Raw genomic sequence first — 288,358 nt, 5'->3', positions numbered from 1 at the left:
TTTATTTTAATTTCAAAGCTTTAGAACGAATGTAATACTCGTGATATTGGATATTTGCGACTCCAGTTAGATGATTTACACGGGTGTATTTACTCACTGAAGTCCTACAAAGTAAAAGTCAAAGATTTCTTTATCCAAATAGCACTTTTGATGAGTTCATTAAATACAAAATATTTAGGTAGGTAGTGCGATGATCGCGAAAACTACATTTGTTAAAACTATATCTACCAGGGTTCCAAACGCGCCGGTCCAAGAAGAAGCCCATAACCAACTTTGACGGCCGAGAGGCGCAGTGGGCAGCGACCCTGCTTTCTGAGTCCAAGGCCGTGGGTTCGAGTCCCAACTGGAAAAAGTTTGTGCGATAAACATGAATGTTTTTCAGTGTCTGGGTGTTTATCTGTATATTATAAGTATTTATGTTTATTATTCATAAAAATATTCAACAGTTATCTAAGTACCCACAAGCTTCGCTTATTGGGGCTAGATGGCGTTGTGTGCATTGTCGTAGAATATTTATTTATTTATTTCTTTGAACTTAGCTGGGTGCTCCTATCACCATCTCACATTGTCATTTGAAAACATTTAAGACGTAAAAAATATACTGTAATAGGATTTTTCTATCATCGTCGGCCGCCTTAGGTCTTCTACACATTATTCTAAAGGTATTTTTTTTGGAAATTGCTTTGTGGGAGGCTTCGGCCGTCCCAGCTACCACTCTACATAGATGTGCCGCTAAGCGATTTATCGTTCCTTCAGGGCTAGTACGAGCAGGAGACAGAAATTATATCTCCCGATTATATCCCCTGACAAGGGCTATAATTAACGTGTCCACCTGCTAACGGGAACGTGGAGTAGGAGAAGTTTCCCTCCGTTTATTGCAACACATGTTATTTGGATACCATTTGGGAGTTCCAAAATCAACCTGGCTGCTTGATTCCAGCGGCTTCGAGCGACTCGCTTGATGTCGTCTGTTCACCTTAATGAGGGCCGACCTACGCTGCGTTCACCAATGTGGGGTCGCAATTGTAGCACCTTAGGACCCATCGGTTCTCCGAGCAATGCCTCTCCCATTGCAACTTCCGCTTCGCAACTCACTGAGTTATCTCGGTAACTCTAGTTCCTCTACGGATCTCCTTATTTCTGAATTGATCACGTGGAGATACTCTCTTCATCTCATGACTCTGAGCATTCTTATGAGGCACAAAGTAAGCGACCATGTTTCAGATTCGTGAGTCATTACTGGCAACACGCATAGTTCGAAGAAAAGATGTCATAAAGTTTCCTGAACGCTGCCAATGCCCATAGATTCGGCAGTTCTTCTCTTTCTCGAAATTGGGCCTACCTAAATGAAACATTTTTTTTCTTGTGGGGAAAAGCTTTCGCTCACTACCGCAAACCTAGCGGCGTCTACCAAGGCAGACCCTTCTCTGAGACCACATAAACCATGTTCCTGGTGTGCCTTCACACCAGAAACGACGGCCGATTGGCGCAAGTCTGTGGGGTTCGATTCTCACAACTGGAGAATGTTTGTGTGATGAATATTAATGTTTATCAGTGTCTGGTTGTGTATCTGTATATTAGTATTTATGTACATTTTTCATAAAAAGTATTCATCAGTCATCTTGGTTTCCATAACACAAGCTACGCTTACTTTTGGGGCTAGATGGCGATGTGTGTATTGTCGTAGTATATTTATTTATTTATAAACATGGGGTGTGCTAATCCACTAGAGGACTTATTTTCATAGGGTGACAGAATCCCCGTTTCCATCGCCCTGAAGTCCTTCTCAAAGGGGCAAACGTCGGTTGTGCGTCAGCTGTCTACGGCCATACCTAGCTGAAGCTACCCTACTTTAAAATACACATTACTCCGAAAAGTTAGAGGTGCGTGCTGGGGATCAAACCAGGTCACCCCAAAAGGGGGGCCTAAGCTCTTACAAATAGGCCAGTGGCGTGCACTTCATACATGCACAAAAGCACTGCCTACCCTAAAATTTATATATAACTCGTATAAGAGGAGATTTTTTGCCGTTTTATGCAATTTTCCTGCTATATGCATACCCTGGTAAGAAACCCAGCGCACGCCCCTGCAATAGGTTATCACCACTTTAGTTTGTATGCCCTAATATGTAATATGCACGTATGTAGTACTTTTGGAGCCTTGATGCTTATGACATGAGTGCCTACCATCAGGTTTGTTTGAGTAAAGGCTAAAATACAAGTTTAAATTTTACTAAGCTGTAAACTACCTTCAAGAGTTGTACGAGACTTGGCAAATTGAGCTTGACGGAAAACTTTAAGCTCAGGTGCCTTGAAAACTTTTGAATCGAGCTAAGAGCTTATGAAACACGTTTCACGCAGAATGGTTTTCACTTTATTAACTTTTGTTTTTTTGTCTTGTTAGCGAAAAACCAGACAAGCTTACCAAAGCTTGCGTAAGTCCTACTTTTTATTATTGTTATATGTACAACGTGTATATTAAAACCGAAGAGGTATGTATATTACTTTCTGTCCCTGAGACTTATCCGTGAAACAGAAACGTTAATAGTATTTGATTAAACCACTGCCATAGTTTTTCTTAAAGAAATTAGGTACAGCCCTCGCATCAAATACAAAACTAAAATAAATAAATAAATAAATATTCTACAACAATACACACATCGCCATCTAGCCCCAAAGTAAGCGTAGCTTGTGTTATGGGTACCAAGATAGCTGATGAATATTTTTATGAATATGATACACATAAATACTTATAATATAGATAAACACCCAGACAATGAAAAACAATCATGTTCATCACACAAACATTTTCCAGTTGTGGGAATCGAACCCACGGCCTAGGGCTCACAAAGCAGGGTCGCTGCCCACTGCGCCAGTAGGCCGTCAAACACCTGAAGTGACACCTGCTACTTTTATTTTTACACGTCGTGTAAAGTAGGTACTATGCGCGTTTCGGTCTTTTATCTTCAATAGGGTTGTCACAAGTAAACGCTTAGAAAAATAAATATGCTCCTTTTGATTTAATATTTTTACAAATGATTCCTTATGAAATATTTATCGTGCACCCTTCAACAGCATTTTGTTAATCGGTCACACGTTGTATATTGTAGTTAGACTACATATTAATATACCCGTGGTGGTTAGGATGTCGGGCTCACTTTTGGGAGGCCGAATTCGATATCCGGCACGTACCTCTAACTTTTTAACAACGAAAGAAAACAGCACGAGAAAACTTGCACACCCGAGAGTTCTCACTAATGTTTTCAAAAGGGTGAGAACTATACCATTTTAAGCCAAGATGGCCGCAACTACGAAATGGCGAAATACATTTATTTCCTCGTTATGGGTATCATATCAAAGGGCTTGACTTGTGCCCTTTCATTGAATGATGTACACCATATTGACAGTCACGCCTTAAAACACGAAATAGATTTATCCTTCTGGACATTGGATATTTTTTAACCCGGGAAAACAGCTACTGGGTCAAATAAATCACTGCCATTAACCCGCCAAACCTCTGAGTATGAACACCTACGCTTTCCAAAATCGATTTTATTTTGGGTCAACCATTAGGGTATTGTGATAATTGGGTACTGCGTAAGGATAGATGGGTCGACGAGGGACACTTTTCCGTTAGAACTTTGAAATTGGAGCAGAAGTTTGCGAGTAAAGTACCTACATTGCAGATAACATAACGGACGGTTCTAGAAGATTAAGATGCAACAAAAGTAGTAAATAAATAAATAAATATAAATAAATATACTACGACAATACACACATCGCCATCTAGCCCCAAGGGCCCAAAGTAAGGGTAGCTTGTGTTTTGGGTACTGAGAGAGGTGATGAATATTTTTTATGAATATAATACACATAAATACTTATACAGATAAACTCCCCGACACTGAAAAACATTCATGTTCATCACACAAACATTTTCCAGTTGTGGGAACCGAACCCACGACCTAAAATAAAAAATTATACTAATAAGTCGTATTAAGTAGTGGTTTGGATTATACGTGATGGATTATTTATTATTTTTGTAACAATTTCAATTTCTTTTTCCATTTTTGTGTGGGTCACACACATATTTTTATAAGTTTAGAAATTCGTGGACAATGATGTGCTAATGCTATTTTATTTTAAGCTGTCTTTTTTGTTATTTTTGTGCATGACTGTCTGTCCGTAACAAATAAAATAAAATAAAAACATAAAGCCAAGTTCCATATGAAGAATATAGGTGGTTGTTGACAAAAGAATTGAGATCAAAACGGGTGAAGAGTTCTGTAGATAATCCTGAAATTTACTTAAGTATAAGAACAAAGCACATTCTAAAAATTTAAATTCAAAACACAATATTTAGTTTTTTCTGCTACAACAATGTTTGCTATTTAAAAATATAACTTCTTACATTTGAACAGAATAATTATTTACAAAAAGCAGGTTATCTAAGCTAAACTTAAATTGTCTTAGCTCGTTTTCGATTGCAAGTTTTTTTTAGTAGGCTAGTCTACTAATCATCTTTATTATACTTTACTATTTAATTTTATTATACTTTACTATATACATAAAGTATATTTTACTCTTTTTAAAATTAAGTTTGTTGTTAAAAACCAAGCCAAGTTAAATATTGAGCTTCAATTTATAGCAAACATTTTAGTAGGTTATAAATGAAAATATTGTGTTTAGAATATTTTTTTTTAGAATGCGTTATGTTTTTATAAAAAATAAATCAGGAAAAGTGGCTGTTCGTGTTGTAATTGTACATACAGTAGCTGCGCTAGTTTCTTATTCTTAGCTGGAACTTGGCTGACGCGTGTCTTGATTACATACATAAATATTATTTTTGGCCGAGAGAAAAATAATAGATAATATTTTATATCAACAAATGCACCTTTGACAAAATCTATAGATACTATGAAGGCGACAACTAAAGATCAACCTTGAGTGGCAAACCTTTTGTTTTTTTTTTTGTGATCGGTTTCTATGTGGCATCGTACGCTCAATAACTTGCCGGCACCTCTTTGTCGGCAACAACAACGTGGTAACAAGCCACAGTCGAAGCCTCGCCCCAGACCAGACCAGAGGAAAATCGGAAATTATAAATTCCAATTGCCGGGTATTAAACCTGATTCCTCCCACAAAAGATTACAGCGCAAATCAGCGAAAATCTGTGGCGCAGCGGTAAGCCCCGGATTTCGTTATATCAAACACATGATTTTGGACAGTCGGCAAAATGCACCCAGCATGGTCAGAATTTTTTATGTGTGGCTCGAAAGACCTAACTATTTATTGACGCCATTTACATCTATAACGCAGTCACAACACAAATTCAAATTCATTTATTGCGAGGTAGGTACATACATATAAAGACTAAATTGTAATCTTAACATTATTCCATTTTCTATCTAGCCACAATACAAATAGATATATTATTAAAGTTCATAAATAAGTCATAATAAAAGAATGCTACAATAATTAGTATCTACTAAAGTTATATTATTTGATTGTTACCATACATAAAAAAAAAAATATAGCATACATTTTAAGCCACCTATTTACCCTATGTACCCATAACACAAGCTACGCTTTCTTTGGGGCTAGATGATGATGTGTGTGTATACGCTTTGCAGTATTATAAGCCAAGTAAGTTGCCAAGAAGTAAACCTAGTAAGTTATTATATAACCTATGTGCCAATAGGCACATTTTTGGCTCGTTGTAACTAGCCAAGTTACTACACTTTTTTTTCGATTTTTCATAGACAGACTTTCAACTTACAGAGTTTTCTGGGGTAAAAATATCCTATGTCCCCCAGTGTTGGAGCCAAATATAAAAACAAATCTATATAGCTAATCTATAAAACTTTCATCTTATTAACATAATCAGCACATCGTTAAAAAATATACAGACTGTTAAAACCATTCAAAAAACTTTTCCGTATACGGCTCGTGTGAAAATAGCAGCCGAGCGTTTATTAAAAAATAAATAAAAGCTTCCAACTAACTTTAAAATAAACCATCGATGTGACAGCGGCGTGAACAAAGGCGTCAAACACATCCGATTAGTTCGCCTCAGTGCTCTCAGTCCACAGAGTGTGGAAAAACGAATAAAAGCGTGATGCTATAAGGGTGAGTTTTCACTGAAGTGCGGTGATGACAGCGAGGTATATGACTGAAAGCTACTACACTAATTGACTGAGGAAGCATTATAGTAGAGGACCTGTTGGTTATAATTGTGCCTACCATTTTATGATAGAAAATGGCGTCTTACGGTAGTGCGTTGCCATTGCATTGACGTAAGCGTTACTTCAGTTAGAACAAAATCTGAGTTACTCCCTAGTCGTGCCTAAAGAAGTTTTACTAAAAAATTAAAAAATAAAAATAACAAACATCTTGATGTCAATCCTAAGAACTTTCGTTTTTTAAGAAATTTGCAAGATGGGATAGGATAGGATAGGACTACAAAGCTAGGTTTGCTTCTTAATTTACAAATACACGGTAGGTTATTGTTATGTTGGTAATAGGCTCTGAATTAAATGGGCCTCGCCGTAGTTAGGTAAACTGCGCCGACACGGGAATAGTCGTTGATACGCTACTGTATAAAAACAAGATATAAATGATAAAGGTTTTATTTGTACTGGGTCAGTATTAGTTGGATATTTCGGTCTTCTCCAATATCCAGTCCTTGAATGTGAACACTCTGGAGTAGACGTCAGGGAAGCCTTTCGCACAGGGTACGCCCCACGACACCACGCCAACAATTTTTCCATCTTCTATCAGTGGCCCTCCGGAATCACCCTGCAAGAAAAATGTAAGTGAAGAACAGATAAGTAACGTGGTAATAAATAGCATTTTGATTCAAGTCCGGAAATAAGTCTGTTCAATTTCATAGTGTCGGCACACCGGCAGGAGAATTTGGCATTTGACATTTATGCTTTCATTTTATTTTTGTAAATTTTGCTTTTTGCTTTTTTGGGAGTAGGTACATGTTTGTTGAATAAATTATTTTTCTATTTTATTGTTATAGTATTGAAAAAAATACGAGTATAACTAATAAAGACAAGTTAAAGAAAAATTTAATAGAAAAATAAGGGTAGATAAACGTAAGTAAAGTAAACACTATTTTTCATGACGCGAAGTGTTGGGTTCATTGTGACCTGTACCTATCTATAATAAAGGATCCAACGTCATTAACCGCTCATTCTTTATACTCTTTCCGTTAAAATTATAAATTTTTTTTGCGATTACAACATTGTTACTACGTCCACTTCGAAAGTAAAGCGACGGTCGATTGGAGCAGTGGGCAGCGACCCTGCTGTCTGAGTCTAAGGCCGTGGGTTCGATTCCCACAACTAGGAAAATGTTAATGTGATGAACATGTATGTTTTTCAGTGCTGGGTGTTTATCTGTATATTTGAAGTATTTATGTTATGTATATTATTCATAAAAATATTCATCAGTCATCTTAGTATCCATAACACAAGGTTAGCTTACTTTAGGGCTAGATGGCGATGTGTGTTTAATCGTAGTATATTTATTATTTATTATTATTATTAAAGATCAACATCGAGATAATCACAATAACATACGAAATCTCTTTAACCAATTGCACATATGTCGTTCCGTTACAATCGTTCCGTTCCATCAAAGGTAAAAAGAAACCTTTTAGTAAGTTAATATATTTATTGTGTGCGTTTATACGGTATTATCAGAACTCTTAAATCCCAAGAGAGCAGGCAGAAAGTAGGTAGAGCCACTCAAAACTACTTAGTTAGGTACTTTTATCTCCAAAAGAATACAGATTATTCTCTTTGGGATTCATGAAGTGTTTCTCTAGTCTCATTGTGAATATTGCAGGAATGTTAATTAACTTTTTCAGTGAATTAATTAATTTAAATTGTACTTCAGAATAAATTACCAAAGATATTGGAATGTTCTTAAGGCGCAATGTTAACTCATTTAATTAAAGAATTCATTAATTAAATTCGGCTCCAATACTTTTTTTACGATATGGATTGTCAAATTACGACCGACAATTCAGTGGTTTTGTGGGCGGAGACGTTGTCCCTAACCATGGACGTCTCCCAGACCACCCAAACCCGAACTAGACCCATTACCCATGCCGGTAATGGAACTCCCACATATTATAAAAACCCCCTTTTTTATAGGCATAGCACACTGGCTGAGTGCGCCGCTTGGGATGCCGAAAGGTGTATATTGGTGGAATATATCGCGAGAGACATTTCACCGCCAGCGCTGATAACTGCCATCGGATGCTAGCGGATGCGTCAGCCGCGGATAAAGAAAAACCTATGAAAAAACCAAACTACTCGACAACACCCTGAGTCGAGTTTGAGCGCAAGTTGACATTATCCTGACGTCGCGTTGAGCTCTAGCACTGAATTCATAACAAATTTAGCTTTCGCTACTGCGTTCTGAGAAGCTGGCAGGTACACTTACTTGCTCGCCATGGAAACTTCGCGTGGCGCGAATTATTGCACGGCGCGACCGGCAAAGCATCTTATGAGTGTTTCAAATGTATGGAAATATACCAAGCATAACAAGGGTAGCGGCTTCCCATAAATTCATTCGCATCGCGGAAAATATCGCGCGCCGAGTTTTGTCCCGTGGCACACAATTTTTGTTATAAGCGAAACAACACATGGTGAGAGCGTCACGTCAGAGCTCTGTCACGTGACGTGCTGTGTTAACCCACTAGGTAGAATATGCTCAATGAAATTGCACTGCAGCTGTCAGTTGGTTTTATTGGATTACTGTAGCCCAATTAATTTAACTAAAAATTCGACACCCTCGATTAACTATCTATATACTATCGCACGTCGCTGAAGTCAGGCGCATCGCATTTCGTCAGCGAGCCGTTTTTTTTTTGAAGAAGCCGTGATAGCCCAGTGGTCAGGAATTGGATTTAACGAAGCAGTGAAAAAGATAAGTCACATGACATAAGCCTATAGAAAAGTCCTATTATAGTATTAAGGACTACGTCAACGATAAAAATGCTTGGGTGTAAATTATTGCTTCTTTAATAGTTTTAAGTGACAATGTGAGATGGTGATAACAAAAGAACAACCGGCTACGTTTGTTGTGGGCTTCTTCTTAGACCAGGGCGAGTTTGGAATCCTCGTAGCTTTAGTTTTAAGTTGAAGAATTTAGTTATCGCCATCAACTTACCGCTATGTTATATTTAATATGTAATGTACGAATCAAAAATGCCATATATGTGCCTATTTGAATAAAGAAATATTTGACTTTGAAGAATGGGGGCAACAGCAGAGTTAATATATTTCATGATAAACCACAAAAATCCGCATGAATATTTTAGTTCAAATAAAGTCAAAGTTTATATAAAAGATATGCTTACAGATAATATTAAGGACTTGTTAAACGATAAAAAAGCTTGGGTATGAATTGCTCCAACTTAATAGCTTAATATTAATTGACTGTGAGATGGTGATGACAAAAAAAGAATACCCGTCTAAGAACAGGGCGCGTTTAGAACTCTCGTAGCTTAAGGTTTAGGTTGGTGAACGTAGTTATTAATATAATATTGTTTTTTAATTTTTTTGTATTATTTGCAACTTTAATTTGATTTAAGTTAGTATTGATTAAAGATCGTAGTCGGTACATATTTGCTTATCTTCACAGTAATTTACTTCACATAAATTTGGCCGGAATTAAAAGCTTTTATTATTATTATTATACCTATATGTATGAACTTCATAAGTGCCTTTGATTGGTCTACATGAATAAAGAGTTTTTGGAAACCTACCATAAGTAATTTGTTACAACTCTTTTTTTTTTACTTATATTAATAGCGGGCAAACGAGCAAGTAGGTCACCTGATGGTAAGGGATCACCTTCTCCCATAAACATCTGTAACACCAGAGGAGCCACCGATGCGTTGCCGGCTTTTAAGGAATTTGTTTATCCGCCCCTTGAATAACCCTAGATTGTATTTTTGAGGAAACACATCAGATGGGAGATTGTTCCATAATTTGCAAGTGCGCGGCAGAAATAATCTGGTATTTCGAACAGTAGAAGAATACCAGGCATCCAGATGATGAGGGTAACTAGGGGAACTCTAAAAAAATATCAGAGAAAAACTTACCGAAGTACAAAATAGAATGTCTCCAACAAATATGATGTATCAAAAATAAAACGATAATCGTTATACCATGTTCATCTCTCGTCTCGGCAGGAAATAATTAATCGATTCACTGATCCGAACATCACGTTTTGCGCAATTTAATGCATCACTAGAATGAGTTGATGTCGCTGTTGCTCTGTTTGATTTAGTCATAATATAAAGAGATATTTACAAAAATATTTTGTTAATTTCCTTTTCTCTGCTTTATAACCAATGACTAAGGATATTACTATAGGTTAATAGGATAAGTACTTTAATGCGTTATAGATAAACGGATGAGTACTTTTATCATGTACTGCATATTTATGTATCATCGTTAGTTTTTTCAGCGCCAATTAATGACTTTTCTAAAGAAATGTTACATTCTTGACCGTAACGAGAACCTTATTCAATCGAGATAAAGCTCATAATTCTAAGTAATATTATAAATGCGAAAGCGTGTTTGTTTGGCCGTCCTTTGCGCACTATCTTAGCATACAAACAACTTGATTTTTGGCATAGAGTTAGTTGACAGGACGGAAAGTGACATAAGCATCCCAGCAGGGCTAGTATTGGCAGGAGATGAAAATTATATCCGCCCCATTTTATCGGGATATAATTAACGTGTTCACCTCCTAAAGCCCGGGAACATGAAATAGGAGAAGTTTAACTCAGTTTATTTATTTATTTATTTATTTGGTATCTATGACCCATCAGTACGCACTACACTATAACATAACTAGAATAATTAAAAACTAAACTAAATAAAAAAATAAAAAAACATAACATAACATATACCTACGTGTAATATTATTTAGATATTATTTCGACATGTGCTCCAGTGCTCTGAGATTTGATAAAGCTGTGGGAGAAGATAATTTTTTATCTTTTCCCGGGGATATAATTGTCTCCAGCCTATGCTAGCTGCGCAGGACACACAAGGTTCCTACGGGATATGTTCAAAACCGTAATTAATGCGATGAAGCACGCGGGCAACAGCTAGTCCTAGAAATTAGACAAGCGTGTTTTATTTCAAAACGACCGTACTTGTGCTTTATTTATAAGTATGTAATATGGCCTACTTTTAATTTAGCCGGGTAGTAAAGATTTTTTTTTGAAGTTATACTTCTTTTGGCGCGTTAGGGAAAAATTATGAGAGTTTTTACGATGCGCGCGCACACCGTCACAAAATCCGACACCCTTAAGTTATCTATAACGTTTGACAGTGTATAATTTCAATTGTTAAAGTCTGCGAGCGCATTCAGGTGATTCAATTGATTTAATTGTACATAAATCCCAAATTTTAATGTTGGTTTTCCGATAATGAGTCTAATAGTATTCCAAATTGAATTATGTTTATTATGTCCATTTCTTTAGTTATATAGATATTTTTGTGATATTTTCATAAACTTTATTTAACTAACTGATATTGCGTTATAATAAAACTTTCAATGTATTAAATTTTTTTTCCACAAACGTAGAATCAGGCAAAAGATGAAATTTTTGTAAAGATTTAAAAGTTTTATCTCGTCAAGCCAAAGGAGTATAACTTCTAACGCGTGTACATAAGTACATACACGTTTTTTAACTAACAAAGAGTTTTATGCGGCTAAAAATAGGCATAGACATTTCCATTTATGAAAATTTGATACCTTAAAAAAATATTTTCAATAAATGCTATAAAGCACCCTCATAACTAAACTTTCTATTGTTAAAATTGGTCAAGTAGTTTTGGAGCCTATTCGGCAAACATAGTTTGTTGTAGTTTTGATAAACAAAAAATATTTCCTCTTTATAATAGTATAGTGACTATGAAATCCAAATGTTGAATCAGAAAAGTCAAAAGAACACAATTTGTCGCGAGCCACGAACTGTCCACGATTGGTCAAGTTATAATTATATAAACTTTCCGCCTATTGTTTGCACCCTGCTGCCCCAATTCGAGTTTCCAAGTAACTTTTGTCCCAAAAATTTGTACCTTGCAAAACTTGTAAGTACTTGGGAAAGTTTCCTTACGGTGTTTTCCCTTACCAACGGGCGTGCGATGAATAGTAAATGTTGTCTAAGCACGTAAGTTTTAATTAAATCAGAATTAGGTTCCACTGTCTGCTGATCCGCATACCTTCTACTAAACAAAAAAAAAGTGTGTGTACTTATGAACACGCGTTAGAAGTTATACTTCTTTGGCCTAACAAGATTAAAACCTTTTAAAAAATGTTGTCTTCGCCTTAGTCTACGTTTGTAGAAAAAACTAAACTAACCATAAAAAAAAGGTATTTAATACATTTGAGACAGATTTTGGTACAATTTAACCACCGAAATGAGCCTGCAGACTTTGAAAAAACACTGTCAGTGTTCACTGTAAAGCCTTTTTTTTAAAAACTAAACAAAATTTTGACTATAGCTAACTTCAGAGTGTCCGTTTTTTTGTGCCAGTGTGTGCGCATCGTATAAATTTACCCTCATAATTTTTCCCAAACGCGCCTAAAGAAGTATAACTTAAAAAAAAACGTACCTGCGTAAAGCAAGGTAATAGTGGCTATTCTTTTTAGTAGTTGTAGTTTAGTGTACACGTACGATGTCGTGTAAAAACTGATAAGGGTTTGATTTAACACTTACAAGTTCGCCCGTTACCATCTTAGACTGCATCAGTTATTAGCTAGTGAGATTACAGTCAAGAGCTAACTTTAAAAAAAAGCAAAAATCCAGATCATTCCACTTTATGTCGTTAACCTCCACATACAATAAAATACAGCGATGAAAACCAACGGGAGCTGTCACGTCTCCGACATACTGTGAATACTGAACGCGGCATTTGCGTTCGACGTGACTCAAAAACGCAACTAAACTCGTTGTCAGATAAAGGTGCGTTGATAATTGCTTTATTTCCACTATTAAAACTACCATCCATAATGCTCGTGACAAATTTTACAAATTATATAGGTATATAGTTATTATAGTTTTTGTTATCCATTATTACTAGTCAAGAACTTTCGTTTGATACCTATTTGAGGAAGTACCCGCACCTGTAAACACAAACTCGAACGAGGTGGAAAGACGGCCCAGGATCTTGAACAGATTTTAATCAACCACACAAAAACAACATTAAAATCGGTTCATCGGTAAGACGTACGGCCGCTAAAATGCCACAAACACACGCACTTCAAACTTATAAGACCCCGTTGTTTTTAAAAAGTTGGAAGTAGGAGAGTCTGTATAGTGTAATTTATAATTTCTTCAATCTTTATACTTCACACCAAACAGATCTACGAATATGTTCCCTCTACGTAAGTTTCGTTCCAAAACCGGAGCATCCTCAGGGGATATTGACTTTACAATGAATAATTGTTAAGACAACATTGGGGAGATTGTTAAGACAACTTCGAACAGTGCATGCTGCCAATGACTTACGGCTCGGAAACGTGGTCGCAGACTACGGGCCTAATAAGAAGACTCGGAGGCACTCAGCGGACGTTGGAAAGAGCTATGCTAGGAGTATCTCTACGTGATCAAATCAGAAATGGGGAGATCCGTAGAAGAACAGGACTTAACATAGCTCAACGAGTCGCGAAGCTTAAATGTCAAAGCTCGGCGGACCAATGGACGTTTGGGTCCCAAGGTGGTACAACCGCGGACCGGAAAACGCTGCGTTGGAGTCGCTGGGAGCCGCTGGATAGAAGCGGCTCAGGACCGTAGTTTTGGAACTTTTTACAAAAGACCTATGTCCAGAAGAGGGCGCCCATCGGTTGCTTCATGACGATGGTGATAAAACACATTGAAGTCAGTTTATCCTATTATTTTGTACGTGTGGTTACCTAACAACACCACATCCCGGTTTATGTTCATGAAAGCTCGGTATAACCTAACGTATAACAGTAATTTCAAATACACAGATGGATTTGTCAGCTGTAGGGTTATTTGGATTTGTCTACAACGATGAGCTCGTCTTCGAGAGCATCGTCGCACACTTATATTTTTATTTTTACACTTTATTTGACGCCTATTTTTTCTATACAATTTAGCATTTGACTGCTATCTCACCTGGTGTGATGATGCAGTCTTAAATGGGTTTCTATTTACTTTCACGCTAATACTAAAAAAAATTGCAATTAATGCACCATCGACTTCTCTGACAAGACTACAAGGCAGCTGTTATATTACTTTTATTAAGGAAAACTAGTTTTGTAAGTCAGGGAAGAGAAAGCCACTTTTTAACCCCCAATGCAAAAACGTGTGTGTGTGTGCGTGTGTGTGTGTATGCGCGCGCGTGTGTGTAGTGATAAACCGACTTCAATATTGTTTTTTTTATAGTGTGAAAGGTAAATTAGCTATGTTTTATGATAACAGTAACACCCTCAATATACTATACTAGTAGAATACTATACTACACTATGACAAATTCCAAATCCATGACAAAATGTGGAATAACCATTTGGCTTTTCGAGCTTTACTATAAGAAAAATGTACCTACACAGTATTAAAAGTCGGCGATTTTCAATAATTTATATATTTTGGATACGTTCGTCATTTCAACAACGTTGAATGTGTGTTTTAGAATAACAGAATAGCGCTATAAGCGAACGCATCGAATTGTGTGGGCAGCCGATGTTATTTTAGTGGGTTTGAATGTGACGAATTCGGCGTATTGTTTCGACAATTAGGTAGGCATACAATCAAATCAACACCAGAATAGCCTTTCAAATATCCATTGCATAGAGCTGGTGAATTTGATATGGCATGTCATATAATAAGCTAATTCAATCGAATGGACATGTTCAAATAAAGCGCACTACAAACTAAACTTCAGACAAGCCAAAAATTGCCTTCTTAAAATTTAGAGCGGCTTTGGTAAACTTTTGACGAGCTAGCAGGGGTGAGCTCTGTTGGAGGTCCCAGGTTCAATCCAGGAGACAATTTGAGAATTGATAATTTCTGCATATTCTCAGGCCTGGTCTGGAAGCCTCCGACTTCACCCGTGGTTTGTTATCGTGGCGTTTCCCAATGGATACCACGAGGGGCGAAGAGGTTATGTCGGACTATAACCCCACGGTTTTCAAACATGCCACCTGGTGACTGGGTTACGAAACTCTTACGCACACATTAACCACAACGATATATACATATATATTTGCGATAGCGTAGCCTAAGTACAAGATTTGCTCGCTAAAATCGAGGAGCCATTTTCGTGTATCGATATAATTGAACATCGGAGTAAAACTACAAGTACATCTTATTCACAACGAATTAAAGCTCAAATTTGCCTACAACTCTTTAGCACGCTTGCATAGCTTAGCAGAGCGTTTTTAAAATAAAAACAAATTTACAACTCTAAGCCGACTAAAATTAGGTCCATTTTACTTTGAGGATACAGAGTTTTATGTGCGAAAACAATTTCTCAGTTGCGAGAGCAATAATATTGTACTAAGGCTACAGATAGATTTGCAGTATAGGTTTAACATTTAACTGCCCTTATGCCTCACAAGTTAGCCCGCAAGCTTGGACTGCATCATCGCTCACCACCAGGTGAGATTTCAGATAAGGGCTAGCAGTAGTAAAATTAAAAAAAAAAAAATCAGCATCATGGATCATGGATGAATGGATTACGAAATAGTATAATGATACTAAAGCTTTAAGCAATAGATTTACATCTTACCTTATCAACTTCAGCTAAAATATTATAATTCTCTCTCTCTTAGCTGTTTTCAAAGGTTAAAAAAAATAGTTCCCATCTGCTTCAAACCTCGCATATATTATACGTGCAGAAGTGTGTTTGTATGTTTTTTTAAACTTCCTTAACTCCCTAACCGAGCAATCAATCAACTTGATTTGGGATATAATTAGTTAAAAGGTCGGAGGGTAACATAGGCTATTTTTTATCCCTGGAAAACCTATTCCTTATAAAAAAAACCGTAATAATGGTGGAACAAACAATTTTGGCTTCATCATATCAAACCCATTACAGGCCAACTACAGGGCACGGGTCGCTTCACACGGTGATGAGGGGTTAAGGCCGAAATCAACCACGCTGGCCCAGTGCGGATTGGTGGACTCAACACACCTTTGAGTAAAATATGGAGGACTCTCAGGCATGTTTCCTCACAATGTTTTCCTACTAGGCAAGTTATATTTTAAAAGCTTAAAACGAGACTTAGACAAGTTAAAAGTGCGTGCTGGGATTCGAAATCGGCTCCCCGAAAGTCGAAGTCCTAACCACTGGGCTATCACGTTTGCTTCAGCTAACTTAAAATAAGTACTTACATGGCAAGCGCCTTCGCCAGCTTTAGTCAATGAGCAAATCTGGCTGTCATAGACGTCATTGACATTGGTGTATATTTTTTGACAGTCATCAACGCTCAGTGCTGACAGCTGGATCATCTGCAGTTTGTCAGGCAGACTGCCTGGATACTGAAATTAGAGAAGTTTTTTTAAGCGAAAGCGGTTTTTGGTAGGGTAGAAACTTAGCTATAGAAACTGATCCCATTTAAAGGCCATTCATTTAGATAAAGTCGCCTTTGTGCCGTACCGTCTTAGCCCGTGCCGCATATTGTCAAAGGCACCGCTGCGTTACCAAAGGACGCCACGTGCGGCGTACATCCGCAGGAGAACTTGGCATATCATATCGAAGTGCCATGCAGTAGTGAAAGGTTTGTTCGATATTTAGTATGGATTCAGAACTTAATGACGTTTGATTCTTAACTAATTACAATAGGAACAATTTATATAACATACAAGTACTCACATAAAAAGCAAAATTTACAAAAAAAAAATTAAAAAAGCATAAATGTAAATTGCCTTTCTCCTGACGGTGTACCGAGACTATACCCAAAGTTTGATATCTGCATATCGCCTAAAAAAATAACAGAAATCTTTTGTGTTTTTTTTCCATTTCTCCTCTAAGTTAAAAGTTTTTAAGGAGTGGTTATGACAATATATATGGGTTCTATGGGTAGATTTCGATTTTCGTCTGTGGTCAACCCCCTTAACTTTTATATGAATATTGTCTAAATAATAAAAAAGAAAGTATAAGCAAGGTTCAAGTTTTAATTTAGAATTTTCATACGTTTTTAATATACCTAACTATTTCGTATTCACTTTGAACACTTAGTCTCGGTTATAAACTCAGAACTATGAATGCTATAGAAGGATGACAAGCTGTTGCGTACCGGCTAACCGTTTTATGCCCAGTGGGCTTACACTTATACCGCTATTCGTTTCAACTGACTTCATTCATCATCTTCATTCTTCATTCTTCATTCTTGATGCGAAAATGTGTTTTTAGACACCGCTTTTCACGGATAGTTAACTTTCATCCCGGGAAAAATACGCGCACGGATTCGTGGGAAATAGCTTGTTCATCATGATATTAAAATAGTAGCTATATATATAGTAATTTCGTATTTTACACCTTAATTTTTTTTACCATTTAATCCTTGACTGCAATTTAAAATTTAGGTAAGTGACGATGCTAAATGGTAGTGGGTTTCTACGCGACATCATAGGCACTGTACTTCGCTTTGGGGGGAGGCCGAGTATGAATCCCGGCACGCACTTCTAACTTATCTGTTATGTCCGTTTTTTAAGCTATTAAAATATCACCTGCTTCAACGGTGAAGGAAAACATCGTGAGGAAGCCCGCATGCTTGATAGTTCTCCATAGTGTTCTCAAAGGCGTGTGGAGTCCACTAGTCAGCACTGGGCCAACTACAGCCTTAATCCCTTCTCATTGTGGACGAGACCCGTGCCCTGTAGTTGACTGCTAATGAGTTGATATGGTAAATTGTCGGATCAAGCAGATATCCCCATAATCCAACAAGGCAACATGTTGCAAAATATGCGAGGGAAACGACCTGTTAAGTGTCGCTCTGTGTCCACCAATCTGAGGCGTAGGTGTTGAATCTTATTTTTTTCGTGATTACACCGGCAACCGTGCCCTTCAGATCAGAACACAGAAATGCTTGCTTTGTGGTAGATATAAGAATGTCAGTAGTACTTCCACTGAACAGCTATGTCATAATCTCTACTAATACTTTGCACCGTCAACCGACGATGAAATTATACAATTTCATTGTTAAGTGTAGGGGTCGCCAAAGAGAGTTTGAATATATCGGATATGTTAGTTAAATAAGGTACCAGCTACTTCTGATCCCACCTATCATACATACTGAACATTGGCTTCTTAACTCATCATCATCATCATCACAAGCCCGTTATGATGTCCCAATGCTGGGCAAAGAGCTACAGCGAAAAATTTCCCCCTACTCACTTTACTTAATAGTCGGTCTGTACTCTTTCTATGTTCTATGGAAACATTTTTAAAGACCGCTTATAAAATATACATCGCCCGTGGCCCTGCTTCAAGCATCATAGCACCTTTTCATATACGCTAATGAGTTCTTTCAAAGTAGCGGGCGGGAAAACGTTTTTCAGGTAAAATGAAATATTTTCATTTTGATAAATAGCACAGTGAGTAGTAACGTATCCATCACATACATGAAATAATTGATGTGATTGAATCGTTGTAGTTTAGACAAGTAATGTATGTAACTGCTTATTTGTTGATATTGGCACAGTGGTGGGTGCTGCGATCCGTCCCTGGTTCATTACCCGGTAGGTACAGATTGGGAATATTCTTGGGTTGGATCAAGTGGGCTTTGGCCACGTCTAATTTGGTAACTTGTCTTGGTAGGATGGTCCCAAACGACAAAAAATGCTGCGAATCTACGCAAAACCCGCTACTCTTTAAGATTGCTTCCTTACACAACAAGTTAACAGTATTTTTTCTGTGGTATTTTGCCCATCTAAAGAAAATAAGTTTCAATTTAAGCACCTCCAAAATGTCTCTAACTTTAATAACCTGAGTTTCACACAACTCTATAGCACAGTATATAAATAAGTTTAATATATATTTGTTGTTGTAATATATATTTAGCTTATATAATACTTGGCTACGACGGCCGATTGGCGCAGTAGGCGACTCAGCTTTTTGAGAACAAGGCCGTGGGTTCGATTCCCGCAACTGGAAAATGTATGCTTATTTGTATTTTATAGTTATTTATGTATATTTTTCATAAAATTATTCATCAGTCATCTTAGTTCCCATAACACAACCTCCGCTTACTTTAGAGCTAGATGGCGATGTGTGTATCGTCGTAGTATATTTATATTTATTTACTGTGTCTATAACTCCTATCTCACTTCACTATCTTTGAGTGTTTTTAGTGTCTTATTTCGTTTTTAGCGAATGTAATTTCATATAGTTCAGTACAGTATTGTTCAATATCATTTTCTTTTTATTGTGAAAACTTCTTTTGGCGCACCGCTCACAGATTTTAAATAGGTAGTAAGTAAGTTAGGTTGAACCGTCACGCTCTCTTACTAAAGAAAATCCCTACTATCTATTCAAAGATAAAAAGTCTTACGGGTGTGTGTATTGTCGTAGTATATTTATATTTATTTACTGTGTCTATAACTCCTATCTCACTCTCTTTGGGTGTTTTTAGTGTCTTATTTAGTTTTTAACGAATGTAATTTCATATAGTTCAGTACAGTATTGTTCAATATCATTTTCTTTTTATTGTGAAAACTTCTTTTGGCGCACCGCTCACAGATTTTAAATAGGTAGTAAGTAAGTTAGGTTGAACCGTCACGCTCTCTTACTAAAGAAAATCCCTACTATCTATTCAAAGATAAAAAGTCTTACGGGTGTGTGTATTGTCGTAGTATATTTATATTTATTTACTGTGTCTATAACTCCTATCTCACTCTCTTTGGGTGTTTTTAGTGTCTTATTTAGTTTTTAACGAATGTAATTTCATGTAGTTAAGTACAGTATTGTACAATATTATTTTCTTTTTGAAGTGAAAACTTCTTATGGCGCACCGCTCTCAGATTTTACATAGGTAGTAAGTTAGGTTGAACCGTCACGCTCTCTTACTAAAGAAAATCCCTACTATCTAATCAAAGAAACAAGTCTTACCGAAAGTCTTCCCCAGCCAGTGAGTATAAGATCAGCTCCACCCTCAGTATTCCGGTCAGGCAACGCTATGGGCTGCACAAGGTCACTGAACTCGATCTCGGTATCCACTCTGATTACGCTGACGTCATTGTTGATTAGCATGCTGTTGTATTTCTCGTGGACTATTATTTTGTCCACGGAGTACTTCTCCCCACCGTGGGTGAGGCTGTTCGTTCCCACTACTACTTTCATTGTGTGCTTTGATTGGCTGAAATTGAATCTACATGTTTTACTTTTATAGTTTACTATAACTCTTGGATAGAGGAGTCCTTCTGCAGAAGATTTTAACGTAAAGAAGATTTTTTTTTCTTTTTTTATAATTTTTATTAGTGTTTTCACCTACACTTGGAGGAATTATCAATTTTATAAATTTAAAATGCATATAAAAAAATGTCGGAACCGACAGGATTTGAACCCGCGACTCTCTGGCAAATGCGGCCTGAGCGTTGTCTCCAATTAAGCTACGGCTCTCCTGCCGTCGATGCCGAAATTAGTATATGCCTTTTACATCAGTCTTATAGCGACTGTAGTAGGAAACGTTGCAATTTCGATCTACTTTTTCAAAGGTCCATATTACAATGAGACACGTTTGAAACGAGAGATGACATATCATTGCTTTTTATAATTTTATTATATGCATTTTAAATTTATAAAATTAACAAAAAAAGTAAAGAAGATTTTCTTGTGTTTTTATCCATTTTGCCTCACAAGTGAAACGAAACGTTGGTTACGCTTTCACGCGAAAACTACTGAACCTATCTTCATGAAACTTTTTATAAATATTCTTGGAGGTATTAGAAATAATATAGTATACTTTTCATTGAGAAAAAATTACGTAAGATAAAAAAATGTTTGTGAAAAAATCCAAAAATCTCAAGTATGACTATAGGTGTAGACTATGTAGCAGTACGCTGCCTCCCAAAATTACGCGAGCGAAGCCGCAGGGCACATCTAGTAAAATTATAATTATTATATGCTATTTGTGTAAGTCTGTATTTTATGTTGAATGAATGAATATACTTTTATTGCACACCACAAAAAGTATTACATAACACCGTATACAATTTGGTCGTATACACCAAACTTCAAAGCGATTTCTTCCAGTAAAAGATGTTTTATGTAAGTGTGTATTTTATTTTAGGTAATTGTATAAAGTTTTATGTAATTTATATATATATTATATGAAATAAACCACAGAATTAAGAACATACATAATCCTCATTTGGCGATTATTGTATGCAGTGCATTGTGTCCAAAAACAGTGAAAACATTCCGCGCACGTCACACTTTACACCCCCGAAATGTTGCTAGCAGAGGAACTTTCACCCATTTTCCCGTTTTATGGTAAGAGTTTAGACCATTAGAGCTAAAATATTGCTGTCAACTGCTAAATGACTATACAACTGGTATGAAGTGACTAACCGTTTGTTCGAGATACACTACCAAAGTGGATTGGTTTTTGGTGCTTCAATATAAGTCGTGTACACGGGTTCTGTATGTTTTTAATTCTGTGGTATAAATTTATTATTATTTGGAAATGGAATCCTAATAACCTTACCTGACAGTACAATGAGCAGCTGTTAAAACCCACTTGCTGCTGATGATGGAACCACCGCAGAAGTGAGAGTTGAATAAGGATCTCAAGGACGCCTGATACGGGGCCCCTCCGTCAGGAGCATCTTCGCCCCCCACTATGCGAGGTATTGGCTGGTAGAACGTATTCGGGAGAAGGAACCCTAGTTATAAGAAAACTATTTAAAAAAATAAAACTTAAATTAATTATTTGCATTGAAAAAAAAAAAAGGTTTTTGTTCTTGACCACAACCGTGCCTTGAATGAATGAATGAATACACTTTTATTGTACACCAAAGAAAAAAAAAGTAGTTACAAAGATATAAATACATATCAAGAGAGTACAATTTGGTGGCCTTATCGCTACATAGCGATTTCTTCCAGGCAACCAATGGCGTAAAAGGAAAAAACATAGAAAAGAGGTGCCTTTATTATTTTCGACAAATAATTTTTTTTCCAAAAGAAGTTTTATTTATTTATTCATTTATTTTTATTAATTAGAACGACCAGAAGCCAATTACACTTATTAAAAAAAAAGGAGCAAAAAACATAGCAAGTAACCATTATATTAAAAAAAAAAAAACACGAATCAAAAGAATTATTGATCTACATTCACAACGACATTGATTTACCAGCAAACACATAGCGATCATATATTTACAAATAAACCTTATTATTTAAAATATTTGATTTGTTGGATACGCTAATTCGGCATAAAGGCTCGGCTGTACACGGTTAAGTAAATTGTTCTAGACTGAAATAATGAGTTACTAAGCTAAGCTTTAACTCAGTGAGGTATTCCGGTTTTTTATTTATAACTATATTAATTGCTGTACAAGTCATGCCGCGTGGAATGATGCAAAGAATACTGGCTGAATTTTATTTAGGCATCTAAATGAACATCGTAAAAAATGGTTGAAACGGAAGAGTGCAACGAGTGGCCACGTAACATGGGTGGCGTTTTATTTTGCAACGTTCTGAAATCGAAATTCAGCAATACTTACCGTTCGAAAGACATATAAAGCAAAACACAAAGATTGAAACTTTTTGAAACATTATTTAAAAATAAAAAATCTAAAACGTTTAAAACAATGTTACTAGAAATAGAAAACTGAAGTAACTTCATAATCTTAAATTAATCCTTCTTATAGTTTCCTGAAGTACATATTATCAAGTACACTTATTGAGAAATAATGTATCTACTTTAAGCTAGAGCAGACATGTTTAATAAAATCTATGCGTAGGTAGATGGTCACCTGAATGGCAAATAATACATTATAAAATTATGAATGCGAAGTTATTTGTATTTTTTTTGTTACTTGTGTTTGGCTTGACCACACCGATCTAGACCAAATTTTCCACACAGAAGTTTTTATCCTGGAGATCCTGAATAATACTAAAAGCATCCGGGTTTTGACGACCTCCATTGCGCAACGGTGAGCGCTTCGAATTTAAGTAGGAGGTCTCGCAGTAGGAGGCAGGGGCAAATTGGGAATGCATAATTTCTGAATTTTCTATGGGCTGCTCTGGTGGGTAGCTTGGGCCGTGGCTAGTTACCACCCTATCGACAAAGACGTTCCACCAAGCAATTTAGTTTTCCGGTACAATGTCGCGTGGAAACCGATTAGGGGTGAGACAATCATACTCCCTAACAGGATAGCCCGCTACCATCTTAGACTGCATTCCATCACATGGAGTTTACAACTTTATTACCTATGTACAATTTAAAAGCTAAGCCGTTCTTACAAATTTTTGTATACATATTTTTTATTTTCAGGAGACAGATATAATATTGTATGTCCATATTTCTTGCAAGCTAACATTAAATCAAGATTGGTGCGTTTGTAAAGTTAAGCGATAAACAAATCATGTCGCATTTCTAATGATGATGTGTGAAATATCAAGCGTCCGAGACTCGCTGTAGCCACTTGCAGCCCATTGGACAGCAATGTGTAACGCAACCACTTCATTGGTGATATCGTTTCTAGAATATTGAGTACTTCATTGCTGAAAGTATCTACTGAGTAGTTGGTGGTCCACTTAGCAGTTTTAATTACTTAACTAGTTATCAAATGAAGTCACTTATCAAATATTACGTTTAAGAGCAATGTAAATATGCGAAAAACTGGGACTGTCACTGTTAATACAATCCCATATCGCAAGTATTTTGTGTACTTACATTTTTGCTGTCTGCAGCGGTCTATTACGGCGCGATGCCGTTGTTTACGATCTGTAGCCTACCACCGTGTTTTTTAGAGTCATAGTTTGACCGCCGATTGGCGCAGTCGGCAGCGACCCTGCTTTCTAAGTCCAAGGCCGTGGGTTCGAGTCCCACAACTGGATAATATTTGTGTGAAGAACATGAATATTTTTCAGTTTCTCGGTGTTTATCTATATATTATAAGTATTAATGTATATTATTTATAAAAAATATTCATCAGTTATCTTAGTACCCATAACACAAGCTACGCTTACTTTGGGACTATATGGCGATGTGTGTATTGTCGCTAAAAGAAAAAAAAAAAAATATCGATTTCTTTTCGTTACAAATATGAAATTTTCTTTCTTACTGTTTATCTCCGAACATGTCCTTTTTAGCAGGACTTCCCTTAACTCAGAACAGACAGAAGACCAGCGTTGTGGGTATTAGTATCCGCAACATTCGGCTGAGTCAGAACCTCTTTAAACCTTTTTATTGGCACGAGACATCATAGACTGAAAACAATTAAGTATTACATTTTAAGTTACTCCGTATGTTAATTTGTTTGTGTTGGTAGATAAATAAACATATTTATTATAAACTGAGTAAGTAAACATTTTATGAGGAGTTTCGAATTGCGTCCACCAACACCCTGCAACTCGTTCGATGACGCCTGTCGACCTACTTTTTTTCTTATTATTCAACTCTCAATTAACCTATGACTGTTTCTAATCGATTATATCGATTATAGAGTGCATTCAAAAAAAATTCTTCAATGTAGAGAATTCTAACCGTTACCGTTTTGCTATAAGTATCTATAATAAAACTGTAATTAATGGATGGAATATTACTAACATCTCTAATCATGTTTGCGTACAACATTCTAACGTTCCTTTTAGTTAAACCTCGAGAATAATAACCCTGCCGATGGGTATCCAGTATAATTCTCTTACTGATAAAATTTGATTAGACTCGTTAAGATATTTTTTTATTCCTTTACAAGTTAGCCCTTGACTACAATCTCACCTGGTGACGTTGTAGTCTAAGATCGTGACGAGCTTACCCGTATGTGAATATGGTAGTTTTATTAAACCAACACCTCTAATCAGTGTCTACGCGAATCGCACCGGAAAGATAAATTTATTGACAGCAAGTCTTTGTGGGCAAGATACAATACAGAAATTATAATTTCCATTTTTTAACTACATTTTAAACACAGCGCAAAACCGCGCCAGAGAATTCGTAAAAAGAATTAAGTGGTCTACACACGTTAAGTTTACCTTTGGAACTATATGCCCTATACAGCTTCGTGACTTGCTGAGCCATTGTAACGAGAGAAAACCCTTTGTGAAACTTTAAAATATTTCAACAAATACTTTACAGCACGAGTAAGTTAGCGAGGGGTTGCACCGCAACTATATTCTATTTGAACCGCAATTTGTTAATCAATTACGGGTGAGGGAAGTAAATTACCTTACATCTTGTAAAATGTGCACAGTGTAAATAAATACTCAGTAGATCAACTGCAAACTACAATTTGAAAGTATAACTTTTTTAATTTCTTGGGTATATATAGCTCGCTAGCATCTTAAGACTTTAAGTTAAGGGGTATCGCAGTTTTTTTAAACTCTCACCCCTAATCGGTTTCTACTCGAATCTCACCTAACTGGATACCCAAAGTACTCACCACTGCGCAAACGAGGTCGTGAAAAGCAAGTGACTATGTAGTGCAAGCAATGGCCAGCATTATCTCTTACCCTTTAATCAAATGTAGTGATACTGTTCTTTCTATGCTGTGTATATAAATAGCTACATTTAATGTTCGATCGATTGAGTTATGTTTCAAGAGACCAGAAGGGCTGTTTTACAAGATAACTTAGTTATTAAGGTGTAATTGGATCTCATAACCACAAGGCCGTAGACTATTACCGCTTTTTAGCAGCTTGGCCCACTGTCGGAGGAACTAGGTACCGAGTTCTAGTCCTAGTAGACTTTTCTAAATTATGTGTGTTTTGAGAAAATCACGTACAAAATCACTTTGAAGGATAACCTTGTGAGGGAACCTGTGGGAGTTCAACATTATGTTGTCAAAGGAGTCCACCAATCTGCACTGGACCAGCGTGGTGGAATAAGGCCTAGATCCTTCTCACTGTGGGAGACCCGAGCTCTGTACTGGGCCAGTAATGGGTGGCTCATTCATTTTTTTTCTACTTCTCATAAAGTTAAAAGTAATTCAAAATTAAAATAAAAAAAAAATATTAATGAAAGTTAAAAATTTATTTCATAAAAAGTATCAGAAATATTGCTTTGGTTATAACGCAGGTAATGATAAATTAATTTTAGTTCGAAATATTTACACGTCCCGTTGCGTACTACGCGAGTGAAGGTCGCTGAACCGCTTTACGGGCATGGAAAAGACCTTGCCGTGGTGCTCGTTGCGGGGTCAAGTGGAAAACGATTTAGAAAATTATCTAACAAGAATGTTAGATAATTGATATGAGTAATAGGTATCGATTTTAATTATTGTTTTCAAGTACTTACGTAACTTTACGAATAAGTGCAGTTCTTAGCGATTGAACCTTGTTTGCTCGTCCGGGGAAGTACTACCATGTTTTTTTTTGTTCACCAACAAGTTAGCTCTTGACTGTAATCTCGTCTGATGGTAAGTTATGATGCAGCTTCGATGGTAGCGGGCTAACCGATTAGGAGAATGGCAGTTAGAAGCGAGTTGCTTATTGTTTATTGTTTGTTAATTGCCTCATGTACATACATAAGAGACATGACGCCCCGCCGGGGCATTGCAATAAAATTTGTCGAAATTATTTTGCACGCCTCATAAGCGGAGCGTGAGGTGATGCTCTACTCTCGACATGTCAAAAAACCCAGTCTTTCAAAACTTAAATGATGTTTTTTTTATTAGTATAACACTTACAGGATAATATGAGTGCACTAACATCAAGTTAAATAATCTGTCTAGCACATATGATATATATATATATAAAAGAGAAAGTGTGTGGGTATGTTCCGTATAGGCTCCGAAACGGCTGGACTGATTTCAATGAAACTTTCAGGGAATCTCCGGATTGACCTGGCGAGTAATCCTGTAAAGTTTGGTGACGATCGGAGCACTCCTATTTTTGAACTCTCAAACTGTCAAATACAGCTTTTATCTACTATGATGATATTCTATTGTTGGGTGTACATGGGTGTAGATTCTCACCCGCTCGAGAAGAGGATAGAAGAGAATGAATACGTAGAGAAATAAATGATTTAATATATTTTGAAACTTAAATTAAAGCCCGGCGAAGCGGGCTGGGCACCTACGCTAGTATTGTATAAATGACGGATTATAATATTATTTGCGGACGGACACAGTTGCGAATTGCCTGAATGAGAGTTTAGCGTTCCTAACCTATTGCTAGAGCTTAAAGTCGAACTTTGTGTGGAAATAGAGTCTTACAACTAAGCCATAAGCCGGGCTGAGCTTTCATAAGGAACGTAAGTTTATTGTACAAGCAAGGCTTTAAACAGTCTAACCAGCTTAGGTTGGCACATTAAACTAACGTATATTTATATATAACCGTCCACACATAGTGTTCCACAGGAAACTACTATAAAAATATTAATAAATAACAAACGGTCATTAGTAACTGAATACGTAAATGATCCTTTGAATGCCGCAGCGCGATGAAGTGGGATGCCGAATTGGTTACGACAACTTCAATGCCCCGTCTCACCTTCGCAGGCCCAATTATACTTATTGACGAGATTTAATTATTTATTTATTTATTTTATTTATTTATTTATTTTATTACACAAACTACTAGAATTATTATTCTTCGCATCCTGAAACTCACATGAGTTTATTTGGACGCTGCACATTCCTCTAAAATCTCATAAGTTTATAAGTTTATCATATATTAACCATTAAATAGCAATACAGTATACAGCAGGTAGTACACTAATAAATCCAGTTTGTATGTAGGTAATTCTGTACTGCGAGCCATTGCGTCGCTCAGTAGAATTAGATTGATCATGCCAAAAAGCAACCCGGCAGCTTCCTCCTAGACCTCATTTTTAACAACTCATTTTTTATAGGACTAGTATTATATAATATACATAGAATTGAAAGGCGACGATCAACGATCAAGTGTCAGGGGTTTTATAAATTTTCAATTTATAATAAATTTAATATTCACCCTTAGTGTCTTTATCTTCAATAATTCAAATATTTAAAAACACAAATGAGAAAAAATATTTTCAGTTTTTATAATATAATAAAAAGTTCTTAGCTTTCATTTCTATAACATTGTTCATTTTTATAACATACTTTACACTAAGAAGTGAGGAAAAATTAACTGTTTACATTGTAAAAAATACAGTAGAGATTTAACCTTTTTGAAGGCGTAATAAATAAGTCCGTCTGAAAAGTAATATAAATACAGTTTCCGAGTATGTAATGGACTCATTGCCTTACATTTTTATCTTTTGACAGCTACCTACATTTAAATTATTTCGTTAGGTCGTGTATCTTTAACGAAACGCGAAGCTTAAATGGAAAATAATAGGGGTATTTATTTATTTCATAAAAAAAAAATGTGTGCGTGTACCCTTTACGCGCGATTGAAGTAAAACTTTTATTTTTATTTATTGATGAAAGAGTACAATGTTCCTGGGACTCCGCCATTTTATTTAATATTCACTATTTATTTTTATATTCTATTTAAAATTCATTAATATCACTTTTACATTTTATAAATATTTTTTACTTTGTTAAATAGAAAAATTGAGAGAAGAAAATTGAAGGTTAGATCAGCACATGTCAATATAATCTTGTCATTGAATATTATAGAATATCGCAAGCGTCAGGAAATGTATTAATAATTTATTTAACACAATTGATTCGTTTGAAAATAATGGAAATAAATAATCCTAATTGATTACTTATGATATTTGCCACTAGATGGCGTACAAGTCAAGAAGCGTGGAGAATATGACATATACTTACGACCAATCCAAATTATTATTTTTAAATAGCGGAAACTACACAGACGTCTGAGGTAAGCGTTACTTCCGTCAGAAAAAAATCTGAGTTATTCCGTAGTCACGCGTAAAGAAGTTTTACTTAAACTAATCATGTTATTTCTGTAGTGACATTAAACTGAAACCTAGAGCTAGTAACAGACCCAAAAATGAAATAGGCTATTTTCTATTCCGGTCAAGAGCTTATGTAGTATCTACACGGCAAGTATAGGCAGGTGGTAAAAATTATCACCAGGTATCACCAGATTTTATCCACTGACAAGGGATAAAATTCATTAGGACACTTGTCAAAGCACGACGACAACGACGAATAGGATAAGGACAGATAGGCATAAGTTTATCCTCGTTTGATATTACACGTAGGTTATTTGGATATTATTTCCACCCCTGATCGGGGACTAGATAACACAGTGGGAGAAAATAAATATTTTGTCCTTTTCCCGTGGACAAAAGTCTCTTGCCTATTCTGGTATCTATATCATATGATTTACAGTTATATTATTTCTATCAACTTTGCTAGGTCTGAGGGCCTATTACCGAAAATTAAGTTAGCATAATAATATTCATTAAATCTGCTTGTTTTCTATGTTTACAGAGCCGAGAAATATGAGTTATTTTATCTTATTATCTTTGAATAATTCATGATCGTTTGCCATTCAGTGCTCTGTCAATAAACAAGGAAATCTTATTTATTAGCTGAGCTTTATTGGAAGGCAAACGCTTTGATTGTGTACTATAGATATTTTCTATATCTTTGGAAGCAATCTGAAGTTTTAATTTAAAAGGTAATGGCAGCGGACGGTAAAGAAAATATGGTGTCAAGGTCAGTGCCAGATTAAGCAAGCGCGGGGCCTGTAGCAAATTCTTTCAAAGAGCCCTTCTTCAGTATAAAGTGGTAAAAATATAATTCAATACTCAATACGCCTATTTGCTATCTATAGGTTACAATTTTGTGCGTGTGCGTGAGCGTGTGCGTGTGCGTGTGCGTGTGTCTGTCAGTCTGTCCGTCTTAACCTTGAAAAACCACGTCGAATGCCGTTTTGGAAATCTAAATCTGCGGAGACCTTGACTCAAGGTCTCCATACTCTGATTGCAATACGTTCATGCACATTAAACAAATACAATTTTGGAGATTGCGTGTACACTCGCATAACTGAGAAGTTTTACCAAGATCGGTGAGGCGAGCTGAATTTGAGGCGGACATAGATACCAGACAAACAATTAAACAAACAGACACACTTTTTTGCATTTAAAACATTAGTATGGATTTGAAACCTAGAAATAGAACACAATATTAATGTACAAACACACATTGAATAACGATAACTTTATATGATGATAAAATTGTCTGAAATAGAAATCTCAGTACCATTCCGGATTAAGGAAATGACCACCCCATGCTAGCATATAATAGAAATTGCAGGTCTTTTTTCAAAAACCTTTAAGATAGGAAGTCTGTGTCCAGTAGTGGGTCGTAATTAGACTGTTGATGTTGCAATAAAAAAAACCCAAAACCGTTTTATATAGCTAAAAAACTCTTTTGTTATAAATTACTTATGAAAATGATATTTTTGTTTTATTTTACAGCTCGGCATCATCGTAAATCAAAACGAGGTTTGTATCGAATGCATGAATGAATACACTTTTATTGTCCACCAAAGAAAAAAGTAGCTACAGAGAGATAAACATAGAGCATAAGAGTTTGTATTACTGTACCTGCTACCTGTACACGAGACGTACTATACTTGCATAAACTATACTTGTGAACTGTATACGAAACGTACTATACTTGCATAAACGACACTGGTTACCTGTATAGGAGACATACTAAACTTGCATTAACGACACTTGTGACCTGTATACGAGACGTACTATACTTGCATCAACGACACCGGTGACCTGTATAGGAGACTTACTAAACTTGCATAAACGACACTTGTGACATGTATACGAGACGTACTAAACTTGCATTAACGACACTTGTGACCTGTATAGGAGACGTACTAAACTTGCATAAACGACACTTGTAACATGTATACGAGACGTACTAAACTTTCATAAACGACCCTTGTGATGTGTATACAAAACGTACTATACTTGCATAAACGACACTTGCTTCCAGTATACGAGACGTACTAAAGTTGCACAATTGACAATTGCTACCTGTGTACGAGACGTACTATACTTGCATAAAGGTCACTTGCTACCTGTATATGAGACGTACTAAACTCGCATAAACGACACTAGTGACGTGTATACGAGACGTACTATACTTGCATAAACGACGCGTGCTACCTGTATAGGAGACGTACTAAACTTGCATAAACAACACTAGCAAACTGTATACGACGTACTATAATTGCATTAACGACACTGGTGACCTGTATAGGAGACGTACTATACTTGCATAAACGACACTAGTGACGTGTATACGAGACGTACTATACTTGCATAAACGACACTGGTGACCTGTATAGGAGACGTACTATACTTGCATAAACGACACTTGCTTCCAATATACGAGACGTACTAAAGTTGCACAAATGACAATTGCTACCTGGGTACGAGACGTACTATACTTGCATAAAAGATACTTGTGAACTGTATACGAAACGTACTATACTTGCATGAACGACACTTGTGACCTGTATACGAGACGTACTATACTTGCATAAACGACACTGGTTACCTGTATAGGAGACATACTAAACTTGCATTAACGACACTTGTGACCTGTATACGAGACGTACTAAACTTGCATAAACGACACTTGTAACATGTATACGAGACGTACTAAACTTTCATAAACAGCCCTTGTGATGTGTATACAAAACGTACTATACTTGCATAAACGACACTTGCTTCCAGTATACGAGACGTACTCAAGTTGCACAATTGACAATTGCTACCTGTGTACGAGACGTACTATACTTGCATAAAGGTCACTTGCTACCTGTATATGAGACGTACTAAACTCGCATAAACGACACTAGTGACGTGTTTACGAGACGTACTATACTTGCATAAACGACGCGTTCTACCTGTATAGGAGACGTACTATACTTGCATAAACGACACTTGCTTCCAATATACGAGACGTACTAAAGTTGCACAAATGACAATTGCTACCTGGGTACGAGACGTACTATACTTGCATAAAAGATACTTGTGAACTGTATACGAAACGTACTATACTTGCATGAACGACACTGGTTACCTGTATAGGAGACATACTAAACTTGCATTAACGACACTGGTTACCTGTATATGAGACATACTAAACTTGCATTAACGACACTTGTGACCTGTATACGAGACGTACTATACTTGCATAAACGACACTGGTTACCTGTATAGGAGACATACTAAACTTGCATTAACGACACTTGTGACCTGTATACGAGACGTACTAAACTTGCATAAACGACACTTGTACCATGTATACGAGACGTACTAAACTTTCATAAACAGCCCTTGTGATGTGTATACAAAACGTACTATACTTGCATAAACGACACTTGCTTCCAGTATACGAGACGTACTAAAGTTGCACAAATGACAATTGCTACCTGGGTACGAGACGTACTATACTTGCATAAACGATACTTGTGAACTGTATACGAAACGTACTATACTTGCATGAACGACACTGGTTACCTGTATAGGAGACATACTAAACTTGCATTAACGACACTGGTTACCTGTATAGGAGACATACTAAACTTGCATTAACGACACTTGTGACCTGTATACGAGACGTACTATACTTGCATAAACGACACTGGTTACCTGTATAGGAGACATACTAAACTTGCATTAACGACACTTGTGACCTGTATACGAGACGTACTATACTTGCATAAACGACACTGGTTACCTGTATAGGAGACATACTAAACTTGCATTAACGACACTTGTGACCTGTATACGAGACGTACTATACTTGCACCAACGACACTGGTGACCTGTATAGGAGACGTACTAAACTTGCATAAAGGTCACTTGCTACTAAACTCGCATAAACGACACTAGTGACGTGTATACGAGACGTACTATACTTGCATAAACGACGCTTGCTACCTGTATAGGAGACGTACTAAACTCTCATAAACAACACTTGAGACCTGTATACGAGACGTACTAAATTGCATAAACGACACTTGTGGCCTGTATACGAGACGTACTATACTTGCATAAACGACACTGGTTACCTGTATACGAGACGTACTATACTTGCATAAACGACACTGGTGACCTGTATAGGAGACGTACTATACTTGCATAAACGACACTGGTTATCTGTATTGGAGACATACTAAACTTGCATAAACGATACTTGTGTCCTGTATACGAGACGTACTAAATTGCATAAACGACACTTGTGGCCTGTATACGAGACGTACTATACTTGCATAAACGACACTGGTTACCTGTATAGGAGACATACTAAACTTGCAAAAACGACACTTGTGACCTGTATACGAGACGCACTAAATTGCATAAACGTAGTATACTTATAATCGTAACATGTAGTGAAATAAAAAAAAAATCGCGCGCCTAGTAAACCGTTCCTAATTAGGGGTTTACCAAAGCAAAGAAGCATTGCGGGGATGCAATTTAAAAAAAAAAATCTGACCTTCATATCGTTGTATAGTGTCGTCATTCCATTTTTCCAACAATAACACCGAGTGCGGAATCGTGTAAGCAGACCTAGATCCGCCGCGGGAGGTAATCACTGGCTACTTCCAAATATCCTTGATCCACATAGTGTTTATATAACTCACCTCGAACTGTGGACTAGGAGAATAAACAAAAGATTTGTTTGTATCTATGACACTTGAAAAATTACTTCTATATACAGGCAATCAGTGAGTTGTTTACACATAGTTTAATTTAGTTTTATTAAATTGTATCCTTAATATATTTTAATTATGTACACTATGTTGAGAGTCCAAGATTTTCATAATTTAAAAGATTTTAGTCACGGCAATACATTTATTTTTTAACGTATAGACTAGCGCTTGCGGCCGAAATATGATGCGGCCTAAGATGGAGCGCACTTGCATATTCACTCTTGATTGGAAGAAACCCATTTTAAAGGTTTTGGGGAAGACGGAAGCCGGAAGGGCATTCCAGATCTCTGCGGTGCGAAGTACGACGAAACAAAACGCTTTGTACATTTAAGTTAGCCATATTTACTTCTTACTTTAATATACATTACATAAATTTAAAAGCTCATTTAAACTACCTTAAATTAATTTTCCACTTTAAAATACTTGCCGACTTATAATTTGTGTATCCTCGGCTGTTCATTTCTGACTTCCTTTGTATAAGTTATGAGCTTGTAAAAGCAATTTTTGGAAGTAATTAAGGTACTCCAGCTAGTTCGGAAACATTATAACTTCGGAACAGCAATACTCAGACATAATTACTTCACAAACAATATCACCTTTCTAATTTACAGTCGAGATATCGCTTTGAGTGAGTGGGAGTTGGTTAGATGAGTACTGCTCGGGGTTACGAAAACGGGCGATAATATTTTCTGTCTGTACTCTGTTTATCTATTGTTATTAAAAAAATCTCTATAAAAAATCTCAGAAAGATCTAAATCTAAAAAAGTTCAAAGTTTTTACTAAGCGAAAGCTTTTAGAAATGTCCTATTAAAGTATAAAGGATAACGTAAACGATAAAAAGCTTGGGTGTAAACTATTGCTTTTAACAGGTTGCTTCTTAAATATTTTCAAATGACAATGTGAGATGGTGATAACAAATAGAATACCCCGCTTAGTTTGTTGTGGGCTTCTTCTTAGCCCAGGGCGCGTTTGGAACCCTCGTAGCTTTAGTTTTAAGTTTACTTCACAGACCCAGACCTTCCAGACCTTTCAGACCGGAACAAAGGATTACATAGCGTTACGCAGCATCAGGTGTAGGTGTAGCATTGCAATAAGGCTAACTCTATAATGTTTTCCATCTGTATTATTAAATATTTCTGAAATAACGCATTTCTTTATCTATCTATACTTATGATAAAACTGTAACTGGAAGATTTCTGTACATTAAATATATTTTGAAAATTTTGACCGGGGGATGCTTTATAATCGGTACTGAGTCCAAAATAGATTTTTATTGAATTTTTGTCAGTCTGCCTTGTCTGTCGTGGTTTGGTTGAACGCTCTTATCTCAGAAAATGCTGTTACGATTTCGATTTTTTTTTGGATTGGCCTTAATTGATAAGGCTATATAACATCATGCTACGACCAATGGCTACCATCATTAATGAGAAATGTTGCAAAAACTGCAAAAAAATATCCTTTTGAAGAGATTCCGATGCGTGCGTTGCGTGACCGTTCACGCAACGCACGCATCGGAATCGTGACGCCATACGACGGAAATGTGTAGTAAGTATATCGGAATTATTTATTTAAAGTTCTATATAACATTCCGCGAGAACATACGAATTTGACTCATCCGCGGACGAAGTCGCGCGGGTCCGCTCGCGCTAGTCTTCTTATGAATACATATAAATATCTATCTTGAATACGGGTTAATATTAAAATAAATGAAAATAAAAATGAAATGACAATACACTTTATTGTAAACCTAACAGTATCGGTAGTGACTGCACACGCCTAATTTGAAAGGGGAGAGAGTTCCCTATGGAGCCGAACAGCATCATCTGAAAGGAACTTAGAAAAGAAAGAAGTACTATGGGAAGGAATTTTTAGGAGAAGATTATCTTCAGAACGGAGAGAGCGACAGTGCACTCTAAAAAAAGAAAGCCAACTCTAAGAGAGATTTTCTCTTAGTTGACGTTATATAAATTATAACAATTATGATAATAAACATAACAACAAAAGCTGATTAGTTATAGCAGCAAGTTCATTATAGATTGAGCTAACAATGTAGTTATGTTCATTGATTCTAACAAATAAATACGTTGTTTCTATTATTATTTACTTCTTTGTATGATTAGATCATTTTTAATTATTTAGCTTAAACAAGTACGTAAATTGAATCAGTTAAGAATATGCCTTAGTTAAGTAACAATAATAGGAGCAATACAGTTGCCCAGTCCATTGAATTATGATAAACAATCATTATCATCTTATTTGATGTATCTATGTTCTTGTTAGGCTCGTATGGAATCAAGATGCTTGATCACAACAATCACTATCTTGTTAGGAATAACCATTTTTTTAGAGTGTGAGAATCACTGAGAAACTCAAACACCAATACATTATAATATTATTGTTAAATTTTCCAGCTAAGATGTATTAAGCCATGTTCTCATGATCAGATATCTGCCTTTTGAACCAAGCTGGGTTAAAGTATGTATCGTATAACTATTAACTAGTTGTACCAAGGCTATAACGTAACTTCGGAACCACACTATTATGATACAACGCGGTAATAACTTCGCATCTTCATCCAACGAAGATTGTTTGGGAATAGTTAACAAACCTAGAACTATCCACTAACAATTATCACAATCAATACACTTTCCCTGGTAGTTTTATGACTACTTTTTTTTAAATCGATTCTCCAGTGAGTCCTTCACATGTAAACAACGTAATGTTGTTGTAAGTTTGCTTGTAATAGTAGATAGAGGTTCTTGTGACAGAACTCGCCTGGGTAAGTACCGACATGGTAATTTCGGCCGCATAGCTTCAATGCTGCTTTCCAGTCTGAAAGACGTGGTTGCCGGTTACAGGCGTATGAGGCTTGACACCTACGCCTCAGCTGTTGGAACTCGTTGCCTCTTCACCATTTTCCCATCGCACCATAAGACACTGGGCGGGTTGGCATCCCTATGTTGACAATATCCCAAAACCCTTGTTTGTCGACCTTCCTGGCGCAACGGCGCTGCGAATTTATGTATAGGAGGTACCGGGTTGGATTCCTGGCAGGGGAAAATCGGGAATTCATAATGTCCATTGGCGATTGAGTCCTAATGCACACACTTTACTTCTACCACTTTAATTATAATTGCATCAAAGATCGCAGATGTTAATTATTTTAAACAATTTGACATTAAATTTTCGTTTATTTTATCATTAAAAAAATATGTAAACAGAAATGATTTTATGCTCCTTTTTACAAATTGCAAATGTAACAGATTTTTTTCCCGACGCACCGCAAAAAATGCCTTTAGCAAAGAAAATCTGATGGGGAATAATTTAAAAATAATTTCGATTATGTTGCAATGCTTAATAGAGCTTCATATTCATATGCCTAAGTACATTTTTTAGTTTGACGATAAAAAAGTGAAGTATTTATAGAATTGTATGTAAGCAATAAATAAATAAATACCACACCTCAGAAATGCGCCAGGAAGGTAGGTCGTTACTCGTCATTAGTACATTACTTTTTATCATTAGATAGACACCGTTCTTGAATAGACCATTTCAAAGATGTGATTGTAAACTCCATCCCTTTATTTATTTTAATTTGAAGTATTTTTAAAAACTGCCCCATGATGTTCGGAAGTATCTACTATACCAAAAAAATATCTTATTGTAGAAATTCAAGGTTTTGCTGATATAAATTGCCAATTTTATTTCAAAAAATTATATCACGCGAAACGCTCGCCGGGTGTCATGGCCGTACATGACGTTATAGGCAAATTAGAGCGTCTTTGTTTCAAAGCTAAAGATTATTGATTTTGGTATTGTTAGCATAAAACTTAGCAACTAATAGTTATAAATTAAAAAAAACGTCGGGTTCACCTGACGGATCGCATGATTTTGCAGTTTTATTTATTGAAAATAATACCAATCTCTCATCCCTATCCCTATCCCTATCCCTATAATATTATAAATGTCAGTATAAGTTTGTTTGTTACGCTTTCACGCAAAAACTACTGAACCGATCCTCTTACAACTTTGTAAACATATTCTTGGAAGTGTTAGAAGTAATATAGGATACTTTTTATCCCGACATTAAGCTCGGTTCTTTTGGGAGAGGGGATGAAAGTGTTTGACGATTTTACACCATAACTCCGACAAATTATAACCGATTTAAATAATTATATTTGTACCATAGAGGTATAATATGTGTTTAATTTTGCCCAAACTTTGTAGATCTGATGAATGTGGTTGGAGATAGAGGACAGAACTCCTCATCGGACAGCAGCAAACCCCTCATTTAAGGCTTAGCGATACTGAATACTTTAAATTTTTTTTAGAACTACAACTAAATTGTAATGCCACATCAAAAAACTAAATCAAACGCAGACGAAGTCGCGGGCAACAGCTAGTCGTAATATATTATTTATATTACGTATTTCATAATACGTAACGATAAGTACAATAATTTTAAGCGATTCTTTGTTACGTCATCATGCCGTTTTTTTTCTGTCTAAAACAGGCATAGGATTAAAGCGTATTAAGGCCGTTACTCAGCCCTTTATTAGTTTACAAAATGCCGGCTAAGCGCAAGTCATACAAGGCAATTAATATTCCGAGATATCGATATAAAATTTAAACAACTTTGCAGATTTTTTGGAACAAAAAAAGAACCTTTTTTTCACCACTTGCTTGACGACAAGTTCCTGTTCTGAAAGTGTCAAAAGTTTTATGCTTATCATCATAGCCGATAAGTACTTGCTGTTAGAGATATGGGTTTCTTATTTCTAGGGATTTCTTTACTCTACTCTCGCTTGTATCCAGTTAGAAGATTTTCCGCAATTCTCTGTCTTTTTATCAGTATAGAAAACAAAGAATTGTGTGGTTTTATGAAACCCCGGTTAAAGCTTAGCAGTAACTTTTTTTTACCGACATTTAATTAACAATTTTCGGAATAATATTTCATTGAGGGTTTCAAAATAGCTTCATCAATATTAATTTTATACTTGGGAAATTTTAATGATAACGGAAATGGATAAAAGTAGACTATGTCTCCGACTAATATTTTTATTGAGCTCCGTGTCATAGTATACGATATACATAATACTTAACAATTATTTAGATGATATACACATATTAAAAAACTGAAAAAAATATTTTATAATCGCTGCGTCTAAATATTATATGACGGCCGAGTGGCGCAGTGGGCAGCGACCCTGCTTTCTGAGTCCAAGGCCGTGGGTTCGATTCCCAAAACTGGAAAATGTTGGTGTGATGAACATGAATGTTTTTCAGTGTCTGGGTGTTTATCTGTATATTATAAGTATTTATGTGTATTATATTCATAAAAAAATATTCATCAGCTATCTCAGTACACATAACACAAGCTACGCTTACTTTGGGGCTAGATGGCGATGTGTGTATTGCCGTAAAAAAAAAAATATATGGAGCACTGGCAAAAATGAGTGATAGCCTATACACTACACGGTCAGTAGATGCGGACTATAGGCGCCGCCATATTGGCCTCGGCTGCTCTGACGAGCGCCTGTCACTTTATCACTACTCCACGGCCGGCCGTCACGCGACATGCAACACACAGACGAAAAAGTTCGAGACGATGTAATCAAAGTTTCGCTTTAATAAATTAGAATGTGAACGGCTTAAGACTTATTCCAGCATGCCGGCCAAGAGCAAATTGGTAGACTACACACGCTCTTGAGACGATGTTGATTAAATTAAAAACGCAAGTAACTCCGAATAGTTTGAGATGCGTGTCGGAGATCGAACTCGGTCTCCCGCAAGGGGAAGCTAACACAACACTGTGCAATACTTGGAATCAAAAGCCTATCGTCTATTTGTAACATAGCATATAAAGCCAGATTCATATTGGCCTTACGTGCCGTCTTGTGCCACGTGTATGATTACATCAGAAGCCTATCCGATTCATACATTATGCATACTGGCATGTAGAGTGCACACCAGACTTATGCGACGTCACGACACTACGCGTGATACTGGACTGGAAAGCAGAAAAAATTCGAGTAATGTCTGCATTCCATTTGGAATCCGGCTCGTAGCATCAATATGATTTATAAGATCGTTTTGAAATAAATTGAGCATTTCTCTGTCAAAAGTTATAAGTTTTTAAATACGGTGACAATTGTAAAGATGGCGTTAAATCACACTTCATCAACGCCCGATGTTACTATATGTTGTATAATAAGAGGTATTAAAACACGACCGTGGGTTTACACGAGGCGAAACCGAGTGTGATAAATAAATAAATAATAAATAAATATATTACGACAATACACACATCGCCGTCTAGCCCCAAAGTAAGCGTAGCTTGTGTTATGGGTACTAAGATGACTGATGAATATTTTTATGAATAATATACAGAGACACTGGAAAACACTTAAGTTCATCACACAAACATTTTCCAGTTGTGGGAATCGAACTTACGGCCTTGGACTCAGAAAGCAGGGTCGCTGCCCACTGCGCCAGTCGGCCGTCATAATAGTATGTTTTAATACCTATTTATCAACAGTTGCATACAAGAATTTATCTACTACTTTATCATAACATGAATCGTCTTTAAAAGACTCCGAAACAGTAACAGCTTACATTAAAGCCGCCAGTCCTAGTATCATCCATTACAGAGTATATACAAATAAAGTAAAGTATTAATGAAATAATTATTTATTGTAGTATTAATTAACATATGTACTCGTATAATACAATGATTAAAAAGTACTTTTCCAGAAAATTATTTACTACCCTATAATATTTTCCAATTGACAAAATCCCGATACGCTGCATAATGCTTTCTTGATTTTTCCGAAAATGTCTGTTACAGCGTTGGCGGTGTGCTGTCAAAACTTAATACGCTAATAAACTTGATATGCCCATTACTATATATAAATTATACTACATATAAATACACTTTACTATATATAAATGATTATGCAACCCATTACTATATAATAAATTATTATTTGGAGAAAGCCTGTGCCCAACATTGGTTTAGAGTAAATAATACCAGGAGAATATAAGATACGTAGAAGTTATAAATTTTCTTTTTTGCTATGGAAGCTGGGCTCATCGGTTATTTTTGGCTTATCGGTTATTTTTGCGTCAGCTTAGAATGGTAAATGATAAAATCAATATCGGGGCACCTTTTGCAAAGAGCACTCTATCGGAGCCCGCAAGTAGAACTAAATATCCGTTTCAACTCCGTTGGTTTCAGATATTAGTAACTTAATCGAACGAGAATATCGTTGTTGGAATAATTTGGTTTGTGTATGTGATATTGCTTGCACAATACAATGACAGCTGATAGGCGCAGTGGGCAGCGACCGTGCTTACTGAGTCCAGGCCGTGGGTTCGATTCCCGCAACTGCAAAATGTTTGTGTGTTGAACATTAATGTTTTTCAGTTTTTGGGTGTTTATATGTATATTTTACGTATTTATGTATATTATTAAATAAAATATTCATCAGTCATCTTAGTACCCATACAATGATCTACGCTTCCTTTGAGGCTAGATGGCGATGTGTGTATTGTCGTAGTATATTTATTTTAAAGAAACCAATTGAAATCATGCGTGATTGAAGTGATATTGATTTTCATTTAAAAAAACATTATATGTTGCTAGCGGCAAGCAATCATTCCAATTTAATAAAATATTCAGAACTCAAAAAAAAAAAAATGTAAATACTTTTTTGCTCAAATATAATACAGCCTATGTTACTTCATGAAAATATAGGTTCCATACGTGAAAGAAATTCCTAACTAGGCTATCGCAAGGCTATATACACATCAGGTGGTAATATTCACATCACAGTCCTTCAAGTTCAGTATGGCGTTAGCAACGACGTCCGGTCTCGCACGGATATTGCGTTTTCATAGCTGTTATTTGATCTCACAACAAAGCGGTTATTGGGGCTACGTTTCAGCAAATGTATTGTTGTTACACACCATTCATATAAGCAAGGCTTGTTGGGTTTATGCCAGGTATTATGCAGTATTTACGTAAGCTTATAGAAAAGGCCTATTTTATTATTAAGGGTTACATAAGCGAATTAAAGCTTGGATATGAATTGCTCTAGCTTTGAGGCTAATTATTAATAGACTGAGATGGTGCTAACAAAAAGGACTCCGGCCTAGTTTGTTATGGGCTCTTCTTAGACGCACCCTGCGTTTGGAACCCTCCTAGCTTTAGTTTTAAATTATCTAAAAACTTAGTTGTAAATTAAATAATACATTACATGAGATTGAGATTTTTCATATTTAAATAAATACAAAGATAAAGTTTTATTAATTTATTTTACAATTTTTTATTTTATTTTACAGAAATGTATCTTAAGATAATACATTTTATGATATATAACATTTCTTGCCAATGTACTGTATCCTAAACCAATATTATGTAACACCTTATTGACGTGTATATTGCAATAAATGATATGAGGCTGGTTTTAAATACATTTACGGGCCTTAGCCAAGTAAATTCGGCGTGTGGTGTGTTTCCATATTGTTTTTTTTTATGTTAAAACAGTGCTTTTTACCTACAAGAACTTTCTTACTAATTTACCTATTTAATTAATTTGTTTACGTCTCGTTTCCAGATTCGCATAATATTTTTTTTGAGTTTAGTGTATTTGCAATTTTTTTCGCTTACTGCAATATCTATGAGGTAAGTTGTTTTTCTTATTTTATCCTGTATTGTTTTTATTATTATTATTCGTTCTCAACTATATCCTGAGATCGATACTTCTAAGATAAATAGCTCTACAAAGTTGTCATAAAAACATACGCTTTGGCAACCACAAGGAGCTGTGTTTACATTTAAGGTCAAGTGGGGTTATGGATGACTTACTATGTGCCCGTAGACCCACGTTAGGATAACGTGAAAAATCGGGGATAGCAAAATATAATATATTTTTAAAAATCTGTTAACATTGTTAATTATATTAACACTGTTAGCAGATTTATGTATCCTTCATATCAAGCCATAATCGGCCCACTACAGGGCACGTGTCTCCTCCCACAATGAGAAGGGGTTAAGGCCATAGCCCACCACGCTGGCCCAGTGCGGATTAGTAGTCTCTACATCCTTTGAGAAAATTACTCGCAGGCATGAAGGTTTCCTCATGACGTTTTATTTTACCGTCGAAGCAAGTGCTATTTTTAATAACTTAAAACATTCTTAGAAAATTTTGAGGTGCGTGCTGGAATTCGAATTTGGCCCCCCGGAAGTGAAGTCGAGCTCCAACCCACTGCGCTAGCACCGCTTCTATTATTCGATTTATGTATTAGTATGTAGTTATTTGTATGTATGTTTTCATAGCGCACACCATTTTTTGTTTTCTCTTTAGTTTTCCTAATCCTAAGGTTGCCTGGATCAGAGATCGCTATTTAGCGATACGGCCTTTTGTATCCTACTACTTGGAGTCTAATTTTTTTTTAGCATGTTTGGGAGTACAAGTATAGAATATGTATCAATAAATAAATAATAAAAAATAAAGAAAGATTATTAAAGAAGACCTCAGGATACGCAGAGAAGCGTTTGAGATGGGCATTTAGATGTTTCTTGGTCGTTAGTTGGACTCGCAAAGTATCCAATGAGAAAGTTCTGTGACGCGTCAACCAACGGCGCAAACTTTTGCGCACCATCAAGATCTGAAAAGTTGCGTATCTGGGGTAAGGATCTTCTAAGGCACGAGAGATATGAGCTCCTTCAACTTATTATGATGGGAAAAGTTGCAGGAAGAAGAGGCGCTGGTCGCAGAAAAAAGACCTGGCTTCGTAACATCAGAGAGAGGACTGGAATCGCGAGGGCAGCAGAATTATTTTGTCTCGCGAAAAATAGACAACAATTTACGAAGCTGGTTCGCTAGTCGGAGAGGCACCGCAAGAAGAAGAAGAATAAACAGACAGAAACTTTACTATTTTTGAAGTAAAACTTTTTTAAGTGCGACTAGGGAGTAACTCAGATTTTTTTCTGACGGAAGTAACGCATACGTCAGACGTCTGTGTAGTTTCCGCTATTTAAAAATAATAATTTGGATTGGTCGTAAGTATATGTCATATAGGTACTACGCTTCTTGACTTATACGCCAGTTAGTGCCAAATATCATAATCAATTAGGATTATTTATTTCCAATATTTTAAAACGGATCAATTTTGAATAGCAAAGTGAATAAAAATTCAACAGTTTTAAAAAACTTTACTTTTGTAATAAATAATTTTTCTGACGATTGCGACATTCTATAATATTCAATGACAAGGTTATATTGACATGTGCTGGATCTAACCTTCAATTTTCTACTCTCAATTATTCTGTAATAAATGTAAATATATTATTAAAATGTGTAAGTGATATTAATGAATTTAAAATAAAATGGTGGAGTCCCAGGAACATTTTACTCTTTCATCAATAAATAATAATAAAAGATTTACCTACTTCAATCGCGCATAAAGGTTACACGCACACACTTTTTTTTCTAATTTACTCCCGTGCGAAGCCGTTGTGGGTCACTAGTATTTCAATACCTACTGATAAGCGGCCTTCATTCACATGACAACCAACAGACATCTGCGTCACGGTTAAACCAGGATTTAGATTGTTATCTAAAAGGGACAGATAAAACCCCTCAATTAACCTTTTACTTAGCATCCTTCCGCATCCGATTATATTTATATCCGATCACATACATTTCACTATATTATACACACCGTGTAAATGAAAACCGAAATGGTACTTCACATGCTTTAGAGGTACATTATCTACTGTCTCTAAGACTTAACTGTGAAACCGAAACGGTAATAGTTTTTGAGTAAAAACTTAAGAGTTTGGAACATCGTCGCAAGGTGCCTTCCTTTCGGAATTCTATAGGATATATTTCGGAGAGTGTGCTCAAAAACTATTTTATCTAGTTCCCCCCTCGCCTTTTTAACATCGAGCCGCGAGGCATCGTAAGGATCTGCATCCCTACGTGGTCGAAATACTGCGGACGCGTACGAAGCGCTTCGCATCTTCGTTTCATGCTCTTCCAGCTTCCATTTTCCCCAGTTCCTGCAATATGAGTACCTTCAAATCAAGAGTGAATAGGCATCTTCTAGGCAAGCGCGCTCTACCTTAGGCTGCATCATCGCTTGCCATCAGGGGTGATTGCAGTCAAGTGCTCCTCTATAAACATATAAAAAAAAGGAAAAAAATAGAAAACAACAGCTTTTTACTGAAAGATATCAGCAGACACAGCAACTAGCAGACTATCACATGGAAGATTAAAATCAAGTGACTCCCATTGGGAACGCGTCGCGTAGTGTAGGTACTATGTGCGTGTCGGTCTCTTATCTTCAATAGGGTTGCCAAGACTTAAAATGTTTTGAATTAGCTTGTATTGAAAAATAAGAATGCTTTTTTTGATTTAATGTTTTTACAGGGTGATTCTTTATGAAATATCCTTACGCACCCTTTAACAGTATTTCATAATTCGGTTACTCGTTGTATAAACGACAGAGGAAAATATATTTAATGTCACATCAGCTATTAGGGGTAATGGAAGTTATATTCAACCCTATACCCCTAATCGGTTTTTTACGCAACATCGTATCCGAACGCTAATCACTTTTTACTTTTAGTTTTCGTGGTTACTGGCCACGGCCAAAGCCTCCCACCAGACAAGATCAGAGAAAATTCGGAAATTGAAATTTCCAGAATTGTCCCTGCCAACCTCCCACTTTAAACCACAGCGCTCACCGTTGCGCCAGCGAGGTCGTCTTAAATATAAATGTACATCTTCTTCTTCTTCTTCTGTTCCTGGGCCTTTTCCGCACTTGGTTGGTCTGGGACCGTCCGTTGTACGTATGGCCACTGATGCGGCTCCCCGCTGGATCACTCCAGCCAGCCGAGCTCGCTCCAAAAGCTTAGCAGGCCGCCCAGGTCGCCGAGTGATAAATGTACATTTAAGGTCTTACAAATAAAAGTGGTATAACTTCGGAATAGTTAAGCAGTGTTTGTCCCACTTCAACTGAGAACACCTTTGCAAATGCCAGAGCGTGACAAAACACTGAATAACTATTTCGACTTTATGTATCCACGTTTATTTGTAAGGCCTTTATACTATTTTATTAGATAACCAGATGAACTCCGTACTACCAATTCGTGCAATATAGTGAATAGTAGCGTGCACGGAGATTTTGATCAGGGTAGATATATGGCTATGGCAGGAAGATGGGTCCGTATAATTTTCTTTAGGGTAGGCAATGCTTTTGTGTTTGTAAGTCTTTCTGTTACAGAGCTCGTGCGGGCTATACCGCCATGCTTATTTATCCCGGTCTATCAGAAAAGCATCTTTAAACGGACAATTATAGGTTCACACAACAACGGGCGTTGTTTTGATAATCACAATCTCAGTATACTGAGATAAACATACAACTTAATTAGTGTTTACCATATAATATATACCGACATCCGCCGTGTGGTGAAAGCAGATCAGAATAAAGTTGTCGCCACTCCTCCTCTTCCCGCGGGTGTCGTACGAGCAGTGGCGTGCATTTCATATATGCACAAATGCACTGCCTACCCTGGTCAATAATCTTGTGCACGCCACTGCGTACGAGGCGACTAAGGGCTGCGTCCTCCGTGCTACTTCTACCGTCGACTGTGAATATCAAACAAATTCATAATTCAAAGTTTATTTATTTCAAGTATACACTAGTATAAGTACTTTTGAAACGCAGTCTGTCTGTAATGACTCTACCATCGTTTCGGAAGGCACACCGATCGAACAGGGTTCTCCAAGCCTTCTCAGCGTGGTGATTATGGGCGAAACCTCCCGTTTGGATAGGTCTTTAGTGTAACAGTATTTGTAATTCTAACAATTAATTTAGTTTTTTTATGAATGTAGTTACAATTAATTGCTGGTGTGTCTTATAAAAAAAAATAAAAAAAAATCAGTTGACTGTTATTGGCTATTGATGATATATTAACCATCTCTGACAAATTATCTAAGCGGTGAAGAAAAACTGGATCAAAATGTATTGGGCTTAGGTAGCTGACAAAAATTAGTAGTTTAGTAGTTAGTTTTAGTTACCGGATAAATAGACAGACGCAGAAATCGTCTTTGTCTATGCAAAGTATGATATAATCTAGTTTAAGAACGGAATTGAATGAATGGTTCAAATCTAACAATTGACAAATAAAACCCCTCAATTACGCCCGATTATCATTCCACTTTACGTTCGTCCGTTCAATCGATCCCATCGGGCTATTGAAGTAAAATATCTTGTGCTGAACGTCGCTTTTCATCGAGGTTCAAACGGTTGTGGATTCAAAAAGACGTATTAAGATAATTGTAAGAGGCACCGTGCGCTCCAGCGGTCTCTAAATCTTTTCTTACCATAGACTATATAAGTAAAGTTTTTTTCCTGTTAAGATGTAATTATAGATGCGCCAAACAGTGGTTTCACCGAAAACCAAATATTATTCGGTTTAACCATTAGGTACTGAAGCGAATATTGATGATTCGGTTTACCATTGCATTGTTTTGCCTCGTAAACAGTTTCTAACATGTACACTACGTATCGCTGCTGGCTAGGTGTCCAGCGAGCCTTATCTCGCCACCCGCTCACACAACGCTGTCGCTTTTATTTTAAACATAGCAAGATTAAGTTACAAATAAAAATAAAAAAGGTGCTCATGATTACGAAAGTATTGAAATATTTATAATATTGAAATAATATTAACAGAAAGTCCTGTACCGAATATATTCGGTAACAAAACCGAATAATTTGGGCGACACATAATGGAAAAGATGCCGAATACCGATACCAAACGAATATAATTATTTTATCTGGCTATCGATGTTGCACTGCTAGGTACAGATCTGGAAGGCAGAGGTAGCATGGATTGCGATGGTCTCCTTCTGCGAGATCGTAATGGCTAAAAAGGAGGCTCTTATAAAGCACACCAGGCACTGAAAAGCATTTATGTTCATCACACAACCATTTTCCGCTTATGGGAATCGAACCCACGGCCTTGGCCACGGAAAGCAGGGTCGCCGAATTGCTGCACCAATCGACCGTCAAATTATCAAATTATTATTTAATACTTGATTCACATTACATTATTAAATCGCTGCGATCACCACATATGAATGATAATCGCAGCGAAATAATGTCAAGATTCGTAAAAAGGCTCTTGTTTGTCTAGTTAAATAATCGCCTCACCCCCTATAGAAGTCAAGAGCTAGAGAACTTGTAGTAGATACAAAAAAAAAATAACAAATGTTGAAACTACAACATGTACCTTGACTTGACTATACTTGATTGAAGACCTCCCCGGCGCAACGGTGAGCGCTGGGAATTAAGGTCGGAAGTCCCAGGTTCGATTCCCGGCAGGGGCTTAATTTAAGAATTTATAATTTCTGAATTTTCTCTGGTCTGGTCTGGTGGGAGGCTTTGGCAAAGACGTGCCGCTAGTGTGCGATGACGCTTTGAGACCGATTAGGGGTGATTACTAACAGGTTAGCCCGCTACCATCTTAGAGTGCATCATCACTTACTAGGTGAGATTGCACTCAAGGGCTAACTTGTAGTAAAATAAAAACACACCTAGGTTTGAAAACTTCCTATTTATCAAGGTGTATAATTAAGTATCGTTGAAAACAAAGAAAACAACTGACCCGAAATGGAATCGTCGGCAAAGCTCCGTGAAATAGGTTAATACAGTTTAATGTACCGAAAAGAAACTCCTGAATTATTTTCTATTTTTAATTCTTAACAATGCTTAAAAATAAAATAAAAAAACACTATTAAATATTAATAAAAAAAAACATCCTCTCCCTTCCGCTTGCGGGACTTTTGAATGCCCAAGCAACCGGCGGTCAGGGCTCCAGAGTGAGGAACCTCCTCACAATACGAGCAGTTTCAAGGACTACTGCCTTCTGTATCCGACCCTTGATCCAACAACCAAGCGAAAGCTTCTTAAGATGTTGGTCGAAGCTTTTCGCGAGAAGACCATTGAAGAAGAAGACCATTGAAGAAAAAGAACAATAACGTTCGACTGAACATTCCACATGGCGGTAATCTCGTGAGCAAGGTCCAAGTATTTAGATACTTTTTCCTTTTCAGCTTTCACCAGATTTCATTCATGTGGAATAGTAATGTCAACAATTATTGCATGACGCACTGATCGATCGACTAGCACTATACCAACCTGAATAACAAGCCTCAAACGTCAACAACAAGATCCCGCACTGCAACTAATGGAATTTTTACTCGGTTACTAAATTTTGTGGAATGTAAACAATATATTTCATATTTCAGTTACCATAAGCCATTAATAGCTTCATCATCACATCAACAAACTGACGTCCACTGCTGGACATAGGTCTTTTGTAGGGAGTTCCACAATACACGGTCCTGGGCCGCTTGCCTCCAGCGGCTCCCGGCGACTCGCCTGATGTCATCCGTCCACCGCGTTAGGGGCCGACCTACGCTGCGTTTACCGGTGCGGGGTCGCCACTCCAGCACCATAGGACCCCAACGTCCATCGGTTCTCCGAGCTATGTGCCACTTCAGCTTCGCGACTCGCTGAGTTATGTCGGTAACTCTAGTTCTTCTACAGATCTCCTCATTTCTGATTTGATCACGTAGATACTCCTAACATTGCCCTCTCCGCTCGATGAGCGACTCTGAAGCCCAGCAACCTAAATTATTATTATTACAATAGATTAAAATATAAAAATATGTCAACTTAAAGCTAAACAAAAATAGTAAAATATGTCAAATTAAAACATAAATATAATTTCGATTTACAACATGAAGAACGTTTTTACATATTATTTTTATTTTGCCTTTAATAACTTTACTAAAATAAATTATGTTAAGCTGAAGAAAATCGTAAACGTAATCCTAAACTAAACCACCGCAGCGAGGCACAGTTGCTAAGATGCTGGCAGCTGGCATTGCCCCTTTGGATGGCCAAAGTAATTCTTTGGCCAAAAAGCTGCCCGCTCTAGGATCACCAAGACTCGGTAACCCTTTTTGATAAATTAATTCTATAACTGATTAATTTACAATTACATTAGTCAGTTATAGAATTAAGTTAGAATGTCACTTAAATTTTTATGAATAATTGATAATTAAGATGTATTAGGATGGTCCTAGCATCATATTAAAATAGATCGTCTACGTCATAAAAACAATTTTGAATAAGCCAGCGCGTAATTACACCGGCCACCACGCCCTTCAGACCGGAACGCAGCAACGCTTCTTTTCGGCAAAAATAAAGCATGCAGTAGTACTTCTTGGACGATGCGTCACTAAAAGCTCTACAACTTCCAAAACTCATTTTATAATACAACGAAAATGTTGATATGTGCTTGACAACCCGACTTCATGAAACTCCAACTCAAGTTTACACTTGAAAGGACCCATTCTAAATGAAAACCAAGTAGAAACTTTCCGTTCACGTATCGCTGACTTTGTACGGGTATTCTCAGACTTAAATAAACTGTTTAAAACTCAGTATTTCTTGGTGTTTTAGTTCAACTTAGGATTGTGATCCCGGGTTTACCAGCCCCAAGTTTGTTATCACAATTGTCTCTTAATGATTGACAGGGAGTAATAATTAATGAAAGAAGAAAAAGTGTGTGTACTTATGTACACGCGTTAGAAGTTATACTTCTTTGGGATAATAAGATAAAAATCTTTTCAAAAATTGTATCTTATTCTACTCGTACGTTTGTAGAAAAAAACGACACTAACAATAGAAAATGGTATTTAATACATTGAAAGATTTATTATAACGCATTATCTTACGCCGAATAGCTTAGCGGCACCTCTTATCGGTAGGGTGGTATCTAGCCGCGACCGAAGACACCAGAAAATGATGGATGAGATGGATATAAAATGTAAGGAGTATAAAGATTTTTTACCAAGCTTAAAAATTATGCAATATTTTAATGTAAATTTTATATTACATATTTAGTATACTACATATTTTCGTTTCCATGGTAATAAAAAAATGTGTAACGTACTCTATCTCAGTCTCTCGCTCTCACTCTCGTCAATCATTATCAATCATTACAATTTGCCGAATAAACTTTAACATATGTAAGTTTGTTTCTTTACGCATTTCCGTTGCAAAACACAACGATTCTACAGAAGTTATACTTCAAATGTTGAAGTCATTTCAAATATCACCATCAGCATCATGATATGCAAATGGCATAAAATGAAACGTCAACAACGGAATCTCGATTTCCGAACATCCCCCTTCATATTTCCTGTGCCGGGTCACCGGAATACTAAACGATCGTTACATGCATGTAATGGCCGCGGGCGGAAATTGTAACGCCTGTTACAGAAAAGATCGTTGCCCATGGTAATAAAGGATAAAACAGCGAAGGGCGCGTATGATTCGCGTTCTGAATCCGTTACTTGAGAAACTTTCAACATAAATAAATTGCAAGATAACTTAATATTAAATATAGAAGGTAAAAAAAATATATTTATAATTATTATTATCACAGAATAAATAACTTATAGAACCCTCATTCAGCCATTATTGCATGCAGTGCATTTCGTCCAAAAACAGTGAAAACGGCCCGCGCACGTCTCTCAAGCTTTTTCCCATTTTCCAATTTTAAGGTAAACGTTGAGTACATTAAAGGTATGGAGGGTAGAGGTAAGGAGAGTCATCTTATATGGGAGAAAAGTTGAAAAAGTGTCCAGTTGTATGCGCTAAATAACAGTTCAAAAATCCTCCACAATGGCGCTGGTGGATGCACAGTTAATTATTGAGAATTTCAACAACTTACGTTGTACAAAATATTGTGGTAAATATAACTAATTCCTTGTTTATTTTTCAAGCCTACTCTAACAATATTTGGTTTGGCGCTTCTTTTATGAGTTACCTTGATGCAAATGTGGCGCCATCCTAATTTAATACATTTTGACGAAACTTTTTCATATACACAGATGATCCTCCTTACCTCTACCCTCCATAATTATAGGTAAAATAATTACTGTCAACCGCTAAATGGTATGACGTGACTAACTGCCTGTTTGACGAAACACTATTTAAGTGGAGTGGTTATTGATGCTTCAAAATACTCGTAAGTCGTGTACGCTGTTTCTATATGTTCTTACTTCTGTAATTAATAATACTGTTTTAAACGGTAACTCTTGGAGGGAGTATCAAATTAATACATTTTTAAACTGCTAAAAAAATTTAAATTAAACAAAATGGAGTTTTTATTCCAGGCATCTGGTTAATTAGATGCTGTAGATTGGAGAGTCGTATATATCTAAATATTAACGCTTTCCTGACGCCTTCAATGTTGTTGCTGCTTATCCACTCTCTTCTAATTAAATATGTTATTTTATACCTTTTGATGGCAAGAAAGTCGTCACTAAGTATAATTATTAGATAAAAATAAACTTTTTTTTATTTTGCTCTCTGTCTTGTTTCAGTAAGGCTTTAGCCGTGGCTAATTAAATCTTTATCGACAAGACTATAATATTTATATAATAGCAGGTTAGAATGCAGGCAAAGGTCAACTTTTAGCGGAAAAAAAGTATTGCTGATTTTTTAAAACTCTGCTACGGTAAACTTTTGGAAACTACTTTTCAGATTTCCGCTTTACAAACTCTGAGAAGAGTCAGGACGAAAATGGTTTTTGTGATAAATTCAATTTGCTCAACTGTACTTTCTTTTCTTTTTATTTTACATATAATTACGATTTACTTGTTTAAGTGTGTTGTGACATTCCTATTGTTTGAAAAGCATAATTTTATAAAGTTTTATTTATACCACTGCATTTTTTTTGTAACATTTACATTTTCATTTACACTCTGTTTCAGATTTATGGTTTAACAAATTGCGTAAAACGGAAAACGATGCTGCCTTACAAGGAAATAAAAACCTATTCTTGAATCTACATATCGAGCTCTTTCATTGGGTACCCCACTTAACCTAGATCGTACGCATACTTTAAATGTTGACCCCTTTTTCTGACCATAATTGGCCACGCGAATGGTAAGCATATATTTTTAGATAACTCATTTCGAGGTTTTCGGTCACCACTAGTGTGTAACCTGCAGGTTTAATGGTAACCTTATGAGATCTTTGAGGTACATTTCAATTGATTTACGGTCACAATCAGGAAGTCTTGCAGGTTTTGATAATCTGAGAGTAGGAATTCTATTACGGACATGCGCTTACAAAATGACTCTTCAGTTTTCACCCGACGTAACGGGTTAACAGTCTTTTTATAAATAAATAAACTACGATAATACACACATCGCCATCACATGAATATTTTTTTAAGCATATAATACACATAAATATTTATTATTTACAGATAAACACCCAGATACTGAAAAACATGTTCATCGTGCAAACATTATTTTCCAGTTGTGGGAATCGAACGCAGGGCCTTAGACGCAGAAAGCAGGGTCGCTGCCGATTGCGCCAACCGGCTGTCAAGTATGTATAGTCGTACAACTTTTGTACATCCTTTACTGGACCACTTTTTTGTGGTTAATGTGGGTGTTATTGAGTAATGACGCTTTCTCTCTTTCTCCCTTGTGCAGTGGTGGCAGGGAAAATTACGCAATTATTATTTTATTGAGAAGCGGTGATAGCGAATTGGGTACTAGCTCGACTTCACTTTCGGGGGGCTAGTTCGCGCCAGCACGGATCTCTAACTTTTATGAAGTATGCGCGTTTAAAAAAAAAAAATATCACTTGCTATAACGGTGAAGGAAAACATCGTGAGGAAATCTGCATGCCTGAGAGTTCTACATGTTCTCAAAGGTGTGTGGAGACCACCAATCCGCACTGGGCCAGCGTGATGGACTACGGCCTTACCCCTTCTCATTGAGGAAGGAGACCCGGTTTCTGTAGTGGGCCCGGTAACGGGTTAATGTGAAAATGATGATAATGATTTATTTTAATTACTTGAAACTGTGTGTGCTTGTGGACGTGTATTGTTTTATAATAATATATTATGTAGAACCTTCACCTTTCTTCTCTTTTGCTATGTACGTAAAATGTAAAAAAAAGTGTGTGTCAGCTCCGTCGCACGACTGGAGTTTACTCCTTAAGTACGATTGTCGAAACATACACAAAAAGTTAATTTAGCTGAATAAAGATTAATACCATATGAAAGAGTAAATTGAAAATCCTGTGGAAACAAAACACACGGCGGAAGTGTAACTTCTTAAAAGTAGCCTACGGGAGATTGAGGTGGATGTAGAGTATCAGAACTATTAGGATAAATGTAATGTTTATTATTTAGTTTCCATGGTAACAAGAATAAAAAATGTATAATATTTTCTATCTCACTGACGTTGCATGTTTGCGCATCACAGTTGCCGGGCATGCAACGTCGCAAAGCAAAAACGTAACGAGGTCAATCATCAGTAGATTTTACTCCTCACATTTATCTCATACCGGGCGCCTTATATATGTAAATCGATTCTTAAGGAGTAAACTCCAAAAAAACATATCCAGGCTTAGTAGGTATCCTCTTTCGAACGAGCGTTGTATTCCATTTCAGGCGTGGGTGTTACTAATCGTATAGGCAAAATGTCAAAGAAGACGACAATTATACTCGTCTGCGTAACATAATATGGAACGTAAAATCAGCTGTCATAATGTCATATAGTGTGATAGTTAAAAACAGTTTACACATTCCAAAAGTTTTATTTACATCATATTTACATACCATTTTAAATGTGCTTACATGTCTTAATAAGTATTTACAACACGTTTGATAAATAGTATGTATGTGCTATACAAAACAGTTACACAGACATCTAATTAATTAATCCATAAATCATGCATTGCCTTGACGCCCCTAGACAATACAGACACATTACTGTATGCACCAAGCTATTTTACAAAACTGTCATGAAGTATTAAATCACTATTATAAAATAAGAACTTTTAAACATTTCAAAAATGATGTTACTTTTATGTAGATTTTGTATCAGTAGATGTAGTTTTTAAAGGACAGCAAGTGTATACACTTGCTGTCCTTAAACCATTACTAATGATACACGACACTTTACACCATTTCTAATGATAGACGAACAAGAAACCTCTTGTTCGTTCCTCGTAAGGATGGAAAGCAACCGCTTTCCATTCTTACGAGGAATTATTCTTATGATTTTAAATACTACCTAGGTACGTCCTTTTAAAAAAATCAACAAAAGAAAACTTTTACTAAAACGGATCTAATGTAAACAAACTAATAAATTAAATTACTAGCTGGTACAGTGCTAAAGAAATAATAATATCTTAACTGTAGCTCGAAATACTTCAAACGTAAAATATTCAGCGGATTTCTAAGTAATAATCATGTTTTATTTGCATTCATTTATTCCAACTGTTTATACTTCCAACGGTTACCTATTCACCGTTTTTATTGAATATCTGAATAGTAATTTCGCGAAATACACGTCTCTTTTGAGGACATTAATTGATTAGACTGTCTGGGAATTTACATGACATATTGACTATCGTCATTATGAAAAGTAGCTGGTTTGTGAAATTACCTTCATGACATAATTCATGCCGTGTGGTGATTACAGTTCCCTTCACCCCCCCTCTTCCCACAACTGTCGTAGGTAAATAAGGGAGTATAAAGGAGAACGGGGAGTAGCCGTCTCAGTGTTACGACTAACATCTAAGTTGCGATCACCAACTCGTTTGCCCAGCGTGGTGAAATATGGGCAAACCCTTCCGTTGGCAGTGGCCTTTAGTTCAGCATTGCACTGTTACAAGCTATTGGTATATATTGTTGACATAACATATAAGTTTGAAACTGGACCTCGTTGGTCTAGTGGTTAGTTAAGTCCTGGGTTCGAATCCCCGGTCAGGCCAAAAATTGTTTGGTATTGTCTTTTTTCTGTTAAAAAATGTTCGATACCAGTCAACAGTCAGGAAATTGGCGGTGTGCACATTAAGCCGTCAGTCCCGGTTATTATAACTAACTTGTGTCAATATACGTTAAAGCCCACCACACCAACATTGGAGCAGCGTGGTGGGTCTATGCTTTACAAGCATCTGTGCCCAGCAGTGGTATGTTTGTAGACTGCGGATGTCGATTATTAGTTTACATCATGGCAAGTAGATACGCTGGTTAAACGTTGTCGTATACGATACAACTGTTCTTAATTGGAACATTAATTGATTAAACTGTCTGCGAATGCGTTACATGATATTCTGTAAATTCATTCTGAGTTTACATGATGAAGACCTATTGGTTTACGTACGCAATTAATGGGATGAAACTTTAAGTTTAATTTATCTCTTTCATTCTCCCTTTCTAGCACATCTGTCCAGTGGGCTGGTCCACGGCCACCTAGAAAATGTCAGTTGGAGCAGACAACTTCGTCTCTCTATATCATCTTGCTAATTTCTTCATTAGGAATTTTGCTCCCCAGAAGGCAGATGTAAATCTTATCATCAATTAAAAATTCACGATAGCAACTGAATATAATGTTTGAATAAAAATATCACGTGCGTTCGGCAATTCCGCTAGCTTTGTCTATAACCTAATAAAAATATTTAATTTCAAATAGTGCTTTGATTCATTATATTCTTATCATAAAATAATTTTATGTGAACACCGTACAACAATATATTAGTAAGCGTAAGAACCATTCAGGCATTTTTACAGATGATTTCGGCAATCACTTGAACTGGTAACTAGAATAAATTTAATCCTAAATTATTAAAACTAATGACTAGGTTAGAGGAATTCGTCAGCGTTATAATATTATTATACTCAGTTTAATTCATTTTTAAATTGTTTCATAAGGAAAAATACATCTTGTACATTAATATATTTTTAACAAAAGTACAGCTTTCTAATAGTAAACTGTGAAAATTTTACGGCATTGAACTCAGCCTTTGTCATTATATTCATTAATTCAAAGGTTTTAACTTTATAATCTTACAATTTTACATCCATAGTTATTAAATTGATTGACACTTTAATAGACAATTTCACTTTCCTACAGAATTGAACATTGAATAATGTAAAGTCAATTTAAAACGTACAATTACGTTATGATATAATATTGGTTTGCATATACTTTATTTACACCAATTGAAACTAAAATCTTACAATATTTAAGAATAGCGTCTTCTATCTATACAACAAACTACCCTTCTTAAGTTTTCTGCAAAACCACTTTTCGGATGTTGTATTTCCGTTTTACTAGTTTTTACATCTAGTGTATTACCACCATTCGACTGTTCAGTATTGTGTTCAGTCTTTTCCACTTCCTGAATTGTGTCTTCGATGTGCTCATCGGATCACGTATCAGTGCCTGGGTATTTCACGATCATATCCAATTCTTCTTCATTGGGCTTTGCGTTCCTTATTTCTGTTTGTCCTTCGAACTTCTTTGGTCTGTCACTCAGTTTGTTCTCTATATTAACGAGAACATCAGCTACACATCTGTGTTCTTCTGGTGATTTTACTTCAGCATTCTCACTGAGTGCTGTACCTTCGTCTTTCTTTGTTCCGTTGTTGTTTTGTTTATCATTTTCTGTCTCAGCTTTACTGTCCTCTTCGTCACTGTTTTCTTTGCCTTCTAAAATCATTTTATGCGTGGCTTCTTCGGTGACACTATCTGTAGGGGCTTCGTTGATACAAGAATGTGTTAATATGAACGGAAGTTTAAGTGAGACGTCTCCGCCCATTGCGCTTAGCGTAAGTTTGATTTTGACGTAATACGAAACGTATATAGCAAAAACGTTGCGTTCATCAGGGGAATCGGTACTGCACACAACTGTTGATGCAAGACTAGCACCAGATTTTGAGTAAGAATCTTCTAGTGCTATCCAATTTTTGGTGACACCTGTAAAAAATATTTAATTTTAACAAAAGAAAAAGATTTAATTGTTTAAATCTTTTTTGCTGTTTAAGTTATCACCGCAGCCCATGAACATCTGCAGTATATCTGCATTAATGCCAGTTGAGTGAACTCACTTACTTCACGCTGAGCTAGCTAGGCGAACGCGTATTTAATGATATTAGTCTTTGGATGTACCATAACAAACTTTAACTGGACTGTTCCCTAATATACCCTTTTTGTATGTAAACCATAATTACTTTTTGATAGCTAAACTCAAACAAGCTTAGATAAACTATCATGTAGGGCATAATTGCTCATTAGAACCAAAGCCAAATTATCGAAGGGTTACAAATAACATATTGTTTGCTTTCTCTGTTACTACCTAGGAACAATGTATATTTTTTTTAAATAAAGAAAAAAATTACGAGCAATTATGTTTTAAAAGTAATAAGAGCGATGTATGCTCTATTGGTATTCCTTTTAAATGAAGTATGCTAAAACTTATTTTATTAGCAAATCAAAAATAAGCTTGAAAGATAAAAAAGAAAATCAAATTGTTTAAATCATAATTTCATAAAAATAATATAATTTGTGTTTCTATTAATATTATTAATATGATTTTGTGTTTATTGTTTTGAACAGTGTATGTAATTTAAATGTGTTTGGGATCATAGATGATCGAGATAAGAAAAAAACTAACAGTGAAGAGAGCGGGTATTTATATTATTGCATACAATTCTACAATTCTACAATAAACTACCAATTGACATCTTGGAGATGTCTCTTAAAAAGTTCAAAGTTTGTATTAAACGTAAGCTTATAGAAAAGTCCTATTATAGTATAAAGGACTACGTAAACGATAAAAAAGCTTGGGTGTAAATTATTGCTCTAACCAGGTTGCTCTTCTAATAATTTAAAATGACATTGTGAGATGGTGATAACAAAAAAAAAAAAACACCCGGCTAAGTTTGTTGTGGGCTTCTTCTTAGACCAGGACGCGTTTGGAACTCTCGTAGCTTTAGTTTTAAGTTTACGAATGTGGTTATCGCCATCAATCTCACTACCGTGTAATTACTTGAATAAATATATTTTGACTTTGACTTTATTGTAAATAATATATAACATTCATGGCAGTTAATTTAAAGGACAATCTCCGAGATGTTCTCAAAGGCACACGAAGTCTCTCATCAATTAAGTAAAGCAATATTGAAATAAAATAATTAAATATATCTGAATAAAGGCTTAAATTATACTGTCCATTTATTTTGAAGGTAAATTACTACTTATGCAGCGTAACTTTAGTTGTCTCTTTTAGCAAAGATTTAAACAGATGAATGTGCCCTCTCATGAATTCGACTTTCAAGAAGTGAGTGAGCGTGAGTGAAGTGAGTGAGTTCCTGCATTTTATGAATGACCAATAATTTAAGACACTTAGATTACCAAAAGTCCGTTATACTAGTAATCATTTACCGCTGTAAAAAATTTAATATCACAGAATTAACAGCACAGCTTCACGGTGTTAGACACATATACGATTGTTATCATTTATCGGCAAGCAGATTGTGTTTATAGACTATAACATACCTTTGTGGGGGGTCAGAGTGTAGGTGTCCGTGAGGATCTGTCCGGGCAGGACGGGGGTGCCTGACCCTTTCACTAAGGCGACGACATTCTTGAATTTGCCATTGGAGAACATACAGACGTCAACGTGCTGGACAACTAGCGTCTACAAAATAAAAGAATGTATGAATAAAAGCGGTGAAAGCCTCGTGGTAATGACTTTCGAGGGGGCGATTTAGAATCCCAGCACGCACATGTAACTTTTCTAATTTATGTACGATTTAAGCAATTAAAATATCACTTGCTTTAACGGTGTAGGAAAACATCGTGAGAAATCAGGCATGATGATGCCTGTGAGTTAAAAGGCGGGTGAAGCCCACCAATCTGCTCAGCGTGGTAGACAAGGCTGGGTGGGCTAGTAACGGTTTGATATGATGATCATGAATAAATGAATGAATTAATAAATACACTTTTAATTATTAATTTAAAAATGAATGAATGCCAATAAATGAATACACTTTTAATTATTAATTTGAGAATGAATTAATGCAAGAATGAATAAAATTCAACGTTATATTATCATCACCATCCTCAGCCTATTAATGTCCCACTGGACATATGCCTTCTGTTTCATAATATAAAGAGAGAGTGAATTATAGCTTTCAGCTTTTACCCGCGGCTTAAAGTTATTATTCCATCTCGTGGCAACAGTTTTCTCTTCTGGATGAAAGCTACCTACTATATTCCTTTCCTGACAACGTACTTGCACAATTCCACTGTTGAGTAGATAAGCGGAACAACTCACATTCACATTTTAAATATCGGTTACGATATAGGCAATAGATATTCTAACGATTATCATCACACCGAACGTAATACAAATTTTTTTTTTAGAACTACATCTAAATTGAACTCCACATCAAAAAACAAAATCAAACGCAGACGAAGTCGCGGGCAACAGCTAGTATTATATTAATTTAAAGACTAAAGTTATACCTACTGTAGTATACTTAGGTGTTAAGCCGCATGTGCCTATAATAACATTGGTTATACATTATTGCTGCTTGGCGGCAGATAAAAGCATGGCGCTAGTACTTACTAGGACGAGCTTTGTCACGTATAGCTCTATTATTACTAATTTATAGACATTAGCGGATCTATATCGGATAGTATATCAATTTCACCTCTATTGAATATATTCAGAGGCACTTATGCGGTGGGAGGGGCTTAGATAAGGAAGGGTAGGGGGGTAGGGTTACGAAAGGTATAAAAGGCGACACATTTGGCTAATTCTTCACTTAACAATTATTCATTGTAAAGTCAACATCTCCTGAGTATGATGATGGTAAATGTAGTCTCAGTAAATAAATAAATAGATAAAATAAATATACTAAGACAATACACACATCGCCATCTAACCATCGCCCCAAAGTAAGCGTAGCTTGTGTTATGGGTACTAAGATAACTGATGAATAATATACACATATATTTGTAAAATACATATAAACCCCAACACTAAGAAACATTTTACTTAACAATTATTCATTGTAAGATCAACATCTCATGAGGATGCTCCGGTAACGGAGCGAAACGTGCGTGGAGGGTACATTGCCGAGGATCTGTTTGGTGTGGAGGATACGGTTTGAAGTAATTATAAATTACACCATACAGATTTTCCTGCTGTTCGCGGAGTATAGCAAATTAAGCTTAATTTTCATAATATAATGGATCTAAATCGACTTTAATCTGTACGTGAGTGATTTTATCTCGGATTTTGTTTCAATAGAAGTTTCATTTATTGTAGTACTACAGTAGGTTTAACGGTGTTTTTAATACTGACATAGAAAACAAATATTTTCATTATCTCTCGTTAAACCTATTTGTTGAAGGTTTTAATAAATTTTGCAAGCCCTAAAAGTGTTTAATCCGAGATTAAGCGTCGAGCTTTGTATGAAAATTGTTACAATTATTTTGCCGCGTTGCTAGGATTTCAATGGAATAATGGGATAACTGCGTAGTCGTGTTCGACGGAAAATAATATTTCCTGACGTTTTATTGTTTTCAACATTCGATGGAGCTTTATCACATTAAATACATCGGACAGGCAAGCTTTCTTTTCCAATACAATTCAAAATTAAAGGATATAAAGTTGCTTGTGATAAAAAACGTGAAAATGTATGTTTACACAATGTTATTTTTTTATACATTTTGATATTTTAATTTAATTGCAATTAATTACTAGTATTTTTGATTATATAATAGAGAAGGAGTTATACGGGAAGTTGTTTGAATTGAGGTACAGCAGGTTGTAACACGGGCAACAAACGGGTTGTAACCTTAACCCTAAGCCGAAAGCTGACGGTTATTCTCCAACAAAATATGCATTCCCAAGCAGGGCTGTGGCAAGCGGGGCAGGGCATATGGATCGCATAACGAGACGATACCAAATACCATATTTAAAGATGAAATGTCATACCGACCCCCAAATAACGTGCACGTGAAAAAGGAGTAGACCATGCTATTTTGGTAGATCCAACATTTAGTCAGTGTCAATAATTTTTAAGATAGTATTAGACATGCTAGATGCATGCATGTAGAGTTTTTCATTATAATCATTATAAAGACAGAGACAGGGGTGTAGGAGTGGTGACCCCGTAGCAGTAAACGCAGCGTTGTTCGGCTGTCAAAGAGGTTGACAGACGAGTCATCAAAGAAGTCGCTGGGAGCCGCTGGAAACACGTGGCCCAGGACCGTGGATTTTGTTCCTTCCTACTAAAGACGTATGACCAGCAGTGGACATCAATCAGTTGAAATGATGATGATTTTGATGATGATAATCATTAGTTCGATAGATTGTATCCGTGACATCCAGCTTGACGTCTCGCACCTTAGCAGTCCCGTTAGGACGACGATCAAAGAATATTAGTATAAAGCCACAGAATAAAGAAAAATAAAGAACCCTCATTCAGCCTTTATTGCGTGAAGTGCATTGTGTTCAAAAACAGTGAAAACGCCCTGCGCTTCACACCCACGGAATGTAGCTAGCTTACAAACTGTTCCCATTTTCTCATTTTATGGTAACCGTTTAGAACATTAGAGGTAAAATTATTACTTTCTGTCATTTTCTAAGTTGTATGAAGTGACTAACCATCTTTTCGAGAAACACTACTAAAGTGGTTGTATTTGATGCCTCAATAGTAGTTAAGGTTTCTGTACGTTCTTAATTCTGTGTGTCAAGCCATCTTTATAATGAGAGGTCTGCGCCCAGCGGTGAAATGCACGCGTTACATTCCTAATTCCAGCATAACATGACACAATAAAATTAACATCGTGACCGCTAATGCTATACTATATTCTAAGGGTATTTTATGTATTTAAGTATTCATTACTGTATGAGTATATTTTATCAAGATATGTCAATGTCAGGGCCCATCAATCTATTTCAATTATATTCATTTAACTTTTGCTACTCAAATCCCTTATCCTTAACTTGGAATTCGAGCACAACATGACTGAGTAAATTTAATTAATTTAATTCTACATTCTTAAAGCTATTTTATTTTCTGCTGGTGATGGTGACGATGAATTCCAGCAACTCGTGACATATTATTAGATAGTAAAAACCGTCTTCCACGTTTTATATAGGTAAGTACAGGTTGGTTTTCCGGCTATGATGTTTCAAGGTTATAAGAACTCTGACGAATAATACCTTAATTCTTCTCACAGTTTTGGAGGAGTGGTTCGATATCAGCACGCTGACCAGTATCGATTCCCCGTGCGAGTACGTGGCCTTGTCCAACCAAGCTTCCAGCTCCACCCTGGGGAATAATGGCGTGTAAAAGGTCATAATAATTTGCCTCGTGATCAGCACTAGCAATTACGGGTCACAAGGTCGACGAGTTGAAAACTTTTATGCTCTAGTGCAGGATTTGCGAAACTTTGTACGTGCCATTTTTTTGGTTATCCAGCATAGCTTGTGTGATTTAATCATGATTAATATTATAAATAGAACGAAGCGGTAATAGCGCAGTGGGTAGGAGCTCGTCTTTACTTTCGGGGGCCGAGTTCGAATTCCAGGACGCAATTCTAACTTTTCTAAGTTATGTGCGTTTTAAGTAATTAAAAATTGTCGCTCGCTTCGACGGTGAAGGAACACATCGTGAGGAAACCTGCATGCCTGAGTGTTCCTACATAATGTTCTCAAATGTATGTGGAGTCCACTAATCTGCACTGGTCTAGCGTGGTAGACTACGGCCTTAACCCCTTCTTATGGTGGGACGAAACCCGTGCCCTGTAGTGGGCCGATAATAGGTCGATATGATGATGTTGATGAATATTGTAAATAAGAAAGAAAGTGTGTTTATTTGATTGTTTGTACTTGCTTAGCGGCCTAACGAAGCAACCAATCAAATTGATTGTTGGTAAAGAGTTAGTTGAAAGGTCGGACAGTAACATAGGCTTTTTATCCCTGAAAAACAAACGGTTTCCCAGGGGTATTGTGAAAAATGGTAGTAAACGCGGACGAAAAACGCGGGCAATAGTCTTAGCTAGTGCTTTAATAAATAATAGATAATGTACTTTATGTACTTTGCAATTAGAGTGCTTTTTAAATTCAACTTCAAGAATGCTCCGGTATTAGATCTAAATGCCATTTGTGTGGCGTAGCGTTTAAAAAGTATATGAAATACAGATGTGCCTAGTTATCACAGATTATAAATAAGTAGACTTTCAACAAATAATGCATGCTCAAACCATCAGTATTAACGTGCCTAACATTCTTATTCGTGCCAATTTTGGCATGATTCCCTATTTCTGCTCTAGTGCATAAAATTGTTTGTAAATTAACTCAGGTCAAAAATAAAACTTCAATAGTTTAGCACGCAAAATTCACTTATGAATTATACTGACTCTCTTGTCAACAGCACCAGCTTATAGTAAAATAACGAAAATGATACTTGCAACATCAATTTCATCATTTCATCGCAATAAATATAAAGCTAATTCGATAATACCCCAGTCGATAAAACCCATTTTGATTTCAAATAATCCCTTCCCTAGGGCTTGAGTAGGTAATCTTTATGGATAATATACATTTTTTTTAAATCTTGTAATAATTAACAAAATACTTAAAACGTGTAAATAAAAACCGAAATAATATTAAACGAGGCTTAAGACGTACATATTGTACTGTCTCTGAGACTTATCTCTGAAGCTGAAAACCTAATAGTTTTTGAGTAAACCACTGCCATAGTTTTTACTGTAAGTAATCAGGTACATACAGCCCCAACTTCACATGCAAAATTAAAATCATTCATAATTAGGTAAGCGTCGCGTAGCGTGATTACTATGCGCGTACGGTGTTTAATCATTAATAGGGTTGTCAAACATTCTAAGTGTTTAGAATGTTTTGAATTCGTTTGTTTGGATAAAACATTTTTATATTTTTTTTGATTTCATATTTTTAGTGTGTTTCCTTTTCAAATATACTAATGCATCCTTCAACATTATTTCGTAATTCGGTTACACGTTGTATATTCAGTGGCGTGCATACAGGGTATGCACAAGGTTTGCAGATTATATAAAATGAAGAAAATCTCCAGTACGAAATATAAATACTTAAGGATAGACTTTTTATAACTTTTTTTAAAAAAATTTCTTACTGTGGATACCCTCTATTCACACCACTGCATATATAACGTGTAACCGAATTACGTAGTATATTAGTAAGTATATTTTATAAGGAAATACACTGTAAAAATATGAAATGAAAAGGAGCATGAATATGAATTCAAAAAGTTTTTACTTATGACAACCATATTGAAGATAAAAGACCGACAGGCGCATCGTACCACGACATAGTATGCGACACGTGTATATGTATATGTATTTACCTATATTGTTTTTATCCGAATTCATAGACGGCTCACCAGTGATCTGATGGTAAGCGGAAAACCATAGTCTATAAAAAAAACAACACTTTGCGGGGCATGCAAGGAACACATCCTAAAAATTGCCCTCCCTGTGTCCATTAACCTGATGCGTAGGTGTTAAGCATCATAATAGCACCGGCAACCACGGCATTCAGACCGCAACACAGCAATGCTGCTTACAGCAGAAATAAGAATGGCGGTATTAATTCCCCGGACGAGCTCCATACATTCTAGCTCTACTACTAGGTACTAAAGTCATTTAAATTCAACCAGCAACAATATAAAAAAACGTCAAAACCAATACTTAATTTATTATAGAAAAAATACGCCCGACTGCATCGCAATCTCAAATTTGAAAAGCGGAGCAGTAACTGAAAAATAATACTAAATATCTAGCGTAGTTTATCTGAATCCGCCAGGCTATTTGAACTTTTAAATAGAGTTGAGCGGAAAAACACATTATTTATAAAACCAACTAAAACTAACCTACTAAACCGGCTGCCCTCTCCGAAGTAGGAAGGTGCCTAAAGGTTTTTAACAAATATGTCGATATATCGATATCGCTAATCTACTTCCAATAAAGCCATTCAAAAAAATATTTCGCTACATTACAAATAATGTATGTATGGGAAACCTATTTTTAAAAAGTAAACAACTTTTCCGACTCCTTGGTGAGCACTGTTTTCTTAACACTGTCTCGGCAAATCAGGAATTTGTAATTTCAGAATTTTCTCTGGTCTGGATCTGGTTTGGTGTTATGGGTACAATAAAATCGCCCTAACAGGCTAGCCCTCTACTATCTTAGACTGCATCATCACTTACGTTAGCACCCCAGTCGCCTCTAGTATTCAGAGAATTAAAAATGTGCGGTGACTTGTCTTTGACTTTGTTTGTTATTGTGCAAAAGAATGTACTTCGCCCAAATGAGGAACTTTGCTTCATGGAAAATCAATAAAAACTATAAAAAAAAGAAAAGAAAATCGCGGATAACCTAAACGAAACTTCGGACTTTCCGATGTACCTACAACGTTGTGTAGCTATACTAAGAGATCGCTACTAAGCGATAAGGCCGCCTTTAGGCCGCGTTTGCTATTTTTTCCTGTCCATGCATTTTTCTTTTTGTGGTGTACAAATATCTGCTATCTATGTCGATATTATTGAAAAAGTATCGATACCTAAATTTTCCATTTGCAACATCTCTTAGCGGCTAATAAAATGTCCAAAATAAAGGCAATAAAGCTTCGTTCAAGATACAAAAATAGGTAAACGCGAAAACATTTGAAGTCTGAAAACAGTTTTCTTCTATTTATAAATCGGAATAAGAATCAATAAAGCTTCGTTCAGATGGTGATACTTAGCCTATTAGAGTTTTACTGGCCTATTTTTTTACAGTACGTGGTTGTTAAAGTTTTAAGATTTTTATCTTCTAATTTATAGACATGTGGGTATTTCAATATTTATGATAATGACACGAAAACAACAATTTATCAATGAATGCGGCCACAGAAAATATTAAGACAACAATTTAAACAACGTTTCCAAGTTTCACTTAATATGTGATGTCAAATAATTATTAAAAAAATTAGCACTAAAAACGGTGCGCGAAAACTCTAAATCAAGTATTACTGATAAATTTACTTGGCGGAGTCCTAGTACCCACTCTCCAAATTATCTTGTCAAATATTAAAAAGATTAATAAAAACAAATTCATTTTCTTGTGAAGTATATTTATATTTACACACGGTGACTTTTTTTTAACTTACAACAGTGATCCAATGTTCTACTATTTATTGGTAAAAAAAAAATACATAAAAAATAAAATGAATTCATAGTTTTCTGTAAAAGAAGTAGCCTATATCGAGTGTAAGCGGCGCGGAACCATGGTGGTATCAATTCAATCAATTGCTGTCATTTCTTGCATCGTAAAAACGTATTCAAATAGGTAGGTACCTAATTTTATCAGCAAACATTAATGTTTGAAGTTTTTATCCTGTTATTATTTATTAAATACTGTTTTGAGTTGCTAAAGATAACATAGATTTAAGAAGCTGTAGATTTTCGACTATAAGAAAAACACTGTGTATATTGGAAAGTTATTACTTTTTAAGTAGGTACAGACAAAGATCTGCATCATTGTCACACTTTTTAAACCTTTGGGGCAAAGCATCATTAAGCTCACGAAGCTATAAGTGTAGGTACACCTTAAATTTGCAATCCAGGATTGCACCTGCTTATGGTAATTAAAAAAAAACTTTTAACACCAAACTTGGTATATTTTATTCTCTGAACGTAACGCGCAACATAGAAATAGAATCTGTCGCTTTCAATGAATAAACCGTTTTACAACAACAATGATTTGCTCAAGCTTCCAGTCAAAGCAACCCTGCAAAACAAATTTACAGTGATTCAATTCCGCGACCTATAAAAGTAAAAAACATTTTCACACTGCTTGGATTTCTCTATTATATCTTTGATATTATTTAACATGTAATTCTTCAATGGGAAAATCAAAGGTAATAACGACAAAATAGAGTACGCCATAAAGGAAATCATTTTTTTAAATTAAGTCTAACGAGGAGAAGTTTCCTTTATATTCACCCTACATAAACGCAAAAAACATAATAACCAGTTTTCCTGACTGATTCCTCGGCCACAGTGATCAATCACCAGAATGTTTCCAACTACGCGGGAAATATTGTATGAATGAATGAATACATTTTTATTTTATATTTAGAAAAATTGAAAATAAAAATTTAACGAAAAGTATACAATTTGGTGGCCTTATCGCTCATAGTAGTAGGCAACCAATATCGTAAAACACAGCTCAAAAAGAGAGGTAGGTGGTGCATATAAATAAACATATATATTTGCATATATACCTATATATATATAAATATTATAGTGTAAAAAAGTGTATAAACAACGATGCTCTCTCTCTTCTCTCACTCTCATAGCCCAAAGGGCCACAGATTCGACACGACCGGAAAGAGAACAGGTGCACGACCGGCTGCTTAACATTTCTTGAATCACCACCAATTTTCAAACATCGGCCTTCTAAGTACTAAGAAGGTTTTAATAGACAAACCTCAATACTTAGTCATTGCCCGTTCTGAAGATCGAGACCAGACCAGCGTGATCTGCAGTCAATCATACTCACCATTAGACCATCGAGGCAGTTAAAGGTTACTACCGAGAAAGACATGCCGCTAAGCGATTTAGCGTTCCGATACGATGGCGCTTAGAAATCGATGAGGGATTTGGGTTAAATTTTCCAAAAACTGCCATACTCTTAAGCGGTTATAGCTCAGTGGGTAGGACTTCAACTTCCCTTTCGGGGGCCAAGTTCAAATCCCAGCACGCACCTCCAATTTTCTAAGGTAATCAATTAAAATATAACTTGCTTCAACGGTGAAGGAAAACATCGTGAGGAAACCTGCACGCCTGAGAGTTCTCCATATTGTTCTCAAAAGGTGTGTGGAGTCCACCAATCCGCGCAGGGCCAGCTTGGTGGACTACGGCATTAACCCCTTCTCATTGTCGGAGGAGATCCGTGTAGTGGCCGGTAATGGGTTGATAGAATTTCAAAAATTCAAAATTCATTTATTTCAAGTAGGCCTAATATAAGCACTTTTGAAACGTCAAGTCTGTCTGTGTGTAGTGACTCTAACACCGGTTCGGAAGGCATGAATGATGAATGAATGATGATGATAACTCCTTAACAGGTGAGCCCGCTACTTTTACCGGATTTTTTTTTTTTTAATGAGTGCTTATGAATACAAAGCAAACAAACAAACTGAAAAATAGCTTCACAAAACAGAATAAAAACATTTCTAAAGTTTACCGATGATTAGCGATAGATGTGAAATACTTGTTTAATATTATTTAAGGTGTTACTTTCATATAACATTTCCTAAATATAACATTCTGGTAAAAGTAGTAAATCTGTGGAATGAATTGCCGAGATATATAAGACAGTCACAGACAGTAAACATTTATAAAAATCCCTAAATTTAATTTATTTATCTAACATGATATAGTGTATGTATGTACTTTTGTATTTTTATATAAGTAAACATTTATTTTGATCGGTATTCTATATAATTTTATGTATTATTAGTATGTTAAGAGTATGTAATTTATTTTATCACTTATAGTTATTAACCTCTTGGAATATTACGTTTTCCCTTACTTGATTTTTCCATCAAGGGTTGTTTGGAGGAAAACACTTAAAGAAAAGACCGCCTTTGCGCATTGCAAATATTTTTTCGTTTTTGTTATTTCTTGTTTTCTCTTTTAATTTGTGCAATAAAGACTTTATCTATATATCTAGCCTTCCCAGTACAATTCCATAGAGTATACAAACACAACGTAGTTTATCTTTAAACTGAATATTACAAGGCAGCGTGGGCGTATCCTCACCTAATGCAATTTATTTAGCTTTCCTCTCTAAGCATGAAAGGGATTTACTTTGAAAAGGTTTTGCATTTCTCTATTTAGTAAAATATAACAAGATATTCCTGGAATAGTATTTCTTGATAAAATAAGCAACTAACAACTGTTGCCTGCTGTTGCGTCAGGATATTTTTCGGTTTTTTATAAATCCCGCGAGAACTGTACTGTACGGTTTTTGCCACGATGTGATTTGATGATTACACATGAAGTCTATTTTTTAAACTTCGCGGAAACGTTCACCCACGTAATATTAAAAAAAAAGTGTTGCGTGTAACCTATACGCGCGATTAAAGTAAAACTTTTATTATTATTTATTGATGAAAGAGTTAAATGTTCCTGGGACTCCGCCATTTCATTTGATATTCACTATTTAATTTTATATTCTATTTAAAATTCATTAATATCACTTTCACATTTCATAAATATTTTCATTTGTTAAATAGAATAATTGAGAGTAGAAAATTGAAGGTTAGATCAGCACATGTCAATATAACCTTGTCATTGAATATTATAGAATGTCGCAATCGTCAGAAAATTTATTAATAATTTATTTGTTACGAAAGTAATAACAAGTATATTTAGAGATTTTCAAAAAACTTTGCAATTTAAAATATTTTTTTTTTAACTGTTGAATTTTTATTCACTTTGCTATTCACAATTGATACGTTTGAAAATATTGGAAATAAATAACCCGAGGGTCTTTTAGTATAATCTCCTTACAAAAACACAGAAAATAAATTGTTCCCGTCAAAAATTAGTTTTTTATTTTATTACCAGTTAGCGGTAAGCGATGATCGGACTAAATGGTATCGGGCTGACCTGCTAGGGGGTATGGTAGTTATATTAAAGCCTAAAAGGTTTCTACTTAGCATCGTACCGGGACGGTAAACCGCTTGGCGCACGTCTGTACCACCAGTCAAAGCCTCCTACCAGACCAGATCAGAGAAAATTCGGAAATTATAAATTCCCAAATTGCACTTTCCGTGCATCGACCTCGTGACCTCACACTTAAAATACAGCGATAACCGCTGCCAGGTTGGTTGTCAAAATATGAGCTGGATAAGCATCAGTTATAGATAGCTTGCAGACAGATATTTCAACTATATTTATTTGTATAGGTTGCGAGTAATAAAGCATTCCTTAATAAAGAAATTCATTTCAGGTTCACTCGGGAGACGTACAATGTGTATCGTAGAGAGTTTTCGCAAGTAGAACTGTATTTAAAAAGAGCGCAAGTCTTTACCGTAGAGTTTACTTTAAACCGGGGCCAGCTAAAAGCTTTGTAACTTTATTAAAGTTTTATTTTTAAATTGCAAATATGCAGCGTCGTTGAAGTTTTTTACATAGTTTATGAACTAAAATTATTTCTTATTCGTGTGGCTCGTACGTTTTGAAGTCGCGACAGTTTTATTGTTATGACTTACGCATCTTTTTTGAGGAGTTCTATTCCCTCACGTACCTCTTGCTTTTTAGAGTTAAGATAACATATTATTTGCTTCATTCTTCATTGGTAAAGGAAAATATCGTGAGGATGCATGCAACAGTGTGTCAAAGGTATGCGAGTTCAGCCGGCCTATTTTGTATTTCCTTAATACGAAATACGGATATGAAATTACGTTACAAAGTATGGAAAATTGCCACCAAATAACTGTTACCTCTTGCATTCTGTAATATCCGTAGCCAACTTTATAATTTCGGATGTATGGTAGCTGATAATAACCCTTAAAGGGTTGTAACAGCATCACCGGGGGTAGGAGGCGAGCGCGCAAACTGCTAGGTGTCTAATCCCAGGGCTCGACGTCGTCGGGAGAGAATGGGGGACGTCGACCTTAGGGTTCCTCATTTTAGGGCTCGGACCTCGGCTTACATCGGCGTTTGGAAAAGTGCGGCTGCGGTTTTTACTAGAGCTTAGTCGGAACGCCCCCGTGACTCTGGTATGGACCCACGCACGGTATAGTTAGAAATCGGGGCCCTTCACCTTCGGTAAAGACGGTGGGCAGGCGTTGCATCTGTATTATTACCTAATAAGGTTGGCTAGATACGCCCGCCGTATATATTCGGGCGTAAACAGAGCTCAAGAGACAACAGAAGTCAATCAAGTCAGTCAAATCAAGTCTTTGGCACTCTATCTCGGTTGGCAACCAAGGTAACTTTCCATAGTTTCTAACATAGTTTAATTTCCACTGTGATAGTCGGAAAGCGACTTTTTATTTAACTTTTTATCTGGTCACAAATCCTTGCGGACGATGTTGTTTTGTTATTATAAGTAGGTATATGAAATTATTTCCAGAAATGTGTTTTGAAATATTTCCATAAAAGTTGGAGTACAAATTAAAGGAAAGTTATGGTGAAATTTCTGAAATTAATTCGTCGTCAAAGTAATAGGCAATTTATTGTTTCCTTTTACTTTACCAACATTGTAAAATTAAACAAAAACTCATTTAGCAAAGCCGCTTATGTTTTGACGTCGAACAAATTATTCTTTAAAAATAAGTACCATATTAAATTGTTGCAATTTCAAATAATAAAAAATAAACATTTTTAAACCGATTACCAAAACGAGCTTCCATGCGGCAATCGGTTAAGAATACATTAAATTTGCGTACATTAACTTATAGGAAAGAAGAAAGTAGGTAAAGTATAAAAGTTTATTTACCCTTAACAAGGTTAATATCGTTCTCTAGAACCATTTAAACCAAATAAACGTTATAAAACCCCACTGTATACTAAGTTGCTGTTCTTAAGGTGTCTCGATCCGAAGTCTGATCTAATAAAGGTCTTCCCCTAAACTAATACCAGGCAATTATAGAATTAAGGTAGACAAATTTGAATTCGAAATATTCCCTGCAACGTAAGACCTTTTTGAAATACTACGGCTGTACCGTAAGTGCTATTTGCTGTTTTTTTTTTTAAATGGATGATATAGAGTTTCATTTTTAAACTAATACTGTACACAGAGGAGAAGCTGGGTACTTAACTTAAATAATTAAATTTCCTCTCGCTGGACTGAAAGCATTTTACGCTGAAACCTTTTTAGCTGCATTTCTCATTACCTGACATTAGGAATAAGTTTAAAACGTTCTATACGTAGCAGCGGAGAAACAAAGTGTAACAAAAGTAATTAAGTTGTAAGTAAATACTTACAACTTAATTACTTGCTATTTTAATGCAAAAATCCTACTCCTTAAGCCCCTACTAACGTTATAAATATGACAGTATTTTTTGATTTTTCTTACTTTCACGCAGCAACGGCCACGTGATTAAGCGTTTGTATGGGTTTAATAAGATTGCTATACAAGTCAGCCTGCTACCATTTTAGACTTTCTCATCACTTTACATGAAAGGCTAGTAGAGAAACAAACAATAAATTTTTGTACTATAATTATTAAGAGTAATATTTAAAGGTCACATTTACGAGAGAAAAGGAGAAACAGGGCTCCGCATTATACATTGTATGTCTAACCAAGGTTGATAGATATTCATATTCTTGACCATATTTCTGACTAAATGGTTGGCCGCTTTACACGATTCATTAGAGTTTTGATGTCAAAGTTACCACAAACGAGAATAAGAAGTATATTCTTAGTTATTGTTTCGAATTTTGGTAAAATAATAGTTATTTATGCAACTGTTGTATAATAAGGGTTATTAAAATACTAATGTGACTTTATTAATAATAATATCACATGAGTGTTTTTATACCTTTATAACAACAATTTTATCTACTCACATAATATCTTTAAAAAAATATAAACAGTTAGCTTACTGCTAAAATTAGAACAGCCAGTCCTAGTAACCAAATAACATCAATTACTGAGTATATACAAATAAACTAAGTATTTATGAAAGAATGTAACTATTGTAGTTGTAATAAACATTATGAATTGTGCAATTATTAAAATTAAAAAAAATATTATGTTTTTTGTTGAAGGCGATGTTCCCGAACCCGATGTACTTGGCGTGTGTATGTATAATTTATATTTACCGATTCTCAATTCAATTTTATTTGTATGGAATTCGAAAAATATCAATATAAATAGAAATATAACAATATATAAGTTATTCTTTTGTGAATAAAACAATTCAATTTTCGAAGAAACTACTTTTTTATAACGGTGCGCGGCTATATGTTACTCGCGTGAATGACAATGTTCTTTTTTTGAAATTCATACAGACACTTCGCATGAGCGGTAAGAATGTGGCTGTCTGTTGAGAAACCCCTGCGCAGAAGGGATCGAAAAAAAAGGAGTGATATTATGAAATTCAGTACAACATTATATCATCCGTTTAGATAATATTATGGTTATTAGAAAGTTGGCATTTATGGAAAGTATGGTTATTAGTTGTTTTAATGTTGGCAATAAGCTAACTGTTTCAGAACCTGTTATAGAGGATTTAAAGCATGGGAGTAGATAAAAAATACCAAGTATATATTCTGTAGACATTGCCGAGTATTGTGGTGGTTTAAAAAAAATACTTATAGCTATTGACATTTCTTCCAACTTTACCTACTGTAAAAACACATTGATAAAAATATAAAATTTAATATGAGTCTTAAAAAAAACCTGCAAAAACAAAATTTGCTAATTCCTACGTTTCATGCTGTTGTCAAATGCGGTTACGGCACAATCTGAATAAGATGTACATTCATGCACGTTAATTTTATTACTTCTTAAGATACCGCGCAGACAATGTTGGTAGTTCTCAGTACAAAGTAATGTAGTTTATTTTGATACCCCTCGGGAAGAAAGCATTTATACACTGCATTTCACAACAAGATAACATATTATTTGCTTCATTCTTCATTGGTAAAGGAAAATATCGTGAGGATACCTGCATGCAACAGTGTGTCAAAGGTATGCGAGTTCAGCCGGCCTATTTTGTATTTCCTTAATACGAAATACGGATATGAAATTACGTTACAAAGTATGGAAAATTGCCACCAAATAACTGTTACCTCTTTCATTCTGTAATATCCGTAGCCAACTTTATAATTTCGGATGTATGGTAGCTGATAATAACCCTTAAGGGTTTTAACAGCATCACCGGGGGTAGGAGGCGAGCTCGAAAACTGCTAGGTGTCTAATCCCAGGGCTCGACGTCGTCGGGAGAGAATGGGGGACGTCGACCTTAGGGTTCCTCATGTTAGGGCTCGGACCTCGGCTTACATCGGCGTTTGGAAAAGTGCGGCTGCGGTTTTTACTAGAGCTTAGTCGGAACGCCCCCGTGACTCTGGTATGGACCCCCGCCCGGTATATTTAGAAATCGGGGCCCTCATCTCCGGTAAAGACGATGGGCAGGCGTTGCGTCTGTATTATTACCTAATAAGGTTGGCTAGATACGCCCGCCTTATATAGTCGGGCGTAAACAGAGCTCAAGAGACAAAAGAGATCAAGTCTTTGGCACTCAATCTCGGTTGGCAACTAAGGTACGTTTCCATAGTTTCTAACATACTTTAATTTCCACTGTGATAGTCGGAAAGCGACTTTAATTTAACTTTTTATCTGGTCACAAATCCTTGCGGACGATGTTGTTTTGTTATTATAAGTAGGTATATGAAATTATTTCCAGAAATGTGTTTTGAAATATTTCCATAAAAGTTGGAGTACAAATTAAAGGAAAGTTATGGTGAAATTTCTGAAATTAATTCGTCGTCAAAGTAATAGGCAATTTATTGTTTCCTTTTACTTTACCAACATTGTAAAATTAAACAAAAACTCATTTAGCAAAGCCGCTTATGTTTTGACGTCGAACAAATTATTCTTTAAAAATAAGTACCATATTAAATTGTTGCAATTTCAAATAATAAAAAATAAACATTTTTAAACCGATTACCAAAACGAGCTTCCATGCGGCAATCGGTTAAGAATACATTAAATTTGCGTACATTAACTTATAGGAAAGAAGAAAGTAGGTAAAGTATAAAAGTTTATTTACCCTTAACAAGGTTAATATCGTTCTCTAGAACCATTTAAACCAAATAAACGTTATAAAACCCCACTGTATACTAAGTTGCTGTTCTTAAGGCGTCTCGATCCGAAGTCTGATCTAATAAAGGTCTTCCCCTAAACTAATACCAGGCAATTATAGAATTAAGGTTGACAAATTTGAATTCGAAATATTCCCTGCAACGTAAGACATTTTTGAAATACTACGGCTGTACCGTAAGTGCTATTTGCTGTTTTTTTTTTAAATGGATGATATAGAGTTTCATTTTTAAACTAATACTGTACACAGAGGAGAAGCTGGGTACTCAACTTAAATAATTAAATTTCCTCTCGCTGGACTGAAAGCATTTTACGCTGAAACCTTTTTAGCTGCATTTCTCATTACCTGACATTAGGAATAAGTTTAAAACGTTTTATACGTAGCAGCGGAGTAACAAAGTGTAACAAAAGTAATTAAGTTGTAAGTAAATACTTACAACTTAATTACTTGCTATTTTAATGCAAAAATCCTACTCCTTAAGCCCCTACTAACGTTATAAATATGACAGTATTTTTTGAATTTTCTTACTTTCACGCAGCAACGGCCACGTGATTAAGCGTTTGTATGGGTTTAATAAGATTGCTATACAAGTCAGCCCGCTACCATTTTAGACTTTCTCATCACTTTACATGAAAGGCTAGTAGAGAAACAAACAATAAATTTTTGTACTATAATTATTAAGAGTAATATTTAAAGGTCACATTTACGAGAGAAAAGGAGAAACAGGGCTCCGCATTATACATTGTATGTCTAACCAAGGTTGATAGATATTCATATTCTTGACCATATTTCTGACTAAATGGTTGGCCGCTTTACACGATTCATTAGAGTTTTGATGTCAAAGTTACCACAAACGAGAATAAGAAGTATATTCTTAGTTATTGTTTCGAATTTTGGTAAAATAATAGTTATTTATGCAACTGTTGTATAATAAGGGTTATTAAAATACTAATGTGACTTTATTAATAATAATATCACATGAGTGTTTTTATACCTTTATAACAACAATTTTATCTACTCACATAATATCTTTAAAAAAATATAAACAGTTAGCTTACTGCTAAAATTAGAACAGCCAGTCCTAGTAACCAAATAACATCAATTACTGAGTATATACAAATAAACTAAGTATTTATGAAAGAATGTAACTATTGTAGTTGTAATAAACATTATGAATTGTGCAATTATTAAAATTAAAAAAAATATTATGTTCTTTGTTGAAGGGCTCGAACCCGATGTACTTGGCGTGTGTATGTAAAATTTATATTTACCGATTCTCAATTCAATTTTATTTGTATGGAATTCGAAAAATATAAATATAACTAACTAATAATATATAAAGAATATCTGGCGGTGTGCTGTTAAAACTCGAATTGTTATTTTTTTGTGAATAAAACAATTCAATTTTCGAGGAAACTACTTTTTTATAACGGTGCGCGGCTATATGTTACTCGCGTGAATGACAATGTTCTTTTTTTGAAATTCATACAGACACTTCGCATGAGCGGTAAGAATGTGGCTGTCTGTTGAGAAACCCCTGCGCAGAAGGGATCGAAAAAAAAGGAGTGATATTATGAAATTCAGTACAACATTATATCATCCGTTTAGATAATATTATGGTTATTAGAATGTTGGCATTTATGGAAAGTATGGTTATTAGTTGTTTTAATGGTGGCAATAAGCTAACTGTTTCAGAACCTGTTATAGAGAATTTAAAGCATGGGAGTAGATAAAAAATACCAAGTATATATTCTGTAGACATTGCCGAGTATTGTGGTGGTTTAAAAAAAATACTTATAGCTATTGACATTTCTTCCAACTTTACCTACTGTAAAAACACATTAATAAAAATATAAAATTTAATATGAGTCTTAAAAAAAACCTGCAAAAACAAAATTTGCTAATTCCTACGTTTCATGCTGTTGTCAAATGCGGTTACGGCACAATCTGAATAAGATGTACATTCATGCACGTTAATTTTATTACTTCTTAAGATACCGCGCAGACAATGTTGGTAGTTCTCAGTACAAAGTAATGTAGTTTATTTTGATACCCCTCGGGAAGAAAGCATTTATACACTGCATTTCACGTGGACAGGATTTCTGCATTTCACTTTACTTGAAATGAGATTTCTCTGGGAGTTCTCGTAAACTTGATTGACTGAATGAAACTTTTATTCCCTCACGGACAGCGTATTACAACTGTGGAATAACTAGAGAATTTTGAGCAGGTAAATCATAATTTGGTCTTAGACTTTGGAACTAAATGGGCTTTTAATAATTTTTTTTATTTCGTAATACAGCTTGATGAGGTCCAGTCTGTTTGTATCGACTCTACTACCGGTTCGGAAGGCAGATTCTTCTAATGAGAAGCTGGCAAGAAACTCAGCAGGTTTTTTATATTAAACATTCTCCTAATTTCTGGCTTTCGGCTATGATTTATATTATAATAGCTAATATTAATTCGACTGTGAGATAGTGATAGCAAAAAATAAACCTGGCTAAGTTTGTTGTGGGCTCTTCTTAGATCAGATCTTCTTAGATCTCCTAGCTTTAGTTTCAAGTTAACGAAGTCAGTTATCACCATCACCTAACATTAGTGGTAACATGCTATATGTATAAACGCTTCATGTGCCTGTGATTTAAAAATGTTGTTTTTCATGTAGACCTTCTACATGAAAAACAACATTTTTGAATTTGAATAACGGTTCAAAATCGTCCTGTCCGTTATGGTGCCCACACAGTCAATATTATTGATAATATAAATATTAACAATATTTCTTTCAATAGGCAGTTTAATACTTCAAAACACATAGGCAATATTATTATAAATATGCAGAATATTGTCAATATAATAATATTGACATGTGTGAATTAAAACAGTGCGATTGGAAAAGTCGGGTGATAAACACACGTACAGAAGAATTATATTGTATATTATTTTATTTTTAAATTCCGATCTATGCAGCTGCTAAACGATATTTGCAGTGCAACGTCTGTAATAGGTGCGAATTCTCAAACTCCTGACAGTTATTTCAAACGCCCTAATGTTAGCGTTTTAGCAAATATTTTTTTTCAAAATTCGTTTATTTCAAGTAGGCCCAATTTGTATTTGTAGCACCTTTGTTACGTCAAGTCAGTCATTTTATAGTGACTCTACCACGAAAGGAAGGCCGATTCCACCGAGTTATAAATTAATAAATTTAAATTATAAATTTGCTCTTGTATGGAAACGAAAAATAACGAAATATAACAAATCTACATTTAGATTTTTCATGCAAAGTCAGTAATTTTTCAACACATTATAATTTGAGTCTTCTTTAAATTTAAACTGTCTCCTAACTAAAATATAAGATTTTTATTTACATCTAAATTGTCTATATTCAAACTATCAATAAGATAATTTAAATTAGCCCCCGGTGAGCATTTATTAGTCACTGAGTGATCTAGGTAACAGTCAATAATAGGACCTTCACCTAGCTTGTCTGAAATTAATGTGTGTTTTTTACACTTGATAAGTTATAATCTAAGGGTGTAGTGGCAGGAATGATACTTGCACACTATTGGCAGGTCTCTTGCTTATCACAACAATATATTATTACCTAAGTCTAGGTTAGCCGACAGCCATAGGTATATCTTGAGAACACTGACATTTATTTGCTAATGATCCCCATTAAGAATCGTCCCCAGGGTAGAAAACTTTAAAAAAAAGATTGTTAAAATCGGATAAGTCGTTCTCAAGTTACGGCGTGGCCAAGGGAAATAGGGATTCATTTTCATGTATACAGATTTGTGAATGTGAAGTTACTTTGTTTCTTTTAATTAAAAAGCTATAGGGCTCAGACAGAGGATCAGGCGAAGAAAGTGAAGTTATTTAAGTAACTATGAGACATCGCTACGTTCTATAAATATTATGCAACTACTTTTATTTAAAAAGAGACAGTGCAGCCCTTTAATAAAACTTTTTATCGAAAAATTTCATGTTATAATACAATTAATAATCTACGAAATTAAGTAACCTTACGTTGAATATGAAATTAAGTAACCTTACTGTTGTTCAAACCTTGACTCTTAAGTCTTCATAGAATCTCGAATAAAAAGATTTAAGATCTTCTGAAGCTTAATTTGTAAAATTTACTCATAAATCAAATGTAAGTAAAGTGAAAAGAAATAAATATTTTTGTCATAATACATGATGAAAGTAAAGTGAAAAGAAATAAGTCTTTTTGTCATAATACATGATGTAAGATGGGACTCTCATTCAAATATGAAAACATTTTAGAAATAACAAGAAATTTGTTAAAAGGTCTCGACTTTATTTAACCTAAAAAGTCTACATTAGTTGTCTTTACAGAAATATTAATTTAGGTATAGAGTTTTACTTGTAACAAATTTTTGGTATGTAAATGGCTCACCATCGCCTAAAGTAGTATTATTTATACAGCAGATTAGCTGTAATATACCTGTCAATAGAGCAATGCACTGCTATTTTCAAAACTGATGCCGGGTCGTACCTATAGTAAGGCGAAATCGATAAGGTCATATCAAAGAGCAAGTTGCTGATGAATTATCCTGGCTTCTTCATTATGTTTGTGCAAGTAATCGCCGTTAGCAAGATGAGAACTCCCGAAAACTATGTGCCTGAGGGAATCCCAGGGCGATGACAAGAGTGCCATCTTTCATAATGTGTTTCCGGTAGTTTCTCGTCTTGGTACCTCATCCATAATTGCACAGACAAAACCGTCGGTTTCCCCAAATAGGTCACCGATTTGTGACCAGGATACAGATGCGATTTGATCTACATCCGATCCCGACAGGACCTTGTAGAATCTGAATCTCCTTCTACGTTATCTGCGTTTTGAGCAAATAAAATATCACTTGCTTCAGATATGAAGGAAAACATCGCGAGGAAACCTGCATGCCCGAGAGTTGTAATGTTCTCAGAGAGTTGTCTTCTTCTCGTGCGGAGTCCACCAATCCGCATTGGGCCAGCGTGGTGGAATACGGCCTATACCCTTGTCACAGGTGTTTTCTTTAACATTCTCAGATCAAGCTACTATAGTAGTTTACATTACATATATTTTTCAGTAATTTCTGCTACATTGGATGTGATAATAGAGCCGAAGACAATTTGAGCGCACAAATGGGAAGCCAACGTCACCCAAATTTTAAAACCAGCAACACTGAGCCAATTATCCTGTTGTTGGTACAGGAAAAAAAAGACATTAGAATTTAACGAAATTATCTAGGCCGCGTTTGTGAAAATGATTTGTGAGTAAACAAGGCATGTCAGAATTGTTTTAATATCATTTCGGGGTAGCGATAAACTTTGTTTTAGGCTCAGAGAAAAGTTCAATACGAAATAAAAACAAGGTTTACTTTGCAAATCAAATTGTTTTTTTAATTGCTTATGTTAACTTTGCATCTGGGTCGATTTTACTTGTTATTCTGATCGTGTAACCCAATTACTATGTTATTGTTTTAAGACATATATTATAATACTTAAAAAATAACAAACACATTTTCGCATTTTTAATTGGTATACCTAAGTTAGCAATACTTTCCAAACATAATCTTCAATTTTAATTTGTAAAATGAAGTGCAGCCCCGGGAGTTTTTAAATAATATTAGCTCACTTTTATTATTAATATGTTGTGGGTAATTAATCTGGTACACATTTAAAATACGCCTGGTTAAGTACCTACGTACTTATAAAAAATAGAACTAAAAACATACAGAACCCTCATTCAGCAATTAATCCATGAAGTGCATTGTGTCCAAAAACAGTGAAAACGCCCCGCGCTCTTCTAACTTCATACCCCCGGAATATTTAGAACATTAGATAAAATAAATACTGTCAACTGCTAAATGGAATGAAGTGATTAACCGCCTTTGAAGAAACACTACTTAAGTGGAGTGGTTTTTGATGCTTCAATATAAGACCTGTACACGGTTTCTACATGTTCTTACTTCTGTGATTAATTAAACTGTTTTAATAGGTAACTCTTGGAGGAAATATCAAATTTATACATTTTGAAACTGCTAAAAAAAATTCAATCAAACAAAATGGAGTTTTTTATTCCAGGCATCTCTTTAATTTGATGCTGTAGATTGGAGAGACGTAACTATCTAAATATTATGCGCTTCACGGTGCTTCCTGCGGTAAATATGTCTGTTCACGAATTTGGAATCAAAAAACATACGTGCAGTACAGACTACACGTTTTGTTTGTCCTTCCTTCACAGCCGTATTTCTACATTTAATACAAGGGCGGTAACGGTGAAGAAAACATCGTGAGGAAACCTGCATGCCTGAGATTTCTTCATAATGTTCTTAAAGGTGTTTGGAGTCCACCAATCCGCACTGGGCCAGCGTGGTGGACTACGGCCCTAACCCCTTCTCATTGTGGGAGGAGACCCATGCCCTGCAGTGGGCCGGTAATGGGTTGATATGATGACAAGGGGTCATTGGGTGTATAAATACGAAAATTCTTCAATAAACCTCTCTTTGGATTTTGATGTTTCTGAAGGACCAAAAGTAGCCTATTTTGCAATAACGACGTCCCAAAATATATATCTATGCCAAAAGTCATGTCGATTGCTTTGTTAGATTGCAAAAAAAAGCAAACAAAATAACAAACACATTTTCGCATTTTTAATTGGTATACCTAAGTTAGCAATACTTTCCAAACATAATCTTCAATTTTAATTTGTAAAATGAAGTGCAGCCCCGTGAGTTTTTAAATAATATTATTCATAATTTGAAGGCTTTCGGTGCACCATTAGGCACATAGAAAATAAACTGTATTGTTTTTGTAAAGGCTAGGTATTAGATAACCCATAAAGTTTGACGCTTGCTATTAGAAAAAAATAAATAACATATAATATTGTTATTTATTTATTTCTATTATTTAAATTTAAATTTATCTCTTTAATATTTTAATAACTGATATACAGTTATCCCTATCCTATCCTATCCTACTAATCCTACTAATATTATAAATGTGAATGTAAGTTTGTTTGTTACGCTTTCACGCAAAAACTATTTAACCGATCCTAATAAAACTTTGTACACATATTCTTGGAAGTGTTAGAAGTAATTAATATAGGGTACTTTTTATCTCGACTTTAAGCTCGGTTCAAGAGGGAATGAAAGTGTTTGACGATTTTACACCATAACTCCGACAAATTATAAGCGATTTAAATAATTCTTTTTATACTATAGAGGTTATAATATGTGTTTAATTTGGCCCATATTTGCGGGCAACAGCTATTTAAAGTATAAAGAGATAAATTTAAATTAAAAACCTTTCAATAAAGATGATTATTATTGATTATAATAGAATAACAACAAAAGAAACACCGATTTACGCTATAAGTATGTATGTATAATTCAAGGGGCAATAGCGCAAGCATTTTGGGTACCAAGCTCATAAGTGAAAAGTTAGACGGCTTATATTTATAGTAAATATTAATTTTTGTTTGTAATTTTTATTTCCCTAAAAAAAATTACTTTTCGTTATTTTGCGAAATTATTAAAATACTTTCACACTCATGTAATAATCAGTACATACGCTTCAATTTTTTGTTGCGCAAAATATCGCATAAATCACAGATAGCTACTGATAAATAAGAATAAAATCAATCTCACCTGCCATCTGATAAAAGAAACGGCTTTTCAACGGTGGCCCGAGGCGGTGCAGGCTCCAGGTTTTCTGTAGAGAATAACGTGAAATATTAGCGAGAAAACCGCAACTGACAGTCATATATATCGCTTTATTTGTTTCATCTAGGTTTCATTCGAGCAAAGATATATTATGTTCATGAAAAATAAAATGACGTTTGCAGTTTTATTTTCTCCATTGTCCCTATATATTTATTGCAGTTTCTAAACGGAATCTTATAAAGGTTTTCTCTATGCGACAGGCATGAATTCAAAAATCATACAGCCTTGTCAGTTATTAAATTATTTTTCTGGACTCAATGTTTTTGTGTATGGATTACAGTTTGTTGCCGGCAAAAGCGGCCCGCTCTTGCCGAACGGGGGACGTCGACTACTCCAAAGACTCGGCAAGTGTACAACCTTTGTCTACCAACACGCACGTGGTAGACCGTTATAAGCCACGCTGGCCCATTGTTGGACTCCACACACCTTTCGGAACATTATAAAGAACTCACAGGCATGCAAGTTTCCTCACGATGTTTTACTTCACCGTTGAAGCAAGAGATATTGAAATTGCTCGAAACGCACATAACTTAGAACAGTAACAGGTGCGTCATGTTGGCACTAGGTTATCAGCGCTTCAATATACTTAACGGCCACGTGGTGGACCGTTGGCCACATCGCTGGGCAAATGAAGGATTTAGGTCGTAGCCTAAATAGTACTGCGAAGTTAATATTGACGATGATGATCTATAGGGTGCCACTGGCAACGCATGTTGTTTAAATTGATACACTGTACTAATTAATAATATCTAGTTACGTAAGAGAGTGTAATAAGAGCTCAGAGTAATTTATCACTGCAAACACCCATCGTGAATAGCCGAGATAATTAACTGTCGACTAATAAATTATCCATTAATCCATTCCTTGATGAATTCAATTTACCTTCTGCTGATAACGTCTGGATTAAACACCTAATGTACTCATTGGATGGTATTTTTTCGTAAATATATCATATATGATGTAATATAGTAAATAAGAATATATATACTACCTACGACATTTGGAAAGGACTTTTACTTGTTCGATTCGATTCTCACAACTGGAAAATGTTTGTGTGAAACTTGAATGTTTTTTCAGTGTCTGTGTTTATGTATATTATTCGTAAAAGTATTCATCCGTCATCTTAGTACACATAACACAAGCAACGTTACTTTGGGGCTAGAAGGCGATGTGTGTATTATCGTAGTATATTTATTTTAAAATATGTATAAAAATACAATAGACGGTGACAACTTAGTGTCACCACGACGCATCTGTTATTTTTATAAGTTATGTGAGTTTTGAGCAGTTACAATATCACTTGTTTCAAAGGTGAAGGAAAACTTCAAAGGTGAAGGAGTCCACCAATCCGCACTGGGCCAGCGTAGTGGACTACGGCCTAAACCCTTCTCCCTGTGGGAGGAGACGCGTGCCCGGTAGTGGGCCAGTAATGGGTTGATATGATGACCACAATAATGTAATACAGATGTTATTTTATTATAACCTAAAAATAACACTTTTGATTTGTAAGGACTTAATAATTTGAAGTTGTAATGACTTTGCATCATATTTAGGGTTATATGCATCATGTTACTGAATTACAAAATAATGCATAAATAACGTATATCATAAAGAATCATCGTATAAAAATATTAATTCAAATGAAGCAAATCTATTTTTCCATACAAACGAATTCAAAACATTTTAATTGTTTACTTATGACATCCTATTAAAGGTAAAATATCGACACTTTCAGTAAAAACTATGACAATGTTTGACGGCCGACTGGCGCAGTGGGCAGCGACCCTGCTTTCTGAGTCCAAGGCCGTGGGTTCGATTCCCACAACTGGAAAATGTTTGTGTGATGAGCATTAAGTGTTTTTCAGTGTCTGGGTGTTTATATGTATTTTCTAAGTATTTATGTATATATAATTCATAAAAATATTCATCAGTCATCTTAGTACCCATAACACAAGCTACGCTTACTTTGGGGCTAGGTGGCGATGTGTGTATTGTCGTAGTATATTTATTTAAGTATTTAAGTAAGTATTTAAAAAAAAAAAACAAAAATGTTTTACTCAAAAACTATTAGCGTTTTGGTTTCACAGATAGGCCTCAGAGACAGTAAATAATGTACCTGTTAAGCATCTGAAGTATTATTTCGGTTTTTATTTCATTCTATTTATATATCGGCTTTTTATTTTATTTATTTAAGAGAAGAATTAATTATTTTTATCAATTTTTGTATGGAGAACTATTAGGCTGACATTCTTTTATTATTAAGAAGAGTCCGGAATGAATAAAGAACTAGAAAAAAAGTAAATCTCACGATAATGCCAATTTATTCTGCTAGCTATTTCTGACCGTAAACAATAATAGAGAACCTAGTCTAGTCTTTTAGTCTGAAATACCTACGCTTGGTGCGTAGGTATTTCAGACTAAACAGGTTTGCGGTGGATACTGTATCTAAAAAAAGGTAACACGTTGGTAAATTATTACTACTTATTCAATATTGATAGTAGAGTTAAAAGAGGAGACATTTTTTTCCGAAAACGACGACCCAAATAAATATTTTTCTCTTTGAACTGTTCTTAGAATAACGAACAACATGCCGTGCGCCAACAAGCAATCATCTGAACCCAACCTTCCTTCCAATCAAATGAGCCAATATGGGCGTAAAAAATAATAAGGAAAAAATCACTCACCAATTTCCTCACTTTTCGCACGGCAATTCTCATCGGGCTCCAATTTGGTTTTATTTTTCAGCCTGCAATAAAAACAAGTCGAGCATTTCATTATCATCATCATATTAACCGATAGACGTCCACTGCTGGACATAGGTCATTTGACGGGAGTTCCAAATTCCTCGGAATTGCGCCGCTTGTGTCCAGCGGCTCCCCGCGACGCTATTGATGATGTCCACCTCATTGGGGGTCGACCAACGCAACGAGGCGCTTACCAGAGCGGGGCCGCCATTCCAGCACCTTGAGACCCCAACGTCCATCCGTTCTATTAGCTATGTGTTTATTTAATCTTTTGATTTTGCCTTTATATAGGTGAAAAATGAAAAATGAAAATGGATTTATGAAAATGAATTGGAAGTCGAAAACAAATAATTTGTTAACCCAGTGTTTTTTATAATTTTTATTAGTGTTTTTACCTACACGTGGAGGAATTATCAATTTTATAAATTTAAAATGCGTATAATAATTTCGGAACCGACAGGGTTTGAACCTGCGACTCTCGGGCAATCGCGGCCTGAGCGCTTTCACCAATTAAGCTACGGCTTTCCTACCGTCGATGCCGAAATTAGTATATGCATTTCATATCAGTCTTATAGCGACTTTAGCGTCATCTAGTAGGAAACGTTGCAGTTTCGATCTACTTTTTCAAAGGTCCATATTACAATGAGACACGTTTGAAACGAGAGATGACACATTGCTTTTTTATAAAAAAAAAATTATATGCATTTTAAATTTATAAAACCCAGTGTTGTTTTGATTTATCGGATTCCGACCGAAATGTTTGTATTACAGTTAATTGTTTACTGGTTCTATTATTAGATTCAGACCTGGCAACCAATTACGGATTGGGTTTCGAGACCCCTAAAAAGCCCCACGGGGAAATGCTGTAAGCACCGTGCTATTCCATTAGCAGCGCAGTATAACGACACATGTTATTCCAGAGACCATATGCTAGGCGTACCGGCCTAATACAGTTTTATCAGATATTAATGTAAATTATCGCCTGTAAACAAAACAATATTTCGCAGGGCATCATCATCATAAACACGTTATACAATGTACCGCCCTGTCTGTATTTATCAAATTAGGTGCTAAGCCTGTAATCACACCGGCAATCACGCCCTTCAGACCGGAACACGGCGGAAATAAGCATGTTTTGAATCAGAAAGGCAAAGACGACCTCGCTGGCACAACGGTGAGCGCTGTGAATTTAAGTAGGAGGCACCAGCTCCGATTCCCGGCAGAATTAATTTGGGGATTTATGATTTCTCAATTTTCTCTGGTCTGGGAGGCTTTGGCCGTGGCTAGTTACCACCCTACCGGCAAAGACGTGCTAAGAGATTTAGTGTTCTGGTGTAATGTCACGTAGAAACCGGTTAGGGGTATGCCTGCCATCCTAGACTGCATCATCACTAACCATCGTGTCAAAATTTTCCTTGTAATAAATGAATTTTAATTTTTTTTTCACAATTCAAAATTCATTTATTCCCTGTCGGGGATCGAACCCGGGACCTTCTATAATACGGGTTTGTAAGCACATGTGAAACGTCAAGTCAGTCTGATAGAAGTGTCTCTACCATTGGTTCGGAAGGCAGAATCTGCCGAGAAGAGCCGGCAAAAGCCTCAGCACAAAAAAATTTATTTATTTCAAGTAGGCCCAGTTTATAAATACTTTTGAAACGTCAAGTTAGTCTGTTTTCACCGAGAAGAGCTGGCAATAAACTCAGCAGATTGCTCTTTTTCAACACCATTTTACATTTTACCATGAAAATAATATAAAGTCAAAGTCAAAGTCAAAAATATCTTTATTCAAGTAGGCCCACAGGTGGCACTTTTTTGAACTTTTTAAGAGACATCTCCAAGATGTCAATTGGTAGTTTATTGTAGAATTGTATGCAATTTCCTTTAAACGAATTATGAATTTTATGTAACCTAGTATATTGCACTGTAAGTTTATTCTTACATAAATATAATAAATTTTCTATCTTGTGATAGTAGAGAGCGGAGTCTGCTTCAAAGCAGCCTTGTCGTTAAGAAATTCATGAATCGTATAGTAACCACGATTTATTAAATGTGTTCTAACAAATTGTTTAACCTTATGCATTAGCAGATCCAAAATTACCTTGGGAATCAGATTATAAAAGCATTTACTCAATCCCACAAAAGACTTCTGCACCTTTCGCAAACGATATGCAGATGTCCCCAATTTATGTCCCTTTCGAGTAAGGCGGTTGTTTAGACCAACTTTTCGTTTAAAAATTCATAGCAACACACTGCTTATGAATCGACTGGCACATTACACAATTCTTCCATTTCCTTTCTAAAAATGCCGCACCTACTTATCGGGACTATATCCAGAGGATCGTTTTCAGTGAGTATTTTTCTATTGCGCATCAGTTTACGTCGTCCATTTTCGTCTCTAAAAGCCGTCGTGCCAATGTCAACAAGAAACCATTGCCCCATTTTCCCTTTTTACGTTATGGTCAACACAGAGTTGTCCTACATATTATTGTTATGAATGTTTCAGTCTTTTTAGCTTAATTTAAATATTCTAGAGTGTAGTGGCTTTTGGCCTGAGATAGTCTACCGTCACTTTAGGGCAGCGAGACCAAAAATCTCTTCTTAAGTCTAATATCATCCCGCGTCCACAAGCGTCCACTGCTGAACATAGTCCTTTCCAAGAGCACTCCACCACACAGGGTTTTTCGCCTTTCTCATCCAGCCGCTTCCAGCCTTTTTAAGGTCAACTATCCAGCGGGCTGGAGGTCGTCCTACACTGCGCTTACCGATTCGCGGTCTCCACTCCAGAACGCGTTTGCCCCAACGGCCATCGGTCCTACGACAGACATGACCTGCCCACTGCCACTTCATCTTGCTTATCCTTTAAGCTATGACGGTGTCGGTTCTCCTACGGGTTTCCTCGTAGCGAATTTTGTCCTGAAGAGAGACTCTCAACACAGCTCGCTCCATAGTGAGTGCGCGACTTTGAATTTGTTGATTAAGTTGACTGTCAGTGTCCACGTTTCCGCTCCCATATGTCATTACAGGCAGGAAACACTCTTTAAAGACTTTCGTCTTTAGGCATTGCGATTAAAGATTTGATGCAGTTTTCCAAAAGCTGCCAAGCCCAGCTGGATTCTTCATAGTTCTATAATATATTACTTTTATATATATGTCAAATAACTTAAGCTTTTATTTATGCAGAGGAATTGTTATTTTGTATCGTGTTTTATGTGTTTGTCTTAATCAAATAAATTAAAAAAAAATTAAAAAAAAAAAACAATAAACGTTGTATGGCTGATAAGTATTTTATACTAGCTAATACCCGCGACTTCGTTCGCGCGGATTAAAGTTTTTTTATTACCGCGGAAACTCTCCTATTTCCCAGGATAAAAGGTAGCCTATGTTATTTTCCAAGTCCAAGGCTACATGCATGCCAAATTTCATCCAAATCCGTTCAGCCGTTTTTGCGTGACAAACATACAAGTACAGTAACAAACATCGACACTTTCACTTATATAATATTAGTAGGATTTATTAAACTATTATATTCAATTTTATTACAATTATGATTATATTTGACTATGGTATTTTATTAAATCTAGACTTACCTATAGAATTTAAAGCAATAACCTCCAATATAAAAGGTCAACAGCAAAATTAAATCACTTAGCGCGCCGGGTTAAAACGATAGCTGTAATTTATTTTACAAATGTAATAGAATTTAAAATGTAAAATGTGATTAGGACATTTTATAAAAAGCGTAATAAAGTTCGTTAAGAAAATTAAACAATAATGAATTATAGTGACTATGTACCATTGTAACTACTTCTGTGTAGTTTAAGTACCTACTACTAGTTTGTCTGGGAAGTATACAACGGGTTCCCCGGACGTCCAATAAAGCCAACGAGAGGGACATGCCGTGGTGGTTTTTAGTTCGGGTAAACGAGTCCCACATAACCTCTGTCCTGCCCAAAAGGACAGAGGTAGCCATAAAGCTTTTCCACCACGACAAGAAAAAAAAACCTACTACTAGTTCAAACATCTATACTAATATTATAAAAAGGAAAGATTTTTTTTGTTCATTTGTACCTACCAAAGTACTGGGCCGTCGCCAAAAGTAAGCTTAATTATCACAAATTAACATAGGCTATGATTTATTTTGAAAAAATTAGAAATCCTTGAGAAAATCGATATTAAGCGACAAGGCCGCCTCTTGTATTCTACTTTCTTCTTTATATTTCTGATTTTATTATATTTTTGTATATATTAATGTTGTGGGTACACAATAAAATGTAAATAATAATTATAATAATAATATAATTGCTATAGCGTAACCCAAAGTAGCTATGTTTTGATTACCTTCGTTCACTTTTGTTATTAATCGGAATTTATGGTACACTAAAAATATGTAGGTAAACTTCAATTGCATATTTGATAGTTTAAATAAGAAATTAAGAGTACATTTAAACAAAACGGTTACTTTTAGAGATATACTAAATTGAAAAATATATTTTTAAAAACTGCACCTGATCCCCTTCCTACACAGTGGCGTGCATAGCGTGCATAGAGGGTATGCAAAGGGTATGTAGATGATATAAAATGAAGAAAATCTCCACTAAGAGTTATAAATACTTAAGAGTAGGCTTTTTATAACTCCTACAATTCCTATCCTTAAGTTTTTTATTACTCGTACGGGAGATTTTCTTCATTTTATATCTGTATGCACGCCACCCTACATTTAACAGTCGTCTGAAGGACTACTTACTAACTCTCTTAGTGATGGCATTTAAAGTTGTTGCTTTGTCTATACGTGCATATGTCATGTATGTTATATATTTTAATGATATGTATATTTTGTATTTTTATATTCCGTTTATTTAATTAAATTATGTATCCATTTGTATCTATACATTTTGGTATTAATGTATATATTAAAACGCTCTTGGCACTATCCTGTTATATTATCATATTCGCTATGAATGTAGTAGTGTTTTTTGACGACCACCCTGGCGCAAAGGCGAGTGCTGTGAATTTAAGTAGGGGGCCCGGGTTCGATTCCCACCAAGCCAATTTGGGAATTTATAATTTCTGAATTATCTCTGGTCTGGTCTAGAGGGAGGTTGGCCGAGCCTAGTTACAACCCTACCGACAAAGGCGTGCCGCTAAGCGATCTAGTGTTCCGGTGCAATGTCGCGTAAAAACAGATTAGGGGTATGACTATAATACCTACACCAAGTGAGATTGCAGTCAAGGGCCAACTTGTAGTGGGATAAAAAAAATCATCTGACAAATGTCTGAGCGTGCAAAACATCGAATAACTGTCCCGAAGTTATTCCACGTTTATTCGTAACGAACGTATTTTTGTTATTTAAGATTATACGGTGTCTTGATAAACATCCGGTACGCTCGTAAATACGACATCCGCTAGTTGAAACAATGTTTTAAAGATATAGGTACCTTCATAGCGATAGGTTATCGTAACAATACAACATTATATAACGCAATAACTAGCACTAGTTCTATTTGTGCTAGTTATTGCGTTGTTAGCAGTTAGCGATTTTTTGCAGATGGAATTGTAATTGGATAGAACTTTTAAAAAACTTCGATTTTTTATTTATACTATCGATACATATAAATTTAGTTTGATATGACTGTTCTTCCAACTAATCTCAGAAACGGTTGGACGGATTTTGATGAGACTTTCACGGGCAAATAGAAGATTACACTGGGAGCAACATAAGCTTCTTTTTATTTTGGCAGTCTACCGAAATCTGAGTTAAAACACTATATGTTTCTCATGTTAGCGGTTTATATTTTAAAACTAATTTGGAAGGGTTGGTTCCTTTCAGGGCGTGGAAGTCCTCTAAAACCTACCCCAAAATAAGTGAAACAGGGAGGCTTGAATTTTGAGTTACATTGGCTTGAATTACATGAAAGTCCTGTGTTTTTGTTATGTCGTTTATAATCTGCATAGTCAGTCATCTGCATTTATAGGCATCCTATAGGTATAGCGCTTTTTCAAAACACTCCACAAATGTGTGGAGTGTTTTGTATTTTTTGTGTGTATGGATTATATTTTTAAATGATTATGTAAATAGGAGTTTATAAGAGAAGATTGTATTAATCAGTGGGTATTTACTTGCGTATCAATTTAAAAATAAAATATCTATCCAATGACTAAATACCTAGCTAAAACGAAAATTAGTACATGGCTACTACAAATGAGCTATGATCAAACGGAAGAGTTCATTCTATCAAATATATGACATCTCAAGCCATCGTGCAGTACGCACACACACACACACACACACACACACTCACACACACACACACTAAATCTAGTGGAACATATTTATAATTACTGTACGTACTGTACAGTAATTATAAACTGTACTGTACTGGCGGTGGTACATGCAGCACAGTTTTTACTATTGCAGTGCAACCCTTGCTAGTATTTTAAGTGCCATTGTAAGTGTTCCGAATAAAGATTTATTATTATTAATTCCAAACATTATATGGGTCTCATAAGAAGGCTCCGAGACACAGTAGGCAGTGGAAACAGCTCAGAATATTTGTAATTCATCAAATCAGAAATACGGAGACATAGTTACTGCGTGCTTCGAATCTTAAGTGGCAACCTCCGAGTCATGAAGCTCGGAAGACCCAGCGATGTTGGCGTCCCAAGGTGCTGGTAATATAAATAAAAATATCATCTCGCAATAGTCATATGTATGCTTGGAGTAAAAAAAAACGCAAAGCAGAAAACAGCTCTCGTCAACAAGAGTTCTCGGAATATAAGAAGCCCTAGCGAGCGTCGAAAAGAAAATCATTAAAATAAGACAATAAAAATTTCACGTCAAATAGTAACTGCTAGAAACTTAATGCGCATTCTAACATTTTAAAATCCCAAAACTGTTATTTTTGCCAAATGCTCCTCATTTCCTCCTTAACAGAAAAAAAACCCAATAACGTTCTTAACTGTTAAGTAGGCATGTTTTTGTATCGGCTAAGTACCCGTGGCTAAGAATTGACCTAAATATGTCCAGAAACACACTCGGCTTAAGTTATAAGCGAATTATACAAAAATAGTAAACCTAATGTCTAAACATTAATATTAAAGTAGAATTTGTGGATTCGATTCGGCAGTAGATTTACAATGCACTGATGAATTTTAAAACCAGAGAAGGTTTTAACTGGATTTTAAACACGTCTATTTTAAAACAAGACCACACAATATAATAAAAGCGTTTGGAGCCCTCGTTCCTATACTTTTAAGTTAACGAATATAGAACTATGGCCATCATCTCACTACTATTTACATATTATGTAATGAACACCTCGAAAGTGCCATCTATTCTCACTTGCCTATTTGTCAAAGTCAAAGTCAAAGAAAAATATTTCTTTAATTATTGCAGTCATAGTTTTTCTTTAATTTAGATATATTTTACATTAAAATTTCAAATATTTATTGGCTAAAGACTGTCATTGTCTTAATATCTTTAAAATCATCTACTTATTTAAATAAATAAATATTTGACTTGGACTTTCACTTTGACTTTAATGTATATTTATGATGATGAGCTTTACTTGTCGTTACTCGATCTTCCAGTGCAAAGATTGGGTACATCCGTCATAAAATAAGGACACACGAGCCAAGCCCTTTTAAGTTTATTAGTTACCGTAGTCACTCGGTTTACTTTTAATGTTTAACTTAAAAAAAACTATATTGTTCTTTTTATAAAATGTTAACCTTGGATCTTAAGGATTCGAACGACGATTTGATTGGTGTGGTTTTTCTTTATAATCTTGTAACTTACGCCGTGGGCATAGAAATACTCAGCGGAGTAGGATAATGTGAATTATGTACGGTATAATGCGCAAAGCGGGACATTGAGGGTAAAAGAGCCCCTTCACGTTGGATCCCACTTTCCGAAGTGTATGTGTTCGGATTAGCGACCATATTGGACTTTTGGGTACGAACATCTCATCCAGTCCAAACTTAGGGAAATGCATATAGACTGAAGCCAAAATTGCTGCACAAAAACTGCGTCACACCCTACTAGGGTTAAGTATTACCTAACTTAAGAATAAATGAATAAATTAATAAATTTTTTTACTCTTTATTTGTAGTCCACAACATGTTAAGAAAAAAAGCAGATTTGCAATAGTAATTTGAAGTCCGCTCTTTTACAGTACAAATAAAGAGTTTTAAAAATAGTGGACACAAAAGGCGGTTGCCAGTATTAGCGATTAGTCACCGAGAAATCGAATCAGAAGCTTCGAAATGGTACTTGGCAGAGCAATCGTAAACGTGACTGCAATATTCTGCAGAAGAGATCGCTAAGTAGCGATCTGTACCGTCTCTCTCTGTTTATTATACACCACAGAGAAAGTCTTACATCAAAGCTGGAAATGTCCTGGAAATCGGCATAAAATACTTTATATCCCAGAAAAGAAGCTGGGTAACGTTCACGGGGGATTTTAAAATGTAGTCTTTGTTGCGGTAACAAAGACTATGTATGTAAGAAGGCTTACAACACCTTAGAGGATTACATTATGTACTTATGTGGCAGAGACGTTCTGAAGGCTACTCTTCCAATAAAATACAGAATTTAAAAATTACATAGTTGATATTATTGTAAAATTATTATCATTAATTAACGACGATTTGATTGAGTTTGTTTTTTTTACAAATTCACATTAATATTTTGTAAACAATATATTTAATGAAACGATTTATTTTGTATGACGTTCAGAAAGTGTACAATTAGTACTTACTTTGAAATATTAATATTTGATTTAGAGTGAGTGAAGTACGCCCTATTGCCTTACGACGTTCTTGTAAAGTACATACAGATATCTGACAACTCGGGTCGGCAGGTTTTTGCTTGCGCGCCGGTGCTGTCAATGAGTATACAAAGTTAACTCACTGAAAATTCCTCAAGCGCAACCACTGCTGAGAATAACACGCACAAGGGCCTTCTCTTATCTCAATAGATCTCATATAAATCGAATGGAATTGAATTCAAGTTAAGACTAACATATAAACATTTTATAATGTTGGGTCGACCTCCCTGCGCATGTAAGCGTAAAGTTTTATGAGCGAAAGTCCCGCGTTCGATCCCCGCACGGGTTGTTTGGAAATTTATACTATGGAGGATAGTTACCACCAAAGCGACGAAGACGTGAAGCCAAGCGTTTTAGCGTTCCGGTAGGATGTCGCGTAGTAACCGATCATGGGTATAAGCTTAATATAACTGCAATAGCGCCTAACAGGTTAGGCTGTTATGGGGGATTAAACCGATTTTGGGTATAAATTTAATGTAACTGCCATAGCGCCTAACAGGTAAGAACGTTATGGGGGATTTTTATGAAAAACGTGTGTGCACACGCGTTAGAAGTTATACCTTTACCCAGTGGCGTGCACTCCATACATGCACGAAAGCACTGCATATCCTAACATTGATATATAACTCGAATAGGAGAACAATTTGTGCCGTTTTATGCAATTTTCCTGGTGTTTGCATACCCTGGTAAGAAACCCAATGCACGCCACTGCCTTTACCTAAAATCTTTTCAAAAATTTTAACTTTCGCCTTATTCTACGTTTGTAGAGCAAACAACACTATCAATCCAAAAAAGTTATTTAATACATTGAAACTTTTATTACAACGCCTTATCTAGTTATCTCATTGTCGGACAATCAAGTTTCACCCAACATTAAAATTTGAGATTTTTGTTCAATTGAATCAATTAAATCACTGGAATGAGCCCGCAGATTGACAATTGAAAGTGTACACTGTCACATCATTTGAAAAACTAAAATGTCGACTGTGGCTAACTTCAGGGTGTCGGAATTTTGTGACGGTGTGCGCGCGTATCGTGAAAATTTACTCTCGTAATCAGTTTTCCATAACGTACCAAAAGAAGTATAACTTCAAAAAAGGAGTTTTTATGGTAAAATGAACAGCGTGGTAACTATTTTTGTTCTAAAATTACGTCGCTCCATTATATTAGAACTTACGCCGTTCTCAACCAATCGTATATAATTGATTTCTATTCCGATTATACTATATATATATATATATATATATATACTAGCGTACCCAGCCCGCTTCGCCGGGCTAGATTTTGGTTTATTTTATTTAAACAATAAACTTACATCATTAAATTTTTAATTTAAGTCTCATAATATTTTAAATCATTTATTTCTCTCCGTATCATTCTCTTCTTTTCTCTTCTCGAGCGGGTGAATATCATTATCTACACCCATACACACCCAACAATAGAATATCATCATAGTAAATAAAAGCTGTATTTGACAGTTTGACAGTTCAAAAATAGGAGTGCTCCTATCGTCACCAAACTTTACAGGATTACTCTCCAGGTCAATCCGGAGATTCCCTGAAAGTTTCATTGAAATCGGTCCAGCCGTTTCGGAGCCTATACGGAACATACCCACACGCTTTCTCTTTTATATATATATAGATATATATATATATATATATATATATATATATATATATATAGTGGATATAGTAAGTGTGTAGTAGTATGAAGCTATTGTTCTTTTATGTCGCATTCAATATAGCTCTTTGAGATCGCTAATTAATTGTTAAGTTGTTTGATAAAATTCCGGAATGATCAGCAAGTAAGTGCACGAAACCTTTATGTTCTCCCGCAGAAAATAAAGGCCATCTGATAAGGGGGTTTATTGACTCTTAGCCCTTAACGGAATCAAAAAGGCTCGAGTAAAGCGATCTCTCAAGAGTTCAGCCTTCGAAGCATCCTTTATGCTTGACTTGCTGAGTTGTGATGAATCTTTAAAAGGTTTATGAGGGCGTTGAGTAAGTAGGTATTATTTATAGAAAGTCCTTGTATAAGATAAAATGTTTTCAAAAGAAAATATTGTTGGCAAAGCGAAGTCTGGGGTGCTGCACTTTCTACATCTGTCCCAAAGAATTACGATAATGCAGAAACCGTGTACTCTGCTAATATTGAAGCATCAAAAAACACTCCACTTCCGTAGTGTTTCTCGAACGGGCGGTTGGTCATTTCATTCCATTAGTTATAACTTTCTTTACTTCCAATGCTCTAATCGTTTACCATAAAATGGGGAAAATAGGAACATTATGTGAGTTAGCAACATTCCACGGGTGTGAAGTTTATGGACACAATGCATGCAATAATGGCTGAATGAGGGTTCTGTATATTCTTAATTCTGTGGGCCATAAGTCCGATACCCAGTATGTCCGTTTATAAGAGCTCAATAAATTTTGTATAGTTACTTTCTTTGCCCAATCCCGAAAAATAAGTCTATTTTTTAACAAAGCCTTATCGATGGATATGTTTTAATCCAAGCAACAAGGGGACAAACCCTCTATACATACTTGTAGTATATTAATGGAAGATTATTTTTTTAAATATACAACCATTTAAAACTATATTTAAAATTGTGTCGTTTAAAAATTGAAGAATACAATTCCCGATTGTAATAAGCCGGCTGAGGAATATTTATATAACTTAGAGTGGAATATAATAATGCAGATAGCAGGCTAACCTGTTATACCAAACCCATTCCTCCTGCATTTATATTTAACCCATTCCTCCTAATCGGTTTGTACGCGACGTCGTACCGGAACGCTAAATCATTTAACGGCAGGTTATTGTCGGTAATGTGGTAACTAGCCACGGCTAAGGCTGTAGGCTTATTAGACCATGACCCGTTTGAAACCCACGTAGCTTTAGTTTTAAGTTGTCTTTGAAAGCCTATTGGGAAAATATTTTTTTTTTATTAATTGAGCTTAGATACATGTTTGAACTTTACAGTAAGCGAAGATTTTGATTCTTAAAACAAGCAACTTTGTCGATTTCACTAAGCAACCTCCGACAGAATCAACAGATTCGGAATGAAATTCAAATAGGTATGCTAGCTAAATCGCCCAAAATAACTTTAAAACAAAAGCGGTTCACCCTTTGATATTATCAACAACGACGTATTTCAAAATGGCCGCCATATTAAAATATGTGTGTCTATGTATGGGTGAATGCCTGTACGGGCGGATGTAATTAAATTAGACATTTTCTTTTAACCTTACAATTTTTTACCCGACCATAGGAGGGTTATGTGTTTAACAAATGGTCGAGTTTTCTGAAGCCCAATTTTAATAATTTAGGTCTCCTAACCCCGAGAGCTTGGATTATTGGGAGGCCTGTTGGCTGCCTCCCAATAATCTAAGCTTTCGTAGTTAGGAGACCGCGTCACAATTAATTCAATATGGCGGATATCACGGTCAAAAATACGCAAAGAAAAAAAATATACATTTAAGATAAATATTTCGAGTTTGGTATCAAATGAAAGTTCTTAAATAAAAAGGTAGACGTGTTGGAAACCAGTATTACGATTCTTATGAGGTCGGTATTAAACGACTTCAAAAAGGAGAAGAAAGGTTTTTTTACGTATCCGATTACTCGCAGACGCCTGAACCGATTTCTAAAGGGCATACTTTCCAGGTGTTCCCATTTAAATTTTATTGAAATCGGTCGAGCTGTTATTAAAAAATCAACAATAACGTAACCCAAAGTAGCAATTTTTTTGCTTTTTAGTTCCTGGGCGTATGTTGAAGTCAGTTTTTTTTTTAATTTATTACAACCACACTATGATATTGCGTTTTCAGTGTTCGATATAATGCTCTTTTTGTTATATTATTTCTGGTGTGAAAGTAATGACAATTGTTGTTTAATTGTTAAACAAGGAATGGGCTGTATAGGTAAGGCATATTAACGCAGACAAAGTTGTATGTGATAACTATAGTACTCATTTTAATACAACGTTCGACCTACATTTTCGAGTAAAGTCAATATAACTTGTCTTTTATTAAATTGCCATGTATATGTTATTTTACGATTTTGTCTCTAGTATTGGACCAATTTTTATAAATGGTGTGCTTTGATATCTCAGTTCCCTGGGCGAAATCGTCTAAGTATGTCGAATATACCTTTACATTAAACAAGATCTTAGAAATAGCTATGAAGCTATAAGGCCGTTAAATTGTAAACGTCGTTTTGTTATTTTTTTTTTCTCATTTGCTTTTTGTGGTGTGCAATGAAAGTATTCATTTATTCAAGTTGTTTGTTTTATTAAATCAGGGAACTTAGTAACGGTATCTAGGCATGTTAGAGCTTATATGGAGCCCAGATTATATTTCTATAATAATTAAATTTCTCAGTAGTCGAATTTCAGTTTTTGCCCTTTTATGTTATTACAGATTTTTAAAACACATCTTTCTACACATATAAACATAGTGTAATGTTGTATTGAAAAAATAACATAGTGTAATATTTTGTATGATTGTATTTTTGTCTGCGAGTCCGGCTCGCGCTTGACCGATTTTTCTGTTTATAAATATTCATACAACTATGAATATATGCGACTATTACAGCCCGTAGTAAAACTCGGCCGTAAAGCAGTCATAAATCACAGGTGATGCCCGCGTCGCTGTAATAATTTTATCGCTAGTTTTACATCTTTTACATGATCCTAAAGACTCGTGAATATTTATTTTATGTTCATATTTCTCGTAGGTACCTTTTGTTATTCTTATCACATATGACGTAATAAATACAGTAGCGATGATATCCTACTGTCTAGTTGTTATGGCTTAGGTTTACTTTTCGGGGGGACCGAATTCGATCCCCGGAACGCACCGCTAACATTTCAAGGTTAATATGTGCGTTTTTAATGTATGCAATTAAAATGTCTTTTTTTGGCGTGGTGGAAAAGCTTTACTGCTAACTCCGACCCTTGCCGGATGGAGGTCATGTGGTACCTACTCCCCCCTCTAAAGGGGTAAAACCGAACTAAAAACCCCCACGGTATGTCTCTCTCGTTGGCTTTGTTAGACGCCCGGGGATTCATCCGGGAGGTATACGGGATACCTCCCGGGTGAATTAAAATACTACCTACTTAAACGGTGAAGACAAAATCTCGAGAAAACCTGCATGTCTGAGAGTTCTCCACGACGCTGTGAGAATTCAACTTATCTATCGCCTAAAGTTAATGCGATAGATCAGACCTAAACGCGTAGTGAACCCTGAAGTAGGAAAATGCAGGACTACTAAATGTGCCACATGAAGATTTAAGATAAGTTTGATTACAAATTTCGAGTGTAAAACTACTGGGCTAATTTTCATAAGGCTTTTGAATTAAATGTGTATGGATATATTTCATTTATAAGTATAAACTTCGATTCGCGACAAACTTTTCTCGTCAATTTATCGATTTCAAGCCGACATACTGTACTCTGTGACCGAAACATAAGCATTGCTCTTCGAACACGCATAGCGCGGTGCTATGTGTTCTCTGTACTCCTATATGGCGTTAAAGATTGGACTCTAACAGAGATCCTGTCAAGGAAACTCGTAGCGTTCGAGATGTGGGTGTACAGACGTATGTTAAGACTATCTTGGACCGATCGTGTACGGAATAGCACTGTATTGCAGAGTATGGGTAAGATTCTAGAGGTACTATTAAAAATTAAAAGAAGAAAGTTAGAATATTTATGTATTCATGTGATGCGGAACACCAAAACATATGAACTTCTCTTCTTCTCTTTATTCAAGGTAAAGTGGCAGGCAGAAGAAGGCCTGGCCGAAGAAGAATATCATGGCTCAAAAATCTACGACAATGGTTTGGAAAGAGCACCAAATCATTATTTAGAGCAGCGGTGTCCAAAGTAGAGATAGCCCTAATGATTACCAACCTTCGTAAGGAGACGGCACCGTAAGAAGAAGAAGAAGCCGACATAATTTGGCGTGGCTAGTGTCCAGCCCAGGCTTGCCAGTTTACTTAATACTTTATTGCACACCCCATTGAAATAAACATAACATAAAGAATAAACAAAATAAAAGAACAAAAATTGTAGGCATGCAAAGGTGGCCTTATTTCTGCCAGCAATCTCTTACAGGCAACCTCTAGCAGAAGGAAGAATTGCAAGACAGCGGGATAGTGCAATTATATATACACACTAGCTGACCCGCGCAACTTCGTCGGCACCAAATAAATGGTTTTAAAAAAAACCTAGAAACTTAATTGCAGCCCTACCAAGTCCAGTTTTATTTCCAAACTATGTTATTCGCGACCCGTCGTCGCCGCGAAACTTCTAAGCGATACGTTCAATTTGAATAATATAAAAATAAATTTGCAGGTATATCAAGCTAAATATTTATATTATTTTATTTCTTTCGCATTTATAATATTAGTAGGACGGTACGCATGCATTCGATCGCTGTCCTATATGCCGTGCAACTTGCTGTTATCTGTGAAGAGTTATGTCCTTTATCTCCGACAATATTTATCAGATCTCTATTAAAATTAGACAGTACATGCCTGGTAGTATACACTTTCAAATAAAACAAAGAATTATTAAAATCGGTTCAAATTTAACGGCTATGAAGTAAAATTGTCAAAAATTTTCATCATGTTTCCCGGAGGAAACTTATTGTTTTTCGGGATAAATAGTATCCTATATGTTGACCCGGCATACCAGCTACCCCTATGCCAAATTTTATTTAAATCCCTTCAGTAGTTTTCACGTGATGCCCGGACAGACAGACAGACAGACATACAGACAAAAATTAAATAAAAATCAGTTTAGGACTCAGTATCGATTATGAAGCAGGTTAAAATTTTCAAAATATATTAAATGTACAGAAATCTTCCAGTTACAGTTTTATTATAAGTATAGATATATTCGTATTTTTAAAAGAAAGAAAATACAAATAATACACGTTAATAAGCTTCCTAGGACATTTTTTTTTAACGTGGATTAAGTATTTTTTTGTCTTTAGGCTTTACATCCAAAGATGCACATAATCCCCTCCCCCTTCCTCTTTTTATAACATTACTATCGAACTATATTTTAAAAATACATCATAAAGTACTATTTGTATGATATAGTAGATGAGTCTACGTAAATAATTTAAACGTTATAAAACCGTGTCCTGTTTTATAATCTTTTCAAAGTAGATAATAAAGATTTATTGTGTAAAGTATTTAAATATATTTATATAACTGTGGAAGCCTGATACTTTATGAGATATTTATAATCTAAATTTTGCGACGTCAAATTCAACATCTCTTCAAACAAAGGCTGTACTTAAGATTTTTTTTGTTTTCCTTAAGACGTCACAAAGCTAGGAGATTAAGAAATTGAGTCACTGAAAGTGAATGGGTGCAAACTTTTGTATGGAAATTCTCATACAAACTAATTCAAACGAAAATGAATTGAAAATGGAAATAGAATGGAGTGAAATGAACTCACTTTAAAATTTAAATAGTTTAAAACTGCTTACTGATTGATACAAAACGACTACGCCTCTGGTGCGGTATTTTGACTCGTCGACCGTTAAGTAAGAAATGTTATAGCTTCTTTTCCATAGATTCGGATCGGAGTGAATTAGAAATACTCATTGTGACAGCCAAAAATTTAACACGTAGGTAACAGTGGCGTGCACTTCATACATGCATAAAAGCACTGCATACCCTAAAATTGAAATATTGCCCGTATAAGAGGAGGATTTTTGCCATTTTATGCAATTCTCCTGTTGAATGCATACCCTGGTAAGAAACCCAGTGCACGCCACTGGTAGGTAATAATTGTATAAACAAAAACTATATAATACGATTAGTGAAAATACATTGCAGCTAGAAACAATAAACATTGATTCGGCAACAGCTCAAGATTCCCATCATTCAGTCTTGGAACACCACCGAAATACTGTAAACATTTCTACATAAACAACTAAAACAAAATTATTACGACTGAAATCATTTCTTTACGCCTAAACAGACTTTATAATTTATACACAAAAACCATCTCGATCACGATAGCTTTTCAAACAGAAACAAACTCTGATACAATCATTCCAATCCAATCGTTTGGAAGGTAAGATGCCACAGACAGAACAAAATATATATGTGTTCTCATATATCCCTCTTTGCGTCGGAGGTCAAAAGCCGAGTCCTGTTTTAAAAAACGTGGTAAAGTTGATGAATAAATAATGAATATATTACGACAATACACACATCGCCATCTAGCCCCAAAGTAAGCGTAGTTTGTGTTATGGGTATATTTTTAAAATTCAAATGAAGTTTTATATACCTTGCTATCATCGCATTGAAATAAGTTTAACCCTCAAATGCTACGTAAGACTTTAACCACGTCATCATTAAGACCAGTATCACAATAATTTTAACGCGATCCTATAATGCAAAATGTGTTTAGTGGTGGTGAAAGAATTTTTGGAACCGAATATTTATAATTTTTATTAGTGTTTTTATCCACACTTGGAGGAAGATAGCACACAGGACAGGCCGCGATTGCCAAAGAGTCGCAGGTTCAAATCATCTTAAATTTATAAAAATCGAATATTTCGTTTGAAAGATCAACACCTACTTTTTTTTATTAATTCCACTAAAAATTAGCCACTCACTAAAATCTCAGCGGTCTAACCTGTTAGGGAGTATGGTAGTCATACCCCTAATTAGTTCCTACGCGACTTCGCACCCGAACGCTAAATCGCTTAGCGGCACGTCTTTGCCGGAAGGGTGGTAACTAGCCATGGCCAAAGCCACCCACCCCACCAGACCAGACAATAGAAAATTCAGAAATTATGAATTTCTAAATTGCCCCTGCCGGGAGTCGAACCCGTGACCTCCCACTTAAATTCACAGCGCTCACCGTTGCGCCAGGGAGGTCATCCTATATCCAAACTTACAAAATTTTAGCATTTTGCAAAGATACCGCGATGTTTTATAAGTATTAGAAAATAACGGCAGAACAAGATAATAACGATGCTTGCAATAAACGTTTATTTCACTTCCAAATTTGAAACACAAATGATCCCTTACATTCGAGCTCCACCTTTTTATATCGTTGAATGAGTAAGATTATTGACAGCTGTCAATAATCTTACTATTTCATTACAAATCATCAAAGTATGTTGTTATTGTGTAATTAATATTTATAAATCATATTATTAAGTTTATCACTTAAATATCACTTTTACAGAGCCATTAAAATATATCTATAATATTTAAAAATAGAACACGTACTTGAAACAATATCCTGTATTGAAATTCAAGTAAATACAATATTATTATAATTTAGGGAATAATTAAGTTATTTATTATAACTTATTTACACAGTTTCTTATATAAGTAACCAAAAAACAGTTTGTAGGATAGGGTTATTGTTGAATGTATTCGAATGTATATTTAAAAGACATCTTAGTTCAAATTCATGAGGCCAAGAAAGCGAGTACCCATTGAGACAGCATGAATAAATAAAATGGAAAATCACAAGGGATTTTGAAATCTGTTATTGGAGCCACGTTTTACAGCAATTCCTACGTATTAAGAAGTGAAAAACAAACTGCTTTTATTACTAACGCAGATGTTCTTTTTTTGTTATCTATCCCTACTAATATTATCAATGTGAATGTAAGTTTGTTTGTTACGCTTTCACGCGAAAACTACTGAAACGATCTTCATGAAACTTGGAGGTGTTAGAAATAACAAAGAATACTTTTCATTGAAAAATAAGTAAGATAAAAAAAAGTTTAGGAAAAAATTCTCAAAATCTCATATATAACCATAGGTGCAGACGCTAAGACTATGTAGCAGTACGCTGCCTCCTAAAATTACGCGGGCGAATTTCGTACTGCAGAAGAGGGCTGTTCGTTCTGTCATCTACAAAATGGGGCCGAGAGAGTCATTGAGAGATAAATTTAAAGATTTAAAAAAAATGACAGTGTGTAGTCAGTACATATTTGAAAATTTAATGTATGTTCATAAAAACATTTCTAAATTGACTTCAGAAAAAATGTGACTGCAATAATTTAAACATTAGAAGTAAGAATAAACTTACAGTGCAATATACTAGGTTACATACAATTCATAATTCGTTTGAAGGAAATTGCATACAATTCTAGAATAAACTACCCATTGACATCTTGGAGACGTCTCTTAAAAAGTTCGAAGTTTGTATTAAACGTAAGCTTATAGAAAAGTCCTATTATAGTAGAATCGACTACGTAATCGATAAAAAAGCTTGGGTGTGAATGATTGCTATAACCAGGTTGCTCTTCTAATAATTTTAAATGACAATGTGTGATTGTGTTAACAAAAAAAAACACCCGGCTAAGTTTATTGTGGGCTTCTACTTAGACACGGACGCGTTTGGAACCCTCATAGCTTCTTTTTTTCTCATGTAATGTGCTCATCAAAAGTGCCACCTATGGGCCTACTTGAATATAGATATTTTTGACTTTGACTCTGACTTTATAAAAAGATGTTTCAGGCAGGCATAATTCACTGGCACAGTCAGTTTTGTAGCCCCTGATGCAAGAGTTTATACAAATTCTAAGTTACTAATTGTAACTCAACCCCTGAAAAAAACACTCAAAGAGACACTATTTGAGTAGAACCCTGACCTCAATAAACCATTTAAGCTTTGTGTTACCCAACGAATGAACCATCTTTATTTTTTAAACTTTTTTGTCTACCTCGAAAATATTTTTTATGCACAGAATTTAGAAAATTCAGAAATCGTGTACACGAATAATGTTGAAGCATCAAAAACCATTCCACTTTAGTATAGTTTCTTGAACAGGCTTCAGGCAATAACTTCATTCCATTTAGCAGTTGACAATAGTTATATACCTAACCTCTAATATTCTAAGCGTTTACGGTATACAAGTGTGTACAATACACAATTGTATCTGGTAATTAGAGTTAATTAAAGAAATGAAGCGAATATAAGTAATCACTTAATCCCACTTCTGTGGGATGCAACTTGTGTTGATACCCTAGCTGCATCACACGTCAATGGTAGGTGCGGCTGCTTCCAGTGCCGAGCAGGCCAAGAGGCGTAAATATGAAAACCTGGATAGCAGCTTCATTTTTGTGCCTTTTGGAGTAGAGACTTTGGGACCGTGGGGTCCGGAGGCAAGAGCCCTTTTCAAAGAATTATCGAAAAGGGTTATCGAGTCTACCGGTGATCCTAGAGCGGGCAGTTACCTTGGCCAACGAATTAGTTTGGCCATCCAAAGGGGCAATGCTGCCAGCATCTTGGGAACTGTGCCTCGCTGCGGTGGTTTCGAGGACGTTTTAGGTTTTATTTAGTTTTTAAATAGTCTATTTTAGGTTATAGTTATGTATTAATAAAAATTATATTTTATTTAATAAATGTGAAAGTTCTGATTTAATCACTTATATTCGCTTCATTTCTCTGGTCTGGTGTGGTGAGAGGCATCGGCCTTGGCAAGTTACCACCCTACCGATATTACATATAAAAGTTCTATTATCATATTTTATATGAATGTAGTAGTGTTTTTTGAAGACCTCCCTGGCGCAAGAGTGTGCGCTGTGAATTTAAGTAGGAGGTCCCGGATTTGATTCCCTGAAATTTAGAAATTCATAATTTCTGAATTTTCCCTGGCCTTTCCTGTGGCCGTGGGTAGTTACCACCCTACCGACAAAGCGCATATAACTTAGAAAAGTTTGAGGTGTGCGCTGCGCTGGGAATCGGATTCGGCCCCCCGATAGTGAAGTCGGGCTCCTACCCACTAGGCTATCATCGGTTTGAGAGGAGTGTTTAGTTATTAATATTATATAATAATTATTTAGTTATATATATATATATATATAGTTTTTTTTTTTTCAATTTTCTTAATATATCATGGAATTCCGCAAAGTAACGCCTGCTTCTATCCAATACTATACAACACAAATGAACGCACATAACTTTAAAATGTTAGCGGTGCCAGAGATAGAACTCGTCCCCCCAAAAATGAGACCGAAGTTGGACACACAGACACAATCCAATGTGGATTCCCTGTAAGGGAGGAGGCATGTGGGATCCACTAATGTTGAACATCGATAAGCTGTCTTCAAAAAATACAAATTAAAATTTTAAAATTTCCCACTTTCAGTATACTCAAAAATAATCATTTAGTTATTTTCTAAAGGTTTCGTTTTAGATAAATTCATTTCACAGTATCAATTGTGGCGGAAAGTATTGTGGTGGAGGGTATTGTGGCATATAATACGCTAGCAGTTTATCGTAAGCTTTCAGGCGCTTATGTGGTAACAATCACCCTTCACCTTCTATTGACATGCGACACTTCTATAACATTCGATAAATACCAGTATATAACGTTCGTTCGTCGACGTTGGTGTCCGAAGGTGCTTGAAAGGCGACATAGCACCGGTAAACACAGCATTATTAGTAGACCCAAGCGCATATGAAATAAAGAGGTCCATAGAAGACCCAGAGTTGACGACATAGCTCAAAGAGTCGCCAAGCTAAAGTGGCAATGGGCGGGTCACTTAGCTCTGAGAACCGATGGACGTTGGGGTCTTAAAGTACTCGAATGGCGACCTCGCACTGGTAAACGCAGCGTTGTTAACCCCCGACGAGGTGGACGGATGACATCAGGCGAGTCGCAGGGAGCCGCTGGACCCATCTGGCACAAGACTGTGGTATTCGGAACTCCCTACTAAAAACGTACGTCCAGCCGTGGTTTAACGTGACAGGATGATTGATGATGCGCTTACCGGAGCACATTATGTTGTGCCAAGGTGCCGAGTGAGCGATGAGGTGAGTTTGGCGGCAGTACCAGCGGCATGGATGACGCCTTCCCCGGACCCTGAAGCACCCGGATCCCCATCCGCACTGTGTTGCGGCGAGATACTTTCTCATCTGCTCGTTCAGCTGTTAAAAGGGCGTTATACATCTTAGAACATTTGTAATCCACAGGATGAAGGACATACATATACCGTGTAGGCGACTTATATTGAAGCATTAAAAACCACTCCACTTTTAGTAGCCGCTGGACCTAAGCGGCACAAGACCTTGATATTTGGAACTCCCTACAAAACACCTATGTCCAGCAGCGGACTACCATTGGTTGACATAGCGATGATGTTGACATGATGACAGTTTAAAGTTTCTGGGATTGTTTTTTACGGTAACTGACCGACGGACGGTTAATTAAAACCGTCGCCTATAAACAAAACAACACTTTGCAGGACATATGTCTTGCGTGGCATGCGTACTAAAAACGCCTGAGGCGTGGGTGCTATGTCTCGTGTGCCCGTAATTACACCGGCAACCACGACCTTCAGACCGGAACACAGCATTGCAACAATGCTGCTTTGCGGCAGACATAAGCATCACGGTAGAATTTCCTCGGACGAGCTCTGTCACAAAAAGCCTTATATCTATTAAAAACTGATTCTTAACTGCTTTACTTAACCACGTTGACCTAGGTGCGAATCCCTTCTCGGGCCAAAAATTGTTAGGTATTTTGTTCTTTTTGATAACTTGTGATAATAAGTGTTGAACAGGCTGCGGATGAATGTATTATAAGAAATCTTCATAAAATACTTACCAATATATGCCCGGACGTCGTATGATGTGCCAATAGGTGCGCCATGGTATTGTTTTGCTGGCACCAACTGCACACTTGGGGGCGCTATCGGAGTCAGCTCTAGATGGAAAGGAAAAGCGTTCGCACCCAGTCGCTTGATGAGAGCATCCTGTAAAAAAGGGGTTATTTTACTAATTAGGGGTTATTTAACTTTTGGCCTGTAGGACTAGCATGCGTGGCAAGAGATAATTATCTTTAACAGTTACTCGTATTTTTTCGATTGCGGAGATAATGGGCATAGAACAGTACGAAATTGAATTAAAACAAAATGACCGTGGTACCTAAATGATCTAGCACTCAGCATTAACTACACCTGTGGAGGGACCAAAGGGCAATTATTAAAAAAAATAAACATAAAATGATCTCCTTGCTTGTCCATTTAGGGGACCCACTCATTGTGAAATGAACTACACCTTTTGAAGTCAAATCAAATAACAATGGATTCTTAACCTTTACAATCTCTCATTTCGGATTTGATCACGTAGAGACACTTCATACTCGGAGCCTAGCTTTTTCCATCGTCCGCTAAGTAACTCTGAGCCTTCTTATGAGTTTTGTAATATTTCAAAGCCATAATTTATCATTGGCAAAATAGACTTCTTCTAAGTCTAGTTTGCCAATGATATTCGAAGACTTTCAATGATGTTCGAAGACTTTGATCTTCGGGCACTAAGCAACTTTAGTTTGTTGAAAGAAAGTTAAAATACAAAAAAATAATGTACCTGTGTAAATAATGTTTTGTATAGAGGGAAAGAGATTTACGTTATTTCAGAAGGGCTTGAATTCTACTTACTAGTGAATGGTACTAGTGAAGTGTGAAGTGTTGATAAATGGATTTAAACTTTCAAACGGACGAGAGATTGTCTTGCTTTTTATTTCATGAAAGTTTGAAAAATTTCTGTCGCGTCTTGCTAAATATTTCGCATAAAAAATTCTAGAATTAAGGTTCACCGCAACCTAACACAAAGTTTATAAATAACCTTTTTATGATGGCTCTCAATCATTCAATAAATATTATGCCACAACACATCGAGCATTAGATACTCCGAATAAGGGCAAATAGGACTGATCTACTCACATATCAGTCCTATTTGCGTATACATAATTTTGGAGGTTATAAAGTTGTTTGTTATTATATGATCGATATCTTCACGATACACGGTTACTTAGGTATTTATTATGATTTTTTCATAAATAATTTAATTACTATGCGTATGAATAGTATAATATAATCACCACGTGAAGGCATAAATGTTTAGAAGGGTTCAATTTAACTACCATGCCCAAACTGGTTAGCCCGTTACCAACTTAGACTTCATCACCAGTCAAGGGCTAACTTGTGTCTGACACCGACAGGCGTTTTATTTTATATATTTTTTTCCTTTATTCTTTCTCTTAGGGAACGGCAAAGGTATATCACCATACAGCCGGGTCTTCAGTGTTTGTTTTATATACAACTCGGATTATGGAATTTGACATTCGACAGTTCGTTCGGAAACTCTATAGATCTTTTATTACTAGAGCACAGTCTATTGAGGCCTACAGCACTCTGGTCAGAAAATATTTTATATCCGTTAGTTTTATTGAGTTACTATTGTATTGTTCTTTTTTTTTTTTTTTTTTTTTTCTTTCTGTGTAATTGTTTTTTTTCTGCTGTTTTCCATTATTTATTTTACAGCTGGCGGATTGGGAAAATTAGTTCGTATATAGTTTTAAAAGACACGTTGTCGTTGTTATTATAATATACATATATTTTTTTATTAAATTTTAATTTATTTTATTAGGTTTATATTTATTATATTAATATTTATTATTTGATTATGTCGTCTGATAGTCTAAATAGTGATCTTTTTCTGTCTATGTCTTCTAGTTCCAATAGTTTCCACAGTACATCTTTCCTTCCTCTTAATGTCTCCCTTGATTCTTATTTCTCAGATTGTCTGAAAACATTTAATGTTGTTCACATTAATGCACAAAGCATCCCGGCTCATTTTCCTGATATGCTTACGTCTTTTGATTCCCGTAATTTGCATGCTATCTTGGTGTCTGAATCTTGGCTTAAAACTTCTTTACCTTCATCAGCCTTCTCTTTACCAGGTTTTCGACTAATTCGGAATGACCGTGTTGGCAGGGGAGGGGGTGGAGTTGCGATCTACTTGCGATCCTATATTCCTTTCTCTGTGGTTAGTTCGTCTTCTCAACCCCCTCTTCCTAATGCGGCTGAGCACTTACTGGTGGAAGTTCTCCTATCTCATACTAAAATCCTTCTTGGTGTATTCTATTGCCCTCCATCTATTTCCAATTACTTTCACTCTTTTGAAACCCTGTTAGAAAAAGTAATCCCCTCGTACAGCCATTCAATTATTATGGGAGACTTTAATACATGCTTACTTAAAGATGATTATCGTTCCAGGAATCTTCTGGCTACGATAGAATCCTGTAGTCTTTCGCTACTCCCCCTTGCTGCTACACATTATTCTCCCGGCTGTACTCCCTCTCTTCTTGACTTAATTATAGTTTCTTCTCCAGATTTCGTCAATAAGCATGGTCAATGTCCTGCTGATGCATTTTCCTATCACGATTTGATTTATCTCTCCTATAATATACGTCCTCCTAAATCGAAAGCGAGAATTCTTCTGCGGCGTAACTTTGGAGGGATTGATAAGAGTCTTCTATGTGATGATGCCAGACATTTAGATTGGGCGGCTATCATGGATGTGGATTCCGTTGATCGCAAGGTCGAAATATTCAACACGCTGATTACACAGCTCTATGATAAGCATGCTCCGGTAAGACCAATTAAATTTAAGCACTTGCCAGCTCCGTGGTTATCAGAGGAGATTAAAATTCTAATGCATAAGAAGAACACGGCAAAATTTAATTATAAAATTAATGATTCCGATGCTAACCGTATAAAGTATCATAAAGCACGAAATCGCTGTAATACATTGTGTAGAGATGCCCAACGTCGCCACATCCATAAGTCAGTCGAGAACGGTGATACCGCTAAGACTTGGAAATTTCTTGAGTCACTTGGAGTTGGTAAATCATCCCCTAAGACTTCTATCAACATTGATATTGAACTCCTTAATAAACATTTCTCTACTTCTGATACAATTGATAGTGTCAATAAGGAGCGTACTCTTAGTATTCTTTCTTCGCCATCAACTCCAGACTTTTTATCTTTTACCTTCAAGACTTTCACTGAATGGGATGTTAAGAAGAGCATATTGTCCATCGCCTCGAATGCAGTCGGTACTGATAGCGTCAGCCGTAATATGATCGTTCCCATTCTTGATGTTGTTTCCCCTTTTCTTACCCATATTCTCAACTATTCCATCTTGACTAGCAAATTTCCTGAAGCTTGGAAGAATGCACAAGTCACCCCTCTGCCTAAAAAGGCCAATCCTGTTTCTTTCTCTGATTTCCGTCCCATTTCTATTTTACCGTTCCTTTCTAAAGTTCTTGAGAAGCTAGTTTACGAACAATTCCATCTTTTCCTTAATTTTTGAGTGGAGCAGGCAGTATGGACTTAAGGTTAATCCAGCAAAATCTCAGGCTATTATTATTGGAAGCCCTGGTATGCGGTCAAGGGTTGATTGGGGAAATCTACCTAGTGTTGATTTTAATGGTGTCACAATTCCGTTTTGTGCCTCTGTAAAGGACCTTGGCTTGCATCTTGATAAAGAGTTATCGTGGTCTGTGCAAGTCAGGGATTTGAGTAGAAGGACTTTTGGCACTTTTAGGTCGCTGTGCCGTCTGCGATCCATTCTTCCAATCCCGACTAAAGTTATGTTAGCACATTCTCTTTTTCTCTCTATTCTCGACTATGCGGACGCAAGCTATCTTAATTTGACCGAGGACTATCTTAACAAACTTGAGCGTCTTCAAAATCTAGCTATTCGGTTCATATTTGGATTACGCAAATATGACCATGTATCTGAATTTCGTCAGAAGCTTAAGTGGCTCCCTATCCGCCGTCGCCGGGATCTTCATGTACTTTCACTTCTGTACTGTGTGTTATTTAATCCTAAGACTCCTTCTTATCTTAAGGAGAAGTTTAAATTTCTTGGAGTGCAGTCGGAACTTAGATCGAGTCGTGCGCTGACTTTGAGCATGCCGTTCCACAAAACGAAGTTTTATAAGCATTCGTTCACTGTCAAAGCTACTGAATTGTGGAATGCACTCCCATTGATCATAAGACAGTCGAAGTCATTGGGCATATTTAAAAATGCTGTTAAGGCTCATTATCTCGCTCAGTAAAGACGACTATTATTATTTATTATTTTTTATTTATCTACTCAAACTTGTATTGAAGTATTTATGGTATATTAGGATATGTATTAGTATATTTATTTTTTTATATTTATCAATAGTATTTTTAATTTTTTTTTATTTGTGTAGTCTGGTTTATGTATTAGTATGTAGATATTTGTATGTATGTACTAAATAGTGTACCCCACCTATTTGTTTTCTTTTTAGTTTTCCTAATCCTAAGGTTGCCTGGCAGAGATCGCTACTTAGCGATAAGGCCGCCTTTTGTATCCTGCTTCATTCTTCATGTGTTTGTTCTTTTTTTGTCTTGTTTCTTTGCTTGAGTGGTGTACAAATAAAGAGTATAAATAAATAAATAAATAAATAACTTGTAGTGGAAAAAATAACTCCACGACTATTCTCTCGGTACCGACCTGTCCTTTTCTACTTCCCCGTCTGAGTACCTGTACCATACCTATATTTTCTTAAACTTAGCTCTGTTTTGCATTAGACTGCCGAAAGCGTCTCAAAGGTCGATCAATGACATCGTTATAGACTTAAAAAATATTGATGTGAAACATCTATAGGCGAGGGTAAACATGATTGTTGGCGTGGCGATACAGGCATTAGCGACGCACCGCCTCGATAAACGATGGAATTTATGTACTATTTTTAGTTAGATTTTAAATAAATTTATAAAATTTGATTTAATAAAAATGCATATTTATATAATACAGAGTCATTATTTTATGGAAAAAAGTCTCAATGCTTTATCTTTCATTATGCCATATCTGATACAGTGACGTGCACAAGGTTTTAGACAAGGGTAGGCATTCAGAAACTTGGCAGAAAATGGCAAAATCCTCCAACTTTACGAGTCATATTTTTTTAGGGTAGGCAATGCTTCTACGCATGTATTAAGTGCATGCCACTGCGTTATTTCATGAATATAAATTTCGATGTTTCTGCCAGGCGTCTTATGACGGCTCATAATTTTTTTATAAATACAGACTTGGATCCTTGGCAATATGAATGTTTCCTAGATAACATTTTAAGTTTAGAATTCTTTCCTTGGATTCAATTTATCACTCGAGTAAGTACGGTAATTTCCCAGACAGATCCTCTGTCCCTTTCTATCACCAGACTGCCACTCTATAACATCCGCCCACGCTATTTAGTGTCTTAATAGTGCCACATTGCATTTTGATAGCTCAAGAATTTTCGCTAAGCCGTTTTCAAATCATTCTAACTCTCCCAAATTATATGACGTAATGTTTGATGAGAAATTTGCTCGTATTAAATTACAATAATTATTTATAGCTCTTCTTTTAATATACAACGTGTAAATGAAAACCGAAATAATACTCCACAGACTTCAGTGGTACATTATGTACTGTCTCTGAGACTTATCTGTGAAGCCGAAAACCTAATATATAGTTTATGAGTAAACCACTGCCACAGTTTTTACTGAACGAACTCAGATACAGCCCTAACCACACATGAAAAATTAAAATCATGTAACTCCTTGTCACTTTATTAGGTACGCGTCGCGTAGCATGGGTACTATGCGCGTGTCGGTCCTTTATCGTCAATAGGGTTGTCATAAGAAAACACTTAGAACGCTTTTAATTCGTTTGTATGGAAAAAAACTTCTTTTGATTTAATACTTTTACAGAGTGATTCCTTATAAAATATACTTATGCATTCTTCAATATTATTTCGAAATTATGTTACACGGTGTATGAGTACAATATAAATAACATTATCGATATCTACACCATACACGGTTACTTAGGTATTTATTATGATTTGTTCATAAATAATTTAATTACTATGTCTATGAATAGTATAATATTATCACCACGCGAAGGCATAAATGTATAATTTACCTCTTCACATGTTGAAACCACACAGTTATGAACATACAGAACGTGAATGAGGATTCAGCCATTATTGCATTCAGTGCATTGTGTCCAAAAACATTTCAAACGCAAGTTGGGCAGTGTTGCTACCTCAGAAACTTTCCCATTTTCCCTATTTTATTGTAATCATAAGATATAAATAATTACTGCCAACTGTTAAATGAATGAAGTGACTAACCGTCTGTTCGAGAACACATAAATATGTACTATAGTTGAGTGGTTTTTGATGCTTCAATATTATTCGTGTACACGGATTCTGTATGTTCTTAACTCTGTGGCATCATTTAACTACTCGTGGTGAAGAGAGAAAAACAATAAGACAATTTAAAAATCGATCAAGTTACGGAAATAACAAACTCAATAGAATTCTAAAATGATACGATATGCAGCTATGTCTAAGCAAGACTGCACTAACTATTTGGCTAAACAATTTAAATAACGAAGATACCGAGGTATCATTAAAGTTGCAAATTTAGTTCATAAAAATACACACACACACGCACATATAATTTAAAATTCCATATTCATTTATTTCAAGTAGGCCTAATATAAGCACTTTGATACGTCACACTCAATCACACACACAAAGACCATTATTAGCATGTGATATTATAGGTACTTTGTTAACCTGGTTTTTATTTTAAAACTTACTTCAGGATTCCCAACATTATTGTAATCTGCCTAATATTTTAACAATGAATTTCATTTTCATTTCTTTACATAAATAAACAAAATAAAATAAGAACTCTCTATTTAAATAAATAGTCAATTAATTTACTCTGCTAGTATAAGTACGAAACATTGTTGCGATAATGCCAAAATTGATGAACAAGCAAAACACAGATTACCTACAAGAGAAAGAATGGATTGCCTATAGAAATGCAGTTCCTGCCTTGCCATAGACAACACATACAAATAAAGTTTCGCTTTTTTTTTAAATTTGACTATTTACCTGTAGCGGTGTGTTGGGTTCCCTCTCCAGATTGCAGTGCACCGGCCATATTTGCGCCAGGCTCATTATAGCTTCATTGCAGAACTTCAAACCCATCACCTCTTCATCTTCTCGACCGTACCTGCATAAAACATAACGTTTGGAGATGAAGAGAAATTATACAAAACTTTAGCGATTATTTTATTAAGACCTGCGGAAAGCGTTTCTGACCTTAAATTAATGTATATTTTAACCTTCCAGGATGCTATCTTTATCGAAAATTCATTAGACAGATTAACGCCTAATGCACGATCATTCTAGTCTGAAATCCTCAGATTAAATCCTTAAATTTATTAGTGCTTTCTCTTTCCCAATCATTCCTGTTGATGAAGACTATTCTACAGAATTCAGTTTTTTTTTTTAATATTAATAGCGGGCAAACAAGCAAGGTTTAGGTTGTTAAGTTATCACCGCCGCCCATAAACATCTGCAGCACCAGAGGAGCCACCGATACGTTGCGGCTTTAAAGGAGTTTGTTTATCCGCCCTTAGAATAACCCTAGATTGTATTTTGGAAAAAAAACATCTCAGAAGGGAGAAACACATCAGAAGGGAGATTGTTCCACAGTTTGCAAATGCGCGGTATAGATAGAAACTAGCGCGGTAGAAACGATCTGGTATTTCGAATAGTTTAAGAATACCGGGCATCCAAATGATGTGGGTGGAATTTATTTCTACGGCTTGAGGTGCGATCAGAAAATAGGGAAGCAGCAGTGGCGTGCATAAAGGGATATGCAGATCATATAAAATGAAGAAAATTCCCAGTACGAGTTCTAAAAAACTTGAGGATAGGCATTGTAACAGTTATAAAAAACCTACCCTAAGTACTCGTATTTATGACTCGTACTGGAGATTTTCTTCATTTTATATCATGTGCATACCCTGTGCATACCCAGGATTCAAGTTGGTAGACCTGTTTTTGGAAATGGTCTCATGGGAGTTGTTGTCACTCTGTCGGAAATTAATGTTTAATCAGGATCAAAAATGTACTGGAGTTTAGAAAGTTAGACCTCTCTATACCTACCTTGTAGTCCAGTGGTTATAGCTTTCACAATATTTCTTTTCAAGTCTACCTGAAAATGGGTACTAAGCCTAAGTGCTAATGGCCTAATAATGTATTCCCTATGAGGAAAACCTTATGTTCGATAACTTTTCCTGAGAACAATACATCTTTTAGAGAAATACAGTATTGTCATACAATCCCTACTAATATTATAAATGTGAATGTGAGTTAGTTTGTTACGTTTTCACGCAAAAACTACTAAACCGATCATCACGAAACTTTGTACACATATTCCTAAAGGTATTAGAAGTAATATAGGATGCTTTTTATCCCAAAATTAAGCTTAGCTATTCTTAATACATAAAGTGCTGCCACATATATGAGGCACATGTCTTTCGAGGCACAAAAACAAAAGCGGACGAAGTCGCGGGCAACAGCTAGTATACCATAAAACCAATATGTCTTAAACTATGTTTACATTAAACAGAACCCATTACTGGCCCACTACAGGGCACGGGTCTCCTCCCGCAATGAGAAGGGGTTAAGGTTAAGGCCGTAATCCACCACGCTGGCCCAGTGCGGTTGGTAAAAAAAAGTTATACTTCTTTGGCGTATGGAAAAAAATAACTAAAATGCAGTAGTGGTTAACGGTAAATATTAAAATTAATCAAAAAGATTTTATTTAAATAAAAAAGATTTTATTAACGTAATAATATTTATTTATTCACACTGTTTGCACTGTTACGAAACACGTGTTCTAAATATAAAAATACAAGAATATACAACTTGAACATAGTTATTGATTTTCATGCCACCTAGAACTAACTTTACGATGTAGAATTCAAATGTCGGTGTGCGCGCGCATCGTAAAAATTCACTCTCATCATTTTTCTCCATCGCGCCAAAAGAAGTATAACTTCAAAACGTTATGGTTAAATAATAATATTAAAACAATATTTCCCACACGTTTTTTAAACATTTTTCGTTTTAACTTATAAACGATACATATTAAGTAAAAAATGGATCCACTCTTATTTAAATTGGTATTAAAAAATTAATATCTTTACCCTAAATAGAGTATTAGTTATATTTTTAATTTAACATAGTTTTTGACAAACATAAACTATTTACTTCGAAGTAGTCTACAAGGAGACTTGCGCATTTTTCAACGTGTCTCTTACAAGTGTTTCTTGAAAATCTAAGATTAATATTTATTAAAGGGGCGTGCATATTCTATAAAAGAAGGCAAATTTTGATGGCTCCAATGGTGTAGCAGGTGTTCACGGGCGGAAATAATAAGATTACGGCCGCGCCGAAACACCGTTGACAAATAATTTTTTTGTTCGCTATATTTGACCGGGAGAGCACAGTTAACTGTTAAATTAAAAGGCATTAATTATTCTCGTATGATAAAAGAAGACGCAAATTGTTTTGTAACAGTTTTTGGGAAACAATTTTATATAAATAGCAATAGTGTGACTGTTTCTGGCATAAATGGTATATTCGGCTCGAGCAGTAGCAGAGCTTTTTGTGACAGACCTCGTCCGGGGAAGTACTACCATCATGCGTATTACTGCAGCTAAGTAGTATTGCTGTGTTCCGGTCTGAAGTAATTACAGGCAAATGAAGCTTAACCTACGACTCAGGTTAATGGACACAGGAGAACCTTGTGTTCCTTGCATGCTCTGCGAAGAGTTGCTCTGTTTATAGGCAATGATTTGCCACTATCTGGTGGGCCTCAAATATTAGTATACAAAAAGCGCGATAGTGTTACCATCTCCAGAAAGATTGTAATTACTATCTCATCAACCTATTTACGTCCACAACGTGCTTAGTCGGGTGATAATGATGGTCGATATCGATGGTCCATGTACCAACGCTATCTCAGTGCGGGGTCACCATTCCAGCACCTTGAGACCAAAAAATCTGTTGATTCTCTAAGCTATGTGAATTGTACGTTGCCATTTTCTTTTCGAAACTCGTTGCGCTACGTCAGTTCTACGGCAGAAATGATTGCCTCATTTCCGATTTGATAACAAATTAAAGATACTCCGAGCATAACTGTCTCCACTCTTCATTGCTTGCTGAGCATGTCTGAGCATTCATAAGAGGCTGACAGTTAGCGACTATCTGTCCGAGCTTCAAATCATCTGGCACTTTGGTCAGGTACTAAGAGGTGTTAGACGAATACATGTCACGATGTTTCCTGAACGCTGCCCATCCAAGTTGATTTTTTTGGTTCACGTCTTTCACCCACAAAACATACTGAATTTTATAACACACTTCTGGGTCCCTCTCTTGAATTTCCGCCGTAGAGTCCCTGAACTTAACGAACCATTTGGACCCCTTTACGAGGGTAGAGCAATGAATGACTCAGCGCAAATGAAATGGCCCATTGAAAAATGAGCCTTACCTTTTATGGGTCCTATATAATGGCGTATAAGGCTTCATTGAGCTAGGTATATTTTATTGTGCGCTTTTAGTAGGTTATTGAATACATACTGTGTATACCATACTTGGGCTGTTATTCAGTCTGACATTAAATTCCATACAATAGCTAGTTGCAACCTGTTGCCTGCAACTATGACCGGTTTGTTTCGTACTTTTAATTTATTTTTTTATTTATCAAATAAAACAATCACATCAAAATGGCTAGTAGTGTATAAAATCACCAATTATCCTCGGTGCCTATCTGCAATGATTACCTTAGGTGTTTAATTAGAAGAATAAAAAACCAGCTATGGGAAAAACATAATAAGTCTAACTGGAACGTAATACTATCCTGGGCTAATAAGTATATTTTAAGTTGATTTGCGAGATACGAGATATCCCTAAAAGTGTCTCATTGTAATATGAACCTTTGAAAAGTAGATCAAAACTACAATGTTTCCTAATAGATGGCGCTACAGTCGCTAAAAAAAAACTCTATATATGTGACTGTGTATCTCTATAATATATGACTGGAACTAAATAATATTTTGGGCTAGGATATTTTATGATTTGCAAGATGCAAGATATCTCTAAAAGTGTCTTATTGTAATATGAATCTTTGAAAATTAGTTCGAAACTACAATGTTTCCTAAGAGATAGCGCTACAGTTACTTTAAAAAAGATTATATCTTCATACAGAATAATTATGTCAGAAATAGTAATTTGGTGTACCTACAGCCATTTGTCTGAAAAAATTAAATTAAATTTCGTATATACAGATATAGTATTCATTAAAACGCTTCTTACCATATATAATTCAATGTAAAGAATCACCAAATATTGCATGGAATTTATTGCGCTTGAATTTGGCTACTCTCTCAAAAGTCAAGGTCGTATTAAATCTTTTCGTTCTGGCAAAGGTTCAGTTTTATTTTACGACCCTTAAACTAAAATGTACTGAAACCAAAATTATTCATACAATGCGTTTCACATAATTGATTATTTTGGACGTCATGCAATCGATTACCAACCGAGTTAAAACTTGGCAGTCCACTGGTGCGAGTAAATAAAAACTATTTTGAGAAATTTACTATATCTGCCAAACCCCGATACCTATATTTATTTTAAATTTTATTTAAAACTAAAGACAAATTTTATTTAAAACTAAAGACAAATCAAATTATTATTTACAAGTCGTATTCCGGAAGGGCTTTAGCACGATAGACCATGTTTTTACTTGTCATTTATAGTTAATAGTTTTCGTTACTTTTTAATTTAGTAGTAGGTAGGTCTAAAATAGAAAAAAAATACATGTTTTGTCAAAATGTATAAAAGCAATTAAATAAGCAGGTTTTAAGAAAAATCCGTAAGGACTTAACACCGTAGACCATAATATAACTTGTCCTTTATTGTAAGTAATAAAAACTATTAAAATCTTCATTACTGTTTAGTTTAGAGTCTATTTAAAAAGTCTTTAATAACATGTTATTTTATTTTTTCATGCAATATTACAAGATCTTCACATTATATTAAGACGGGTAGCAATACCTAATTAAACTTTACGTGTTGGATAGAAGCAGGCGTTAATTTGCAGAATCCCTTGATATACTATGAACAGCTGATTCATAAAATAGAACTTTGTTAACTTGGCGTCTCGAAACTATTATTTTCTATAGACGCTGCACATTCCGCTTTTAATTAATACTTCAAAATACCTAAAAACTAATAAATAAATATTGAACTACCTATCTACCTTTATTTTTATTCCACTACAAGTTAGCCCTTGACTGCAATCTCACCTGGTGGTAGTAGCGGCGGGTACCTGTAGGGAGTATGGTAGTCATACCCCTAATCGGTTTATACGCGACATCGCACCGGAGCACTAAATCGCTTAACAGCGGTCTTTGTCGGTAGGTTGGTAAATAGCCACAGCCAAAGCCTCCCACAAGACAAAACTAATATAATTTCTTAAATCTTTCTACGACTCCACAAACCAAACAGATATTCGGCAATGTACTCTCCAGGCAAATCGCGCTCTCACCGGAGCATCCTCGGGAGATGTTGACTTTACAATGAATAATTGTTAAGTTATTGTTAAGTTACGTCTCCCTCGAGCTTTTCGGGGAATATAGCAAATTAAGCTTCATTTTCATAGTAAACTTTACTTGCGCTGCGTCAGCGTGCCTAATTCATCACATTCATTGTTGTCTGTTATAGACTATTTGAAAGCTATTGATTCTGTAACATTGCGCCTTGTTTCCATTTATTTGAGGCGTCCCCGGACGAGCTCTGTCACAAAGTCCTCTACTTCTAATATCGAACCACTCTTGGATTATTTATTCATTGATTTAATACTACAAATAAATAATGCACCATTACTACAATTTCAATATAATAACAAAAGGGGTGAGATGTTTCGAGAAGGAGGTGAACCGCCGAATCCAACTCGGATGGGCAGCGTTCGGGAAAAATACTTTCGTCAAAACTCCCTCAGTGCTTGAAGACGAAAGTCTTCGAACAGTGCATGTTGCCAGTGATGACCTATGGTTCAGAAACATGGTCGTTTACTATGGGCCTCATAAGTAGGCTCAGAGTCACACAGCGGGCGATGGAGAGAGCTATGCTCGGAGTATCTCTACGCGATCAAATCATAAATGAAGAGATTCGTAGAAGGACCAGAGTTACCGATATAGCTCAACGCGTCGCAAAGTTGAAGTGGCAATGGGCCGGCACATAGTTCGGAGAAAGAATGGACTGGTTGGGGTCCCAAGGTGCTGGAATGGCAGCCTAGAACTGGTAAGCGCAGCATTGGTCGACCCCCAACGAAGTGGACAGACGACATAACGCGTCGCAGCCGCTGAGTCCAAGCGGCACAGAACCGTGGATTTTGAACTCCCTACAAAAGACCTATGTCCAGCAGTGGACGTCTATCGGTTGATATGATGATGATAATGAACAAACATTCCATCAAACTGTAACGGGTTCCCCGGGTGTCTAACAACGCCAACAAGAGGGATATGCCGTAGTGGTTTTTAATTTGGGTATACTCCCTTAAGAGGAGCGAGTCCCACATAACATCCGTCTTGCCCAAGGACCGATCCTTGGGCAATAAAGCTTTTCCAACACGCCAAAAAAAAAAAGGACATTATCTTGAGGGAATCAGCTCTCTTATGATTTATGACGAGTCGCATGTAGAAACACAGGCGAAGCAAGACAACGTAATTTGGTAACCTCTAAGAAGATCTGGGCCCAGCAGTATTCGTTTATTGGCTTAAATAATATTGATGATCTGGACTTTTCTATAAATAGATTCTCAATGTCTATAGCGCCTAAAGAATTAAGCGAATTATGAGGGTACAGAAATGAGCCGGCATCTATAAAAAGGGATTATTGTAAAGTAAGTTTATTAAATTCCTTTTTAGGGTTATAGAATGTACCGAAGAGATTTGGGGAAGATCTCGGAGACATTCCGTCTCTATTATTACTTCAAGTGAATCTATGTCTTGTTATTTATTTTTCATGTATATATAGTTTTTATAATCTTTTGTTCAGTTCGCCACGTTAATAAGTGTGTGATCAGATCTTGCGGCTGAGTTATGAAAAAGGTATTCATTTATTAATTTTTCATCTTCTTAGTACGGCAGGGCCACTTACACTAAATGGAACTACATTATTTATGGATAACTATAACACATTGAAGGAAAGATGACATAAAACATTATAAAATACATGATATTAATATAGTGTACTGCAATGGTACTCTGCGAATATTTAAGTTCATTCAATTTCTCCAGCACGGCTAACATGGGCAGGAGACAATTATATCCCCGGGGAAGGGATATCAATTTATCTTCTCCCACAGCTTTATCAACTCTCAGAGCACTGGCGCACAAGTGGAAATAATATCCAAATAATAAATGTGTATTAATAAACGGGGGTAAACTTCTCCTATTTCATGTTCCAGTGATTTAGCAGGTGGGCACGTTAATTATATACCTTGTCAGGGGATATAATGGGGGGATATAATTCTTATCTCCCACCCGTGCTAGCCCTGCTGTACCAACAATTCACGGAATAATTCACCCATCATGGAGCAGATCGCATATGCATTGCTCTTAAAATAAGACTTAAGCGATATATTGATACCACTTTGTTTCTTACCGAAATAAACTATTGTTATAGTTAATTTATAAAGTGGGTAAATAATTAAACTTTTGATAACTATAAATTCATATTTTCCAGATATTTATGTTCATGGCAATGAGTGTGGGTATTTTGATATAAATACGACTGCATTATGGATGCACCGTATCCCCCCCGATGTCGTCGAGCCCTGGGGCTCTTCTCATGGCGAGCTTTCGCGCTCGCCCCACTCCCTCGGTGACGCCGTAGCAACCCCTCAGGTGGTTATCGGCAAGTGTCCTTCCGAAAAAGCAAAAAAGATGCACCGCAGTCCTACATGGACACGGACATGCAAAGATACCTCCCGGTGTCGTAGTCGTTTATCACTATTTTTATTTTTTCAATTTTTCTTTTATTTTTTTTGCTGTCCAAGAGCGCGTGGAATTACGACAGCGAACGCGCTAGGTATTTGCTTATGTCTAAACTTTATAAAATTTGTAGTAGTTATTCATGACAAAAACTATGCACTGACATGCACTTATTTATTTATTAAATTACTACCCACATTTACAAAACCACTGCCTTAACTTATGCTTTGTATAGCTCGTATTGGGAAATGATTAATCAATTTTAAAACACGTCCATGCTTTCAGTCTACACTGTCATTTATCTTATTTATCTATTTACAATAGAAGGTAATCAGTATTCATCTGTGTAGATAACCTTTAGTAGTGATTAATTATTCACACAGGTCTTTAAGTAAAGCTTATTTCTATCGGATTTCCTTAGAGTTCTTTGTCCTGTTTTACCTACGCTTATTTATCACATTGTATGAGGCATATAGCTTGGGCCGATAATGATGTTAATGGTTATGTTAGCGAAAGGGAAAATTGGAATTCCAATATATCAACGGCAGTAAATCTCATCCCAGCAAAAACATATATGTAAATATTTAAAGACAAGTTCCATATGAAGAATATTGGTGGTTTCACCGACAAAAGAATTGAGATCTAAACGGGTGCCAAGTTTTGTAGATAAACCTTGCAATTTAATTATAAGAACACATTTTAAAAGTTGAAATTCAAAACAATATTTTCTTTCATCTGCTAAAACAATATTTGCTATTCAAAATATAACTTCTTAAATTTGAACAGACGAATTATTGACATGACAATACTGATTGTCAGTATTGAAACTAGATGGCGCTCTTTGGATTCCATACAAATCGTAGTTAACTTTCACGCGAATTTGATCGCGAAATTAAAGGTGGTAGGTAAAAAATCTCACACTTAGTACTCTGGTATCACCTGAGTGACTGGGGAGTCGTAGTAGACAGTCGTAGTAGTCGTGAGTAGAAAGTGGTGTGCATAGGGTGTTCGACCAGGGTATGCGTAAAACAGTAATATGACATAAAATGGAACTATTCCGCTCCAATAAGAGTTATATAAAATAATTTGGGTAGGCAATGCTTTTGTGAATGTATGAAGTGCACGCCACTGGGAGTAGATTAGGAATCATGTGGGAAGTGTTTTAACACAGGCAAACGTTGACAAACAAATACCCAAGTAATTCTTAATAAGTTTCATTTTTCGACTTAACTCAGTCTGCAGAGCATCATCGTCATCTTCACCAGCAACAACCCATTACCGGCCCGCTTCAGAGCACGGGTCTCTCCTCAGAATGAGAAGGATTATGCCGTAGTACACCAAGCTGGCAAAGTGCGGATTGTTAAACTTCACACGCCTTGGAGTGCAACATTATTGAGAACTCAGGCATTCAGGTTTTCTCACGATGTTATCCTCTACCGTTGAAGCAAGTTATATTAAATTACCAAAAACGCACATAACTCCGAAAGTTAAAGGTTGGGATTTGAACTCGGTCCCCCCGCAGGAAAGGCCGATTTCCTATATATATCTATACATAGCCTAATCCTATAAATTTCCATATATAGCCTCAACTTTCACCGCTATAGATCAATAGTAGAAACGATATTGTTAGCATTAGAGTGGGTGCCCATTCGACCAAAGTTGTTTGAAGGGTTGACAGACAATGAAAAACTATAAATTGCTATTTGCCTTTTGCCCCGCTTTGAATAACGTCAAATGAATAATTGGTTCTAAAAATTGCTTTTTTGATGACTAAAAAATTTTTGAAATATTGAAAATGCTATTGATGAAAAGTTCATGACATTTCACTAACAATTTTTTTTTTCATATTCTAATTATTCTTCAAATTTTCTGATATTGAAAGATTAAGATATTTTCTCGCGGGTACCGGAATACAGAAAGAAACCTACAGGCAAAACTAAAAGCAAAATGAAGTCAAAATACCAAATAAGTAGATATAGCATGATATAAGAAATACTTTTTTACATACTTTATTTCTTTCTCCTCCGGGGTGGGTTAAAAGCTATATATCACTTTCTTCTTAACATTACCAAACCAAAATTAGAAATACTGATTTTAATCGAAATCACTTGTAAATATTTTGAAAAATTAAGGACTGTCTTCTAAACTTTCGTTCCCTGTCTCGGTTTCGTTGCCAGTGTGCCGGTCCTGTCGTTTCCCTGTTTTATTTCAGTAAAATTACAGAATTTCATACAAAGTATTGAAATAACTTAAGGGTACAATTTAAGAAAATCCTTTTCAAGCGCCCCTCTACGGTGCTACAAGAATATTCTTTCAAAGTTTTCTGCTTTTAGGTTGCCTGTCTGAATAAAACCACAGAGTAAAGAACATACAATTCAGCCATTATTGTATGCAGTGCATTGTGGTCAAAATCAGTGAAAACGCCCCGCGCACGTCTCACTTTACATCCGCGGTATGTTATTAGCTCACAAACTTTTTCCTTTTTTTCCGTGTTATGGTAAACGTTAAAAATATTAGAGGTATCATATTTACTGTCAACCGCTAAATGTTATGAAATGACATTTCACCGTTTGTTCGAGAAACACTACTAAAGTGGATTGGTTTCGTGTACAAGTTTTCTCTATATGTTCTTAGTTCTGTGGATAAAACTTTTTATAGTAGAAGATGAAATTTAAATATAGATTTGCTCCTTTGATTGCCTTCTGTCTACTCTTTGGTACTTTACCACCGAGTTCTAAAAGTAAATTCATTTTTTATGATTCGATATTTAATATTTAAATGTTAAACCTAATAATTGCGTGCGAGACTCAGTACGTTCGTCGGTAGACGAGGTATATCCATTTCATTCAGTGAACTATAAATAAGTCTAACTTAGCTTAGTTGATTAAACTTTTTATAGCAACATAACTAGGGAGACACTTATATGAAAAATGATTCGCCTTTGAAACACAAGCGTAGCGTTTTAGTAGTAGTAGATTTTTTTGTGACACCTCATTAATGGAACTTCCACCGCCATGCTTTTTTCTGCCATCAAGCAGCATTGTTGCAATACTGTATTCCGGTCCGAAGGACGTGGTTACCGATGTGATTACATCTGATTGGTCCGTCAATTATAACTTCAAAAAAATGAGTATGAAAATTAAGTACCGCTGGGCTACAATCAAAATTTAACGAAAGCATTGATAGATGCTGAAACAATAATCTATTTCACCACTGAAATAAGAACAAATATACCCTTATTCTGCAATTATTGCATGCAGTGCATTGTGTCCAAAAACAGCCCGTGAAAACGCCCCGCGCACAGCCGGGCTCTTTAGCTCACAAACTTATACCATTTTCCTCATTTTATGGTAAACGCAAACGAAGTAAAGTAATTACTATCAACTGCTGAATGGAGTGAATTAACTAACTGCCTGTTCGAGAGACACTACTAAAGTGGAGTGGTTCTTGATGCTTCAATAGTAGTACACGGTTTCTGTATATTTTCAATTCTGTGTATTTTTTTTCTGTATGCCAAGAGTTTGTTTAAAGGTTTCAGCGGATTTAAAACAAGCGGAGTAGTCCCGGGCAATAGCTGTATGCAAATAATATTAACAAGTGAGCTCTTTGGTACAAATTTATATAATAAATCTCCAAGTCAGTAAACTCCAATAGAATTACGATAAAATCGCTAAACTTTATAAATAATAAATAAATAAATAAATATACTACGACAATACACACATCGCCATCTAGCCCCAAAGTAAGCGTAGCTTGTGTTATGGGTATTAAGATGACTGATGAATATTTTTATGAATTATATATACATAAATACTTAGAAAATACATATAAACACCCAGACACTGAAAAACACTTATTGCTCATCACACAAACATTTTCCAGTTGTGGGAATCGAACCCACGGCCTTGGACTCAGAAAGCAGGGTCGCTGCCCACTGCGCCAGTCGGCCGTCAACTTTATCGATATACAATAAACAATTATACTTGTTGTGTTTACATTTGTTTTCGAGTTTGGGAGATATCTTGTTTTATAACATTTTTAGAAAGCGTTACCAAATAAAGGATTGGAGTGTTTTTTTTATTTCAGTAACTTTTATTTTTTAATTTTTAATTTTTATACATAGGTTAAACATAGGTTTCAAATAATCAAGCGCCCTTGTAACATCAGGAAGGACCTAGCCTCTGTAACACAGGTTTTCCTTCCGCAGAGGTTATGCACTGCATACAATAATGGCTGAATTGTATGTTATTTACTCTGTGGTTTTTAGCCTGAATAAATGATTATTATTATTATGATTATTATTATATTTTAGGACAGGTAAGCTTAAACCTATTGGATCTAGTGCCTCTTTGGTTAAATTTAATAAGTCCATGTACGGTCCTGAGTTAGATTCTCGGGACGGGTCAACAATCGATTTTAATTGGTATTGGATTTTCCGATTAAAATATTTATTCTCAATACCAGAAAAAAGAGAGCAAGAAATCAAGAAATTGGTTAAATGAAGGATTGTTAAAATGATAATGAATAGACTTCAACTGTCACCCTTGGAAAAGGGCGTTAGAAACTTGATCAAAGGTTATTTACGTTGGATTCACTCTGCCGTGGTATTTTCACTAAGCCACAGATAAGATAGCAATAGTACGTGCTAAGTGTTTGTATCCTCTTTGAGTACTACGTCTCTACTAAGCTTTGATATATGGGGTTAAGTTATTCAAGGCACAGATGAACTAATTTATCAAAAGCCAGCAACGCATTCCTTTAGAACTTCTAATGTTTATGAACTGTCAACCATGTCAAGATTCTTACCTATTTACGACGGAATAGAAAAAACTTTAGAAAACAGTTTTTTTCCATTCCGTATTTTGAAAAAATACTGTAGAATTACTAGCAGCATTTAAAATTATTTTACGGAAAAATGTTCTAATTTTGAGCTTTTTTATCTGACTGGTTATAATTGCGTTTGCGTAATTTAATACGGCTACAAATGTGGGCGAGTATAAAACAAATCCCGCATTAGGCAAAGCTACACCAGAATAATGAGGCAGAACGCGGCAAATCATTTAAAATTATTTTAAATAGTTTAGTGCGTGTATTTGGGTTGAGTATATGTTTTTATAACATAACCAGCTGTTGCCCGCGTTTATTATTATTATTCACAAAACCCGTGGGAACCGTCTGTTTTGCATGGATAAAAAGTAGCCTATGTTACTACTTATGCGTCCTTTCAACTAATTTTTTGTCTCAAAAATCAAGCTGATTGGGCACTTAGTTACGGCGTTTAGCGAAGACACACAAACCAACGAACTTTCGCATTTATATAGAAAGGATAGAAAAGAATAGAAAAACTTTATTGCAACACAATAAAATAGGATAAAACACAAGGAAACTACTTATACTAAAACTAAGGATAGCAAGGATACCTAAGGTAATTCTAGATCTACCTTTGCATTCGTTTAAATTATGTATTAGTTAGTATTTAATAACAATAACAATAACGTTTAATTCAGATAAAAATCCATAGCTACAACAATAACAATTATCTTATTTAAAATATTATAATTTAAAATTGGCCAAACCTATAAATAATTAGGAATCTCCTAACTTAGGTAAGTATCCTCTTGAGCACTGGTGTGTGAGTGTGTACCGACCCAGTGCTCCATAAAGGGATTTTCCCACTTATAGCTTAATATTTTTCAAATATTGTTGGAGCTTCCGCACATTCTGCTCATCGTTGATGCAGATCTTTTTCTCATTATTGTGTAGAAGTCATCAACGTGATTCTCCGCAAATATTTTGATGCAATGCAGAAACGCGGCAGCCCCAACAATTCTCTGAAGCCATTTTTGTATTGTATACGTAGGTCGTTATAAGCCCCCTGTGTATATGACAAGTATTTAAGTGTGTATACAATAGTGTGTCGCAGCCACGACCACTCTCAAGTCAGGAGTGCACTAAGAACAATTGGGAAAATCTATGATGAATCTTGGAAGTAGGCTGCTAAACATTTATCTCTCACAATGTATAAATTGATTTTTAAATAGAATTACTAATAAAACTTGTGTGAGCCGTCACGGGACGCCTGGTAGATATGAAACATTGAAACTGTTTTATACAAGTTGTATGCATATGAGAGCAGCGACAGGAATCAGATATAGCGTACTGAACACATAAAGCAAATTACAAATTTGTTCCATAAATTAAAGGCTGTTTATTACATTTTTATTAAAAACAAATTAAAATGAAAAAAAAAGTTTTATGAACCGAATACGAAAGGAATCAGAAATTGCATTATGAAAATATAAAGCATTATAAGTCATAACCGCATCATTGGAGGGCCGACTGGCGCAGTTTGCAGCGACCCTGCTTTCTGAGTCCAAGGCCGTGGGTTCGATTCTTACAACTGGAAAATGTTTGTGTGATGAGCATGAATATTTTTCAGTGTCTGGGTGTTTATATGTAAATTATAAGTATTTATGTATAATGTATATTATTCATAAAAATATTCATCAGTCATCTACCCATAATACAAGCTACGCTTACTTTGGGGCTAGATGGCGATGTGTGCGTTGTCGTAGTATATAAATTATTTATTTATTTTTAACCTCTCCTTTCTGTAAGTCCGTTACTAATGACTATTTATTACCAAATTAATATTCATTTTTATTTCTATCATTTATTATTTTTCATTTTTATTATTAAATACGAAATACAAAAACTCAATTATATATCGACCAACTAAACCAATAATGAGGTTTACCCTCCAAATTTGCCTATAGATGTTTCACATCAAAAAATATGATGGAAAAAAACAACTCCTGTGTTTATAGCCGGCTTTTTCTTCGTATATCTAATATGTCTTCCGTACTGACGCAGCGTTAGAGTTACTACAAAGAATTCTGTAATTTAACGTTTAAAAAGTACATACTTACAAAAAACAAATTTTATTTATTTATATTGCAATTTACAAGCAATTCCTGCACCGCATAAAGTTGTGAGATTCCATTTAACTTTTTTTATGGAAAGTGTCTATCGATAACTTAAGTAATACAGAAATGTTTCCAAATTAGTTAGTAACCGTATATTTCTTGAAGTAGGCTTTGATACTAATGTATAAGAAATGTGAACGCACACATGTTTAATATGTCGTTAATACGCTGTATAAAGTTTTATAGGATGCTAGGTATTTCTCTAGATTTTTATTTAGGTCGGGTCTACTTCTAGTTGACATTTAATCTTTTAAGCCAATATTAAAAATAGGAAAGATTAGTTTTTTTTTGTTTTCGATAAGCTTTTAACGTTTCTTACAACAATAGAAATTAGCCGTTAAGAAAAAAGCAGAAAACTATATTTTACCTGAAAGTCAAGGTAATCTGGCCAAACAGTTTCTTATTCTCCAAGCTGTCTGTGTCCACGTGCAAGACGCCCTGGATCTTGTCGATGCAGCCATTCTCCACCACGAGGTCGCGGGACGCCAGGTATAAAGTCAGTTTGTTGTTCGGCGATGACTTCTTGAATACCCTGGTGGTAAATCGAACAATGATTAGTAAGATACATTTATGTTGTCCTAGTAACATCGTCAACATCGTCAGACTGCTGAGCAAAGGCCTCCGGTGTGCCCAATCTCTCTAAAGAGAGAGCCCCAATCGCAAGACTCCAAGACGGGAAAGTATGATTATTTGAAACCGGAACTGACAAATTCACGTGATCTCCGATACACAGTGCTACCGAGAATGAAACTGTAATTTATCAGTACGCAGTTAGTCTATACTCTAACTCTCCTCTCCCACTCCTAAGCTCTCCTATTAGATAGGAGACCTGTACCTAGCGATGTGACAGTAATATGTTTAGGATATCCGAGATGCGTTATAAAAGGGGCTGCGAGGGTCCAGGTCACTTGTCTAGTTCGGCGGTCTATTTTTCTATCTTCCATAAAGCCCACGGGTCGCACACGGCACGGCTACATCCGGGACAAGCCGTGCCGACGTGCAAGGAATGTATCGATCGATTTGAAGGTCATCTTAGTGCCCATAACACAAGCGACGCTTACTTTGGGGCTAGATGGCGATGTGTGTATTGTCGTAGTATATTATTAATATATATTATATCGATGGGTTCTTGGGGATACTGAAGCCTTCAAACATATGCATAAGCTATAGTAGTAGGTTAGGTATAACCGGCGCAAATAAGAAATTGAGACTTATAAAACGCGGCCGATGTCATTCTGGCTCATTTGAACGCTCGTATAGTGTGCGAAAGAGATAGCACGTCATCGGCAACCTTCTATAGCCCTATTCTTTAATAGCGCGGGTTAAAAGGATACAAACTGACAGGATGTCTATGCAAACGACTTTAAAAATAAGTAAATTTGTATTGAGTAAAATTCTAAAGAATGTGCTTTTTTGTTATCCATTTTTGGTGTTATATGAAAAAATGGACCGCGAAAAAGTTAAAAAGCCATGCACGAAAAATACTATAAAATTGCAAGCGCGATTTTTTTTTGTTATAGGCACTGGCAACACCCAGGATGTAGATGATATAGTGGATGTTAGATAACTTACCGTTGAGAATTGAGCGCGCTGTCTGTAGTCATTTCGGTGTCCGAAGACGATTATCTGTAACAAAAAAATAAGGCATTTCAGGATCACTTATACACTTATCCAACAAGTAAGCAAAAGCTTCTTAAGATGTTGGTCGAATCTATTCGCGTAGAGACCACTGACTGAAACGACTATCGGAACAATAACGGTCGACTCGACACTCCACATGGCGGTTATCTCGATAAAGAATAATAATAATATTGCCTTATTATTATTATTATTTTTGGTACACAAAGTGTACTAAGCCATCCTTCTCATATTCCACATCAAAGGTAGGCTCTAAAGGGGCGCCCTAATGTGATAAAGTTGACGCACCGTAAAACTAACGCTTTTAGGTAAAATATATTTACACTTATGTACCTACATAAGTGTAAATATATTTTTTGTATATTCCGGCAGCCGTGGTACTTAAGGATAAGACGGAATATCAGCTACCACTATACTAAATTTTATTTCAATCTGTTCAGTAAAAATTTAATAAAAATCTGTTTGGACTCGGTATCGATTATAAAGTATCCTCCGGTCAAAATTTTCCAAATATTAAATTAAAGAAGCTTCCAGTTACAGTTCTATTATAAGTATATATAATAAACCAGACAAGGGAAAAGCACAGCTGTCACAATAAAGGATCCGGAAGAGTGGGATCCTAAGACACTTCCGGACCCTTCAAATACAAAACCTCCTCAGACCTTTCTTATGTCGCCTGTAGGTAAAATTCGATCAAATAAACATAGGAAAATGTATGTATGTAGTAACTAATACTATAATAGCTTCTGATTACTTCTTGTTCCCATATCAACTTTAAACTTGACGGCCGAGTGGCGCAGTGGGCAGCAACCCTGCTTTTTGAGTCCAGAAGGTCGTGGGTTCCATTCACACAACTGGAAAATGTTTGTGTGATGAACATGAATGTTTTTCAGTGTCTGGGTGTTTATCTGTATATTATAAGTATTTATGTGTATTATATTCATAAAAAAAAATATTCATTACCCATTACTTCGTGGCTAGATGGCGATGTGTGTATTGTCGTAGTGTATTTATTTATTTTTTAATTCGCTATTATATATATACAAAGCCCGCCCCTCTTATAACTTCGTTTTCAGTTAGCTTTCTACCTGACTTTATTCAATTCGCCAAATTTTACTTTGACTTTGACTGGAAGCTTTAATTACCGTTTTTCAGTTCACTGGAACACTTGCAAAGTCACCTCACCTTATCGTCATCTAAATCAAAATGTTTCTTCGAAATCAGTTATCTCAGGCTTAATACTAATCTAATTTACCTCTTACAAGAATATATTTACATTTGTTAGTCACATAATTTTAACTTCAAATTTTTATCATATTTAGTTACAACTAAGATAAAGTCCTATGATTTAACTCAGTTTCTAGCTACGTATTAAAGTTTACTTTGTTCACATGATCTTATAACGTAACACGAACATTAGTTACGCTCACTGCCAATCTGAACAATCTCTACATATCTCGAACAATCTCTACATATCTCTATATTTATCATCACTGCAATTCACTAGCTCATAGGGTTTTGTCCTTTTCAGAGTTTCCACTAGATATTGGTTATCACGAAGCTTTGAGGCATCATGATTAATACTTTTATGAATTCTTTTAAACTTGGAAGTTGGAAAGAAGCAGGCGATACTTGGCTAAATTAATTATTGTTAAGTGTCAACATGTCCTGAGGATGCTTCGGTGTTTGACCTAAAGTAGCATAGATAGCACGTGTTTGAACTACATTGCCGAAGATCTATTTTGTGTGGAGTATAAATTGAAGAAATTATAAATTACACCATACATATTCTCTTGCTTTTCGTGGAGTAAAACTATATAGCAAATTATTTTATATTATGGAACTGATTAAAAAAATTAGTACTTTAGCCAGCTAGCTGCCTCTTAGACTATACAAAAATGAAAATGGTTTCTAAATAGCCAAACATTCTTAAAAATTAACTATGTTAGATTGTAAACAAAATTACTTTGCCCCTAAAGTACCTACGTTATTTATTTATTTATTTATCAATTATTATGTATCTATGACCCGTCACTACGCACTACACTATAACATAAATAGAATAATTAAAAACAAAATTAAATTTAAAAAAAAACTGCGTCCAGGCAGCCCTACGTGGAGTTTAATATACAACTTGTAAATTGGAGAGTCGTATCGATTTAGTAGTGCTTTCAGAATGCCGTTACTGCTTACCCACGTTCTTTTCATCAAGGATGCTATTCTATTTCTTCTGATGGCGAAAAAGTCATGAGTATGAGCCATCGAGAACATTTCTGATGCAGTACAATAACGGGGTAAGCCCAATAGCATTCTGAAACCTTATGGTTATGGTTATGGTTATACTGAACTCGTAGGGCGTTTAGCGATGCCTGTGTTATGTAACTAGTCCTGAGTCAGAGATACAGACGAACCAGACATTGTAATTTGAGATACAGACGAACCAGACATTGTAATTTATATTTGGGTTAAAGAAGTGTGGGGTAAGCCTAAACGAACAAGAAATCTCTTAAAATATGTACGAAAAATGATTGGAAGGTACTATTAGTTTCCTAGACTGCACAACAATGGAAAATGGGTTTTTAAATAGCCAAGACATTCGTAAAAAAGACACTTTGATGGATGACTGTAAATAAAAGCATTTTGTCTCCCTTTGTAATGGAATGCTTTTAGGAGCGTTGTTCGGTTCTCGCAGGTCCCCTTTTTTTGCTATAATAGTGGGTAGGTACTATTTATTTAAGGCAAATTTGTGAATACTTTGAAATTTTTCATTTCTTATGATTGATTTGCGTAGGTCAAAATAGTCACATGATACAATTACTTCACAATTGTTCATTGTAAAGTCAACATCTCCTGAGGGTGCTCCGGTTTCGGAGCGAAACGTGCGTAGAGGTTATATTGCCGAAGATCTGTTTGGTGTGGAGTATAAGGATTGAAGAAATTATAAATTACACCACACAGATTCTCCTGCTTTTCGCGGAGTATAGCAAATTAAGCTTAATTTTGATAATATATCATGGATTTCCGCAAAGTAACGCCTGCTTCTATCCAATACTTTTTAGAAGTTTAACTTTTGCAGGATTTTTTTATTGTTATATAGATTTTACATTTAAATTGGTTTTATTTCTGATCATAGATACAATTTTGTAAGCAAATGTATGTCATTAGTAATTTTAACAAGTGCTATCTATGCTACGAGTATTGCAAAGTACGTAGTTCGTAAGCATTCATTACGTAATAGTTGCATAAATAGCTATATAAAACTACATATACTAAAACTGTAATGTGTATTTTATCGATTTTATTTTTCACACTTATAAGTCCGGCCACCTAAAGCTCACGTGCAGCCCAAAATAGAACGATACCCGATATTTTGGCCGCAACGCTTTGCAAACAATTCTAATTAACAGAACCGTCATCAACCAGCTACAAAGTAACTTTTCCGTAGGTAGTCCTAAAACAATAAAAGGTATAATGTTGCGTAAAGACGTGAACTGTCGCACGTAGGTATGTATCTATTCTAAATAACTACTCCAATACAGTTTTTTGGGGTCCCGAGGTGCTGGAATGGCTAAACGCAGATTTGTTCGACCCCAAACGAGGTGGACAAACGTCATCACACGAGTCGCTGGGAATAATGGAAGTAAGCGGCCCCGGGACGTGGATTATGGAACTCCCGACAAAAGACCGATATCCAGCCGTGGACGTAAATCGGCTGAGATGATGGTGATGAAGAAACAATCTTTCACATAATCTATATCTATACATTTAATATATTTTGAAAATTTTAACCGGGGGATGCTTTATAATGGATACTTAGTCCAAAACAGATTTTTATTTAATTTTTGTCCGTCTGGCTGTCTGTCTGTCTGTCTGTCTATCCGGGCATCACGTGAAAACTACTGAACGGATTTAAATAAAATTTGGCATAGTGGTAGCTGGTATTCCGGGTCAACATTTTATTTTTAGCTCCGTTAAATTTGAACTGATATTAATAAATCTTTTATATTTGAATGTGGATACTATCAAGCATAAATCATTAAGCATCTTCGAAAGTCGTTTAAAAGAATATTATTTATCTACGGAGTCATAAACTAGTATATTTGCTCTGTATGTATTTGTGTATATTTATATTTATTTATATATATATATATATATACACATATAAACATATATATATATAATATATATATATATATATGTTTATATGTGTATGTATTTATTTCTGTATTATTTGTATTTGTATTAGCTGTTTATGTATTATTGTTATATATAGTAGATGTAGTTTATGTTATATAATTTTAAAATTGTACTATCCCGTTTCCATACTCCTGTTCTTCTTTCATTAAGGGTTGTCTGGAGGAGATCGCTTAAAGCGATAAGACCGCCTTTGCGCATTGTTATTCTTCTTATATTTATGTTTTCAATTTATATTATAAATTGTGTGCAATAAAGAATTTATCTATCTATCTATCAATCATGTATAGTCTAATTTTAATGTACATCTGATAAATATTGTCGGAGATAAAGGATATAACTCTTCACAGATAACAGCAAGTCGCAAGGCATATCGCATGGTACGCATGCGTTCGATCGTTGTCCTAATGATATTATAAATGCGAAAGAAATAAAATAATATAAATATTAAGTTTGATTATATACCTGCAAATTCATTTTTAAATTATACTTATTGAACCTTTCGCTTAGAAGTTGTGACGCGTATAGCACGTACGGCGACGACGACGGGCCGCGAATAACATCGCTTGGATTTAAAACTAGAACAGGTAGCGCTGCAATTAGTTTCTAGGTTATTTTTAACATATTAAAACGATTTGTTGCAGTGACTTAATATTTATGATCATAATTAGTGGGATTAAATCAAGAAATCCTAACTAATATTATAAATGCTATTGGCTAGAAGTAGGCGTTCCTTTGCGGGATTCCATGATATACAATTACAACGAATCTTAATTTGCATTGTATTATAAATGCGGACGCGTTTTTTCGTTTGTCCTATTGTAATTGTAGTTGTACTTTGTAACCTCACAAAGAAGCCAGGTTAGCTTAAGATTATGACGTGAGCTTTGTGATTTTTAAGTTTGAGGTCCAGAGGCAATATGGGAATTTAAAGTCTTTGAATCTTCTCTGGTCTGGTCTTGTATGAGGTTTCGGCCGTGGCTAGTAACCCACAAAGATGTGCAGCTAAGCGTTTTAAAATTCCGGTACGATTTCGCGTAGAAACCGATTCAGGGTATGAGTTTAATATAACTCTCATTCTGCTATACTCTTAACACCAATCCGCACTGGGCCAGCGTTGTGGACTACGGCCTTAACCCGTTTTCATTGCGAGAGGAGAACCGTACCCTGCGGTGGGCCGCTAATAGGTTCATATGACGATGATGATGACTCTCTAACAGTTTAGCCCGAGAGTTGAGATTGCAGTCTAGAGCTTTGTTTTTTGATGACGTGACATTAAATTTAGTTGTAGTTCTAAAAAAAATTTATGTATTCAGAATCGCTAAGCCTTAAATGAGGGGTTTGCTGCTGTCCGCTGAGGAGTTCTGTCCTCTATCTCCAACCACAGTTTGGGCAAATTAAACACATATACTCAATAGTACAAAAATAATTATTTAAATGGGTTATAATTTGTCGGAGCTATGGTGTAATATCGTCAAACACTCATCCCCTTTCCCAAAGTAACCGAGCTTAATGTCGGGATAAAAAGTATTCTATATTATTTCTAACACTTCCAAGAATATATGTGTACAAAGTTTCATGAGGATCGGTTAAGTAGTTTAAGCGTGAAAGCGTAACATAAAAATTTACATTGACATTTGTAATATTAGTAGGTATATCTCTTGACGCTTAAATGACCGATTTTGATAAAAAATTACGTGATCTTAATTCTTGAAATAATAAACAGGATACTTTGTATCACCGAAAACCTACTAATGATTTGAATGGGCAAGTTCATTTGTTGGTTGGTACTTTTTTCAAGGACCAACTTTTGTATGGATAAACAAAGAGAAAAGTTCCCTTATTTTTCCATTATTAATGTTATGCAAGTGCTGACGGGAAAACACAAACACGAGACGCTTAATTATGCGGCAGCTCGGCTTGGTCGTAGGGCGGTAACTAGCCACGGCCGAAGCCTCCCACCGGAAAAAAATTGTTACTGTAAATTTATAAAGTGGGTAAATAATTAAACTTTCGATAACTATTGTTGGCAACCCCGATGACGTAAGCGGCGCCACGTCGGCGGCGCCGGAGTCAAGAGGGCGCGGGCGCGAAGAAAAAGGTTTATTGTGGGGTAGATTCCGGCGCAAGCGCAGTGTTTTATTTTTAATATCGATAGTTTTGTCACATATTGAATTTGTTTAACTGTATTTGTTTCGTTTAAATGAGTGATTAAGTATTTCACACGTTGTTTCATTTAACTGCCTAATTAATTCATATTTGAGTTTGCGTGTTGTAGTCTTACGACATAATACCTTAACACTATAAATTCATATTTTCCAGATGTTTTATTGAATTGAGTAGGATTTTTACGAAAACGCTTATAATTATTATTAAGTTAAAAGATAGTTTTCAAGAAACAGTATATAAAGAAATTATATTTGATTAACAACCGATGTTCTGGCATTGAGTTGGTGGGTTTTGTCATATAAATACGGGATCAGGACAAATACCTAAGTACGGGGAGACGTTTTTTGAAACTGTGTACTTGGAATGTTTATGTTCTTGCAATTTTCATGCTTACCTATCTATTATTATCAGACGGACTACAGGCGTGTCAGAAATTGCTAAATTACCATGACCCTATTATATTGTTAAGAAAGATAGCTTACCACGCGATCCAGTAAATTAATTGGACGGCTCACGAACCACAACAATTATTGAAATATACGAGACTTTTATACCCCCAAATTATTGGATTTCTAACGAGTGGATACGCCGCAAAAGTGAAATTAATATTTAAATAAATATACTACGACAATACACTCATCGCCATCCAGCCCCAAAGTAAGCGTAGCTTGTGTTATGGGTACTGAGGTAGCTGATGAATATTTTTATATGAATATAAATACTTATAATATACAGATAAACAGCCAGACACTAAAAACCATTCATGTTCATCACACAAACATTTTCCAGTTGTGGGAATCGAACCCACGGCCTTGGACACAGAATGCAGGGTCGCTGCCCACTGCGCCACTCGGCCGTCAAATTATAAAGAAGAACAAAGCAATTTTCCCAGTAAACTCTTTAATCACGCCTAGCTTTAATACACAAACAGGCCGTCCACACAACACACGTAAGGTCATAATAGGTGTAACTTCTTTTTGCCCGAATAAATGATATATTTTTTTTTTATTTCTTCGTCTCGTGTTGTATCTCTCTAAACATTAATAACTTCGGAATAATTGTAATATTAATAATCATTATTATTGACCACAATCAATACACGTTATTGTATGAATTGTTTTGTAAATAAAAATAAAAGAATGATGTTTGACAGGGAGAACTATAAATAAAAGCAGAAAAAAACACTTAAAATTATTAAAACATAAAGTAGTTAGGCATATTTTGCGTTTTTTTGAGTCAATAGGTCACCTCCTTTGCGGTGCACTAGTTAATATGGGTCAGTTAGCTTATGTATAAAAATCAATAATTTGAAAAAAAAGGTCCTAACTGACTCACTGATTAATGTCCAAGTATAATAATAATCAATTTAAACGTTTCAAACTTAAGACAAGGAATAAGGACGACTGTCTAAATACAGAGGATTTTTTCATGTTTCCCAACTGTCTTTTGTCTCTAATAAAAGTTCACTTTATGTATGGAAAAAAAGTAGTAAATCAAAAATTAAACCACTTATAACAGCTTTCAGGATTTTGGTTTTTATGATAAAAAACGTTGCTCCAAGGTGCTGAATTTCTCAAGCAACCTTCAAATACTTGAAGTGTTCAATCTAAAAAGTCTCAATGTAAAGTACTATATAATACTGTATAACCTTCTTGTCTCTAGGGTCTCGAATACGTCTTGTCGAGAAACACGATAGCGCGTGTCGGTCTTACTCTCCAACATCACACATAGTGTTGCCCAAATTCAGTCTTGGTCTTGCAGTCTTGGTCTTGTTCTTGCGTTTTTGCAAGACCAAGACCAAGAACAAGACCGCGTATTTTTAGCAAGACCAAGACCAAGACTGACCGTGCAAGACTTGAGCAAGAACAAGACATAGCCTGCAAGACTCTTGCGTCTTGCAGCTAGGACTTAGCGCTATTTCACGGAGTAGTTAGGTGTAACAGTTCGGTGTATAGGTAGGTAGGTACGCTTAGGAATTCTATGACACGCAAAAAACTATATCAAAGAATATGAAAAACTGGACCTATGCGCATTACGACTAATACCATAAACATAGCGAATAAAAAAATATCTATTAAAATCAAACTGAGTGCATGCATAGTTATGTTTTAACCATCGGCACTTTGATAATGCGGCATCAAAGGTTTTGTACTTACTTCTCAAAGAAATTTGCCGCTTTTCGGAAGTACATGGTTATGATACACGCGCCGGCGGCTTCTTTTGAAATCTAAAACAATCGTTGCCGCCGCGCCGAAATCATAACATTTGACACTATTCATGCAAAATAATTTCGAATTTTAAGAGTACCTACAGGTGTTCCAAAGAATAAATAAGTTTCAGAGTGCTTAGAATGAAAATGAATACATTATACTGATCACGCAAGTAGTATTATGATTAGGATAAAATGGTGAGGATAGGTAGTAGATGTCATAATAATTCATTCTAGTAAGTAATTATAATATTGATTACTTATATGGTTTTAAACTTATTACTTAGGTACTATTATTGTACATTTAGTCATTATATTTCTTAAGTTTTTACAAGAAAAAATAGCAAAAAAGTGTTCGAATATCTCTGAGAGAGATGATGAGAGTAAGTATTTACTAGCTGTGCCCGCGACTTCGTCCACGAGGAATAGTAACTTTGGAGGTATAGTGACGTTCAGGATTTATTTATTTATTTTAAAACTTCTGTCATTAAACATACAAACGAACTCTTCAGCTTTATTCAAATAAATGATAAATCGTAAAACTCTTTTATTAAATTTCTTATAAGTTGAGGGTTCAATCTCTTTCTAGACAGATAAGTATTGTTCTTTAAAATACAGTCAAGTTATTGTAATTAATTTGTTTTTTTACATGTTTTAGCAAATGTAAGCTTATAAATCATAAATGTTTATTAAGAAACAGTTACTTCCATGGAAAACGACATATAGGTCAGTTGATTTTTCGAAAATCTTATCAAATCTTCAGTTATTTATTAATCTGCTTGATCTTTACTATGGCTATGTTAATTCAAGCTCACAATGTTCCAATTCTAATACGTTTTTCTAAGATTTAAAGTAAACTTTAATAAATAGTAATAGACTAATAGGTAATTGCAAGACTTGCAAGACTCTTGCTGCAAGACCAAGACCAAGACCAAGACTGGGAGCGCAAGACCAAGACCAAGACCAAGACCAGGTGTATTGGCGCAAGACCAAGACCAAGACTGGCTAAGTCTCGTCTTGTTCTTGCATTTGGGCAACACTAATCACACAGCGATCGCTGTTCTCAAAGGCAAAGATGGAAAGCTCTGAACTTAAAACTCATGTGGAATCGCTGTTCCAATACATTGGGGTCGAAACATGTATCTATCGTGCATATCGTCGTACGTGCAACTTTAACTTTGCAATTTGTTGAGCGATGTCAAAAACCTGTTACAAATAAACTTGATTTTTTACAGACTTTACTTAATCAGGATAAGTTATAAAGTAAACCTCTTGTAATACCTCTTCACTAAGAAAAAGGGCCTTGACAAACAGGCAAAGCGATCATGTTATTATGAAGAGCCTATAACAGTCCACAGAGGGGTGAGAACTGTAAAAAAAAAAAAAATCGACGTGAACTAGCTTTTGACGACGTAAACAACTCTCTCGCTAAAGTGGTACAGTGGTTTGAAGCTAATAATTTGGTTCTTAACGGAAAAAAAACAAAGTGTATAAAATTCACTTTACCTAATGTTAAACACGTGAAAACCACTGTACTACTTAATAATGAGGAACTGAAACTGGAGGATACGACAGTTTTTCTAGGAATAACGTTAGATTCTAAACTTCAATGGGGCCCTCATGTAAATAATTTATCGAACAGGCTTAGTTCTGCTGCCTATGCGGTAAAGAAGATACGCCATATGACCGACATAGAAACTGCTAGACTGGTATATTTTAGTTACTTTCACAGCATTATGTCATATGGAATTTTACTTTGGGGTAATGCTGCTGATATTAGCACTATTTTCGTGCTGCAGAAGAGGGCTGTTCGTTCTATCTACAAAATGGGTCCGAGAGAGTCATTGAGAGATAAATTTAAAGATTTTAAAATAATGACAGTGTATAGTCAGTACATATTTGAAAATTTAATGTACGTCCATAAAAACATTTCTAAATTTAAGAAAAAATGTGACTGCAATAATTTAAACATTAGAAGTAAGAATAAACTTACAGTGCAGTATACTAGGTTACATAAAATTCATAATTCGTTTAAAGGAAATTGCATACAATTCTACAATAAACTACCAATTGACATCTTGGAGATGTCTCTTAAAAAGTTCAAAGTTTGTATTAAACGTAAGCTTATAGAAAAGTCCTATTATAGTATAAAGGACTACGTAAACGATAAAAAAGCTTGGGTGTAAATTATTGCTCTAACCAGGTTGCTCTTCTAATAATTTAAAATGACATTGTGAGATGGCGATAACAAAAAAAAAAAAAAAAAAAAAAAAAAACACCCGGCTAAGTTTGTTGTGGGCTTCTTCTTAGACCGGGACGCGTTTGGAACCCTCGTAGCTTTAGTTTTAAGTTTACGAATGTGGTTATCGCCATCATCTCACTACCGTGTAATTCTTATGTACGCATCAAAAGTGCCACCTATGGGCCTACTTGAATAAAGATATTTTTGACTTTGACTTTGACTTTATTCTTATCCTAAAGGCGTCCATTCTTTTTATTACATATTGAACGCGTTTAAAGAACAGGGCACCAGGACATCATATCTCCAAAGAGATTTCTTTCAGGAGTCCCAGAACGCGAGAAAATTGAAAGTAATAAAAACGCTGAGTAATATTACTCTGCAAGTAAATAAATAAGCTGAAATGTTTCCTATTTCCAGTATCCAGACTATTCTGAGTGGAATTTCACGACTCACTACAAATATCAACACAAGACAAAAGTTTCCCAACTAATATAGCTCGAGATGAAACCGTGGTGAAATCCTCGACGATTACGACTACGAGCGCGCAAGCAATAGTTTTATTACCGTCATACAATTTTATAGTGGTCCAACGTTGGTCTAACAGTAACCTAGATTTTGTGTCATGACCTCGCGTCTGGGGCCAAAGCGTTTTACGAGCGTTTGTCCTTTATCACCCAATTTACGTTAAGACCATCTTATTTAGTTCACTTTATAAAACTCCTTTGTAAATATCCGTTAAACATAAAAATCGAGTCATGAAACGCTACCCTTGGATTTATTTAGGACGTTTGAAATTGCGTTTTTGATCTTTATTATAACTGGATTATTAACCCCTGAGGGTTTAGGAGGGAGGGAAGTATTTGCTAGCATTGTTTGCGTGTGTATGTGTATCTTTAATACCGTAGTATTCAAACATATTGACCGTGTGTTAATGAACCTCCATGGATCTTAGTTATATTTAATAAATATCGTTTGGCCATGCAAGTACTATGAAATGCTTCCTCAGCTGAGAACTGTAGTCTTACGGTTTTACGTTACTTTCAGTTTATTTGCCAGTGTCTAGTTACAAATTGAATACTAGATGGCGCTGTGTATCTTTAAACTTCCGTTATTAACTGTCGCTTCTGAGTTTGTGTAATAAGCGATTAAAGGTAATAAAGCTATCAAGATTTAGCCTTGTGTTCCATTTAACAAGTCCAACGCGTAGTGTACAGTATACCGTATAGTGAGCGTACACACAGCTGAGTAAACCTTTTGATACATTCGTGTTAGCTTCTTTGTAAAATTAATTTGCTATTTTAGGAATTCGATAATAATTCGTAGTTATTTTATTGAATAGTTTAAAGAAATAATCATAATAATATTTGACTTACCGCGAGTGTTTATGTCATGTGGTGTCTGTAGGTATTTTAGTATTTGATAAAAACTTCAGTCTCTTCCTGAGAGACTGTAGACTCAGCAACCAGTCAATGAATAACCCCTGGTATTCAGGTAGATTTGTTATTTTTTATTTATTTTTATTACCGATAGGCCAGCGCCTGCTGACAATCATGCCTGTTAAAAAGCAATGATGAGGTCTAGGTTGGAGCGCGCTTGCTTAGAAACAGTCTCTTGTACGTATCAGAAACGTGGATAAAAAACGTTTCGCGCGTGTTGATGGAATATCAACCACATAAGGATTCCACCGCTCAGGACGTCTCGCTTTTCTGTAGTAGAACAGGGACGACAGGACGAAGGAACAAAATGAGTAGCTCGATGGCAATCACGCCCAATAAAATAAATAATGCCCTTAGATGATCTTAGAATAAATAAGGTTAATTAATGCTCGTTGTTATGGCTGATGATGAATAGCAATTCGACCTGATATTAAGCAAGTAACTTTTGATTCAATCATCCCTATACTTATTATTACTAATATTGTAAATGTCAATGTAAGTTTTTTTGTTACGCTTTCACGCAAAAACTACTCATTCGATTCTCCTGAAACTTTGTACACATATTCTTGGAAGTGTTAGAAGTAATATAGGATTTTTATACCGACATTAAGCTCGGTTCCTTTAGGATAGGTGATGAAAGTGTTTGACTATTTTACACCATAACTCCGACAATTTATAACCAATTTATATAATTATTTATGTACTATAGATGTCTGAAAAAAAATCAAAATTAAAGACATATTATATTCTTGTATTATAATATGCGTTTAATTTTACCCACATTTTTTGTACATCTGATGAATGTGGTTGGACATAGAGGACAGAACTCCTTAGCGTAGAGCAGCATATCCCTCATTTAAGGCTTAGCGATATTGAATATTTAATTTTTTTTTAAACAACAACAAAATTGAGTGCTACATCAACAAACAAAATCAAACGCAGACGAAGTCGCGGGCAACAGCTAGTTACTTTATATTTTAATTGCGCTAGTAACATTTGGTTTAGTTAAATTATATGATCATAAAATTATACGGAATGCGCATCATTAAATACACAACCATTGATATTTAAGATGTGACTTTTAGAGTAGGGGATTTAATTAATAATTATCTGAATACATTCAGTTTTAAGAAATTGTGAATTGATAATTGTAAGCAGTATATGTCTTACTTCTGATTTATGTTAACCGTTTAATGTTTACATTCGTTACAACATGATTTACAAATCAAGAGGTCTGATGTCAACTGGCCAAGGTATATGTATTCGTTTACAAATTCTATTTCTTCATTTTCTACTATTATTTTTCGTTGTTTTTCACCGTTTGTCATTATTTTAGTTTTATCTTTATTGAGAAACAGGCCTACTTCCTTGCTTTCTTGCGCTAATTGAGTAATCATATCATTTAAAGTCTTTAGACACTCTAAATTACAATATCATCTGCGAAACGTAGATGGCTGAGGTACTCTCCGCTTATGTTGATTCCCTTGTTAGACCAATCTATCTCTCGCAATACCATTTCCATTACAGCAGAGAATATTTTTGGTGAGAGCGGATCGCCCTGTCTTACTCCTTTTTCTATATAAAAAAAAAAAAAATGTTTGATTAAAAACTAAATAAATTAAATTTTCATTACATTGGTGGGTATTTTGATATAAAAACGGTCACGGGTCAATTCCTAGGTTGGGTCGCGAAAATATTCGGTAGGTATTTGGTTTTTCTGTTTAAAAATTCGGAGCACCAGTCCGGAGTTTCGAAATTAACGTTGTACTTCCCCGAGCCTCAAATGTTATCCCGTCGGTCTGGTTGATTTTCTATAATTAAGTAAAAAATAAAAGTTACATCAGTATAGAACATTGGATCTGCGAGTGGGTCTAAGCTCTAAAACATTTTCTCCAATTATATGGGCCTTTGCCCAGCAGGGGCTATATCAGGGTGAGCATTGATGGGCACAATACAAAAAAAAAAACCGATAAATATTTCGTTGCGGTTTACTTCAAAACAAACGCAAAACGATTTATTGGTAAGTACGATAATATGATACCGGAAAGATAACCACTTAAGTGCCTAAAAGATAACCGATCGGTAGATTAGATGTGAAGAACTAAACGTGCAAATGTAAAAAAAATGTGGGTAAGTACGTCATAAAAAGGCTGATAGCCTAGTAGTTAGGGCTTCTCTTTCGGAGAAACAAACTCGGTCCGAGTTTGTTTGCAATGCAAATAATAAATTAATAATAATAATAAAAATATAAAATGTATAATGTTACCCACATTAATAATAATAATAATAATAATAATAATAATAATAGATATTTATTAACCACAATAAATAAATTACAACATACTAAAACAAGAGAACAGAGAAAAAGGAAAAATTTCGGAGACTGTTGCTTCGTTGTGGTCATCGGGTCACCTACTCAGCTCTGTGCCGCAGCACCATGGCAGTAAATGCCAAGGAATACTACAACGCTGATTTTTAGTAGGGACAAAAGGTCAAGGGTTTACGCGGACAGGCAGCGACATAGTGTTTGTATACTAATCCAACATTTGATAACTATAAATTCATATTGGCCAGATATTTTATTAAATTGTTTAGGATTTTTACGTTTATAATAATTATTGAATTAATAAATAGTTTCCAAGAAAAAATTAAAATTGTGTTTGATTAAAAACTAAATAAACTAAATAAATAATGTTCATGACATTGAGTTGGTGGGTATTTTGATACACTCTAAAAAAAAATTGGTTATTCCTAACAAGATAGTGATTGTTGTGATCAAGCATCTTGATTCCAAACGAGCCTAACAAGAACATAGATACATCAAATAAGATGATAATGATTGTTTATCATAATTCAATGGACTGGGCAACTGTATTGCTCCTATTATTGTTACTTAACTAAGGCAATATTCTTAACTGATTCAATTTACGTACTTGTTTAAGCTAAATAATTAAAAATGATCTAATCATACAAAGAAGTAAATAATAATAGAAACAACGTATTTATTTGTTAGAATCAATGAACATAACTACATTGTTAGCTCAATCTATAATGCACTTGCTGCTATAACTAATCAGCTTTTGTTGTTATGTTTATTATCATAATTGTTATAATTTATATAACGTCAACTAAGAGAAAATCTCTCTTAGTTGGCTTTCTTTTTTTAGAGTGTATAAATACGGGTGCATTTTCAACACACTTTAGATCCCCCCGATGTCGTTGAGACCTGGGTCTCCTCTCATGGCGAGCTTTCGCGCTCGCCCCACTCCCCCGTTGACGCCGTAGCAACCCCTCAGGTGGTTATCGGCAAGTATCCATCCGAAAATCGAATACATTTCAGTCCTACATGGACTCGAACGTAGCAAAGATACCCCCCGTTTCTTAGTGGTTATCACTATGCGAACTTTGGGGCTAGATGGTGATGTGTATATTATCGTAGTATATTTATTTATTCCATATATATTCATTAAAGTAAGACTGTAAAACATTCATTCATTCAATTCATTCGGACAAAACTCAAAACCATAACACTTACGCACTACGTTTAGTGAATAGTTTAAGTTCAGTTAGCTCGTTAAGTAGACAAATGTCTCGGAATACGAGCTTTAGTACCCACTAAATCCCATATAAAGCTAGCTTACTTTGTCCTTACAGAGAGTTCCAAAGCTCCTTTATGAACTGTTAATGTCTTTTTCCCACACGCAACGAGCATTTAGTAAGGTTTTATGTGGTTTTGAGTAGACCATAAATGTCCCCCGGGCACGGACTACCTCACTCGTTGAGGAAAAACTTTGTATACTGGCTTGTGTTGGCTGAATTGGGAAGCACACACTCTGCACTCTGCAGGCATGAGACAAATACTTTGCCTCTCCATTATAACAGGCCAAAGGATAAAATTTACTCTTCCAACGGCCATAGCTTCGCGACAGCGAAAAGGATAAGTTTACCTACCTTTAAAATTACATGTAAATTATATGGTTATTAATTACCCGCACGCCAATCCTAACACATGAAAAACTGCGGGAGAAGTCAAACATTCTATCTCCTGCTAGCCACCAGGCTATAGCCATTTTTTTTTATTCTACTATAAGTTAGCCATTAGACAATCCCACCTGGTAATTAATTATGCAGTCTAGTCTCGGGCTAACCTGTTACATATATGGCAGTTATATTAAACTCCTTAGTAACGGTCACTTTCTACACGATATCGTACCGGAACGCTAAATTGCTTAGCGGCGCATCTTGATTTGTAGGGTACTAACTATAATGGCCGAAGCCTCTCACACAAACAAAACACACATAGACATAGATGCGGGTTGCATCGATTCTGCATTTTCGATCATCTCATAGGATCGGAAATTCTTAACAATTATTCATTGCAAAGTTAACATCTCCTGAGGATGCTCCGGTTTTGGAGTGAAACGTGCGTAGGCGGTACATTTCCGAGGACCTGTTTGGTGTGGAGTATAAAAATAAAATAAATATACTACGACAATACACACATCGCCATCTAGCCCCAAAGTAAGCGTAGCTTGTGTTATGGGTACTAAGATGACTGTTTAATAGTTTTTATGAATAATAAACATAAATACTTATGATATACAAATAAACACCCAGACCCTGAAAAACATTCATGTTCATCAAACAAACAACTTCCAGTTGTAGGAATCGAACCCACGGTCTGAAGATTGAAGAAATTATAAATTACACCATACAGATTCTCCTGCTTTTCGCGGAGTTAGCAATTTTCATAATATATCATAGGATAGCTTTTTTTTCCTTTACCGTGTTGGGGATAACAAGTGAGTCTGTCACTCAATTTAAAGCTGGAAGGCTATATTCAAAAATCGGTGTAGCAACAGCTGAATCAAAATCATATTTCGCAGTCACCATAAGTAATAAATAAAACTATATGGCTCGGCTAGATAATAAAAAATACATCGGTATGTATGCTCAGCACATCTATCGTTACCAAAAAGAGGACACTTATTATTATCAAACCGGCCTTCTATTGAATAGAATTCAAGAAGTAATTGATGTCTCGCATCCTGCCGGTTAAAAATTATACAGAGTGAATTTAGATGCTTGGAATGAGAACATTATATATATTTTTTAATGGAATAGAATATAAAAAAAACTTTATTAAAACAAAACACAAAAGAAACAACACAGAGAAAACATAAATAGTACTTAGTGCTAGGTTGCAAAGACGGTATTATCTCTACAAGTGATCTTTAAAAGACAACCAGAGCGTGTGAAGCCGAAAAAAAAGTTGGAAAGTGGATGAAAGTAGAAAATGTATAAAAATAAAATTAACTTACATATACATACAGCCATAAAATATGGCTTAGTATATAAGAATAGATATTAAATAGGAGCAGAACTTTTTGTAATTTTGCTGCTTGACGGCAGAAATAAGAATTGAGTTAGTAGCACAATTAACTCAACAATTAACTCGATCTTACGTAACACTGATTGTATACGTTTTGGCTAGCTGTTAGTATACTAAGGATATAAATAAATAAATAATGCCCTCAGAGGTACAATTAAAGTTAAAGGATTCGAATCTTTTAAGTCGATTAACCGTCCGACATGGATTAACGATGCAATCGACTGGATTGCGCTCTCGAAGCTAGGTCACATTACGCTAGTAGGAGCGTAGAGTTCAAAGTCGTAACGTGGGAAATTACCTGTAAAGGTAACATGATTTCTTCTACACCTTAATTCACTTCTAATGTTATAAATTCCGTGTTGATCAAGTGGTTAGCATATTTAATCCAAAACACATTTTTGTTGTGTCACAAAAATGTGTAATATCTACTTTCAAAAAGTCCGGTTATGCCAGAAATTATTAATAATAATTATTTTTAGAGAAAAACACATAAAAATCCCTTTAAAACCGTTTGTTTCCTGTTTAAAAATAGCTATGTTACTCTCTGTCCTTCCAACTAACTTTTACATACCAAAAATCGAGTTGGTTGGTTACTTAGGGAACACACTTTCGCAATTACGATATACAAGTAAGGATTAATAAATACGTTTTATATATTATACAATGTGTAACAGAATAACGAAATAATATTGAAGGATTTAAAACTATATTTAATAAGAAATCGCCCTGTTAAAATATTAAACCAAAAGCAGCATATAAATTGTGAGAGTTTACTTGCGACAACCCTATGGGAGATTAAAGACCGACACGGGCATAGTACTTACGCTACGCGATGCGTACCCAATAAAGTGACAGGAGTCACATGATTTTAATTTTGCATGTGAGGTTAGGGCTGTATCTGATTTCTTTCAGTTAAAACTATGGCAGTGGTTTACTCAAAAACTATTAGGTTTTCGGTTTCACAGGTAAGTTTCAGAGACAGTACATAATGTACCACTTAAGCATGTGAAGTATTGTTTCAGTTTCAATTTACACGTTGCATAAATATACTTGTTGTGTTTGAAATTTATGTGTATGGTATGGTAATATGTGGAAAAATGTGTAATCCGCCATTCGGGGCGGCGGCCATTTTGGATCGTTCATCAAATATAGCTAAGAACACTCCAGACTAATTTAAGCAACCGAAATTAAAAATCGGAATCAAAATTGTTCGGGAAATACGACGCATAATCACTCACAACAAACATACACACTCACACACTTACACACATATACACACACACAAACTCACATGCTCACACACGCACACATACACACACAACAACTATTATGTTTGTTGCATGCTGCACAAAATAATTTGCGTATTTTTAAACCAATTTTCTACTTCGGCTTTAATGTCATTATTAACCCGAGAACCTAATTTCCGTTCATTCGGTAAAGAACCTACACACAAACGCTGTATGTCCTGAACAAAGGATCCCCAGCCTCAGCTTGATTGATTTTGAACTTTACCAGCAAGAAATAAAATCCATATTTCAATAAAAGCACGCTTTTTGTTTGTTACTTTGGAGTAAATTACAGGTAGAAAACAATTTTAGGTCCTAACAACTAAGACATAAGGAATACAACAGCTTCTGTATTGTTAGTATGTGGGCGTGTTAAAGGAATGGCTAGGGAACTATTTTATTAATTTTTGAAAAGCTATTCCCATAATATATCTCGGACCAACTAGCCATACCGCTGGGAGTTAATATAAGACTTTATATAACTTCTCGAGTAACTTCACACTTTAGGATCTTTAATAAATATTTTATTCATTTACCAGCAATTGCCAGAAGTTTTGTCTACGTTGAATGTCTGATATCCCGCGAGACTAAGAAATTTACAAAGCTAAAAGCAGATGGAAGTCAGAATACCTAATTTATGGATATTATTTGAAAAATGCAATACTTTTCTAAAAACTTTTATCCCATATCCCAACTTTTATCTAATTTTTTAACTGAAAGCCAAAATACCGATTTTCGTAATTATAATTTGAAAAATAAGGTCTTCCATAAAAACTTTCAGTCCCTATTTCACCCTTCTGAAGGTAGTAATATAAAAATTGTGCAAAACTTGTGTCTAAAAACTTTAATCAAAAGTTCAACTACTAAGTTGTATGGATATAACTTGAAAAAAATATTTTCCGAAACAGAATAAATAAATTATTTAAATTACAGACTTTCGTTAAACCTTTCTTCCCTGTTAATTCCCTCCGGTGTATAATTCTTACCCCCCGGGGGTTAGAGTTTAAAAAACCAGCTTTCTTAATACGCCTCTAGATTCTCATAGAATTCTCTCTGAAACATGAAATTTGACGTTCAGCTGTTTCGCCTTTAGATTTTATCTGTCAGTGAGTAAGGGCAAAGCTTTTTATATAATTAAAAAATTTCAAAATTAATTTATTTCAAGTAGGCCTAATATAAGCACTTTTGAAAAGTCAAGTCTATCTGTTTGTAGTGACTCTACCACCGGTTCGGAAGGCAGATTCTACCGAGAAGAAGCTGGCAAGAAACTCAGCAGTTGCTCTTTTCCAACATCAACAATTTACATTTTACATTTTAACATTCACTTTTCTATCTTGTGAGAGATGAAAGCGGAGCCGGATGCTTCCAAGCAACCGTGCCATTAAGAAATTCATTAATTGTATAGTAACCCCGCTGGTTATAGGATTAGTATAGTTATAGGATTACCCCCTTATTAATAAACGTTGTATAGTTCTAACAACTTACCTGGCGTAGAGGTTCTCGTTTGTCCTCATTGGGAAATCATTGTTTCTGATTTTACTAGTCTGGGTCTGTGAAGGCTTCGTGGCTAGCTACCACCAAAGCCGTGCCGCCAAGCGATTTAGCTTTCGCGTTCAAACCATTTAGGGCTGACCGTATAACTGCCATACACCTAACAGGCTAGCCAGCTACCATCTTAGACTGCATCCTTTCCTACTAACATGTTAGATTGCAGTCAAAGGCTATCTTGTAGTGGAATAAAAAAAAGTGTGCACGCAACCTTTACGCCCGATTGAAGTAAAACTTTTATTATTATATTATTATTTATTGACGAAATAGTAAAATGTTCCTAGGACTCCGCCATTTCATTTAATATTCACTATTTCATTTTATATTCTATTTAAAATTCAATAATATTACTTTAATATGTTCATTTGTTAAATAGAATATTTGGGAGTAGAAAATTGAAGGTCACACAGCACATGTCAATATAATTTTTTTATTACAAAATGTATAAATAAACAAGTATATTTAGAGATTTTCAAAAATCTTTGCAATTTAAAGTATTTTTTTAAGACTGTTGAATTTTTATTCTCTTTGCTATTCACAACTGATCCGTTTGAAAATATTGGAAATAAATAATCCTAATTGATTCTAATATTTGCCACTAGGTGGCGTATAAGTCAAGAAGCGTGGAGTATATGACATATACTTAGACGTCTTATGTAAGCGTTACTTCCGTCAGGAAAAAATAAGTTACTCCCGTCGCGCCTAAAGAAGTTTTACTTCAAAAAATATTATTTCGCAATGTTTTATATTCTTTCGAATGAGCAAACATTGAGAACAGATAGGTAGGGAACTATGAATACTTCAAGCTACGGATATTTATTGTAAGGCACTTATTCTCATCAATAGGAAACAGTGTTTTATTTATATACTTGATTGTTACCAAGTACCAATAATAATAACCGACAATGGAAAGGTGAAGGCCAAAATTAATCATCTCACATATTACGAGTACGAGTATATTCGGTTTCATTTACGTTATTATGTGCGTGAAGGTGTGTGTATTAATTATGAGGAGTTAGGTAGGTACTCATTGTTCATACTCGTACTAACATTTTTTTTTTAATTTTTATAATCGACGGTCCAAGCATATGGCCCACCTTATAAGATGATAAGTGGAAAACCATCGCTTATATAAGAAACTGTGTAAATAAGTTATAATAAATAACTTAATTATTCCCTAAATTATAATAATATCGTATTTACTTGAATTCAATACAGGAAATAGTGTTCTATTTTTAAATATTATACATATATTTTAATGGCTCTGTAAAAGTGATATTTAAGTGATAAACTTAATAATATGATTTATAAATATTAATTACACAATAACAACATACTCTGATGATTTGTAATGAAATAGTAAGATTATTGACAGCTGTCAATAATCTTACTCATTCAACGATATAAAAAGGCGGAGCTCGAATGTAAAGGGATCATTTGTATTTTAAATTTTGAATTGAAATAAACGTCTATTGCGAGCGTCTTTATTATCTTGTTCTACCGTTATTTTCTAATACTTATAAACAGTGGAATATTTCACAGGGCGTGCAAGGAGCACGTCCTTCAACGTACCGGCCTGTGTGCATCAATTTGGACGTTTTGGGCGTCCCCCTTTGAGCTGCGGTCCCCTATGAGCTGCGGTCCCTGATGCGAAAAAGAACTGTTTCAAATCTTACGGCTTGGTAAACTCCATCGGCTTCTGAGTGGTCTCAATCGACTCAACAATACATAGTAGATTATCAATTTTTAGTTATAAATATTAAAATTTTATAATTTTAGTTTATCTATGTGTATAATTTAGTTTATCTATGTGTATAGAAAGAACAGCCCGACCGATGTATCAAATCGCAGAAGCAGGGCTGTTCTATTAAAAAAAAAGCATATAAATTGACGGCTGATTGGCGCAGTGGGTAGCGACCCTGCTTTCTGAGTCCAAGGCCGTGGGTTCGATTCCCACAACTGGACAATATTTGTGTGTTGAACATGAATGTTTTCAGTGTATGGGTGTTTATTATAAGTATAAGTATTTGTGTATATTATTCATAAAAATTATTCATCAGTTATCTTAGTACCCATAACACAAGCTAAGCTTACTTTGGGACTAGATGGCGACGTGTGTATTGTCGTAGTATATTTATTTTTTTTATTATATCATAATGTAAAAAAACTAAATTTAAAAAAAACCATGCCCTCCAGACCGGAACACAGCGTTTCGACAATGCTGCTTACCGATAAGCATGGCGATAGTACTCTGTCACAAAATTCTCTACATCTACATGGAAAGCTGAAGCAAAATTAATAATCTAAAATATTACGGCACTGATCTCAAATATTATATTCGGTTTCAAGTGTGATATTATATTCTTGAAGGTGTGTGTATTAATTACTATGAGTAGGTACTCATTGTTCATACTTGTACCAACAAATATCCGACCCGACATGAAAGCCAGAATTGCTTTTTAATTTGAGAAATTATATTTGAAGCCGAACACGTTTCGAGGAATATAATATTTCAATATCACAATGTATTTTAGTCAAACTGTATTGTTGCCGAATACGGGCAATTTATTATTACCATACCAGCCTATAACAATAGTATATTGTGCAACTAGTGCGACAAGTTGTCGAGTGACCCACTCAAGCGAGTGCGGTCACTCGCTTGAGTGGGTAATCGATGTCGCACTTGTTGCACATACTATTTTGTATCACTCATGCGGGGAAAGTAGTATCTTGACGCGAGCGACAACAATTTGAGTGCGACAAGTAAACTTTTCGCACTCAAATTATTCGGCGCAACGGTTCCGGCGCATTGCAGAATATGGAGAGGATGATGATGATGATAAAGATGCGTTGTCACTAGAGGAAATAAGAAAAATGATTGTAAAAATTCCTGGTTGTACAGAAGTAAGTGCTGAAGATGTAGGAGAGTGGATGGCTTGTGACACGTCTGACCCTGGTTTTCAAATTCTCAATGACGATGAAATTGTTGTAAGTGTGAGAGAAGATGTTGAAGTGGAAGTGGAAGAAGAACTTACTGCTGATGTTGAAGTAGACGCTGGACCATCAGCTAGTGAAGCATTTGCCGGCCTCGAGACTGCTTTGAAGTGGATGGAGCGTCAGCCCGAGTGTGACCACTTGCAACTGCTCACCGTCAAGCGAATGCGTGACCTGGCTGCCCGAAAACGGTTGAAGACCGCAAAACAGCTTACATTGACGGAGATGTTTAAAAAACAATGATTTTTATTTCTAAACTTGTACATAAGTACATTTTATTTATATTTAAAACATGTGAAAATTTTATGTTTCTTTCATTTAATTCAATAAAAAAATAGTGCAATATCAAAACGTAGCTTTTATTCTTTCCAATGGCAATTTTTTTTTAAAAAATCCGATTATCCGAATATTTGATTATCCGAATGGGTCCCGGTCCCCATTAATTCGGATAATTGGAGTTCTACTGTATCTCAGTATAGCCCGGTTCTGTGAATATATCATGACGTTCATCAATTATCACGGCATCAATTAGTGCACTCAGTTTCAAACACAAATCAAATTCCGAGCTTCTCCATTAAACATGACCTTGTTAAAACGCGTCACCTAAATTAACACAGTATCTAAGTGTGATAACGGTCTTTATTTAACGAGAGACTGGACATAAGATAGCGTTTGATTACCCAAGTAATTAGACACCAGAAATTATTAATTTAATCACAAATTTGCAGATAAAAGACCAAATCGAAACGCAGAACGTTTTGGTAGTTGCAAGGCACTTCGACCAAGTCACACCCACGGTGGCTTAAAAATAACTAACATAAGGGTCATGAGTGACTAAATAAGCTTTTTATTTATTTATTATTTATGTACCATAAATTGTGATAGTGGACATAAGATACATGAAGTGTACAAAGGTTTCACCCAAACCCACATATGTTTTTCTCGCACGCCGATGCTTTGCTGGTAGAAAATTATTCATTAGCAAAAGTTTAAGCCGTATTCAACAATCTCAGATATGCGGTAGGAAACTCTCAAGGACTATTTCTGTGCCCTACGGATTATAGGTATCTCAGTATAGCCCGGTTCTGTGCATATATCATGACGTTAATCAATTATCACGTCATCAATTAGTGCACTCAGCTTCATACACAAATCAAATTCCGAACTTCTCAATTAAACTTGACCTCGTTAACGACGCGACACCTAAATTAACAAACGTAACTTAGTGTGATTACGGTCTTTATTTAACGAGACTGGACATAAGGATAGCGTTCGATTACCCAAATCATTAGACACCAGGAATTATTAATTTAATAACAAACCCTATTATTAATAAACGTAGCGTAACGTCAGAATTACGTTTATAGAGCTAAAGCTCCCAGAGATAAATCTTGTGCCCCAACGATTTTTTGTTTCAAAGTTTAATTTATTATTCAAAATAATTAATTTGGTTATTCAAAGGGGAATAACATACGGAGCGGTGATAGGTTAGAACTTCGGCTTCACTTTCAAGCCCCAGCCTAGCATAGAATCGCACCTCTAACTTTTCTAATTTAATTTGTTTTTAAGCCAATTAAAATATCACTTGGCTCAACGGTGATGGAAATCAGCGTCATGAAACCTGCACGAATAAAGAGTTCTACATAATTTCTCAAAGGCGTGTGGAGTTTACCAATTCGCACTGGGTCAGCGTGGGGGACTGCGGCCTAAACTCGCTCATTATAGGAGACCCGTGCCGTGTAGTATGCCGGCAATGGGTTGATAAGCTAATAATATTTATTTTAAGAAAATAAACTATTAATAAGCCGAGCAAAATAAAAAATATATTAAAATTAATCTTCTATTTTTTTTTTTGATATTTATAGAAAATGTCGTATAAGTCATTTACGCAGTTATTTAAAAAAAAAAAGTTAATTTTACATTGTAGTATTTATTATGGTAGTTATATAATTAAGTCCTTTTAAGAAACGTGGGAAATTTATCTACTCTTATTCTTATAACAGCAGTGAAGCAGTTATGCGATAAATTTTATAAGTAGGTACACAAACATAGTTGGTCGCATGATCTTTGAAATAATTGAAATGATTCGCAATTGACAGTAATATAATGCTGCTTTAAGTATAGCAATTTTTTCTACGTTATGCGACTTCGTGACATGCGAACTATTTAAAGAAATTGTTTCATTTTGCTCTAATCGGTATACGTATATAAAAGGAAAAGATGATTAACTGAGTGACTGTTTATCAACAGTCAGCTCAATCCGAAACTGAAGTACGCTAAATTCTCTTTCAAACCTCCAAATTTGGTCACCCATCCATTGACAGACTTCAGTCAATGTTGCCTCTCCAATTTTGGCCAACCATCAATATACAGACTTCAGTCAATGTTGCTTTACCAGTTCAATAGTAAATTTTTTTCTCCTCAATTAATAACAGTAAATTATGACAATACTACAGTTTCATCTTACATAACAGGTAAGATGAAAGTGTAGTAGGTAATGTTGATTGTGAAAATTTGTTTGTCTGTTTGTTTATTATCTACGTTTGGCCCAACTTTCGCCGATCTTGATGGAATCGGTAAAAAGATATATGAGCTTATATATCACATGCCTTTTTACGTTAAGACGGTGGAAGAGATTCTCAGAAGCTTCAGAAAATTAGAACTGAAAAACGAGCGGGAGCAAAAACTACTCAGTGGCGTAAACTTATTTGAAATCTATTTAAATGAGCTTAGGTTAGTTTATTAATATTTTTAATAATAATATACATAAATACTTATAATATATATTTAAACAACCAGACACTGAAAAACATTTATGTTCATCACATAAACATTTTCCAATTGTGGCGATCGAACCCACAGCCTTTGACTCAGAAAGCAAGACCAACTGCTCCAAAATAATAATAGTGTTTGGTTTTCTTTAAAGTTAAAACTTCAAAGTGAAGTGAAGAACATTTTGACGGTATAAAAATTCTCCGTACGTTGTGTTAATACTGCGAAAGTAATTTCATTTTATACTGTGTCCACTTTATTGCTTCAGTCAACTTTGTCTAAGACTTTTAGCCAAAACTCAGTTCGCACAACTTTTACCACCAGTCTCTGAAAAGCTGATTAACGAATCTGTTCATTTTATACGATAATCTTGGATAAATTAAAGGGTTTTCAGTGTTTAGCTAAACACACTTAAATTATAACGATCATTTGAGTTTATCAAACGCTTATCAACGCTGAACCGAGTACGGTAATATTCAATGAATAGAATTTCTGCAATTCGATCGAAGCTTAATAAGGCTTTACTAAAGCCATACGCTTTGATCTAATTACAGAAATGGTTTAGTACGTTCCAACTATATGCTATAGATTAGATTTTATATTAACCGACTTCCTCGAAAAAGGAGGTGGCTCCGTCATTTATGGAAAAATATGTTTTCGTTCGAAATGGGTTTATTAAAAATAGTCCTATTTAAATTTTATATAGATCAGATGAAGAGTTTATGGAAACAAACAACGGAATTCTTCAATGAATGACAGCAAATAAACCTCGATTGCTGCCAAAGCACAAATATGCATTGTTTACGCGATCAAAAAACAAAACATAACGCCTTTACGAAAACGATACGAAAGGGTTACACAAATGTATTCAGGTGTATATTGCTACCCACATTTTCTTTCAAAGATAGTAATTTAGTTAGTAAGTTAGTATTCAGGCTTGTTTTGTACAAAAATCTTTTTATAGCTCTTTAGTTGGCTTTAAATTTAGCACAGAAGTCGGTTTCTATGTATTAAAAATTTTGTTTTCATAAAAGAATAAATGGTTTACATAAGTTATATTTGTAGCGAAATCAGTTAAGAGAGGAGTTATCAAAGAAATAATGACGTAACTCGTCCGCCTCTGCGTAAACAAACTCGCTGGCTTAATTTGACTGCTTTTGAACGTCTCAATCAAAATTGACGTATTTAGGGGATATTGAAAAGGGCGGAGCATAAATTCAAAAGGATGGAATTATTTTCGTTTGTCTTGGTACCTACTTGCTTTAATCTTCGTCTTTTGTATTCTTATCTGCTACAATCTAACTTGAAGATGGTACTTTGACACTCCTGATATTATTTCGTCATATCAACAAAATACCGGCCCACTACAGAGCATGAGTCTCCTCCCACAATGAGAAGGGGTTAAGGCCGTAGTCCACCACGCTGGCCCAATGCGGATTGGTGGACTCCACACACCTTTGAGAACATTATGTAGAACTTAAAGCCATTCAGGTTTCCTCACGATGTTTCACCATTGAAGCAAGTGATATTTTACTTAAAACACAAGTTTGTAGCAACATGTTTCTAGCAACATTCCATGTGGGACATGCTCTGGACGTCTTCTCTGTTTTTGGACACTCTCAGGATTAAACTCGAGTATTAAATCAATACCTAATAAATCCACCACAATCAAAAAGTAAACACGATTTGCAACGTTTTATGATAATTTTTTTCATCGCAGATTGGTACTACTAATTGCGTATGATAATCTAATATATTTTTTAATCGGTACAGAAACTCGTCAGATAATTATTTTTCATCAAGATTATAATTCTACAGGGAAATTACATTAACGACAATATCAAGCACATGAGCTTCAGAGAAACGATGGCGATGATAGTCGAGTGGTTATGATTGTAGCTTTTCGGAGGAACCGGGTGCGATCTCCGGCACTTTAAAAGAAAGAATAGAAAGGGCCGCAGGGTGACAAATGCTTCTTGTTCCCAACGAGGTCGCGGACTAAATACAATATAATTATCAAACTGAAGCAGTTAACCAGAAAACTTAGTTTGTTTATCTACATTAAGACCCAAATTCACTTCATGAATTGCCAAAGATCCAAGAACCTTTTAGAACTAAGATGTGAACAATGGGTGCCCTTGAGATTCATAAAAACGTTTTAGGTATATGTTCTATGTAATAAAAATGTGTAGGTGTACATTTTATCATAGAAAAATATGGCAAAACTTTTTTCAGGTGGACGAGGGTTGACATATATCATCCCATAACGTTAAAGAAATTCATCAATAGCTGTCCGTGAAAATATAACTGCTCACTGTCACCTTCTTCTTCTGTTCCTGGGCCTTTTCCGCACTTGGTTGGTCTGGGACCGTCCGTTGTACATATATATGTATATCACTGTCACCTTAATTCTATGCGAAAATTGCCTCGTTGCTGCGTGAAAGAGTACCACTAACGGTCCAACCATTACTTGCCTACTACAGGGTACGAGTCTCCTGTCAGAATAAGAAGGATTTGGGCTGTAGTCCACCACGGTGGCCGATCGCAGATTCACACGCCTTTGACATTTTAGGCATGCAGGTTTCCTCATAATATTATCCTTTACCGTTAAAGCAAGTGATATTTAATTAGCACTTAATTTCGATTGAGATGCATGTTGGAGATCGAACTGGGTCCCCCCAGAACGAGGCCGTAGTTCTACCCACTAAGCTATCACCGCTTCTGAATAAATTATACTGCCAGTAATTACCTCTGCACAAAGTTTTACTCGGGCGGTTATTAACTGAGTAAAACTCTCGGGCTCACTCAATGAGAATTCCTACAGAGTAAACAGTCATCCATCTTCGACTGACGTATTTGAGGCTGCGAAACGGTGTACAGAGGAAACCAATAATAGATATAACAGCTAGGTATATACCTGAAAATATATCTACGCGTTGATAGATGCGATACGTACGCTGGAAAAATGCTGAGGGGGTCTATTTTCGAATAATATTTACCTGAGGATAGTAAAATGTACAGGTTCAGTATCTTATGCCGCTTTATCCTAAAAAGTATTAGTCCGAATTGGATCCGAACCGTTATCAGTAACCTATAACAGTCCACTGCTGGGCTAAATGCCTCTTCCGACGGGAGGGCTTGCCCATAATCTTTTAAGGAATTATTTTCTCAATTAAAGGAGCTTTTAGTTTTCGACATTACATTCATTATTTTATCTTTATCATTAAAAAAATATACTACGACCATACACACATCACTATCTATCCCCAAAGTAAGCGTAACTTGTATTATGGGTGACTGATGAATATTTTTATGGATTATATATATTTATATACTTATAATATAAAGTTAAACACCCAGACACTGAAAATGATTCATGTTCATCGACCAAACATTTTCTAGTTGTGGGACTCAGAAAGCAGGGTCGCTGCCCACTACACCAAACGTCTTTTAAAATTTTTCGCTATAGCGATAAATAAAATATAATTTATTTGATAATTTCAACTCTCTAACTATTTACATATTTACTAGGTACATTTATGTACCTGAATTAAGGCAGTACGAGTCAGAATACCAGATACAGATATATACGATTTTAAAGTAATGTCCGAAACTGCCATGCAACTAACAATGTTTTCGTTTCTTTTTGTTTTTAAAGGACCGTAAGTGTTTACCACCTTGTAACATTATTGGGGTATGGGTGTTAGCACAAAAGCTCGCCATGAGTAAAGCCCCCTAAAGCAAAGCAAAGGGGTGTGTAGTCCGAAGGGTGCGTCTTTCGAGGATTCAAACCACGGTTTAAGACGACGTTTCGAAATAAGTTCGCTTTTTGAGTAGGGTTTAATTCCAACGCCTTTATGACCGTGGTAAGGATTTAGGTCCGAATGACGTCAGAAATTAGGGACTTCGTCTTCGCTGGCGAAGACGCTGTGCAGGCGTTGGTTATCTAATTGGGACACATTGTCGGTAGTAATTTGATCGTCTGGGTCAAGGGTATAGGCTATCTCGGAATGAGAGCGGTATTGGGGTTGGGAGTGTAAGTGGATGCCTCGACCACTAACGAGTTGGGAATTTTGGTCAGGCGGGATAAGCTGGAGAAAAGAACATGTTTCGTTAAAGCGCACTATTTTTTTATGAATGCATTGCACTCAATGACACAAACAAAAAGTACAAACTTTGAATAGTAACTCAGTACTCAGATAGACGTTATTATGTAAATCGCAGGTCCGTATTAGAGATTACGTGATCGAAAATACGCCGTTCACAACCCGCATGGTCCCACTTTAAACAGCTGTCTTGCTCAAGACGCTGCTTGCACCATTGAATGTGTCAACTGGACGCTGCTCGTAGTAAAGAATCAATTTTATTTGTTGTGGCCTAATCGTAAACAAAATTGATTAACAAAATCTTTTATAAAGTCGGTTAATAGAAACGCTATTTATTATTTGCCAAAAAAAAGTCATGTACAAACCTAGTCGGTAAGTAATTAACCATTTCCGCGGTGATCTATTTCTAATCGACCAAAACTTTTACAATTCAATATCTTGATACTTTAATTTATTTATTACCTACTGTTTACCCAAGGAGATCCAATTATTCAAATTGAATTATTGGAAAACTGGAAATATATTGAAAAAAATGAGACAAATTAATAAGATACATGTTGTTTTGACGTGATTAAAAGTTTAATTAATATCGAATTGCCTACATAGTAATAATTTGCTTCATATAATTCTAATTTAAATATTATATAGATATTAGGAAAATATCAGTTTCTGAAATGATTTACCGGAAACTATTGTCATACAATACTTATTTATTTATTAACCCAACTGGCATCTATCTGACAGGTCACGACAGACGACTGACAGGACTGACGGCTTAGTAACTATCACATTCTAGATAGTAAATATTAGTTTGTTGGTTGTCAACATTGTAAACGCACAGAATTCAGAACGTATCTGAGCTCCGTGTGCAAGCGATATATGAGCTATATAAAAGCATAGATTGCGCGATTTTGTCCGCTTTTATTACTTTTTTTTTTATCCTTAAAGTAACCTTTGTTACTCTCCGCCCTTTTAACTAACTGTATGCTTAAAATCAAATTGATTGTTTGTTTACTTAGGGCGTGAACAAACTGACAAACAAACACACGCATTCGCATTTATAATATTAGTAAAGAGTATTAGGTTTGCATTATCGAACATTTATTATATAACAAGGATTTGAACGTGAAAACTGTGTCCTAATAGGTATAGAATAAAAGTTTGATGTTAAAATAAGAACCTTCAACCTTACCTTATGCAAATTCTTCAACACATTCCACATTGACGGCCGACTGGCGCAGTGGGCAGCGGCTCTTCTTTCTGAGTCCAAGGCTATGGGTTCTATTCCAACAACTGGAAAATGTTTGTGTGATGAACATGAACGTGTTTCAGTGTCTCAATGTTTATCTGTATATTATATATGTGTATTGTCGTAGTATATTAGTCTTTAAGTGGGTCTACAATATTACATTTATATGTTTTTTCATTTTTTGTTTAGTTTTATAAGAGTTGTTGTAACCTGTGACTGCTTTCTGAGTCCAGGGTGTGGGTTCGATTCCTACAGCTGGAAAATGTTTGTGTAGAAAATAAATGTTTTTCAGTGTCTGGGTATTTATCTGTATATTATAAGTATTTAGGCATATTATTCATAAAAATATGCATAAATGTGTGTTTTGTCGTAGTATATTTTATGAAAATTAAGTTTAATTTGCTATACTCCGCGAAAACCTGGAGAATCTGTGTGGTGTGCTTTATAATATCTTTAATCCTTATACTCCAAACAGATCTTCGGCAATGTACCCTCTACGCAAGTGTCGCTCCGAAACCGGAGATTCATCAGATGTTGACTTTACAATGAATAATTGTTAAGTCATTCATTTATTAATTGTTATTTATTATTATTATGTTTTGAGAATACTATCATTTATTGATTTTTATTTTTTTTTATTCCTTACATTGCTTGAAAAAAAGAACACTATTAAAAATGTATAAGAACCAAACATCCACCCTCCTCTTGCGGGGCTTTTGAATGCCCAAGCAACCGGCGGTCAGGGCTCCAGAGTGAGGAACCTCCTCACAATACGTTCCGTTAAAAGGACTACTGCCTTCTGTATCATTGTTATTATTAATGTAACGCTGTAATACCTGATTCATGCAAATTTCCGTTTCATCTCCGTAAAAATTATTCCCAATCTACTCGTATGTCGGTCAAAACTGTTAATGAAATAATTAGGATTACGAAAGTTGGCTCGTCCCTGGGTAGTTGGACATCGTCCAAACTTCGTAATGACAGTTTTAATTTTCGTCATTTAAATAAATAGCTTTAGTACTTTTATTGCAGACGCTGTTATCGGCATCGCACATCTCGGAATTTTCTAGAGATGCCAGCGCAGAATCTGCAAAAAATTAAGTGGGTATGCCGTATGGGTGGGTGCATTGATTAGGAATGACTTAATTTTATATTGCGATATGCGCTGCTCATTTAAATTTATCATTTATATTATAGTAACCCTATTATCGGTTCGGATAGCGATTTCTACCGAAAAGAAGCCAGCAAGAAACTCAGTATTTGGAATCCCTATAAAAGAGCTTTGTCCATCAATGACCCTAATAAATAAATATGTAAATATCCTACGACAATACACACATCGCCATCTAGCCCCAAAGTAAGCGTTGCTTGTGTTATAGGTGCTAAGATGACTGATGAATATTTTTTTTTATGAATAATATACATAAGAATAATAGACACTGAAAAACATTCCTGTTCATCACACAAACATTTTCCGGTTGTGGGAATCGAACCCACGGCCTTGGACTCAGAAAGCAGGGTCGCTGGCCTCTATGCCAATCGTGCTTCGAATATATAAGTTGACGGTTCCGGGTTCGATTCCCGAAAGGGGCAATTTAGGTTCTAATAATTTCTAAATGTTCTGCAGTCTGATCTGGTGGGTGTCAAAGACGTGCCTAAAAGCTTTTAGGCGTTCCAGTTCGAAGTCGCGTAGAAATGGATCAGAATTTAGAGGTAGGTAGTTTAAAACGTTACGATGACCGCATCGCATCATCGACGGACGCTCGGACAAAATTAGCGTGATAAAACGGAACTGCCTGATTGACATTGACGTATCGGCATCGATCCGAATCATTATCTCTCGCTCACCTTAACAAGTCGAACAATAGAGACATTATTTGTGTATCTAATTAAATCGAAGCATATTTTTTTTGTGGAATATTTTGTTGTTTTTGTTGTTTCTATATATACATGTTATTTATCATAGTAATAATTGACAAACTAAGCATAAAATACCAAAAATCTTCCTCCTTTACGAATTATATTTAAATTTTAAGGTAGGCAGTGCTTTTGTGCATGTATGAAGTGCACGCCACTGCCTCGGCCCCACGAAAGGGAAGTTGAAATCATACCCATTAAGCTATCACCGGTCCACTTTGATTATTATTATCTACTGTAATTCTTATGTTTCCGGGGCTCTCTTTCGATCTCCATTTTACAGTGACCTAGTTCACAATAATCAGCCAATGGAATGATCGACTTAAAACTTAGTACTTATTTACATCAATGCAAAATTGGTCAACTGAAAGTAGCTCTTTCATGTATTTTATGTAGGTAACTGATCAAGAGTAAAGGATAAAATAGACATAATATTCCAGCAAAAGGCGACCTTATCACTAATAGTAATAAAACGTCAGCTTTCTAGTACAAGACTTAGAGTGGTTTCTAGACATTCTGACGAAATTGTTAGGGTTCCTTGATGACTCAAAACAAAAGTCCGAGCTAAAGAATTAACACAAACGCTAACGCTAACAAATAAGATCCATTTTACTCCAATGTTCAAGTATTTCCCTGCTCGAAAACGGCTCCTCGATTGAGTGCGAGAAAATCTTCTACTAAGGCTACAGATTGAAAAAAAACTGTATTGAATCTAGCACAAAGCGCAGCCCTATAACTATGTAACGGTTTCTTTCATTCGAAGCCACTCTCAGGTTTAAGGGATTGGCATAAAAGAAATACGGCCTATTTCTGTGTTACTTTTCAATAGTGTTGCCCAAATTCAGTCTTGGTCTTGCAGTCTTGGTCTTGTTCTTGCGTTTTTGCAAGACCAAGACCAAGAACAAGACCGCGTATTTTTAGCAAGACCAAGACCAAGACTGACCGTGCAAGACTTGAGCAAGAACAAGACATAGCCTGCAAGACTCTTGCGTCTTGCAGCTAGGACTTAGCGCTATTTCACGGAGTAGTTAGGTGTAACAGTTCGGTGTATAGGTAGGTAGGTACGCTTAGGAATTCTATGAGACGCAAAAAACTAAATCAAAGAATATGAAAAACTGGACCTATGCGCATTACGACTAATAACATAAACATAGCGAATAAAAATATATCTATTAAAATCAAACTGAGTGCATGCATAGTTATGTTTTAACCATCGGCACTTTGATAATGCGGCATCAAAGGTTTTGTACTTACTTCTCAAAGAAATTTGCCGCTTTTCGGAAGTACATGGTTATGATACACGCGCCGGCGGCTTCTTTTGAAATCTAAAACAATCGTTGCCGCCGCGCCGAAATCATAACATTTGACACTATTCATGCAAAATAATTTCGAATTTTAAGAGTACCTACAGGTGTTCCAAAGAATAAATAAGTTTCAGAGTGCTTAGAATGAAAATGAATACATTATACTGATCACGCAAGTAGTATTATGATTAGGATAAAATGGTGAGGATAGGTAGTAGATGTCATAATAATTCATTCTAGTAAGTAATTATAATATTGATTACTTATATGGTTTTAAACTAATTACTTAGGTACTATTATTGTACATTTAGTCATTATATTTCTTAAGTTTTTACAAGTTGTTTTAGCAAATGTAAGCTTATAAATCATAAATGTTTATTAAGAAACAGTTACTTCCATGGAAAACGACATATAGGTCAGTTGATTTTTCGAATTTCTTATCAAATCTTCAGTTATTTATTAATCTGCTTGATCTTTACTATGGCTATGTTAATTCAAGCTCACAATGTTCCAATTCTAATACGTTTTTCTAAGATTTAAAGTAAACTTTAATAAATAGTAATAGACTAATAGGTTATTGCAAGACTTGCAAGACTCTTGCTGCAAGACCAAGACCAAGACCAAGACTGGGAGCGCAAGACCAAGACCAAGACCAAGACCAGGTGTATTGGCGCAAGACCAAGACCAAGACTGGCTAAGTCTCGTCTTGTTCTTGCATTTGGGCAACACTACTTTTCAAGTTGAAATACGTTATGCTGGAGTATCTGTCAAATGTGTATGGAGTTATAAAATCATGTTATTAGGTCGTCCTTTTATTTTACGTTACGATCAAGACGACGATCGTGTGTTAGCTAAGTTCCAGCCAAGGATAAGGAACTGGAATAATATCTGTATAATATAAATATTTATGTATATCTATATAAATAAAAATGTTATGTTGGTTTGTGTACGCTTCAAAAACTCGAAATGATCTGCACCGATCGAGCTGAAATTTTAGCATGAGATGTAATACGAATCAAGGATTTTTTTATCTATTTTTCTTAACCATTCAATCACAATGTGCCACAGCGACGGCAGGGTACAGCTAGTTATTCATAAAAATATTCTTCTCAGTACCCATAACCCAAGCTACGTTTACATTGGGGCTAGATGGCGATGTGTGTATTGTCGTAGTATAGTTATTTATTCATTTACTTATTAACAATCTAAGTAGCAGGTATTAAGTCCAATGTGCCTATGATTGCCCTTCGGACTGGAACACAGCAATATTGCTTTGCATCTGAAAAAAGCATGGTTATAGTACTTCCCCGGACGAGCTCTGCTAAAGCTCTATTATGTTCTGCGGAGAGTCATAATCAGACGAGAGAACCGTATATTATCACTATACTGTGATTATAACAACCGCTTATTAAGGACAAAATATGTATTTTTCAATTATAGCATAAAACTAAGGTTAAGTTTCAAACCTTTTCTCTATTCATCTGTTTGTGAGGAGAACTATTATTCGAAACAGCTGGCTGATTTTAATGTGATGAGGCTAATTTATGAGTAGGCAAAACCGACTATAGCGCAGCTTTCAGAACCATCTAGAGAAATTTTCAATTAGGTTATGTTACTTCAGACTACTTTTAATTCAAATATATTCTCATTCTAAAGGGGTCTATGGGAGTTGTATGAATCTCTTGGCGCATCGGTGATCCTTGTGAATTTCAGTAGGAAGTCCCGGGTTTATGGGCGTGCCTAGTTAGTACCCTACCGACAAAGATGTATCTCTACGCGATTTAGTGTTCCGGTTCGATGTCGCGTAGAAACAGATTAAAGGGGACGACATACACCCTCACAGGTTAGCACACTACCATTTTAGACTGCATCGTCAATAGCATAAAAAAAAATCACCCTGTGGGTGGTATAAAAATAAGAAAAAACTTATTTATTACAAATTAAAAGCGGTTAAAATCGCAGGCAACCGCGAGTAATAATAAAAGTTAATTCTTAAAGGCTAACTTTCCAATAAAAAAGTAAATTATCGTTTTATTACTTGGAAAGTGATTAAAAGGCGATTTTATAAACTTGGCTCATTATTTCTGAATGTATCAGATATATATCAGTATGTTTTTATAAGAATTGGTATTCGTTTACTTTATTTTATGTACTTTTCATATTCCAAACGTAAATTAGTAAAATATGTTATATGCATTTTTTTGAATTCTCATAGGTAGGTAGAAATCCCCAAACTAGTTTCACAGACGATGTCAAAATGGTGTTGCGGGGTCCGAAAACGGACAGGGTGATTACGTATCTCACAACAAGCTTGCGACATGCGTGAATCTTGCAATTTTTGCACTCAAAAAGCAGGGTCTCTGCCCACTGCGCAGTTAGGCTTCAAAAGAAATCAATAATAATGAATCGAAATTTTAGACCAGCCCGTCACAACATCCATCACACAACGAAGGTTTTATTACAGAGAAAAGGGGCCGTAATCCGCTTTTGCTTTGCATGAGTTTGAAAGAGCCTCCAAGAAGACAGATTATAACTTTACCGCTCTCAAAAGTTGTAGACTTGAGTTCTTCAGTAACGAGATACGAGTAACATAGTTACGTGGCGGCTTTGAGATTGAGATACTGGGCTTTTATTAGATGGGTCATTAAAATTTGCTAACTTGGGCTAAGGATTTGTTTGGATTAAGTTACATGCTCACAATTTACGCAAGTTAACTTATTATACGATGACTTTCGGATTCGATACATGGTCGCCAGCTATGGGCCTATTAGATAGCCTCAGACTTTAATCAAAGCTCAAAGTATCTACATCATCATGAGCAGATGAGTATATGATCCAAGAACCCATGGTCCCAAGGTGCTGGATTGGGTGACGAGTTATTGGGTTTAATTAATAATGTACGTAAGTAAATTAGTTATTTATGCTGTTGTATTCATATTATGAAGATATTATGAAGATACTAGCCGAACCTCGCGACTTCTTTCGCGCATGAGTCAATCGAGAAGCTAGAATAGATCTGATCTACTATTATTTTACGTGGTATACTGAGCTAGTAAGTTGTCATTATTTTAGTTAATATATATATACATACATCCATCCCTCTCAAACTTTCGAATTTATAATATTAGTAGGAACCATCCTACGCATGCGTTCGAAGCCTTGCGACTTGCTGTTATTTACGAAGAGTTATGTCCTTTATCTCCGACAATATTTATTAGATCTTCATAAAAGTTTACAATACATGCTTAATAGTATACACTTTCAAATAAATAAAGAACTATTAAAATCGGTTCAAATTTAAAGGATCTATGAAGTAAAATTTATAAAAAATTTCATCCCATTTCCCGGAGGAAACTTATTGTTTATCGGGATACAAAGTATCTTATATGTTGACCCGAAATATCAGCTACCTTTAAACCGAATTTTATTTAAATCCGTTCAGTAGTTTTCACGTGATGCCCGGAGAGACATACAGACAAACAAAAATTAAATTAAAATCTGTTTTGGACTCTGTATCGAAGCATCCCCCAATCAAAATAGATTAAATGTACAGAAATCTTCCTCTTACAGGTTTATTTTAAGTATAGATTTAAACACGAGTGTGGGTTTGATATCACAAAGGTGCTTTAATACATAATTATAAACAATTACATGCAAAACTTTATCTATTCCTACAATATGAAATATCTATTAAAGATTCTGAAACAGTTAGCAGCTAACATTAAAACAGGAAGTCCTTATAACCTTATAAAACCATAACTAAGTATATACAAATAACATTCAACGTCACACAACAACACACAACGTCAACAAATGACTTTTTGTGACGACTCATGGTCACTTACTATTTGTCTCATAAGAAGGTTTAGAGATACTCAAATGGCCATGAAGAGAGCTCAGATCTTCGTGATCAAAGAAAGAAAGAGAGAGAGATTAGAAATGTGGAGATACGTCGTTGGTATTGGATAGAAGCAGGCGTTACTTTGCGGTGTCGCCACGCCAAAAATCAGGTTTACCCTCCGCCAGGTTACCCTCTGTTTCACATCAAAAAATCTGAATAACCTTTTGGAGAATAGTCTGCATTACATGTTCTTAAAGGTCAGATGCCGTATCATTTGATAATGTGCAAATCCGTAGAGAAATAAAACGTATTCTGGCCTTTAGCCAGGTTTACGCCCGTTCAACTGACATCATACTTAACGCAATTTACAAGAAAATTTACTTCGTATTTTCTAAGAAATCTGCTCAGAGGTTTTTTTTTTAATATTATTTGCCTTACATCTTTTTCCTGATCTTTAACATCGTTTAAACATAATTGTTCATTAATAATGAACAAAAATTTTGGGATGCGCTTAGCAGTAGAGCGTTGGAGTTTGAATAAAACGTTCAAACTCGGGTTTTATTCGGGTTGTTAGATCAATCTAACAAATGGTTTATTAACAGGACGTAAAAGTCGTACGACTATGTTGTCTACAATATGGAATACAAGTTTTTGTTACAAACATGTTGATAAGTGTACTTCTAATACGTTATACGACTATGACTAGAATCCCGACCTGATATGTGATGACGATGATAAGACGGTAGCGGGCTAACCTTAGGGTTTAGGCAGTTGTATTAAACACATACATATAATTAGTTTTTACGCGGCAACGTACAAGAACGCTAAATCGATTGGCGGTATACTACTTTTTCGGTCTCTGCAGTTACCAGCATGACGCCGCGTAGAACGCAATGGGCACTATGATTTTATATAAACGCTGTACCTATAAATTAGCCGGCCTCTATCTTAGACTGCATCATCACATACGACCAGTGATATATCCAGAGCTCAATTTTAGTCGAATTATAAATTAAAAGAGGGGGGGGGGGGGGGGGGGCACTAGTCCTAAACGAAGCTTTAAGGAAAAACTGTAGCTGGGAGATTGACGCTCAATTTGCTAGCTTATGGTAGAAATTACATGTTATAATGTACAAAAGTACCAGGCATCCAGACGGCACTGGAGATAACATTTGAAATTAGGTCAGAGAACAGGGATGGTGATAATAATGTAAACAACTCTTCCGAAGATTATGATGCTGTACGCATGGATACTCGTAGAAAGTAATTAATTACGAAAATATAATTCATTTCCATTAGATACACATGAATTCAAGTCACGTGCCAGAAAGGCTTTACTCAAAGGTGAGCTCTGTACATTTACATACAAATAAGATTTAGTACGTACAATCTCGACTTTTACCTTCTCCCATACGTTTACTTATCTTTTATGAACGCACAAATTTCATTTTCTTCTCTAGGACGACAAATTGCTTTGATGTACGGAAACCTCAAGTACGAGTTTCAATAGTTTTTAAAAATTAAATTCATGGCAGATTCCTGTTTATATCTACATTCTTCGCCACTTGCTTTTAAGACTTGTGAAAATAAAAATTTAAAGGTCAATTTTAGGCACTATACCAGTTTTCGAAGAAGTTTTAGATTTCATTAAGTTTTATTATAGGACATTGGTTATTTTATTATATAAAAAGCCGAAAACTACAAATGTTTGTTAATATTAAATAAAACTTTGCAAAGTTCCCTTCTTTTTACTAAAAAAATGTGAACGCTTTCGTAGCCTATATTCTTCGATCAATAATATACACTAATGCCTGTTTTCACTTAACGTAAGAAACGCTTAAATGGAATGCCTAATGAAGGTGACGCGAAACTCTTAGATGATGACTAAGGACATTAGGCGCCATCTAGTGGAGATTGGCGTATATTATAACCTAAAAGTCTAGTATCGGTCAAAAAGCGATACGAAGATATGTTACAATAAATTCGCATTGCAACCCCAGTTGTCCAGGAAAAGGTTTCACACATATACGCACGGACCTCTTAGGCGAAATGCAAATGTCATTGTAAAAAAAAAATTGTAGAAAACTAACAAACCCTAAAGTTTTAATATCAAAACTCACTATAACTGTAAATGGTAAGGAGATGCTTATTCTATAACGGTAACTATGTACTAGGGGTACAGGCATGTATCAAACAATAAACATGATTAGAACGTAACTGAACGTAGACGTAGGCGTTTATGGGAACTTATACGAGTTGTATGGCTTCGAATAAACCCCTACCTGAGACAGACCCAAAGGAGTAATAAAAGTGTAGGATTCACCAAAGAGTATCTATTTAACTTAGCATATACGCATATACCTTGGTGTTAAGCGAGACGCATATTGGAATTTTCTTAACCATAGCTGACTTTCTCGGAATAAACTGAGCTTTAAACTGGGCATAACCTGGAACGTGGTACTTATTAACCGGTTTAGAAAAAAGAAGGATGTCAAATCTCATCAATTCGGTTTCCTCTTTTTTTTAGGTTTTTTACTTCAAATCTTTGTCATTTATCAACCGATTTAAAAAATTGTTTTCTTTTTTCAAACGCTATATATTAATCCGGGTAAGATCTATTGAAGGGATCCTGGATAAGTATATTCTATAGCGATTTGAGAATTGTTCAAAGTAAACTGTGCGTTTTCATTCGAAAATTACCATTTGGTCAAGTGGAACTGATGATGATGACCGCAGAGGGTCGATGCAACTACGCAGTAAAAAGTATAACACGGGTTGCGTTTCGATTATGATAGTAGGTATATGGTAGGTACGCAACGTTACATGCTCATCAGAATAAAAGAGTTAATGGTTTTCCTAATCCTAATGTTGCCTGGAAGAGATCGCTACGAAGCGATAAGGCCGCCCTTTGTATCCAACGTTTTAAGTTTATTTTTGTTGTGTCCATTGTTCTTTTTTACTATTTGTGGTGTACACATAAAGTGTATAAATAAAAAATAAATAAATAAAAACTTCTCGAAACAATATTTTGTAAAGCAAACAAGACATATTGGATCATAATATGAAAATTAAGCTTAATTTGCAATACTCCGCAATAATGACGTGTATGGTGTAATTTATAATTTCTTCAATCCTTATACTCCACACCAAACTGATCTTCGGTACCCTCTTTACACGTTTCGCCCCGAAACCCGAGCATCCTCAGGAGATGTTGACTTTACAATGAATAATTGTTAAGAAAATACATTTAATTTTGCTATTATAACTTGGATGATTGCAAACCTATCCACTAAAAAGTGAGGAATAAAAAATTTTCACAAAAAATAAACAGACTTTGTTAAAAAACTAATAAGGAACAAATGAATACTATTCTGCTTTTTAAGTAGGTGAAATGTAGAAAATTACTACCCAGCTAGTAGTATGTAAAAGCCGTCCAGTTACACTGTGCGCCATGCCACGGCAAGGATTTTCATAACCAAATTTGTATTTGCCAGTCACATTATACATACTCTCACATGCCCGGCATAAGTCTGGTCTGACGGACACGTAAAGGAGGTCCATATCATGTATCATTAACGGCCCACTACAGGGCACTGGTCTCCCCCCACAATGAGAAAGGGTTAAGGCCGTAGTCCACCACGCTGGCCCAGTGTGGATTGGTGGACTCCACATACCTTAGAGAACATTACGTAGAACTCTCAGGCATGTGAGAAAACCTCACGATGTTTTCCTTCACCGTTGAAGCAAGTGATATTTTAATCACTTAAAACGCAGATAACTTAGAAAAGTTAGAGGTGCGTGCTTGGATTCGAACTCAGCCCCCCGAAAGTGAAGTCCTAAAGTAACTCTGGAAGCTTGGTAAAAGTAATTAATCAAGTTTATGTTTTATGGTAGGTAAGTAGGTAACATTGTGTGGAGGCTTCATTAAATTTTTAATTAATTATTGGGCATAAGTCCATCCGTGCGAACAGGACAAAGGAGTTTTTATATCGCCATTAATTAAAACAAGGTTCGCATGAAGTATTAACGCGTTAAATTTAATACATTAATTTCAGTCAGAATAATAGACATATTCTTGAACATTTTTGGAATAAAAGCTAAAGCTGGTAGCACGTGTTTTTTTTATTCTATGCTATGAGAATAAAAAAAACACGAAAGTCTTTGAGGTCTGCTGATACAAGTGAGAACTAAATCTATATAAACAGTATACATATAACTCATGGGAAGCGACTAAGAGACGATGATTCGACTTAGACACGTGCGTTTCGCGCTTTTTGTTCACGCAAAAAGTACACATAGTATGTACAAAGTATTACCGTAATTTTTACTATAAAAAATATAGTTTATGGCAAAGGGTAATATCTATCTATTTACCTATTTTCGGCTTCAGAGCTGATCTCAGATATCTTGAATTCCTAATAGGATAATATTTTTGTTTATACCTATACACAAATTACTTTTAAACTCGATTTAAATTTATTCAAAAGGCTATTATGGCTGTCGAAACCAATCGGCAGCGTACAAATATTTCGAGCGGTAGGTAATAACCGCCCATATCCGATTACCGCAAATGTTTGCCAAGTAAACGTGAATAACAATCCGTTACAACAATGTTCGGTATATTTTAGTTACACCCAAAGTGGTCTAAAATTGTTCAAATTCAAAATCCATTTATTTTATGTCTAATATTTTGGCCTGATATTATATAACGTAACAATAGCCTGGCTTCAACCTCCATTTCGCGGGGTCGAGTTCGGGGCACACACCGCTAACTTTTCGGAGTTTTGTGCGTTTTTAATTTAACTTCAAAAAAAAACACTTGGTTTATGAATATCGAATAGTTCTTGGGCACAATCTATGGTCATATACGCTTGCGTAAAGGCTTGTGAGACTGCTCGTAAAGAAATAGAAAAATAGAGAATTCACCACTTAGACAATGCTAAAATTGTCAGTCCCGCAATTGTATATGAACACGTACCGTTATTAAAGGTACACGTATGTGAACCCAGCATTACTTATTTAGGTATGGATTGCACCCAAGAGAATAAAAATTACTCGACAAACGCGATTTGCATGCTAAATTACAAGTTAATGCGAAAATATTAAAGCCGGATACACAACAGGGACCTATTGTTATAATTCATTAATTTGACGTCCATCGGTTGGAAATGATGGTCAACATCATTGCCTCAGCGTTTCGTGATTCGTTAGCCGACAACAGCCATATTTTTTTATTCCAATACTACAAGTTAGTACTCGACTGCAATCTTACCGCGCTGAACTTTTACGGTACGGTATATTAAACCTTTATCCCAAGTCAGTTTCTATGACTTCGACATCGTACGTTAACGCTATATCGCTTGGGGACACGTCTTTTCCCAGCAGAGAAGACAAAAGAAAATTTAGAAATTATAAAATCCCAAATTTCCTCTGCCGATGATCGACCCTCCGGTGTCGGAGCAAAACGTACGTAGAGAGTACTTTGCCGTAGATCTGCTACGGCAAAGTACTCTCTACGCATTTGGTCTGAAGATTAAGAAATTAGAAATTGGACTATACAGATTCTCAGTAATTATAATAATATATCATGGAATTCCGCAAAGTAACGTCTGCTTCCATCTAATAACGTTGTAACAGGTAACGGCGACGTTATTCTTTGGAGATAATTGACGGAACTCTCTTACAAACAATAGAAAATTACTCGCAATTAGTCTCGTAGTTTGGGAAACACGGTTACAACTTAGTACATATATGTGAGTCGGTTTAGTTTTTTTTAATTCCTTAATATAAAGCCAGACATAATAGTACAGGCTTTTGAGTTCCGTATCATAACGACCCAACATAATACTCGAATGTGGTCCCGGCTTAAGTTGGAGGTGGGGTTTTGTTATAATGTTGTATGGCGATTCCCATTATTTCGAAGCTCGTTAAATTATTTCCGCGATCATAAATCATGTTGGTAACTCCATTGCAGTTCATCATACCAGTGTAATTATAACACGGGTGTGGGTGTTATTATAAGCGCGATGTTATAAGTGTGATGTGATAAGTGTGATGTGATAAGGGTGGTGTGATGAGAGAGTTGTGATGAGGCTGATTGGTGTACATTAAGTCGGTTGCGCTGTTTGAGCTGCGGTGACCTTATCCAAACTTGAGCCGAAACCAGACTTCTCTAAAACCTATCCAACTAAATAGAACGACCGATTTTAAATATCACGTTTTAAGGTTGTAACCACAAAAGCGCTGCTGAAATCGTGTTTTAACTTTTTCTATGTTAAACTTTCCCGAACTAAAGCTACAGGACCGATTGTAATGAGATTTTTAAAATACAGACCTCGGAGCCCTGAAATAAAACTAAGTACGTGATTTAAAGTAAAAAAGGTTTGGTCGTCCTTTTTTTTACTCGTACCAAGAAGTCAAAGTTAACAGCACCGGATAATGCTTTGCCTGGGACTCGTCTCGTAGCGGGCTATTAGCTTACCTGAGAAGGTTTATCGTAGTAGATTGACCGCAATAATGTGAGTTGCTGCTTTCTGACGCTATGCCACTATTGGTTTAAATACGCAATTTTGAACGAGATACCTAAATATTCAGCCAATAATAACAATTGCGACTGTCACTATGACGTAATAATCATAACCGATACACTGTTTTAATATAGCATATAGCATCATAACGATCAAAGGATCTTAAACCCTTTACAAATACAATATTCCGACTAGTTTAAATTAAGGAGAGTACAGCCATAATTCGATTTGAATCGAAGCCTTTTGCCCGCATGTCCATAATGGTTACCAGTAGTAATAAATGTTACAATGTAAAACAGAAATATGACCAGCCTGTACAATCCTGTGGATTTTAAAAATAAACCATTAATATGTATTTTAAGAAAAGATATAGGTATCTAAGTTATCCCTAAATCCAAGCCTATACCTGCATGTAGCTTGTCCGATAATACCTACCTCTGATAAAACAGTAATAACCATTGCAGTGTTACAGTAACATTGCCCGCCTGAGAAATCTGGCGGCTATTTAAAAATATCAATTAAACACTTTCGTAAATATAATTTGTAAAAGCTATAACAAAAATTCTTGCAAAAAAAAAAAAAGACCGGGTGATTGTTCGTTTCTTTCATTATTATGCCGACTTTAGAAATTAAATTATTTCGTTTTACTTTATTCTGGTTTAATAACTTTAAGAAGAATTTTTACTTTTTCCTTGTTAGTGAAAACTCACTTCTCGGCTCGCTTTTTTGCCGCCCGTATAATAATAATTTGTTCAAAGAAATAAGTTTTTCTTTTGTTGATGCAAGTTTGACCAAAGTTATAAGAATTTTAATGGGACTTCGTCTTGAAAAGAGTAATTCAAATCTTCGGAGCACTTTTAATACATAACCGCATCGAGTTGAAAATAACGCATAATTATATATTAACAAATTCAAAAAATACGTTTTTCAAGTTGCATATTTACGCTGCCAGAAAAAAAATCTTAATCAACTTGGTATGTACATACCTCTGTTTTCAAAACTTGTAACGTTGTTCAGATCCCACCACACTGTCACAGATCCAACACTGAAAGGCTAATCCTTCACGTACGAAAAAAAAAACTTTTCACTAAAGTTTTCCGAAAAAAAAAATTAAAACACCTCTTATGTAATTTGCGAAACCGCAATTTTTTTTCGGTAATCAAATCAATAGTCATTCACGTCGAAAATGTTCCGCATGTTTTTTTTTCAGTGCGGCGGTGAAACACGCGCGTTCACTTCGACCGACGAAATGCGACTGAAGGCCCGACTGAAGTCTGAAACTTCTGTGTACACTGTACGTGCAACAAGTATCAACAAATATACTATGTCCAATATATGAATTCTATACTTGATTTGTGGTATGAAACTTTGATAACTTGAAAGCCTGAATGCGGGTGCTCCATTGTTGACTTCTCGTTTCATGAGATTACGTTTGTTTAGTTTGCGTTTTGTTTATTATAAGCGGTAAATAGCTTAGCAATAGTAGTTAGGATTTCGCCCTCCCTTTCTAGAACGAGTTAGAATGCATGCACCTGTAACTTTCTGGAGTTATGTGCGTTTAAGTAATAAATTAACAAGCATTATGGTTAAGTATGAATAAACTTGAATATTATAATATATGCAGTTTAACTGTTCACTTATGGGCATTGTACCCAAAATGCTGGCGCTATTGAACCTTTCAGCCGTTGGGCTAAATAGGCGCCAGCTCTTGGGTCACCAGACGTCACGACCAATTTTTGGGACATGATATTCATAACATATTTCGTGTCTGAAGACCATTGGCCCAGAATCTCGAATGCAAGCGCCGCAAAAACGTTGTCATTGCAAATAACGTAGTATTTACGGCGCTTAAGACTTTGAGCAGATTCGTCAAATGCACCCGCTTTTTTAGCGGGCCGTAGCCCCCACCCCCAGTACTGGTGGTAAATAATGATGCAATCCAAGATAGCAGCGGACTGTTAGGAGCAGTAACGTGCACTTCATATGTGCACAAATGCACTGCCTACCCTAAAATTTCATACAACTTGTATAGAGGGAGAATTTTTCAATTTTATGCTATCTTCCATCTTTGGCCTACTCTGTTTGAAACCCACTGGTTAGGGGGTATAGCAGTAATATTAAACACATACCGCCAATTCGGCTTCTACGCAGCATCGTACCGGAACGCTACCAGGCTGCCCGTCTATGTCGGTAGGGTGATGACTAGCCACAGTAACCTCCCACCAAATAAGACGAGACATCTTTATGGATAATAATAGTACACGTAACAACAAGCTAAATCTTAGTCGATCTTTCATAATCTATGTCGACAAGGGACACTTTGTTAACATTAGCTGCACCCGCTTCTAGTTCTGAAACTATCATTATGTATATTATAAAAGTAATTTATCATTCGCAACCACTGCTCTACCGAAAAAACCTCTTTGTTATTTAAACTGTAGCGAGTAAATTTCGTTTTAAACACGTTATAACGACTGAACTCACGTAAATTTCGTCGGAGTTTGTCCGACTAGTTACGAATCCATTCGGGTCTCTTAGTTACCTATTTGTTGTTCCACTCCAGATCACAAGGTCCTGAGTACCGAAGAGCAGTCGAACCAAATATTGCTAGGTTTTTTTTCTGTTATAAAATTGTCAGTATCAGCTCGGAGTTGCGAAATTCACACTGTCTATCTCCGTGCCTCGGAATGCAAGCAGGTAAACGCCGTGGATTAAGAATGGTTCTGATCCGAAAAATAAGATTAAATATATAGAAATGGGATCTAGAATGTATAATGACAACCGGTTGGCGCAGTGGGGAGCGCCCCTGCTTTCTGTTTCCATGGCCGTGGGTTCGATTCCCACAACCAGAAAATGTTTGTGTGTTCATTGTTTTATTTTATTTTTATTTTTTCTTTAATTGGAAAACCAACAGTTGTAGATACTAAATAGTTAACAAATTGGTTGACTTAAAACTAATAACAGGCTTCCACAGATAAGTCTTATATAAACAAGGGTACCGGATAGAACCCAGCAATAACGCAGCAAACTATAACAAAGTGTTTAGTTTACCTAGCATGCAACAGTCTACTAAGTTGTGACGTACACTGTTCCTATTACCATAAAATAAGTCAATTTCGGGGTCATTGTAAACAGAATTAAGAAGGCGAGAGACACGGATTATAAAGTAATTAAATCTATTCTTAGTTTTAGTTAAGGGTACGTGCAGAATCTTTTTATGCCTAGGTAATCGCGAGGGTACAAATAAATCTAACTTAGTAAGTAATTCCGGACTATCTATTGACCTTCTAACAATATTAAGTAAGAGACAAACATCGACAATGTTTCTACGTGTATGAAGGGGTACAAGGTATAAATCCGAACATGATATTTCGTAGGAAGTTTTAGGAAGGTGAAATTTGTGCTTAAGGAATCTGATAAATTTCTTTTGAATACTTTCTATTTTATTGATATAAATGTGATACGCAGGATTCCATATTTAGTACATAGTTGACTACGGACCAGTGAACAGTAGAGGATTTTGATGGTTTACATTTGTTTTTCAGTGTCTGGGTGTTTATCTGTATATTACAAGTATTTATGTGTATAATATTCATAAAAACATTCACCAGCTATCATAGTACCTACCCTCAACCTTGGCGCTGTGTGTATTGTCGTAGTATATTTATTTATTTATATCTGGATCCAAACCTAGCACGAACGTTATATAAAATATATTTTAATACCACTGAAGAAGTTACAACTGAAAATTCAAAAGGCTTTGAAACCTTTCAAACTTTCGAACCTTTGAGTCTATTTGATCAGAAACTCGCGGATAGCAACAGCGGAAGGCGAAATAGAATCGATCCATCTTTTAGGTACGTTTCATATAATCTTTTTTTTTAAACTCTAAGACTATTTCCGTTCCATCAGTGACACGGAGAAAATAAAGAAACACGGTTTGATTCCGCAAAAATGACGGATGGTATCCAAAACTGCGGTTTATGTTGTTCGTTGTAATAACGTCCTTCGAGGTGCAATGGTGAGCATTGTAGTCTTATAAATGGAAGTCCCGGTTTCGGATCACGGCATGCGCAATTTTATCATTCATCGTCATTTCAGCCTGCTTACAACACTGCTGAACATAGTTTTGTACTACATGCGCTACCACACCTGGTCATCTGTCTTACGTATCCACCCACAACCCGTCACCCTCAACGTTGGCCCTTGGTTGCTATCTCACCTGTTGGTAAGTGATGATGCAGTCTAAGATTTTAGCGGGCTAACCTGTTAGGGAGTATGGTAGTCATACCGCTAATCGGTTTCTACGCGACATCGCACCGAAATGAATCGCTTAGCGGCACGTTTTTGTCGGTGGGGTGGTAACTAGCCACGGCCAAAGCCTCCCACCAGACCAGACGACAGAGAAAATTCAGATATTATAAATTCCCAAATTGAAGAGGAATTCGCGGGCAACAGCTAGTGTTATATAATTAGTTAATGTTAGCTTTTTATGGTAGCATAAAATGCTGATGTGTACTACATCTTTAAAATAGTTTTGATGGCCAAAATGAAGTTTAATGCATTGCCTATTTTATATTTTGCCTACACTGGATCCACTTCCATCTTGTTTGTGTAGTTGTAAGCTAGTTTAACACTATTTATTGCTTGCGGTAAACCAAATAAACAAAAAAAAAACTCCCGTTGGGAAAGGCCTTTAGCCCAGCTATAAATGTTATCCAACCCGCATTTAAGAAAAAAGTTGCTTATCTAGGACATGTGCTTCGGCATAGACTCTATAATGGAGAGTGTTCCGAAGAGTTGTTTGCCTTGATACCTCCTTCCCTGTTCTCTGACCGCACCTCACGCCTTAGAAATAAATTCCACCCTCATCATATGGATGCCTGGCATTCTTCTACTGTTCGAAACCACCAGATCATTTCTACCGCGCACTTGCAAATTATGGAACAATCTCCCATCTGATGTGTTTCCTCAAAAATACAATCTAGGGTTATACAAGGGGCGGATAAACAAATTCCTTGAAAGTTGGCAACGCATCGGTGGCTTCTCTGGTGTTGCAGATGTTTATGGGCGGCGGTGATCGCTTATCATCCGGTGACCTACTTGCTCGTTTGCCCGCTATTAATATTAAAAAAAAAAAAAAAAAAAAAAAAAATGACAGATACAAGCTACTGCAACTGATAATGACGGGCAATGGAAAGAGACGCATCGGTCGCAAGAGGAAGTCTTGGTTGCGCAACATTCGAGAGTGGACTGGAATCGCGAGTGCCGCCCAGCTATTTAGCCTCGCGAGAGAAAAGGGAAATTATCAAAAACTGACGGCCAACCTTCACTTTTTTTTTTTTTATATGTTATTTAATGTTTATAGACGAGCGCTTGACTGCAATCCCACCTGATGGTAAGCGATGATGCAGCCTGAGGTGGAGCGCGCTTGCCCAGAAGATGCCTATTGACTCTTGATTTGAAGGCACTCATATTGTAGGCACTGGGGAAAATGGAAGCTGGATGTGCATTCCAGATCCTAGCGGTGCAGATCAGAAACGAAGATGCGAAGCGCTTCGTACGTGTCCGCGGTATAGCGACCACGTAGTGATCACTAGTTGGAGAGGCACCTAAAGTAGAAGAAGAACTTGCATCGGCGCAACGTGGTGGGTCTATTCTCTAAAACCGTCACTCCTTCACTCGTTATATGAGAGAAGAGGTCTATACTCAGCAGTGGGACGTTGAGAGGCTGCCGATGACGACGATTGTGTTATTGCTGTAAAAAACAGATAATAAAATTAGTATGAAGCAAGGTACGTTATGAAAAGGTTGTATTGTAGGCACTCGCTAAATTAAACCCATTTACCCCGAAGCGAACCAGATATTATGTGTTTCACGAAAAGCGAGCTATGACACGCTTTTAATGGTTTGTTAATACGGTCTGCAAAAAAAAATTATAAAGATAATATATTAAAGGACATACAAGCACAAGGACAACACGCGAACTAAGGACATTGTATATTTTTCAATTACTTCGTTAAGTCGTTACGTGTTACGTCGTTTTCACCCCTATGTTGTTGATATCGCAAAAACTCGCACGAAGCGATTTGCATCTTCTTTTTTTATACGCGTGGCTGGGGAATGGACCGCCCTTCAGAGTTCTGTGTTTCCTAATTTTTACAACCTGGGTATCTTTAAAACAAGAGTGAATAGGCATCTTCTAGGCAAGTGCGTCCCATCTTAGGCCACGTCTTCACTTTCCATCAAACCATTCCCAGTTTTAAAAAAAATACTCCCTGGATCCCTAATCGGTTTCTACGTGGTAACGGAACACTAAATCGCTTAGCACGTCTTTGACGGTAGGGTGGTAACTAGCTACGGAAAAGCGTCCCACCAGACAAAAGATTATTGTGATAGGGATAGGGATTAATAAAACTGATCTGTGTCATAGCCATAGGCCATTTTGTTACCGGGCAAGCAAATCTATGAAATAAAATGGGCAAGCAAATCAGGACACAAGCTAAATAATAATTAAAAAAAAAGAGTATGTTTTTTTCGCTGTCGGTATCGATACCCGACACATCATCCAAATTAAAGCAGTAGAGTTGGAAAAATGTACACCTGTCTCTACTCAACTCATCTGAAAAGATACAATATAAAATTACGAGCATTATATGAAATTTATGTAAGTTTGCCTTATACTAAAACATAAAGCTGATGAGTTTGTTCGTTTATTTACTCGAACACTATGATCTCAGGAACTTGAACAGGATTTGAAATTCCTTTAGTGTTCGATGGCCTGTTTATATAGGCTATGCATCATCTTCTTCTTCTTGGAAACTTCGTTGGTTTATGTGATATAAAAATACTGCATTACTCTTATGTGTATATAATAGTACTGTTTGTTTCCCTTGAAAAGCTAATAAATAAATTAATTAATTAAGGTTATCTGTACTTTGGACGCAGCTGCACGGACCAACGATCTTAGGTACTTTTCCCGAACCATAGGCGTAAATATTTTTTTTTAGCCACGACGTTCTTCTTCGGCCAGGTCCCCTGAATAATGAGCTGAAGGAGGTCATATTTATTTTTTGTCATAATATGACCGAAATACTCTAACTTTCTTTGTTTAATTTTTTAAAGTATTTCCAGATTCTTGCCTAGCCTCTGTAATACTGTGGTCATCCTTACATGCTCTTACCATAAAATTCTCAGCATTCTTCTATATACCCATATATATATTTGTTTCAAAATCGGGTTTTTTTGCCTTTTGAGAGCTTCTGCTACGTTCGCTGCGTAAACGGTAGAAGTTTCGATAAAATCATATATATTAGTATTTCCCCCATAAAAGAGCTAAAAAAAAACCGCGGCAGCATATTCATATAAACTAATAAGATAGTATAAGGTTATATATATAATTTACTAACAAGCCACGCGTGTTGTTGTATTTCGTTAAATTATCAGGCACTTAACAAATAATTAGGAATAGAGATATAAACTATTCTATCTCTTAAGTAATAGCAAAACACACATTAAAAAAGAGAGTTATAATCGGTTAAGTAATTTCGTAGTTCGGGCCGGACAAACATCGTGGCACTGGAATTATATGTAATAGATTAAACGACCAATGTCACTTATTGACCAAGGCTGAGTCCAAGGCCGTGGGTTCGATTCCCACTACTGGAAAATGTTTGTGTGATGCGCTTGAATGTTTTTCAGTGTCTGGCTGTTTATATGTATATTGCTATTTATTTATATATTATTCATAAAAATATTCATTAGATGTGTGTATTGTCGTAGTGTTAATAAATTAAATTTATTCATTTGATCATAAGTGTATGAGTATGATTACCTACAAGTAAATTTAATGTACTAGTTTTGGTGAGCCTAGCCTATCAAGTATTTACTATTTTACGACAATATAGTTCCCTAAGTTCTGCACATCACGCTGAAAATCCTTATTGACCTAACTCACCAGTTTTTAGACCACCTTAAATTAAATGCGTTTCGATGAACAACAACCAACAACATTAGAGTTACTAAGATAGTGATATCCAATAGCCCTCTGTTTGCTACAACTTTCGTAAATCCTGTATACCCTGACCCTGACCCCTGAATATAGACTGACCATCACTGATCCCACTGATTACTAATAGCTCCGATATAAAAGCACATATCGACATTTGACAATACCTTTGTATTCTCGAATGTCGATGGGGATTTGGGAAGTAACCCGTTTAATTTACCTATCGTCATCACCCATGCATACAAATAAGTTTGACACGTTAGGTGTTTTCGTTTCCCATCGAGTCACACCTGTTAATCGTGAGGCAGTGTGACTGTAAGACAAAAATTCCCAACGAGTGACAGTTACGATTGGGTAAGTCTGAGCCTCGTTGAGAACTCACTAAACTAACGGCAGAGAAAAGCAAATTTTGACATACTTGAAACTAAGACGCTTCGCTCGCTCGGTCAATTATTGCGTATTAAATCAATTTTTACAAACAACTTAATTATAATGTAAATACAAAAGAGATTTATACTTAAATTAAATTATTGACTTGTACATTTATAGAGCAAATACCTAGTAATTAACTAGTTCCTATTCATATTTTTGAGAGCTTCAGATTGAAATACTGTTGATGTCACTTACAGTCCCCTCTGTATTATACCTAAATACCCCTGAACGTTAATAACTGCCTTAATATAAACGTATACGATCGATGATCACGACAAAAGGATACGAAATAGGTACATTTAGTGCTAGTTGCTAGCTACTATACTCTCATTTTAGAAGAAGAAGAAACACTTTATTGCACGTATAACACACAGGAAAAGAAACAGTAAGGAGTATACAGTACCCAATGTAGACATCCAAAGGCGGCCTTATTGCTGCAAGCTATCTCTTACAGGCAACATTTGTATATAGGACTTACAGCAAGAGAACGGGATAGTGCCAAGAGTGTTGATACATATACATAAATACCAAAATGTAAAGATACAAATAAATAGATAATTTAAATAATATACGTAAAATATAAATATAAAATATACATTTAAATACATAAAATAAAAGAAAGAAACATAAAGAATCTACTTAAAATTCCATCCCTTAAATAAGAGGGAGATAAATGACTGTTTGTTGTGTAGTATATATTATACGCCAATGTATGTCCCAAACAACCGAAAGAACTATTGACTAATATAAAATGTATCAATATCAATAACCTAACGAATTTTTTTTTTTTTTTTTTTTTTTTTTTTTTTTAAATAAACCTATTTTTTTTTTTATTTACAATTTATTTATAATTTTTATTAATACATAAAATAAAAAAAAAAAAAATAACCTAATGAATTAAATTTAAAATTTAATACGATTAGAAGTAAATGCAGGTGTTTATCAGGAAATACTACGCCTTATATATTTTTTTAATCCTCACAACCTCCGGTTGTTTTTTTTGTTATTTCATAGACATCTTGGAGACAGAATTTTAAAATTATTTCATTGTTAGATAGGAAATACTCTCGAGGTTATTCTTTTGTTACCAGGTCAGGCTCTGATGAGGGATACATTCAAATGAAATAAATAAATAATAAATAAATATTTTTATTTGGGAAAACAACAACACAAATAATTTATTAATTAAATGCTGTTAAGGCTCATTATCTCGCTCAGTAAAGAAGACTATTTTTATTTATTTATCTACTCAAACTCATATTTAAGTATTTATGGTATATTAAGATATGTATTAGTATATTTACTTTTTTATATTTATCAATAGCATTTTTGTATTTGTGTAGTCTGGATTATGTATTAGTATGTAGATATTCGTATGTATGTACTAAATAGTGTATCCCACCTATTCGTTTTCTTTTTAGTTTTCCTAATCCTAAGGTTGCCTGGCAGAGATTGCTACTTAGCGCCTTTTGTATCCTGCTTCATTCTTCATGTGTTTGTTTTTTAGTGCCTCGTTTTTCTGAGTGGTGTACAAATAAAGAGTATAAATAAATAAAAAAACACAAAGGAATTAACATATAGAGTACACGGTACACCAAAACATATCAATGAGGACTGAAATTATAAAAAAATAGCAAAAAATAAAAATAAAGGATCTTTATATTTTGAAATCATTGTCCACTTACCTTGTAGAACACGATAAGCCGTCGATTCTGGTTATTAGCACTGACATGTTATTTGAAAAGATCGTTAAATACCGCCAACCTGCACTGGAGCACTGTGAAACGCTAATATCTGAATCTTGTGTGAAATGAGGTATTTGCTTAGCCGTGCACAACAACTTGTTTTATTTTTATAGTGTTAATTTTGAAATTTTCGTCAACTCCATTTCGGTGACTGAATTTTAGATGAGAGAAAAAAAATGCAACATGCGCCTAGTTTAATTAAATAGCAAATTTTGCTACTATTTTTAAAACGTTCTATCGGCCTCTTGAGCTTGCCCCTAGAGTAGGTAATCACAGGCTTTTATTTTTCTATTTTTATAAAGTGTCAATTTGAAAATTTGTCATTTCGGTGACTGAATTTTAAACTTTAGATGAGAGCAAAAAAAAATTCAACATGCGCCTATTTTAATTAAATAGCAAACAATTTCAAAAACGAAACTGCTTATTAATTTAACTACAATAATTAATATAGCAAATTTTATAAGAACTCTCTAAAGTAAAAAGGTAGACTGCTGATAGCCTTGTAGCTAAAACTTCGACTTCCCTTTCGGGGCCATCCCCGATCACCTTAACATTTTAGGATTTATAGTGTGTCTTTAATTTACGATTTTATTTTTATTTATTTATTTACCAAATAAAACATACACATCAAAATTGTTAGTTTAAATAAAAAAAAAAAAAATAAGCACTGAAAAAACCGCACAGTTTTATCCTCGGTGCGGTTATGCATGCAACCATAACCTTAAGTGTTTACAAAGAGCGAAAAAAAAAAATCGCCGTATTGTAGAACGATAGGAATTAAGTAAGCGTGTAACTTTTAATCGCTAATAGTAGTTACTAGTTAGTACTAAAATAAATAAATTTAAACTTTATTAGACACAAAAGAGTCAGCCATCTAACTAAGCGAAAATAAATCACTTGCTTTAATAGTAAAGGAAAACATCATGAGAAGACCTGCGTGTTTATAAGTTTTACAGAATGTTCTCAAAGGTTTACCAATCCACACTTGGCCTACTTACGGCCTACGCTCTTCATTTTCTGGGAGGAGACCGTGCCCAGTAGTTCACCGGTAATCCTTACTTAATATTACAAATGCGACAGTGTATTTTATGTTTGTTTGTCGTTCCTTCACGCTTTAACTAAGCAACCAATCAACATGATTTTAAGCATAGAGTTAGTTTGAAGGAGGGAGAGTAACATAGGCTAATTATTATCCTACGTAACGTCATTATATTCCTACAGGATTTATAGAAAACTTCATAAACGCGGACGATGAAAGTGGGCGGCAGCTAGTGGGTCAATAATGATGAGAGTACAAAGGTAGGTATAGGCCAAATTTGGAACTCCAAGGCCGGTAACCTGTTTTGTTACTCTACAGACTTGGTCGTATTCAGTGTAACCATCACAATCGACTGGTTTGCATAGTCTCAAATTAGAAGCCCATCGCATATAAGGATACTTATGATACCTAATATATTATGTCATAGGACAAAAGTATTGTCGTATTTGAAGTGAAACTTCTAATGTGACTTAGCTTGCGTTAAATGTTTAACGCTTCCATTGATGATTGATTTTTTTAAGCTTGTGTGTGACACAGGTCCCGTCTACCAGATCTTTAAATAAATTTCTCCACCCGAAACCGATAATTAAAAGATGCGATCAATTGTGAATTGTAAGCAATGTTAAAAAGTTTGTCTCAAAGAAACAATGTGATTGCACTGCAAATCAAATTCTACCCCGTCATACTTTCATCATTTCATGTGAGCATTCACATTACGAAGTTTGACGTCTTCCGCCTCTTTTTTAAAAAAAAAAAATTTTTTTCGCCTCATTTCGGCGGCTATTTTTATTATTATAACCTTGTTAGTTCTCGGAATCAAGATATTTTGCATACTATTGTCGAGATAATTTAATTGAGATTAATTCCATACTTTTAAAAAATTGATTTACTGCAATAGAATTGGAAAAAACACCAAAATAGGTCAAAAAAATTTCCTGTCCGTCATGTGTGAAACTCGAAAACACTAACTTGTGAAAAAATCCATTATTTGAGTTATTTTTTTTTTTTTAATTCTAATCGACGATTGTAGGTCACTGAATGCTTAATTAATTCAGTGTAGTTTAATTGCAATTAATAAAAAACGAAAACTGCAAGACTGTATATCTATATTTATCCATGTAAAATTAACATGGATGGTGATATATCTATATCTATAGATATTATGTACATTTTATTCCACCAGGGGCGCCTGTGCATCACTTTCCTATTACAGCTGTTTTAATTTTTTTTTTTTTCTTTTTTTTTTTTTTTCAATATTTGATTAATTAAATGAGCATTATGAGTCGTGCACTTTTGGATTTTCCAATTTTTTTTTTACTATAGTAGATACTATAAGGAAACTGATGCTGTTGCTAAAACTGTTTTCACTAACGATCATCAAAGCAGTCCCCATGTAAGTAACGGTTAATGACAGAAGATTTACATTCCTTTTACCAATCAAATTCAAAATTTCTTTATTAATTTAGGCCTGTCAGAGGCACTTATGAAGCGTTCATATATTATGTTTACATAATTGTAAGGGGATGTTGATATCTTCGTTCGCCAACTTAAACCTAAAGTTACGAGGGTTCCAAACGCGCCCTGGTCTAAGAAGAGCCCACAACAAACTTAGCCGGGTAAATTTTTTTTTTGGGTATCACCATCTCACAGTAAATTTATATTAAGCTATGAAGCTAGAGCAATTCACATCCAAGCTTTTTTATCGTTTAAGTAATCCTTAATATTATAATAGGATTTTTCAATATGCTATAAACTTTGAACTTATTGAATCGATTTTCACTATGCAATTCATCTAACCTAATTTGTCTTCTTGCCACAAGTTTACGAGTTCGTTAAACAAACATTTATACAAAAGAACCAAAACCGGTTAACTATTTTGTCTTTATCTTCCTATCATGAAAAGATTTTTTTTTATACAATAATCTTAAATCCATTAGAAAAATCAAAAATATAATATTAATGCAGGCAGTAAATACTTTAAATAGTAAATACTTATGGCAGCTTATTTAAGACACAAAATCGTTAACCAGTGAATGGAAATGAAAGTAACCTTTATTTAGTTTTACTCATTTTGAACAATACATAAAAACAGAAACAGGGGTTAAAACAATTGAAGATTCATTCAAGGCTAAGGAGTGTTACCAACCAAGTTTCTCCTGGCTATCCGGCCGTGGAATTAGACTCGAGAGGTCGGTTATCAATCATCTGGCAAATTCGCTAAATTGATAAATAATAATAATAATAATAATAAATATACTACGACAATACACATATCGCCATCTAGCCCCAAAGTAAGCGTAGCTTGTGTTATGGGTACTAAGACGGCTGATGAAAATTTTTTCAATAATATACATAAATACTTTAGAATATATATATATAAACACCCAGACACTGAAAAACATTCATGCTCATCACACAAACATTATCCAGTTGTGGGAATCGAACCCACAGCCTTGGACTCAGAAAGCAGGGTCGCTGCAAACTGCGCCAATCGGCCGTCAAAACAAATTGCTTCTGTTGATTTATTTACATAATTATTAGTATATATATACATAATATTGTGTACAAGTTTATTATATATTTAGTATTTATATATACATTTAAAAATATATGCTGTGTTTTACGCCATCGGTTGCCTTGAAGAGATCGCTATGTAGCGATAAGGCCGCCTAACTGTATAAATGGTGTAAACCAATTTTTTTTTTTAATTTTTCCTGTATTTTAATGTGGTGTACAATAAAAGTGTATTGTGTGTGTGCGAAATTGATACTATCAAAACAAATTGCTTAAGTTGATTTATTTACATAATTATTAGTATGTATATATAATATAATATTGTGTAGAAGTTTATTATATATATAGTATTTAAGTATAATTTATAAATATATTTATATTCACCACCTGCCTCTCCACTTGAGCTCTGTTTTACGCCATCGGTTGCCTGGAAGAGATCGCTATATACCGATAAGGCCGCCTAATTGTTTAAATCGTGTAAACTAGTTTTTTTCATAATCCTGTATTTTTATGTGGTGTACAATAAAAGTGTATTCATCATTTATATATCGCGACTTTGTCTGCGTTTGTTTTTGTTTCTAAAGCATCCCATAGAAACAGTTTATTTGGGAGATGTGTGGCATTCAATTTAGATGTAGTTTTACAGATATTTTTAAATTGAGTATTCTTGTTAAAAATTCGGGTGCTTTTAAAACAGAACTTTTTCAATTACGTGCATCTATTAAAAAACTGTTTTGTTTAGGTGTTGTGCATACATTTTTTAAACTCAAAGATGGTCAAAATCGTCCAGAACTTACAGTGATGCCAGCACGCAACTCTTAATTTTCTATGTCATGTGCGTTTTAATTAATTAAAAATATCACTTGCTTCGACGGTGTAGGAAAACATCGAGAGGAAGCCTGCATGCCTGAGAGTTTTACATAATGTTCTCAAAGGTGTCCACCAATCCACACTGGGCCAGTGAGGTGGACTACGGCCTTAACCCTTTCTCATTGTGGGAGGAGACCCGTGCCATGTAGTGGACCGGTAATGGGACGATATGATGAAACAAACAAAAAGATCTTTCCTTTCGATAATATTAGTATAGAGGTATAGTGGATGAAATTGAAGTTTCTATATGGGATTGCGAAATTTTTACTCTTTGACGAAAATGAGTTGTTAGGAGTATGTGATTGAGAAGAAAATGGTGACGCACAGATAGAATGAATAAGTAATGAAAAAAAACAGCTGAGGCTTATGCTCTATGCTATAAATTACACTTGATTAATGATACATTACATTCGATTTTACATTTGATTTTAGAATTTAATTTTACATGTTTATTAGTTTCATAATTTTTGTTTTTGTTTATCATTTACTTCTTTGATGATTTTGTATTTCATGATGTCCTTCAGGGGTTAATATGCTTGTGTTAATGTAAAAAATATCTTTCGTTTGTTTATAAATTATATTCTATGTTATTGCCCTTTTTTATGATTATTTTGTTATTGTTTAGTCACGAGGATTCAGTGACGACGAAGATAATGGGGCTGGCTGAAAACCAGTGCTGCGTTTTTTAGTATGCAGCTATACTGAGCCAGCTCCTTTGTCACACATTTTTTTTTATTCTTTAACAAATTTATGTAACATTTTACACAAATGTGTGACAATAAAGACGATTTTTCTTTCTTTTCTATAAATCATTGCCTCGTATGAGAGAGGTGACCTGTAGAAGGTTAATAAAGTAAAGGCCAGAAGTGATTATTATTTATTTTACATCTTGTTAGTACCTACGGCAGGGCAACTTACACTAACTAGACAGAACTACATAATTTATGCATAACTATAAGACATTGAACATTATAAAAGACATCAATATATTGTACTACTAGTAAAGTACTAAAGTGATACTCTGCGAATATTGTAGTAAAGGTGACGACGACGATCTCTGTCTTGAAGCCATCCGAAGCGTGGTTGTGTCAGCTGGCAACTACGAGGTATATTTAGATTGTATTAAGTTGAAACGACAAATCAAAGAAAGGAAGTGAACCGAATAAAACAGTTCACTGATTATCTGAGATATCTTCTTTCGGACGCAACTGATATTTGAGTTGAATCCACCGAATATATGACAATACCTATATCATGTAGTTCCCCGCGTGCGTATTCCACGAATTTAAGTTATTAATTAGTTTGGACGGCCGATTGGTGCAGTTTGCAGCAACCCTGCTTTCTGAGTCCAAGGCCGTGGGTTCGATTACCACTACTCGAAAATGTTTGTGCGATGAGTATGTATATTTTCAGTGTCTGGGTGTTTATATGTATATTGTAAGTATTTATGTATATTATTCATAAAAATATTCATCAGTCATCTTAGGTACCCATAACACAAACTACGCTTACTTTGGGGCTAGATGGCGATTACCATGGGTGTGTATTGTCGTAGTATATTATTTATTATTATTCATTTATAGATATGTCTTAGTCTTTCTTTTTTACATAGAAATACCAGTAGGTACTTGGCTGCAATCACGCCTAGTTAGTTGGATGGTAAATGATGAAAAATCGTAGCGACCCTTATGTACTTGGTGTGTGTGTATAAACTTAAGGATAGGCATTGTAAGAGATTAATAAAAGCCTACGCTTAAGTATTTATGACTCGTACTGGAGATTTTCTTCATTTTATATCATCTGCATACCCTGTGCATAACCTCTATGCACGCCACTGATGTGAGCCATATTTTTATTACTTTTGGATGTCCAAATTTGGGGTTGAGGGTTTTTATTTTTTATTCACTAATGGTTAATAGAGTTTATAGATCAGGTCCTGCTACCTTCAAAATCTTTATTTTATGACCTACAGATTTAATAGAAATTATACAGAGAAGACCGCAGGGCAGAAAAGTTTGATTACAATTTTAATGATGAAATGTAAATTACTTTAGAAATGTTCACTTTAATAATTTATGATAAAGGAAGGATACAACAGGAGACTAAAGCAAAAATTTTAATGAGAACGTTGTGTCTCATTAAAATAATTATTTTGGCTAGACCATCATTTGCAAATTTGAATATATTAGAAAGCGGAGCTAAATAACAGCTATGCAATTAATAATTATAATAATAATAATAATAATAATTTTCTTTATTTCAGGCAAAACCCATATTCATACATTTAAAACAACAATTAGTATTACTTAATATACAATATCGAATTCAAATAAAAATTACAGTATAAATTTATTCAATTAGCATGTCAAAAATATAAAATTAAAATACAAAATAAAAAATAAAAATAAAATTAAAAATTACAATGAATAATGATGAATTATTAAATTTAAAAAATAGGTAAAAAAAATTGGTTGCCTGTAAAGTCGGTATACGGGCGAAAGTTTTACGTGACAACGACTTTGAGTGGTAAAATAATTTTAATGTGAATATTCATTCGTATAGTAGGAAGAAGGATGAAAATTATTTCATCCTTCTTCCTATTAAGTTACTATTAAGTAACAATTTAAAACATTTATTTATACAAAGAATTATATTTAAAACATTAATTTATACAAAGAATCTCGCACTGAATTTCATATTAACAAAATTTTATTTTTACCTTTACACATACATACGTATTTATATACAAATATACATACAATAACTTGCAATACATTTGCGTACAATGAAACAGCGTTTACTACAAAGGGACGCGTGCCTTTCACTTTTTATGTCTGTCTCTCTCGCTCTTAGGCGGGCTAACCATGCCCGAGTGGAAGGGACGCGTGCCTCTCACTCGCTCTCATTGTGAGCGCATAACGTGAGCGGAGCGTAACGCAGTTTCTTGAAGTGTCACCCGGCAAACCAATTTATAAGACGTTGTCACGTCAAAAAATATAATTAAAATATAATACTATTTGCTTCGTGTGTGTGCATGTAAATGATTATAATTTGAATATAATATTATTTAACAAAACAAAAATCAGGTGAAGCAGTTTTAGATTTGACATTGATGATTTCCTAACTCCGGGTTCCAACTACAGCTCTCTTGACCTAACTCTGGGTTATCCAAAATTGATTATGACATTCGACTAAGCCGTCAAATAATTTTTTATTAAACTTAACTTATTGGAAAGCAATATTTGTACTATATAATATAATTATAGATAGAAATAACAGTCTAAGCTATCTCTGTGTACTCTCTACGAACAACCCACGCGCTTTTACCTTTCAAAATGTCTACAAAATAAGCGTTCGATATGAGTTAATCGCAGACTGCTACAAGGGTCATAAAAGCCGAAGGCGCCAGAGAGAAGCAACGAAGGTACGTCAAATAATACGCAAGATCCACTTGTGTACATTAAAATCAGTTAATAAGAATGGTGTTACAGCTAAATCCTTTGAATACAATATGTAGATATCAAATATATTTATATATGTTGTAGAAAATGCTATAGATGCTGTGTTCATTTTGTTCTACGCCTTTGATAGCCTAGAAGAGATCGCTATACAGCTATAAGGCAGTAAAATTGTACCTTTTATCTTAACGCTCTATTGCATTTCTATTTTTGGGAATTTTATTATTATTTGTGTGCTGTACAATAAAAGTGTGTTGTGTTTTTTTTTATGGCGGCCAATAGGCAGCTAGCAATATTTTTGTTTAATGAACATGAGTGTTATTCTGTGTCTGGTAGTTTATCTGTATATTATAAATATTTATGTTTATTATTCATAAAAATATTTATCAGTCATCTTGGTAGACATAACACAAGCTACGCTTAATCTGGGGCTAGATGGCGATGTGTATTGTCGTAGTATAATAGTTATTATTATTCATTTATAGATATGTCTTAGTCTTTCCTATTTACATAGAAACACCAGTACTTGGCTGCAATCACGCCTAGTTAGTTAGACGGTAAAATGATGATAAATCATAGCGACCTGCCTAAAAGACTCTCGATTTGAAAGAACCCATATGTACTTGGTGTGGAAAGCGTTAGCTAAAAGAGTAGGTATTCGAGATCTTTATAGTGCTTAGTAGTAAGTAGGAAGCAAATCGTGTGCGAGTAGTCGGGATGCATCACGGTGCAATTCCTTACAAGCCTTGCGATTCGATGTAAGAAATGTGTTGGTAGAACAAGTTAAATAGTTCTAAGCACTTGCACTGAGTGTTTCTCTTTTCTGTAAAGAAAGTTGCGCAACGTTGCTAATGATTTTCCGCAGAATTTCGCGTGAAATTCTTGCGGCAGTGTGTGATATTCTTTAATTCCAATTTAAATTAGGCGAACTTTGTGAGATATTGAAATGGAACTCATTTTTGTGAAGGTTCTACTTTGCTTTTTTTGGTTCTACGGTTATTTTTCGTTAATAAGTAATTAACAGCTTGAACCTCCAATAATTTGTTGGGTAACATGCATCGATCGGGCTGGAGAAAAGCAATATAAATGTTACAAAACTCTCTAGTAGATGTTCCTGGAAAAGTGTACCCATTCGTTATTAAATGAACAAATATTTTAACGTGTTTTCTTTCCTCCGAGAGCAGTACTTACCTACACCTAGTACGAGTTTTCATAGTTTTGGTAAACGAAATAGAAACGAAACTTTGAGAAAGACATATTAGTCGAAGTACGTATACTTACTCTTTTTTTTGGACAAAATCTGGTGCTACACTAAAGGGAATACTATAATTGATAACAAGGACCTAAGGACCATACAAATATAAGGTATTGGGTTTTTGTGTTTAGACATTCTCTGTCCCAGGTCGGAGCTAGAAAATTGTCCACACCTGTGCACTGACAGCTTAACGATCTCTCACGTTAACCGGTTGATTCTGGTTACTATCATTTTAACATTATGATTATAATATTTAAAACCCGCTGATCATAAGCATGGAGGAACTAAAAGTCTATAAAACTGTAAAAGTGTTAACGTAAATATTTCCAATATTTAATATGCCAAATTCAATTATCGTTGGTTCGTCTTCATCCCTTAACTGAACATTAGAGCTTTGGTAAAACTTGCTCTGACTTTATACAATGAAAAGAACCATTTTCGAGATGTACGATGTGTCTCGTACTAAAAGTACAGTTTAATATCAGGCCGATTTTAATGAAAATGTAATGTTATTACCTTGCATTTTCCTGTAGACATCAGTCTTTATTCTGTATTATTTTTCCAAGCTTTTTACGGAAAATAAAACCGCACGGGAAGTTCTCCTATATGGGTGCCTTGTATAGGATACAGTTTGTATCCTTTAATAGGCACAGACCTTCGCTATCATAGGAGCGGAAAATTTTGAATTTAAACCAATACATTAAAATATCACTTGCTTCAACGATGAAAGAAAACATCGGGGAAACCTGCATGCCTGAGAGTTCCTCATAATGTTCTCAAAGGCGTTCACTAACCTACACTGGGCCAGCGTGGTGGACTACGCCCTTAACCCTTCTCATTGTAGCAGGATACCCGTGAACTGGTAATGGGTAAATATAATGATATTTTACATAATAGTATTCGGTTAGAAGAAGAAGAAGAAGAAGAAATACTTTATTGCACACAAACATCAGAATATACATAAAATATAGAATAAACAACAACAAGAATTGTAGGCATGCAAAGACGGCCTTATTGCTGCAAGCAATCTCTGACAGGCAACCTCTGGCAGAAGGAAAAGCTGCAAGAGAGCGGGATAGTGCAATTATACTACATATAATATACATATATATTCGGCAATAAATAGACATACATATAAAATAAATAAATATATAAATACATATGTATTTATAAATATAATATAAATACATATATAATAAATATATGTATAAATACATATATAATTAAATAATGAAAAAAGAAAAATACAAATAATACACATTAATTACGATATTTGTTCAAATTACTTCACTCAAAGACAGATAGTAGTCTTTAAGACGACATTTAAATATGGGAAGGGATTGACTTTTACGGATGTCAGCAGGCAAATTATTAGGATATGACAGAAAAAATATGAAGTACAAATACTCAATAAATTAGTGTCCAAAGCCAAAAATAACGCGTACCATAGCAAAAAAATGGCGTACCATAGCAAAAAATAACGCGGAACATAGACAATAATAAGGTGTACCATAGCCAATAATAAGAGTACCATAGCCAATAATAAGGTGTACCGTAGCCAAAAATATGGCGTACCATCCAAAGCTACCCTTTAAAATTTGGAACCACCTTGTATTGGGAATCGGATAAATATAATTATCCCAGCAAACTTTACTCATAAAACTGAGTTTTTGCCCTGAAGCAATTTATTTTTATTTTGTTTAATTTCTCACTTCGTGGCTTTTTCGAGATCAAAGCGTGCGGAATATTAAACTGACGACTGCTATTACAAAAGTTTATTTTCCTCCTACAATATTAATTTTAATTAAAGCATGTGTACCTAAACATCATTTATTCAATTCCTGACTAAAGCTATAATATATATTTGCTCTAAAGTCCATCTGTGTTATCAACATTAATCTGAATCTTTTTTTCGTTGCGGCGAAAACCAATGCACTAAGAGAAGTCCTGAGTTTGATCCACAGCAATGAATCATTTTCATGGGCGTTTCGTCCATCAAAAGGATAATGTAGGGAGGCTTGGAATGCCCATCTTCCGTCTTCCCCGATACCTATAATCTGGGTACCTTCAAATCAAGAGTGAATAGGCATCTTATGAGCAAGCGCGCACCATCTTAGGCTGCATCTTACATACAGGTGTGATTGCAGTCAAGCACATGTTTATATATAAAAAAAGACAGTAATTCCTAACGTCAAAGGTTGTCTGGCAGAGATCGCTTTAGTGTTAAGACCGCCTTTGCACGCTCTATTTTCTTTTCTAAGTTTCTTCTGTATATGTGTTTACTTTGTATTATATACAAAGTAAACACATATACATATATGTGGGTGTGCAATAAAGCTTTTAAACAAACGAACAAAAAAAAAACCGTATCCTGTTGCCTGTCGGAGATAAGTTCTCGAGCTGAAAGGTATACCCCGTGTTCCCGGTGTTCCTTCGATGGTCTTTATGGTCTTTTTTCCTCAGAGGAGGGTCTGTCTCGGTGGGCACGTGATGATGGATAAGTGATGATGCAGTCTAAGATGGTAACGGGCTAACCTGTTCGAGAGTATGGTAGTCATACCCAGTGGCGTGCATAGAAGGTATGCAGACAATATAAAACGAAGAAAATCTCCATTACGAGTTATAAAAAACTTAAGGGTAGGCATTGTAAGAGTTATAAAAAACCTACTCCTGGAGATTTTCTTCATTTAATATCATCTGCATTCATGTACCGTCTGCATACCATTCAACCCTCGTAGCTTTAGATTTAAGTTCGCGAACGAAGTTAACACCATCCCCTTACAATAATGTAAACAAATATGTATGAACGCTTTATAAGTGCCTGTGATAGAACTACATGAATAAAGAAATTTTGAATTTTGAATTATTTTTTAATTTTGTGCATACCCTCTACGCACGTCAGGGGTTATACCCCTAATCGGTTTCTACGCGACATGACACCGGAATACTAAATCGCTTAGCGGCAAGTCTTTGGTCGGTAGGGTGGTAACTAGCCACGGCCAAAGTCTCACCTGACCAGACCAGAAAAAATTCAGAAATATAAATTCACAAATTTCCCCGCCGGGCATCGAACCCGGAACCTCCCACTTAAATTCACAGCGCTCACCGTTGCACTAGAGAGGTCGTCAAACAGTCCAGGCGACGAGTTGGAACACCGTGGGGTTTCAGTCGGTAAGAGTCCGGCATAACTGCACCTCGCCGAAGTGAGATAGTATCCATGAGGATTTCCCCATGAGATAAAAAAAGGGTAAAGACAGTAAAATAAATCTCTATCACGACAATATAGAGTCGTAAGTTGGGAATAAATAAATAAATAAATAATAAATAATAATATTGCTCAAATTATGTTTCAGTTTTTAGAGATGCAGTAAAGAAATTTAATGTTACTGTTAGTACCGCTACTATAAATTGAGTCCCTGCGGTTAGATGATAAAAGCATCATAAATCATAGTTTTCCGTCAAGTAAAACAGGTGAGGAGTAGACGCGCGTCTAAAACTAAAAAAATATAGATGAAAGCTACTTTCGTGTGGCAGAATTGCAATTCAACTGCAGTAAAATATATAATTATTACGAGTATACTACTTAAACGTTTAAGTATTATATTGTTTGAAGGCCGATTGGGGCAGTGGGCAACGGAAAAATGTTTGTGTGATGAACATGAATGTTTTTCAGTACTTATTTATATTATTCATAAACATTATCATCGGTCATCTACCCATAACACAAGCTACGCTTACTTTGAGGCTAGATGGTGAAGTGTGTTCGTAACTATTTAAATAAAAAAAAAACTGTAATAAAATAGCACTTACTTTACAGTAACATGAATGGACCATTAAAACTGTCAACTTGCAACGTGTGGTAAACTCTACAGACTACAATAGTGACTACAATATGATATGTTGATTATGCATGAGTAGAGACAATGACCACAACTTTTGTTTTAGACCCCTTGGCCCAGTACGCTGTTTGATGTAAATAGCTGCATTTGACTTCTCTACCTGGAAGGCAAAGCTAGCGTTGCTTGTTGTAGTTATCACATAAGTTACGAGATTTGGGTCAAGGCAGCCTTACAATGGCGAATCGTTGTAACTTGTCGTAATGGTGGGAAGCTCCCAGGCGTTTGGGTAATTTTACAAATGGCTAATGGAAGACGGTGCCAAGTTACGACTAGGAAGGTATTATTGTAACGAGCTTCTTGAATCTTGGATCTATCTATATATCTATATGCTATTATTTCATGGCAGCCTGGGGGAGCCAAACGAAGATGTGGAAGGCCAAAGGCAACATGGAAGCGGAAATGAAGGCTTCAAACTTATCTTGAAACACTATTAAGTCAGCAGCTCGGGATAGGTCTGGATGTAAAAAAGTAGTCAAAGAAGAAGAAGATGGTTTTTTGAGCAATCCAAACTTTAACAGAAAAGAGAAAGGAAGAAAGAAGAGTTATTTACTTTCGAGAAACTTTAAAAAATCTGCTATTTACGGGCCAAGCGGATAGCCCTTCTGATGGTAGTGAAGTAATATCGCCTGTAAACAGAGCAATACTTCAAAGGGCATGCGAGGAATAAGCCTTAGAAAGTACTACCCTGTATTCATCAACATGACATTATGTAGGTCTGGGCTTACCTGGGCAGCGCACCATTCTTCCCGATTTATTCGCATCGCAATGATTTTGAATGCCCTTTCGGCTTCCGTCTTCCCCCAGCCTATAATTTGGGTTCATTCAAATCAAGAATAGGCATTTTATAGGCTGCAATATTAATGCTTATCATCAGGCAATTAATAGGGCTGACAAGCAGCTGTTCTGTAAAATCCCTTAAAAAAAAGAAGGAAAAAAAAAATCAGGCAATTACAGATATAAAACTAAGATTTTCGTGGTTAATCAACATTTCTTAAATATAGTTCTTTTAGAAATTATCATCAGGTGTCACACAGTGCAGTTGGTTCAAGCGTTGGTCTATATATTTAAAAAAAGGCTAACTGTGAAAACAGCCTTGTTCATTATTTCTATTAATTGTAAGATGTTTTCTCTATTGGCACGATATTTCATGCTTGTTTTGACAACGCCTTGACCAGATCCTTATGGAATGCTGATACCTACTTACTGTATATTTAGATGAGAATCATCCATTTGGCTTTACTATTTTGCCAACTTTCCCAGAAGTGTGTCGCGAGGCTACGAAAATTTTAATAGTTTTTGTGCAGCGGTGTCAAGGCTTGTCCCACGCTATGAAAAATGGTGTGGAGATCACCAAGCTCAGCCATCCCATTGTTGGTGGCGCTGCGAAAAACAAATTTCTTAACTTGTTAGCTCGCCCTGGCTTAAAAAGGTTGGGAACCCCTGATGGTGTTGAGCGTCATGTGTCTGTAATTACATCAGCTACCACATCCTTCGAACTGGAATGCAGCAATGCAACTTGGATGCAGAAATAAGCATGGTGGTAGTACTTTCCCCATATGAGCTCTGTCATTAACTCTCTACTAATATTGAAATGTGTTGCACCAAACGGCTATATTCACTAAAGAATTTAGAATAATATTGTAAAAGTTGACCTTTATTATATGTAATAGCCGGCTGTTTTCAGTAAAATTCGCATTTCGTACCGATGGTAGAGTCTCAAGGAACCGAGTTCGTTAGAATAGCCCTTGTAATCCTTACTTCCTTACTAATATTATAAATGTCAGTGTAAGTTTGTTACGCTTTCCCAAAAAAAACTACTTAACCGATCCTCATGAAACATTGTACACATATTCTTGGAAGTAATATAGGATACTTTTTATCCCGACATTACGCTTTGGGAGAGGGATGAGTGTTTGACGATTTTACACCATAACTCCGACAAATTATAACCGATTTAAATAATAATTTTTGTACTATAGAGGTTATAATATGTTTCATTTTGCCCAAACTGTGATTGGAGATAGAGGACAGAACTTCTCAACGGACAGCAGTAAACCCCTCATTTAAGGCTTAGCGATACTGAATACTTTAAAGTTTTTTATATCTACAACTAAATTTAATGCCACATCAAAAAACAAAATCAAACGCAGACGAAGTCGCGGGCAACAGCTAGTACAACAAATTTTACGATTTTTCATATTCACTATTTTTAATATGGCAGAGATCGCTACTAAGCGATAAGGCCGCCTTTTGTATTCTACTTCCAGCTTTGTATTTCTATTGTTCTTTTATTTTCCTAACTTTATAGTGGTGTACAAATAAATAGTTAAATAACTACCTAATTAATAAATAAATATTTATATTTGGTACTACGAATTTCTTGGGACAGTAACAATTCTTGGCTCAATCCAATAATCAAATTTAGGACTCGTGATCCTTATTAGAACTAGCTTAGGTACTACTAGAATAACGAGGCATCAGTTTCTCAATGACATTAAATTTATTTGGTGTTTTTCTCTTTGCTTTCTTAAGTTTTTCTATCCATAAACTACGTACCAATCTAATAAACTTTGTTATATTGAGACAAGAACTATACTTTAACAAATACCATTTGGATTGTCGCCAAAGGGTGAAAGTTTATATGAATTGTAGGTATATACTAAATGATGCATATATATACGATGAGATTACACATAAAAACTACTCGTCTCAACAACTTCGTTACTAACCTTTACGTATATGATAGTTGTGCCAATCCTCCATAAAATTAATCTAGAAATGGGATATGTTGGTAATCTAAGCTCAAACAAGTTTATTTCCAAGAAAATGCTAATACATTTAGGTATGTAACTTAAGATGTTCTTGCAGACACTCCTAAATGACACCAATTTTTACTAACCCGCGGAGCAAAAACGACAGGGTTTTATAAGTTTGACATGTCTGTGAGTGACTCTGTGTATGTGTATATGTCTGTGGCAACGTATTTTCCGAAAGGATGAATAAATAAGTAAATATACTACGACAATATACACATTGCCATCTAGTTCCAAAGTAAGCGTAGCTTGTGTTATGGGTACTAAGATAACTGCTGTATAATTTTACATAAATACATATAATATACAGATACTGAACAAAATCCATGTTTATCACACAAATAAATTCCAGTTGTGGGAATCGAACCCACGGCCTTGGACTCAGAAAGCAGGGTCGCTGCCCACTGCGCCAATCGGCCGTCAATTTTTTTTTGTTTATAAGGTTTAATGAGTCGGGAGTGACGCCGCCGCAATATTGTGGATTATATATTTTTTCACAACTCCAATTAGGCTATCAAATGAAAGTGGTTCAATAGTAGAATAACGTTCACTATATTGAAAGTCATAGCCCGGTGATAGCCCAGTGGGCAAGAGCTCGACTTACCTTTCTCAAAGGTAGGTTTCCTATGCAGTGACATAGCAGCGGCTCGCGTCAGCAGTTGACTGTCGATATGATTTGGACGCGATGGTGCTTCAAAACTACCCACTAACAATTTACAATTTAAATAATAAATAAATATACTACGACAATACACACATCGCCATCTAGCCCCAAAGTAAGCGTAGCTTGTGTTATGGGTACTAAAACTAAATACATATAAACACCCAGACACTGAAAAACACTTAATGCTCATCACACAAACATTTTCCAGTTGTGGGAATCGAACCCACGGCCTTGGACTCAGAAAGCAGGGTCGCTGCCAACTGCGCCAGTCGGCCGTATTTATTTATTGTGCGCTCGAAGATGCAATTTTTTATAATCACCCTGTTTTTGTAATTTAGCCTGTAAGTTCCATTTAAGTGGAAATTCCTTTATGGAACAATAAATATCTTAAACCAGAAAGGTGTGTGAAGTCCACCAATCCGCACTGGGCCAGCGTGGTGGACCATGGCCTTAACACCTTCTCATTGTCGGAGGAGACCCGTGCTCTGTAGTGGGCTTGTAATGGGTTAATATGATGGTTTCGAAAGTTGGGGATTTATTATTAAATTTTAAATTAATCTATTGGTATGAATGAATGAACTATTAACAAACTATTTACTTTTAAATTAAAACATTTTACTGATTTTTATGTGGTGTACAATAATAGTGGATTCATTCATTCATTCATTCAATAAACAATTGAATGATTAAACTATTGCTATTGCTAGGCACATGTCTCCTGGCTTATATTATCACGAAAGTTTTCATCATAAGAGAGAGAGAGTATGTTTTCATTTTCAAAATAAGTCCACTTAATCTATCTAAAACCACACTGGGCTTGTGTGCCAAGGCGTTAAATAATCCTAAACTTACAATCTTGTTTAACTACGGCAAGTTTATGGTTACAAGGAGTTAGGTAGGTACGTATATAAGACATTACTACCCTCCGTAGCATAATCCCTACTAATATTATAAATGTCAATGTAAGTTTGTTTGTTACGCTTTCAAGCAAAAACTACTAGACCGATCCTCATGAAACTTTGTACACATATTTTTGGAAGTATTAGAAGTAATATAGGATACTTTTTATCCCGACATTAAGATCAGTTCCTTTGTGAAAGGGGATGAAAGTGCCGACAAATTATAACCGATTTAAATAATTATTTTTATACTGTAGAGGTTATAATATGTGTTTAATTTTGCCCAAACTGTGGTTGGAGACAGAAAACAGACCCCTCAGACAGACAGACAGACAGCAGCAAACCCCTCATTTAAGGCTTAGCGATACTGAAAACTTTCATTTTTTATTAGAACTGCAGCTAAATTTAATGCCACATGAAAAAACAAAATCAAACGCAGACAAAGCCGCGGGCAACAGCTAGTAACTATATAAACTGAGAACCTATTACTTGAGAATGAATTTTTTTATGATTTCGTTTTACTTAACCGAATTTTGTATCTTATTAAATTTTAAGCCGGAAGCTTTTATTAAAAGCTTGCTGCTGCCCGCAACTTCTCTCCCTTTTATTTGTTTTCCCGCAGAAATCCCAGGATAAAATGAGGATACATGGACTGTATGTAAAAATTACCAACAATAGTAGGTAATTCAATTCCAAACCCATTCATTTTTGATTTGCCCACACTTTGAAAAATGGTGTGAGGATCACCAAGCGAAATCATCACATTGATGGGATGGGATTGTTATATTTTTCAATCTTTGTTGAACAATTTGTTAAAATTATATATATTAAAGAAAAAAGTGAATGTTTTATTTTTGTGCCCATCTGCCTGACTAACTAGTAGATACCTATTAGTATATTTCAACAAGCTAGGTAAAGGCATGGGCGACGTGACCAATTTCTAAAGTTGTTAGTGTGCGGCGGGCTTTAAAAGGTTGGGAAACCCTGGGTTAGCCCTGTACCATCTTAGACTGCATCGTCACTTATACCATCAGGTGAAATTGCAGTCAGAGGCTGGATTGTAGTGGAATAAAAAAACACATGGCATGCCATATATTAGTATTTATGGTTAAAACGAATGCAAGCTGCGAGGTTGGTGGCGTGCGACACTCATATGACCTTGCGATGGACCCAACGTTTAGAAAGGGAGAAACGGACCTTGTTTGGTGACCCGTCTCCGAAAGTAGGAGTTGCGTCTCACTGGCGCATCTGTTAAACGCTTTCATTACAGTTCATTTATTACAGACTAGCTGACCCGCGCAACTTCGTCTGCATCAAATATTTTTAAGCATTTCTATACCCGTCGTAACTTCTATACGATAGGTCTAATTTGAATAATCTAAAGAGGAATTTGCAGGTGCATAATCAATTTTAACTATAAAACTATTTATATGGATAAAGATCTGAAAGGAACGTCTTAATCTTAAGATTGTACCCGTGTTTTGATTGACAAATTATAACAAAAAGCGGTTATTTTACCTGAACAGTTAGGCATTTAGCCTCCCAGACTTTTTTTAAGTAATAATGATTACTGTCCATCAATCCATATATACATACATACATCCATCCATCCATCCATCCATACCTCCATACTCACAAACTTTCGAATTTATAAAATAAGTAAGATGGTACGCATGCATTCGATCGTTGTCCCATATACTTTGCGACTCGCTGTTATCTGTGAAGATTTATGTCCTTTATCTCCGACAATATTTATCATATCTTCATTAAAATTACACAACACATGCTTGATAGCATACACTATCAAATAAAAAAAGAATTATTTAAATCGGTTCAAATTTAACGGAGCTATGAAGTAAAATATTTCATCTCATTGCCCGGGATATTATTTATCGGGATAAAAAGCAGCTTATATATTGACTTGACTTGTCTTTTAATACATTTGTGTGCAAAGATATAGCTATCTTTCTTTCTGTTGACAACATTCGTGCGGTTTTTGAAAAATCCCATGGGAACCTTCCATTTAATGATTCATACAAACATACATGAACTCTTAAAAAAAGAATGTTATAAACTTTTAGTTTACATGTTAATTAATTTTATAATGAGTTTAAATATGACATTTGATATTCTAGTTTTAAATAATTAACTTTAGTCTTGTAATATAAATAATTGTTGGTAATTGTTGCACGCCCAAAGAGGCAATCAAAACATGTAATTATATCCAACTATATGGCCTGTAATATGCAATAAATGAATTTGAATTTGAAATCTTAACACTCCTTTTTTGGGGAGTCGTGTAAAAATACTAAATGGTTGACATACCCTTTTTAACATTATTTGAAGTAATTGTTTCTGGCCAATGCGCTTTGTCACGAATGCCGTTTATGTAACCTTTAATACTTAGCTCCCAGGCTCCCACGGCACCAATGTCATCACGACCAGTGAACATGACCAATGCAATCAAGAGATAAGTTTTTCCCATACACTTTATTATTTCCTAGTACTTATTCTGGGACAAATGCCTGATTTTTCTGGTCGGAGGCTTCGGCCGCAAGTAGTTACCGCCCAATCAAGAAAACATGCCGCAAAGCGACTTAGCTTTCTAGAATAATGCCACGTAGAAACTGATCAGGGCATATACCAGGGTTTAAAGTAACTGTAATACCCCTAACAGGTTAACCCGCTTCCATCACTCTGTAATGTCACTTACCACGAGGTTAGATTGCAGTCAAAAGCTTGCCTGTAGTGGAATTAAAAAAAAAAAGTCATAATTTTTTTTACATAATTCGAAACACCTATAAACTTAAGCGGCTATAGCCTAGTGGGTATGGCTTCGGCTTTCCTTCCGTGGAGACAGAGTTTGAGCCCCGGCCCGCACCTCTCCCTTTTCTAAGTTATGTGCGTTTTAAGCAATTGAAATATCACTTGCTTCAACGGTGAAGGAAAACATCGTCAGGAAACCTGCATGCGTGAGAGTTCTCTGTAATGTTCTCAAAGGTGTGTTGAGCCCACCCATCCGCACTGGGCCAGCGTGGTGGACTACGGCCTTAACCCCTTCTCACTGCGGGAGGAGACCCGTGCCCTGTAGTGGGCCGGTAATGGGTTGATAAGATGATGATGAAAAGAAATCGGCCATACTGTAGTTAGATTCCTTTGTAGGGAGTTCTAAATATTTATAACCATCCTTTGTCAGCTGGCTCAAACTCCACAAACCGATATAGGTGCAAGAGAACACGCACTGCAATCAACAAGCCGCAAACCAAGCGTGTTAATCATTAGCTTTGTAAATGGCACTTGTTTATTCTTGTTGTAGCAGAGCTTTTTGTGCCAGAGCTCGTCCCAGGAAGTCTTAACGCCATGTTCCGGTCTGAACGCTGTGGTGGTCTGAGTAAACACAGATACAAGCACTAGGCTAAAAACCTACGCCTCTGATTCGTAGACACAGGGCTTGCATCTTGCATGCCCTGCAAACTGTTGCTCTGATTATAGTCGATGGTTTGCCTTTTACCATTACGTGGACTATTTGCTTGATCGGTCAATTATTATTGTCATAAAAAATAACAAAATATGAAGTGACATTCATTAAGATACCAGCTATTGTATTCAGTAAGTTTGCTGGCAGATGCTATCCGGTGGCAAAGCGTAATCATCACACAAAATCTGCAAGTAATCAAAAGCATTTTGTATGGAGAGAATCGGTTGAAAACCCTTGGCTATATTACTGACTGCAGCAAGACTTTTTTGTAATCAAAAGCATTTTGTATGGAAAGAATCGGTTCATAACCCTTGGCCATATTACTGACTTCAGCAAGACTATCATTTCATTTAATTTCATTTCATTTACAGCAAGACTTTTTTTTTATTACACTATAAGTTAGCCCTTGACTGCAATCTTACCTGGTGGTAAATGATAATGCAGTCTAAATTGGTAGTGGGCTAAGCTGTTAGGCAGTATGGTAGTCATACCCCTAATAGGTTTCTACGCGAGATCGCACCGGAACACTAAATCGCTTAGCGGCACGTGTTCGTCGGTAGGAAGGTAACAAGCTACGGCCAAAGCCTTCAACCAGACGATAGAAAAGGCCAGAAGGAAGCTACTCGGCATCAATTTTAGTCTTCATAAAGGACACATTATTTTAACTTCATAAAGGATTTTATCGCCCACGCACCCGCAACTAAACTAAACAATAATCCCTCCATGCTATGAGCATAATATAAGCATAATAAGTGGTATTCTAAAATATTCTGCAAACTACACATAACTCGAAGACAAGCCAAGTCATATTTACATGCCATGTTCGTTTAAATTCGTACCTCGTCTCGAAACATAAACCTGTATCTGAGCCATAAACTTGCACTGTAGAGAATACAAGAGATATGATGCAGGATCCATAGAGAAACACGTCTAAGAGCGCAAATAGCGCTAACGGTCTATATCATTCAATATGAACTCTTACTATTAATAATTGTTCAATATCGCTGCTTTTCGCGCATAAATTGTTTTCGATTAATAGCTTTTTTATATAGTAATAATTGATAGATCGAGAAGATGGCCGACTTGAAACATGGTCCAAGTGGGAAACCATCGATTATAAATAGTGCAACACTTCACAGGGAAAGCTAGCAATACGTCCTACAAAGTGCTGCCTGTGTCCATCTACAGGAGGCGTAGGTGTTAAGCCTTCATCACCTTAACCCATGACCGACCATCTACAGAGCACGGGTCTCCTCCTACAGTGAGAAGGGGTTAAGGCCGTAGTCCACCACGCTGGCCCAGCTCGGATTGGTGAACTTTACACACCTTTGAAAACATTATGTAGGACTCTACTGTAACTAAACTGAACTCTAGGCATGCAGGTTTCGTCACGATGTATGCCTTCACCGTTGAAGCAAGTGATATTTTAATTATATAAAACGCACTAAAGCAGAAAAGGTAGAGATGCGAGCTGGGATTCGAACTCGGCTCCCAGAAAGTGAAGTCGAGCTCCTAGTAATTATGACGGCAATGCTTTAAAACACAGAGATGTCGCTTGGCAGCAGAAATGAGCATGGCATACTTCCCCGGGCGAAAGTAGTTAGTAAAAATATGTGCCATGTACAAAGCTATGCCAATATAATCACCTTCATTTCATTTGAGACGTGTAGCTACTTGAACCTGAGTAAATAAGTTATTTTAGTTAAAGATAATAGGGGCGTTGTCAAGGAACTATATACTCTGCTTTTCTTATTATTAAACAGTGGTGTTGTAAATTATTTTGCATACTTTCTCTACATTTTCATCAAAAATCCATAAAAGGTTTATTTCCCTCTTGCCACGAGATTCTGGGTTATAAGGTCTTTTAAATCCTGTAAGCTAGTGTTCAAAAGAATATTAAAATCAGTTTTTTATCTAGCAAGGTTTAAGCGGACATTAACATAATAATTAACATAATACTGGAAAATGCTTTTTTGTTACTAATAAAATAAGCCTACCTTTTCTTTTGCCTGCTAAAAGTATATTTTTTTTAACTTTTAATAAAATAATATAATAATTTAATTTAATCAATATAATTTAATTAAATTTTAATAGGGTGTCATAGTGCAAAAGCATAGCAGCTTTTGATTTCAAAATAATTGTAAAAGTTTTCATCCCAACACATCCATTCGGAATTAATATTGTCTAAGAACTCAAGATATTGGTAAACTATATTTTAGCTTTTTAAATGTAGCGTCACATTATTGTTTTAGGTCCCAGTGGTCCAATACTTTGACAAAGTATAACGTTGCTAACAGTCTCCTCTTCTAAGGGAGCGCCCACAATGTTAATCGTATAGAATAAATAAAATACGAGTACACCGTCTTCACCGGAACCTCATAAATATTGGCTGGACAGAAAACAAAGAACATCCGGCGTGTTTATTCTTTTGTTCTAAATTTAAAATAATGTATGTTGAGAGGCGGAGACTATCTCTTAATAAGTGTAGGCATCCCATTCTTAAGAAGAAACGCTTGAAAAGTTACTACATATATAAGCGTTTTAAAGGAATAGATAAAGGCGAGCAAGGTTCATAACTACTCCTATGCTAAATAATAATAAATACGTAAATTTAAAATTATACAAAATTCAGAACCGGCATGATTGGAACCAGCATCTCTCGGGTATTCGCGGCCTGAGTACTTCGCCAACTGAGCAGTACTCGTGCCACAGACAAACAACAAACAGATCAAAACACACACAAACACGCAAACGCACACAGACACACTCACGTGACATACTCACGCGCACAAACACGTAAATTTTACATGAAGTACTAAGGACGTACACGGACCGTAAAACTCAATATTAGTGAGGAAGTACATAATTATTATTATTAGTTTTATTACATTCTAAACAGCAGCTATTCTAGGATAAATATTATCCTGTGTCTATCCCCAGGATGAAAGCTTCATGTAATGCCAAATTTCATGAAAATCAGTTCAACGGTTGAGCTGAACATAGGCAGCAAACAAACGAAAAGTTAAACTTCTGCATTAATATTATTAGTACGGATGAAATAATGTTTTTACGTTCAAAACTAATAATGCGCTAATTGTTTCAAATGTTAAATAATGTTATACTTCCGCTATATCTTTCTTATCTCTCATGTGACAAGATGAGCGCTGTGTTTTTGTAAATGGCCTTCAAAGTTCTCATCCAGTAAAGCTACCGCGAGAAAATAATATGTCTACCTATTATGTCGTCTTTCTCTGTGGAAATAAGACTACAAGAAAAATAGTAAATCGCTGCTCAAGAACTTTCACGTCAAAAGTTAGGTACTTCGCAAATAACAAATATTTCTATCTCATAGCGTCTACTGGCAGGTGCTCATGAAAGTCGGAGGGCACCTTAATATTACCTGTCTAGAATTATCTGGATCTTGCAAGTTATACAGGTATATCGTGTTAAGTACTGGGAAAAACGCAACGCTTAGGAAATGCTAGACTGCTTTCTTAAAGTTTATCGGTAAAAACTTCCGCAATTCATGATATACATTTTATTTAAGAGCAAAAGTTTCAGTTGTAACAGTTTACCCACTGGCAGAACTAATCGTAGAGCAATTTCATAATACTCGGAAAAGTTTGAAAACGTATGAACTGGAGATACAAAAGATTTACCTATTAATTTTTGTTTATTTCCACTTGTTGGACGGATTATGATTTGCAACATATTATGACTAAAATTTAAGATTTTTGAAATTTTACATTTTTATGAAGCTCGGTAGGTACCTACTTATGAAAAACTTTTTGAAGTGACAACGTCTTATAATTCGATGGAGCCGGCTGCACGCACGAAAAAACATGACGCATGCGGCGTTACCTCGCTCTGAGGCGTTCCATTCAAGGCTTGAAGTGCAAGCGAGAGCGCGGAACGAACGACAAAGAGGCACAGTCGGCCTCCGCGTTCGACATCTGTCTCTCTCCTACTTGAGTAAGCGATGCGTCCGCGTGGGCAACTTCTATACAATAATACATTTACATGTTATCGGCAAGGATGAAGTGCAGTGAAAAGTGAATGTGGTGTCAATTGTTTATAGCAACGATAATATCTATCAAACAAATAATTTTTTTTTTTTTTTTTAAATGCAACCATTCCATCAATATTTTCTTACGACGTTGTCACGTTCAACTATCGTCAGTAAGCCGACTTTACAGACAACCAATTTTTTATTTAAATTATTGACGGTCCAAAAAGATTGCCCAACGGATGGTGAATATAAAACCATAGCATATAAACAGAGTAACACTTGATACGTTCCGCCCTCTGTGCAGCCAGAATTACACCGACATTCCTTTAGACTGGAACAGAGTATAGCAACAATGCAGCTTAGCGTAAGAAATAAGCATGGCAGTTGTACTTCCCCGGATGAGCTTCGTCACCAACAACTCTACTGCTACTACTATTGTGCAGATCATCATCATCACCATCTCCTAGATACCCAATAGAATTTGAACCCTCACACAACTAGATAACGCTATTTTCTGTTCTTAAAGAAAAACTGGTTAAATAATCGCATCCGAACATTTAATCTTTTCCACCATTGTACCATTAATTTCTTAGTTAATACCATAAACAACCCGTGTATAAAAGATCTAAATAACCTTTTACGAAAGCGTTCTAGAATATAATCTTTCGTTTTGCGAATGTAAATATATTTTTCTCGTCGTTATTAAAACGGGCCGTATCAACATTCCTGTACGCATCGTCACCTTGAGGACAGACCTTGGTTTTACGGTCGCGAAAAAAATAAAAAGCTTAAAACCTCCTCGCATTTTTATCCTCTCAGAAATACAGATTAAGTTAATATATATTTGTGAGAGACGTATTTCTTTAAATCATATAATATAAGTAGTAGTGGCTACACATACATGTCCTTATTAATTAACTTGGCATAACGTCGGAATAGAAATCACCTTTCAAATGTCAGAGCGGAAAAAACACTGCTTAACTATACCACTCTTATACGGTATATTACATTTATTGGCCTACAGGAAATAAGTTTACAAACATACTCGTAGGAGCTAAAATTTTTTTTGGTATTCCATAGTATGCCTTACCCAGAACAGTAAACAAAAATATTTTTTTTATTTCTATCTGGAATGTATAAATAAATAAATAACAATTTAAAGAAAACAGTCTGTGATTGTGTGTTTGTGTGTGTGTGTGTGTGTATGTGTGTGTGTGTATGTGTGTGTGTGTGTGTTTGTGTGTTTGTGTGTGTGTGTGACAATCGTTAGTAGGCAGTCTGTCCTACTCTACTTTCATTAAACAAAAGCTAAACCGTATATGAACTTATAGCGGGAAAACGGTATTGTCACTTTTAGTTGTATTTTCTGGTTAGTCGGCTGGTGGTAAAAAAGTGGATCAATTTCTATTTTTAGAAGACGATGTCCTGCAGCTCTTTGAGGGCTTTGAATAAAAATGAGACCACCCTGTCGCCCGATATGCGTAATAATCAACCTCAAACAGGTACACTTTAGTTTGGGAGCCAGTTGTAGAAATGTTTCAACCATTTCTACTTCCTTTAAACTATGTGTTTGAAAAAAAACATTTCATATGACTAACATAACCCACTCACTTCACTCACTATACAAACTTCACTTTAAAAAATAACTTTTTTTTTTATTCCATGAATAATTTTGTTAAAAAATCATCCATCCAAAGCTTCAAGTTGATTGCATAAGTGGGTATTCAAAAAAACAGGAATTTGCGACGGAGGGAATAATTTGCAGGAAGTAATGTGAAGAGAAAATCAACATAATAAAGAAGCGAGATGAGTTCTAAGAGCAAGTTTTCATGTTAACTAAAGTCACATCCACTTTAGCGTAAATCTGTTAATTCAAATGGAGGGCTAAACATCAAAATTTGACAGATTTACCCAAAACATTTTATAGAAGCTGGCGTTTTTTTGCGGAATTTCATGATAAACTATGAATCTTAAGCTTGAATTTTGTATAATCCGTGAAAGTAGGAGAATCTGTGCGGTCTTATTTATAATTTTTCAATATACTATATATGAGTACAATATTCAATATATGAGTTTATACTCATATTTAATGAGTATAAACTCATAACAAACAGATCTACGGTAATGTACTCTCTTATATAATCTCTGATATATTGTATTTGTAGATTTATGTTACTTTGAAATTAAGTTTGATAAATTAGAGGGCTCGAACGCTACTAAGGGCTCACGCTAATGAGGGACTTAATTGAAATCCGAAAATTCAAAAGCTGAAAACCCATTCAAAATTAGTTGTAAGGTAAAGGAGACTATATGTGAAGCTAAGCGCAAGTCACTGCGTTTTAATCGTTTTAAAACCTTACTAATATTATAATAAGTGCAAAAGATTGTTTATTTGTTTGTACTTCTTTCACGCTCTAAGCCTGACAATGGTTACTTGAAAGGACGGAGAGTAAAATTGGCTACTTTTTATCCCAAGAAACCAACGGTTTTTTTTTAAACGGGAATTGATTAAAACTGTACTAAACGCGACCAGCAGCTAGTTCAAATATAAATCTGAAACGCCACCACCTCCTGGTCTACGCCGCTAAGTTCAATGATTCAATGCACAAACAAGTGAAGTTACACCTATCGATTTAAAAAGACAGCTTGCCAATTCACCTTTGGTAGAAACTGAGGCGCATTCACCACTAGAAGGATTGCAATAACGAAACAGAAGTGGTTAATGGAGTGGTTACCTACCAGTTTAAGAAGGCAGTTAATTAATTCGCGAGCATTAATAATAACAGGTGCATACATTCAGTCGTATAACCTAAGTGAAACAAGAGTGGTAAATGACGTTCACATTCACCTGCGTCTGAGACGACTCCCCAGTCATACTTGGTATACCGAACAAGCCGCTTCCATTTTCAAACGCGTTGAGAATTTTTATTTCGGTTATTTTTTTTAAGTGCGTGTTGCCAGTTCCTCAGTTTTCATACGTGAGTTATTTTTTATTACTTTATTTTTGGCGGTTTATTTTTTATTTGTGCCTCGTTCCTAGTTGTAAATTTAGGGATTGAATGAATAAAAATAGTCTTAAAAATATTTTTACATCAGTTCACGTATGTTTTAGTATTTAAAAACGTTATAAAGCAATAAATCAGCGAACTTTTAGATCTGGATAGATGTTTCTATAAGTCCAGCAAAGACTATTTTTTATTGAAACTACCATATATACCAAATCAATAATATGTTATTAACTATTTGTGTCACACACTTAAAGGGTTAGAATGTAAAGCTACTAATTCTTGCAGTAAAAAAAACTGTTATATTACTTTCTTCTTTGAAAAATTTAATTTTAATCTGTAAATGAATTGTACATTCGGTCAGTTTCGTGTAAATTCTAAAACGTAAATTTTTAGCTTTTTATGAAATTATTTTAGTACCTTATAAGTTCCAGTTTCATACAACTAAAGCCTTATCTAACAACCTTTGAAAACACATTTAATAGTAAATTAATTATGTATTATTATATTTGAATTTTTTTTTTTTTTTATTAAGAAATATTAGTTGACAAATCCAGAATTTGATAATGTACTGTGGCAGAAAAATTTACTGAAAATCTTCACTGTGTGAAAACTTGTATGCGTTAACGGAAAAAATATTTTCCAAAGTAGCAATAGCTTTGCTTTATAACTTTTCATTTATTTCAAGTAGTAACATATAATTCCAATTAGTAAACAAATAATAATAATAATTACAAAACTAACTAAAAAATATAAGCCAAAACTGTTCACTCATGGGCATGGTACCCAAAATGCTGGCGCTATTGCCCTTTTGAATTGCTAGACTAGCTGTTGGGCTAAATAAGCGCCAGCTCTTGGGTCACTAGACGTCAAGACCAATTTTTATATATAACTTAGAGATTTACGTAAATAAAAATAAAATTTAACAATATTATTTCTTCTAGAACTCGTAAACAGGATTTTAAGATATGAGAAATGAAACTACGTCACCGATTCTAAGATCGTGAATGCATTGATAGTGAAAGTTGTGATGTCCGAACGTCTCCGAAGCGGTATTATTAATATTTACATAATAATGTAACAATCAACTGTTATACAATAATAATTGCACCGAAAATCATTCATTAATATAAATTGTTAAATTAGCTCGTTAGACTACACCTAGTTAACTAACGAAGTATTCGAAGCAGGCAGTTTGTTAAAGTGGTAAATGCTAATATATTTCTTTGGGGTGATTTATTTATTAATTAGCTTCCAATCCTACCTTGCTTTCAAATATATAATTCCCAGCACGCACCTCTTATAATTTATATGTGTTATTGTAAGTAATTAAAATATCACTTGCTTCAACGGTGAAGGAAAACATCGTGAGGTTACCTGCATGCCTGAGAGTTGTAAATAATGTTCTCAAAGGTGTGTGGAGTCCACCAATCAGTGGCGTGCATAGAGGGTATGCACAGGGTACCTATGTATAAAATGAAGAAAATGTCCAGTACCAGTTATATAAATTTATGGGTAGGCTTTGTAAGAGTTATAAAAAGCCTCCCACTAACTTTTTTAAACTCGTACTGGAGATTTTCTTAATCTTTTATCATCTGTACCCTACTGTATCCTGAACATACGCTGGCATGCACGCCACTTATAAGCTATCACTGATTCTTCACGTTTCTAAATCGTTAAAATCAATCGGATTAAAGTTAATCGGAGCTAAATAGAGATTCATTTTATAATTTAGTTGTGAACCAGATCGCAGAGCGAGGAATTCGCAGAATTTATTATTACGCCTGACCTTTCGGACAAGTTACATTCAATGCGGTCTCGAGTTTATGCTAATATATTGTGCTTTATTAGTATAGATAATAATCGGTAGGTATATATGTGCGGACTGTGCTAACTGTGGGTATCCGTTTATAGGAGATGGTTTTCCACTTAGGGACCGGTGGGCCATCTGCTATGTCCGTAAATTACAAGTATAAAAAAATATTAGGAACAAATTGCAACGAAGGATCCCTAGTTATATAAATAAATAAATAAATAAAATAAATATACTACGACAATACATACATCGCCATCTAGCCCTATAGTAAGCGTAGCTTTATGCTGTTATGGCTTCTAAGACGATGAATATTTTAATGAATAATACACTGACAGACACTGAAAACATTCACCACAACATGTTCCAGTTGCGGGAATCGAACCCACAGCCATGGACTCCGAGAGCAGGATCGCTGCCCAACGCGCCATTTGGCCGTCAAAACTGCTTTTTAATGGGTACAAAATAATTTTAGAACAGTTCAAATATGTATTTCTCTAACAGTAACATTACTATTATTCAAATTTTACCATTTCGCGGTAAATGACCCTTATGGCCAGGGTCGGCAAGTTTAGGGTTTACGCATAATTAACACTAAACAAGCAAGCCCAGTTGTTTGAAACTGAAATGTTGAATGTTCCTTAGTTTACTCTAGCAGGGCCACTTTATAAATCGATTAAGGTAAACGACGAAGCATCCCTTCGCCTTGCTATTGTTAGTTTCGTGGTTGGTCCGGAAATATCCTTGAAGTTTCGTGAACTACTTACATAAACCTTGGTTGGTGGTCTTTTGTAAGCAACTATTTAGTTGGGTGTTTGGTATACAATTACACCGTTAATCACCGATATTAAAGAGACTGTCAAAGAATAAATCTCATTCATGTACACAATATATATGAATTGCAATAATCCACAAATAAACATTTCTCGGGTTAGGTATAACGTGGAATGCCGCAAAGAAACTTCTGCTTCTAGTCAATTTTTAATTTTAACAGAATATATAATTTTTTTTTTATCTCCTGGTAAGAAAAGGGACTTAGAAAAAAGCCTGTGTGTACTGGTACATGTATACGCGTTAGAAGTTATACTTCTTTGGCGTAGCAAGAAAAACCTTTTAAAATTTTTTGTCTTTCGCCTTATTCTACGATTGTAGAATAAGGCTAACAATGGAAAAAAGGTATTTAATACATTGAAAGTTTTATTATTACGCATTATCTAGTTATCTTATTATCGGGCCACCAAGTTTCACCCAACATTAAATTGTAAGATTTTTGTACAATTAAATCACCAAAATGAGCACACAGACTTTGGCAATGGAGACAGTACACTGTCAAACCTTCTTATAAAAAATGATAATGTTGACTATAGCTAACTTAAGGGTGTCGGTTTTTTGTGACGAAAAATTTACTCAATTTTTCCGTAACGCGTTAAAAGAAGTATAACTTCAAAAAAACCTTAGGATATTGGCAAAATAGATAATATTATTACAGTTTATCAAACTATACGAGAACCAGTCTCATTGTCCCACACTATTGCCCAACCGATAGGTATCGCTAACACGACCAACCTCTACACAAATGGAATTCGATACGCGTAGGTAAATTTATTGACAGTTATATGCAAATTTGCACGCGTGCAATATTAACATCATAACTAAATTAGGATAAAGGACATGCATTGGGCACACATATTAGCACAGTTATAAGCATTATTAAGAAATGGGGACAAGGTGGTACGTGAACTTCTGCACACGAAAATTCTGATTCCCTGATTCTATTTTTAAACTAGCTGTAGCTGTAGCTGTGCCCACGTTCTTCGCTTTTTTACAAATCTCGTTGAACCGTTGGTTTTCCCCAGATAAAAAGTCTATGTTGCTCTCCGTCCTTTAAACTAACAAATCAATTTGATTGGTAGCTTAGTTAAGGCGAGAAGGAAGGACAAACAAACAAAAACACTTTCGCATTTATGATATTATATAGTAATTATGACTATGGGCAGTGGCGTGCACTTCATACAAGCACAAAAGCACTGCCTACCCTAAAATTTTTCTACAACTAATAAATGCGAAGGACTTTTCGATTTTATGGCATCTTCCTCTTTAGGCTTTAAAGTATATGTTTATCCATTACAAAACAAACAAATCTTTTTTTTTAAGTAAAACTTCTTTAGGCGCGACTAGGGAGTATCTCAGATTTTTTTCGTACTCAGAAGTAACGCTTACGTCGTTACGACGTCTGTGTAGTTTCCGCTATTTAAAAATAATAATTTGAATTGGTTGTAAGTATGTATCATATACTGCACGCTTCTTGACTTATACGCCAGCTAGTGGCAAATATCATAATCAATTAGGATTATTTATTTCCAATATTTTCAAACGGATCAATTGTGAATAGCAAAGTGAAAATTTCTGAATATACTAATTTATTTATTACTCTTGTAACATAAAATTATTAATAAATTTTCTGAGGATTGCGACATTCTATAATATTCAATGACAAGGTTTATATTCACATGTGCTGATCTAACCTTCAATTTTCCACTCTCAATTATTCTATTTAACAAATGAAAATATTTATAAAATTTGAAAATGAAGATTTTGAATTAAATATAAAATGAAATGGCGGAGTCCCAGGAACATTTTACTCTTTCGTCAATAAATAATAATAAAAGTTTAACTTCAATCGCGCGTTAAGGTTACACGCACACACTTTTTTTACTGACTTATAACATTAGTATGGATTTATTCCAAATATCAATATTGTCAAGTTTAAGCGAGTTGTCTCCTACCGCCTTAGTGCTAGGCCGCATTACGGCTGAACCGCCGCGGTTTTTAAACGTGTGATTTTGTGAGTCAAGCAAACGAATACAAACGGACTCACTTGCGGTTTTTTCCCGCGACTGATTTTAAAACCGTGGAATGTTACAAAATGCTCGCGGGTAAAAACCGTGCTATAATTTGTAATCCATAGAACTTACTTAGCGCGCACGCACTATCGCGTTAACCGCGGGCGGTTTTTGCCAGTATTCGGCAGACCGCCGTGAAGAGTGGTTGTATGGTTACGCTATTGTAACTATGTCGTCGACCGAGTCAGAGTCTGTTTCACACGATCCACAATATGAAAGTTTATCCCAAAAAATCATAGTGGAAGTACAAAAAAGACCAGCTTTGTATGATACTACTTTGCGTCAGTATAGTGATAGAAACGAGAAAAATAAACTTTGGACCCAATATTTGCGAAATTTACGCTGACGTCTTCTTTTTCTATTTCTTAGTATTAGAGCAACAATACATACTGCTCTCTTGAAATCCATCTTCAATACTGCGAAAATTGGAAGCAATTTCGCGGTTTTTAATCGTAGTGTGTGATTCTCGGGCGGTTTTGCGGTTATAGCGGCTAACCGCTCGCTGGAAAAAACCGTAGTGCGGCCTCTACCTTACGAATGTTAAACAGTCTGCCCTCTAGCTAATCGTTCAAAGGTCAGAACACTAGAGGCTGTGTTTACACTAGATGTGCGATTATGCTGTGGGGAGCCTTCATGACCGGATTTAATTATTTCAGTACACAACGTTGCAATTTGCTATGTTATTTTTAAATTTTTAGATTATTTCTAAGTTTAATCTGGGTTTTGCACGTACAGTAGAAATTAATAATTAATAGAATTTCAAATGACTAAACTTTGTCATTTCTTTCTATCAAGAATATTTTACTGATTCGTGTAAAGTGTCAAAGTCAAAGTCAAAGTCAAAGTCAAAAATATCTTTATTCAAGTAGGCCCACAGGTGGCACTTTTGATGCGTACATAAGAACCACACGGTAGTGAGATGATGGCGATAACCACATTCGTCAACTTAAAACTAAAGCTACGAGGGTTCCAAACGCGTCCTGGTCTAAGAAGAAGCCCACAACAAACTTAGCCGGGTGTTTTTTTTTTTTTTTTGTTATCACCATCTCACAATGTCATTTTAAATTACTAGTGGATAAACTACATGTTCTATTCAGCTCTATAGGTAATAATATAGAAACACAGACTTAAGCAAAATGAAGTCACTTAAGGTCAAATGTAAAACACGCATTTTTGTAAAAATAGGACGATTAAAAGGTGGGCATGATATTGTAGCCCGCATCTTCGTCCTTCTGGCGACAGGATATTTCTTAGCCCAGGATAAACTAATTAAAAAATGCGGGGCAAGTCGCGGACAACAGCTAGTGTGGTGTAGGTATACCTGAGATGTTTGTTTTTGTTTGCCCTCGAGACATTTGAGACGAGGCGGAGAGCTTGGGGCTAGTGAGATAAAATCTCAGTAAAGCTGTCAGTAATAAATACATTGCGACCATTTTGAGATATTTTTGCTCACGATGTTACAAAAACATTATCTGTCTGTCCTACAGTTCTCCTTACAACTTGTTTGATAGGTATCTATTTCAGTTTCTTGAAGTTCTCGTTTATGCTACTTGAATAAAGCGGATTATATAATACTGCCTTTTATGCACTTGTGCTGTTTATATTGGTAAAATGCCTCGTTGGTCTAATGGTAAGTAAGACTGCACATCAAGAAGCCTCGAAGCTTCAAAGTGTTAGATCTTTGGCTTCGCGACAGGCTTGCGACGGGCGTAAATCTTGCAATCACTGCTGTCAAACGTCACTTTTGTTTATTTATTGTATGGAAAAGTGACGTTTTTCTAACAAGAAATTCTTAATTTCCCAATTTTTAATAGTGTTTTTATTTACACTTCGCCGTACCTAAATCTAAAATGCATATAAAAGTTTTCGGAACCGACAGGATTTTAACCTGCTACTCTCTTGCAATCGCGGCCTGAGCGCTTTGACCACTAAGCTACGGCTCTCATTCTACCGATGCCGAATCAGTATATAATGCATTTACATCAGTCTTTAAAGCATAGTAACATACACACAATTTACAACTACAAAAATGTTATGTGTCGTTGTTTTGTTAATTATAATATATTAAATTATTGCATATTGTCTTTTTAGGTATATAATATACTATGTTTCTTTATTTAAGTCTCTGAGCTAATTCATTGAAGGACGGACGGACATGGCTATATAAGTTACTTATTTAATCATCATATTAACCCATTACCGATCCACTACAGGACACGGGTCTCCTCTCAGAACGAGAAGGGTTTGGGCCGTAGTCTACCACGCTGGCCAAGTGCGGATGTGGTAGACTTCACGCCTTTGAGAACGTTATGGAGAACCCTCATGCAGGTATTCTCACGATGTATTCCTTCACCATTTAAAGCAAGTGATATTTAAATTAAAGTACATTGAATACAGAACCCTAAATTCACATGAAGTTCAACCGATGCCGATAATATTAAAAATATATAGGGTTTTTTTTTTTAAAACAAAACTAAAAATTTAAAAAAACAAATATAGATACACGCGAATTTATTACCTCTCCCTTTTTTGTGAGTAATTATGAATCTATTGAATTATTTATTATATTACAAATTGTTAAATACTTCCTTAATTGAACCTCAATACTGTAACATTTTTGAAAATGTGAAATATTCATCCACCAACTGGTAGAATGTACTAGATTCTATTTAATATTATAAAAAACTCCATGTACCTACATTCTTGTGAGGAAATTGTTATTATTGTTTTTCTCTATCATTTTTTTTTAAATTCTTAACTATGCTTGAAAAAACACTATTAAAAATTTAAAAGAAAAAACACCCACCCTCCGCTTGCGTGGCTTTTGCATGCCCAAGCAACCGGCGGTCAGGGCTCCAGAGTGAGGAACCTCCTCACAATACGCGCCGTTTCAAGGACTACTGCCTTCTGTATCCGACCGTTGATCCAACAACCAAGCGAAAGCTTCTTAAGATGTTGGTCGAAGCTTAGTATTTTATTACTATTAAGTCGGTTAATAAGCCTAATATTTCATTGCTATTGTATAACCAGTAGTAATAACTAGTATTATGGAAATTGGTATTTACATGACTAACCCGTCATCAAAATGATTACCGAATTGGACGCGGCGCGAAACCGTGAATAGTTACATAACATGACCATACAAGTTATTTGAGGCCTGGTTTACTGACCACTTTAAGTATGGAATCGTACAAATACCTTTTTATTGGGTGAATAGGGATGAATATATTGCATGTAATAGCGGCTGAGTTAGTAATATTGAAAAAGGTTAAACAATTACTAAGACCTCACTGTTTGTCTGTCTGTCAGCATTCAGATTATGTTTTTCGGTTTTCGCTATAACAACAAATACTTAAAAGCAGAATAAAAAAAAAAAATAAGGAACCTATACAATGCCGTTCTTATAGATAATGGCACGAAGGGTCGGCACTTGGCCAATATTTTTTTATAGTAATAAACGATAGACCTAGCGGATGACCCATCTAATGCTTTTGAATTGCTCTAACTTCATAGGTCGATCTACGACAATGGTTTGGAAAGAGCACCAAATCATTATTTAGAGCAGCGGTGTCCAAGGTAGAGATAGCCCTAATGATTGCCAACCTTCGTAAGGAGACGGCACCCTAAGAAGAAGAAGAACTTCATAGCCTAATGCAATAGATGCAATTTGAATTTGAGTGCACAAACCATTACCTATAAAACGTCCATCAACGTTCCGGCCTGCCTGCAATAATACTGCTTGGCAGAGAAATAAGGATGGCGGTAGTAGTTTTCCAGACGAGCTCTATCATAAAAAGCTGTTAGTCTTACATTAAATTCTAATAAGGGGGTGAAAAAGCCGTTAGTCTTAAATTAAATTCTAATAAGGGGGTGAAATAGGGATGAAATGTATTTTATTAGTTAAATTAATGATATGAAAATATAGATACGTTCCCTTATGGGTGTAGAAATACGCTAAACTGTAGAAAGGGGGTTCCGGAGAATATGTATGACTAACTGCGCCCCGCGATTATACCCGCGGTGAGTAAGTCACGTAATTTTTTTATTGCAATTACGTGTACAGACTTATTCAACGACGACGACGTACACAACGACGGGTAACACCGTGGGACGTAGCTATTATAAAACGAATTTTGTGGAAGGATGCTAGTGCACAATAAGCATACCTAGCTATATAGTCCAGTTAACAAGTTCAAAATCGTGACAATTCTTGACCAAGCTCCTAAAAAAGTACCGACGGCAGATTCAATTTGAAATGCCGTCTAGTCGTGACTTTTTCTCGAAAAATTCCTCCTCTTTAATCCTTTTTTCAAAATTCCTGGAATATTAATAGTTTTTAAGGTATTAACAAAACCGAAAGTGATTTTTTTATATTAATATGACAAGATTTAAGACGCTTTTGAACTTGTTTACTGGACTAATACTTAGTTACAGGTCATCGACGCGATGTACAAATCAGTTTTTAAGAAATTGTGCGAACATATGTTCACTCAAGGCGTGTAGGAGTTAGAAACATCCATTAGTGCTATGCTGTAGTCCTATGTAATAAAGACCGAAGATTTTTGATTTTGGTTTTAAGAATACCTCTATCAATGGGATGAAATATGAAAATTTTACTTATTATAAATTATACGCTTACAAAGTTCTTGACAACCTCTTAGTCTTAAATATGACGTTCATACAAAGTTACAACGACAGCTTATGAGCGTAACATTATGTGGAAATTACATTCAAAGAAATGTAATGACGAGGAATATTAGCAATTTAAGCTTGTAACATTACAATCAGACCGTATTACGTCAGGCTGTTTTGTTGTGTATTCCTCACTACCACCCTACAGACGAAGACGTGCCGCTAAGCGATTTAGCGTTCCGATAACTGCCATGTTTGGTTACCACCTTAACCATCTTAGACTATATTACCAGCAGATAATATTGCAGTCAAGGGATAACTTGTAGTCAGTTAAAAAAAAATAACAGACTTGGAGTTTTATAAAGTTCTTATAGAGTAATTAATAAATTTTAATTTTTGTTGGAAATATATAATACACTGGTAATGTACTTTTGTATACTGGGTAGGTTAGTAACGTTAAGCCAGGGCTTTCCAACCCTATTAAGCCAGCTGTGCACTTACAAGTTAAGAATTTGTCACGTTGCGCGGCGCGGCGCTTACGCCCTTACCTAGCTAGTTTAAATGAATAGGTTACGTAGGTACTCGTTAGTTAAGCAGATAGGCGCAAAAAAAAACATCCTCATTATGAAACTAATAAAACCATAATAAATAATAAATTTTAACAAAGAAAAATAAAACTACCCCAGCAATGGGGTAGCTGTGCTTGAAACCGTGATAATGCTGCACAAAAAGTATTTAAAAAAATCTAGATTTTTTTTTGAAGTAGGAACAGATAGAGCGCCTCGCGATGCCACTCTGTAATATCTATGGCACCCTGGTTCGGAAGCCCTGTTTGAGGTTCTTGAGAAAGCGAAGATAATAATTTCTAACAAAAATAATACAACATTCACTTTCGATTACAAATAAAGATTACCGATGTCATAACAAGGAAAAAAAACAAATTATGAACATAAGTAAAAGTACTAAGTCATGATTTAATTTTTGTCATTTCACAGACACATCACACGATCCGACAATCCAATGTAGGCACTTGACAGTTTAAAAGCAAATAATTATCCAATTAGAGGCACAAGCACGTATCGTTCACAGATTTCTGTTAGTTTCTTTGCGTCTAGAAATCTATCTGTAATATCTGCGAGTCACGCGAATTTAATGTAAATTGCACATTCACCTGTTATGTAGCGGAAAAGCGTGTTAACGAAACACTTAACATTACTCACTTGAGATAAATAACTACCGTGTGGTGACAGCCAATAAGAATTAAGTTAGTAGTTTTATTAGCAGTGGAGCTCTTTGTGACAAAACTTATGCTCCCTGCATATGTTTTGTAGTAGTAGTATTTCTACCATGTTTATTTCTGCCGCGAAGCAGCATTGTTGCAATGTTGTGTTCCGGTCCGCAGGGCGTTGTTGCCGGTGTAGTAAGAGACACATGAGGCTTAAGGTTTTTATAAGGATAAAGGTTTGTGTCGCTATTGTTCTCGCATTCTTTTTTTTTTACAATTTATTGTAGACTGCAGCTTCTGTAATTTTTTGTTACGCATTTCCCTGAATAGTGACGTAACAAAATAAATTCAAATTCAAATTCAAAATTCATTCAATTATCGAAAAGGGTTATCGAGTCTACCGGTGATCCTAGAGTGGGCAGTTACCTTGGCCAACGAATTAGTTTGGCATCCAAAGGGGCAATGCTGCCAGCATCTTAGGAACTGTGCCTCGCTGCGGTGGTTTCGAGGACGTTTTAGATTTTATTTAGTTTTAAATAGTTTATTTTAGGTTGTATTACTATAATAAAGTTTAAATTCATTTATTTCAAGTAGGCACATAAGCACTTTTGAAACGTCAAGTCTGTCTGTTTGTAGTGACTCTACCAGCGGTTCGAAAGGCAGGTTCTACCGAGAAGAAGCCGGCAAGAAACTCAGCAGTTGCTCTTTTCCAACATCAACAATTTACATTTTACATTTTAACATTCATTTTTCCATCTTGTGAGAGATGAAAGCGGAGCCGGATTTTTCCAAGCAACCTTGTCATTAAGAAATTCATCAATTGTATAGTAAACTCGCTGTAATAAATGTGTTTTAACATATTCTTTAAATTTATGCATTGGTAAGTCCAAAATTACCTAATGAATCATATTATAAAAGCGTATACTCAATCCCACAAATGACCTCTGTACCTTTCGCAGACGATATATATATTATTTAATATATTACGACAATACACACATCGCCATCTAACCCCAAAGTAAGCGTAGCTTGTGTTATGGGTACTAAGATAGCTGATGAATATTTTTATGAATATAATACACATAAATACTTATAATATACATATAAACACCCAGACACTGAAAAACAATCATGCTCATCACACAAACATTTTCCAATTGTGGGAATCGAACCCACGGCTTAGGACTCAGAAAGCAGGGTCGCTGCCCACAGCGCCAGTCGGCCGTCAAACATTGATATGCAGATGTCACTAATTTATGACCATTTCTTGTAAGTTCATATCAACTTTTTGTTTATAAAGACTAATATGTTGTCTTACGAATACTATATTATTATAAATATATTGTGAAGCTACAGTAAGTATACCTGTTTCTTTAAACTTCTCACGGAGGGATTCGCGTGATTTAAGTTTATTTATTGATTGAATAACAAAAGAAAGTAGCCTAATTTTGCAATATTGAACCTTATGAAAAAACCACTTACCATCAGATATGCCAGCTGCTTGATCAATTATTACTATAAAAAATAAATATACGTGGAATAACTTCGACCTGTGGTTAATTTTATCACTTTCTGATATTTGAAAAGTGCTGTAAATTGAAGTGTGGCAAAACCACATAACTATTCCGACGATATATATATAACGTTTATTACTTAGGCCATAAGAGTTTAGGGTTTTTAATAACAAATTGTTATGCCTACAGATTTGTGACCTTTTAAAACTTTAGCTTAATATTATTCTCACAACCCAATGTTTGTATCCTCCGTTGTTTCATGCTTTTAGTTTTTATATCTTCATTTCTATTCCCAAGTTAATGTACCGATATAGCAGTACAATTTTGTGTGAGATTTATAGACGATACACGATTAGGGACTGATAACATATACTTAACTTAAATACTTTTTGGATACAAAGCGTCTTTGTTCAATGAGGAGACAATCGCTACGTCTGTATTCGTGAACACTCCATACTAAACGTTACATAAAAGAAAAAACAACCTATGAATGTGTAACTAACGAGTTTCTAAAACAATATCCGTTATTTGTATTCAATATATACTGTTTCTAATCGGTTTGTTAAGAATTGGGAGTCAGTTCGTGTCCGATGACCTCTTTCGACACGGTTTGTGTAATAATAAGAATTAAAAAACTCAGTGCAAGTATGACTTGCACACGAAGGGTTCCGTACGAAGGTGCAATATGTAAAATTACATAGCATTAGCATCGACAAATCGGCTTAGTGTGAGTTCAGACTGTTCTTTTTGGATAACTTTACTACCCGCTGGGTGTAAAAGTAGTGTTTTCCACCCACAGTTAAAATTTATATTAGTTATAATATTTCTATCACTTTGTACACGATTACTATGGTTGTATGTACTCTTTCTTTTAGCAGAGAGATAGAAACAATTGTTGCATTAAAAAACCTTCGATTTGAAATAATTCAAATGAAAAAATGTTACAAATGAAAATATCGTGTTCTAAAATCGCGAAATAAGGCGAGCGCCCTGGTGAGGCATATGATTTTAAATGGGAGGTGCTGGATTCGATTCCCCGTAGGGGATATTCGGGAATATATAATTGAGAATTATCTCTGGTCTGCTCTGGTAGGAGGCTTTGGCCGTCGCTTATTACCATCCTACCAACAAAGACGTGCCGCCAAGCGATTAACCCTTCCGATTAAAACTGTTTATTGATATGAGTTTAATATAACTGCGATGGCCCCTTATAGGTTAGCCCGTTACCATCTTAGACTGCATTAATTCTTACCTTCAGGTGAGATTTCAGTCATGGGCTAATTTGTATTGAAATTTTTAAAAATGCGAAACGTATTGAAGAAGTATTTTCTTATTTCGTTAAAATAGAAATAACGTATTTACCCATATTATTATTCACAATCGAATTGAACTGTTTCGATTAACATGGAATTTAATTTGAATGAAATAAAAATGTCTGTCTTGGCCGCGTTAAAGGTTAAGAATTCTCCCACGCAGCAATAAATGTCACTTCAATTAAACCTTACTTGGTAAAAATGCCATCCTGCATTACTGATGAGCTTCTTCCTAATACATACAAATATAGTGTGAATTGACATAATTATTTTATTATTGTATATAATGTACGTTGTATACATTCCAACTGGTGGAAAAACAGTTTGCCTATTAGTGTTAATGGCCACGCTGGCCAACAAACAAACAAACAATATTGGCCACGCTGAATATATCTTCATTACCTATAGACGTAAACTCCGTATCCTTTTTTATTCACTTAAATTATGCGCCAACATACACATACCCTGTTTTTTTATCGTTGATCATCGACGTCTATCTGATCATAAGAAATAAAACATTCCAAATACAAAATTTAATAATTCTTTATAAATGTAGGCCTATCAAGCGTTCATACATGTATGTTAACATAATAGTTGTGAAATGGTGATAACTATGTTTTTCAACTAAAACCTGAAGCTACGAGGGTCCAAAACGCACCCTGGTTTGTTATCACCATCTCACAGTCAATTCGTATTAAGCTATGTGTTCGAGAAATTTAAATATTCACAATGTTATAGTCCATTTTCTTTTAAAATTTGGTTATATTTTTATGGACACAGATTAAATTTTCAAATATTTATAGAGTTCGAATCCCAGAATTCGGCCGAGTTCGAATCCCAGGATTCGAAAGTCGAGCTCCCAAATGCACTACCAATGCTTAATCTTCTTCTTCTTCTTCTTCTTTCTCAGTTAAAACTATAAAAAAACGGTAATTTTGCCTCAATCTTCTATGAAACCAAGAAGAAAAGTTTAATATATATTTCGTATAGGATCAAATAAATAATCAAATCTTTTCTAACACGCGGCCCCAGCGTTATTAGAGCTTTATAAACAGAGCCTACTCGTTACATAAATAACGTTATAAGGCTAACGAAGATTTAGAGGCATTTACTTTATTTCATTTCACGGACTCTTCGGATGTTTACGAGTTTAGTTTTGCGATTACTATAATAAATAATATTAAATTATAGAGAGGTTCCCGATTGGGTTAACATGAACAGTTTTTTTTTTCATATCACTACAAGTCATGATTTGCATGCTTTGCGTATCTCACATACTGCGCGTAAAGCAAAAGAACGCAATGTACATCACGCTGGTTTTAGAAAAAGAGCAACAGATAAAACCTCAAGATAGGTACGCAGCCTCAAGATATGACGGCCAATTGGCGCGGTTTGCAGCGACCCTGCTCTCTGAGCCCAAGGCCGTGGGTTCGATTCCAACTACTTGAAAATGTTTGTGTGATGAGAATGAATGTTTTTCAGTGTATGGGTGTTTATATGTATATTTAAAGTATTTATGTATATAATTCATAGAAATATTCATCAGGCATATAACACATAACACAAGCTACGCTTACTTTGGGGCTAGATGGTGATGTGTGTATTGTCGTTGTATATTTATTTATTTATTTATTTATTTATTTATTACAATCTCCTAATTCAATTAGCTACCTTCCAAACATTTTATAAATATTTGTAACATCGCTAATTAAATTGAAATAGTAAAGTGAAGCTGATAAGAAGTCTCGAAGTCACTCAGCGGGCGATTGAGAGTGCTATGCTAGGTAGTGTTGCCCAAATGCAAGAACAAGACGAGACTTAGCCAGTCTTGGTCTTGGTCTTGCGCCAATACACCTGGTCTTGGTCTTGGTCTTGGTCTTGCGCTCCCAGTCTTGGTCTTGGTCTTGGTCTTGCAGCAAGAGTCTTGCAAGTCTTGCAATTACCTATTAGTCTATTACTATTTATTAAAGTTTACTTTAAATCTTAGAAAAACGTATTAGAATTGGAACATTGTGAGCTTGAATTAACATAGCCATAGTAAAGATCAAGCAGATTAATAAATAACTGAAGATTTGATAAGAAATTCGAAAAATCAACTGACCTATATGTCGTTTTCCATGGAAGTAACTGTTTCTTAATAAACATTTATGATTTATAAGCTTACATTTGCTAAAACATGTAAAAAAACAAATTAATTACAATAACTTGACTGTATTTTAAAGAACAATACTTATCTGTCTAGAAAGAGATTGAACCCTCAACTTATAAGAAATTTAATAAAAGAGTTTTACGATTTATCATTTATTTGAATAAAAAATAAAATACAACACAAATCAACAGCTTTATCATTAGGTTATGATACTTTATATCAATTCTTTTGACCAAGAATTAATACAAAGTAACCATCTGGCTGACTCATCACTTAACCTATTTCTATGTTTTCTAATTACTAATGATGCTTTAGAAAATAACCTCTCAGCAGGTACTGAAGTTGCAGGTATTGAGAGAAAATCACGGGCCATTTTCGATAAAATCGGATACTCTGTCTCATGCGTCCTCCACCAATCTAAAACCACCAATCTGAAACTTATTTATTCTTTGGAACACCTGTAGGTACTCTTAAAATTCGAAATTATTTTGCATGAATAGTGTCAAATGTTATGATTTCGGCGCGGCGGCAACGATTGTTTTAGATTTCAAAAGAAGCCGCCGGCGCGTGTATCATAACCATGTACTTCCGAAAAGCGGCAAATTTCTTTGAGAAGTAAGTACAAAACCTTTGATGCCGCATTATCAAAGTGCCGATGGTTAAAACATAACTATGCATGCACTCAGTTTGATTTTAATAGATATTTTTTTATTCGCTATGTTTATGGTATTAGTCGTAATGCGCATAGGTCCAGTTTTTCATATTCTTTGATATAGTTTTTTGCGTCTCATAGAATTCCTAAGCGTACCTACCTACCTATACACCGAACTGTTACACCTAACTACTCCGTGAAATAGCGCTAAGTCCTAGCTGCAAGACGCAAGAGTCTTGCAGGCTATGTCTTGTTCTTGCTCAAGTCTTGCACGGTCAGTCTTGGTCTTGGTCTTGCTAAAAATACGCGGTCTTGTTCTTGGTCTTGGTCTTGCAAAAACGCAAGAACAAGACCAAGACTGCAAGACCAAGACTGAATTTGGGCAACACTAATGCTAGGAGTATCTCTACGTGGACAAATCAGAAATCCTGATCCGTAGGAACTAGAGTTACTGACATACTCGTAGCTCAGCAAGTCGCGAAGCTGGAGTGGCCATGGCAGGGCACATAGCTCGGAGAACCGATGGATTTTAATTTTAATTTCTATAGTAGAAATGCACTTCAAACGAGATAAACAAAAAAATTTAAACACAAATTGAAGTTCAAAGGGTACAAGTAGAAAAGGAGTTTATCCAATAAAATATAAAATAATTTAATTGAGAGAAACTCTTCTAGAACAAGGTAACGTAAAACGTTTGGAGGGAGGTACGCGGAGCATAATTACGGCACGAGAAAGGGGAGGTATTCATTAAGAGGGTTCAAATATTGACCTGAGATAGGGTACATTTTCTTTGGAATTAAATTCGGGGGAATGTGACAGCGAGCTGACTTAATGATAATATAATGACGGTTAAAATTTAATTTACTAAATAATGTATTCTGGGTCGCGTGGCTTAGCAGCGAGAGTACAAAACATATAGCAAACATATATATACTAAAGGAAAATAAAAAACCACGCCATATTACGGCTAAAGCCATTTTTTATAAACGTATTTTTTTAAATGCTGTCAAATGTATTCGGGCCTCCTCCCACAATGAGAAAGGTTTAGGCCGTAGTCCAACCGCACTGGCCCAGTACCTATTGGTAGTCTCCACCCGCCTTGGAGAATATTATGGAGAACTTTTAGGCATGCAGGTTTCCTCACGGTGGTTTCCTTCACCGTTAAATCAAGTGATATTTTAATTTCTTAAAAACGTACATTACTTAGGATGTAAGCTTATGTGTGCCAAATTTCATAAAGATCAGAGCAGTGCAGGTATTTGCATTTAAAATATTAGTAGGTATCAGTGACGTGCATTTCATAGATGCATAAAAGCAGTGCTTACCCTTAAGGCATTTCTGAGCCTTTAGATAGTGGCATGTAATGGGCCGGTAATGGGTTAGTACGATGATGATGAAACAAAAAAAAACACAGTGAAATTCCCTGCCTTTTATTCTAAGGCACGGTTATATGGCTGTACTGATTATAATATATAATAATATAATTAAGGACACAGCGAATGCTTTTATACAGGAATTAAAATTTTACCTGTTAAAAGTTTCCTATACGAGACAAATACACACAAATGGTAAAGAAAAACATATTTTCATTTAGTTACTTCTGTTACGTAAGTGAGTCCATTTCCGCCTAACAACATTTATCTCGTTATTTGAGTGTTCGTTATCCTGATTTATCTTGTCGTGATATTGTTACAAGTTAATTAACACAATAAGCACGATATCGTTGTTTTGTTCATCTTAATTGCGTTACAGATCAAATGATCTCATAGAATATGTATCCTTCTTTCACTGATGTCGTTCTGAGTCGTTAAATCGTGGGAATCTACTAGTGGGAGTTAGCACTGTTCGAAAACTTCGATAGTTTTCGAGTTGTGTCACAGTTTTCATAACAAGTAAAACACATTACGTACAAAACGTACATTACATATTTATTTTACAAAGTTTTCTTTGGCTCTCTTGATATTATGATGTTTAAACATTTGTTCCGGTAAACTATAATAAACTATCCAGAGAGCTATAGGTATGTTACGAGTTTCTTAGTGACAAATTCTCCGTAGCGTAACCAAGGCCATTCATATAGCCCAAACCCAGTGGCGTGCACTTCATATATGCACAAAATCACTGCCTACCCAAAAAAAAATTATATAACTCGTATCGGAGCGGGTTTTTTTTATTTTATGCCATATACCTGCTGTATGCATAACCTGGTCGAAGACCCTGTGTGTACAGCGCAAAAAAAGTTGAAGGGTAACGGGTAGACCATGCTTATCATAAGTGCCAATGGCCGTTGGGGGCAGGAAGCCTAGAATGGAGACCGTAAAGGAGTACCTAAGCGACTAACTGATGACATAAAGAGAGCGATGGAAAGATGATGTATGAGAAAGTATTAGGACCCGTCGTGATTGGGATGCAATAACGAACCTATAATTCGTCACATCAACTCATTACCGGCCTACTACGCTGGCCCAGTGCGGATTGGTGGACTCCACACACCTTTGAGAACATTATGTACAACTCTCAGGCATGCTCGATGTTTTCTCTTCACCGTTGAAACAAGTGATAACATAGAAAAGTTAGAGGTGCGTGCGATATTAATCTATAATTAATTAATTAATCTGTATACATGGAAAAGAAAGTGTGTGGGTATGTTCCGTATAGGCTCCGAAACGGCTGGACCGATTTCAATTAAACTTTCAGGGAATCTCCGGATTGACCTGGCGAGTAATCCTGTAAAGTTTGGTGACGATCAGAGCACTCCTATTTTTGAACTGTCAAACCGTCAAATACAGCTTTTATTTACTATGATGATATTCTATTGTTGGGTGTACATGGGTGTAGATAATGATCTTCACCCGCTCGAGAAGAGAATGAATACGGAGAGAAATAAATGATTTAATATATTATGAGACTTAAATTAAAAATTTAATGATGTAAGTTTATTGTTTAAATAAAATAAAGCAAAGTCTATAATTATTGATAGGTACCAGGGGTACATACTGCAGAGTGAGTTCGAAATTTGAAGGAGTTGACGAAAGTTAAAAGTTCCGAATGAAATAGACAAGCATTTATTGAATAGTTCAGGCAAATTTATTAAGATGTTGATACATGATTAACTACTAATTATAGATCAACATATTCCAAGAATGATTGCGAATAGCTTACAAATGCTGTTCACGTAATTCTACATACTATTTAGAAAGGAAAAAATTCCCAGCCGTTTAAGGCGCCATCACACTATCCGGTCCAGGTCTGGAGCCGCGCCGCCTTGTATCGTTACGTCACGCTCACTAAATGCAACCGCTTTCTCTTAACGATACAAAATACTTGGGACGTAAAAATAAAATTTAATGTTAGAAAATAGAAGGAGCCATGCAAAGAATATATGGTATATTTATATATTAATATACGGCTTTTGTGCACAGGACAAAATATGTTTTTGGGATAGAAACTCTATGTGGAATTCCATGATGTTCAATGTCCAATTATCATGAGCAAGGAGATACAAATGTTCTACAAAGAAGGCTGATTTATATGTACAAAGAAAATCAAATTATTAAGTACACTGTACAGATTTTTTTATCTTTTGCCGATGTCTACTATAATAGTTCAAACATACTAATTTGAAGACAGTTGAAAAAAACTACTGAGGGAATTTGAATATAAAGTATGTAGCCGCCATATTGCCTATTATTTTGTTTCCAAAATAGCGGCTTTGGATAAAATCTGTGTTAATTAATAGATAAGAAAGCTAAAATATTATCACTACTTTCAATGGGACCTGTCCCTTAGAATATAAAATAGTATAAATTATACTGAGAAGAAACCTCAAAATATAAGATTGAAAAAAGCTCCAACTAAGGTAGCAGTTTTAAAGAACAATTTGCAATAAATACTGTCATAAAAGCTTTAATCTAACTCATGCACAAATAAGAGCAAAGCCGTTAACTTCATATCGATGTAACAAATGTTATATAACATACCTAACATTGTCTTCGGAAACATGTTGTAAAAGCCTTTAGGTACTCGATCCAATGTGTACAATGCAAGTTACTAGTCAAGCTCATAGCTCTAGATTGACAGAGTAATCAGTCAGTAAATTAATGCCAATATATTACAAGCTAGGGGAGAAAATCGTAATAACTCCAGTTTAAACCGTCTTCAGACTATCCGGTCCCGTTCTGGAACGAGAATCGTTACGTCACTTCACTTTCTCTTGCAAGTTGCGACACTTTTTTCCTGATGAGCATAAGGTAACCATTCGTCCTATTTTCTTAGGACTTATCTTATTTTAAAAGATCTATACACATATAGTAGAGTCCGGTCTCCTGGCGACCGCACTATTTCCGGCTCCACTAGTAGGAACCACTCCGCTATTAAACAATTTAAACAGAAACTAACATAATTACTCTTGATATACTCGTACCTACTGATAATACGGAAGGAATTAATTTCCACTGCCAAGTCTTGATTTTTTATCTTCAAATTCAAATTCTAAATTTCTTTCTTCATGTAGGCCTATCACAGGCACTTATGAAGAGTTCATACATATTTGTTTACATAATTGTAAGGGGATGGTGATAACTTCGTTCGCCAACTTAAAGCTACGAGGGTTCCAAACGCGCCCTGGTCTAGGAAGAGCCCACAGCAAACTTAGCCGGGTAAATTAAATACTACTACTTCATAAATACTATCCCTACACTTATGCAATAAGAAGAATACATATATAAAGCATTTCAATAAAAACCGCGTGTTGATGTGGCAACGTTGTACGATGCTATCGGATTACCTGACAATTGCTCTGTACCATTGTTAAGACGATTCCCATCAGGACAGCGTAACCTTAAGCCTGTGAAAAATAACTTTCGAGTTTAAAGTATTGTTAGTTATGAATGTAACTAGCTACGTTTGTTACGTAACTTTTGCTAACTTTGCCGGAAAACCAACCTTCCTGTAGCTGGCGGAACAAAATCCACGGCTCTCGCATGTGACTTATGTACACAATAGAGCTATGATCAATAATCTACTACTTACATACCGACTAAGTAGGTATTTCTTTGATTCAGTACTTTTTTTTAATACCCCAGTTCTGAATAATACCAACGAGGCAGTCGGTGTCCTCTTTTCTGATGTTCATTTTGCACTTTAACTAGCGGTTGCCACCGGTATTCGACCGTTGTTATAAATTAATCCCATGAGAACCGTTTGTTTTTTCCTTCTTCCTTTTAACCTATGCCTGCCTATGCCAAGAATTAAGCTGATAGGTAGCTTTGGATGAGTAACAGCGTGAAGGAGGTCGCGGATTTGTGCGAAAGAATTCCCGTGGTCCAACCACCAGGCGACTGGTAGGAACAACGTGGGGTTTTAGTCGGTAAGAGTCCGACATAATCACCGTGCCTCCCCGTGGCGCAGTGGTAAACATAAGGATTTCCCCACGAGAAAAAAAAAGGGGAAAGACAAACCACTAAAAACATCTTAGGATTATTTAATGTCTCTTAATGAGTAATGATTGACACATTGAAAATGTTTTTAATGTAAAAGAGTAGTAACTAAAACTAACTAACTAACTAACTAACTAACTAACTTAACTAAAACTAACTTAACTTAACTTCTAACTTCTGCAGACTTCTTCTTAGGCGGGGTATAGTCACTTCAAACAGACTTCAAACAGAAGTACTTAAATTGGGCCTACTTTAAATAAGTCCCAACTGATATTATAAATGTGAATGTAAGTTTGTTTGCTACGCTTTCACGCGAAAACTAAAATATGCGCCTTTTAAGCAATTAAAAGAAAACATTATGAGGAAACCAGCATACCTGAGAGTTGTCTATAATGTTCTGAAACGCGTGTAGTGTCCACCAATCAGCACTGGTCCAGCATTGTTGTCTACGACCTAAACTCTTCTAATTGTGGGCGACCCGCGCCAAACAGGTGCAAACAATGGGTTTATATTATACGAGTATTGATGGGCACGGGAAACGACGTAATGGCCGTTGGGTTTTACCATTTTACTTGTAGCGACTTTTGAAGTTGGTTGGAAAGAGTTTTTTCTATACCATAGATTTATTTAATTTGATACTTGCAAGGTGAGTCCAATATTAAATGAATAAGCCTATACGCACCGTATTCAATTTATAATGACGCCCCATTAGTCCATTACGTTTTTTTTCGTTCTCTGACGCGTCTGAGAAATCGCCTTAATAACGCTATAGTTCCAACAGTCAAGAGAAAATTCAGCAATTAAAAAAAAAATCAAATTCAAAATTCATTTATTTCAAGTAGGCCTATAATATAAGCATTTTTGAAACGTCAAGTATGTCTGTTTGCAGTGACTGTACGCCAGCAAGAAACTCAGCAGTTGCTCTTTTTTTCAACATCGTTTTACAATTAAACAATCTTTGTTCTATCTTGTGTGAGATGAAAGCGGAGCGGCTTGTTTCCAGGCAACCTTGTCATTAAGAAATTCATCAATAGTATGGTAACCTCGATGTACTAAATGTGTTTTTATATATTCTTTAAACCAGATTCCAAACACGAAATGATATAAAATAGTTGGATTTTAATTTTAATTGAAATTTAATTTATTTTTTAATTGAAATTTAATTTATTGTAATTTTTAATTCTAGATTTTAATTAATTATTGTTTTTTTTTTCTCTTTATTTATTTATTTTTAAAAGCGGTCTTATATTTATTTTGTGTTTATTTTTAAAATCTGTCTTATATTTATATTGTGTTAAATTTTGTATATGGGTCCCAGACCTGAAATAAAATGATTTTATTTTATTATTTATTTTTTATTTAAACTTATGTTATGGTAAATCTAATATTACTTTCGGTATCATGTTAAAAATAAGTTAATTAAACGAAAGCGACGTTGCATGTTTGCGCATCACAGTTGCCGGGCATGCAACGTCGCAAAGCGAAAACGTAACGAGGTCATTCATCAGTAGATTTGACTCCTCACATTTTCCTCATACCGGGCGCCTTATATATGAAAATCGATTCTGAAGGAGTAAACTCCAAAAATCATATACTCAGCCCCGCAAAGGTTTTCTGTACTTTCCTAAGACGGGCCGGGACCTCCAACTCAAAACCACAGGGCTCACCTCTGCGCTATAGTTCGTCAAAATCAATTGTGATAATAGTCGTTGAAGCCTATCAACCCGCGTTTGAACAGCGTGGGGGGTTCTAAAACCGTATATAGTATGAAAGAAGAGGCCTAGCTAGCAGTGATGGATGATGATTGTATAAGTAAGATTTATTCCTTAAGTATACCCAGTTGCATAAATCGTGGTCCCTAGGTCGAAATATCGTCAAATCTCAAAATATTATCGTTGTATGTACCCGTTGAATTATATTTAAGAAATGTTGATTAATCAGGAAAATCTTAGTTTAAATAGATTTATTCCATTTAAACTTTATTCATATACACCTTGAAGGGTTGTTTTTCCGCCATAACCTTTTATAATCCTTTAAACCTTGTATAATCCTCTATCTACCCGTGTAAACCTGTTGTGCGGACATGAAGGCGATAAAATAATATTACTTAATATTGAAAACTTCTTCAGTTTATATATAATTAAAGTTAGGTACATATTTATTGGATTAAGCAGGCGTTACTTTGCGGAATTCACAAATTCGCGGAGTATAGCGAATTAAGCTTGAGGTACATATTTAATTAAACATTGGCATGTACATTAGCAATGGTTGCCTAGTGGACTTCGGCTTCACATCACTTTGTGGGTGCCGAGTTCGAATCTCAGCGAACTCCCCTAACTTTTGAAAATTAAAATGAAATGAAAATCAGAAAAAAAAAATTGGTTGCCTGTAAAGTCGGTATACGGGCGAAAGTTTTACGTGACAACGACTTTGAGTGGTAAAATAATTTTAATGTGAATATTCATTCGTATAGTAGGAAGAAGGATGAAATAATAGTAACAATTTAAAACATTTATTTATACAAAGAATTATATTTAAAACATTAATTTATACAAAGAATCTCGCACTGAATTTCATATTAACAAAATTTTATTTTTACCTTTACACATACATACGTATTTATATACAAATATACATACAATAACTTGCAATACATTTGCGTACAATGAAACAGCGTTTACTACAAAGGGACGCGTGCCTTTCACTTTTTATGTCTGTCTCTCTCGCTCTTAGGCGGGCTAACCATGCCCGAGTGGAAGGGACGCGTGCCTCTCACTCGCTCTCATTGTGAGCGCATAACGTGAGCGGAGCGTAACGCAGTTTCTTGAAGTGTCACGCGGCAAACCAATTTATAAGACGTTGTCACGTCAAAAAACACCTATCAGAATGAAATTTAAAAAAAAAACAAAATGTAGCTCAGGTACAATGGGCGGCCTTATCGCTAAAAAGCGATCTCTGCCAGGCAGACCAACAAAGGAAATAGAAAAAAAACGTGTATAGGTTTAGGTTGTTCACAAGAAGAAGTAATATGATATACTTACACAAATAACAAATTTAATAAAATTAAAAAAATTAATAGTTCAAAAAAACTAAAAAACACGCGTGGAAAAAATAAAAACAAACTAATTTCTACCTTTTAGTTTAGTTTATTTATAAAAGCGTGATTTTTACTTTTTCTTAAACCATTATTTTTATTATAGCAAAATTAATCGATTCCAAATTCACCATCAAATTTGTTAATATTAGAGAAATCGACTAAAGATAATGGTTGGAAATTAATTATTCCTGCCTTATCGACTATGGATGGCAATTATATTAATTAACAAAAAACTTATTTTGCATATTGAAAAATGGAATAATCTTATCAAATTAGTGTATTGTCGTCGTTTCTCAATATATCTACAAAGTTTGAACGAAATCAGACTGTTTGATGAGGGTCAAAATCAAGTCCAAAGGAGTCGGTCACAAACATACATACACGTGAAGCTAATATAAAGCGTGTAAAAACACCAAGTCTAAGCGAACAACACCAAACTAAGTTATGTGCGTTTTCACTTATATAAATATCACTTGCTTCAACGTTGAGTGAAAACATCGTGAGAAAACCAGCAAGCCTGAGAGTTCTCCATAATGTTCTTAAAGTCCACCAATCAGCACTCGGGCAGCGTGGTGGACTGCAGCCTAAACATTTCTAATGTGTGACCTGTGCCCTATAGTGAGCCTATAACATAATGATCACAATTAGGTCTGGTAGTTAGAAACAAAATTTAATAGTCGGACGCGTATGACCTTTTTAAACAACAACAAAAAATACCGTTCGCAATCTCACGTGTGACAATTTCCACGTACACTACAAAAAGCTTAAAGGCACTCAATTATGTAACATCACATCGACCGCCCCTTATGTAGACACTTGCAGTCTTACATAACTTTTCCTTCATTCTGTAGTCATAGTTTACTTACGCGCGAGGTGACAGGCTTCTGACCTCACTCAGGATATTAATCGTAGTGACAGATAGGACAAAATAACAAGAAGTGGCAAAAATGACAATTGGCTACTTGTCACTTTAACATCAACTAGTAAAATACTTATGTGAAGACCCACCTACGCTAAAGAACTTTTTTTTGGTGCCGGTTATTTAGATGTTAGTGATAACGACCGAGAACGACGACATAAATAACATACGAAGCACAAGAATATGTAAAATTCGATTCTTGATTCGGTTAGCGATCCAGTTACCCACTTGGGTCAACGTTGCTTTGACTGATCAAACTTTAATGCTAACTAATGTTATGAACGCGAAAGTTTGTCTGTACTTCTATCACGCCTTAAACAAGCAACCAATTAACATGATTTTCAGCATTAAGTTAATTGAAAGGACGGAGAGTTATATCGGCATAGCTTACACCCTGGAAATAAACGTAGGATACTTTTTATCCCGAGAAATGGTGCTGCAAAAAGATATCCGGGGATTTGAAATTAGTATTTGTTACAGTATTAGTTTTATAAAACGTAATAAACACGAACTAAGAACGACATTACTGATAATCGTCTCCGAGCATACCTTTTTTTAAATATGCATTTTACGGTGCAGTAAGTCATCACTGGCAACACACACTGTTCTAAGACTTTGGTATCTAATTACCATTTTTATATGAATCTATCCATTATCAAATTTAATAAATAAAATAAATAAATAAATATACTACGACAATACACACATCGCCACCTAGACCCAAAGTAAGCGTAGCTTGTGTTATGGGTACTAAGATAGCTGTTGAATATTTTTATGAATATAATACATAAATACTTATAATATACATATAAACACCCAGACACTGAAAAACATTCATGCTCATCACACATACATTTCCCAGTTGTGGGAATCGAACCCACGGCCTTGGACTCAGAAAGAAGGGTCGCTGCAAACTGCGCCAATCGGCCGTCAAAATTTGAACGAATGTGAACGTATATGAATATGACTTAGCCACTCTATACTTTAATTGTCTGTAGACCTTACTCAAGAAACGAGACTACATGTGAGTACTTCATCAATTATTCAATACTATCGCTCGAGGCCGCTTTGACCCACAGCTACTTCGTATCACACTCCGATGGTTCCTTAATTTGGGTGAAACTAAACAACACTATTGATCCTACGAGCTATGGCCAAAATCTATCCACTAGTTGCCCGTGACTTCTTCCGTGTTTATTATGTCAGAAATCCCGCAGCAGCCTATTATTTTTCCGGTATAAAAACAATCCAATATCATCTCCAAAATGCAAGCAATTATATCATTATGTTATTTTTGTAAACAATCGGTTAAATAGTTTAATCATCATCATCATCATGTCAACCAATCAACGTCCACTGCTGGACATAGGTCTTCTGTAGGGAGTTCCACAATACACGGTCCTGGGCCGCTTGCCTCCAGCGGCTCCCAGCGACTCGCCTGATGTCATCTGTCCACCTGGTTGGGGGCCGACCTACGCTTACCGGTGCGGGGTCGCCATTCCAGCACCTTAAGACCCCAACGTCCATCGGTTCTCCGAGCTATGTGCTGCCCATTGCCACTTCAACTTCGCGACTCCCTGAGCTGTGTCGGTAACTCTAGTTCTTCTACGGATCTCCTCATTTGATCACGTAGAGATACTCCTAACATAGCTCTCTCCATCGCTCGCTGAGTGACTCGAGGCTTCTTATGAGGCCCATAGTTAGCGACCATGTCTCAGTTCCGTAAGTCATAGTAAGGCCGTAAGAAAAATGAACTTCGTTACCTTTGCACGGCTTCACAGCTTAACTCTTATCTTGGCAAAAAATTTGTAAAGAGTTAACTTATGTCGCCATTAAAGCTCAAAGTCCTACATTGTGATTGGAGCTCGGTGAATAAGCAAATACATCCCGTACTCTCGCTGATAGGACCATCAAGAGACACATAGAGTTCTTAGTTAGGTCCACAACACGTAGGAGATGGTACCTTTGCGCCTGGAATTTTCCTTAAATTAAAAAAAAAAGGTGCTGGATATTTCATTATTATTTAAAAACATCTCGTATACATATATATAGTAATAAGTGGTACGTTAGTTTTATCAATATTATTTATATAAGATACTGGCCACAAATAGCAACAAATCGTGATAAATGATGAATTAATATGTGTCTGGTGGGAGGCTTTGGCTAGTCACCACCTTACCGAAAAAGACGTGCCGCTAAGCGATTTAGTGTTTCGGTGCGATGTTGCGTAGAAACCGATTAGGGATATGACTACTATATACACATACATATTATATATATTTATTTGAGTAATGAAATATTTATTTTATGGGTATATGTACGAGTATATATGCACCACCTAACTATTTTCTGTATTTGTTTTCTTCGCCATTGGTTGCCTGGAAGAAATCGCTATGAAGCGATAAGGCCGCCTAATTGTATACGTTGTTTTGTTATACTTTTCTTAACGTAAATAAAAACTTATAACTGGTACTGGGGATTTTCTTCATTTTATATCATCTGCATACCCTGTACATACCCTCTATGCACGCCACTGCATACAGCATATTCCCTAACAGGTTAGCCCGCTATCATCTTAGACTGCATCATCACTTACCACCAGGTGAGAATGCAATCAAGGGCTAACTACAATAAAAAAATAAGAAAAAGGTAGAAAATAGTAGCTTGTTATATACAGATGGTTCGCCTTAATGCGGACATTTTTATTCCGGTAACGGTCAGCCATCAGCTATAACAAGTTTTCATCCAATTCCCTCCCTCAAACGAAGCAATTTCGATCGGGCATAGTTCGTTATTAAACTTGATTCCCGAATCCTTTGGTAAAAACGACAGTTGGTCAGTTTATACGAAAGTACATTTGTACGCTAATTCGATTTTTTTTTGTATTAGTGAAAACAGTACTCTATCGCCTTTTATTAATCTATGCATACTTCTAATAAAACCGTTACCTTTTTTTGAGGACACTATATTCCATACTGATTTTTGGAAGGCCGAATGACGCAGTTTGCAGCGACCCAAATGTGATGCGAGCCTGTGTGATGAGCATGAATGTTTTTCAGTGTCTGGGTGTTTATATGTATATAATAAGTATTTATGTATTTTATTCATAAAAATATACACACACACATACAGTCATCTCAGAACCCATAACACAAGCTACGCTTACTTTGGGGCTAGATGGCGATGTGTGCGTTGTCGTAGTATATAAATTATTTTAAGTATATATATATTTTTTTTTTCCATTTTTGTCTGTCTGTATCAGACGCTGAAACTACTGAATGAATTGAAACGAAACTTTTGGATTCATACTACGAGATAGTATAAAATAATTGTATTCAATTCCTTTGTTCGCAGAAAGTCTACTTTATACAAGCGACTGCGAATGTATAATCCATTCTTTATTCAAAAATATAATTTGTAAGAAAATCTTACCAATAAGGGCCAAGGACAATTTCCAATTTTACTTTTCATCTTAATCGCTCATATTTTCGTCAGGGCATGCTTTGATTAATGGCAGTGCTAATCGAAAGTATTGAATTCCGTTTTACGCCATTACTCAAATTCCACCCGTTCTTGACAGCACTAAAACATTAATTTAAAATAGTATAGTGACAAACGAGGATTGATTTTTTATTTCTTTTTTTACGTCATGTTTCTCTTATTCATTTTTACACGTGTGTAATCGTATTAATCCCTACTTCTCTATCCCTATCCCTATCCCTACTAATATTATAAATATGAATGTAAGTTTGTTTGTTACGCTTTCACGCAAAAACTACTGAACCGATCATCATGAAACTTTGGAAACATATTCTTAGAGGTAAGAGATGTAATATCGGATACTTTTTATCTCGAAATTAAGCTCAGTTCCTTTGGGAGAGGTGATGAAAAAGTTTGACGATTTGACACAGGGACTATATACAAAATGATAGAAATGTTCTTCGTTAATCTTTAGCATATAAATCAACTATCAATACGACTTCGATTCGTCCTATAACGATTACTATCCCTACTAATATTATAAATGTGAATGTAAGTTTGTTTGTTACGCTTTCACGCAAAAACTACTGAACCGATCATCATGAAACTTTGGAAACATATTCTTAGAGGTAATAGATGTAATATCGGATACTTTTTATCTCGAAATTAAGCTCAGTTCCTTTGGGAGAGGTGATGAAAAAGTTTGACGATTTGACACAGGGACTATATACATAAAGATAGAAATGTTCTTCGTTAACCTTGAGCGTATAAATCAACTATCGATACGAATTCGATTCGTCCTATAACGAAGGAGCTGAGACTGGTCAGACAGTTCTTTTCAGATATTCTTTACGCGAATAGTTTTTTTTTTATATAAGAATACACAACTTAAAAATTTCAGTACAACTACACCTAAATTTAATGTCCAAAAAATCAAAACTAACGCAGACGAAGTCGCGGGCAGCAGCTAGTATAATATAATCGTTGATGTTGTGATTTAGTTCTAACATTCAAATTACTGGCAGTTATGTAATTAGTATTTTAATGAAATTAAATTAGTTTAACATTACGATTTTTGACGACCTCCCTGGCCAGTGGAGAGCGTGAGCGGTGTGTTCTTATTTGTGGGAGGTCAAACAGGGAAAATTTAGATGTTTTTGAAATTTTCTCTAGTGTGGTCTGGTGGGAGGTTTTGGTCGTGGCTAGTTACCACCCTACCGATAAAGACACGCCACCAAGTGATGTAGAGTGCCGGAAATAGAAATAAACATAAAAACGAGGGTAGGCATATAAACAAAACCTTTTGTGTTAATATTAGAAATAATAGACATGTTACATAGCAGAAGATAAGTTAACTAAAAAAATAAAAATTAAAGAAAAAGGACATTACAATATATTTAAAGTGCAAAGTAGTTCGCATGTGTGTGTGGGTGTGTGTGTGTGTGTGTGTTAACCTCTATAATTATACTTAATATTAAATTACGCGTTTTAATAACGATTCCACTTCATTATAATTTAATGTTAAATAGATATTTATTTAATATTTCTTTGCATGCATGCAATTTTTGCGGATATATTTTATGTTTTCTGTGAATCGTGTTATATAAATAATTTGATTGCGAGAAATATTGATTTCGCGCAAAAGCAGTTCTGGTACGAAGAGGTTTTGCCACAACAAATCGATTACGTTTCTTTAAAGCTATAAACATATAAGATGGTGCGGTAGAAATGTTAAAAATACGTCATTAATGACAAACAGCATTAAATTAAGCATGTTAATGAAATTAAGCATATGAAAACTAGCTATCAACACTAAAGACTAACGTACAGCAACCCTTTCAGAATTTCTAATAACAAAGTATGCTTTTTTTGCTTTTTCGGAAGGACACTTGCCGATAACCTCCTAAGGGGTTGCTACGGCGTCACCGGGGGAGTGGGGCGAGCGCGAAAGCTCGCCATGAGAAGAGCCCCAGGGCTCGACGACATCGGGGGGAGTATGGGAGACGTCGACCCGAGGGTGCCTCCTGCGAGGACTCGGACCTCGGCTCGGTTCGACGTTAATCTGACTGTTGGTGGACTTTTGGACTAATCATTGTTTAGTCCGAACGCCCCCGTGACCGTGGTAAGGATCCACGTCCGGATGACGTCAGAAATCGGGGCCCTCGTCTTCGCCGGCGAAGACGCTGTGAATGTTGCGTGTGTGTGTGTGGTTGGGACACGTTGTCGGTAGTTATTTTGTCGTCAGGGTCGTCAAGGACATGCTTCGGACGTCGCCGCTTTGGTTCGACGTCGGGGACGGGGGTATAAGTGGACGCCTCGACCACTAGGGGGTTGGGGTGTCGGACTGCATTTTCAAAGTAGGTCTTTGATAATGTTTTCAGGTACTGGGCTATGGTGGGAAGATCGAGGTCTCGGTGGAGATCTACGTTGCGCATGTACCACGGACTGTCCGTGGTCATACGCATAAATTTGTTCTGCAGGACTTGAAAGCTCCTGTAGGAGCTGTGAGGGCGATGGGCGAATACGACGCTGGCGTATGTCATAATGGGACGTATGCACGTTTTATACAAGGTTACCTTGTGACGGAGGGATAATTTGCTTTTGCGGCAAATCATCGGATAGAGACGACCCATCACATACGCAGCCTTGTTGCGGGCCTTGCGAATGTGTGCGGTGAAGCTCATTCTATGATCGAACGTTACTCCCAGGTATTTGGCCTTGTCTTGCCAGGGTATGGGACGCCCGTAGAGGGTGACCTCTGCGGGGTTTACCGTGAAGCGGCCTCTCGGTTTGCCCGTGAAGAGCACCGCTGCGCTCTTCTCGGGGTTAACCTCGATCCTCCAGAGGCGGAACCACTTGCCCAGCAGGTGGAGCGCCTTTTGGAGTCGACTTGCAATGTTGCTCTTTTTGGGATCGGTCGCAAAGAGAGCGGTATCGTCGGCGAATTGGGCCAGTTTGACCGTCGCCGGTAGGTCGCGGGGAATGTCGCTCGTGAAGAGCGCGTATAGAAGTGGGGAGAGCGCGGAGCCCTGAGGGACTCCCGCTCGTATGGGTCTAGGGGAAGAGAGCGTACCGTCTAGACGATAGCGAAATGTGCGATCGGTGAGATACGCTCGCAGCAAACGAACGAGACTAGCTGGCACGCCCATATGGTGCAGCTTGTACAACAAGCCGGCGTGCCAGACCCTGTCGAAGGCCTTGGCAATGTCTAAGAACACGGCCCCAGTGGGGCTCATGTGTCTGTATCGATTGAATCCTGCCAGTATGTGCTCCGTGAGGCGGTGCGCTTGGTGGACGCAAGAGTGCTTGGCTCGAAAGCCGAATTGCTCGTCGTTAAGGAGGTTTTTCTCCTCTACGACTGCCTTCAGTCTGTGTAATATTACCCTCTCATACACCTTTGCTAAGGTGTTTAGGAGGCTTATAGGGCGATAACTGGAGGGAAGGTCGCGGGGTTTGCCCGACTTGTGGATACCTATGACTGTTGCTTCCTTCCACTGGTTGGGGAAGTAGCAGTTTGCCAAGAATACATTAAAAATTACCACTAGTAGGTTGATAATTTGTCCTGGGAGTAACTTTAGGGTTTTATTGGTAATGCCGTCGGGGCCTGGGGCTTTCTTAGAGTGGAAACCCTTGATAATAGTATGAACTTCATCGCAGGTCGTCGGGGCGAGAGGTTCACCATCGGGAGGGGTCGAGAGGATTGTTGCGAGTTCGCTTTCGACTCGCAAGACGTGGGGCCTATCAATGGATACGGTGCTCGGAGAGCATTGGGATTCGAGGCAGTCAGCCATGCATTCAGCCTTATCGATATCTTCAAAGGCGGGCGGGAGGTCGGGGCGTGCTAACGGTGGGAGGGCGGGAGCGCGGGTCATTTTGAGAGCCTTCGCCAGTTTGTAGAACGCACTACGCGATGGCGAGAGCTCCCCCAAGAACCTGTCCCATTGTCCGTGTCGGAGTGCGGTAATGATAGACACTACCTTCCTCTGGGCTCTCCAGAGTTCTAACCGATTCTGTCGTGTCGGATATTTGTCATGCTCCCTATGGGCCCTATTCTTGTTTGTGATTAGCTCTCGCGCGTCCTCCGTGAGTACCATGCGGTAAAATCCGCACGGCATCTCGCGGGAGCATTCGCTCGTAGCGTCACAGACGTGGTTGGTCAGGTGCAGTGAGGCTGCCTGGGCTTGCTCTAATGTCTCTACGACGTCAGGAATTTTAGAGAGGTGCACAGAGTCCTTCGCTTCGAGTAGCCCGGAGAGCTTCTTGAAGTCGATGACTTTACGGGTCGGGAGGATCGCGGGGCCTACGGGGCCTAGCTGTAGTTTGACAGGTCTGTGATCCGAATATAGCTCGGATAGCACTTCCACAGAGTTCACCTGAAGGGTGATATTCTTGAGGAGCGCTATGTCGAGTATGTCCGGTCGGTCGATCGAACTATCCGACATCGGGAAGCGAGTCGGCGAGTCTGGGGCAACTACGATAAAGTTGAGGTCGGGTCGTCTGACAAGTATGTTAAGTTGTCGTCCGTGCGCGTTAGTGGAGCGGGACCAGTCGGTGTGCTTAGCGTTGAAGTCGCCAGCCAAAATGACAGAGTCACCTAAGGAGAGGAGAGCGAGTAAGTCACTCTCTAAAAAGGTTTTGTTCGGTGAGAGATAAACGGATGCTAGTATGATCGACGGATGGCCGGTCATACCCACCTGACATACGGAGGCTTCCATGTTGGTAAGCTGTGGAGGATCGAGAGGAGTGCAGTGAAGAGCCCTTCTGTAATAGATCGCGGTACCACCCAACCGGTTGGTGGTCCGATCATTTCTAATTAAGTTATAATTTCCAACTTTGGGATCGCTTCTACTAGGTTTTAAGAAGGTCTCTTGCACTAGGAAGATATCGATTTGTTGTGCACATATAAATTCACGGATTTGATGCATTTGATCGATAATGCCGTTTGCATTAAAGAAGCTGACTGCCAGGGAGTGTGGTTTTACCCTACCTTTATATGTACTACCCATTAACGGATTGCTTTTTGGATAGTCCCGATGGTTGTTAGGAGGCTAGAGTGCTCACGCATAGCCTGGTTGAGGGAGACCTTTGCCTTTGCAAAGAATACTTTTACCTCGTTCATGTCAACCGCAGACACGAGGTACTGGATGAAGTCCAGGGGGTCCATATCCGGAGATAGGTGCATGGGCGAGGGCGCTGAGGCCGGGTGGGCCGCTGCCGGTGCGGTGGCCTGAGGGGCTACCGGCACCGGTGCGGGGGCGGGGGCGGAGGCGCTAGGCGCTCCGTTAAGGGGCTTGGCCCATGCGCTGGTAGCGGGTACCGGCGCTGGGACGAAGCGTTGGGCGGGCTGTGCTGCGGGTCTCCGAGCCGGCGGCGGACCCCTGCGCCGTGTAAACTGCGGCGCCTTTGGGCATCCGCGATAATTCGCGGGGTGCCCTTGGGTGTAGCAGAGTACACAGCTCGGCGGTTCGTCGACGGTCGGGTCCCGTCGGGAGCAATCGGCGGTGCCGTGGTCGCCCAGGCACTTGACGCACCTAGGGCGGGCGAAACAATTCCTTGCGGAATGGCCGTACAGTTGGCATCGGTGGCACTGGCCGACCTTGCCTCTGTTATGGGGCTTCTCGATAGTGAGTCCTGAAAGGTGGCACACTTTTTCGAGATTGTAAATCTCTTTACCTTCGGGGGAAAGTTCTAATAAAACGAGAACCATCTCGTAGACATATTTCGTCCTGGTATTGTACATCCTATGTACCTCCAGGACAGGTAGATTTTGCGACAAAAGGTCGGCTTTTATTACCTCGGAGCTAATCTCCTTCGGTAATCCTTTAATGACGACGCGGAGAATGCGTTCGTCTCTTAGGGCGTAGGTATGAAAACCTATATTATGCTCTCTGAGCATTGAAGTTAGCCGACGGTGGTCGTCGGAGGATAGGCACTGTACTCTAATGCCTATAGCGGTGGATCGGGCACCGGTGAAGCCGATGCCGTTCGCTTCAAGAAGCGGGATGATTTTCATCCATGCGAGCTTGTCGCGGATGAAGAGAGGTGGGATTCTATCCCTGGGTTGGGGTTGCTCCTCCATAGGGGAGTCTTCGGGCTCGTCTTCGTCCGCAGGGGAAGCCTGGGACGCTGCGCGAGGCGCTGCGCGGGGCGCTTGGGACTGGGTCTTAGTTGGGCGGTCCGTTACCACTTTCTTTGGCGGGTTCGCCTTGGATTTGGAAGCCTTAAGCTTCCGCTTTTTAGCACCGACGACGGTGAAGCCGTCGTCGGTCTCGGATGATGCCGGGGAGGTAGATTCTTCGATCGCTATCGCAGGGATAGCGACCGGGTCGTCGGTAATCGGCTCTGCGGGAGCCGGGGATTGCGGGCTGTCCGTGAACACTCTAGGCCTAACAGTCCTAAAGCGGTTTAGGTAACCCGCGTTATTCTCCTGGAGGTCCTTTAAGAGGGCCTCCAGATTAAGGTCGGAGTCGGCGAGGGCCATGGCGGCCCCCGGGGTAGCGGTTGACCTCCCTGCCATGCAGGGAGGTGTGTGCCTAAAAAAAGGGTGTGGCCCTATGGGGCCTCGCCTTTAGGTGACGAGGGTGTTAAACTACGCTAATAATAACACGTGTACTTACAGGAATCCTAGACCCTAGAACTACACTGCACTACCACAACGCAGAAACGGACACTGATTTCCACTGACACTTTCACCTCGAGCAATCGGTTGCGAGACAGACATCCGTACGGGACGGATGCGCGAGTCGGAATCTAATAACAAAGTAAACAAACCAGTAGCCTTAGTACTAGATTTGCTCTCTCGTAATCGAGGAGTCGCTTTCGAGTTTAAAACTCTGTATCATCAAATTATAATGGACCTAATGCCACTTTATTTAAGTTCGCAAATGCTGTACTTCTGGTTTTTTTTACAAACGTTCTATCAAAAGCCCAAGCTAAAGAATTGTAGGCAAATTTGAGCTTTAACTTAACGTAATTAAGATCCATTTCAATCCGATGTTCAAGTATCCCATACTTGTAAAAGACTCCTCCATTGCGAGTACAAATTTTGTACTAGGGCTACAGTATTGGAGAGCATTAACTCAGTCAATAACATTCCCCTGTTGCAGATATAAACCGCAAAATGTCGTCGGAACGGTGCTGGGCGAGTCTCGTCGGTGAGTACTAACTACAAATACACAATAACACCTACATTCCAGCAACGATGCTAAGACAAAGCTAATTATCGCTTAAGTTAACACAAGTTTTGTCTGTTGGCTTTGGCCGTGGCTAGTTACCACCCAACCAACAAAAACGATTCCTGTATTATGTCACCACAGAATGCGATCTCTGAAAGTGCCTGCGATGTAAGTGAATTTATTTATTTATTTATAATGGACAACCAACAGTAGATACATTAAAACTTGCTCTTTTTTTTTGGAATGAGTCACATAGTAAATGTTCAACTATTCACAGGTTATCACAGCATGCATTAAAATTTAAAAAGTCATTCCTATAAATTATTTACAATTAATTATTAGTCAGTTAATATAAACCTTTAAAAGTATAAATATTTAAAGCTAAGTTACAATGAATAATTCAACTTAATCAATTAGTAGGAAACAAAACAAAAATGAATTAAATCGGATTAAAATAATTAATATTGATGTCTTAAAAATAATAAATAAAATTATACTGGGATGTTCATACATGTGCATTGCTTCGGATTGCTTAGTATATCCGCTTATGTGTAATTTAAAATCGAGGTTAACAATCATCATCAAATCACTACTACCGGCCCAATACAGTACACGGGTGTTACGTCAATGAGAAGGTTATAGACTGTTGTCCACCACGCTGGGCCAGTGCGGATGGGTGGACTCCAAACGCCTTTGAGAACATTATGCAGAACTCTCAGACATGCAGGTTTCCTTACGATGTTATTTTTTCGACCGTTGAATCAAGCAAGTGTTATTTTAATTGCTTAAAACGTACATCATTTTGATAAGTTAGAGGAGTGTGGAGGGATGGACGTTGGGGTCTTGGTGCTGGAATGGCGACCCCGCACCGGTAAGCGCAGCGTAGGTCGGCCCCCAACGAGGTGGACAGATGACATCAGGCGAGTCGCTGGGAGCCGCTGGAGGCAACCGGCCCAGGACCGTGTATTGTGGAACTCAGCAGTGGACGTCGATTGGTTGACATGATGATGATCAGATGTGACCCCGAAAGTGAAACCGACACACCTACCACTAGGCTACAACCGCTTCGTAAAGTTCACAATATACACAAGTATTCCACCTATGTCATCCTTGCGTTAATAAATCGACTGCAAAGTTTGTGGTTGACGAACCTTAACCCTTTGCACAGATGTTTGCGGTTCGATGTATCGATATTGAGTTCAAATGGCCAACTGTGATGGTCAATTACAAAGTTATTCGATAATATGGTAAAACCTTTATTATCTTTACTTATAATAAAACTGTAACTGTAAGATTTCTGTACATTTAATATATTTTGAAAATTTTGACCGGGGGATGCTTTATAATCGATACTGAGTCCAAAACAGATTTTTATTTAATTTTTGTCCGTCTGTCTGTCTGTCCGGGCATCATGTAAAATCTTCTGAACGGATTTAAATAAAACTTGGTATAGTGGTTGCTGATATTCCGGGTCACCATATAGGCTACTTTTTATCCCGATAAACAATAAGCTTCTCCCGGGAAATGAGATGAAAATTTTTACAAATTTAATTTATAGCCCCGTTAAATTTGAACCGATTGAAAGTGAATACTATCATGCATGTGTTGTGTAATTTTAATGAAGATCTGATAAATATTGTCTGAGATAAAGGACATAAATCTTCACTGATAACAGCAAGTCGCGAGGCATATGGGACAACGATCGAATGCATGCGTATCATCCTACTAAATATTAATATTATAAATGCGAAAGAAATAAAGTAATATAAATATTAAGTTTAATTATATACCTGCAAATTCATTTTTAAAATATTCAAATTGAACCTATCGCTTAGAAGTTGCGACGGGTAACGAATAACACGTACGGCCGCGAATAACATAGTTTGGAAATAAAACAGGTCCACCTGGAAGGTAGCGCTGCAATTCGTTTCTAGGTTTTTTTCTAGATGCAGACGAAGTTGCGCTGGTCAGCTAGTCTTACCTAAGAAGTAAGAACCACCTTGATCACATCAGCCTTCAAACAAAAACAACCCGCATTATACTTGGTTTATTCATTTATTAGCTTCGATGTCATAGACAGGCACACATGTTTAACTTACAACACCTCTCTTTTTGAGTTGGGGTTGAAAGCATACAACCCAATGCCCTAATGGCGGGCTATTACATTGTAATCGTGTTCCCGGTCATGCCATAAGCAATCTTCTAAGTGGACACTTCGGGTAATAACGCTGTAAGTTTACGTCGTACCTCGTTCCGGCATTAAGTAGCTTTACTTACTCACTTACTTACTCTTTAATGTAAAGGACAAACTATAGATAACTCCGGAACTTAGTTACCAAGAGAAAACGCTAGTTTTATCTAAAATCTATCAGTGCTTATTTTAGAAGTAGTAGATAAAGCTTTTTGTGACAGCTCGTCCAGGTCGATCCTGGCGCAGTTGTGAGCGTTGTGGTTTTAAGTGGGAGGTCCCGGGTCAGATCCCTGGTAGGGGCAAATCGGGAATTTATAATTTCTGGTCTAGTGGGAGGCTTCGCTAGTTACCACCCTACCGACAAGCGAAGCGTTCGGTTACGATGTCTTGTAGAATCCGATTCGGGATATGGGTTTAATGTAATCTCACAAATTGTAAATATTATACTGCCAAGTCAACAACTGTGTACGCAATGGTAAAGCCCCAGCAGAGGCATTCGGAGAGTAAATGGTATCTGTATTTTCTCTGGTCTATATGTATAGAGAATAAGTCACAACGTAACGATTACTATATGAGTAAGTAAATATTTGTAAAATAAAATAAAGTAAACTGTTCTCAAAGGTATGTGGAGTCCACCAACCTGCACTGGGCTAGCGTGGTGGACTACGGCCTGTACCCCATCTCATTGTGGGAGGAGACCCGTGCAGTGGGCCGATAATGTATTGAAAACATTATGGAGAACTCTCAGGCATGCAGGTTTCCTCACAATGTTTTCCTTCACCGTTGAAACCAGTGATATTTTAATTCCTTAAAACGCACATAACTTAGAAAAGTAGTGGTGCGTGCTAGGATTCGATCTCGGCCCCCCGAAAGTGAACTCGAGCTTCTACTCACTGCGCCATCACCGCTTCTCGTTTCATATATTGTAAAGAATTTAATGTGTTATTCTAATGGGCCTATTTGTAGCTAGAAATAAAAGAATAAATAAAAATAAAAACATAGAAATAAAATCCAGTACTGATATCTTAAGGTGCCGGCAACCGCACAGTACTTTAGTAAAACCGAAGGACGCTCTTTTAAATTTTCTACTCAATGATTTTAGTGAGTATAAAACATGCGGAAATTAAGCAACATTACAACGTGTCAACTTTAAATTTCAACGCCATTTTTGGCAACGAAGAAAGTGATTAAACCAGTTTGTTCTCAGTTCCGATCAACTTCATAATCAGTGCTGGAAAATTATAAAACTAAATGTATATCGAAGCAATCACGCCACACATATACTCATGCATTATTGAACAATATATCTTTGGGGCAGTGGCGGTCTTATGAGTGGGAGGTCCCGGGTTCCATCCCAAATTTAAATATAAAATACTAGCTGTTGCCCGCGACTTAGTCTGCGTTTGATTTTGTTTTGCATTAAATTTAGTTGTAGTTTTAAGAAAAATGTAAAGTATTCAGTATCGCTAAGCCTTAAATGAGGGGTTTGCTGCTGTCCGCTGAGGAGTTCTCTCCTCTATCTCCAACCACAGTTTGAGCAAAATTAAACACATATTGTACCTCTATAGTACAACAATAATTATTTAAATAGGTTATAATTTGTCGGAGTTATGGTATAAAATCGTCAATCACTTTCATCCCCTCTCCCAAAGAAACCGAGCTTAATGTCGGGATAAAAAGTATCCTACATTACTTCTTACACTTTCACAAATATGTGTACAAAGTTTTATGAGAATCGGTTAAGTAGTTTTTGCGTGAAAGCGTAACAAACAAACTTAGATTGACATTTATAATATTAAGTAGGGAAGTAGGGAAGTAGGGATAGGGATTTCAATTTTCTCTGGCTTCGGCCGTTACTTAGCGGCACGTCGTTGTCGGTAGGGTGGTAACTAGCCACCCACCAGACGTAAGAATAAAGAGAAAGTTAGAGAAAAGCAAAATACTAAAGATCTGCAGGAAATATTCTTATACTTCTGGATATTTACTTCTGGTCTAGAGATATTTTGTTATATACTCATTTTATTTGTGGTAGAGCTTTTGTGACAAAGCTCGTCCGGGGAAGTACTAGTATCGCCATGCTTATTTCTGCCGTTAAACAGCATTGTTGCAATGCTGTGTTCCGCTCTGAAGGGCGTGGTTGCCGGTGTGCCTCAAATTGATAGACATAGGGCGGCATGTTGTAGAACTCCTTGCATGCCCTCTGAACTGAACTGTTTCTCTGTTTATAGGCAATTTACCACTAACCATGAGGTGGGCCATGGTCTCGGTCTGTCAATTATTACTATAAAAAATCCTGTATTATTAAAATTAAGCTTAATTTGCTATACTCCGCGAAAAGAGTAAGTTTCTTTTCGCGGAGTATAGCGAATTAAGCTTAATTTTGATAATATATCATGAATTTCAGAAAAGTACTGCTTCTATCCAATATAAAAAAATCCTGAGCAATTTATTTACACCCGGCGGAAATGTAACTTCTGAAAAGTGGCCTACGAGAGATTGAGGTGGATGTAGAGTATCAGAACTATAAGAATAAATGTAAGGTTTATTAATTAGTTTCCATGGTAACTAGAATAGGTAAAAAAATGTATAATGTTTTCTATCTCACTCTGTCCTATACATTTATGTGTTTGTTTCTTTATCTAGATATTATTCTGTTTGCTTGTTAACTTAAATAGGATAACAGATAAAATACGAGTAGTATGTATATTTCTGTCTCATTCTTTGCCGGCTTCATCCTACACATTTTGTGTATTTTTGTCCTGTCGTTTTTTCCGTTGCATCCGATTCTAAAGAATTTTATAAATTTAAAATGCATATAAAGATTTTCGGTTCAATTTTTCGCAAAATTGCGAAATGATGTGAAATTCGACTGATGTGAAAGGCATATACTAATTTCGGCATCGACGGTAGGAGAGCCGTAGCTTAATTGGATAAAGCGCTCAGGCCGCAATTGCCAGAGAGTCGCAGGTTCAAATCCTGTCCGTTCCGAAAATTTTTATATGCATTTTAAATTTATATATTATAAAATTGATAATTCCTCCAAAATTCTATAGAAGTTTCTCTTCAAAAAACACAAAAAAGGAGAGTATTCCAGAATCCAGATGTCTCTAATTAATAGTATCCATCGCTAGATTGAATTCCCTCCCTTCGTGGCCGAACGTGGCCTCTCGGGACGACCCGGGGCAGTTACCAATTAATTGATTACGATTACCACGAAGCAATCAGGCTAATGCCCGGGTGACATTTACGTGGTTACAGCTTGTAAAGTTTTTTTTTTTTTTTTTTAACCCACTTTCAGGGGCCGAGTTCGAACCCCCGCACTCACCCGTCACCTATAACCATGCGTTATGCGCTTTTTAAGCAATTAAATATACTTGCTTCAGAAGAAACCAGCGTGAGGAAACCTGCATGCCTGAGTTCTCCATAATGTTTTCAAAGGCGTGTGAAGTCCACCAATACACACTCGGCCAGCGTGGCACGGCCTTTCTCATTCTGAGACGAGACCCGTGACTGTAGTGGGCCGCTAATGGGTTTTTTTTTTAATTTGAAAACATCCGATGACATCGCGAAACAAGAATTACAGTAAATTTATTAAACAAACATTAAAATTTTTAGTTAGTTTAGTTTTTTTATTGTTACAATTATCAAATCACTGGTTTAAACAGTTTTTGCAGTTTTTATTATAAATGCGAAAGTGTGTTTGTTTGTTTGTCCTTACGCCCCAACAAAGCAACCACTCAACTCTATTCTTGACATAGTTGAAAGGACAGAGAGTGAAATAGGATTTTTTTTTTTTATTCCACTACAAGTTAGCCCTTGACTGCAATCACACCTGGTGGTGAGATGCTAGTCTGAGATCGTAGCGGGCTAACCTGTTAGGAAGTATGGTAGTCCGGTACCCATAATCGGTTTCTACGCGACATCGCACCGCACCTTTAAATTGCTTAGCGGCACGTCTTTGTAGGGTGGTAACTAGCCACGGCCAAAGCCTCCCACCAGACCAGACCAGACAAAATTCAGAAATTATAAATTCTCAAAGTGCCTCTGCCATCCTACTTAAATTCACAGCGCACACTATTGCGTCAGGGAGGTCGTGATCCCAGAAAAACACACTGTTGCGTCTGGGAGGTCGTGAAAACAAAATGTTCTAACGGGATTTGCATAAACCGTAAAACCGAGGACGAAAGACGCAGGCAACAGCTAGTGCAAAATAATATTTAGGATGTTGAATTTGGAAAGGTTTGGTGATAAGTTCCAATCGGTCAAAAGGTTTTAACAAGACTGAATGGCTTAATAGACATTCGGTTTATGACCGGCGGCCACCCGGGGCAGTCAAAAATTTATTACGATTACGACGAAGCAATCGAGTTAATGCTCTGGTGACATTTGCGTGTTTAGGGCTTATAAAATGACCTTTTAAATAAACATTTTGTATCGACGCTAGCGAAAAACCGTCGTTTCTTAAGGAAGATCAAACGTCATGACGTGACCATACAAATTAGGTAGATTAACGTAACTCCGGCGTTACGTGTTTTTACACATGAGGTTTCCTACTTCTAGCATACGCAGACTTGTCATCTTCTAGAAGATGTCTTTTGTCCCAGGGGAAAGGACAAAAAATTATTTTGTCCTACAGCCTTATGAACTCTCCGAGGGACATATTTTCCAAATAATATTCGTGTAATAATCATCATCGTCATATCAAACCATTACTGGCCCACTACAGGGCACGGGTCTCCTCCCACAATGAGGAGGGGTTAAGGCCGTAGTCCCCTCGCTGGCCTCGTGCGAGTTTGTTGACTCCACAAACCTTTGAGAACATTATGGTGAAACTCAAAAGTATGCAGGTTTCCTCACGATGTTTTCCTTCACCGTTGAAGCAAGTGATATTTTAATTGCTTAAAACGCAAAAAACTTTAAAGTTAGAGGTAATAAACGTGGGTAAACTTCTCCTATTCTCTATTGTTTTTTTTTTTTTTTATAAATAAATAAATATAAATATACTACAACAATACACACATCGCCATCTAGCCCCAAAGTAAGCGTAGCTTGTGTTATGGGTACTAAGATGACTGATGAATATTTTTATGAATAATATACATAAATACTTATAATATACAGATAAATACCCAGACACTGAAAAAATTCATGTTCATCACACAAACATGTTCCAGTTGTGGGAATCGAACCCACGGCCATGGACTCAGAAAGCAGGGTCGCTGCCCTCTGCGCCAGTCGGCCGTCAATTGCCATGATTATGCAAATTTAACCCTTGTTTGGGGATATAATCAAGCGATATAAATTTTAAGCCTAGACTAGCCGTGCAGGTAAACATTTGCAATTGATTTTGGATCAGTAGGTCGTTACTATAAAAAATCTGTCCTGCAACTACTCAAATTCAAAATTTCTTTATTCATGTAGGCCTATCACAGGCACTTATGAAGCGTTCATACATAATTGTTTACATAATTGTACTTGCGTAAGACACTAATTTCTTCTTAATCCATAAATTGGGGAAGGTTTTAACTAGATTAAATGGCTTTATAATCTTTCATTTTATGACCCCGAGCCGCCCGCCGAGGCAGTTAACAATTGATGAAGAGTACGAGTAACGACGTAATCAAGCTAATGCTATGGATGAAATTCGCGTGTTTGCGCCTTGTAAAAAACTTATTACTTCAAGACATCAGATGTCATCGGATATTCAAGAAAAAAGTATCTTTCTAGATTTCAGCTTTATCTTCGATAGAATGATCTTACTAAAAATATATATATATATATATATATTTATAAATATATGATAAAATTTATGAATAACAATTGCACATATATACATATATACATATATATAACAATGAGACATATATATATATATATATATACCGCGGAAACCGATGTCTAATTGTTTCGTAATACTCCATTGATAGTCGAGGACCTAATTGTTGAAAGTCGAAATAAAGTTCAATGTATATTGCCAAAAAGTGCAACAGATTCCGAACTATAGGTTCGGAAGGTATCATATAAAATAGATTTCTTTTTAATTGCAATTTTAATTATATCTTCTAATGTATCAAACATTAGAAGATATAATTTTAATGTTAATTATTGTGTTTGTATCATATCGATATTTATTTTTAATTTTTTAATTTTTATATTCTTTTGTCGACTTTCTAATCTCCTCCTTAATAAAACAACCGACCTCCAAATATTCCCCGCCCATTAAATAACGAAAGTTTTCTTAGTAAAATTTGTATCTAAATATATTCATTGTTACAAAATTAAGCTCTAAATATCCTATTATGATTTACAATACAAAAGTAATAATAATACTAGCCAATGACCTCACACCAGTACGTCTAATTTTGGAATACCAGAGTTAGATAAAAAGTAAAGTTGCATTTATACCTATAAGTTTTTATGTAACCATCCCCTTTATGAATCTTCCAAGTATACGTGACATTTGCGACGTAAAACTTGCTGATTTGGCTCACCTAAAAGCCAAAAAAAAAACAAAAGAAGAACTCTACTGACGTCATCTTTCTCAAAAGCTTTATGCTGAATTTTGCCTTACATTATGCATCCAAGCTTACGCTACTCCGTTGTATTACTAATGTCCTGATGAAACGAGTCCATCACGAAATTGGAGCGGCTTTAACAAGAACCGGGGCAATTATTAATTGATTACCCATACCAACTCGTACCTACCTACACCTCGTACGATGTAATCAACCTAATGCACGATTTTGTGACGGATATACAGTCGCAGGATGCAAGAATGGAATTTAATCAGCTAGTTGCAGAGCTTAAGTAATTAAAATATCACTTGCTTTAACGGTGAAGGATAACATCGTGAGGAAACCTGCATGCCTAATAGTGCATGGTGTTCTCAAAGGTGTGTGGAGTCCACCGATTCGCACAGGGCCAGTTCCGGGACTTCGGCCTTAACCCCTTCTCATTGTGGGAGGAGACCCCGTACCTGCAGGGCTAGCACGGGCGGGAGATAAAAATTATATCCCCTGATTATATCTCGCGATTATATCCCCTGACGAGGGATGTAATTAACGTGCCCACCTGCTTAATCACTGGAACATGGAATAGGATAAGATTACCCTCGTTTATTAATACACTTATATTATTTTGATATTATTTCTATTTGTGCGCCAGTGCTCTGAGAGTTGATAAAGCTGTGGGAGAAGAAAAATTTATATCCTTGCCCCTGGGATGTAATTGTCTCCAGCCCATGCTAGCCGGTAGCCGTGCTGTAGTGGACTGGTAATTGGTTGACACTATAATAATATAATAATAAATAAATATACTACGACAATACACACATCGCCACCTAGCCCCAAAGTAAGCATAGCTTGTGTTATGGGTACTAAGATGAGTGACGAAATAATTTTATGAATTATATATACATAAATACTTAGAAAATACATATAAACACCCAGCCACTGAAAAACACTTATTGCTCATCACACAAACATTTTCCAGTTGTGGGAATCGAACAGAAAACAGGGTCGCTGCCCACTGCGCCAGTCGGCTGTCAAAAATTATGATGATGATTGCAGAGCTATTGGTTGAAACTGGCGTTACTTTACGGAATTCCATGATATATTATGAAAACTAAACTTAATTTGCAATACTTCGCAAAAAGCAGGAGAATTTGTATGGTGTAATTAATAATTTCTTCCACCTTTATACTTACACCAAACATATCTTCGGCAATGTACCCTCTACGTACGTTTCGCTTCGACACCGAGCATCCTCAGGAGATGTTAACTTTACAATGAATACAGATTTCCGGCTTTTCAAGGAGGCTCGCGACTAAGTTAATTACATCAGTTTAAAAATACCCGCATGAACTATTGATATATACTACTAAACATAGTAGTAGAGCTAACGTAGATATAACTTGAATTTTAGTCCACTAAAGCAAACAGCAAACTAAAGCTTTCCCGCGGGTATGCCTGCATATTTGTAAAGGCATGTGGTTGTTTGAGTAAAATCTGTTGAATCTCTTGACCGCCGATTGGCGCAGTGGGCAGCGACCCTGCTTTCTGAGTTCAAGGCCGTGGGTTCGATTCCTACAACTAGAAAATGTTTGTGACATGATTTTTTTCTCAGTGTCTGGATGTTTTTGTTGTTTTGATGGACCAATTTTTAAGTACCCATAACACAAGCTACGCTTACTTTGGTGCTAGATGGCGATGTGTGTATTGTCGTAGTATATTTATTTATTTCTGTTGTGTAACGAGTTAGTATATATATATATATATACTAGCTGTTGCCCGCAACTTCGTCTACGTTTGATTTTGTTTTTCGACGTGGCATTCTATTTAGTTGTAGTTTAAAAAAAAGGTTAAAGTATTCAGTATCGCTAAGCCTCAAATGAGGGTTATGCTGCTGTCCGCTGAGGAGTTCTGTCCTCTAACTCCAACCGCATTCATCAGATCTACACAAAGTTTGGGCAAAATTAAACACATATTATAACCTCTATAGTACAAATATAATTATTTAAATCGGTTATAATTTGTCGGAGTTATGGTGTAAAATCGTCAAACACTTTCACCCCCTCTCCCAAAGGAACCGAGCTTAATGCCGTTATAAAAAGTATCCTATATTACTTCTACATTGACATTTATAATATTAGTAGGGATATAACATAGCACTTGTCCTATTATCCGTAATGGCTGGTACCCACGAGATTAACAGTCATTGCTACAACCACGCACCAACTCAGCTATCAAGAATCGCACAAAGAACAATTAACTGTGGGAGTAGACTCTCACAACCTTGGCGTAGACATATGAATATTTGAACGTTAGAAGCAAAAATAAACTTGCAGTGCAGTACACTAGACTACACAAAATAAGCAATTCATTTAAAGGAAATTGTATACAATTTTACAATAAATTACCGGTTGATATCTTGGGGATGTCACTAAAGAAGTTCAAAGTTTGTATTAAGCGAAAGCTTATAGAAAAGTCCTATTATAGTATAAAGGATTACGTAAACGATAAAAAAGCTTGGGTGTAAACAATTGCTCTAACCAGGTTGCTTCTTAAATATTTTCTAATGACAATGTGAGATGGTGATAACAAAAAGAACACCCGGCTAAGTTTGTTGTGGGCTTCTTCTTAGACCAGGGCGCGATTGGAACCCTCGTAGCTTTAGTTTTAAGTTTACAATTGTAGTTATCGCCATCACTACTCACTGCTATGTACACATTTTGTATATAATAACGCATCAAAAGTGCCATCTATGTGCCTATTTGAATAAAGATATATTTGACTTTGACTTGACTTTGAATACCTAATTAATTAATAGATATACTTTAACGTACACGAAAAGCGGATGGTTTTACCAGCCCTATCTATACTAATATTATAAATGTGAGTGTATGTATTTTTGAAGTAAGACTTCTTTTGGCGCGATAGGAAAAAGTGAATTCTTACGAGGCACGCGCACACCGTATCAAAAACGGACAACCTGAAGTTTAGCTATAAGCTTTGACAGTTTACACGTTGAATTCTCAAATTCTGCGGGCTCATGAGTCTATTAAATAGTCTACTAGTATTCTAAATTTAATTATGTTTATTATGTTTGTGTTTTTTGTGATGTTTAAATAAACTTTATTTAACTAGATAATGCGTTCTAAACTTTCAATGTATTAAATACCTTTTCTATTGTTAGTGTACTTTTTTCTACCAAAGAAGTATAACTTCTAACGCTTGTAATCGAGTACACACTTTTTTTTTTAAATTTTTTGTTTATTTCTTACTTCGGTCGAAGTCGGTGGCCTAGAGCTGATGTCTTATCTACTGAGCTGTCACCGCTTTATGATGATGAAACCTTGGCCATATACAACAGGGATAGTATGGAGAAAATGTCTGGAAAAACTTAATTAGTGTTTAAACCTGTAAAAAAGCAGCATTACTTACCCTCCGTCCGTGTTTCAACTAACTCTGTGCCAAAAATCAAGTAAATTAGTTGCTTAGTTAGGTGAGGAGCTTAAGAAGGACAAACAAACACAAAAAATAGTCGAACAAAGACACTTTAGCGTTTATAAGGATGGATTAGTAAGGATTCCTGGAATAAATAAGAGAGTGTGTTTGACATGAACATCTAACTCAACTCGCCACAAATTACATGTCACGAAAACATTTTAATCAAGTGGATTTACCTTATGGTGGGTTTACATAATACCGTGCCTCGGTTTGAAGAACCTTAAAGCTAACTGGTTGATAGCAATAGGATAAAAACTATTATATATATAATTGATTATTATATATCACTTGTTTTAACGGTGAAGGAACGCATCGTTTGGAAATTTGCCTGCCGAAGAGTTTTACATAATTATATAGTTTTTATAAATGACATTTTTTTAATAAATATATTACGACTTTGCACACATCGTCATCCAGCCAAATTATAATAATAATAATATAAATCTTTTATTTGGGAAAAAAAACACATAAAAACATCATGTGTACTTTACACGCAACACAACAATATATCAAGGAGTAAGTACATAAAAAGATTTATTAAAAACAGATAAATATAATGTTAACGTTTAAGATGTTGTTTCTCCCAAACAGAGTACGTTGTAAGTAAACTTAGCCTGTGTTACGGTTAGTAAGAAATTTGTTAAAAGTTATGGAATAATAGATAAACACCGAGACGCTGAAAAACATTCATATTCATCACACAAACATTTCCAATTGTGGGAATCGAACCCACAGCCATAGATTCAGAAAGCAGAGTCACTGCCCTCTACGCCAATCGGCCGTCAAATTTGAGAAAGCATTTTTGATTTTTATATTTTTTTTTTTATATTTTTATCAACTTATTTTTGAAAATTTATTTATTATTTATTATTTACTCCACTTACGCTATTTTTTTTCTACTACAAGTTAGCCCTTGACTGCAATCTTACCTGGTGATAAGTGATGATGCAGTCTAAGATGGTAGCGGGCGGCTAAACTGTTAGGGAGAATGGTAGTCATAATCGGCAACATGGTACCGGAACACTAAATCGCTTAGCGGCACCTCTTTGTCGGTAGGGTGGTAACTAGCCACGGCCAAAGCCTATTAATAGCAATCCCTCCCTTCAATTTGAGCACAAAAGATCCTGGAGGGTCGAAGTGCATCCGCTGAAGCGGGCCTCATTACAAGATAGATAGCAATCCCTCCCTTACATGATGGAGTCTTTGTGATGATCTTTGTGTTGAAAGCACACAATAATGTGGACCAAATAAATATTAGATTTATTTGGTTCCCAGTGTCCCAGCCGCGGCACATCAAAGCCCGCGTGCACGGCTTTATGTGAAGCTACCTTTTCGATATACGGTTTATCAACCTGCAAGTTATTAGCATGACACACGCTCATGAAGGTTGACTTATTACAATTGTACATTATGCTTAACTACAATCGGCAACTACTTGACAGATCTGTACGGTATAATTTATAATTTCTTTTTACGCAAGACCGAGACACTGAAGATTTTACACTGGATAATAGAAATCTGAAAATATAAAAATACAAATTAATTAAATAAATAATATTAAAAAGGCAGTCGTATCGCTTCCAGATATAGATATATATATCAATATTTTGTGGCAATATTTATTTATTTATCACATTTATTTTCAATATCGATACATTATAACGTCGGTATTGGAATTTACATTCACATACGCTTAAATTTTTATAAAACCTTTTCCTGATTAGTGAGGATTAGCTACTGTATATAGTGTTTTGATTTAATAGATAATTCTACCAAAAAAAATATATACATTTATATATTAAAATTAAAATAAAAGTTGTGTTAGTTACACCATTATAAACCCAAGAACGGCTGGACCAATTTTTATAATATTTGTTTTTTTGGATTATTCTTAGTCCGGAATAGGATAAAAAGTATTAAATAAAATAAATAAAATAAATAAATATACTACGACAATACACACATCGCCATCTAGCCCCAAAGTAAGCGTAGCTTGTGTTATGGGTACTAAGATAGCTAATGAATATTTTTTTTTTTTAATATAATACACATAAATACTTATAATATACAGATAAACACCCAGGCACTGAAAAACATTCATGTTCATCACACAAACATTTTCCAGTTGTGGGAATCGAACCCACGACCTTGGACTCAGAGAGCAGGGTCGCTGCCCACTGCGCCACTCGGCCGTATTAAAATATAGTAATTATAAAAAAAATTGTTTGGCGGTACGAACTTCGCCGGGACAGCTAGGTTTTAATAAAACAGACTAGATAACACAATTTTCAGTACAGACCGAGTCGCGTCTGCAGCGCTTACTAAAAAAACAGCCATCACGTCGACTATAGGGATACTCGATGGAAATGAAAATAAAATTTTATTTCACGTCCCTGCTGTAGTGCACAGAAAATTTCCGCTCCTCCTCCGCGGGAGACGCTAGGAGCTGTTTCCATCAGTCAAAATACCCGCCCATTAGGTCAAAATACATATCTGTATATTATAAGTGTTAATATATTTATACAAGAAAAAAATAAATAAAAGAGACAAAAACAACAAAGGTACAATTAAATTTGTGTAACAAAGGCGGCCTTATCACTTATAGTGATTTCTTCCAGGCAACCTTTATGAGGAATTGGCTCACATATGAATCCTTATAGCGGTGCGCAAAACTCTAAGAATATACATACATATTAATAATTACAAAAATTACAAAACAGTACATATATAAAATAAAATAAAATACTATATGAATGAATGAATGAATGAATACACTTTTATTGTACACCAAAGAAACAAAAAGTAGTTACAAAGATATAAATACAAATCAAGAGAGTACAATTTGGTGGCCTTATCGCTACATAGCGATTTCTTCCAGGCAACCAATGGCGTAAAAGGAAAAAACATAGAAAAGAGGTAGGTGGTGCAATAAATAAGATTTAAAAATTATACAAATATATAAATATATAACTATATATAAATATATTACATATAAATACAAATAAAATATATAACATAAATATCTAAAGGTTGCCTGGCAGAGATCGCTACTTAGCGATAAGGCCGCTTTTTGTATTCTACTTCTGTCTTTGTATTTCTTTTGTTTTTTTATTGTCCTAACTTAATTGTGGTGTACAAATAAAGAGTTAAATAATAATAATAATAATCTATATAAATATATATATATGGTAAAATAAATAATACTAAAACTATATATAATAATGTTGTGTATTATATTCATAAAAAAATATTTATCAGCTATCTCAGTACCCAAAACACAAGCTACGCTTACTTTGGGGCTACACCGATGTGTATATTGTCGTAGTATATATATTTATTTATTTATATATATATAAAAATGGTACGTTGGTTTGTGTACGCTTAAGAAAACTCAAAAGTTCTGGACCGATTGAGCTGAAATTTTAGCATGATATATAATAGGCATCAAGGATTGTTTTTATGTATTTTTCTCAACCATTCAATCACAATGTGCCACAGCGAAGCGTGGCAGGGTACAGCTAGTAATATATATAAATGTATTTGAATTTTGATGCGTTCTCTCTATTAAAGTCGATAAATGTTTTGCCCACATTGACGTCTAATCTGCCTATATGGCGTAGAGCGTGGATGTAGGGTATAAACAACGGGAGTAAAGACGATGTAAAAGCATAATAATGTAAGGTTATCTTATAACAAGGGTATACTAGCTGACTTCTAGCTAGCTCTTCTTCTGATAAGATAATTTATCTTCTGATAAGGTATATTTTTCCCGTTTTCTAAAGGTCGTAGCGAAAAGTTAAATAGCCTTTAACCTGGTTCAGTAATAGGACGAAAAGATTTTTTAAATCCAATTGATAAAGAGAGATTAACGCGAGTTTTCATATAAACAAATAAACGAGTAATTTCGCACCACCTACCTGATATCTATAGCTATGTTCTTTTACGCCTTTGGTTGCCTGGAAAGATCGCTATGTAGCATATCTAACTTGCTCTATGTATTTTTATTTTCTGTTAGATTTTTGTAGAGTACGATAAAAGTGTATTCGTTCATTAATTCATTAATTTTTTTGACGGCCGATTGGCGCAGTGGGCAGCGACCCTGCTTTCTGAGCCAAGGCCGTGGGTTCGATTCCCACAACTGGACAATGTTTGTGTGATGAACATGAATGTTTTTCAGAGTCTGGGTGTTTATCTGTATATTATAAGTATTTACGTATATTATTCATATAAATTATTATTCATCAGTTATCTTAGTACCCATAACACAAGCTATGCTTACTTTGGGGTTAGATGGCGATGTGTGTATTGTCGTAGTATATTAGTTTATTTATTTATTATTTAATTCAAGTTATTTAGATTTATTATTAATACGGATTTAACTTTTGTTCGAGCTAAAGTCTTCTCCTCGGCACGTAGGTAGGTAGGTCGGTAGGTACATTGTCCGCATATTACATTGCACGTCTGGACCAATGCACTTTTTACACATATTACATTCACATACTCTGTTTCTCGTTCAAATCTCCCGGGATATCGGAATAATACGGTTCACATATTTCCATTAGCAGTTCACTCCAGCGTTCGAATTCGGAGAAGAACTGTATCGCTGCTGAAATAATATAAGCGTTTTGATTCCATTACAGTTTACCGAGTCCAGTAAGCATTCCATTCCAGTAAGAATTTATTTACAGTAAAAGGCTCGTTGGTCTAGATTTTAGTAGTAGCCTAACTCCTTAGTTTAAAGGAAGAGACGTCGCATAACGAAATAGCGTTATGCCCCCATGTGAACCTTTCTGTTTAGTTCGTTTTAGTTCATATATCATTGACATGCACTGGCCGCCATATTTGTCAGTGAAATGCGACTTTTTTACGATTGTTAGATTAGAAAAACTAACGAACATCGTTATGTCATAACATTAAACTCATCAATAATATCACTTGTTTATTAGATTATAGTAGACTCATTGCATAATGAATCTACTATAATCTAATGTTTTGAATTGTTGATGAAATTAATGTATTTAAACTATTTATGCAACTGATTTCGTAACTTGATCCAATTAAAAACAAGAAGCCTCTCACATGTCGTTATTAAAAAGTTATTAAAATATCTAATCTACATAGTTAAAATAACGGCTAAATAAAAGTAAGAACTAACAATCAATTTTCTAATTGATCGGACATAAGTAAAATAGTCAAATCCCCTCATCAACCAGAAAAGAGCTGATCTTCAAACGACTGAATAGATTATCATAAACCATGGCTAAGAACAATCGGGATAAAATTATCTATGACACATAAAAACTAAACGAAAATAGTTTAATCCATTCGGGAGCTACAATATTACAAACGGACAGACACGTTAAACTTCTAACATCCCTCTCTTTTTACATCGGGTTTTAAAAATACATCATGATTCATCATTGAATACCTACGTGAATTATGTAACGAAAAAAGAATACGGTTACATAAACGCGTCAAAATGGTCGTTGCTCTGCAAAAATCTTCCACTCGCGTATGTATAGTGTATTACACATGCATTAAAAAAATTAAAACTGTGAGAAAGCAAGGAAATGATAATTAATTCTTCTTACTTCATCATTGTCTGATGGCATAAGATAATGGCTATAGCGATTTTGTCGAGTTCATTGTTCATACTTCTGCAATTTTTTGTATGACTAGAGAACCGCGACTTGTATTTCGCGGGAGGTGAGTTTATATAGACGCCATGGCCCCGTAAACTCGTAAATCCGTCCTAGAAAAATCGTGTTTAAAATTGCTCATAAATGGACACCTGAGGTCCTAGTATGGGATTTCTACCTATTCGATCGCGTTTAAGTTAACACGATTTGTAGGGAAAAAAGAGTAACACGATTTGTTGTTACAACACGGCTTATACAAATGCATCCTACGACATGTAAAAATATACCACCGTATAAATTAATATCGACCCAAAAATGTTCCAATTAATTCCAACAATACAGTACAGAACAAAAGATACCCGCATCAACATTTTCAAGCAAGTCACTGCATGCCCACGTTGTCCCGGGATTGTAGGAGTACCATCCGTGTTTATATTTCCGGATGAGACCTATTTTAAAAAAAAAAAAAATTCTTAAGTTTAGTTTTTTTATTAAGTTAGCCCTTGAGTGCAATCAGCATAAGCGGGCTTACCTGTTAAGGGCTGTGACAGTTCCCTGGAGGATTCGGTAGCAACCAGACTGCCGACGACGATATGACCCGCCATATTGGGGGGGGGGGGGGGGGGGCAAAATCCCGCGAATCCTATACTCTCACTTATAGGGAGACACAGAGCTTTTAGTAGGTGCAGGTCACACATTAGTACTCCATTTCCCCCAACTTAGTGGTATGCGTTAGGCATTTTCCCTGCATAAAAAAAAACGGTGTGACAGTTAAATAAATCAAAACAGTTTCTGGGCAACATCAGCACTCTTGGTCGTTAGATTAGTACAAAGCCACGCCGTAATCCAAACCAAAACCAGAGGAAATTTAGAAACTTTAAATTCCCAAACCTTAGTACCTACCTGCCCTACTAGTAAATACCATGCCTCGATTTTATTTTAATTTTACCTGGCAATGACTTTAAAATTAAAAATAGTTATTATTAATTATTTCCTTTGTAATCCAGAAGTAGTTTTTTTTGTTTATTACACTTTAAAATGGAAGACGCGTTTTCTTTTTAGTAAGTAAAAATAAAATTTGTTAAAAGCTACTTTATGTATATAAACCGGCGAATTATAATAAAACTAACAATTAATTGTGTTCAGATAAACAAGTTTAATTAAAAAAACACTCCGACATTAATTAATGTTTGCAAAAGTTGCACATAGTTTGTATGACATAAAAAAGGTTTTAATAGCGCTTTTAACATTATGTTAAAAAAGAGTTTTATTTTCGTTGTCCCTTAACGACAATTGTAAAAATGGCTGCCTCTACTGTCGTCTGTAGTTCAGAAATCTCGCATGAAAAGAGGTTTGAAAGGCTGTCCCGGCACGGCTACATAGCACTTGGTAAACCCATGTAAGTGACCCATGTCACACGCAATGAACCAAAGAACAAACCTGTTTAATGATATGAGAAAAGCAGATCTCTTTGCCTAAACCTTCCAAAATGTCAAGCAATTAAAACAAGGTAGAATTATGTCTTCTAAATCCATTAGAACTCACATATGTGTGTTATATTGTGTAAATGCGGCAGTATATCTGTTTTTTGTTGGTTTGTTTTCATTTTTTTTTGCTCAACCGCTGCACCGGTCTTCATGGGTACATATAAAGCTTGCGTGATGGCCATAAAATACATTTTACCCCGAAAAAGTACTTAACAAACATCTCTGTTATCAATGCATGGCTACTCAGCCATTCAACCCAATTCAGTTCTTTTATTTGCATTAAACTGTTGCATAAAAATGCTAGTCACATCTTTGCGAACTTTGACATAGCATCCTGGCGTCATACATAGGATACTTTTTATCCCTATAAAGCGGTGATAGCCTAGTGACTAGTAGTTGACTATATAGAGAATATTAAAGCAAACTCTCATGCTCAAAGGTGTGCGAGTTCAACGAATCCGCATTTTGCAAGCGTGGTGATCCACGGCATATGCCCTTCTCATTCTCACAGGAGACCCGTGCCCTGCGTACCCAGGGGTGGTAGGGAGGTCAGCTGCCCCCCTGGAAATCTCGTAGGGAATATATGAATTCGCCTAACCATTAATCGAAGTTTAAATAGGGCCGTATGTAGTAACTATGTGGCCGTAAACTTTTTCCCAACTTACTACACTACATATGCCTGCTGTTGTACGTTTAGGTGTCTGTGTATGACAAAACAGCCGCGGACGATCTGACTTTAAATAATCTGACTCGGCGCCCCCAAGGCCAATGCTGGGTACGCCTATGGGGTTGATTATGAAGAAGTTGTCAATGATTATGTTTTGATGATAATGATTCAGACATACACTTCACCAGTTTTCATTTCAGATACACAAAAAAACTGCTTCATATTAACCCATTTTACATGAAACGTAGGTCTAATCGGCTTACGCGAAATCGATCATAGCCAATCTATTTACCGATTGCCGACCTGATCCCGTGACCTTTCACGATAATATCTTCTAAACCAATCAGAGGAATGCTTCCATATAAAGTCGAGTAGGTATACTCGAGATTTTGACCTATAAAATATCACTTTATTTTTTGTGATATTAAAATTGCTTGGCGTACACGTGGTTCTTTTGCATCCACGCTATCTATATACCGTTTCTCAGACAATCCATTGTATTCTTTCAATATTATAAATATGAAAGTGTGTTTGTTATTTTCTTTGCTCCTACTTCGCGCCCTAACTGAGCATTCGGCTTAAATTTTGGGTTAGAGTTAGTTGAAAAGACGAAGAGTGCAGGCTACCTTTAGTTCTGGAAAAACACCTAAATTCCTAAGGATGGTTTACAGGTTCAATTGTATTTTTACGTCCGAAATCAAATACCACCTATTAATCAAATATTTTCCTTTCTTCAAAGCCTTACAAAACAACAACCGCGGGTTGCAACTAGCCAATGCTAAACGGAATAAAATTTAACAGTCGACTGGCGCAGTGGGCAGCAACCCTGCTTTATGAGTCAAAGGCCGTGGGTTCGATTCCCACTACTGGAAATGCTTGTGTAATGACCATAATGTTTTTCTATTCCTGTCGGTGACCTTACGACCCCAATATCGTCGGATAATATACACTATATTGCACACAAATTCACCACAAAGTACAAAGCTAGCAGAAATAATTTTTATAAAACAGCTTTACTGTCCCTTAAAATTAATAATATTTTTGAATGTTTTGATAAATATTAAGTGAAACGTGGTAAATTTTAAGTTTTGGAGGTGGCCGTGATCACTTTTACGCAGTTTCATACTTTTACAGTGATCATCGTTTCATTCATTAGTGGTTAAGATATTATTGTTCACAAATAAATAAATAAAATAAATTCCACATTGATACACCTAATATTAAAATATAGCTTTGTAGGTTAGTAGTGTTGTTTAGTAATTAATAAATTAGACAGATTTAGTATATTAAGGACTACCTTTTTAGCGCCTCCTCCTAATGTACGAGGATTTCCGGTCCTAAACTCCTTTTACCAGTGGTTTTTCTAGTATTCGAATTATGTCATAACAGTTGCCAAAATAGAGGATGCTTCCATAATTTACGACAAGTAATTTTAGTCACTGCTTTGCCTAATTATTACTTACTTAACGAATCATTAAGTCAAATAACCATCTTACGCCAATCCGCGGTACGTGTACAAACATAACCATAACCAAATCGTCTTACGTTATGTTATGAGGTGCGCATGCGCAGGTGAAAGTTCTTCCGAGTTATGCAATGCGCACATCTCGGCTTATGACATTGACGAGGTAATTCGCATGTCTCGCCTCGGTTATGTGGTGATAAACGATGATTTATTTGTTGTACTTACACTTAGAATAGACAGGCGTATTAAAGATGGGCCAACAGATATTTTCCAAGACTAAACGAGTCATGCTTGCTTGGAATCGTGCCAATAATGCTGGCTGCAATTCCACACCGAACAGCCAGGTTAATCCTTTGCGCAAGAAATAGACCAGCTTTTATTACGCCAGATAAGGCAATCCCAAAACCGCGGTAATATTCAGTCCAGTTTATATTTTTTTACTTTAACTTTACATTTTTTTTCACAAACCTACATTGATAAATTCAAGATACTGTATTCAATTTTCTGAAAATAGAACACAATTTAAATCAATGAATTTTCCTTTAACGTTGTTTGACCGACAAAATATTTGCATTGCAAAGCAAAGTTACCGAATTTAAAAGTACACTCTACATATTATAAACCAACAGTTTTCGTTTGCATTTCCACTAAAGCAATTTTCGGCAATCAATTCATTAATTGGCCAAACATTGGAAAGCGGGTATCAAAATCAAAACACACACAAACCACTTTTAGGCTGGCTGTCCACTAAAGCTGTGCTTTATAGCTTGATAAGCTGTGAAACTGTTTGACGTCTTACATATTTTACTCTACGAGGTTTATCACCAACCCATTACCGGGCCACTACAAAGCACGGGTCTTCCTTAAGAATGAGAAGGGTTTAGGTCGTAGTCTACCACGCTGTGGTAACCACCAAGTGCATATTTTGACAGCCGATTGGCGCAGTGGGCAGCGACCCTGCTTTCCGAGTCCAAGGCCGTGGGTTCGATGCCCACAACTGGAAATGCTTGTGTAATGACCATAATGTTTTTCAGTGCCTGGGTGTTAATCTGTATATTATAAGTATTTATGTGTATTATATTCATTAAAATAAGCATCAGCTATCTTAGTACCCATAACACAAGCTACGCTTACTTTGGGGCTAGATGGCGATGTATGTATTGTCACAGTATATTTATTTAATTATTTATTTATTTATATTGGTAGACTTCACACGCCGTTGAGAACATTTTGGAGAACTCTCAAGCATGCAGGTTTCCTCACGATGTTTTTCCTTCACCGTTATAGCAAGTTATATTTAAATTGCTTAAATTACAAAAGCATGTAATAACAATAAACAAAAAGACACAATTTTCCATTTTTTTTATTTCCCGATGACTCTTTAAAGAATTATCAAATCCCACCGGGATCCGAGAGTAGACAGTTACTTTGGTTTAAGCATTGTTTTGACCCACCAAAGTGCAGCCCCTTTGAAGGCCAGCATCTTGGGCATTATTGGTTTTGACGACAACCCTGGTGATCGCTGTGGTTTCAAGTGGGAGGTCTCGGTTTCGATTCCCAGCAGGGGCAATTCCGGAATTTATAATTTTAGAGTTTTCTCTGGTCTGGTCTGTTGGGAGGCTGCGGCCGTGGCTACTTACCACCCCACCGACAATGACGTGCCGCTAAGCGATTTAACGTTCCGGTACAATATCGAATAGAAACAGATTAGGGGTATAGGATTAATATAACTGCCATACCCTTAGCAAGTCAACCTGTTGTTACCTTAGACAGCATCTTAACTTACCATCAGATGAGATTGCAGTCAAGGAAAGATTTGTAACGAAACAAAAAAAATACCATGCCTCGATGGTGGCTATTTAACAGATTACTTTATATTTTATAATATAACTAGAGGACCCCAGCGCCATCTGTCGGGCTGATTTGTGAATCTAAACCATCCAGGGTGCCACCCAAACGCATACCAAAAAATTCATTCAAATCGGTACAGCCGTTCAGGAGGAGTTCAGTGACATACACACGCCCACTAGAAATATATATATAAGATCATACCTTACCATGATTTTAAAGGTACCAACAAGTACACGAAAAAAAGTAAGAATGGTTGTAATAATATTGTAAAGTACATGCCTCATATGTAATCCACTCACATATTTATTGCCTTGGCATCGCGTGCCGAGGTCATGACTCTACTTCGCCACTTTACCCATGGTAGATACCATTATAGGCATAAAAAATATTCCTTTTTGATACGACTTCAAAAAAAGGGAGTTATCACTTCGGTGTTAGCGTATATACGTAATTATTATTAGAGTGTTCGATTCTTATAATATAATGAGGTCTACAAACAAATATATAGATATCTAGTATATATTACGGTACACCTGGGACAAAAAGTCACTTATGTTGCTCTCCGTCCTTTCGTATAATAGTAGTAAAATTTCATATGTACTTCTATTTGTCTGTTTTTATGTTTGTATGTCAACGAACAACAAGTCTTTCTTCAAATTAAAAGAAGACCCCACAATACGTAGAATAATATATATAGGTATGTTTGTCCACGGAGACCTTTTGGGTGACGTTAATAGGCTGGCGAGGAGTCAATGAAGGAACCTAATCAATTACATTGTATTGAGTACCTTTAGTTGCAAACCTTATTATAGGTGCATTGTATGTGAACAAAAATACCTCACATGGTTTCCTAAAAGAAAAACTCACAGTTACATATACTGTGAGATTATACCTTAAACCGGATAAAATTTACTATAAGTCGTCACCATATCAACCCATTATATAGGCCCACAACGTGGCACGGGTCTCCTCCCACAATGAAAAGGGTTGAGACCGTAGTCCACCACGCCGTGCTCTCCCAGTGCGGATTGGTGGACTCCAAATGCCTTTATGGAGGGCTGTCAAGCATGCGTATTTACATTGACGACGAGGACGATATTTTCCTTTACAGTTAAAGCAAATGATATTTTAATTGCTCAAAAAATCACCTAACTTATTCTACGAACTTAGTCCCTGACAGTAAAGCTGATGTCCAAACCAATATAGTAATTTACTGATAATAAGCGGCAATAGCGTACTATTGCCGCTTATTATCAGTAAATTACTATAAAAATAATCAAACACTATTTTCTCTTCCGCAGCTCTTGTGGCCAGCTTAGCAGTGATATCGTGTGCGCAAGTTGAGGACCCGTGCAAGACCAAATCCAGAGTGGTCGCCGATGACAAATACTGTGACAAATATTGGGAGTGCGACGGCGGCCAACCTGTCCAGTACGATTGTCCCAATGGCCTGGTCTTTGCTGGAAAACACCGAGGTGTTACCGAGGGATGCGACTACCCTTGGAGGTCAAATTACTGCGAATACCCGAAAGCTCAAATAAGTAAGTACATCATAATATATATTTATAACGGCAAGCAATTAATTGCAAATCGGAAGGAGTAGCAGAGAAAAAGAACTAACCAGCAAAACGTATATGTAAATAACGTACGTGTAAATAAAAACCGAAATAATGCTTCACGGGCCTTAGAAGTACATTATGTACAGTCTCTGGGACTTATCTGTGAAACCGTATATTACAGTAACTTTTACTGTTCTACAACTTATATTATTGTGTTATTGTTTATAAATAGATATCTGTCATTCACATACATAAGAGATGACATGAAGCTCCGCCGGGGCCTTGAAACAATGAAATTATTATGGTCAAATCAAATTATTAATAAACTAAATTGGTAAACTTAAAATATTGTTTCGATTTTCAATAATTGGATTATTTAGTTATGAATTAAGATTAGACGTCACTTATAATGTTATCTATATGATCTATACTAATATCATAAAAAGAAAGAAGATTTTAAACACTACACCCGATATTTTTTACAAGATTACACAAGTTAAGAATATACTTTAGATCAATTAAAAATAAAAACAAACGCGGACGAAGTCGCAGGCAACAGCCAGTTAATATTATTTTAAGATGTTATATCATGTAATTATTAGATAGCGTCTAAACTTTAGCTACTAATAATGCACATAATGGTTTTAATGGACTATTATTAGCGGTAATTACTAAAGCTGAGATTATCCCCTTGACGATAGACTAGACTGCTATGACACGGGAGATGTTAATTATCCCTTCGCCGACATCTAATTATACCTATCTAATTCCAAAATACAAAAAAAAACTATAAATCCGAAAGAGTGTGAATGAATGAATGAAAGAATACACTTTAATTGTACACCACATAAACATATAGAAATATTATAAATAAAAATTTAACAAAAAGTATTCAATAAGTAATAAATAGATATATAAATAATTTAGTTTTTAAAAAAGTATTTAAATCGTTTCTTATGAATACTGCGGGAACTAAACATTTTTCTGGGATAAAAAGCAGCATTTTTTTTTTAATATATAGACAAGTGCTTGACTGCAATCACACCTGATGGTAAATGATGATGCAGCCTAAGATGAAGCGCGCTTGCCTATTCACTCTTGATTATAAGGTACCCAGATTATAGGTATCAGGAAAGTCGGAATATGGGAGAGCATTTTGAGCAGAGGATCAGAAAGGAAGAAGCAAAACGCTTCGTACGTGTTGATGGTATTTAAACCACGTAACGGTGCAGATTCTTAGCATATGTGTTAATCCGAGTGCAATTTAACACTATCAAATTGGTTCAGAAATTTTTGCGTGAAAGAGTAACAAACAACGATCCATCCATCCATACAAACTTTCTTATTTATAATATTATAAATAAATAAATAAAAAATTTAAATATTATAATATTTAATTGGATACAATTCGTGCACCCATCGCCATCTAGCCCCAAAGTAAGCGTTGCTTGTGTTTTGGGTACAAAAATGACGGATGAATATTTATATAATAATTTACATAAATAATTATAATACACAGATAAATTCTCAGACACTGAAAAACATTCATGTTCATCACTCAAAACAGATTCCAGATGTGAGAATAGAACTCAAAGCAGGGTCACTGCCCACTTCGCCAATAGGCCTCATTTTGATTGTCATCATTCATCATTATTGTTAATTATTCATTGTAAAGTCAACATCTCCTGAGGATGCTCCTGTTTCGGAGCTTAACGTGCGTAGATAGTACAATTTGCCGAAATACAGACACCATACAGAATCTCCTGCTTTTCGCCGAGTGTAGCAAATTAAGCTTAATTTTCATAATATATCGACTAAATCATTTTCAATCCACTACAGGGCACGAGTCTTCCCTCAGAATGATAAGAGTTCATGCCATCGTCTACCAAGCTGACTAAAAGCAGATTGGGAGTCTACAAACAATTTTGATAACATTATATAAAAGCCTCAGACATGCAGCTTCCTCACTATAACTCCCTTTAAATGTTAATGCAGGAGATCGAACTCAGTCCTTTAAATACAAATTCAAATTTCATTTATTTCAAGCAGTCCCTACCAAATAAATTGAGACAGAAGTTGACCCCATTTTCGTATAAGGGGTCAACGGCTAAAAAATATCAAGGTTTGCAACCCTTGACAATTTTTTTAGCCGTTGACTGTCTTCACAGGACCTACTTACTACTCTTTTAAAGTAGTTTAATGTTACTGTACTCTTTAAAGTATTACTTAACCGTTTAATAATATTAACTTTAAAAAATAAATTATAGTATATAAGCACACTGAATACGTCAAGTCAGTCTGTTTGTAGTAAGGATTTTTGTACTTTTCTCAGACGATATGTAGATATCACTTATTCGTGTCCGTTTCAAGTAAGTCGATTGTTTATTTTTTTTAGGGATCCGCGTGATCTAAGTTTATATATTGATCGCACATTTTTTCTTTATCCGTAGCTCAGGAGCAGCTTTCGAAAGGGAAGCAAATTTGTTATACAAATTGTAAATTTACAAGTATAACTCGTTTTAAATAAACTTCCATACAACGTTTACACGAAAGCCATGTGTATCGGTTTTACTTGTAAGCATGCAACATGAACTTAAAAGCGCCGGCATTTAAATCATAAGTTATTAGGAGTATGCATTTGAACCAGGGAGGTCCCCTCGTTCCCAAATATTTCACCATACATATAATTGATTCACTTCTCAACAATCTGACATTAAAAACTGTTTCCAGATCCACCAATCGGCACTGAACACTGCGACTGGCTGTACGGTATCTTTGGACACGAAACCTCTTGCACCAGATACTGGACTTGTTGGAACGGTACCGCTACTGAACAGCTGTGTATTGGTGGTTTGCTGTACAACGAGAACGCTCACTCTTGCGACTGGCCTGAAAACGTGGATGGGTGCCAGAAACATCGTAAGTTATATATGCTTTCTGTTTCGGTATGAGGTTCAACAGTGCCACCTCCAATTCAAGTTCTTTGTAAACAGCTGGTAAACAAGCAAGTAACCTGTAGCCTTAGTACAAGATTTGGTCACTGGCCTGGTCATTTTAAATGATTACTACTTTATACTTTTATATATCCGGAGAACTTATCTTACTTAAATTTTATACGTTCACTAAATTAAGGAATTGATATGAACAATATATATCTGTATATCGACAATACACAAATTGTCACCTAGCCCTAAAGTAATCGTAGCTTGTGTTTTCGTTACTAAGATGACTAATAAATATTTTTTTAAATAGAATATAATACAAAATATTCTTCAATTCAAAATAAATAAACTCAATAATGATCTTCCCTTGCCTTTCCTTCGAATACTTAGTAGATTTATTACAAAATCAGTTACATATAGATTTGTGTAACGCGTGCGCAATTAAAATAGACACGCATGAGAAAAAACATTACTTACAATGAAGCTATTGATATTTTGCTTTGCAATAAGCAGAATTACATTTCCTGGGATCAAAGAAAAAACGCTTCAATAGCAGTATCTCATATCACACACTAACATTTCTAGAATCCATATTTAGAACGAAGTTTCTTGAGAAAATTCTATTTATATCTAACGACATGCGCCCACACACTGCAAGCTATCGTATTACCGTAGAGTCTTGGGAATATTCTAAGTTTACTCCAAAAGTTAAGTAGTTTCTGTTCCCCAAATTGGTTTTTCTAATATAATAACATTTTGCAATACACAGGGGTATACGATAAAATAAATCTTTCCTCAGAGGTCAATCCATTAATATAATGATCTTCCTTAAAAGGTCAGTAGACGCGTTATTGGCAATTATCATAATAATGATCGCACTTTACAGGACTCTGCACACAAGGAATTTTTCAGGGCCTGGTAACTATAGTACCTCTGTCAGAAAATGCCAAAAAAGCACTATTTTACCACATGATTGGTATTTAAGGAAATATAAATAATAGGACATCTTAGCCACTCGAATGCAAGATCTACTTTCTAAACGTATGTGAATTCATACGATACTGAATCTCTAATGAATATTAATTATATAAATATAAGCATCACTTCAAGGTTCGACATCATTTGGTATTTGGAGTAATGCAAGGCTGGAGGACGTCTGATTATTGGAAATCTAGCAGAAAGCTGGAAGCTTTGGTGCATGGTAGAGAGAGAGTCAGTACTCTATGTTTATCTATCATCTCTATAATGTGAAAGGTCCAGAAGAGTTGTTTGAACTTATACCACGTTCCCCGTTCTTTGATTGTCACATGCAAAGCAGTCTCAAACAGCCCTCCCACCTGCTCTAAACAGTTAGGGAGTATGGTAGTCATACCCCTAATCGGTTTCTACGCGACACACCAGAACACTAAATCGCTTAGCGTCACGTCTTTATCGGTAGGGTGGTAACTAGCCACGGCCAAAGCCTCGCGTAAGATCAGACCAGAAAATAATCAGAAATTATAAATTCCCAAATTGCCCCTACTGGGAATCGAACCTGGGACCTCCTACTTAAATGACCAGTATTCCTTGATCATTGGAATTATTTGATCTTTTGGTTTTTTACGGTTTTTGGCAGTACACAAGTATTAGGGACAGTAATAATAAGTTAAATGTGTACACCGGACTAATTACTATATTTCCTGCAGGTGTACTTTATAAACTGTAAAATGATAAAATGCTATTTTTATACAGCGTTAACCATTCCTATACAAGTCATGCATTTACTGTTTAAAAACTGTTATGTTGATATCCCCAAGCCAAACTTGGGCGTTTCTAAACGCAGAAGACAACATCAGTCAACTCAAAAATACCTCTTAATTTTTTTTTTTTTATATAACTTGGTATTCTTTATTCGCCCTGTCTTAAATTTACTCTATTTCTATTAAAAACTTGGCAACCCTACGCTAAGGCGTGATGTAAAAAAATATTTTTCTTGTCATGCGATTTATATATTTTTTTTATTACTTGTTCTTCAAGAATCGGCATGGAACTTAACACAGTCTTATATTATATTGAAATATGTAGTGAATGGCATAATTTGTCTAGCCACTTTCACCCTAATTACATTGAGCAGCAAAGCGGATAGTGGCATACAGTCAATGATTTATTGTGTACTGTAGAGCAACTCATTTAGTAAATAGGAAATAGTGACAAATGGTTTATGAAGCCATTATCTCTTTTTTGAAAAATTGCTTTTGGTTCTTAATTATTGTTCACTTTTGTTTATGACAAATTACACTTTCGCTTTTTAAGAAATCAGTTAACGTCTTATACTAGCAGCCTTGTTGGACTAGTGGTATATTTGATAGCGGATCAGGAAGTGCTAGGTGGTGAATTGGGTCCTAAAGTTGTTGGATAGTGGATGTTGGTGCCTTCTTAGGTGCTTTGTATTATTGTTTGTTGTTTGCTTGTGTACAGAACACCTAATAATTTGCAAAATTAATGACGATCGGACGACACTTTCGCATTTATAATACTACTCTGGATATTTTGATAACGCTAATCGATCCTCGTAAATTTATCTCAATATTGAAGTCGAAGGTACTTGCCCCTCCGAGTGCTACAAAACCGTGGAGAAAGGTAATCCCCAAAAAAGTCATGCCCAAAAGTGCTTCGGAGAATACGCTGCCAATTAACTCAATATTGGTATTAGATTACTTACCTGATCAGTGTATCGAATCTATGAGGATTGTAGTTAAACATAAAATAAATAAATAAATATACTAAGACAATACACAAATCTTCATCTCCCAAAATAAGCGTAGCCTGTGTTATGGGTACTAAGATGATTTCCTTTTGTAGAGACTGAGTTCGTGCCCCGGCACACACCGCTGACTTTTTAGAGTTATGTGCGTTTTAAATTAAGCAATTGAAATATCACTTGCTTTAAAGGTAAACAAACCTTCATGCCTGAAAGTTCTCCATAACGTTCCCAACGCTGTGTAAAGTCTACCAATCCGCATTTGGCCAGCGTCGTACACTACAGCCCAAAACATCTGAGAGGAGACCCACAATATTTTCTTTAAAGAATTGGTATGGGCCCATTCTTTAAAGAAAATATTGAGGATGTAGGACAGGACCTAATAATTATTCATAAAGGCGTAATGCAAAAAACCATACACTGTGATAAGTTTGTTCTTGGAATATCTGCCAATTACCTCCTTGAAAGAAGAAAGAAAAATGATTAAGGAAATATTGAGAGTGTAGCAAAAAAAAGAATACATTTAAATGAAACTAGAACATTCTCTCGTAAATAACAAGCAATGGGACAAAGCCTCCGATTAAGATACACAAGATTCACTAAACAGAAAAGCTTCAACTTCGCGTTAAGCTAAAGTCCTAATATGAAACCGGACCACGTTCCGCAATCTTAAAGGGATCCGTATCGAAAACAGACATCCAATTACGTATTCAATACCGCGATGAATCAACAATGGTCATTGTTGGACGCCTGGGAATTCCTTCATAACTTTTGTATAAATTAAATTCGGATAGGTACTTTATGGAAATTCCAGTTTCATATTCCTGTTAGCCGAAAGCGACCCCAGAAATTCTTAAGGGGAAGGGAAATTAAATAAAGAGACAGATAAATTATTATCATCATCTTTTTTTTTTTCTTTCATTGTAATAATCTACGTACCAAGCAGATGGCCCACCTGATCGCGAGTGAAAATTCCATCGCCTAAGAATAAACAGAGCAACACTTCACAGGGCATGCAAGGAGCACGTCCTGCAACATGCCACCCTGCGTCAATCAATTTGAGGCGTAGATGTTATGAACATTAAGCTTAATTTGCTATACTCCGCGAAAAGCAATCTGTGTGGTGTCATTTATAATTTCCTCAATGCTTATACTCCACACCAAACAGATCTTCACCAATGTACCCTCTACGCACGTTTCGCTTCGAAACCGGAGCATCCTCAGGAGATGTTGACTTTACAATGAATAATTGTTAAGTCAACAGGAGAGGAGTGAGGCGAGGTGTTACGCCACATGTGCCCTTAATCTGTGTCAAAGGCTGTGTGGGTTCGATTCCCACAACTGGAAAATGTTTGTGTGATGAACAGGAATGTTTTTCAGTGTCTGGGTGTTTATATGTATTTTATCAGTATTTATGTATATTATTCTTTGAATGAATATTTATCAGTCGTCATCTTAGCACCTATAAAACAAGCTACGTTTACTTTGGGGCTAGATGGCGGTGTGTGTATTGTAGTATATTTATTTAGTATCACTTGTTAGTTATAATAATAATTGGGACCGCGCGACGGTTTAATATGCTCTCTAGGTGTATACACCGCCACTTTCCTAACTCCGGGCTTGTACTGAAATGTTTCAACACGTTAACTGTCCATTCCTACATATTCGACTCGATAACGTACGTTTACCAGACTTTATAAACAACTTGTATGCGATCGCAACATATTTAATAATTGACTTTTAAGATATTAAACGGAACGTGCTGTTATTGCAAAACCTCATGGCTTTGTAGGGCCGGTTTCTTTGGGACAGGGAACCTGTTAACAGCATTATATTCTAATACCTAACAATTTATTACCCTATACGGGAGTTAGACAGGATAGAGTTTATTTTGTCTCTTGTTGCATAAAAATTTCCCAAGTGCATCCAGTTCTGCTAAAAGTGGCTTCGCTCGTGACGCTATGTCGATATTCCAGAAAATTACTTTGCTGGATAAATTGAATTCTGATATACGAAGATTGAGCACACGATACGGGTATATGGATATGTGATCGAAATATCTAGAAGATATTTCGGGATAGTGATATTAGTACACAAGTTTAACAATTTAGAATCATAACCAACTATAGTATCTTACTATGATATCTACTAAAATAAGGGTATTTTCATATTTAATTAGATATTTATCTTATACTAAAATATATATTAGTTTATTTATTTTTTATATTTATGTGTGCAGTCTGGTTTATGTTGTTATTCGTATGATTTTTTTTTTAATAGTAAACTTGAGGTGTACAAATCCCTATCCCTACTAATATTATAAATGTCAATGTAAGTTTGTTTGTTACGCTTTCACGCAAAAACTGCTTAACTGATCCTCATAAAACTTTGTACACATATTCTTGGATATGTTAGAAGTAATATAGAATACTTTTTTTCCCGACATTAAGCTCGGTTCCTTTGGGAGAGGGGGTGAAAGTGTTTGACAATTTTACACCATAACTCCGACAAATTATAACAGATTTAAATAATTATTTTTGTACTATGTGTTTAATTTTGTCCAAATTTTGTGTACATCTGATGAATGTGATTGGAGAAAGAGGATCTGTCCTCTATCTCACTCCTCAGCGGACAGCAGGAAACCCCTCATTTAAGGCTTAATGATACTGAATACTTTAAATTTCTTTAGAACTACAACTAAATTGAATGCCTCATCAAAACCAAAATCAAACGCAGACGAAGTCGCGGGCAACATATAGTAAAGAGTATAAATAAACAAATGAATAAGTAAAATGTTATTGCTATGTTCCCAGCTCTCTGCAACGAGGACGCCAACGGCAACGTGCCTTTAGGCAAGTCCTGCAACCGCTACTGGCAGTGTCAAGGCGGGTACCCTCGCCTGCAGCGATGCCCAGCCATGCTGGTGTTCGACAGACGCTCCTTACGCTGCGTTGTACCGCCCACAGAAGACTGCGAGATACCCACAACCACCACACCACAACCGGAAGAAGAAGATGTGAGACAGGTAATCATCATAATCACCATATCAACACATTACTGGCCCACCACAGGGCACGGGTGTCCTCCCACAATGAGAAGGAAAACCGGAGCATCCTCAGGAGTTGACTTAACTATTATTCATAATTGTAGTCAACAGGAGAGGAGTGAGTCATGTGCCCTTAATTTCACCGGTATTGCAACCCAGAACACTACTTTCCTGGACGAGTTCTACATATACATATACAAGTATATACATGCACAAAAGCAATGATCATCACCAACGACCTATTACGGCTCACTACAGAACAAAAAAAAGTCTCCCTCACATGAGAAGAGTTTAGGCCTTAGTCCACCACACTGGCCCAGTTCTTATTGGTAGACTTCAAACGCCCTTGAGAACATTATGGTGAACTCTCAGGCATGCAAGTTTCGGCTGGGGTGGGGGATACGTCCGGGAAGTATAAAACAGTTTCCCCGGGTGTCTAACAAAGCCAACAAGTGGGACTTTTCGTGGTGGTTTTTATTTTGGGTATAACCTTCTTTACAGAGGCGGAGTCCCAAATAACCTCCGTCCTACCCAATGGTCGGAGCTTACAGCTTTTCCACCACGCTATAGTGCTGTCATCGCTTTTTAGTCAAAACTCAAATCTTTATTCAAGTAGCTAATAGATGGCAATTTTGCATACACTACATGAGAAATGTGTACACGGTAGTGAGATGATGGCGATAACCAAATTCGTAAACTTAAAACTAAAGCTACGAGGGTTTGTAAAAAGCAACCTGGTCAGGACAATAATTTGCAGCCAAGCTATATACTTTATACTATATATATAGGACTTGTATATAAGCTTACGTTTAATACAAACTTTAATTCTGCAGCTAAGTAACTAAAATAATATACTATAATCCTTTCAGAGTCCTCAACAACCATCAAAGAGGCCGAGCAACAACGAGTACCAAGATGGACAAGGTCGTCAGAGGCAAAGGAACTAAGAACATTTTCACGATATTATTAGTTCATAAGTGTTTCGAATGGGCATACAAGTTCTCTGTACCAAATTTTCCAATAGACATCACTTAGAATTACTACGCTTAGTTTAAAGATACCTTGAATCATTTCTATCAACTTTTTAAACGCGGATTCCCAAAACAAAGGCATTCCATAGAACCAGTGGCGTGCACTTCATACATGCACAAAAGCACTGCCTAACATAAATTTTTTGTATAACTCCTAAATTCGAAGGATTTTCCATTTTCCTGACCAAAAACCCTGTGCACGCCACTGCATAGAACTGATAAAAAATGTGAGCCAACTATTTTGTTAGGTAGTAATGTGACAATTCCCAGCAAGTAGCATTACGCATAAATACCTTGAGGAGTCACTAAAAACTCTTTTTACACCAAGACCGTTAATTTAAAAAATTTCAAAAGCAGGCTTTATATAGATTTAATTAAACTTCGTAAAATTTTTGATTTGTCGGTTACGCTAATTCGGCGGTCAAGACAATATATCGCCTCCAAAAACTATGGTAATAATTTTGTCTTCATTTTGTTTTGCCCGCTCTGCGACTATGTCTCAACCGATAAATAGACAATGGCATCTTTTTGGTTTATAAAGTCTTAAGATTGCCTCGACCACAACCATTTTGACTTTGAAACTCGTTGTGCTAAGTTGGTTATAGTTTCTATCGTTATTCTATCTACCACGAAGCTGATTTTCGAAAAAGATATTGCCAAAATAAGATTATATTCGCATCGTCTTTCAGTGGACTATTACTGTAGCTCGAGCCTCGACCTAATTCATAAATTATCATCAATAACCTATCACAGTCCCTGCTGGACTAAAGGTTTCTGCCAACGAAAGGGTTTTCCCATAATCAGCACGCTAGGCAGACGGGTTGGGCGTCGCAGTAGATGGTAGTAGTGGCACAGAGAACGCTGCTGACCGTACTCCGTTTTATTCCTTCAGTCGCCTCGTACGAGGAGGGGTGGTGACAACTGCAACTGATCTACCGTCACCACACGACACTTCTCATTCTATCATCGCCATCCATTCAACGAGATATTGTTTAAAAGTCCATTTCATCAATTCGCCTTTAATAAGTAATATTTATACTCCATTAATTAGTCATACCTTGTAGTTTTATTGACTGTAAAAAACTTTAATCTCTGTCAAAGAAATACTCATTTTAAGTTAATAACGGTAAAGCTGTCAATGAGTTGTCATTTTAATTAGAATAGTTAAGTTAATATAAGTTTATATTGTGCTAATTTTAAGATAATAAATATAGGTATTTCCAAAATTTTGTTTTATTTTACTGGTGTAACAAATTAAAGAAATATTTAAAAAAAAACAATAAAACAACACATACCAGTGCCGTACTAACAAGGCCCACATGATAGTTATGTTTATACCCAACTTCTTTTTAACTATTATTAGATAGGACGAGTAAACGGTAGACATAATGATCTCGTGGCGCACATCTCAGCCCTGTAGACAATCTCACAAAAAAAAGAGGGTTCCTAATTCGAAATTAACACTTTTTTTTTCATTAGAATGAAAAAGCGCTGACGAAGTTGTTTAAGCAATTCATCATCATTATTATGGACCCCATGGCCCACTACATCACAGCACAGGTCAGGTCTCCTCTCTAAATGAGCAGGGGTTCGGCCGTAGACCATCACGCTGCATCACGCTGGCAGAGTGCTGATTGGTAGACTTCACATGCCTTTAAGAACCATATGGAGTACTCTCAGGGGAGAAGGTTTCGTTACAATGTTTTCATTCGCCGTTAAAGCAAGATACTAATCAATTAAAAACAATTATCCAATCACAATTAAGAGTATGCGCAATACAAGAGTAAATTAAAACCGTAATAACACTTCACAGGCTTTGGAGGTACATTATGTACTGTATCTGAGACTTATCTGTGAAAC

At 35.9% G+C, this 288,358-nt stretch overlaps 3 protein-coding genes across 4 annotated transcripts; 1 reads left to right on the top strand and 2 right to left on the bottom strand.

Annotated features, from left to right (window-relative positions):
- Positions 1–6,609: 6,609 nt before the first annotated feature.
- LOC120637842 (chymotrypsin-2-like) lies at positions 6,610–22,809 on the bottom strand. 2 transcript variants are annotated; one of them, XM_039909874.1, is made up of 5 exons: positions 22,732–22,809; positions 21,714–21,891; positions 20,117–20,363; positions 16,399–16,545; positions 6,610–6,794 (listed from the first exon to the last, which is right to left on the bottom strand). In XM_039909874.1, exons 1-5 carry the CDS (start codon positions 22,781–22,783, stop codon positions 6,645–6,647), a joined length of 774 nt encoding a protein of 257 aa, XP_039765808.1. In that variant the 5' UTR covers positions 22,784–22,809; the 3' UTR covers positions 6,610–6,644. The 2 variants fall into 2 exon arrangements, with proteins under 2 accessions (XP_039765808.1, XP_039765809.1); XM_039909875.1 differs by lacking the exon at positions 16,399–16,545.
- Positions 22,810–56,859: 34,050 nt separating this feature from the next.
- Positions 56,860–178,572, bottom strand: LOC120623468 (arrestin homolog). The gene is made up of 11 exons (XM_039889503.1): positions 178,462–178,572; positions 132,224–132,277; positions 131,019–131,183; positions 115,705–115,825; positions 108,538–108,685; positions 107,702–107,858; positions 86,041–86,102; positions 83,282–83,345; positions 62,972–63,080; positions 59,287–59,428; positions 56,860–57,705 (listed from the first exon to the last, which is right to left on the bottom strand). The coding sequence occupies exons 2-11, from the start codon at positions 132,253–132,255 to the stop codon at positions 57,158–57,160; spliced, it is 1,548 nt and encodes a 515-aa protein (XP_039745437.1). The 5' UTR covers positions 132,256–132,277; positions 178,462–178,572; the 3' UTR covers positions 56,860–57,157.
- Positions 178,573–215,450: 36,878 nt separating this feature from the next.
- On the top strand, positions 215,451–287,693 carry LOC120623465 (protein obstructor-E-like). The gene is made up of 6 exons (XM_039889499.1): positions 215,451–215,536; positions 251,805–251,852; positions 276,482–276,721; positions 279,470–279,658; positions 285,235–285,446; positions 286,337–287,693. Exons 2-6 carry the CDS (start codon positions 251,819–251,821, stop codon positions 286,412–286,414), a joined length of 753 nt encoding a protein of 250 aa, XP_039745433.1. The 5' UTR covers positions 215,451–215,536; positions 251,805–251,818; the 3' UTR covers positions 286,415–287,693.
- The last annotated feature ends 665 nt before the right edge of the window (positions 287,694–288,358 follow it).

The sequence above is a fragment of the Pararge aegeria genome, chromosome 4 (assembly GCF_905163445.1).
Source record: "Pararge aegeria chromosome 4, ilParAegt1.1, whole genome shotgun sequence".
Taxonomy (NCBI): domain Eukaryota; kingdom Metazoa; phylum Arthropoda; class Insecta; order Lepidoptera; family Nymphalidae; genus Pararge; species Pararge aegeria.
The sequence above is the reverse complement of the archived record's forward strand: the minus strand, read 5'-3'. Positions and strand labels throughout refer to the sequence as shown.

Excerpts from the sequence above, each read along its gene's own strand:
- LOC120637842 (XM_039909874.1), bottom strand. The coding sequence starts at position 22,783 with ATGTTTCAAAAAGTTTCAATCTTTGTGTTTTGCTTTATATGTCTTTCG. Across the intron at positions 20,364-21,713 it reads GCTGCTCATTGTACTGTCAG|CCAATCAAAGCACACAATGA; the intron begins GTAAGGTTATTA and ends ATTCAATTTCAG. Across the intron at positions 16,546-20,116 it reads CTGGCTGGGGAAGACTTTCG|TATCCAGGCAGTCTGCCTGA; the intron begins GTAAGACTTGTT and ends CTCTAATTTCAG.
- LOC120623468 (XM_039889503.1), bottom strand. The coding sequence starts at position 132,255 with ATGACTACAGACAGCGCGCTCAATTCTCAACG. Across the intron at positions 108,686-115,704 it reads AACCCAACACACCGCTACAG|GATGCTCTCATCAAGCGACT; the intron begins GTAAATAGTCAA and ends CCTTTTTTACAG. Across the intron at positions 57,706-59,286 it reads CACTCTGACCCCCCACAAAG|GTGTCACCAAAAATTGGATA; the intron begins GTATGTTATAGT and ends TATTTTTTACAG.
- LOC120623465 (XM_039889499.1), top strand. The coding sequence starts at position 251,819 with ATGTCGTCGGAACGGTGCTGGGCGAGTCTCGTCG. Across the intron at positions 251,853-276,481 it reads GTGCTGGGCGAGTCTCGTCG|CTCTTGTGGCCAGCTTAGCA; the intron begins GTGAGTACTAAC and ends TCTCTTCCGCAG. Across the intron at positions 285,447-286,336 it reads AAGAAGAAGATGTGAGACAG|AGTCCTCAACAACCATCAAA; the intron begins GTAATCATCATA and ends TAATCCTTTCAG.